Genomic DNA, 285,972 nt, shown 5'->3' with positions numbered 1-285,972 from the left:
ATCGTACAAGATTCGAAGTCCGTAATTGCTTAGGAAGATTGAACTATTAGAAGTTATTATAAATTTGGATCTTAACGATATTATGTATTATTTTTAACATTTGAGATTTATGTTTTGCTTGCTTGTAATTATATCTACATCTGCATCTTGGTGTGCCTTTTCTTTTTGGGTGTTTTTTGTTATAATAAAGTAGGTATTTGATCTTTTATTTTTCAAAATGCAAACACACATTGATAATGAAGAAATGATTTATTGCTTTTATATGAGATTTTAACTAGGTGGTCCATAAATATTAATTTTTACCATTGACTTCCACGGTTATTTAAGTGAGAAAGTTTATCAATTTAAAAAAAAAAGTTCACGGTGTGATGATAATCCGTGTACCAAAGTTGATGGAACTCATTTGTATTCCGAATACAAATATAATCAAACATACACTGATAATGAAGAAATGATTCATTGTTTTTACACGAGATGGTAACTAGGCAATTCGTGAATATTAAATTTTACCATTGACTTTCATTTTTATTCATGTTTACATTTTTTTTTAAAGCTCACGGTGTGTTTATGACTTCAATTATTATCGTACGGTGATCAACTTTGATGGAACTCACTTGTATACCTAATACAAACATAAGATGTTGTTTATCGCGTGTTTTGATGAAAATCAACAAGGTTCCATTTCCGGTCGGATCAGCAACTATAAGCTTGCCATTCATTTCTCGAGCTCAAAAAATCGTTATTACTTTCATTTGATTCTCTCGCAGTTTTTCACTGAGTTCAACTTTGAAATATTCGGTTCACTAAGTTCAACATTGATTCTCTCTCTCACTCAGAGGTATTCTTGTAATTAGCATTTGTGATTTTATGATTTTATTTCTATTACATGTTCCTCGCTGATTTATGATTTTATCTTGTAATTTATGATTTTACGATCAGGGTTTTTTTTTTGGAATTTTTTTCTTCTACATCAATTTGTCTTTGCAATTTTCTGTGCAGATATGTGAATCTACTATTTTTGGAAGTGATTTGGAATTTTTTTGTAGGCGTTTGTTTATGTTTTTCAATTAAATCAGAAGTATATTTTTTGTTTTCAGTGTTTCATTAGGTTATTTTGGCTGAATCTAACTTCAGTTCTCAATTGTGGAAATAATACCTTGTTGGATAAAAATATCGAAGTTATCCATGCATTAATCATGTTTTGACGATGCAGGCTTTAATGGTGTCGTCTGATTCGGACGACACAATATGTTCGAGTTCCACCAGTTCAAACGAAACATTCATTCTCGATACTGATATGGAACAGTCACTAGAAAATGTTGAGAGTGTTGTCCCTGAATTAAGTGATTCAGATATTATTGTCCCAAAATTCCTTCATTCAGACGATACTATTATGCCATAAACCGTTTTCGAGTCGTCAGGCAGTCCACAACCAATTTACTCGAAGGCCACTGTTCCAGCAGAAATTGAAGTGATTCTCGATTTTCCAAACACTGTTCATGCTCAGCTGATGCACCCCACAACCTGCAAGTGTGAATTCAGCTGGTAACGAACATGACATAAAAACACTCAAGTACGTTATAAATGATGTTGTTGACTTGAAAGTTGCCCTCAAAAGCTTGGAGGAGAAATGCGATGTTATCTCTGGCCAGTGGAAGGAAACTCAAGATGATGTTGCTACTATGTGTGGTCTACTTGTGAATCTTTTGAAGGATTCAAACTTCTGAAAATCCTCGATCGCAACAACTTGATACGTATTTAAATTTTGAAGATTGTATTAAATCTTTATCAACAATCTTGATGATGCCACTTGATCCGTCGAAACATTCTCCAGCAGCATGTAATAACATAATCGACAAACCAAATAATAATAATAATAATAATAATAATAATAATAATAATAATAATAATAATAATAATAATAATAATAATAATAATAATAATAATAATAATAATAATAATAATAATAATAATAATAATAATAATTAATCAGATGTCTTGGTCTTGGTGAATTTCATGATGTTTTATTGACCACATTGTCTTTTATGTTGTCAAGGTGTTGCTACTGTTGTGAGAAAGCTAATGTTTGTTGTTGTTGGGAGTAAATCTAGGTGGTGGTGGTGGTGTTTTTTTTGAAAGATAATTTGATTATAAAACCATGTTAATTTCAATCAGTTTTTCTCTTACTTCGAGTTGGGAGCATTGTTGGTTATTGCTTTGTTTTGCAACTATAAGGTTTTACTTTGACCTAAATACCCATGCCTTTACACTACTTTTTTACAGTATTTTTTTGTTATTTTTTATAAATGATTTCATAAATTTTTTTATTTTTATTTTTATTTTTTCTAAAATAAATTCTTTTTTTGAAAAGTGGGACAAAAATGATACGGGGAATTGTGATAAGAAAAAAGGGGCAAGTAAGTACCTATTGGCAGGCCCGTTCCTTCGATTTTCGGGCTCATATGTTTTTTTTTTCATTTTCATAATAAAAAATGCAAACATAGTTAAGTATTTTCAGGCTTTATTTAAAATAATATAAGTAATAATATAAGTTTTAAACATGATATTGTTGTAATGATAAACATGAATATATATATATATATATATATATATATATATATATATATATATATATATATATGGTAAATTACAACCAGCCCTGAGGTATGGTCAAATTACGAAAACCCCCCTCTTGTTTGGATAATTACAACCACCGCCTCAACTTCTCAAATTGAGTGGAATCTTCGAGATTATATGGAATATTATCACTTTTGTACCCGTTTTATCCCAACGAACTCTACATTTTGAAGCAAGATGATCATAATATGTGTTTTTTGGCTTGTATATATCAGATTGTGGTGCATGAGAAACTGTATTTTTACACAAAACGAATACAAACTAGAGCACATTCCACGAAATCTAGATGATTATGTTGAATTTGACACCATAAGGGTCGAGGTGTAAGAAAAATTCATAGTTGAGGGGGTATATGTAATTATCTAAACAAAAGGGTTTTTTTTTGTAAATTGACCATACCTCAGGGGTATATATATATATATATATATATATATATATATTGCTCATCCGACATGCTCCCGAATAGAATTGAGATATGGTTCTTTTTAAGCTGGTGCGTAGTAGCAATCTTTCGATTTTGGGGGCTTTTATTGATTTTGACGCCCCAAGTAAATAATATGCTTACAATTACTCCGGTAGTAATTTGTTCTATGAATAAAATAATACTAGAGCATGAATTCCGTCAACATTGACATTGTAGGGTAGTTTTTTGCTAATTTTTTTAACACGAGTACTTTTTTCGCTTTCTAGAAACGCGCACCATAAGTTCAATGATGAAATGTACGAGTTGCAACATTAAACTTATTTTATATTTACAATCTAAAACCACATATTATACAAAATTAACAATTTCAAATCCATCACTCTGAATTATAATATCTAAATATTTTTTTCGTACAAAATATTGCAACTAAAAGTTGATAGATTGAGAGGAAACATGTAGTTAAATAGACCGACCTGACTAAAAGTTTATCGACACTCCATCGATTGATAGACCGATCTCAATCGTTCGATGCTCTAGCTTTAAATTGTTCGTCCGTTTCTTTGAACTCAGCTTTCATTTGTTTGGATTTAGCCCTAAATTCTTGAGCCCTAGCCTTTGTTTTTTCCGAGTCGGCCCATGCAAGGTAGGTATTAGCAGTCGAGAGATAGCCGTGGGCTCTCACGATATACCCGGTACTATTATTATCATTATTATTATTATGATTAACGATAGCCGTGGGACCGGAATAGGGCGCACGATACCCTGCTTCATATCTATTGCCTTTTGATTTATTTCAGACCATGTCACCGGAGGTGGCATGGGCAGCGGCAGCTGGTTTAGTATGGCTAACATGGCGTATTCCAGTGCGTATTGTATTTCACGGCGGTGCTCATCTAACAACATTATATTTTTTTTCGAATTTCCTATATATGTATATTCCAATATCAATAATAAGAACAAAATATTTACCAAGGAACATAACGAATTAATTACTAAGGCCGTGTTTGGTTTATGGAAAAAAAAAGTGTGCAAAACAATTAGGGGAAAAACTATTTCCTCAATCGACGAAAAACCGAAGGAAAACTCGGTTGTTAGATCAAGGTTTTGACTAACTTTCTAAGAAACCAAACATGTTTTTAATTTCGAATTCTCCGATTTCGTACTATCGAAACAAGGCCAAAAGAAAATGAACCGAGAAACATAAAGTTACAAACACAACTAACACCAATATATCTTCACTTATTTTAAACCAAACCGCAATTCAAATTCAGTTTAATGATAAAATAAATAATAAATAAAAATTAATAAAATAAATAATAAATAATTATACTAGAAGAAGCTATTCTTCGCCAAGATTAAAACACGGCAGATATATTTTTCTGCTGAAAAATATTGGAATGGTCATATGAATGAAGTAACCCTAATACGATCTTATGTAGAGAGAGCGCTTACACTTTGGGCCTAACATTTAATACGGGATAATTAGAGTTTCGGTCCCTGTATTATACATTAAAATCTTTTTTAGTCCTCATATTTTTTGCGCTACGAAATTGGTCCTCAAACAAACTGGCGAGTATATGAATTTGTTACAGGATGAACTTAATTTTTTTTGAGTTTGGGGATAATGCCCTCGAAATATTTTTTAAGAATTTTTTTGTGACAAAATCATAAAATAAGAAAATAAAAATATACATGTCGTGTAACAATAGAGGTATTGTACACAAAAAAAAAAAACAGTAGAGGTATTTTAATTTAGGGGTCATTAGCAATACACCCCTCCTATAGATAAAATATAGTGATATGTCCATACCATAATTCTTTCTTTGTGAAAACCCCCTAGAATATTTATTTCCAATCTTACCCTTATACCACCCATTACGTTTTTTTTTTTATAATAATTATCTAGTATTAACAAAATTCCTATTAATAAGGCAACTAAATCCCACGTTTTTTTTATAATAATTATCTACTATTTACAAAATTCCTATTAATGAGGACCTAAATCCCACTAATTAGGATTAATTAGTATAATTTTCTCAATTATTCCTTTTTTCTCTCTTTCTATAATAACAATTTAATTCCTAAACTTCCAAATTCCTAAAAAATTGCTACCAAAAAAAAAAAAAAATTCGGACTTTATTTTTTTTATTTTTTATTTTTATATTATTTTCGGACTTTATTTAGCCATTTTTTATTTATTTTATTTTAATATTTTTTAATAAAAATAATTTATTTATTTTTTTTTTTTTAAACAAAAAATTGAAAAAAAAAATCTCCACAGGTTTGCAACGCCGAATATGACTATAGTTGAATATGACTACTCTATGTGACTATATTAATTGTAGTCATATTTTTTTCTTTATATTGTTGTTTTTTATATTTTGAACTTAAAAATTCCGATTATATGGCATAGTCATGTTTACCAAAATCATATAAAACAACGAAGATTTCCTATTGTTTACGAAAACAATCCAATCAATATCCACCCAAAAAATCATTTGAATCTACTTACTAGAAGTCAACTTGAAAACGAGAAGATAAATTATATTCAACAATAGTCATATTCGAATATGACTACAGTCATATTCGAAAAATACATAAATATGACTATAGTCATATTCGAATATGACTATAGTCATGTTACTGCTGCTGTTCAGATCTGGAGAAAAAAATCGAAAAGTACATAAATAAAGATAGAAAATTAACGAGAGAGAGGGATGGGAGTCGACGACAACGGCGGGGCGGTGGTGAAGGAAAGAGAGTGAAAGAGGCGGCGACGGTGGTGGTGGAGGCATCTGGAAAAAAAAATTGAGAAAACGAGAAAGATAACGAAAAAGAGAGAAAAAGCCTTACATGGAAACGAAGGATGAGGCGGCGGCAACGAACGGCGACGGTGGTGGTGGTGTACAAATCTATGTGGAGACGATGGTGGTGTAAAGAGAGAGAAATCGATAGAGACAACGAACACGAGAAATTAATAAATTACTAACCGAGTGAATCAGCAATAGTCATATTCGAACCAGACTATAGTCACGTTAATGCTTCTGCTCCAGATCTGGAGAAAAAAAAATCGAAAATAACGAAAAAGAAGGAGTGGGATGCGACGACAACAACGGTGAGTGAAAGAGAGAGTGGGGAACAAACAATAAATTCATAAAATCACTAATCGAGTGAATCAACAATAGTCATAATTATTAACAGAACAGTGAGAATATGACTATTATGTGACTACTCTGTAAATCGAAATAAAATGAAATCAGATACAACTCGGACGACACAAACCCCATACATTTTGCTCTGAACAAAACAAACGCTCGTAAATTGCGAACCAAATATTATAATCCATAGGCTAAATTAAAAAAAAAAAAAAAAAAAAAAAATCCAATTCCAAACAATTTCTGATATTTTTCACCCAACTTTTCTTCAACACCAACTTCAACACCAATCACATAGCTCCTCTTCCACGTGGATTTTTAGAGCACTTATTTATGCAATACATAAATAAGCACAAACACCGTTAACTTCACACCTTCAAAAGTATACACACAGTTACATATACATATAGACAATAAGATTAGGAAAAAATACAGTGATCCAATTTTTGGTGATCGGATCTTCTAATCGAAACAATATTCTCCAGTCTCATGTCAAAAAGAAAAAAAAAAGAGAGGAGATGAGAAGAGATTGAGAACGTGAGAGAGAGAGGGGGGGAGTGAATGAGTGAAATAAATTATATCACGTTAAAAACCTAATCACATAAGGGCACTTTAGTCTTATCAAGTATGGTTAGGGGTGTCTCACTAATTAAGAATGAAACTTGGGTGTAGGCAAAAGTCTTTAATAGTCAATTGGGTTTAGTTCAAAATATTTTCCATTTGAGGGGGCTATTGCATATTTCCCCTTTAATTTATTTTTCGTTTTTAGTAGATTTAATGGGATTTTATTTTTTTAGGAAGAAATTGTAACAAATAAAGTAAATTTGGACCCAAATCGAAATAGTCACGTGACACGCACATGGTATTTTCTATCAAACTGACAGAAAATCAACCGACATATTGAAAGTGTAAGAAAGTCAAATATGAAAATGCAAGGATCTACGTGTGGAAATAATAAAACCCAGGCACTTAATTAATTACACCAAATATAAATTATTGATTTGAAATTAAAAAGGAAAAAGTATGCAAAATAAGTGAAATTATCATTATAATTATTAGAAACTTACTAGTTATTAGTTTTATGCTTAATCCACTTTGCACCCTCAAAACTCAAAATGTACCATTTTGGTACTTTGCACCATCGAAAATAATATATGACACTTTACACCCTCAATACATATTTAATCGTCAAAGTGCATCCTAGTATATATTTTGGCCAAAATTTTCCGTCCTTAACTAATTTTTTTATCCTCAACATGGTCATTTTTGTTTATTTAATTCATTTTATCTTCAGGGTGCAGAGTGTTAATGCATTTTCGAGCAAAATGACTTGTTGACAGTCAAACAATAGATTAACCATGGAAAATGGGATTTCGTGCAAAGTAAAATAAAACACATTGGAATTTTACGCAAGAAAAAAAATACAGAGGAATTTGGCACCAGACTTTCCTTGACAGATAGGGGTTTTATGTTGTTTACCCAAATTTTTGATATATTCCATGAACAAGTACTTTTGATTCTAGAGTATTTATATTGATGTTTAAGTGAGTGGTGGAAATTGGAACGGGATTTCTGATTTTCTTTGATTTTGATCCGATTTTGAAACAATGTTTTTCCTTGCCAAATTCCAAAAACCCCATTCCTATTTTTTTCCAAACTTTTTAAATCGGAATTAAAATATATATATATATATATATATATATATATATATATATATATATATATATATATATATATATATATATATATATATATATATATATATATATATATATATATGGAATTCTGATTTCCGATTTCAATTTTCGAAAATATAAATTTTGACTTTTTTTTTTTTGAAAAGTACACTTATAATATCGATATTTTTATACATTTTTAAGTTACTCAAAAATTGAATTTTGCTATTTCCACCGATTTGGATCCGAAAATTTATAATTTTGGAACAAGTTTTTTCATTTTAATTTCCAAAATTATGATTTTCGTTTTTTTTTTGAATGCAATTACAATGAATTTTTCACTTCTGAAAAAATTGTTTTTTTTTTTTTTTTTTGAAAGTGCTTATTCGAATGGGATCTGTCTGATTTCCGCCCCTAGTTTAACGTATGCTATGTTCCTTTTCAATTTAAGTTATGCATAATAATAATAAAAAAAAAAAATTTGCCATATTTTCACATAGTATTTTTCTTGACCTTATTCTTTTTTATGGGCTAATTACAAAATCATTACCCGGCTAGCCATGATAAACTAGATAATTGGACTTTACTTGATGTTTGTTATGCGCCTAAGAATTTACTGGTCCATAAAGATTATATTTGAATAAAAAATATCATTTTTTTTTATAAATATTGAGTCAATCGATTCATTCATAAAACTAACATATGCGGATTTCTAATTTTATCTCTCTTAATTGACGATAAATTTAAATAAAAATCTTTGTTTTGTTTTTTCCTTATCTTATGAACAAATGAATCAGGAAATAAAGGAAGTTGCATTGCAAAAATTGGGAAAAGGTATTCTTGGTTTTGTTTCAATTTATTTTTTATGTTATGCTAGTTTTTAATATTTGGCTGATTAAATTCGGAAAATTGTTTTTTCTTCTTCTAATTCAAATTTTTAGCAAAATAATTCAACTAAAATCTAATAACTCGCAACTGAAGTGTCATGTGCTAGAATTTACACCATTTATAGTGTTCATATTAAACTCCAATGGAAGCATATTTTATTGTTTACACTTTTTTCTAATTGTTAATTATTTATGAATTTTCAATTGTTACACTGACGATTAGTTTCTTGATTGGAGGTGATCCATTTTTTTTTATGTTGAACGTGGAGGCAAAATTGAAGGATTAGTGATTACTCCTCTTTTTCAATGATTTTTTTTATATCCAAATTGTTAAAAGGCTATTGAATAATATATTCTAGAATGAGGGATATTTTCAAGCATGAAATTAACAAGGTTGATTCTTGAGTGTTTTCATGTTTCTTTAAATTTTGTTGATTTACACTAAAGTAAATTTTTTTTTTATTTAGATTTTGCAATTGCAGTTTAATGAAAGCCATTGATCCTCTCTTTGAAGGTGTCAAAAATTTGATTGAAGTTACATGTGAAACAGTGTTCAACAAACTGTATACATTACTATATATTACTATACATATAGTAACATGTAGTTACATATGCATATATTTGTGTATTTTCGATTTGTATTTTATTGGTTTTGAGGTGAATTATAATAAAAATATTGACATTTGTAAATTTGTATTGGGGTTTATGAATTTATTATGTATAAACCAGTATTAGTGTGTGTATACAATTGATCAACTAAAAATCTGGGGGAAAAAACGAACATAACTACGAATTACTATAGGTACTACAATTACATGTAGTTATTTTAAGTACAGTAAACATATTGTTTTGAAAATTAAAAAAAAAAATTAAATTTTAAAATAAAATAAAAAATTAAAAAAATAAAAAAATAAATATATTTATAATTTAACAAACAGATTTATTATTATTTAAAAAAATAATAATAAGTAGATAAATCAGCGAAAATGATAAATGCAGGACCAGAAATGTTGAATGCAATTTGGCCGAAAATTGCATATAAGGGTAGTATAGTATTTTAGCTTCTTCAAAGGTATGTCAAAGGATGATTTGGACTTGAGTTTATCCCTAATTTATTTGGTGGCTGGGGATACGTAAAACCCCATATAAGTAATCAATTAATCACGTGCATGAAAATATGCAAATCATAATAAACTAATAAAATTAACCATTAAAATAAATCACGTGTACGAATAATCAGGGGCGGACCCAGGGAGGTTTTCTTGGGGGGGCGAAAATATAGGGGTAATTTAAGAGATGATTTTTTTTTTTTAGGGACTAAATTGTACAAAATTAAAAGTTTGGGGGGGCGAAAGTGTATTAACTAATACATAAATACCAAAAAAAAAACAACTTAAAAAAAAATCTTGGGGGGCGGGGGCCACCCCAGCCATAGGCATGGGTACGCCCTTGCGAATAATATAATATAAAGCAAAATTGAACCAACATCCATTATATTCTTGTGGAAAAATCAAAGGAAAAAGGAATAAAACAACGTATTAATTACTTGAATAATTTTTATATGTATAGGATGACTAGAAAAAACCAGAATCCATTTTAATGGACTGCAATTTGCGGGTCATGAGCAAACCATCGTCCAGGATTTCTTCATATGGGATCGGCGGCTGCGGTAACGCTAACATAGAAAACGAACAAACAAACGAACGGTTAACGGCCGACGCAAAATAATAAATAAGTAAACATATATAATTTTAAAGAATTAACCCTTTAAATAAGGGTAAATTATAACCATCCATAAGATATGGTTAGATTATGAAAAAAATCCCTTATATTTGAATAATTACATCTACCCCTCAACTATGAATCTCCTTACATCTCCACCCTTATGGTGTCAAATTCAACATAATCATCTAGATTCCCTGGAATGTTCTCTAGTTTGTACTCGTTTTGTACAAAAATACAGTTTCGAATGCACCACAATCTGATATATACAAGCCAACAAATACATCTTATGATCATCTAGCTTCAAAATGTGCTGCTCGAATGGGATAAAAAGGTCCAGCATTGAGAATTCCAAATAATCTAGAAGATTCCACTTAATTTGAAACTACAAGGGTGGACGTGTAAGAATGTTTATAGTTGAGGGGTTGTTGTAATTACCCAAACAAAAGGGAGTTTTCGTAATTTGACGATACCTCAGGAGTGGTTGTAATTTACCCTTTAAATAAAATTAAAAAAAAAACCTTTTTTTTTTTTACCGATACTAGTAGTAGTAGTAGTAGTAGTAGTAGTAGTAGTAGTAGTAGTAGTAGTAGTAGTAGTAGTAGTAGTAATCCCCTCATCCTCGTGTTGATGATGTTGTTGTCCGATACGAGCCCTTGTTTGTTCGAACTTAACCCTCCATTCTTCAAGATTAACCCTAAATTCTTCGAGATTAATTTGTTCAACCTTGGTCTTTGCTTCGGGGGTGCAATCCGTAACTAAGTTCCCGCAAATAAATCTTGTTGATGCGTATGAACACATGCCGAGGCCGTAAATGCTCACTTGGTTGCCGTAACGATACTTTAGGCTCTGCATTGGGATACCGGCCATGATTTCATTGGCGAAAACACGCAATTGACTTGAGTATTCTCTCATTAAAGAGGCAGTCATCCACATCATCTTCTGTATATGTATAACATGATGCTCTAGTTGGGCCCACAAATCTCCATGCGGGGGATCGTCCGGTATTTCGATTTAATTCATGAGTCAATGTGAAGATCGGGTGGTACATTGTCTCAGAGAGATCGATACATTCACATTCACCCAACTTACTTCTCTTAGATTCTACTATGTTTTCGAACTCCTTTACGTAGCCTTCTAGTAACGACCTTTCCACCATTTTTCCTATGAATTTGCGTTCGTTAAACTTTTCAATATGTACTCCAAAAAATAACCTCACAACCCAATCTTAAGACAAATTCAATTCCCAATCTTAAGACAAATTCAATTTTACATAAGTCTATCGATTTATTACGATTTGTTGTGACTTTTGTAAGATTCAATCTATTTTGTACAATTCAAAATTTATATTATTCTTTGTGTTAAAAATAAAATTTACCAACTTATTTGAAATAAATAAAAATATTAATAAAACATAAATTATAAATTTGAAAAGATTAACTTGTTTATCAAAATAATGTTCTCCATATTTTTTACCCTTCAAAATAAATTGAAAATATGGTCCCAAACATCATATGTTTCTCTATCTCTTAAACACCACAAAATTCGATTTGAGAAATATCAGATTAAAAGGTAATTCCACATCCAAAAAGCCACAAAAGAAATACATAAAAGAAAAGCCTAAAACACATACATAAGAAAATAAAGATAAACCATCACCTCATTCAATTATCTTTCGGTTAGAGAGAGAGAGAGAGAGAGAGAGAGAGAGAGAGAGAGGCGTGAAAACAAAGTGAAGAAAGAAGAGAGGAATAAATAAGTAATATTCATTCATCGAACAGGGCCTTTTAACTTGAGTCCCAAGATTCAGAAATTCCAAAATAACAAAATAACTAGATAATTCAAGATTAGGAAATTTACAATGAACATAGTAGGAAGTACTCACATTATTCAATTATACTTCGGACAGAGGAAAAAAAATAATCCACAATCTTTGAGGTGTGAGTAAATAACTTACACACTCTTTGTAATTTCAGCAATTATAAATTCCAGGTTAATTACAAATACCATTTTTGTTATCTCTAATTGTCAAATACCTCCCTGTCAAAACAATTTTACCGAAACCCCCTGTGTTAACAAATTTGAAGCTCACTGCACCCACTGTGCTTTTAGGAGTTGACTGCAAGTGAAATAACAAAAATACCCTAGGTTTTTTTTTCAGCAATTAGTATGTATTTCTATTTTTAATTTTTTTAAACTCTGTAATTAGTATAATTTCACCAAAAATTGGTGGTTCTAGACGGCGGCGGTGTCGAGTGAGAGAAACTTGAAGGAGTGGGTGGCGGCGGTGCGAGACGCCGGCGGTGCCCGGCGGACTGGAACGACCGCCGGCGGACTGGAACGAGGAAGAAGACGTGATAGCTCTTCTTTTTCTATGTTTTTTCTTTCATTATTTTACAATTTTGGAAATTATAATTTGGCCCTCTGAATGTAGGTTATTCATAATTTAACCAATCATATATTTTTTTTTAATTTATAAAGGGGTATTTATGACATTTCACCGTAAAAATACCATAAAAATCGCATAACCGGCGAGTGAGTGACACGATTTGCCTCCAGGGGTCTCGATGCCCTGACTTTGTTAACACAAGGGGGTGTTGGTGATTTTCTTTTTTCTTTTTTTTTTTTTTTGACATGGTGATATTTGACAATTAAAGATAATACATGGGTTGTATTTGCAATTTACTCTATAAATACCTCTCAATTATTGTTCCGTTTGCCTCCTCACAGCGCAATAAAGAGCTATAACTAACGAAATCTTCATGAACAATTGTTGCCTCCTCATAGCGTTATAACTAACGGAATCTTCATGATTCCATGGAATATTCGTTTTTAAATTCATGATATACCCACGTACATGTGTCCCAGTAGACATCTAAGGGGTAATTGTAATATATTTGTTTTTCTTCTTAAATTAAAAAAAAATCAAAAGTTTGAATGTGTTTACTGTTTACAATTTAATTAAATTTTGCACAAATTAACACAACTAAATTATCTTAGTGAAATAAACTTCAACCCTTTTTTAATTTTTTTTCTTTTACTGAAATAAATCTTTTTTTATTGAATGTAATATTCCATTTTTTAATTAGGGTTATTTTACATACTCATAGCCACCAAATAAACTAGGAAAATCCAAATCATCCTGTGACATATCCTCTGGAGAAGCGAAAGTACTATACTACCCTTATATGCAATTTTCGGCCTAACTGCATTCAACATTTCTAGTCATGTATTTATCATTTTCGCTGATTTATTTATTTATTATTATTATAATTATTTTTTCTTTTTCTTTTTTTAATAATAAACATGTTTGTTAAATTTATATATATATATATATTAATTTTTAAAATTTTTAAAATTTTTTTAGTACCGATACTAGTAGCATTAGTAGTAGTCGTCCCGTCATCCTCGTGTTGATGATGTTGTTGTTCGATACGAGCCCTTGTTTGTTCGAACTTAATCCTACATTCTTCAAGATTAACCCTAATTTCTTCGAGATTAATTTGTTCAACATTGGTCTTTGCTTCGGGGGTGCAATCCGTATCTAAGTTCCCGTAAATAAATCTTGTCGATGCGTATGAACACATTTCGAGACTGTAAATATTCACTTGGTTGCCGTAACGATACTTTAGGCTCCGCATTGGGATACCGGACATGATTTCATTGGCGAAAACACGCAATTGATTTGAGTATTCTCTCATTAAAGAGGCAGGCAGTGAGCCACATCATCTTCTGCATATGTACAACATGATGCTCTAGTTGGGCCCACAAATCTCCATGCGGAAGATCGTCCGGTATTTCGATTTCAATCAATGTGAAGATCGGGTGGTACGTTACCTAAGAGAGATCGATACATTCACCCAACTTATTTTTCTTAGATTCTACTATGTTTTCGAACTCCTTTACGTAGCCTTCTAGTAACGATCTTGCCACCATTTTTCCTGTGAATTTGCGTTCGTTAAAATTTTTCAAATTCGCTTCGGAAGCAAAAAAGCTAAAGAAATTCGGGTTATACCCAAAAAAAAAAAAAAAGAGTAATAATAATAATAATAAATAAAGGAAAACAACAAACACAACGAGCACTGATTCACATCCAAAACGCCATAGAAGAAATACATAAGAAAAAACTAAAAGAATCGTATAATATGAATATAAAACGGCAGGAAATATTCACCTTATTCAATTATATTTTGGAGAAGCGTGCAAAAAAAAAAAAAAGAACAAAGATGAGTAATAAATAATATTCACCCTAATTTAAATTGAGTCCCAAGATTCAAGAAATTCCAAAATAATATAACTCGATAATTCATAATTAGGAAATTGACAATGATACAATATCTATGTATATAGTAGTCACCCTTATTTACATTCCTTCATCAAATACCTTACTGGACCAAGGGATGGGGGCCCTGGACGAGCAATTTTGCCTTTTTCCCTTCTGGTGCAAGTATATATATATATATTGCACCTCAGGGGGCTTTGGGTAATTATGAATAGGTGGAGGTGGTTTTTGTAATTTAATCTAAGTATAGGTGGTTTTCGTAATTTACCCTTTAAATTATGTATAATAATAAAAAAATAAATAGAAAAATACAATTTTTATTTCGACAAATTTTGACCCAATTCATTTTTATGGGCCGAAAATCATGGCCCAAAATAGTGATATAAAAATAGCCCACATGTATATACACAAACACCTAATTCATAACTCATCAAAAAAAAAAAACACCTAATTCATAAATAAGAAACGCACACACACACACACACACGCACACATATATTCTCTTATGTTCTTTGAACCCTAGATATTAGATCTGTAAGGCGTGTTAGTTTGAGTCATCTTTTGAAGAGTGAAGGTAAAGAAATTTTTAGATCTGTTCAACATGGATTTTCATTTCTTTACACTCCCCCCTTCAAAGAATGGCTCAACGTTTCCAAGATGGTAGAGTTTTTTCTCTTCTTTATATTTTTTTATTTATTTCCACAGATCTTTTAACCCCTTTTAAATCAAACCTCGTCTTCCCTAATGATTATTTGGAGATCTTTGAAATGGTAGGTATTATCCATGCAAAGGGGTCCGGGTCGGGTTGGATCGGTTCTATTTACATCAGTGTTTGGAATGGGAACGGAAGGTGTCCTGGGGGTCTATCGTGGGTCGGGTCTACTTTTGGATCGGATCTATTCGGGTCGGGTCAATTTTTTTTAGTTATGGGCCGCCCCGCCAGCCCCAATAATCCAAAACTATAAATTGGAAGCAGTTTTTCACTGAGTTCGAGTTCAACTTCTTCGGTTCACTGATTCTCTCACTCTCTCTCACAGGTACTCTCTCTCTCTCACAGGTATTCTCTACGATCAGAGTTTTTTTTGGAAATTTTTTCTTCTACATCAATTGTGTTTGCAATTTTCTCGGCAGATCTGTGAATTTACTATTTTTGGAAGTGATTTGGATTTTTTTATAGGTGTTTGTTTATGAATTGCAATCAAATCACAAGTATATTTTTTGTTTTCAGTGTTCAATTAGGTTATTTTGGCTGAATCTAAATTCAGTTCTCAATCAGTCAATTGTGTGGAAATAATGCCTTGTTGGATAAAATTATCAAAGTTATTCACACAATTTAATCATGTTTTGAATTGATGGTACAGGCTTTGATGGCGTCGTCTGATTCAGATGACACAATGCGCTCGAGTTCCACCGGTTCAAACGAAATATTCATTCCCGATACTGATATGGAGCAGTCAGCCGAAAACGTTGAGGGTGTTGTCCCTGGTGATTCAGTCACTATTGTCCCGAAATCCCTTCATTCAGATGATACTATTGTGCCGGAAACCGTTTTCGAGCCGGTTAACTCGAATGCCACTGTTCCAGCAGAGACTGAAGTGATTCTCGATTCTCCAAACACTGTTCGTGCTCAGCCGACGCACCCCCCACAACATGCAGTCCCGTATGTTATGGATGATGTTGGTGACGTGAAAGTCGTCCTCAAAAGCTTGAAGGAGAAGTGCGATGTTATCACCAGCCAGCAGAAGGAAACTCAAGATGACGTTGCGACTATGCGCGGTCAGTTTGTGAATCTCTTGCGGGATTCAACTTCTCAGAACGATAAGCTGGACAAACTTCTGAAAATCCTCGATCGCGACAATTAGGTACGTATTTATCAGCAAGCAATCTTGATGATTCCACTTGAATCCATCAAAACATTCTCCAGCTGCATGTAATAATATAATCGACCAACCAATTATTAATAATAATAATAATTAATCAGATGATCATATGATATACTATCTAGTGTCTATGATTCGCACGGCCTTAACTACGTATAAAAACAGCTTTTGTTGTGAAAGAAGAGCTTCCTGCATAAACTTCCGAACAGTTTTCCATTCAAAATATGCAAAAATGAACCCATGATAGCTAACTACTTAAAAATTTTGTCGAACAGTTTTTCACCTAGTCAAGGACCATATATATCTTTCGTCTTGCTAGATAGGACCTAATATTTGCAGGACGTTTTTCATTCATTCATTCTATTTGGAATTTTATGCACACAAATTACTGGAGTAGATCCTATATGATCATGCTATTAATTTTGGGGAGCCATGCATATACGTAGTTGGGAATTTTCCTGTTTATCTTTTCACTTTCGATTTCTTTCTCTAACTAATTAGCCCGGCGCTTATACACCATATTATATGTTGGTCAATTTTCAAATATATATAATAATAGCTTCGACATTATACTAAATTCAAGAGAATAGTGAATGATCGATTGGTATTAAACTGTTGTTCTGGTTGGGGTGGATCCCGAGAATGAAAAACGACATAAATCAACATAGATAGAATCATGCTATTGTTGGGATTCATTACTATTGATATTATAATAGGTCAGGCCCCATTATCAATTACTAATATTTTTTTTTTATATATTATTTTTGGAGGATTCTTGAACCGTGATTCTTGTGAGAATTTCGATATGATTTTTTTATTTCTACGATTACAATTTCTCTCTTTTGTCTTGGTGAATTTCATGATGTTTTATCGACCACATTGTTTATCTTTTTTTTTTCACCTCTTTTATGTTGTGAAGGTGTTGCTGCTGTTGTGAGAAAGCTGCTGTCTGTTGCTGTTGGGAGTAAATCTAGGTGGTGGTGCTGTCTTTTTTTGAAATATAATTTGGTTATAAAACCATTGTTGATTTGAATCAGTTTTCCTCTTAATTGAGTTGGGAGCATTGTTGGTTATTGCTTTGTGTTGCAAGTTTGCAACTATACTCGGTTATGTCTGTAAGGTTTTACTTTGACCTAAATACCTGTCTTTTACACTACTTTTTACAGTGATTTTTTGTTATTTTTGAAAAAATTAATTCATGATTTTTTCTTCTTTTTTTTTTTTTTTTTTCCTGACAAAAATTCTTGTTTGAAAAATGGGACAAAAATGATACAGGGAATTGTGATTAGAAAAAGGGCCAATTACCTATTGGCAGGCCCGTCCCTACGATTTTCGGGCTCAATTGTTTTTTTTCATTTTCATAATAAAAAACGCAAACATAATTAAGTATTTTCGGTCTTTATTTAAAAGGGGTAATGGCGAATAGGCCCATGACAAGGGCACTTAATTAAAAGAGGGATATCCATTTTTTTTGTCTATCAAATAAATTCAACCCATTCAAACTTATTTGCAAATAAGGAAAATCCTTTCATTTATATCAAAATTACCCCCAATTCATTGAAACCCAAATCAACTCCAATTTCATGATTTACACCCCAATTTAGCTCAATTTCATCAATTAACCAATTTTAACCCTAATTTCAATTTTGATCCCAATTTTAACCCTAATTCTTATCAATTGCACCCATTATGCTCTAACTTCCTTAATATTACACATTGACCCCGGATTTAAACAAATATATCACATTAACCCCCAAAACTTTTTTTTTTGCAGGAAATAATTTTTTTTCTGAAATTTTTTTTTTCCGGCCAGATTCCGGCGTTGACCGCCGGAGACCGCCGGTCTCCAGCGTTGACTTTTTTTATTTTTTTTTTATTTTGTTTTTTCTTAAAAAAAATTATTTTAATTAATTTTACTGTCTTGGCAGCTAAATTACTGTCTCCGACAGCTATTTAACTGTCGGAGACTGTAATTTAACTGTTAATAGACTTTTTTTTTTTTTTTTCTTCAAAATTTTTTTAATTAATATTATTGTATTCGTTGTTAAATTACTGTCTCCAGCAGTTATTTAACTGTCGGAGACAGTAATTTAACTGTTAATTGATTTTTTTATTCTTAAAAAATATATTTTTAATTAATATTACTGTATTCCTTGCTAAATTACTGTCTCCGACAGTTATTTAACTGTCGAAGACAGTAATTTAACTGTTAATTGATTTTTTTTTTATAATTTTTTTTTCTTAAAAAAATTATTTTAATTAATATTACTGCCTTTGATGTTAAATTACAGTCTTAGACAATAATATTCATAATATTACTGTCCCAAACAATAATAATACTGTCTGAGACAGTAATTTAGTAGCCAAGACAGTAATATTAATTAAAAAATATTTTTTTTCTAAGAAAAACAATTCAAAAAAAAAAAAAAAAAAAAAAGTCAACGCCGGAGACCGGCGGTCAACGGTGGTTGACCGGCCGGAAAAAAAATCAAGAAAAAAAAAATTTCAAAAAAAAAAAAAAAAAAGAAAAGAAAGTCAAAGCCGGAGACCGGCGGTCTCCGGCGGTCAACGCCAGAATCTGGCCGGAAAAAAAAACATTTCAGAAAAAAAATTATTTTCTGAAAAAAAAAAATTGGGGGGTTAATGTGATATATTTGTTTAAATCCGGGGTCAATGTGTAATATTAAGGAAGTAAGAGCATAATGGGTGGAATTGATAAGAATTATATTATTGAGGGTATTTTAGACTAAAGACATGGGGATGGGCTTAATTGAGAAACTATTTTTTTTGTGGACTAAAATGCATTTAAGTCCCATGTGATGGGCCTTTTTGCCATTTGCCCTATTTAAAATAATATAAGTTTTAAGCATGATATTTTCATGTTGTAATGATAAACATGAAAATATATACATATATATTTTCTTTGTATGTACATACAAAATTCAAGATTTAAACGAAATATATTACAATTTGTCCCCAAGTAAATAATATGCGTACAAATACTGATAGTACAATTTGTCCCCAAGTAAATCATATGCTTACAATTACTGATAGTATTAGAGCATGACTTTCGTCAACATTGACACCATATGGGAGTTTTTGCTAATATTTTTAATATGAGGATTTTTTCGCTTTCTCAATAAGAAACGTGCGCACAAGTTCAATGATGAAATGTACGAGTTACAAAATTAAACCTACTTTATATTTAGAGTATCTCGAAGAGTGTTATGTAAACTCATATTTTACCCAATATGAACAACCAATAGCAAAAATATAAGCTCCAAGAGCAAAATGCATAAATAATAAATTGGCTATAAATTGTAACTTTGCCTTCTCAAATTTGAGAAACCAACAATTTAGCGAATCTAGGAAATATTAAAATAATATAATATTGCACTTTATAATATATATATATATATATATATATATTTATATTTATTAATGTTTATTAATATATATCAATTAAGTTATTGAAATTTATTTTATCAAATTTAAAGTTGATTTTGTATACTTATTTATTAGTATTATTAGTTATTAGTATATTAACTAAAATAGAAGTGAAATAAATTTGTAAAACAAAAATTATTAAAGATTCAACATAATATATTTTATAAATATATTGTTTAGAATAAAACACATTTTTATTAATATTTTATAATAATGGAATATCATGTAGAAACTATTTACTAAAAATAATTAAATATAATAATTGTGTAAAATATAAACAATGTTGTTGGAGTGCAGTATTAAAAGCGGAGTGCTAAAACACTGTTCATTAGTTATATTGGGGAATACGATGCTACACCCGGTGATTTTCACCGGGTAGCTCTTTTCTTGACATGTGTCCTTTTTTATTTATTTTATAATTATATTTCTAAAACCCCATGGGCCATAACTGAACCGGTAGTGGAAATCTTATCAATTAGGCTGCCTGGTTATATTCACCAGCTGTAGCATAGATATTTCCGGTTATATTATAGATATAGACAACCGTTTTTAGACAAACTGTTGGAGATGGCCTTACAATCTAGAAGCACATTATACAAAATTAACAATTTCAAATCCATCACTCTGAATTATAATATCTGAATATTTTTTTGGTACAAAATATTGCAACTAAAAGTTGATAGATAGAAAGAAAACATGCAGTTAAATAGACTGACCCGACTAAAAGTTTACCAATACTCCATCGATCGATAGACGGCCCTCAATTGTTCGATGCTCTAGCCTTAAATAGTTCGTCCGTTTCTTTGAGCTCAGCTTTCATTTGTTTGGATTTAGCCCTAAATTCTTGAGCCCTAGCCTTTGTTTTTTCCGAGTCGGCCCACTCGAGGTAGGTATTAGCAGTCGAGAGATAGCCGTGGGCCCTCACGATATACCCGTGACTATTATCATTATTATTATTATGATTAACGATGAGACGCTGTAGCTTTATGATCTGAATCTCTAGTTGTAAACTTGGTTGATTCTCTAACATATGCTGAGGTAGTTCAAGACTAGGCTTCCAATCGCGTGGGACCGGAATAGGGCGCACGATACCCTGCTTCATATCTATTGCCTTTTGATTTATTTCAGACCATGTCAACGGTGGCGGCACTGGCAGCGGCAGCCGGTTTAGTATGGCTAACATGGCGTATTCCAGTGCGTATTGTATTTCACGGCGGTGCTCATCTGACAACATTATTTTTTTTCCGAATTTTCTGTATATGTATATTCCAATATCAATAATAATAACAAAATAATTACCAAGGAACATAACGATTAATTACTAAGGCCGTGTTTGGTTTACGGAAAAAAAGTGTGTAAAAAGATGACAATATTAGCTATAATATTCTTATTTGGCTGGGGAATGTGCAAAACAATTTAGGCGAAAAACTATTTCCTCAAACGACGAAAAACTCGGCCGTTAAATCAAGGTTTTTCATAACTAACTTTCTCCGATTTTCGTACTATCCAACAAGGCCAAAAGAAATTGAACCGAGAAACATAAAGTTACAACCCAACCAAAACCAATATATCTTCATTTATTTTAAACCAAACCGGAAATCAAATTCAGTTTAATAATAAAATATATGAATACAAGACTACCAATATAAAAACACCAAAGCAAAAGGGTATAGACAAATAATAATAGATTCAGTTAAATACCTGAAGAAGCTATTCCTCGCCAAAGATTAAAGCACGACAGATATATTATTGATGAAGCAGCGGTTTGCACGTTTAACCCTAATACGGTGTGGTCTTATGTAGAGAGATGGCTTACTTACACTTTGGGCCTAGCCTTTAATACCGGATAATTATAATTTTGGTCCCTATATTATACATCAAAATCGTTTTTAGTCCTCATATTTTTTTGCGCTACGCAAGTGGTCCTCAAATTAAATGGTGAATACACAAATTTTTTATAGGGTGAGCTTAAATTTTTTTGAGGACTTTTTTGTGACAAAATCAGAAAATAGGAAAATAAAAATATACATGTCGTGTAACAATAGAGGTATTTTAAAATATATTTTTCGTTTTTAGTAGATTTAATGGGATTTTGCTTTTTTAGGAAGAAATTGTAACAAATAAAATAAATTTGGGCCCAAATCGAAATAGAGGTAATTAAGAGAGTTGAAACAGCATAGTCACGTGACACGCACATGGCATTTTCTATCAAACTGAGAAAATCAACCGACAAATTGAAAGTGTAAAAAAGTCATTAATTAGAGGACCTATCTCATGGCGGAAAAAAATATAAGGACTAAATTCGATTTTGATGAATAATGGGGACCAAAACTGTAGCTTTGGCCGAGAAGGGTGTTTTTGATGAAATATGAAAATGCAAGGATCTACGTGTGGAAATAATAAAACCCAGGCACTTAATTAGTTACACCAAATAGAAATTATTGATTTGAAATTAAAAAGGAAAAAGTATGCAAAATAAGAAATTATCATTATTATTATTAGAAACTTACTAGTTATTAGTTTTATGCTTAATCCACTTTGCATCCTTAAAATGTACCATTTTGGTACTTTGAACCATCGGAAATAATTTATGATACTTTACACCCTCAATACATATTTAATCATTCAAAGTACATCCTAATATATTTTTCGGCCATTTTTTCCGTCTTTAACTAATTTTTTTTATCGTCAACATGGTCATTTTTATTTATTTAATTCATTTTATCTTCAAGGTGCAAAGTGTTAATATATTTTCGAGCAAAATGACTTGTTGACAGTTCAAAAAATAGATTAACAATGGAAAAGGAGATTTCGTGTAAAGTAAAATAAAGCACAATGGGATTTTACGAAAGAAAAAAAAGGGGGGATTTGGCACCAGACTTTTCTTAACACAGAGGGGTTTTATGTTGTTTACCCAAATTTTGATATATTCCATGAACAAGTACTTTTGATTTTTTAGAGTATTTATATTGATGTTTAAGGTAGTGGTGGAAATCGGAACGGGTTTACTGATTTTCTTTGATTTCGATCCGATTTTGGAACAATGTTTTTCCTTGCCAAATTCCGAAAAACCCATTCCTATTTTTTCCGAAATTTTTAAATCGGGATTGGAATATATATATAGAATTCTGATTTCCGATTTCAATTTTCGAAAATATAATTTTGAGTTTTTTTCAAAAATTACACTTACAACATCAATATGTTTATACATTTTATATTTAAGTTACTCAAAAAATTGAATTTTGCGATTTCCACCGATTTGGATCCGAAAATTTATAATTTTGGAATAAGTTTTTTTCATTTTAATTTCCAAAATTATGATTTCCGGTTTTTTTTTTTTGGAATGCAATTACAATGAATTTTTCACTTCTGAAAAAAATCGATTTTTTTTTAAAGTGCTTATTCAGATGGGATCTGTCTGATTTTCGCCCCTAGTTTAACGTTTGCTATGTTCTTTTTCAATTTAAATTATGTATAATAATAAATAAAAAAATTTGCCATTTTCATTTTAACATAGAATTTTTCTTGGGGATTATTTTGTATAGACCCCCCTCATTTCAAAATTATATAGAACTAACTATCAAGTGGATTACACTCTAGGTGATACCCCCTCATTTCGAAAATATTTTGACATACCCCCTGGACTACCCTGAAGCTCCTATAATACCCTTCTAAAATTAGTTTTAACCCTAGCCACTCACGGTCTCTCTCTTCTTCTCCCAGATTCAAAATTCCGCCTCTACAAACCTCTCACCGGCGAAATTGCTTCCCGGAGCCATAACTCTCTCTCCGGTGGTCGGAATTCGATGGTTTAACTACCGTTGGATTCCTCTCGTCGAGCTCTTTCTTTTGGTGGTGATTTCATTCAGTTTCGAGCGCGGATCTGTTTCTGCAATTTTTTTTCATTCGAGAACGGTGGTCTTGCCGGAGCTTTATTTTGTGTTCCACCCGTCGAAATTTGACGGGTCATCCACCGTTGGATTCCTCTCGTCGGGATCTATATTTTGATGGTAATTTCGTTTATTTTTATCTTTTCAGATTTATTTCTATATTTTTTTGCATTTCCCAGCAATAACCTCTCTCTCTATCTCTCGATCTCTTAATGTTTGGTGATTTTTGAGTGTTTTATTGTTTTTATTCAAATTTGTTGATTTGCACTAAAGTAATTTCTTTTTGTTTTGATTTTGCAATTGCAGCTTAATGAAGGCCATTGATCCTTTCCTTGAAGGTGTCATTTTTTTGTTTTTTTAAGTTACATCAGATCTGTTCAACAGACTGTATACATTACTATACATTACTATAGTAACATGTAGTTACATGTAGTTCCATATGCGTATATTTATGTATTTTCGATTTGTATATTATTGGTTATGATGTGATTTATAATAAAAATATTTAAATTTGTAAATTTTTGTTAGGGTTTTATGAATTTATTTTGTATAAGCCAGTATTCGTGTGTGTATACGTACAATTGATCGACTAAAAATATGGGGAAAAAATGAACATAACTATGAATTACTATAGATACTATAGTTACATGTAGTTATTTTCAGTACTGTATACATATTGTTTTGAAAATTAAAAAAAAAAATAAAAAAAAAAATAAAAAAAAATTATTTATAAAAAAAATTAAAAAATTAAATATATATATATATATATATATATATATATATATATATATATATATATATATATATTTAACAAACAGATTTATAAAAAAAAAATTATAAATAAATCAGCGAAAATGATAAATGCAGGACCATAAATGTTGAATGCAGTTTGGCCGAAAATTGCACATAAGGGTAGTATAGTACTTTCGCTTCCTAGGGGGGGTATATATGTCAAAGGATTATTTGGACTTGGGTTTATCCCTAGTTTATTTGGTGGCTAGGGGGTATGTAAAATAACCCCTTTTTCTTGACCTAATTCTTTTTTATGGACTAATTACAAAATCATTACCCGACTAGCCATGATAAACTAGATAATTGAACTTTATTTGATGTTTATTATACGCCTAATAACTTACTGGCCCATAAACATTATATTTGAATAAAAAATATCATTTTTTTATGAATATTGAATCAATCGATTCATTCATAAAATTAACATATGCAGATTTATAATTTTATTTCTCTTAATTGACGATAAATTTAAATAAAAATCTTTGTTTTGTTTTTTTTTCTTATCTTATGAATAAATGAATCAGGAAATAAAGGAAGTTGCATTGAAGAAATTCGGAGAAGGTATTCTTGGTTTTGTTTCAATTTAATTTTTATGTTATGCTAGTTTTTAATATTTGGCTGATTAAATTTGGAAAATTGTTTTTTTGTTCTTCTAATTCAATTTTTTAGCAAAATAATTCAACTAAATTCTAATAACTCGCAATTGAAGAGTCATGTGCTAGAATTTACACCATATATAGTGTTCGTATTAAACTCCAATTGAAGCATATTTTATTGTTTACACTTTTGTCTAATTGTAAATTATTTGTGAATTTTCAATTGTTACACTGTCGATTAGTTTCTTGATTGGAGATGATCCATTTTGTTATGTTGAATGTGGAGGCAAAATTGAAGGATTAGTGATTGCTCCTCTTTTTCAATGATTTTTTATATCCAAATTGTTAAATGGCTATTAAGTTGAATAATATATTCTAGAATGAGTGTCATTTTCAAGCATGAAATGAATAAGGTTGGTATTTGATCTTCTACTTTTCAAAATGCAAATATACATTGATAATGAAGAAATGATGTATTGCTTTTACAAAGTGTAAATAACAGATAAAACATCGTTTTATGAGTTTTAGCAAATTTTATTTGATTGTATTTTTTTTTTGGTGATATTGATATTTATATGATAGGAAAACCACCCTCCAAACATAAATTTATAATTGAAAGCTCTTCGTGCAACATTAAAGCTTTTGACATATGTGGGATACTTGGTTAAGGTATTTGATTGAGCAAGTCGTTTTGTTGTCTTTTATGCTTTGGGGTGGGATGGAAGATTGAAAGAAGATGATAATTGAAAAAAAAAATAAAGAATAAAAGTAAATTGAAAGAATAGAAGATTATTATTTTTATTTGATTATTGTTTTTTTTGTTATCATATCATGAACGGATCATGATAATTACATGATCACGGATGTTATGATGCCGGATGTTGAGATCCCAGATGTTATGATCTCGGATGTTGTGATCCCGAATGTTGTGATCCCGAATGCTTTTGACTTAATGCTCAATTGAAAGAATGAAAGATTATTATTTTTATTTGATTATTGTTTTTCTTGTTATCATATCATGGACGGACGATGATAATTATATGATCACGAATGTTATGATGCCGGATGTTGTGATCCCGGATGTTATGATCCCGGATGCTCTTGAGTTAATAATTCTATCACTTCGGGAGTTTTCGATATCACATTAGAGTCCACTAATAATCTTCGTGAGCTAAAAGACCATTTAGGAGGGTATAACTCAAAGTTAGAAAAAATTGGTGTTGATTGCACACTTGAGCACAAGAGAGTATCAAGAGGTGTTACTTTAAACTCCAAACCTAAAGATATGTACGAAAATATGACATCGAGTATAAACCATCATGTATGAGTTAGTCTAGGATTATATATTGAACTAGCATATGCTTCTTTAGAGGCATTGTTTGTTGGGCATAAAATATTTGGCTTTATGTCGTTGTCTTTTCTGATGTCTCCATTGTTTTTAGAAATGTAGTAAAATCAACTTTGATGGGACTCATTTGTATACCTAATACAAACATAAGATGTTGTTTGTCGTGTGTTTAGATAAAAATCAACAAGTTTTGCCACTCGCATATTATATTCTTGACGGAGAAACAACCAATGCATGAACTGATGATTTTTTTTTTAAGTGCATCGACATGCATATATTTTTGACGCTATGCATAGTATATACACCAATTTCAGATTTAGGTACTAGGTTTGCTATCGACTCGTTGCGTGATTTTAAAAAATATTCATAATTTTGTGCATTTGACTATAATTATTGTTTAAACGCACATGTTCTATTATTGACTTAGAGCCTGTTTGGCTAAGCTTATAAGCTCCTAAAAACATCTTATAAGATGTTTAAGAGCTATAAGCTGTTAAAAAGTGTTTGGTAAAAAAATTACAAAAGATCTTATTTTTTCCAAAAATAAGCTGTTAGGGAGCTTATAAGATGTTTTTAAAAAAGTACCTCCATTCCACTTTTTTTCTTTAAGATCTTATTTGCTTCTTTACTGAAACACTCAAAATACAAAATTACCCTCAAATATTTTATTATATTACATAAATGCTAATTACATTTATATTTTATCAAACCAACGTATTCTTGTAATCAAGATTAATAAGTTAAAATATAATTATCATAATTATCATAATTATCGTAATAAATGTAAACAAAAATATTCTCTATTTATATTTTATATCTATATAAAAATACCCGCATATTCTTATCATCTCGATAATAAATTATATTTCATTTATCTATCAAAAAAAATTATATTTCTTTTACAACCTTTATTTTATATTAATATATTAATGCGATAAAAAATTAAAACTTTCACAAACATGTTTCATTAAATTATTTTATTACACTTCATTATATTTTTAAAAATAGTTAAATATCATATCAACATACATAAAAAAAAATCATTTAGTTTTTTTATTAAATAATTCTATATTATTATTAATTTATTTTTATTTGAAAAATTAATTTGTAAATATTATAATAATATTTTAGGAACAAAAGTATTTGAGTTATATAAGTTTAACAGTTATAATGGCTTCATGTAATTTTTTGTGATTATAGCGATAAACATACCTTTTATTTCCAAACACCTGAACAACTTATAAAAACTAAAAGTAACTTATAAGATTCATATCCAAACACCTAAAAAAATAATTTTTAAAATAAGATATAACAGCTTATCAGCTCCTAAAACATCTTATCAGATGTATGTGCTTATAAGATGTTTTAAATAAGCTTAGCCAAACGGGCTCTTAGTTCATTAATATTTTTTTTATTATTATTTTAGGATACTTTCAACTCAAAATTATAATACAATATGAAAATATGAACATATCAACAAAAAAAAATACCATATGTTATTTAGTTAAATCCGTCGTTTTGACCAGTGGGTAGACGGGGCCACGGGCCGGTTTTGGGCCCGGAACCGGCCCGAACCGGCCCGTTGACGGCCCAAACCGGTCCGTTGACCGAGTGAACCGGCTCGGACCCGTGAACCGGCCCGTCCTACGCGGGACGGGCCCGGTTTTAAGAAATGGTGAAGCGTGAACCGCCGGGCCGGCCCGGCGATTCACCCAGATTTAAAAAAAAAAAAAATCAAAAAAAAAAAAGCAAATAACAGCTAGTGAACCGGTCCGAACCGGCCGTTATTTATTTATTTTATTTGTTTCCCCCCCCCCCCCAATTTTTCCTATAAATACCCTCACACCCCAATTTTGATTTTTTTTGAATTTTTTTTGCCCCCCAATTTTTCCTATAATACCCTCACACCCCAATTTTTCCTATAATTTACTTATTCATCAAATATTTCAAACTTGTGAAGCAAATTGACTTTTCATTTATTTCCTTTTCCCTTTTTGATTTAAAAGTACTTCTTTTAATTTACTTATTCATCACATATTTAAAAAAAAAAAAAAAAAAAAAATTCCGGGCCGACCCGGAACCGGCCCGAACCGACGGGCCGACCCGGCCCGCTGAACCGTCCATACTACGGGCCGGTTCCGGTTCCGGAAAATGTGAACCGTGAACCGGTTTGAACCGGCCCGAACCGGCCCGTGGCCGTGTCTACCGGTGGGGCCTTGAATAAAATAAAAAATTAGTCTAAAGTTACTGTTTTGACCACGGGGTTAGCCCATTTCGAAAACACTTTTGAAAAGTGTGTTATTTTCAAGGAAAAAGTGTGCCAATTGTTCTAATTAAAAATAACTTCATCTCATTTTGCACCGTCAAAATGTGCTATTTTGGCGCTTTGCAACTCTAAGATAATTTATGACACTTTGCACCCTCGGATCATGTTTAATTATTCAAAGTGCACTATAGCCTAATTTTTCGGCCATAATTTTCGTCGTTGACTTAGTTTTTAATTGTTAATAGGGTCATTTTTTCTCTTCTCCCTACAATTTGAAGTCATATAGAATTGAAATTAATATTTTGTACAATAAAATAAATTTTGAAAGTAAAGAAAGAAAAGGAAATATGTAAACTCCAAATCACTCTTCGTAGCTTAGATACATTTAGGATTCACAAATTTTATATGAATCGAGTTCGTCCCAATACTCACGCAATTTTGTAAAATAGTTTGTTACTAACATGGTCTCATGAACGTGTGAGGAGTTGGTGGGTTGTCTGCAAAGGTGCAGGAGTTGGTCGATAATTTGGATAATTTGAATGTTAGAAAATATATTAATATGGCTCAAAGGCCATGTATACAGAACCTTGTGAAAATTGTTGACCAAATGAACCTTGATTTGAACAAAGAACTTAAGGATTTGAAAGTTTGTTGTTGGTGATTTTCTTATTTTAGTTATTATATGTATATTAATTTAATGTAAATTTTGGAATTCTAAATATTGTTTTAATGGTGTGCAGGTTAAGGTTGACGATATTGTTGATACGCCAATTGATTTAGCTGTTTTGATTGATAAGAAGTTGGAGGAAATGAAGGCTGTTTCTGATGCCCGTTATCGTGAAAAACTTGCAGAACTCGAGAAGTGCTATGTTGAACTAAATGATCTTGTGGACAAGATCATTCAAAACTACTTTCCTAATTACCAAGATGACGAAGATGCTGAGAGTTTGGTAATACTTCATTATGAACTTTATTTTTGTTTGTTACTGTTCTTTTGATGCTGACATGTGTTCTAATATTTGTTTTCTTGATTTGTAGGAATGGTGAACCGTGAACCGCCGGACCGGCCCGGCGGTTCACCAAGATTTAAAAAAAAAAAAAAAAAATATCAAATAACGGCTAGTGAACCGGCCCGAACCGCCCCGGTGAACCGGCTTGGGTGAACCGGCCGTTATTTACTTTTTTTTATTTGTTTTTCCCCCCAATTTTTCCTATAAATACCCTCACACCCCAATTTTGATTTTTTTTGAATTTTTTTTGCCCCCCAATTTTTCCTATAAATACCCTCACACCCCAATTTTTCCTATAATTTACTTATTCATCAAATATTTCAAACTTGTGAAGCAAATTGACTTTTCATTTATTTCCTTTTCCCTTTTCGATTTAAAAGTACTTCTTTTAATTTACTTATTCATCACATATTTAAAAAAAAAAAAAAAAAAAAATCCGGGCCGACCCGGAACCGGCCCGCTGAACCGTCCATACTACGGGCCGGTTCTGGTTCCGGAAAATGTGAACCGTGAACCGGTTTGAACCGGCCCAGAACCGGCCCGTGGCCGTGTCTACCGGTGGGGCCTTGAATAAAATAAAAAATTAGTCTAAAGTTACTGTTTTGACCACGGGGTTAGCCCATTTCGAAAACACTTTCGAAAAGTGTGTTATTTTCAAGGAAAAAGTGTGCCAATTGTTCTAATTAAAAATAACTTCATCTCATTTTGCACCGTCAAAATGTGCTATTTTGGCGCTTTGCAACTCTAAGATAATTTATGACACTTTGCACCTTCGGATCATGTTTAATTATTCAAAGTGCACTATAGCCTAATTTTTCGGCCATAATTTTCGTCGTTGACTTATTTTTTAATTGTTAATAGGGTCATTTTTTCTCTTCTCCCTACAATTTGAAGTCATATAGAATTGAAATTAATATTTTGTACAATAAAATAAATTTTGAAAGAAAAGAAAGAAAAGGAAACATGTAAACTCCAAATCACTCTTCGTAGCTTAGATACATTTAGGATTCACAAATTTTATATGAATCGAGTTCGTCCCAATACTCACGCAATTTTGTAAAATAGTTTGCTACTGACATGGTCTCATGAACGTGTGAGGAGTTGGTGGGTTGTCTGCAAAGGTGCAGGAGTTGGTCGATAATTTGGATAATTTGAATGTTAGAAAAGATATTAATATGGCTCAAAGGCCATGTATACAGAACCTTGTGAAAATTGTTGACCAAATGAACCTTGATTTGAACAAAGAACTTAAGGATTTGAAAGTTTGTTGTTGGTGATTTTTTTATTTTAGTTATTATATGTAGATTAATTTAATGTAAATTTTGGAATTCTAAATATTGTTTTAATGGTGTGCAAGTTAAGGTTGACGATATTGTTGATACGCCAATTGATTTAGCTGCTTTGATTGATAAGAAGTTGGAGGAAATGAAGGCTGTTTCTGATGCCCGTTATCGTGAAAAACTTGCAGAACTCGAGAAGTGCTATGTTGAACTAAATGATCTTGTGGACAAGATCATTCAAAACTACTTTCCTAATTACTAAGATGACGAAGATGCTGAGAGTTTGGTAATACTTCATTATGAACTTTATTCTTGTTTGTTACTGTTCTTTTGATGCTGAGATGTGTTCTAATATTTGTTTTCTTGATTTGTAGGAATGGTGAACCATGAACCGCCGGGCCAGCCCGGCGGTTCACCAAGATTTAAAAAAAAAAATTCAAAAAAAAAGCAAATAACGGCTAGTGAACTGGCCTGGGTGAACCGGCCGTTATTTACTTTTTTTTATTTGTTTTTCCCCCCAATTTTTCCTATAAATACCCTCACACCCCAATTTTGATTTTTTTTAAATTTTTTTTGCCACCCAATTTTTCCTATAAATACCCTCACACCCCAATTTTTCCTATAATTTACTTATTCATCAAATATTTCAAACTTGTGAAGCAAATTGACTTTTCATTTATTTCCTTTTCCCTTTTCGATTTAAAAGTACTTATTTTAATTTACTTATTCATCACATATTTAAAAAAAAAAAATAATAATAATTCTGGGCCGACCCGGAACCGGCCCGAACCGGCTGGCCGACCCGGCCCGCTGAACCGTCCATACTACGGGCCGGTTCCGGTTCCGGAAAATGTGAACCGTGAACCGGTTTGACCCGGCCCAGAACCGGCCCGTGGCCGTGTCTACCGGTGGGGCCTTGAATAAAATAAAAAAATAGTCTAAAGTTACTGTTTTGACCACGGGGTTAGCCCATTTCGAAAACACTTTCGAAAAGTGTGTTATTTTCAAGGAAAAAGTGTGCCAATTGTTCTAATTAAAAATAACTTCATCTCCTTTTGCACCGTCAAAATGTACTATTTTGGCGCTTTGCAACTCTAAGATAATTTATGACGCTTTGCACCCTCGGATCATGTTTAATTATTCAAAGTGCACTATAGCCTAATTTTTCGGCCAAAATTTTCGTCGTTGACTTATTTTTTAATTGTTAATAGGGTCATTTTTTCTCTTCTCCCTACAATTTGAAGTCATATAGAATTGAAATTAATATTTTGTACAATAAAATAAATTTTGAAAGAAAAGAAAGAAAAGGAAACATGTAAACTCCAAATCACTCTTCGTAGCTTAGATACATTTAGGATTCACAAATTTTATATGAATCGAGTTCGTCCCAATACTCACGCAATTTTGTAAAATAGTTTGCTACTGACATGGTCTCATGAACGTGTGAGGAGTTGGTGGGTTGTCTGCAAAGGTGCAGGAGTTGGTCGATAATTTGGATAATTTGAATGTTAGAAAAGATATTAATATGGCTCAAAGGCCATGTATACAGAACCTTGTGAAAATTGTTGACCAAATGAACCTTGATTTGAACAAAGAACTTAAGGATTTGAAAGTTTGTTGTTGGTGATTTTTTTATTTTAGTTATTATATGTAGATTAATTTAATGTAAATTTTGGAATTCTAAATATTGTTTTAATGGTGTGCAAGTTAAGGTTGACGATATTGTTGATACGCCAATTGATTTAGCTGCTTTGATTGATAAGAAGTTGGAGGAAATGAAGGTTGTTTCTGATGCCCGTTATCGTGAAAACTTGCAGAACTCGAGAAGTGCTATGTTGAACTAAATGATCTTGTGGACAAGATCATTCAAAACTACTTTCCTAATTACCAAGATGACGAAGATGCTGAGAGTTTGGTAATACTTCATTATGAACTTTATTCTTGTTTGTTACTGTTCTTTTGATGCTGAGATGTGTTCTAATATTTGTTTTCTTGATTTGTAGGATTAAAAAATGATGTTACTATTGCTGATGATTTTTGTTATTACCACTTGCTTGATTGACAAGAAGTTGGAGGAAATGAAGGCTGTTTCTGATGCCCGTTATAGTGAGATTAGTGAGGAACTTGCAGAACTCGAGAAGTGTTATATTGAACTAAATGATCTTGTGGACAAGATCAATCAAAACTACTTTCCTAATTATCAAGATGACGAAGATGCTGAGAGTTTGGTAATACTTCATTATGAACTTTATTTTTGTTTGTTACTCTTCTTTTGATGCTGAGATGTTTTCTTGATTTGTAGGATTAAAAAATGATGTTACTAATGCTGATGATTTTTGTTATTACCACTTGCTTGATTGACCTTGAATAATTTTGAACTTTGTTTTTTTGGTGTATTCAAGTAAGTTGTTGCACTCAATTCAATTTTCTAAATCCAAGCAAACATAATTCATCATCCAAAAGGCGAAACTACAAGGATTTAGAAAATTGAATTGAGTGCAAGGGCCAAGGATCAAAGTTGATGGAATCATTTGTATTCCGAATACAAACATGAAACATGATCAAACATACACTGATAATGAAGAAATGATTCATTGCTTTTACATGAGTTGGTAACTAGTTGATTCGTGAATATTAAATTTTACCATTGTCTTTCACCGTGATTCAAGTTTACAAAGTTTATTATTATTTTTTTAAGGTTCACGGTGTGTTGATGGCTTCAAATATTAACTTACGGTGATCAACTTTGATGGAACTCATTTGTATACCTAATACAAACATAAGATGTTGTTTGTCGTGTGTCTAGATGAAAATCAACACCTTTTTGTCACTCACATATTATATTCTTGACGGAGAAACGACCGGTGTATGAAAGTGTTTTTTTTTCAAGTGCATCGACATGCATATATTTTCGACAGTATGCATAGTATGTGCACCAATTTTAGATTGAGGTACTGGAATTTTAGGTGTGCTATTGACCTTGTTGAGTGATTTTTAAACATATTTATTCCATTATTGTACTTAGTTCATTAATATTTTTGTATTATTATTTGGGATACTTTCAACTCAAAATTATAATACAATATGAAAATATGTACACATCAACAAAAAAATGAAAATAACATGTGCTATTTAGTAAAGTTCGTCGTTTTGACCAGTGGACCTTGAATTCAAAAAAAAAAAAAAATAGTCCAGAGTTACTGTTTTTACTACAGGGTTAGTCCATTTCCAAAACACTTTCAAAAAGTGTGTTATTTTCAAGGAAAAAATGTGCCAATTGTTCTAATTAAAAATGACTTTATTTCATTTTGCACCCTCAAAGAAGATATTAACACCTCCTTCTATTTGGTAAATTTTTGAAATTTGCTCAAGGCTTTTAGTTTTATATTATTAACATTTAATTAGTTTTTCTTCTTAAATTTTGAGTTTAATAGTTTTCACATTTATTGATCTCTTCGAAGATAAATCAAAGTCGAGATAATTAATAAACTCTCAAATCATGTACTTAAAGTATTGTTTTTTTCCTTTTTTTCACTCTCGGAAAAATCATTTGACTCTTTTGCACCGTTGAAAATACATTTGTAGTGTTAGTCTTGCACCCTGGAGAAAAGGCTAATTGAAAAGACACAAATGTCCCTAATGGCGATCATAAATAAGTCAACTACAACAATTTTGGCCGAAAAACAAATTATGGTGCAATTTGAATGATTAAACATGTTTTAATGGTGCAAAGTATTATAACTTATTTTGGTGGGTGCAAAGTAGCAAAATTGTACATTTCAATGGTACAAAATGGAATTAAACCTTAAAAATTAACCCATAAAATATATTTTTTAAACTATATATAACTTGGTGTCGCTTATGAATAGTACAACCACTTTACGGGGAAAAAAACGCAATGATGAATATTTTTTTTCCATTTATTTACATAATTAAATGATAATCTTCAGATTGAGACCATACAAAATTGTTTCATTGTACGTCATGAATTTTGAAATAATCTAGTCGAAAAATAAAATCTAATCGAGCTTAAAATAAATATATAATTTGACATTCAGCCACCTCCGGACAAATTGCAACCAATACTCAAATAAATGGTTTTATCTATCCTACACCCGGTGAAGGTTACACCGGGTGATTTTTCACCGTTGATCTGCACACACCAATGTGGGTGTGTGTGTGTTTGTGTGTATATTAATGGTAAAGATCTACCCGGTGTATTTCACCCGGTGTAGGATCTCAAAAGCCCAAATAAATAAATGAAGTAAATAAATGAAAGTAACAATTGCAACCATACTCAAATACATGTAGCCGAAATGAACAAATAATTACTAATTAGACATTCAAACAATATTTAATTTTGTTTTTTCTGTCGATGGGCATATCAAAGTAAAACTGTACCGTGGAAGAAAACAAAAAAAAAGAAAAAAAAAATAAAAAAAATCAAAAGACCCACATTGAAATTATCGTTTCTATCCGGCAAATAAAAATATATTAAATTCTAACAATGAAAAATCATTATAATGGGAGTTTCAGGTGGATAAATTAAAGTGAACTTATTCCTAAGCCTTCCTTAAATGACAAAATTATCCTTCTTAAATCTTAAGTACTCCATTTAGCCAAAAATTCTACTATTGGGGCAATGTGCGACGAATTTTGTATTTTGAAGGGGTGTTTTTTGTTTTTATCTTTTTAGGGGGGCTTAGTGGAAACCCTCAATTTTTAGAGGCGTGAAGTGATATTTACCCTTTTTCTTAATTGTCAATTACCAGTTCCCAAATCGGCAAATCCCAACCCTTGCCAATTCTCATCCTCCGCCTCCACCTCCACCGCCGCTTGCCGTCGTCAACACCACCGCTCCACTCAACCGCCGTCAATAACACCGCTCCACCCCCTTCGCCACGACAGGTCTCTCTCTCTCTCTCTGGTGGGGAAAAAAACGCAAAAAACAACTACGAATATTAATATACCAATACCAAAATTGAATTAGAAAATAATATTTCACTCCTGGTGGATTTTGGCTGTACTACTCTTTTACATTTTTCTTTTGCTTTGTGTCGTTAGACTTAGAAGTGTGTGTGTGTGTGTGTGTGTGTGTGTGTGTGTGTGTGTGTGTGTGTGTGAAAAGTGTGTGTATCTGTGTGTCAAATGTGTCTGTATATGTGTGTGCCTAAAGTGTGTGTGAGTGTGTGTATATGCGTGTGTCAAATTAACCCATGATTTATATATATAAACTATATATAACTAGGTGTCTGCGTAGCATTGATTAGTATGATCCCTTTTGCGGGAGAATAATCACAATGATCAATATGTTTGTTCATTTATTTAGATAATTAATTAATAATATTCATTTTGGGGGCCATATAAAATTGTTTAATCTTCCATTGACCCAACGATATGAATTTTTAGATAATTTAGTCAAAAAAATGAAACCTAATCGAGCTCTTAACAAATATACAGGTAAAATCCGTAATTTCTAGGGCACCAATTTCAAGCTTCCATGGACGACCTCACAGCTTACTATGCTCCTCCAATCCACCACCCTTATTACCAGCCACCACCGCCGCCGCCTCCGGGAACGGTACACCCGCCGCCGATTGCCGTCGTCGATCCGATTCACCTGCAACCCCAATACGTTGCCTACGCTCCGCCACTCTATCCCCAATCATCGCTTGACCAGGTTCGCACGCTCTTCGTCGCCGGCCTACCGGAGGACGTAAAACCGAGAGAAATTTACCATCTTTTCCGTGAATGCCCCGGTTACGAAACTTCTAATCTCAGACCCCCTACCTCATCTAATAATCAGGTATGCACATAAAAAAATTATGGATAATGTATATTTTATATGAGTGTGTTTTCGTAAGCTTAAATTGATTAGTTTCCTTTTTGTTTTATGGTATAATAAAGAAGGGATTTTTGTAAGTAGTAGTGAAATGAAGTTGTATAATCAAAATTTTCTAGTGTTTGGTGTTATTGTATGAGGTCGAATGAACGATCATTGTCGAATTAGGGTGTAATTTTCTGGTTCTCAGTTGATTTAGTGGAGTGGAATTGAGTGTACATTAAAAGAAGGAAATGGAACGATATAAAACGATCAGAAGTTACTATGATTAATGATGTTTTACATACGTCTGAATGTATGTATATACATGGTTTATAGAACAACTAGATTTGTGACTGAGCATCTTTATGCTGGCATTATTGATGCGATTATTTAACTTAAAAGTTTTGATAGGTTTATTAAAAATCATCTGAAGTTGCATCTACTAGGTCGGGCTCTTTCGTTTGATTGGTAGGGGGGCTAGCAAGATCGAATCATCCCTTTGCCTAATTTTACGTTGCTTAGTGTTTGTATATATAGAATAGCCCATCTCTTAACTTTGAATTATCAGCATACAGAAGATGTATGATATTTTCTTGAACCTTGAGTTGTATGTTTTGTGCTTTCGTGTACTTTCTTTCGTCGAAAAGGCGTTCTGACGCTTACATCCTGTTTCTCCAGCCGTTTGCTTTTGCAACTTTTGTGGATCAACAATCGGCAGTCATGGCCTTGCATGCAATAAACGTAAGATCCTCTGATACGTCCTTACAATATTTTTACTGCGCATATTTTTGTCGGAACGATGTTTGTACATTTATGTATGAAGATTAATGTTTCTTTTTGGGCAGTAATTTTTTGATGAAAGCAGTTAAAATAAAAACCGACCATTGGATCATGGTTGGTTGTCTCTTTATTAGGGTCATATTATCTATAGGTGCAATTCGCTTTCACAAAGCATCATCAAGCAGTGATATGTCATCTAGAAAATTCCGAATTCTATATTATGATGAGTTGTATAATTTATTACACTGTATAAGCACCATACTTAGTAAGACTTTATTTTTTATACTTTTTTGTTGCCCTGATCAGGGGATGGTGTTTGACCTTGAAAAAGGGTCTACTTTGCACATCGATCTTGCGAAATCTAATTCCAGGTCAAAGCGCTCTCGAGCAGGTAGATCACCACTCGAATCATTTTTTTCCCTTATGCGCCTCGTTTTGCAATAATCACATGGAATTAATATAATCCTCAATCAGATGACGATAGTCAAGGTTCAGAAAAAAGGCAAAAGGGATCTGCAGGCTTTTCAAGGAACGATGATCCTGGTAAGATATGCGCTCTACTTTAATTATGCAATGTATTTATGTCGCCACTTTGAGGTTGGAAATTATACGTTTTCGCCTGTTAGGTCCGGTTCTTTTTTGTTTTTTAAAACTCGGTGTTTCTGGTTGAATGAAATGTTTTTCTAATCTCGTTTGAGGCTGTAGCTAGTTAATAATCACATGGAGTGATACATTATTCAAAGAGCTCACACTGCACATTTATTTGCACGCTTGGGCACCAGCAGGTGTTGGCAGGGTTCACACGCACACGCCTGGAATCGTTAATTCTTCTTACAGCACAGTTGGTTATTCTCCCACACAAAGGTCGTTTGCGCACTACCTATGCACATTTTATTCTAACCAAAACTGATTACTTCAGTACGCCCTTAAATTACAATTTGAATTATCCTCTAATGCAAAGATCGTGGGCTAAGGAGAAGCACTATGCACTAGCAACTTGCTCTTCACGTGAAGTTAGAATACTTTTGTTAGTTTAATGTGGCAATAAACGAGTGAAACTTCTAATATTTTATTTTTTGCATGATCCAGTCAGCGGAGTGTTGATGGTGGTGGATCGATGAGTAGGGTTTCTTCAAAGTTGGTAAAGTCTACTACCCAATTGTCGGAGCTTATTTTCTTGAAATAATCTCCTTCACTATAGATTGGTTATTTGCAATGCATGCTAACAGAAAGAAACGACTTTTTTTTCCAAACCCCCAAAGAATCGACTGTTTGCTTTTATCTTTGCTTAGAAGTCTATTAAGGGCTTTTGCAATGCATGTTTTTATCACATTTGACTCGTTAGTTTCCAGGTTGACATTCTTTATTGAAAAATTACTATGATGTTAATTATGAAAGTGACCATCTAAACTCAAGTTTTCAATTAGTATTGATTGTAACACAACCGAAAAGTTTTTTTTCATCTAGAAACTTCTATCCTATGTTTGTGTGGCTGTATTGATTCCAAGGTTGACTAAATGTTTTCCCTCTCACCTCTGAATGCAGAACAGCGGTCCATGTCCGACACTCTTTGTGGCTAATCTTGGTCCAACCTGCAACGAGGAAGAGCTGATGCACGTGTTTTCGAGGTATCTAAAAGGGCATCTTGTCTTTTTTTCTAATTAATTTTTTTTTTTATCAGATAGGAATTTGACTGGACTTTAACAAACGTTTTACTTCTTTGGACTCTTCCGATAGATGCCGTGGATTTTTAAAACTGAAGATGCAAGGCACCTATGGAGCTCCTGTTGCATTTGTCGACTTTCAGGTACAATTAGAATCATTAAAGAGAGTAATATATTTATTAAAATAAAAAATCCATTTTTTTTTCATTTTTTATTATGCGTCAGATACTTTCATTTCATCATATATCTGCATTCTTTACTAAATACACTCAGGATACTGCCAGTTCAACTGAGGCTCTAAGGGATCTACAAGGCACATTTCTCTATTCCTCAACATCCGGTGAAGGGATGCGTCTCGAGTATCCTTTTTTACCTAATTACTTATCTGCACTTCTTTTTTTTAGTTTACGATGTTTGTTTCGTGTTTTTTTTTTGTTGAATTCGAACTGTTATCTTAACTAGAATTTAGATTTGCGAAATCCCGGATGGGAATGCGAAGTAAGAAGTCCAGGTAAAAAGAAAAACAAAACGATATATAATACCGAGCGAAAAACGAAAAAGGTGGTGAGATAGAATATAGTTGGCTTGATTTAGTAGCTCCAGTATGTAATTTGTAGCATCACTTACATTAAACCAAAAGACTAACAGATCTTGTGTTGGTTTTTTTATTTTTTATTTATCTGTTGTGATGTAGATGAGGTTAGAAAAACGTGCTAGTATTTGAAAGATTCAGACACCAGAAATCTTAAACGTGACAAATTATAGTATTTAATTTTACTTTTTTTAATTTTTTTTTTAAATGGTACTATGTTTCTAATTTGATATTTCCATTGAAGTCAACGAAGTTGACATCATCGTCTTTGAAAACATGAACTAGGATACATCGAATCTATCGAAGTGAGACGAAAATAAGAAAGGGGGGTGGGTGGGGGTGGGGTGTTGTTTTCTGCACCCACTATTTTGACTTTTTTTTTTGTTTTCTGAATACTGTACATTGTTGTGAAACAGGCCTGAATTTACTTTAAGCTAATTGAGAATTAGTGAAGTGTTAACGTTTTTTTGGCTAATTTTATCTTGAAAGCCACACGAGGCTTACGGGGAAAATCAAAATCAGGTTATACACTAATACGGAAAAACATACCATAACGCCTCTCAATTATATTAAAAAGGGAAGAACACAAAAACTCGAACAACGAAAGCACACTCGCAACATTCTAAACCATAAATTGTAACCAAGAAATTATGGAATCGAACGGCATTAAAATGGAAGATTGTACTATAGAAGAACCTAATGTGAGTTATGTATTAGTGATTGCGAGTTTGCGACGGCGACGAGTGATATATACCGAAAGGGTTGGCCGGTGGCGGCGATGGGGAGGTTTTTTGCTTTTAGTTTGCAAATAGTCGACCCCTATTTAAAATGGTAAATCGACGAAACATTTCGGATTACTAAAAGAAATATTGTTTTTCAAATGTTATAAATTTTGCTTCGAAAAAGAAGTGGCCAAGTTCAATGTCGATCTCCATTATTGGAATATAATCAGATCCAACTGTTTTGTTTTGTTCTTTTGTCGATGCTAAGTTTGTTAGATTTTATTTTCAAATTCCAACCATAGTTGTTATCTTAAATATGGGGACCAATTGTTTTTAAAATTCAAATTACGTTACAAATTTGATGTTTATATGAAAAAAAGAAAAATAGTTATATTGAGGTCAATTGCAGTTGATTATTCAAAACTCAACACTACACGGTTTTATCCGGGGCAAAAATAATTTATACAGTAATTAAAAAAAAAATTGAGGGGGCAATGGCCCCCCTATCCTTACACTGACTTCCTTAACTGAAATTGAACTAATTAAATTACTAATTATCCGATAGAAAATAAAATAAAGACATGGATAAAACTTCCTACCCTCTCAAAACGTACTTCACATGAAAATCCGACCACATAAAAAAAAAAAACAAAAAAGAAAGAAAAAAAGAAAAGTGGACGATCTTGTTTGATATTAATTAATTCATTGACGTATTCTATAAAACACATATAAGATGGTTTCTCACGTAACTAAAAATTCAATAATTATCACAATTATTTTTCTATATTAAAAGACAAAAATAAATAAATAAAGAAATAATAAATTGCATCACTGAAAACACACACGCACAAAGAAAGCAAAGGCAGCTAATTTCATAAAAATAGTTAATTGTTGGGAGTGGAGGGGTCGACAAAGTCAAGTCACAACCGTATCTATCTGTCCCACACCGACCACCGACCTACTCTCCTATTTCTTTTTTTTTCTCTCAATATTCTTTATTGTAAAGAAAAAGAAGGAATAAGTAATCATTATAATAATTCATTTTTGGGTAAATTACGAAAATCCCCCTGAACTTAGGCTAAATAACGAAAAATACCAGCACATATCCGTAATAATCAAAGCCCCCTTCTAAAGAAAGCAAATATCTGAAATTGTGTAATATTCCCCGGAATAAAACAAAAAAAAAAAAAAAAGCTTAAAAAGTCACACTGTAAGGGGGTTGGTGTAAGCCGGAAACAAACCGCAAGAGGGTTTTGGTAATTATTACAAATAAGAGGGGGTGTTTTTTGTTATTTAGCCTAAGTTCAGGGGGTTTTGTCGGATCTGAATTAACTAGTAAACGAATCACGAAAAGGTCATCTGCTTCTAGAATTAGTTGGGTGAAACTCGAAATTTGAGTTATGAAAAGAAAACAAAATGCCACTCAACGTTCAATTTACATGCAATCAAATATTCGATGTGCGGAAAAAATTATCGTTTTGGAGATTTTTATTATCTGAAGTATTTGTTACTTTACAATTTCGACAATGCATCAAACGTACTTTTCTCAATTTTGTCATTTAACACTCTTTAAGTAAAATTCGAAAAAAGATTCGAAAAATTGCATCACTGTAATTTAAAAAATAACAACTCTAATATTTATTTATTTTTAAATGAAAAATCATTTGAAACAGTTTAATATTAATATGGTATTATTTTGTATCATAATAATAGAGTAAACTGCAAAAAGTACACATGTGTAATCTCTAATTAGCGAAAACCCCCCTATGATAAATAAACTAGCAAAAATCCCCCTGTGAAATTATTTAAATAGCACACTCGGCCCATTTCTCATTTGAGTGTTGACTTCATATAAAAAGACACAAATACCCCCAGGGTTTTGCAATTAATAAATTCTTATATTTTTTAAATATTTTAATTATTTTATTTTTGTTATATCTTAATTATAAATGTACAATGGGATCTTTAATTTATTTTTATTTTTACTATCACATAATTTTTGTATATATTTTAAATTATCGCTACATGAAAAGAAAACTTAAATTCCATTATTATGATTTAAAAAAATCTATACTTAATTTATTAACAAATTTTTAATAATTTTTAAATTTAATTATTTACTATTTTTTAACAATATTTTAATTTCTATACAATCAAATTAAAAGGAAAATATATAAATATATACATATAAATACATTTTTAGGGTCAATTTCGTCATTTCACGTCCAAAAACTAACTACCAGTCGCGCAACCCGCGAGTGAGCCACACTTAAGTCAACCGGGGGATTTTTGCCTTTGACTAAATTTCACAGGGGGGATTTTGCTAGTTTATTTATCACAGAGAGTTTTTGCTATTTAGAGATTACACAGGGGTACTTTTTGCAGATTACTACATAATAATATAACAAAAGGTCTTGCAATTTAGGAAGAATAGTGGGGAGAGTAGGGAAAAAGAGAATAAGAAACACACGTGTCAGCAAGCTATTGGCCAGGCCATTATCATAACATGGCGGCCGACCCTATTATTTTCTTCCCTAAAGAAAAGGGAAGAAAATTAGAGGGCTGACGCTGTAAATACAAATATATATATATAAATATATATATACAGCTCCAACAAAGTTTATATATATATATAAGATATTATTGCAGAGTCTAGAGAGAGAAACAAGTGTAGTGGTGTACGTGTCGGTGGAATTAGAATTTGCTTATAAAAACTTTCTTTTAAGGTCAAAAAATTCAATATGGGCTTTTTGCCCAGATGACAAGAACTTCACTTCTCCTATTAAGAGAGAGAAAATTTTGTTTTTTTCAGAGAGTTAGAGAGAGAGAATGGACGGCGGCGGCGGCGGCGGCGCTACTGCAGTCATCGCCGGCGGAGCCAGGGCTGTGACCCGGAGGAGGAGCGACAAGCCGTACAAAGGCATACGGATGCGTAAGTGGGGGAAGTGGGTGGCGGAGATTCGGGAGCCCAACAAGCGATCCAGAATCTGGCTCGGATCCTACTCCACCGCCGTGGCGGCGGCCCGAGCCTACGACACCGCCGTGTACTACCTCCGCGGCCCGACGGCGAAGCTCAACTTTCCCGACGAAATCTCCGCCGGCGGACTGAACGACCTCTCCGCCGCCTCGATAAGGAAGAGGGCGGCGGAGGTCGGCGCCAGGGTGGACGCCCTCCAGGCCAACGGCGGCGATGGCCTGCCCGTGAAACCCTCTTGGTTTCAAGATGAGATTGATCTCAACAAAAAGCCCGAACCCGAATCCGAGGGCCCGAACCTCGATTATTGGTGAATATTTTTTTTCTTTAATTAATTATATAATTACGTTGTAGTTTCTTTAATTTAAGAAACTCTTATGTCAGGGGCATGATGGTAAAAATGCAACTCGTAGTTAATTTGATCTTAGGTTTTCACCCTTTATATATATATAAAATATAAATATATTTTTTTTTTTTGGTAATTTTTTTTTTTATTTTTAAGATTATTTTTGTAGTGTTTTTCTTTTGTGTTGGATAGAACAGTTTTGTCGTTGGGAACTTGGGATGATCCGTTAATGTAAAAGAATTATTGATTATGTAAATATTAATTAGCTTTTAATTAATTGTTTTTTCTTTTTTGTTATATATAATATTCTTGTTGAGAATTAGGATGTTTACATGTGATAATGTCTAATGATCACTGATTGGTGGGCCGTGGAACCAAGTGGTGGTGGTGGTGGTCGGCGGCGGAGCGTGGTGGTGGTGGTGGTGGGAGAAGGGTCGGGGGACATCGGTGGGCCCCACCATTGGTCGAGTTTTGATGCAAGTGGATGTTTGCTGACTCGAAATAAGTGATAGGGTTTGGGTTTTTTTTATTAGTTTTTAATTTTTTTAATTTTTAAATTTATTTTTTTTATCTTACATTATTTGACGATGGCGGCCGGCAAGAATTGTATTCGCCGCCGCACAAAACAGCCAGGGAAGGGGGAGTGGGTGGCCATACCATACAATTAATTATATTAGATCCATATATAAATTGTCACAAAATATTAAATGACTCAAATTGTTCTTTCGGAATATTTATTAAAAGAGAAAAATTAAAAAAAAAAAATTCATGCCTTCTTGATTTGTCTAGATTTGAACAATCGAGCTCGAATTCACAACCATTCGATTTTCATTTTGCTAAATGACTCGAATTGTTTGTTTTACAATAAACATTTATATCGAAAGAAATTATTATTTAAGCAGTATTGATAATTTATCGAATTCTGTTGTATGAATATATCTCTATATAAGCATATGATTAGTGTTGGCACGTGTACAATTTATACCGTACATGAATTGGAATGCATAACTTCATCCTTTTAGTACAAAAAAAAAACTTCATCCTTTTAGTTTTATTTTCCCCCACACATTTCAAAAATATAACTTTCAATTCCAAATTTATACACAAACAACCCAATTGATATGCTTATTAGCCATCCTAATAGACTCACTAATTACATTCTAAGAATTTATCGGATATTTAAAAATAAGCTTAGCCAAACACCCAGTTAATAGAATATCTATTAAATTAAGGATGTGTGTCTATTGTGGTCCTTAATCGTAATTTAGAGTTACTCTTTTACAGTTAGGTGTAATTCCAATTACACCTATCGCATTTTTTATTTTTATTTTTTGGGTAAATTACTACCATTCCCTGAGGTATGGTGAATTTACGAAAAACCCTCTCTTGTTTGGATAATTACATCTACCCCCTCAACTATGTTTTTTTCTTACATCTCCATCCTTATGGTGTCAAATTCAACATAATTATCTAGATTTCGTGGAATGTGCTCTTGTTTGTACTCGTTTTGTGTAAAAATATATTTTATGATGCACCACAATCTGGTATATACAAGCCAAAAAACACATATTATGATCATCTTGCTTCAAAATGTGGAGTTCGAATGGGATAAAACGGGTACAAAAGTGATAATATTCCATATAATCTCCATTAAAATTTGAAACCGTAAGGGTGAACGTGTAAGAAGAGTTATAGTTGAGGAGGGTGGCTGTAATTACCCAAACAAGAGGAGGGGTTTTGTAATTTAACCATACCTCAGGGGTGGTTGAACTTTACCATTATTTTTTTGCGGAAAAAAATAAAGGTGTTCTTATATAATTAATTTTTGTATTTTATTTTTTGTAACTAAAGATCCATAGTATATAAGCCCAGGTCACGTGTTTGGATTTGGGGATCCTTAACACATAAGCCCAGGTCACGTGTTTAAATTTGGGCCCAATTACTGGGCACAAGTGACAGGCCCAATAAAACATATTTCGCTTCAAAAGGCAACTAAGGAATTTTCTATATCTGGTGAAACATTTATCCATCAAATATTCTATTTTTTTATATATATAAAAAATAAAATATTTAATAATTATTTTATCCTACACCCTTTGGAATTATCTCAAGAAATATATTCTTCTTGTTCTTGTTGGTATTGTAAGTGCCATTTGTAAAATGATTATTCCGAATTGGATCATAATTTACAAGTCACCGTGAAATTCAAATTTACTCGTATAGATATAAGTTTATTCCCCAAATCACAATATATATATAGATAATATATAAAATATAATATAATATACTATTCTGCAACTTAAGCAACGTGGCCAAATTATCTCCACAAGAACGCCTGGTGAAACTCATTTCTCAGCTGCAACTTTTACATTTTATATTCCATTCTCTTTTCTTTTATTTGTATTTGATTATTATTATTATTATTATTTTTTTATTGCTTTTATGTTCAATATATTTTAGAAGATAACTTCCAACTGTACATCCAACAATGTTTGTTAATTAATTGTTTTCATAGAGGTTTTTGCCAATAGAAAATAGGGCAAATTTGCTAAACAACCTCGAACATCAATACTATTTCAAATCAAAATAATTATTTTTTATATTTCGGTAAAAGATTTACGAACAACTTAGTTTGAAAATACATTATTACTATCCAATATATTTTTTGTCATCAAAACCACGTCCACTCCAAATAATGACATATATTTCACTCGTCCGCCTCTCCCTATATTTCATATGCCGTCGATCGCCTAATTTCAGCCACAATATTACTGGAAAACAAATGTTATTCATTTAAAATGTTTATTGTCAGCTCAAATTTTCCAATTAAATCGTCAATTTTCAGTCTAATATGTCCAACTAATCTGCCCCGATAAAGTTTCATCAAACTCAAAATAATCGGGCAGACTATTTGTTCTAAAAAAATATTTTTGAGTGAGCTTTAGCCAATTTTTACTAGAAAATAACAAGACTAGTTTTTTTACATAAAATAAATAAATATTTTGAATGTTGAGACTAATATATTAAAAAATATATATATCAATGGTCACTCATCTCTCCACACAGCTGTTGGATTTGAGACATATATATATATATATATATATATATATATATATATATATATATATATATATATATATATATATATATATATATATATATATATATATATATATATATATATATATCAATGGTCCCCCCCCAGCCCCCATGGGAATGTACTAATTTGCCCTCTCTTTATCATTACCTGTACAAGTTGACAAAACATGAATGAATGAATGAATTGTTACTACAATACATAGGAAAAACAAGCAACATTATTATTATATTCACCTTAGATCTCTCTGCCACTTTTGCCTTTTTGTGAATTGGATGTTATTTAAATTAAATTAAAAAAAATTAAAAAAATCTGACAACTTTAAAAAAAAGCTGAAACATGAGCAGTTTAATGTGTGAAGTGGTAGGGTTTAAAACACAATTGAGGTAAGAAAATGTTCATTCGAGGTTTTGGGACCATGTACTAATGTACGATATTATCTATGGGACCACCAATTTCAATTAATGTTTTTTTTATATATATAAAATATTTAGGTAATTACATCAAAATATTAATTGGGCAGGTAATCTGATAATTAATTGGCATTTGGCTATTCATTAGAATAATAAAAATATATAGAGGTTAATACATGTTAAATAAAAAATCCCAAATTACGGTCACACCCCTGAAGTATGGCCAAATTACAAAAAACCCCTTCAGGTTTGGGTAATTACAGCTACCCGATCATTTTAAATATTTTTACATAAAATTTATGTAATACGGTTACTTACCAAACCAAATCGTATATTCAATCGCATTTGCTACCTTCCCTAGGAATCGGGCTTGTAAAGTATCATGTTGTGGAGATAACCTAGAATTGTATAACAATGCAGATTTTAACACCCCATATTTTATGTTTAAATTATTTCTAATATAAAATATTTGACTCTGCCCATCCTATGTTTAAACATTGTGATCTGTGTCGGCAAAGTTATAATATTACTATATATATATTTAATATAATATAGTTAGGATTTGATGATGATGATTATTAGGTGGAGTAATTTTCAAGTGATGCTCATGAAAAATAATTTGATATTATCAAGATTGCAACTAGCAAACAAGAATATAATTGTTTTCAAAATAGTAGACATAATCATAATTAAAAAGTTATCACCATAATAGTATATAATAATTAAGTTCTTGATCACTAAAAACCTCTTAGGTATCGTTTGATTGTCGCAATTAAGTTTTATTGTCTAAATAGTATATGTTAGATCGGTAAATTCAAACTAACTCTAGCCCGCTTTAAAATTTGAAAATCGCAACTAATTTTAATGCTATTATATAGTAAAATTACTTATTGCCCTATCTCTACAATTAATTTTGTAGGTATTATATAGAAGAAATAAAAGATGTTTTTGTCTGCAAAATAGTATAATTAGTTTGTTATAATTAAACTATAGTTGTTATTGACAATTCGCATTTAATACCTTAATTTTAATAATTTCAATACTAGACCCAATACAAGGAATCGAACATCTTCCTAACTGAATAACTAGTTAGTTATTAATGAATTAATCTCGTGCAATTTAATCAAAATAAGGAGACTTTAATAAAACCCCGCTTAAAGTATTGGAATCTTTAGGCTATTATTCAACTTTCAAACTTACATCGGAATTCGTAATCTGTATTTTAGTGCAATTGTCTACTAGAATATACGTCTCTCTTGATATCAATTAATTTTAGAATAACTGGTAGCGCATGAAGTTCTACATAATCAAATTCGAGGCACTGATATTAGGCAGAAAGGAGATCGGTCGATCTGAAAATAGTGAATATTATTGAACTATCTAATAATTTCAATACAATTAAAGAATTTGGTGAGAAATTAATTTAAAAATTTGAAGAACATGAATTAGTGATTGAATGTTTCAGGCAATATTTCGGTTCCCATAAATAGAATTGGACCTGTAATAAGAGTAATTACTACACCACCGTGAAAGAAAAATAGTACATTTGAGAATTAATTTTTCATAATAATACAAGTTCTATAATTGGCATGGTAGGTAGATTCATTATTTGGAATGTCTTTAATTTGGGATTTATTTTGTTATTATTATTTTACTGATTAATGTAATATTGATTTGGTGAAATTTGTCCAAACGAATTGCTTGCAGCCATGTTTCAGGAATTCAACAAATCCTAAAATTGGTCCGTCCCGTAGGATGATCTAACAGTTAGAACAAGTGAGTATGTGTTAATTGACTAAAGTTCGAATCTATTTGCCAACGGTCGTTAGATCGAGTTTGTCACACATAGTTAGCCTAGTGCGGTTCACGTCTTTCGTATGCGTTGCAACCTATTATACGAGAGTGTAAGTTTGCCCCATGCACGTATATACATAGTTAGTTGCTGATTCCTTTATTACCAAAAAAACAACCCCAAAACATTTACTCCTCGTTTTAAACTAGTTGTCGTTTTTCAAAAGGACATTCTTTTTTCCAAATTATTTGCTGTTATAAAATTCCAATGACGTATTCATTGTATTTGTTCTCTCAATTTTGGCCCTACTACTCTTAACTAGCTATATAATTATTGTTATACAAATAACAAGGGGTATTTCAGTCACTTTATAGATTTCTCCCTAAATTCATACATATTTATTAATTTTCTTAATACATATGCTTCAGTCGAAAACAAATAATTTTGCTCAAAGCATCAACAACAACAATAAAACAATAATAATAAAAGTAATAATAATCCTCTAAAAATATTATTATTATTATTATTATTATTATTATTGTTATTATTATTATTATTATTAATAATAATAAATAATAAAGTTGGTGGGCCGACATCTATGCCATTTCAGTAGAAGTCCAACATTTTCATCATAGATGGTGAGTGAACTGGACCCGGATTTAACATATAAATAAAAATAAATAAATAAATAAAAAATAAAATAATACCAATTCCAGTTGGGGAAAACACTTCCTATTAACCCTAGCCTCGTCCCACTTCCATTATTGGAATTGTTTGTCTGCAGACCACCCCCACCCCCTCACCCCCCCCCCCCCCCCCCCCCACCCACCCACAACAGAAACCAAATAAATAATAATAATAAATTATAAATAAAAATAAATAATAATTGAGAATATTATTTCTTTCTACCTCAAATTAAAAATCAATATGGGATTTCAACTTTATGAAGTGTGTTTTGTTTCCATCTTCTAATATGGGCCCCGCATTCTAGGTTCTTCTTCTTCCTTTTTTTAATATATTTTTTTTTTATTTCTTTTAAGGAATATAAAAAAGTATTTTTATGGAATTTATATATAATAATAAATATAGTATTGCCATTGGTGTACGTGTATGAACTGAGGATCATGTTTCATCTATACGAATCTATCTATCAAATCTATCCCCATTGGCCTCTTTCCTTTTATTTATCTTTATATATTATATATTTCTATTATAATCCTTCTTTTGTTTCACGCTCACGCTCCTGTTTGCTGCGTGAATATCACCTTCTCCCTAGAAAAAAAATCAGAACAAATACTTTTTATTTATTATTATTTTTTTAAGATAAATGAGTTAAAGATACAACGTTGTATGGTGTCAAAGATACAACGTTATGAAGGTGACTTTTACTAAATTACTAATTAGTGTGGTCCTCTACTAATGTATACGTGTTGATTTAGGATCCGTGAATATAGTTTTTTTTATTTATTTAATGAAATTTATGATGTGTGTGTATATATATACTATATTATATATATATATACACGAAACATTGATTTTTTTTATTAAATATAATATTATTTCGGTATTCGAGCTTTAGCCTTGTTCGATGCCCGATTGTAACTTTGAATGTCACCATAAAATATTTGTTTTAGAAATAAATGTCACAATAATTCTTAATTTGAGTAAATTATGTAATCTCATTTATGAGTATTGAAAATATGTGCATATATTACAATTTATTTGTAATATATGCACTATTTATCTATTTAAATTTGTACTCATATTATATTTATTTACCCAAAGTAAAGAAAAATGCAGAAAGTTAGTTAAAAATATTAACTTCTTTTGGTGGGAAATTATGACTTTGAACAATTTTTATTTGGATATATTTTCCATTTTCGGCCACCAATCACATGTTTTTGTGGCCTAGTAGCATATGGAACATGGTACTTATGTCATAGCATCTTGAATTTGTCACGTGACCAAAAATATTCCAGAAACATTTAAATTATTATTCTAAAATTAAATTAAATGTTTTCCCATTTTCTTCTATCTAACAAACACATAAAAAGAGAAGGGGCCTTAGGATATAGGTCCTTAGTTACAAAACTTATTAGAACTAAATGACAAGTTCAACTAAATCTTTGCTTCACATCCTTTATAAAATTCATTCCAAAAATGTTCATCTACTCATAAATTCGAAATATGCATTAAGTAAATTCCAAACTGTATTTATCATTTTATTTATTATGCATTTAATATTTCAAATTTCCATATGAACATTTTTTTACATATCTTCCTTTTTTTCTTTCTTCATTTTATTATTTTATACATTATTATAAAAATTTCTTTTTTTCTTCTTTTTTTTCGACATAATATTGAAAATTACCAAAAAAAAAGTATTATATTTTTTTTTCAATTTACATATTTTTCAATTTGTCTGTAGTAGACTACAGTATACTACTGTATACTATAGTATACTTGGGTGTAGTATACTACGGTGTACTATAGTATACTACAGTATACTATGCTTTACGACCAAACCCTAGCCGCCAACAATTTTCAGCCGCCGCGAACCCTAGTAGTTACCGCTCGCAGCCGCCGCGACTGTATCCACCTACCGACTTTGAAAAACCCTAGATCCACCATATGAACCCAAATCAAGCAATATCTCTTAAAATATAAGAAAATTAGATGCGATTAATTAATCAAAATATGTTTTCAATAACATCCCAACCATAACCACAACACCGGCCCCCACCACACAACCCCATGTCGTCGCCTCCTCCACTGCGCCTCCACCCGTCGCCGCTGCCATCGCCGCCGCCACCACTCCTCCTGCTGCCACCGCCGTCCCGGCCTCCACCACGGCCCCTGCTCCTTCTCCCTCCGTCGCCAGCGCCGGCGACGGCCTTCATGCTGCTATTGGAGAGAAAGGAGAAAGAGAGAGAGAGAAGAGAGAGAGAAAGGGAGATAAGAAAAAACGTGTGAGAGAGAACGGTGAGAGATCGATAGAACGTGAGAGATAGAACGGTGAGAGAGAGAACGTGAGAGAGAGAAAACAAAAGGAATAAATCTAAATTGAAGAAACGTGAATGTATAGGTTATATAATTAGGGTATAAGGGTAAGATAGGGATAAAAAAAAAATTAGGGATGTGGCTCATATATTATTTCAAATTAAGGATTTAATTAAAAGATTGGATTTAAACTTGTCATTTAGTTCAAATTATGTTTCGTTTGAGTGACTTACGACATATTACCCCAAAAGAAAATTAGTTGAATAATCACGTATTAGTTCATTAAAACGTGATTCACGAGTATGAATTGGTTATTTTAATGTTGAAGTGTACCTTTTTGTAATTACTTTAGTTTGGGACAAGAAAACTTCCTTACACGGGACCATAGTTTTTTTAATTTCTCGTTACTCCTTAGTAATCTTATTGTTTATCACTTTATGCGTATGTAGTTAAGATTATTTCACTTTAGGTCGTTCTATTCTCATCTTATTTCAATTTAACCACTTGACAAAATAACCTAACCAAATTTTAATGGACTATGGCTTTTGACACCCAACACCCTCAAATATTTAAACTTTTCAAATGTGACCCCCTAGACTATAATTTGGCAACCCTACCCCTGCATTTATTTTTGCATTTAATTATTTTTAAGAAAAAAAATAATACTTTTTCTTAGGTCAACAATAAAAATGGAGAAATTCATTTTTTCTTAACCTAATTTAGGTAGATGTTCTTTTCTACGTATTAAAATTTAATCTCATTAAGAATTTTTGTATTGACTAAATTACATAATTCTTCTACCATGTAATTTCATTTAATCACATATGGCTCCTTAATATTTTAAGACCCATTAATTTCCTAAACTTTTTTCATTGTTACCCTCATTAAATATTGAGTAAATTGCATTATTTTCCTCTAAAATTAGATCTAATTACATGTAGATCCTTCATATTTGAAGACATTACAAAATCTAAAATTAATTTTATCAAAAAAATATGAAGTTAAACTCATTAAACAAATATATTTATTTTCACTAAATGTTTTTTTTTTAAAGAGTGAAGAATTTCCCGAGTGGGTGACACGCGCGGAGTGAGTGAGAGTGGGGCGAGAGAAAAGACGAATAAAAACGAGGTACCATGGTAAGAGAGAAGCATTGTAGTATTACCGGAGGGGAAGAACAAAAGAGGGAAATGGTGGGCCCATTCCCGTACTCTTGGATTGGACTTTTCTGGAAAGGTTTTCCTTTTATTGCTATTGTTCCATTTTCCTTTTCTGAGACCAAAATTAAAAAGAAACTCCTCCACCCCTTTGCCGTGGCCCTCACTTACAATAATTCCTTCACCCCCTTTTTGCATTATTCCTTAAATACCCTCCACTCTTTCACTTATTTACATCATTTTTCAAGAAACTCTTTTATTATTTTTTTTTATTTGTTCAAGAACCAATTTTTATACGATTGAAGACCTGAGTTCTTGTAGTATTTCTACTAATAAGGGAGTCTTTTTTAATCTAAAAGAAATTTAATTTATTTATAACATATTCAGTTTATTTATTAATTTTATTGTTCGAGCTTTTAATTCCTAAACCTACGAATGCATCCCAATTGCAAAATTGGCATCCGATCGTAGTTCATACACACATTAGCAGAGCTAGAATTTTAAGTAAGAGGGCATATCACATTTCAAATTTTCTGAGAGAGGTCGTTAATTCTGTTATACACAAAAAAAATTATATTTATATACCAATTAATAGAGATTTGAGAAATGTTGTAGAGACCATGGCCTCCGACCCTATGCTGACTCCGCCACTGCACGCACTCATAAGAAATTTGAATAAAATACAATCAATATGAATACATGTTTCTAAAAACTTTTGCAAACGAAAACCCGAAATCCAAATGGCCGGAAAAAAAAATCCGAAAACCCGAAAACAGCCTGAATAAGGTTAAATGAACTTGTCACAATTTATTACAAATCATGTATTTTTCCTATAGCAAGCCAATTAAGGTAAAGGAAAAGGGCAAGTCATGAGCTGGCCCAATTTAACTCCCTTGGTAAAATTGAGGTAACAAATTAAATAAAGAACCACAATTTTCAAGAAGGGTAGGGGTTGGGAAAAAAAAAATTGACGTGTGGATTGAATGAATGAAAACGAAATGATAATTAGTGATATGCCCCAATAAAGGTAATTGAGTAATAAGTCATTCATCTAGTGTTTGTGCTGTCTATTTCCATTACTAGCTAATTAAATATTTATATATATTATATCAAAATTAAAATGAGGAGAGAGAAAACATTAGAGAGAGAAAGAGAGGGGGTGGAATTGCTTTTCGATTTGGTTAACGTCGGAAAGTTGCGTAAGAAAGAGATGGTTTCTTATTTTTCATTAATTTCATTTTCCTAATTTTTTTATTTTTTATTTTATTTAATTAGTTTGGGAATTGTTAGATATTGAAATCTAAAGACAGAGGGCAGAGGGAACTTAGGGGATAGATTTGGAGGGTCAGTTGAGGCTAGATATATAATAGATAGTGTAATAAATTAAAAGCGTAGAAACCTATAGATACAGGGTAAATGTGTATGTATAGGTGGGAGTTTTTAAAGAAAAAAGAGAGAATGGTTAAAATGGAACACCCACAGCAGACATATATATAAATGGAAAGAGTTTTATAAAACCACCCCTCAATAAAAAGTATTTATGACTTGATTGAAAAATAGCACCAAAATAAAAAATAAAGTGAAAGGGTTCCTCCATTTTCTTGAAATTAAACACTTAATTTACAAACATAGCTAGAGAGAGAAAGTAGAGAGAGAAAGAGGAGAGAGAGTATGCTGCTTTCGGCCATCGTTGTATGCAGTATTGGGAGAGGGTAGCTAGGCGAGAGAGATCTAGTTGAATAGTTGTGGAGTGGGAATTTAATTACGACAATTTTATTATAAATTTTTATTAAAAAAAATTATTTTTTTAATTATTTTTTTAAATTGGGAAGAAACAACCTCGTCTATGGTCGTAGGTTGTTTATGTAGTTTAACAAGGGACAGCAAACAGTTGAATGGTAGAGACATTATTAGTAAAAAAAAAAATTAGTATATAGACAGCACAAGGGAATATCTATAATCTACTGCCTCCCCTTATTTTGCCATACTACTCAACTCACACAGAGAATAGATAGATAATAGTAGAGAGAGAAAGAGTTTGTAGAGAGAGAGAGAGAGTTCTTGTTTCTGCTTCTTGATTAGACTGTAGTACTGATTAGAATTCTGAAGCAAAGAGAGAAGAGAGAGAAAGCTAGAGAGAGAGTATTATCGTGGTTTTTTGTTTCTGGTGTTGTGTGATTATTATTTTTTTTTTTTTGTGGTGGTGGGGAGAATGTGGGATCTGAACGGTTCGCCGGATCGGAGAAAGGACGATGAATCGGAGGGGTACTCCGACGAGAAGGGTAAACGGGTCGGATCCGCTTCGAATTCTAGCTCGTCTGCGGTGGTTGTAGAGGACGGCTCCGACGAGGATGAAGATTTGGAGAAAACCGGTGGCCGGAAGCGGAGCAGCCGGATATTTGGATTCTCGGTGCACGACGGCGACGACGACGACCGTGCTCCGGGGTTGTCGCCGGTGACGCATCAGTTCTTCCCGGTGGACGGGCCTGAAATGGCGGGCGGAGGCGGAGGACCCGCCGATTTCCCCAGGGCTCACTGGGTCGGTGTTAAATTCTGCCAGTCGTCGGAACCCCTCGGCGGCGGAGCTAGCTCCGTTGCCGGGAAGTCGTCGGCGGCGGCGGAGGTAGGGCAGCCTCTCAAGAAGAGCCGCCGCGGACCCAGGTCCCGGAGCTCCCAGTACCGCGGCGTCACGTTCTACCGCAGAACCGGCCGGTGGGAGTCTCACATATGGTATACCAACACACAAATCTCTCTCTCTCTCTCTCTCTACTTTCTTTCTCTTGTTTCTCTCTCTACAATCTCCATACATACAAATTGAACTTCTCTCTCTTGATTCAGGGATTGCGGCAAGCAAGTCTACTTAGGTTGGTTTTCTCTTCTCACCATTAATTTTTTCATATAATTAATTTTTATTATTACAAAATACAAACAAGATCATATATATTATATATATATATATATATATATATATATATATTCTTCTTGTGTATGTATAGGTGGATTCGATACAGCCCACGCCGCCGCCCGGTAAGCCTTAGCCTTCCTCCTCCGCCACCACCACAAATGTACTATATCAAATTTTCAAGCTGAGATTAACAAATAAATATATAATTGCAGTGCATACGATAGGGCAGCAATTAAATTCCGAGGAGTGGAAGCAGACATAAACTTCACTCTAGAAGATTACGAAGACGACTTAAAACAGGTTAATTAATTAATTAATTAATCCCGTACGTACGTTACATACACTAGATTTTCATCATTTGCCTTTATCTTCATTAATAGTTGTATTAATTTCTTGATTATTAATATTAATTAAAATTAAAAAAAATTGGCAGATGGGAAATCTAACGAAGGAGGAATTTGTGCATGTACTAAGGAGACAAAGCACTGGTTTTCCAAGAGGAAGTTCTAAGTACAGAGGTGTCACTTTGCACAAATGTGGTCGATGGGAAGCCCGAATGGGCCAATTTTTAGGCAAAAAGTAACACTTATTTTTTTTTTTATTATATCTAATTTTATTTAAATCTTGATTTTATTGATTGCCTGATGAATTTTATGTTTATCGAAATAGGTACGTTTATTTGGGTCTCTTTGATACTGAAATTGAAGCTGCAAGGTGGGTTTTTTTTTTTTTTTTTTTAATATTAAATTTAATGTTATTTGAATTGGTAGTTTGAATTATAAATTTTATTACAGGTCTTATGATAAAGCAGCAATAAAATGTAATGGAAAGGAAGCTGTTACTAATTTTGATCCCACCATTTATGAAGATGAACTCAAAGCAGCAGGTACACACATTTATTTGATTATTATTATTATTATTATTGTTTTCTCAATTATTGAATATAATTTTTAATTTTTTTCAATTTGCTTGGTGAATTTCAGAGTCTTCAAACAATAATGCAACGGATGATCACAATCTGGACCTAAGTCTGGGAAATTCAGCTTCGCCACAAATCAACGAGACCGGTTTTAATCGAGACCACAATTCTTTCTCGACGCAATTCGAATCGGATTGGAGACGCCATGGATTAAGGCCTGAGGTATTAAATTACAACATTATACATAATAATTATATAAATAAAACAACATTCTTGATTAATTATTTTATTTTTTAATTAAATAAAATGTTGAATTTGCAGCAAAATTTAATTAAAAACCCTGAAAGAAAAGATGGATATATGGAAACAGAAACATTGCAGCTGCTAAGCCAAGCACAAATTCATTCTCCTGTGCAACAAAGATTTGGTCAATTAAACAGACCTTTTGTTGGCTCCCAAATTTACCAAGTAATTTTTTTTTTAATTAATTAATTAATTTATTAATTTTTTATTTAGGTTTTTGGTAATTAAATGAAAAATTAAATTGAATCAGTTTCAACAACAGCAACAACAACAACAACAGCAATGGCAAATGAATCACAACCGTCAAAACCAAGGTCATCAATTGTTTGCTAGTGCTGCAGCATCATCAGGATTCCAACAGGGCGCGTCGCAGACGATCACACCCCAAAACTGGTTGCACAAAAACGGGATCCACCCTCTCATCAGACCCTCTTAATTAATTTATTAACCTAATTATTAATAATCCCACTCGTTAATCTTTTTTTTTTTTTTTTTCCGCTGTCAATTTTTATTCTTTGTTTTCCTGTTTTGCCCATCCGAGAATGAAAAAGATCTTCGTTTCTCTTTCTCTTTCTCTCTATATATAAATATAACTATTCTTGAAATATAAAATTCAAGAATTAACGATGAATATATATTATATCAAATATAAATGCATGTCATTATTTATCAATTTTTTTTAATTTAGTTAATTATGATCAGTTTGTTAGATGTTACACCGCGTTTTCTACACCAAGGTAATTTTTTTACCCGGTTAAATAACAATCTACTAATCCCATGTAAACATTGGTGTGTGATTAAAGTCACATGAGTGTAATTCACATAAAATAAGCCCTAATTATTTAGTTAAAATTGTTAATTTTGGATTAAAATTTGTATTAATAAAAAGAATAAATTGGAAGAAAAAAGAAAAAAAAAAGTATATAATTATTATTTTTTTAAAGGTGAGCGTTGTTATGGGAAATATCAGCGGAATAGTGGTGAGTTGTCACTATCGTTAGTGTCCTTTGAATCAGTTCTCATAATAAAAATAAATAAATAAATAAAATAAAATAAAATAAAATAAATAAATAAAGCAATTCAGACAGACCATTGCTATTATGATGAGAGAGACTTAACCTAACTCTACAAAAGCTTCAATTAAAAAAAAAAGAAAAAAAAAAGTGAAAAAAAAATAAAAATTCCCCTTACCCACTTTATTTTAATTACAACCCACAAATTATTTACGAGGTTTTTAATTATTTTCTTGAAATTAATAATTAATAAAATATATATATATCCAGATACGCAGACATTGATTATCCAACTCCTGAAAATAAAATAATAAACAATTAGCGCAAATGCGTCATCTGCGACGTCATCATCGATTAAATTAAGCACTTGTTACCTTCCATTTTAGTACATGTTGCTAATTAATTAGTGTATAATTATACGAATAATTATTTGTTAACAGCTCCTTGTCGTGCGTGGGAAAGTTGGAATATTTGAAAAGGCTAAAATATAATTATTATAATCTTGATTTTTGTTAATTTTTTTATTATTTTTTTCCCCGGGGGCCAGAATCATGCCCCCCTTTGAATTTTTTTTATTTTAATAATATAATAACATAGATATTTTGCTCTCTCTCCTCCTCTCTCTCAGTGGTTGTTTTGACTGCATTTGATGGCCACGTCGACAACTAGGTTTTAATAATAATAATAATAATAATAATTAATATTGTTAATTGCTTAGTTAATTAAGGTTTTGATTCGAGGTTGTTCGATCGGCAAGTCACCTCAGGTGGTCCAATATATGATTTAATTCCACATTACATTATAGTATATGGTGTGTAATTCTCTTACCTTTACTAGGAAAGAGAAATTAAATATTGTCCCATTTTCAATTATTGGATACAAATTTAGATCCACTATTTCGATAACTTATTATTATCATTATTTTCATATATTGAAAATTAAAAATTAAAAAATGTTATGGAATCGCTGAGGTAGAAGATTATTATACAACCAATCAATCGTGTAATAGTATACGAGAGACGTAATCACACTCTGTTAATTATGTGTAACAAATTTGTAATAGCGATTCTTGGAAAGAAAATCTGAATATGGATCAATTCACACAAATTCCCTTGTTTCAACCATTATTAGGCTATCCTTATCGGACAACGGAAGGTACAATTTTGGAATTTAGGAAAATGTGATTAGAGAAGAAAAAAATGATATTAAAGCAGAAAAAAATGAAAGAAAGAAAGAAAGAAAAGACGTGTCTTTGGACCTTTTCTTAAATTAGATTTTTATACTTTTTGTTCTTGTTACCATTAACTAATTTCTAATTTTTGTTTATAAAGATTGTTGCATGTAAATTAAATATATATTGACGACACTTTAATAATTGCGAATTTTGTTTGAAAATTGAGATTTTTAACGGGGCGCGTGGTCAAAATTATTGTTATAGCTAACATCATACACTTTGAAATGTATGTATTACCATAGGATAAAATTTGATTTTTAGTTAAAACCACTCAATTAAAAAGATCTTCTTTTAATTTTATTTTTCTACATGCAATTGAATTACACTTCAACACGTGGAAGTGATCTGCGGTATTCCATATCCATGTGGACTAGAATATCTAACTATTACCAATTAATCTATTTGATTTAGGGCTAATTTTTTACTTTGAAGAACAGATAAGTTTTTGCATCCGATAAGTTATTTTAGGAGCTGATAAATTATTACGTCTTAATTTTAGAATTAAATTTAAAGTGTTTGGATATGAGTTTATTATCTATTTTTACTCATATGAGATCTTAAATAAAAAAACTAGGGGTAGAAGTACTTTTAAAAAGAAGTTTTATGTGTTATGTTCTCTGGCAGCTTATTTTTTGAATTTTCAAAATTGTTTCTAAATAAATTACCAAACACTTTACAAGATTTTATAAGCTTTGTTTAACAACTTATAAGCTAAGGCAAACACCCTCTTAATAAATCACAAATGTCACAAGTTTCTTTCTAGGTCCTAATTTATTTATTTTTAAAAAAAATATATTTCCCCCTAATTTGACATTTGTAGAAATAATGTGTTAAATGTGCAAAATTGGCTATCTATGTTAGAGAGGTATTATTTCATTCATTCATTCATTTATATTAATAATTTATTATAGAAAGAAGTTGCTATTGAATTTCCTTAATTACTTTGTTCCAAGTCATAAATATTCGGGTCAAAAATTGACGGATCTATCCATTTGTGGCAGTTCTATTTGGAGTATGTTTGCTTTTTGCAATTGAATTTCTCTTAACAGTTTTGATCGTTTAATTTTAGCTTATGACTCAGATAATAGCATTGCAACTAAAATTAGATAATATTTTAATCTTTTTAAATTGTATAATTTCGTGTTAGGCACGTAATTATAAAAATTAGTAACGCCTAATGGTATTTAAATTGTTTTGAAATATAAATTCTAGTTAAAAGTAAAAATTGTATCCAAATATAGGATCTCATAATTACATGAAAACGATAACAAAAGAAAATAAATGTATATACTACTATAATGGAATATTATGACAGTTGTATCCACAATCTTCATGTTAAAATTAAAAATTTAGAAAAAAGAATGAAAGTTGGAGAAATATTTAGGTTTAGCCAAAATCAATTTAATTTGTTTGAATTTTTTTTTTTTATAATCGCGTGATGTGAACCGAATATGAATTGACTCAAACTCGATTGCATATCATTGGACCTCATTAATATAGGCTCAAGTTTGGCTCATGTATTTTTTGGATTTCGATTTTATATCGACTTATATCGAGCAATATATAAATTACATACATTGTAACTTTGCAGACGAGCGTGTTAAAAAAGGAGAAAAAAAAAACCTTCGTAGCCAAAGAACAAAATCTAGAATATTGATGAAGAGCAAAGTAAAATAAAAACCGTAGTCGCAAAATAAGATGAAAACCATAATATGTTCCTCGAAACAAAGGAAGTTCAAATATTTAATTATATATTTACTTATTAATTTATTTGCAGACCTTATTCGCGTTTAGCCATAATAGGCTCAAACTCGGCTCACAAATTAATTAAGTTTGATAAAATGGCTCAATTTCAACCCGATTCACTAAAAATCAGGTTTGACTTAAACATAATAGGCCGGAGCTATTGGGTTTCGGTTAGCAATTGATTACTTTTCACCAAAGAAATTAATTGATTACAAAGAAATCATTAAATTAATTTTCATCTAAAAAAAACTCATTCCACCAATTGATTGCTCATTGCAAAAACAAGAATAAAAATAATAAGAATAAAATAAATTATTACCCAAAAAAGACAAATAAATTAATGTTCCCAAATATATTGTTTATGGGTTTGCAGTAACACACTGGATATTAACCTTTTAACCAAAATCTAACAACTGAAATTTCATGATTTTCTATTGGTCATAAACACATTCACAGACAGTACACATTGCCTCGGTGAAACTGACCAAATAATTTCTTGCATTTAATATTATATATTTTTAACTTTTTAGTGAAAAACATAACAGAAAGAGATGGTTCGAGAAAACCTTTGTAAGAATTATGATACCTTTTACATGAAGAAAACAAAAACAATTAAAGAACACCAAATGGGATATTTATGTGTGTATGCAATTAGAGGATGGGGTAAACTCTCTATATATGTGAGCTATACCTAGAAATTATGTATTGTTTTACAAAAAATTAAATCCTCTATTTTAGTAGGTAAATTTAACATTATAAGTATGAACGTGTGAAAAAATAATAGTCGACGTAATTACTCTAATATAAGAGGATCTTTTCGTAATTTGACCTTGTATCAAAGATGACTGTACTGATTTGTAGCCATTCACTCTTTATTTTTCTTTTTCTCATTGCACGATAATCCCATTTTTCTTGTGTGATATATAGTTGACACTTGACAAAGATTACTTTTCGTTACACTATACAAATTAATTCCATCCATTTGTTAGGTATATAATAAATATATTACTTCAACATAACCTAATTATATATATATATATATATAATATATATATATATATATACCTAAAACATGTATATATACCCTTAACATATTGTCTAGCCACAAACTTATTTTGCAATGTGTAATAAAAATGATTTGACCACTCGAATTAGGGTATTTAGGAATGTGAGAGAGGAGTTATATTGAAGGGAAAAGAACAGTTGACTACGACTTTTCAACTATTGTACCACGTTTTGTATAATGTCTATTTATTAATTAGATTTATGTCAACTTTGGTTGCCTAATAAATGTCAATTTTAGAGTTGTTTTTTTTTTTTTTTGATAAGAAAATTAAATATATTAGGAAGGAACCAAAGAGTCTACAAGAGGATAATCAGTGTCACAAAAGTAAAGGAATACAATCTTCAAAAATAAAACCATTCCATTTAGACGATTTTAGAGTTTTTTAAATCAAAATTATAAATTTTTATTTTTCAATTTCTATCACCAAACTCCCGTTACCACTTAGGCAAGCAATTCTTCTGCTCGCAAAGACAATTGCTACCTATTTTCTTGTCCTTCTATTCCCATTCTTTCATTTCATTACGAATTGAAGTAATTTGATCTACAATCCAGTGGAATTGAGTTGGAAGATCTGTCTGTATATCAGAAGGTGAGGAGCCGATTGGATGTGGTTATGTACAGCCAGTGGCGAATCCAGGATTTTTGCCAAGGGTGTTCGGATTAAATATAGTAGAAAATATGATGGTTGGGTAAAAGTTTACGGGGGTTCGGGGGCAGCGCCCCCGATTTTTTTTTAATACTATAAACATTAAATAATAAAAATATGTAATATTTTCAAATTTAAAGGGATTGTTTTACAAATTTTGGACTAATTTAAGAAATATTTAGACATAAAATTGGTGAAAATATTGAAGGAGTGGTAAACATATTAAAGTTGCAAGTAACAAAATATGTAATTCATTAGCAGATTTTGAATTTTTAAAATATAAAAAAAAATGCCCACATAGTTGTAAATTTAGAAAATAATTGAAATAATATATATATATATATATATATATATATATACATATATATACATATATATATATATATATATATATATATATATATATATATATAACATTAAGAATTTTTGAATAATTTAGATTATATAAAATATTTAAAAATACCCAAATATTCAAAAAATTGAAAACAATTGAAATATTGTATGTAATGAAAATTAAATCTTGTTCCTTTTAAAAACTTTCTACCAATTAACTACAAGCCAATTTATTTACAGAAGATTTGGAATTTAAAAAGGAGTATATACATAAAAAATAGAAAAAAAAAACAACATATTAGGGGTCTCTGACTCTGGTAAGGCTGTATTAATTTTTACTAAATTTCAATTTAACCCCTCATTAGTTATAAATATAAAAAAAACCCCAAAATATTATATATAATTTTTTTTTTTTTTTTAAATCCAAGGGTGTGCAACTGCACACCCTAGGACTATGGTAGATACGCTACTGTGTACAGCTAGTGAGCAATGGATAACTAACTCCGCATAACTAACTCATAAATGACGTGGCAACTGATAAATGGAGCAGCTGGAAAACGTTGCTACCTCTCGTGCATGTAGCCCATTAAAGCAAGCTAAAGACGCATTTTACGCCTTGCAGGCTCTTATCAAATACTTGTATTATTCGATGATGCAATGTGAATTGGAAGACTTAGTTATTTAGATAGAGATAATAAAACTATACATAATAATATTGAACTCATCATCCCGAGGTTAGTCTTTATCTGGTTCGTTAGTACCAGACGTTAACTGAATCGATTTTTGCCAAGAGTCACTAGTCATGGGTTCTAATAACGAAAAAACCCTTCTACATGTAGGAGTGGAAGAAGTTTCTCAACTCAACAAATAACCTACAATTGAATATTGGAGTCAAGATTATTTAATATTGGAAATTGACATTTTCATACCAATAATATAAAACACGACTTTCTTTAAAAATGTAGTAATTTTCAAAATAGGAGTTTGAATATTAGATGCCCAAATAATTCTGAATTCTATATACATATTTATATAAATATAAATTCCGGCAAGAACTTTTGACCACCACCATGCACCACTTATTTTGTGTGTGACAAAACAGTTAATCCAACTTTTTGCCAAAAAAAAATAAATTAATTTTGCCATATACATATTTATACCAAAATTAGGTGCCTCCTTAATTTGAACACCTGTTACCTATTTTCTAGGATACAATGTATCATCAGATCAGATCAAATCAATCTTGTCCAAGCTGACAACCTCTCTTTTTTCTGTCTGGAGACCTAATTAATTGTAAGTGGTGCATGCTCTAATTGAAAGTCGTGTCACCAATTATTTAATTGTTTGAATAGCGACTTTGATTGTGAAATCTCTCAATTTATTGCGTTTCTTAATTTAGGGGTCTGATTTATTTCAATTTTTATTACTTGTATTTCTTAAATTTGGGCTCAACCACTATGGAGCCCATATGAATGTAAAAAAAGTAGCCCAACTTTCTAAATCGGTTGTGAATGGACCAAAAAAAAATCGAAATATTAAATAGTCGAAATGACGAGCCCTATCGATAAATATGTTGCGGTGATGGAGGGCAATTTGGGAATATTGGGCCGGTCTAGTAAAGATGGGCTTATTGAGCTAAAACAGGCCCAATGAGTAAGGTTTCTCCGAAAAATGGGCCAAAACCATGCTTAAGGAGAAAGCCCAACAGTATGAGGCTCGCCGACAGATAGTTCGCATGAGGTAGATATTGACTATGGTTTAGGCCGCGTGAGAAGTAATAAAAAGGGGAGGTGGCGAGCTGACCGAGGAGCTTTTGAAAGGACATGAATTGAGGATATCTTCTGGAAATAGATAAGGAAAAATACGCAAATTAGGGACGATCATCGTAAAATCAGCATAAATCTTGTACAAATATAGAATTATAGGGTTTTGGAACAAGGAATAATATTCTCTCCTCAAATTCTTTCGTTATCTTTTTATTTTCCGTTCATTGTTTTTACCGCTGCCGGCCCTAGGTCCGACGTCAGGTAAGCTCAGCAACGGTCCAAAGTGGTAGGGTTTGAAGACAGGTATTGAGGGTGCAGATCTTGCACCATCATACCGAACACGAAACTCGAAACAATAAATCAAATAATTCCCACAAGTGGTTGGACAATTTCATTAGAGATTAAAGGGGTTCATAAAGATGGAAAAACATTAATGCAATCGAGAATACTCGGAACTAATCTAATCCGTAAAGGGAAACTAAATATCAAGAAGCCACCAACACTTAGTCGAAAAAACGTCGGTAAAGCGACGTCGTTTTGTAAGAAATCTTGATGGGCTTTCTAACTCTTTTCTAAGCTTTGGACCAAGCTGGTCTTTAGTGGGCTTGAAGATTCAAATTTCAATTCAAAGCTAAATTATTGTATTATACAAACTTTTATGACGAAACTGCCCTTGTGTGGACCACAAATGTCATAGCATAGACAGCTTTAGGTGATAACAGGAAATATCTTGAAGGTTTGCAGTAAAGCATGGGCTGCACCACAAAATTCAAATTATTTTGTGTTATATCGTAATTTCCTTTCTATATTCGAATTTCAAATCTCCCAAATCTAGGATCAACAAAACGACAAATTCTTTCAATTTGATGGACAGTTTATACTTTATTATTATTATTATTTTCTTTTCATTAATTAGTTAAAAATATTTTTAATATTTTGTACATATATACATATAGCACTTATTCACATAGGTTTGAATTTTTTGCACATAACTCCCTTATATTTTTAATATAGCACATAACACCCTTGTACATTCAACAATTTCCTCTTTCTAGTGAGCATGATATTTAACAAGTGAAATACTATAGCGAAGTTATATGCTTATAGTAAAAGTACAACGGGTTTATATGAACAAAGTTCAAACTATAGGGGTCATATGCTTATATTGAAAGCACAAAAGGATCGTATACACAAAATCCAAATTATAGGGGTTTAAGTGCTATTTACCCATATATATGTTGGTCTAAATTTATACACGTATGTCTGTGGTTGTGTTCCAATTTCACAAGCCATCATATGTTGCACTAGTGCCCACATGTTCCCTTTCGAACATCATAAACACAAAAACTTGGAATATTTAAAATGTAGCTAACACTATCTTTAATATCTAAAGTTCAAAATTGGTTCTTTATATCTAAAAATATAATAGGCGAACAATGTTTTAGCTCGCCACTTATGAACAATTAAATCAAACAGCGTTGCTTATAATTAATTGTTTTTTTATTAATTTTAAATATTAAATTAAAATAATTTAATATTTATATTTCATGGTATGAAAACATTAGATGTATCTATCACTTTTGGTTTCTTTGAATAAATTTCATTAGTGCAATTTTTATTTGACATAACCCCTTTTTATACTTATTGCACCCTTATATTATTTCAATCTAAACTATAAAAAATAAAAAAAAAACTCAATAAAACTAAATAGAAAATAGTTGACGAACAAAAAAATCCGTCTATTATATAGAAAACTAACTTAAAATTAGCTGATTTGCATTAACCGACATGATATTAGCTAACTCGTCCGCTATTTTGAAGCTGATGATTGACCATGCGCTAGAGCTCTTGGGTTTATCTCGAATATAAATATTTTTCGGATTTCTTTAAATTGCATTTTCTTTTACTTACATGTTCTTTTTTTTTTTTTTTCTAACCATATGTATATACATATGAACGCAGATAGTTCTTCCCAATGCAAATACCAGCTTCTTAGAACTAGAAAACAAAATAATAAAATGAGAAGAAGACAATATACTAATTTATATTTAAAAAAATAAAATAAAATCTAGTTGATTTTTCCTTCCCAATGTGCACACCATTCTATAATAAACATTTGTTGGTTGTTAGCTTCTTCTCTTTCTCTCTCTTCTCCCAAGATCAATCATGCACAATCATATAGCAAATTTACTTTGTCACAATTTAAATAAATAAAAAAAAAAAAAAAAAAAAACAACCTCGGATCTTGACAATGAGTTTGATACAAGGTTTTTTTCCATGCCTCAAAATCAAAATTGTTTAACAATTTCTTATGTGTATCCTCATATTAACATGTAAACATTGTAGTTATCTAAATTAAAATTTAGTACTTTTACGAAAGTAGCTTCAACGAGTGTAACATCGATTGACTGTGTAAAGTCGAAGAATTCTCAATCCACATTTAGTGGAGAGGAAGAGGTGTGCAAAAAAGGGTGGAAAGTTATTCACTTTAATTCATTCAATTCCTTCCATGTAAATAAAGCTCTTGAAAAATTACATTTGAATTAATTTTGAAATTCCTCATACATAATTAATTGTTGAATATATAAAAAAAACCCCTAATTAAACTAAAATAGTGACAACATATAATTCATCACATGCAAGAAACTCATGAAACTTAAATATTTGTGCTTCAATGTTGAATTAATCATATACATTAACCAAGAAAACAAAACCCTAGTGGAAGTTGGAAATTTGAGCAATTAATTAATTAATTAATTAAACATAATTCGAACTCAATTAACCATCCCAATTAACATTCTAATTAAATCATCATACTGCAAAATATTAATATTATTACAAAACAACAACATTTTCTTTTAATTAATTAATTAATTACCTACATAGAATATTAAAATTTGTCTCCTCCTCCCCCTCCAAGAAAATTCTTAAAAGTTTCCATTTTTTTTTTTTTTTTTTGTAATAATTATTATTTAGGTTTTCTTACCAAGAGTGTGTTTGTTGTTGTGCATCCACACTTTAAGCACGTGCCTCTTGATTCCCATTTCGCCGCAGAATTGCTGCACCATTTCCTCCTCCTGCTTCTGAATCCGCCACCCCAACCTCTCCGCGAAGTTCAGCATTTTGTCCTTCTGCTCCGCCGTGAATTTCGTTCTGAATCTCTTCTTCCCGGAGCTGCTCATGTGTGGGTTCGAGTAGTAATTCTCCATCTCATCCCGAGACCCACTTCCATCTCCGCCGTCTCCCCCGCCGGAGCTCGACGGCAGAGCCAGCAGCGCCGCCCTCTGGTGGTGGTGGTGCGGTGCGGCGGCGGAGGCCACGTGGAGGTACCCGCTCGGGCTGCGGTACCCGAAATGCGCCGGGTGGTGGTGGTGGTGGGTCAGCAGCAGCTGCTGCTGCTGAGGGTGCTGGTGGAAGGCGAACGCGGCGGCGGCGGCCGCCGCCGCCGCCGCGGCTTCGTTTTCCTTGCGGTGGAAGTTGCGGTGGCAGTTGCAGGCGGCGCACTTGAGTGATTCCAGGGTTCCGTCGTCTCCCGCCGCGATGAACTCGCCGCAGCCGTCAAGGGCGTGGCCACCCATGCCGACGGCGTGGTTCTTCAGACACTCCTTGTACCTGAACTTCCTCAGGGACGGCGGCGCCGCCGAATCCAAAGGGGTCGGCCGAGTCGGGTTCGAGTTGGCCGGTGAGTCGTCGTAACTCGGGCCAAGCCCGAGTTCTCCGTCTTGCTCCTCTTCTTGATCCTCATACTCCATGCTTTTTGTTTTAGCTTAAGTTCAATAACCTTAATTATCTTCTATCACCTATATATATAATGGTAAAAAATTCCTTTTGGATATTATATTTATTTTTTTATTATTCAAAAATGCAAAAAATCAAAATTATGCCTTTGTAATAAATACTTATTTTGCTATTAAAATTATATTATTTCATTAATTCTGAATTTTTTAATGTATTTTAGTTGATATACATATTGGATTTACTCCATCATAATTTGGATTTCTTTTTGTACTATAATTTTAATATGATAATATTAATTTATTTGAACGAATTGTGTCATATACAAAATTAAAAATAGTAAATATCCCTAATACCGTATTTAATTTATATAGGGTAGTCGAATAATACTAAGGACTCCGTAAGAAAATAAAAATAAAATCGAATATAGTTTCAGAAATAAAATATAAATATTTAAGTTGTAGGATTTGTTTGTATACTTTATAACAATAAAATATCTTAAATATATCATATTAATAATTTATTAAGTCTATATATTACATGAAATTGACTTAAACAAGCGTATTTGATTTGTATTTGATTTAAATTTTTTAATCCAAATACAATTTGATAGTCCTATAAAGACTTGTGTATTAATTTCAATTAAAAAAGAAGTATTAAATATATATATTGTATGCATGCGTTCTATATATATAGTATATATATGTATAATAATACACAACTGTTTCACTAGCTAGGCTCACATGCATTACTTAAACTTGTGACAAATGTTACCGGCAACCGGGAGTTCCAAGTAATCATTTTCTTAAAGTGTAAATTACAACCAATCTCTTGAGGCATAGTCAAATTACGAAACCCCCTCTCATATTTGGGTAATTACAACCACCTCTTCAATTATAATTTTTCTTACACGTAAATCATTGGGGTGTCAAAATTTAGTGGAATCTTCTAGATTATATGGAATATTGTCAGTTTTGTACCCGTTTTATCCAATTCGAGTTCTAATAAGATGTGTCGTTTGACTTGTAAATATCAGATTGTGGTGCATCATAAACTGTATATTTGCACAAAATGAGTACAAACTAGAGAACATTCCACGAAATCTAGAAGATTACGTTGAATTGGACACCATGAGGATGGACGTGTAAGAAGATTCATAAGTTGGGAGGAGTAGTTGAAATTATCCAAACACAAGGGCTTTTTTTTGTAATTTAACCATACTTCAGGATGGTTGTAATTTACTGTAGAGTTATATGCCTATAAATTCAGTAATTCTAGGTTGTAACAGTTTGTTTAGATGAAACAGGATTTTAGTTACAACTGTAAATCTTGTGTTAACACAGTTATACTCTACTTAAAGCAAATAAACAGAACACAAGAATTAATGTGGTTCAGACACAATTGTGCCCTACATCCACGTGGACCTGCAAACACGATTTCACTAGTTCAGATTTATAGTGTACATTAATAGGACTTAATAAAAACACTAAAGACTCCCTCTTTATGTAATATGCCGTTCTTGTACACAACTCGAACTCCGTGTTTCTTCCAACAACAGCTCCACACCGCGTGCCTAGAACTCCTTTCTGGCCTGAACTCCCTTCAGTGACGCGGTTGATCTCTCGAGAGATCTATACCGCAAATCTGTATAAGTTGACACATCCAACGATGGCACAGTTCTGTTCAGCATAACGTTTCAGCGATTCTTCAAAGCTATGGAGTGATTTTTCTCCCAATAAAAGTGTCACGGTCTTTGTGAGGCGAGGAGCCTTATATAAGCGTGAAGTCGGCCTCCTACCTTCCAAAGGAACCGAATAACTAGGAAACATAATCCTAATTAATATCTAGTTCTAATCTAGATAACTATAAAAGATTCATAACAAGAGTAGAGTACTAGGAAATAAATCTAAGTCCTAAAGTATTACAAATGTAGGACTCTAAATTTCTAAAATAAACATGAGAACAAATCTTTTGTCAATCTTTACTTCCCAAGTGAGGTGGATTTTTTTATCGGTAGAAATCTGGCGCCAACATTTACCATTTTCTTAAATTTTGAGATGATAGAACTAAAAGATAGAAGATAAGACAGAAAAAAAAAAAAAAAATACCTCATAAGTGTAAAAGAATTCATGTGCTATTCCAAGTATTTGAATCTTGTCATCTCTTTCTTACCCGAAATGCTGGTTTTTTTTCAACCGGCTACAACCGGTGAATGCCCGGTAAAATCTGAGCCCTTTAATTTTTTTTAACGGCTGGCAAAGAGAAGTGATATACACACAGTGAAAAGTGTGGGGTCACACAGTTGTAGAGTACAGTTCACAGTAAGGGAAGTATACGTACATGCATCTGCAGGTGCAGCAGCAGAGGAGCAGAACCAAGAATATTAATCTTCCACCACTTGATTCCCGAGTGAGTGTTGCCCACGCGTTTCTATTCCTTAATACAAATGTAGATATTTTATTTGTTATACGTACTCAATTTCATTTATAATTATTTTTTGAGAGATTATTTCATTTATATACTATACTAGATCGATGTCTAAATAAAGATAGATCGGAGCGAAATTAGCTATCTCAAAATACATAATTATATTTAAAAAATAAAATGTCTGATTCTGGTGCAAATTAAGATAATTGTTGTTAATTTCTACTGCGCTAATTCTTTACTTTAATTGAAGGAATTAATTTATATTATATACGCGTCATCCTAACAGTGATCAGTGATCGTGTGAAGATGTTTTAATTGCCCGACGTTTTACCGAAGAGATATATGTAACGTATATATCTTTTGTTCTAACAGTTCTATGAAGTTTGTTTCTTATATATAAACGGATGCATCAATTGTTCGAGAGATTAGCTTAAAAGACCTGTACTATGAAATACATAAATATAATGCATATTAGAAGTGTAATTTTCGAGAAAAAAAATATGAATCTAAAATATTAACCCTACTATAGAAAGTTCAAAAAATTGAAAATAGGAACGTTAACGTTCACACTCCGTAGCGAAATTACTTTAGTTAATTAGAAAAATATACGATCGAAATCAACGGAATCCGAAAATTCATTTAATCACAACATTTTGTTTGTAATTACATTTTCATTTAGCCGGTTCAGAAGATGATAATATGGGATGTGGGGGTTGAGGGTGGATCCCGAGGAGGCGCGTGATGGCGGCGCGTTTGCTGAAAACAAGGTGAAAGTGGGGATAGGATATGCTCTGCTATAGAAAGAGGAAGCGTGAATGTGGTGTGTGTATACGTATGTATATGTAAGGTTTGTTTGGGTGGTGGTTGTGGGTTTTAAATAAGGGGTCTTGAGATATGAATCCCTAGTGAAAAAAGTTATTAGATGTTACCCTCAAGCCCAATTAAACATTTGTTTTAAATCCTTTTATAAATTTCTACCCATACTACCCCTACACCCCACTAACGGCGTTAATGAATTAATTTGGGAAAAACAAATGAAATCCCATCAGTCTCGCCACGATAATTATCTCCTGCACACTAAAATACCCAATTTCCTCAATAATTATCCTACCTTTTTCTCCCGATTTCATTCGCCTAATCCCATCGTCGACGAAAACTTCTAGGCGACACCATCAATCGTAATCGAAAAAAGAGAAAAAATCTTTACCATCACCGCTCTGTTCTACTGCAGACGACTACGCCGACGAACCGAACAAGTGAGTTTTTTTTTTTTGGATTAACCGGCTCTAATTTGACTAAAGCTAAATTAGGGTTTCTATCGAATCCAGAATCGCAGCGGAGATGCGGATGAAAGCAAGGCAATATATTAAAGTATTAGACTCTGGTAAGAATCGCATTTATTTGCTAATTTGATAGAAATTTAAATGACAATATGGATGACCATAACTGTGTACAAAAATTGGTTGGATATTGTGTCAAAACAACATATAGATGCATTCATCCAAATTAAAAAGAGCATTGCAGTAATAGAAAAGGTTAGGCATTAAGTTTAAGATGAATTTTGTAGTGTTAACAATTGATGTTATTTGGTTGGTTGGTTCAGGTTTACTAGTCGGGTATCTATGTATTTCTATAAATTATGTTGTTGTCCGTGCATTTATTGTTGTTTCTACTGTCTAACAATTGGAGTACATATGGGCGTCTTGTTCATTAAAGAGACAACAGACATTTTTAGGAATATTATGTGTGTGTAGATAATGTATGTCATAGACATGAGGAGAAGTATTGTAGAGTTTTTGCTAAATTGCAAGTTGGATTGAAATTTTACTCATTTTGTTTGGTCTTTTATATGCTTCTTTTTCTCCTATCTGCAATTGTATGTAATATATGTAGTTAACAGTAGACGCATTCCATAAGAAAATGAAATTCGAAATTCGTAGGTGAGATGCGGTCGAAATCGAAGCCTGATATAAACACATTACACGCTAGTAAGAAACACAATTTTGTGCTGCCGGTTTGATTCTATATTGTTAAATATTATGGGTAACTATAAGTGTTTACGAATTCTGTTTTTTAAAGAAACAAAATATGTCGGCAGAGTTTAAATTACATAGAGAACTATAGTCATTTTTTTATTAAACATCTATGTTTGTATGATTTATATATGTTCCAAAGAAAATAACTTTGGTTAACTACAGATATTTGCTGTGTACATAACTTACTGAAAAAATGGTTGAACTGCCCAAATATTAAGGTTTACATACATATGTAGACATTTATGCTTATTGTACAATGATCTATGTTACATGATGACAGAACAAAGTGTTGAATCTCGCTCATAAACAACGAGACCAATGTGGATACAACTCTCCAGTAGTCCCCAATTTAGTGACCAACATGTTCTTCTCAGATTCTACAAAGGAGTTCATAAAATAGTGGATGTTCAAGTACTCGGACGACATACGACATAAACAATATGAAACAATATGATTGGCCTCGTGGCATAACTAAATTCTTGCACAAATCTATCCGAGATTTAGAACCTGCAAAAAATATCGGATGTGTACCTTTAATCATGGTAAACATTCATTAAGAAAATGTAGTAAATCATAGTCTTTTCATAGACAATCATAGTCCATTACTGTATACCATAGACAATCACTATCTTTTCATAGTGTTCTATAGTATAGGATAGACAATCATAGTCCATTACTGTATACCATAGACAATCACTATATTTTCATAGTGTTCTATAGTATACTATAGACAATCATAGTCCATTACTGTATAACATAGACAATCACTATCTTTTCTATTTAACAATCCACTTGCAACTTATGTCAGAAAACTGCTAATTGATGTTTAATCTGTAACTAACAATTGTTTCTTATTCTATTTGCAGTACTCGATATGCGAGCGTACCACGCTGCTCACCCCCATGAGACCAAATGCATTCCCCTTTATAGGAAATTGAATGCACCGGACCTAGCAAAGTTGTTGAAAACAAAAGTAAATGAGCACGTATTACCGACGACTAGAAATGTAACGGCAAAAAGAAAATGAGCATTTATTTCTAAGTGACCAGAGTATTGGATTCGAACAATGAAGAAGATAATGGTTCAAATATTGACCATAGAAGTGACAATAATGTCGTGTCTAACAAGTGTAATTTTGATAACAATGTTGTGTCTAAAGAGTGGGACAAGAAGTGACTGTTCTGATAATTTTACTCGAATTGTTTTCCATAATTTTCCAATTTTTTTAATCAATTATAATTATTCCTATGTTTGATAAAAAAATTATTAATTCAAGTTAATTCTCATTATTTTGACCAAATTTGTCAGCATAACATAACGAAAAGTATTCATTATCTATGACTGTCCACTATTACTATGGTTTACTAGACAATCATAGAAGAAACAATAAAATATGCACAACTCAAACTAGTTTGAGAACTACGTACAATAAAGCCAAACACATACAAACTCATAAAACCATTAGAAAATGCATACACCAAAAACATAAACTCATAAGTAATCCAATAGCAAGTAAATTTATCCGATTACAACATGTCAAACAAATCTGCTGCATCAATGGGAAACATAATAATTGTAAAAAAAAAAAAAAAAAAAAAAAAAACAACTGAAAATACATATACAGATCTGGGAAAAAAATTATGCAACATAACATTAACAAAATACAAATAGTCCTTGTACATGGTTTCCTAGTTATGATTCTCAAGTTGGTTACACCGGCTACACTTCACTATCATGGACACACTCTCCCCCCTTGAAGGTTTCCTCTTCGTTTTTCATCCTACAACGTTTAGGCTGGTAGCCAGGAGGATTAATGACAGTTAAATGAAGGTTAACATCTGGTCTTGAGAAGCCTGACTTTGCTTATAAGACGAAACATCAAAGCCTGAAATTTACTGCATTCTACACGAATATATCATTAAGATAACCATACAATCATATCCTATGTTTATGTACAATCATCATCCTAAAAACACAATCACATAATTCTATTATGACTATGATATGCTATAAATCTAATATTATATTAAATGACTATGCAGTACTCTGTGATAACATAACAATCAATAGTATAAAAGCACAACTAAAATCCACAGCGAGATTGTCCATGTTCATTTTTCGACGATTTCTACAAACATCACTGATAAATAATTGAGTACTGTCATATAAAATAAGTTTACAGTCGGGAAAATATTTCTACCATTCTTTATATGCATATCATCAAAATCTTATATAAATATTAACAGCAATACAGAACAATAAAAATTGAACAAAAAATAATTCGTTTCACCTTAAGAAAAAAAAATGCAAAAACCTGGTTATTGATTCATGGCGAACGAAGTTGTTCTTGACAGATGAAATCTTCCAAAATTTTCTAATATACAGATGAATATTTGAGAATCAAAGTTTAAAAAAATAAGATATATTGCTAAAGATTGATACGAGATCGCTGATTATACGGGATGTGATAATTTCCAAACCCACGTAACTGTTAATTCACCTTCTGTCAAATTGAAGGGCATACTTGGGATAAAATAAAATAAAAGGCTGTATTTCCATTATATCACGAAATTAGGGATTTAGTTTAGAAAAAAATATTAGGGTTGTGTCCCATATCTAATTGGGTTTGGTTTGAGGGACTTCCATCATATTAACCCTTTAAATAAATAGTAACCCTATTTGTTATTATTAAAATTTACAGGGGGGAATTTTAGAATTTGCAATAATGAATTTAATACAGTGGGGTGGGGGTGGGGGTGGGGGTGGGTGTGGGGTGGGGTGGCGTGTGAGGGTGGTAGTGTGACGAACTCAAGGTCTATATATGTTTAATGTTTCTGTGTCCGCATGACTCTCGTACTATTGTAATACGTGGAAAATAAAATAAATTTTAAATTAAATATAAGTAATTAAATTGAATCTCTATTTTAAATTAAATTTCAAATCTAAGTATTTTTTTTTTGTTTGTTCTTCAATCGATTTCAAATAAACTAGGTAGTACTCATTTAGAAGTAGAGTGTCCGACTTGTAAAAATGGGTTTTATTTGACGCTATAATTGGTGAAATATATCGGATGATTTTTAACCGTTCATCTGCACATAATAATTACACACACTCATTTGTACGTGTGTTTAGTGAGAAGTTATTTCGTTAAAAATTACCTCATGTATTTAATGAGGTGTAGCATCTCAATAGCTGTAAAAATGGTGGTCATTTAGAAGTTGTCTTAAGACCGTAATTTTCCTTCTCTCGTGCATGTATTGTTACAACGTGTGCAAAATCGGAATTAATTTTTTGAATTCCGACTTTTTCAATTCGAATATTTTTAATCGGAACAACTTTTAACGAAGTTATTGTTGAGCTAGGTTACACGACTTTATCTGAAATTTAGATTGGATTTTGAATTTATTACTGAGATAGGATATCGAAGAAACATATATGCATGAATGGAAGCACTCCACACACTTCCGAGTTTCGACATTTAAATTTATCTAAAATTTAAAATGTAACCGATTCATGCATAACTTTATCACCGAGCATCCAATCTATCTGATTCAGGTTGTACTAGAAAGGTAAATCAAAGAACTACAGTTTCAGTATTTTGAAATTTGCCAAATTCAGACTGGAAAATAATCCAAATCCCATTAGAAATCAAAATAATATTAATAAAAAATTAAAACGACAATTAATATTTCGATAAATTATTATTTAGTTGTTGAAGGTGGCCTACATTTAAATTTAAATGTGTAGTGAAAAAAATAGGGTGCATCTTATCCTGTTGAGAGAGTTTAAATTATGTGCTGAAAATTGAAGGGGGTCCCTTTACTTACGGGGTTCATGTGATCCAATTTAAAGCTAGATGTATGATTTGACACACACACATTACACATATATACACACACATATATACATACACACATACACACACACACTCCTGTCAGCTGTAAGGAAACATTAACCACTCTAATAGTTTTCTTACACTACAAAAGAATATGTGCTCACTACTTCTATTCTTCTTGAAATTATATAGCACTTCTATTCGAAATGAATTCGGAAGAATCGAAATTTTGAATGCGAAAATTTTGCGCCAAGTTCGAAAATTTGTGAATCTAAAATGCGTATAAAAATTGAGGATTGTAAGTGTAATTTTTGGAGTTATTTCAAAAAATTTAAGTCGTAGTGAAAATTGAATTCTCGTATGTATTCCAATTTCTCATTTTCAAAAAAGTTAACACTAGAGCAACTGTAAGTGTATGGTTTGAAGTAATTATAATAATTTTTTATTATATCATTCTTTGTTAATAGCTTCATTTATTTAACAAACGATTTCATATTATGACAATGAAGCTTATATAATCTTTTGTCGAGTGGGGTTGTATTCCGATTTTTGTATTGACGTTGTTACTGTAATTTAAATATATTGAATAATTTTTATTATAATTATGCAATATGTATTCTTCGTTATAATTGTTATTGCCATATATTAAATTAATTATTTTTAATATAAATCTAATAAAAGGCAAATTAATTGTAATTGATCAATAAATTTGTTATTTATTTTAATTTTGTGAGCGTGGTTTAAAAAGTGAGAGAATTGCGGAGAAAGGGAAACCAGATGGTGACAAGACATAGAAAGAAAAGTTGCATTCCCCTACAACTATCAAAACCTTGTCCCAATCAAATTTTACACTCTTTAAACTATACTCTTATTATCATATATATATATATATATATATATATATATATATATATATATATATATATATATATATATATATATATATATATATATATATACCATAATAAATTACACTTTCCTCATTAAACTAACATTGTCTTCAATAAAGAGAATTCACAAAAAAAAAAAAAAAAAAAAAAAGAGTATTTGTTATTTAATGCATATTTTTACCTTATGTAAAATAAAATTAATTCATTACTAAGATTATATTATTGCTTCTTCTATTCAACTTCTCATTTCATTACAGCTAAGTTTTGACAAGACAAGAAGCATACATTATTTTGCCCAAATTCTATTCATCATCAAAAGAGGTTTAACTTTATCTTTTAAATTTTCTTTTTTCACACTTTTATTTTTTTCCGAGAATATTATAATATTGTGTTCAATCGATCGTCCGTTAAAGTTCGATTTGTTTAGCCATTAGTATCGATCTTGACATTAATTTCTTTTGTGACGAATTTATTTATCTTGCTAAATAATTTTCAGCTTTATGTTGTCTCCCTCAGAACGCTTACGTAAGAACTTATCGAATGCATTATTCAGTTTCTAACAATAATTTCAGGGGGAGTAACTGTAATTACCAATACCACAGGGACCTTAAATTTATTTAATCATACATCAGGGGTGTAGGTGTAATTTACCCTTGTAATTATTTTAACTTAACACCATCTTCCTTACCTCAATGTCGGTTAATAGTATTTTATTGCATTGTTTTATAATAATTTTCCCAATAAAATTATGCATCAACTAAGAATGTTACTACAAACAAAGAGAGACAAGAATCCAAGATCATTGGATCTCTCATCAACGGGGTTATATGTGAGGGCGGGGGGCCATGGCCCCTCCAATTTTATTTTTTTCCTACTAATTACTATTGGGCCCCTCTTAAAAATTATTTTTTACAATTTTTGTAATTTACATTCTACAAACAATAATTCTATCAATAAACAGTTGCCTAAATCTCTAATCTAAACCAAGTGTGTAAACGAGCCGAATCAGTTCGTGAGATCGATGAGCCGACTTGCTAGAGTCCGTGAAATGAAAAAATATTGTTACAAAATCAAAATCGAAAAATTTATTTCCATGAGAGGCCCATAACCAATTGAAGCCTAATTACTCCAAAAATGACTAACTGTAGAAGCATGTGAATATTGGCAGTGAACAGAGTACTTGATTAGATTCTATGGTATGCCATAGCTGATTTATTGGCTTGCCCCAAAACATGCAAAAAGCAGCCTTCCCTTTCTCTTTTCTGCCACCAAAACTCAATTTTTATTTTCATTTTTTATTTATATATTTATATATATTAATTAATTAAATAAATATAAAGCTAAAATCTGCCATCTTTGGGCTGACATACTCAAATGTTTCAGCCACAAGCATCAAGTTAGCACCCAAGAGGAAAGTTCTCTATTCACATAGTAATGGAGTGTGTGTGTGAAAAAACTTAACTCAACTTATATGGTAAATTATGATTATGATCACCACTGATGTATCCTCAAATTACGAAAAAAAACTCTCATGTTTGAGTAATTACAACCAACCCCATCAGCTACATATTATCTTACACGTCTATTATTACGGTGTCAAATTTACCTACTGAATGATGGGGATTTTTTCGTAAAACAAGACATAGTTGAGATGTGTGGTTGCAATTATCTAAACATGAATTTTTTTTTCGTAATACGTACTTATCTCAGTGGATGACCGTAATTTTGCCCTAATTTATATACAAGGATTTGAATTTTATAGAAAAAGTAATGAATTTGAAATTCACCACAACAATTAACTCAATATGAGATGTAAAGATTTTTAATTCATTGTAAAACAAATTCATCGAAGCTATGTCGATGAATTTTTGTTATTACGAAATTTGAAATTCTCACCAACTCCCTCAGATTCAATCCAATCCAATTTTATAGCACAATTATTAATAGGTTTTAATAATGTCTAACATATTTTTATATCGCGCATCACTTAAATAGAAGCTCGCAAAATCTTCAAGTTGCTTTACACGAGCTTTAGGTGCGGGTTATAAGAGAGTGCTCATGCATTTTTTGAGCACACAACCCCCTAAATGGCAAGTTTTAAGGGGGTACTTTGCTAAAACAAATTGCATAATAGGGGTTTTTAGCTAGTATTTAAATAACACGGGGAGTTTTTTGGCAGTTCAACTAAACACAAGGGTGCCATATGCAATAAACCCCAATAATATATATAAATCTGAGGAGAACCCATCACATATTCACATGTATTTGTTTATAGTCAAAAAGTCAAAACAAGTATAAAATTCAACAGAAATGAAAAAATACGAAAAACAAAAGACGAAGGCAATATTCATCACAACACAATGCAATGCAGCTTGTGCTAAAAATAGCACACAGATGCAAAAAAGACATTGATGATAATAATAGCTTAGTTACCTGTACTACGTCCGATCGAAAAATTCTTTCACATGTAATAATCTTAATGTATAACACGAGTTGAAATCCTTAATAAAAGGGGCAAACATTCAATAAGATATGTTGAAAATTTAAAGTTCCAGATTTCTTGTTGGCCAAAAACGGGATCCACCACACATACCTTTTCACACTGATGACTGTTCGTCTCGAGATTGTAAAGCATACTGAAGGCATTCTACCGCTCCGGTATAATTTAAAAAGCCCATGTACCAAAATTCATGGTTATCAACCGATATAACCTGGATATATTTTTCAGCTGAATTTGTCCTACTTGTTGAGGGATTAACCGCTTTTAGTTGATGTAATGGGATAACTACCTGCCAAAATAAGATTACATAGCTCATAAGATTAATTAAAAAAAAAGAAGAAAGAAATCACTTGACGAACTGATAAGTCAAGTGATAGATAAAGTTGTTTATTAGTGTAAACGATGTTAATCAAAATTTTGTAAATCTCCAGCTAGTGATAATGTATATAATCTAGTGTCGCTTAACACGAGCTTTTAAACAGTAATGAATTTCATCAAAATTAGAAAAATGGCACGAAACTGGAGACAGCATTAAACAGTCAACACTTGTCTTTGCTCAGTCCTTACAACTCTCAGATTCATGTTAAAGGCTTAGCAGGGTAACACATTTACAGTTAAGGGTGTAAATTGGAATAGAGTTTTGGAGTTCTGAAAGTTCCGATTTCCGATTAGTTCGACTTTCTTGGAATGGAATTGGAATACATATTAGATTCTGATTTCTAATCCAATATTAGTTTCGAAAATTCCGATTTCTTCTGAAAATTATACTTATGATTTATTACGTATTTTATATTCTGAAATTTCTGATCTCAGAATAAGTTTTTTCATTCTGAGTTCCTATTTTCCCAATTTTTTTTTTTGGAACACAACGAATTAGTTTTTCACTGACGACTTCCGAAAAAATTGGATTTTTCCCGAAAGTACCAATTCCTTGTTTTCCTCTATCAACCATATTTTCTGCATATTCTAATTCAAATCACAGGATGAAAAACCCTTTGGCATGATCTAAAATCACATCAGCACATATATATTAAAAAAAAAACATACGTGTAAAGCACATTAAATTAAGACATACCTTGTAATAACTCCATTCCGTCTTATCGCCAGCTTGGTACGAGAGAGGGTTATCACTACAAAACGCAAGTTTAGCAGTAGAGACATACAACACTCCCATAACTGGACCAGCTGACGTGGATAAATAACATGCAAATGAATTTTTCAGCATCTCTTCTGGAACTGTCTCGAATGTTTGCTGAAATATTTTTTCGTAACCACCTTCGGCAAGAACTTTTGTTCCTTGCGCGATTCTTCCTAGGGCAGCATCTGCCAAACTTGGGCTCGTTTTCACTTAGTCAATAAAGGAAGAAAGTAAATAAATTAATAAATAAATAATAGAAGAAAGATATACATAAAGAGAATAGTTCAGAAATACTCGTAAATAGTACAAGAGAACAGCTAAGAAAGAATGGAGAGAGAAGGGATGACTCTTGCATACATTTTAATCCACAGAATTTGGCAACCGAGAGAGGTAAGTAGGTAACCGTATGCATGATCATCAATTTAGTTGTAGTTTGGTCGTATATTCTATTTGGAATTCTAAACTACAAGCAATCGAAGTTCACAATTGGTATAAACGGTTCGCCTTTGTGTTTCTATATGCGATTGTGCACAATATAGCTGTATAAAATTGAATTTCTTATACGATCTGTTTTTACCTAGTACAGTTTCTAAAAGCATGAAAGTGGATTATTACAAATTTGTGATTCTAAAATTTACGGAATTCAATTGACATAAAAAATATCATCCATGTCTATCGTGAATCTCGATAAGTATCAATAACTTTTGAACTTTCTCATGAACTATGAACCCTAATACCATCGAGCAATTTCCATTTTCGTCTAATTAGCATATTTCGTTTGAAAGTTGCAAAAGACGAATAACCACTTAGCATTATTCGCATTCATTAACTGAATAATAAGAGAGAATGCTTACAGTGCTGCCATGTATTCCCTGCAAGATCCTCAGCCTTTCGAGTAGCTTCTCCTACCTTCTTCCCCCATTTACCCAGCACATCTTTCACACTACCCATAGTTTCTGCGATCGAAAACACGACTTGAAAAATTCAATACATCGAATTAATTTATTCGAAATCAGCTTAGATAAAACCTGTTTTTACACCAGCAATTTAGGTCTATCGTGTTTATAAATAATAAATGATGACATAGAATCAGGGGAATCTGTTTAATCGAAAAGCACACGCAAAAACCTAAATTAATTTCAATTGGAATAGAAGGAAACACTGACCTTTGAAATTGAAGGACGATGAATTATCCGGCGGCGCCGGCGAGTAATTAACGTAGGGATTGCTGGATCCGCGGTCGGAGTCCCTCGGAACCGGCGATTCCATAACCAATTCCTGGCTCCACCGCACCGATTTCTTCGTTTTCAAACCCTCGGCGGTCGATTCGACGCTCTTCTCATCCGCCGCACCACCACCGCCCTTCTCCTCGTTTAAATCAGTGTCAGTGGTGTTGCCACTGGTACTGATGTCGGCATTAACTCCCGCGGTCTTCAATGCGCCGGTTTCGGGATTCGGGTCGGGTTTAGGTTTGGGTCCGGGATTAGGGGTCGGATCTTTGAGATCCGGCTCCAACGACACTGATTTCATTTCATCGGCGCTTTCTACTTTACTGCTCGGCGGCTGCTCCATCAATTTGTTTGCTCAGAAACGGAAAAATATTTGAAAATGGAATTGAAGTAATTTCTGCCCTCTTCTCTTTAAATGGTGGCAGCGCGTGAGATGGCGCGTGGAGCTGCGTAGTGTGAAGACGTTTTGTATAGTTTTGATTTTTGGGTGTCTGAAAGAAATAAAAGATTTTTGTTACCGGTGGATCCGGTGGTTGTGTAGGGTGGATGAGTGAGGGGGTGACCGGTGAATTGAACGCGGGAAGGAGAATGAGTGCGAGTGATGGTCCAATTATGAGTTCCCTTTTCTTTTTTGACAAAAGGGCCGGACCGCCAGAGTAAGGGTTTGCTAGTTGCCTTATGAATTGGGAAATAAATATTCCTTCCACCCTTTTTTTTTTTTTTTATTTAATTTGTTTTTTCCTTTTTTTTTTTTGTTTAATAATGGGGATTTTTGTAATTAAAATTTATCTTAGGGGTTCTCGTAGTTTACCCTTTGTTTTTTTTTTTTCACATAACTAAAGAATAGAATGGGCAAAATATATTTTATGTGAATTTAAACGGCCAAACACTGGTCAGAAGGGGTTTTCGTAATTACACAAATATAAGAGAGATTTTCACAATTTAATTTTACCTCAGGAGTTTCTCATAACTTACCCTTAAATTAAACAAGTTTAAAACTTAAATTTGCTACCTACACCACAATTTGATTTGTGTCCCATGAAAACCTCTTATATTCAATTAACAAATCGTTTAACTTATAACATGAAAACTAAGTGTTAATTCCTAGTAATTAACTGTCGTATACAGAATTCGATAAATTAATTCTCAATAAATTAATAAATTCGCTTAAATAATAATTTCTAGACATTCCGATGCAGTGACAATGTGTTAAATTATTGTTGATAATCTAATATTTCACTGAATTAATAAAATTTTGTTAGTAACGAGTATATTAATTTATAGAAATTTAACTGTAACGAGAAAAACGAATATTTATTGTGTTTGAATGAGAAGTTATAGTAGGTTTAGCACTCATACACTTTTAAAGTTTTTGGTTGGGTTGGGCTGGGCTAACTCAGTCGAATGATTGTGAAGACCATTTTGTTTAAAATAAGATCGTTTGGAATGGGCTAATGTTTTACCCAAATCGTGTTATATTTTTAGCCCAATGTAGTATGTTCAAAATCTTAATAATTATAATATAATAATATTATGGATAAATTATACATACACCCCTTACGTATGCTAAAATAACTTTAAGGTGGTATTGGTAATTACAACACGTCCCTGAAACAATTGCCGAAGCCAAGATTTCATATCCTGAGGACTGATATGCAGTATATTTGCTCTAATAGACGAAAATTTATAAATCTTATATAAAATAATAAGGATTTAAGAAATGTTAGGAGTGTCATTTTACCTATACTACAAGAACCTTAAAATTATTTTAGCATACATCAGGAGTATATGTGTAATTTTCTCTTATATTATATATAATTTAACTACGTACTATTCATAATCTAGACATAACTTTATAATAATAAATAATAATGGGACTTGTAATATATATATAAACAATAATGAATCAAGAATGTGATGACAGCCATACAAAAATTTGTTGGCGGCATATATTTAAGAGAAGAACATGAAGATGTTGGTTGTTTTGAACAAAAGATAAGGATTAATTTAATTATTATATATTTTCAATTAAATGCGCCATTCAAGTGATGCAGCTAATTTAATTGTATAATTAGTATGAAAATATTATATATTTTCAATTATATATATAATTAATCATTATTAATAATATGGGTATGAAAAATAAATTTAATAAATTAATTCATACCACATGCATGCAAGTCTGTCTGTACACTATCTTTTTTTTTTCTCTCTTCTAAGTATGCACTTTCAATTAACCTAATTATGTATCAATTAATTCATTATTAATCCAGTAATCTCTCTCTCTCTCTCTCTCTCTCTCTCTCTCTCTCTCTCTATATATATATATATATATATATATATATATATATATATATATATATCTTCAGTTTCCAAACCCAAACCCAATTTCTCACACTTCCATTCTCACAGAGAACTTCTCTCTCTCTCATCTCTCTCTCTCTCTCTAACAATGGCTTCAACATCAGTACTGGTCAAGCTGCTCCTCCTCATAGCACTTATTGCCACCTCGTGCATGGCGCAAGCCCCGTCAGGTGCACCAACACTATCTCCCACCGCCACACCGGTGGCGGCGCCGCCCATCCAAACGCCATCTCCTTCCCCAGGACCGGCAGTCGCATCCCCCACCGCCGGAGGAGAGGCAACCCCCTCCCCCGCACCAAGCGCTGCGTCGCCAAACTTGCCTTCCCCCGCCGCCGCTACGCCCGGTCCCGCCGCTGATCAGACCCCAGCTGCCGACGGTTCTAATGACGGTTACGTGAGCAGGGCTGCGGTCGGCGGCACCGCTCTCGCGGCAGCTCTTGTCGCGGTGGCCATGTTGTAGTTTATCCACGTGGATACTTAATCATGCGATGTTTTTATTAATTTATTATATATCGGCGGATGAGTTTTGGTTATTTTTGTCCCTTTCTTGGGGGCTCAATAGTCATTTCTCATTTTCCCTTTATTATTTCTTTTTTCTTTAATGGATATATTTGTTTGGGTTTGTTTGTTTATATATTTTTTTTATATATATATAATAATTATTCTAGACTAGATCATTTGTTTGGTGATTACTATTATTATGTGTATGATTGAGTTGAATGAAGATCAAAGTGGTACAATCATTCTTAGTGAAACCTCTCATTAATTTCGACAACCTCCATCTATTATTACGTGTCAATCACGCAAATATATAGTTTTGGCTGAACTTATAAGTTGTTATTATAAGTTGTTAGAAATGACTTATAAGATGTTTTAAGAGCAGCTCTTTCAAAATATTTGATAAAAAAAATCAAAAAATAAATTACTGGAAATTGTTTTAAAATATTTTTTTTAAAAGAAGCTGAAACCTACATTTTCTTTTAAAATCTTATAATGCGTAAAAATAGCTTATAAGCTTATTATTCAACACTTTAAAAATTAATCTAAAAAATTAGACGTAATAATTTATCAGTTTTTTAAACAACTTATCATACCGAAGAGCTTATGAGCTGCTCAAAAGAAAAGAAAAAAGAAAAAAAAAAAGAGTAATATGCAAGTAAATATGACCACATAGATATATATGCATATGACAAATATGCATGCGTAATTGCTTACGTACGCAAGGTTGGGTCAAACATTCTTCCAATGCGACGTCGTCTAAGGTTCTAATTTTGACTAAAATATTTGTTATTTTTCCTCAATTTGATCAAACATAAAACATTTTAGAGGACAATACAACCATATTAATTTAATTAATAATCAACCGGTGTCTAGTTTTTAAATCAATCAAGTTTCATGTATAAATGGTTTGATTAGCAATCAGACGAAAGTACACTACAACAAAAATCTATTTTCGTGACACAGAAAAATGTCCCTATATATACCATATTGAGGCACTTATATTTATAAGGGCATATAAAATATGTATCGCGTAGTTGTGTGTCGCAATAGCTCATGAGGCACTTAATATGTGCCTCAAAAGAACTTTCTTTTCAAGACATTTATATGTGTCTCGATTGACTATTTTTTGGGGCACGTATATGTATCCTCTAAAAGTATTTTTGGGACACTTACTTTGTTCTTGGACATTTATATATGTGTCGTGAAACACATTTATAAATACCCATTAAATGTCTCGTAAACACCTTTCTCCATATCGTTATTTTTTAATTGAACAGGGACAAATATCAAATAAAACAACATCCACATTTTTTAAATATTAAAACTTTATTGCATTTGATCCACTATGTCAACAAATACTACAATCAATCTCCCGAGGCAGACAAGCCAACAAGATAAATTAGGATCCAAAAATATAAATATAGAATATATTATGCTCAAGTTTTCTAAACTAAAAAGTGTTCTAACATTTCTAACACTAAAAACTGCAAATCTATTTTTTAGCTCCCAACAAATTCCAATTAAATCACCAATGAAATTTGTCATCCATAGCAGACCTGCATATACAAAATATAGATTAATCAATAATAAGAAAACAAGTTGTGAAATTTGTATTGAAAGTAACAAGTTCATATTAAAAGTAAAAGTTGGACACAACCTGCTGCTTACTGGTACCACTTCTGATCATAATCAACTGCGTTTATCTACTTTTATAGAGAATTCTACAGTAGTTGTTGACACACTTGTAGTAGTTGTGCATAAGATTCCAAACATAGGGCTGAAGATAGTTACTAAGCAACACATTTAGTTATAAAAATTGAAAAAGATTACCTCTAATCCCTGTCTATGACACGAGAACCGTGCGATGGTATAATTCTCAAAATTCCGTATTACCTCTTGGTTATTTTCCTGCCAGAATTAATATCAAGATCTCAGTATTAACATTTTTTAAATCTCAAACATAAATTAGTACATAGAAGCTTCTAGACTACTTACTAACCGAAAAACTTAAATGAGAGCTCAACATCATACAAAACTCACTCAATCGCTATTAATCTACTGCACACAGTACAAGTTTAATAATACAATTTACGTTCAATGAAAGCAAAATAAAACTAATATAAACAAAATTGATAATACCTTAAAGTCTAACACAAAAGAGTAATGTTGCATAATGCCTTCTAGCCTCAAAACTGAACAAAATCTTAGTGCCTTCTAAGCTTGCTTATTAAAAAGCACATTCAATACATTAAAAGAATCATAAGTTGGAGGTATTTGTACCTTTCTAATGACAACAACAAATAATAGGCATGAGAGGAAATGATGACCTCCATCAAGATACAGAGAATTCACATAAACCTGTTAATACATAAATGTCAGTATGATTCACAAACAAATTTTTCACCCAAACAAATTTTTCATTCAAAGAAAAGTTGTAGCCCTGTTTTGGTGCTGCCAAACGATCATAAATGACATATTTATTCAAACTTAAATCATAAAAACCTTACCACATTATCACTGCAATGGCCATTCATCACATCAAGTAGTTCATCTGACCTTTTTTTTTTCTTTTTTGATGCCAATTACATTTATTAAGAATGTGCACATTACAAACACAAAAAATGATAAAACAATAAATTAGATTGTGATACATAAAATTTTTTGAACAATATTAGTAGCATTCTTAGCAGAATCACATGCATTTGCAGACATACAATCACTTACTTGACACGTAGCTACATTAACATTTACGTAGACTGCAAAGCAGTTGCTGATTTTGGATGATTTGATCTCGTATCAAGCTGGCCTGCAACTTAAAATAAGAAAATTCATGGAAATATGATTAACTAGTAAAACTAAAAAAAAGGTTATTTACAGATATGGTTAAATTTATTTTGAACTTACGGTTTTGACAAAATTTTAAATAAGTTCAATGTTGTATTGAAAATCATGATTACAAGGACATACAAACACCTTCTGCACGCTCTATTTAAACTAGTCAGCCGAAAATTTCTAAGGAGAAACACATACAGAATATGCACTTTTTAGTAAGCATGTGCGATGTGTACAACTTATATAAGCTTTAAGTAAGAATAAATGCAGAATATAATACATACAATATATACACTTTCAGTAATATTGTAAATGCATACACATAGCAAGGTTGCTTGATCATGTAATTTCCATTTGACAGTAATGTTCATTTGCCTATTTTTATCAAACAGTTGGTGTGCAGAAACAAAATTCCATTTAGCCAACTACACTTATCCTCCAAAATTCCTCTTTAGATATGGCTACATCTGTCAAAAGGGAAATTTGCAGAGAAAAAAATGACTTTTAACATGGCTAACCTAAAATCTCAAAAACTCCAATTTCCGTAGACCCTTATTATTTTCTTATGTCAAATAGGTTATTCAAACTGGATATACGAAATCATATTCATCATTCATAGAAAATTATCGTTGCATTCAGTATATACATATATACCCATTGGGTTTTACAAAATTATAAATTAATTTTAGGGCTGGAAATTTAATTATTGGGTTTGAGAAAAATAATCAAAAGGATGGATGAGGGATTTCAATCAATTACCGTAAAGAAAAAGGAATTCACATACCAGATTACTTTCAAACGCGATGCAGCCTCTTCTCCTTCTCGTCGTTGTAGCTTCTTCTCATTCTCGTCGCTTTTGGAAGAAGAAAATGACTGGTAGCTAGGTTTATTCTTTAAAATTGAAGTAGCATTAATTTAGTTTGGGAAGAGGAAATTTTAATATTTTTTAATTCTTTTCCTTGGAGAACGGGAAGAGGGAATTGTGCTGCGCGAAATTAATAGAAACTGTCGGGCTAAGATTTTAGATGGATTAGTGTCCCTATAAGTTTTGAAAATAAGAAAATAAAATTGAAGTGTTCTAATAATTTTTATATGAGGCATTTATAAAATATGTCTCTAAAATATAAATGACCCTATAGGTCTCATAAACAAGAAAAATTTATCAAATGTCCCAATAAATAATACTTGAGGCATTTGTAAAACAATGTCCCCAAACAAGTGTCGCAATATCTACTTTTTGTTGTAGTGGTATGGTTCAAAACTTGATTCGTTATGTTAAGGAATTGAACAGAAATAATTTATTAGCGATCGATCTCGAATTGGGTATCGATAGTTGAGTAGTTAGATTTAGTTTTAATCTATGTAGCATGGAAACTATAACTTGTTAACGTATTGGTGTTTGGACTCATTTCGTGTTCGACAGTGGAGGACAACTGACCGGGACACCTCATGGCTGATTTGCAATTTTTGAAAAATTAAAAACATATTTGAATAGCCAAATTTTTGTTGTTTCGGTAATTATTTATATGATTTGATGATCAAATTGCTAATTATATACGTTTATATAACATTTTTGTAGATACTCTACCTATATTTTTAATATTTACACCTTTCTCTATATATGCTAATAAAATAAATTTAAAGAAAGACCATTTCTTGAGGCCTATATCTAATATTACTTGGAATATTTATAAATGAGAAAAATAGAGTAAAAAATTGAGAGGGTGGCTAAAAGTTGTCCACATTCATGCAATTTCTGACAGGCAATTTCCCAATCGCTGAAGAAGCTCTCGGCATCTGCAGGCTGTCACTAATATTAATTGTGAAATTTTCTTATCAAAAAACAAAAAAAAACACCAAAAATGTGAAATTTCGACCCTCAAAAAATAATTGTGAACTTTATAATCACATGCGTCGACATCGATATTTATTGTCCTCCCAATCATCCGTCGAAACATATATACGAATCTATCTTGTCCGTATATGTCTCATCGGACCGACGATTGAACTGCAACCTATTCATTGATCAGATCCAGGAACATGAAAAAATTGGAAAGTACAAAAAAAACGAGTGAAGTAGTAAGAATCAGGTCGAACTAGGTAAAAAAAAAAAATAGATTGAACCGGGTTTAAAATCGAATTTAACCTAACAAAATCGATTTTTCGTGTTTTTACATTTTTAGTATGCTTAATTTCATTGTCTTCATCTTGAATATTATTGTGTGGTTGATTTTATAAATTAAATTGGAGCATTTAAATTGATATACAATAATGGACAATTTATTTTGATTGAATTTTACGATAAAAAGAAATCAGTTTAAAATTATTAATTAATAATCATATTAAGAATTCCTAATAGCCCTTAGTGGGTCCCACTTTTTCCTTGCATGCACCCCTTCGTTTTCTATAAATACAAACAGTTATCTCCAACATCAGATGCTCCCGCTGCCCCCTGTAAACCCTTTGGAGCCCCGTTTCTAGAGAGAGAAACTGAGGAGAGAGAGAGAGAGAGAGAGATGTCAAGCAGAAGCGATGAAAATGAAGTAACCACAACATTAACAGCACCTCTGTTAGGGTTAGACGACTACACAAACTCTTCAACAGACGCAGAGCCAATTATAATCAAGCACGTGGAAGATGATAATAATGAAAATCGAAGCCTCTCCAACCGGGTTTGGGTCGAGACGAAGAAGCTGTGGCGGGTCGTGGGACCCGCCATCTTCAGCCGGATCGCTTCGTACTCCATGTTCGTCATCACACAGGCCTTCGCCGGCCACCTCGGCGACCTCGAGCTCGCCGCCATGTCAATCGCCACCTCCGTTATCATGGGCTTCGATTTCGGCCTCATGGTAAATTAAACAAAATTAATTTTAATCCTGAATCGATTTCGATTTTGATTTTGATTTTTTGATTTTGATTTTGATTTGTCAGTTAGGAATGGCGAGTGCGTTGGAGACGCTGTGCGGGCAGGCGTACGGCGCGAAGAAGTATCACATGCTGGGGGTTTACCTGCAGCGCTCGTGGCTGGTTCTCTCTCTGTGCTGCGTGGTGACGCTGCCGGTGCTGCTCTTCGCCGGACCGATTCTGAAGGCGCTGGGGCAGCCGGCGGACGTGGCGGAGATGTCTGGTGTGGTGGCGCTGTGCTTCGTGCCGCTCCACTTCAGCTTCGCGATTCAGTTCCCAATTCAGAGGTTTCTGCAGAGCCAGCTGAAGAACAGTGTGATTGCTTGGATGAATTTGGGGGCGCTTGGGGTGCACGTGCTGCTGAGCTGGCTTGTTGTTTACAGGCTGCGACTGGGGGTTATTGGTACCGCCCTCACTCTGAATATCTCCTGGTGGGTGGTGGTTTTGGGGCTGTTCTTATACACCGTCTGCGGCGGTTGCCCGCTGACGTGGACTGGCTTCTCCACCGAGGCGTTTTCTGGTTTGTGGGAGTTTCTCAAGCTTTCTGCTTCTTCTGGTGTCATGCTATGGTACTCTCTCTCTCTCTCTCTCTCTCTCTCTCTCTCTCTCTCTCTCACTCACACACACACACTTTTCAAATATTCCAATAATAAATTAATAATTAATCTAAACTCAAAAGACTTGACGAACAGTTATATATACTAACCTTAATGTTAGTCCCTTAATGTTAGTCCAATTTCAAAATTATAATTGAATTTGTATAAAATTGGATTTACTTTTAATGAAATTATATAATTTGTGAAATCAAATCCTTATTTTTTTCTACAAATTTAAAATATATATATATATATATATATATATATATATATATATATATATATATATATATATATATATATATATATATATATATATATATATATATATATATATATATATATATATATATATATATATATATATATATATATATATATATATATATACCACGTTGATTGTACTTGCTAATAAAGGTAGGGAGCAATCATATTTAATTTCAATAAGTAAATCTAACTACCAATAAGAGTCAGGGTTGTATCGGTCATGTCTCGAACCGTCGCGCTCATACAAGGGTCGGAGCATTCATGGCTCGATGTATATATGTACCAAACTACGTACCTGGAACTAATTACAATTCCGAACCAAATTTCGGTTCGCTATAATTCAATACAAATATAATTTTACGTACCAAATGAATCGAACCCTCCTATACAACTAATTAGTTTGAATTAATTAATTAATTTCTTTTTTTAGAAAAATATGACTCTAATTTTCATACTTTTTTTTTAAATGTGACCAGCTTGGAGAATTGGTACTACAGAATTCTTATAGTGATGACCGGAAATCTGAGCAACGCCGAAATCGCAGTCGATGCTTTGTCCGTTTGGTATGCAAATTTAAGTCTTCATTTTCAGTCATTTTAAATAACTTTTTTTTTCGTCTTTCCATTTTGCATCGATTGGTCCCTCGTAAATTTTCTATCTTGTCTTGAACTAAAAGTCGTGTTTATAATACGCACGCAAATATGGCTTTTTTTTTTTTTTTTAATCTACCTTCTATAACATGCATTTTTTCTACATATTTTATTTGTTTGTTTAATGTAATTTAACCCAGTTGAGATTTGATTTGACAAACGCATCTTGAATCGAGTATCTAGCAGTTTGTTTTAATTTTCGTCACTAGAAAACAAAGTCACGATTTTAATATGAATTTGTGTCATTTCATGTGACGTGGCATTTCTATATATGTATGGAATTTTCTTTGTGTGTGTGGCAATAAATTCTTATCATTACATTACAACATTACACGACGGTCATTTTCATTGTTTTGCTATCGGAATTCTCTTCTTCTTCTTTATGGACATTTTCTTTTTGTAAATATATATTTTAATAAAATAAAATAAAATAATATTGTGTTTTAACTTTATCTATTTGGTGCTTTGTGTATAAATGCAGCATGAGCATCAACGGTTGGGAAATGATGATTCCTCTTGCATTTTTCGCTGGAACTGGGTAAATATAATAAAATATATCGCTTATTATTTATTTATTTATTTTGTTATTTTATACTTGTGATATAGTAAATTATTCTTTTTATCGTTATTAGTGCACAAAGTCGAAATTGGGAAAGAGTAGACTACGTAAAAATCGTCGAGAAAATTTACAATAAATTTGGGGTAATTAGATACCACACGTGAATTCATGTATTAAAAGAATTTGTGAAATATTGAGGGGCCATGGCCCCCGGGCATATGCTGGTGACAACTGACAATCATATAGATGGTCCTTAGTTTACTATACAGATGTCGATAGTTGATGCATGCAAAATTGAGGTCCACACAAATGGATTTTTGAAGTTTTTGTTTTCTTTTTTGAGAGGGCATGTATATATATATGAAGTTAATATGTATGTATATGTGTATGAGTATAAGTTTGAAGGGTAATTTGGTAATAATGTTGTGGTTGCATGTACGACGAAAACGAAAAGAGTGAGGGTGGCGAATGAACTTGGAGCAGGGAATGCAAAAGGAGCAAAGTTTGCAACAATAGTATCTGTGATTGAATCAGTGATAGTGGGATTAGTGTTTTGGGTACTAATAATGCTATTCCACAATGAATTAGCCCTAATTTACACATCAAGTGAAGTTGTTCTAGAAGCAGTTAGCCACCTCTCTCTTCTCTTGGCTTTCACTATCCTCCTCAACAGTGTTCAACCGATTCTTTCAGGTATTTTTTTCATTCTCTCTCTCTCTCTCTCTCTCTCTCTCTCTCTCACACACACACACACACACACCTAATTATTAACCAAGCTTTTGATTAAGAGGGTCATTCAACATAGATGAAATGAGGTGTGAATAGGGGTGTGAGCTGGACTGATCGGAATTAGCATTTTCAGAAAAGAAAAAAAAAAGGCCATTTTTTTGGAAAGTGAAAAAATAATTCTAATTAGATTCCAAAAAATCAAAAAATTAGGAAATCAGTTAAATGAAAACAAATTTTCTAAAATGGAAATTTTCGGATCAACATTGTCGGAATACATAATTTTTAAATTTTAAATCACCTGTAAGAAAAAAAAAAAAAAAAAAAAACACATTAAGTATTCATATTCGTAAGTGTATTTTTCGGAAAAGAAGCATTGGGATTTTCATAAATACTTTCGAAAATTAAAATTGGATCAGAAATAGGAATCTAAAATATAACCCAATTCCCTTGCAAAAAAACAATAAATCATAATGAAATTTTGTGTTCCATAATCGGAAACATTCAGATCGCAGTGGGCAAAATCCCGAAAATTTTGTTCCAACTTCAACCTCATGTGAGGGATACCGGCCTTATATACTCATATACTGGTTCCACCGATGAAATTAAGATTTTCTATATCCTTATATTTTCTCCCCACTAGTAAGTTTGACAAGTGAATTCATTTTGATCAAAATAAATAAGTAAATTTGTATAATTGTGAAAATTATTAATCTGTTTTATTTTTATTTTTATTTTATTTAAGGTGTGGCTGTTGGTTCGGGATGGCAGTCATACGTGGCATACATTAACCTTGGTTGCTACTATTTGGTTGGACTCCCACTTGGAGTTCTCATGGGATGGGTTTTCGATCAAGGAGTTATGGTATGATTTTTATTTTATTTTTAATTTTAAGTTTTTCCTTATATATTATTTAAATTCTTCTTTTGAGATATAATAAATTTCATTTATACAGAACTACCCCATTAATTAATTGATAAAATATTTTAAATTTCAGGGTATTTGGGCTGGTATGATATTTGGGGGAACTGCATTTCAGACACTCATTTTGGCCGTTATCACAATTCGATGCGACTGGGAAAAAGAGGTAAGAATCGCCAAAATATCAAAATTTTGTTACAACTTTCATGAGTAAACTGCAAAAACTACCCCTGTGTAATCCCAAAATAGCAAAAACCCCCCTGTGATAAATAAACTAGCAAAAACCCCCCCTGTGATAAATAAACTAGCAAAAACCCCCCCTGTGAAATTATTTTAATAGCAAAAACCCCCCTATGGAACTATTTGAGGGTTGACTTGATATAAAAAGACACAAATACCCCTGGAGTCTTGCAATTAATAAATTCTTATATTTTATAAATATTTTAATTATTTTATTTAAAAAATAATCAATTTAGTTGTTTACTATTTTTTTTAATTTCTAAACAAATAAATTAAAAAGAATAAATATACATATAATATGTATATATATAAATACATTTTGAGGGACAATTTTGTCATTTCAAGTCTAAAAAATCAGCTAGGGGGGATTCTGCCTTTGACTAAATTTCACAGGGGGGTTTTTGCTAGTTTATTTATCACAGGGGGGTTTTTGCTATTTCGAGATAACACAGGGGTAGTTTTTGCAGTTTACTCCAACTTTCATAGTAGCCGCCAACAATCTTATCTGATACACATCGTGTTTATTAAAACGCAGGCGGCCAAGGCAACTACGCACGTAAAAAAGTGGTCGGAATCAACAAATAATGCTGCATGAACAAATTGAACGGATAGAATTGATGATCTTTTTCTTGCTCGGAAAGTTGGTAGAGTTTCAACATTTTTTGTTGATGAATTAGTTGGGAATAACTTCGATATTATATTCGACAAAATATAACGTTGCATGATGAAAATAAAGTTTCAACTGTACTTTATTTTCCTGGTATTTTAGTAAGTATATGATCCATAAGGTTATGTAACAAGGAAATTGAAGACTGTAATATATGGTTTTTCCAGTAGTTTGTAAAGTGCAATTTAATCTGTCCAAAACATACATATTAAATTATATTTAAGCCTATATATGTATATATATGCTGATGATCTATTATTTTAATTACACACATCAATATATATTTATTTACTTTGTACATCGGTACTCCGGCTCGGCTGCCTCCGGAGACGAACGGGGTTGGCTCGGGTGTCCGAGTTCAGCTTGGATTGGAAAGTGCGACCGAGTTGGTCCGAGTTGGATTAATTGGAAAATATGATTAATATTAAACATATTTTCAATTTTTAAATTATTCCAGTTTATTCCACACCAGATGCTCCCGCTGCCCCTGTAAACACTCTGGAGCCATTTCTAGAGAGAGAAACAGAGGAGAGAGAAACAAATTAGAGAGATGTCAAGCAGAAGCTATCAAAATGAAGAAACCCTAACAACTCCCCTGTTAGACTCAGGCCCGGCCCTAGGCTATAGGCAACTTTGGCCTATGCCTAGGGCCCCCAACTTATGAGTATTATAGTTGGGGCCCCAAAAATTATGTTTACTATAGTTAGGGCCCCCAAATACGAAATAAAATTTATATTTTCTTATTTAAAAAAAAATATTAATATATATAGCCTGAATTTTGTAAAAAAAAAATAATATACTAATTAATAATTTTAATACGTGTATTTAAACTAAAATAAAAATATCCAAAATATTTAATTTTATATTAAAAAATTAATGTAAAAGGCCCCAAATTTATTATTTTGCCTAGGGCCCCATATGGGCTTGAGCCGGCCCTGGTTAGACTACACTTGCTCTTCAACCGATGCACAACCACCACCAATCAAACACGTGGAAGACGATGATAACGAAAATCGGAGCATCTCCAATCGGGTTTGGGTCGAGACGAAGAAGCTGTGGCGGGTCGTGGGCCCCGCCATCTTCAGCCGGGTCGCTACGTACGCCATGTTCGTCATCACACAGGCCTTCGCCGGCCACCTCGGCGACCTCGAGCTCGCCGCGATGTCCATCGCCATCACCGTCATCATGGGCTTCGATTTCGGCCTCATGGTAAACAAAATTAATTTTATTTCTGAATCGATTCCGATTTCGATTTCGATTTCGATTTTTTGATTTTGATTTGTCAGTTGGGAATGGCGAGTGCGTTGGAGACGCTGTGCGGGCAGGCGTACGGAGCGAAGAAGTACGGCATGCTGGGGGTTTACCTGCAGCGTTCGTGGCTGGTTCTCTCTCTGTGCTGCGTGGTGACGCTGCCGGTGCTGCTCTTCGCCGGGCCGATTCTGGAGGCACTGGGGCAGCCGGCGGACGTGGCGGAGATGTCCGGTGTGGTGGCGGTGTGCTTCGTGCCGCTCCATTTCAGCTTCGCGATTGTGTTTCCAATGCAGAGGTTTCTGCAGAGCCAGCTGAAGAACAGTGTGATTGCTTGGATGAATTTGGGGGCGCTTGGGGTGCACGTGCTGCTGAGCTGGCTGGTTGTTTACAGGCTGCGACTGGGGGTTATTGGTACCGCCCTCACGCTGAATGTGTCGTGGTGGGTGATGGTCCTGGGGCTGTTCTTCTACACCGTCTGCGGCGGTTGCCCGCTGACGTGGACTGGCTTCTCCGCCGATGCGTTTTCCGGTTTGTGGGAGTTTTTTAAGCTCTCTGCTTCTTCTGGTGTCATGCTATGGTTCTCTCTCTCTCTCTCTCTCTCTCTCTCTCTCTCTCTCTCTCTCTCTCTCTCTCTCTCTCTCTCTCTCTCTCTCTCTCTCTCACACACACACACACACACACACACTTCAAATTTATGGACAGTATAGTAATCATTTAATAGACACAAATAAATATTGAAATGATATCAACTATATATATTTAGTTAATGGAATTACAATTTGGTTATTTAAACCAAACAAAAAAAATGGTTTAATATTTATAGTTCTTTTCTTTTTTGGGGTTATTTACATAATAACCAAATTGAACCTAGTATTTCGATTCGATATCCGGGATGATATTTCGGTTGAATTCAATATGATTTTACGGAACGAACCCTCATTCTAAACGAGCATTTTTATATACGAGCGTACATACTTAATTTGAATTAATGATGTTCATATATTCTTGAATCTGATTCACATGTTTTTACAAAATGTGACCAGCTTGGAGAATTGGTACTACAGAATTCTTATAGTGATGACCGGAAATCTAAGCAACGTCGAAATCGCGGTCGATGCCTTGTCCGTTTGGTATGCAAATTAAAGTCTTCATTTTCAGCCATTAATTCTTTTTAAATAATATTTTTTTCGTCTTTCCATTTTCATCGATTTGGTGCATCATAAACTTTCTTTCTTGCTTGGACTAAAAGTCGTGTTTTTAATACACACACAAATATGGGTCTATTGTCTTATCGAGCTATGTTTGAGCTTCGAGTTCGAACGAGCTTTAATTGAGTGAACATAAATCGAGCTGAAACTTGATAACATGCATTTTTGTACATATTTTATTTATTTGTTTAATATAATTAAATCCAGTGGAGCTGTGACGAACGATCTTGAATCGAGTATCGGACAGTTTGTTTTGATTTTCATCACTTGACTACAAAGTCATGATTTTAATATGAATTTGTGTCATTTTATGGGACGTGGCATTTATATATGCATGTCACATGGGAATTTTCTTTGTGTGTGTGGCAATAAATTCTTATCATTACATTACATTACATCACACGACGGTCATTTTTCATTTTGTATGTATTTTAATAAAATAAAATAATAAATGCGTCGTTGTGTTGTATGCTTTAACTTTATTTATTTGTTGCCTTGTATATAATAATGCAGCATGAGCATCAACGGTTGGGCAATGATGATTCCCCTCGCATTTTTCGCTGGAACTGGGTAAAATTATATTGATATTACTTTTCTTTAATACTTTGTTTTATAATATATATATATATATATATATATATATATATATATATATATAATAATTTGAAATTAGGTCATAGGAAAGGGTAAACAACCTAATTTACTCGATGTATTTTACCTCCGGATTTCTCAAACTCTAATTTCTGATCTTTCCTCTCTTTCTCTTTCATTCGATTGAACCCCGCATTAAATGCCTCTAGGCATTGTCCGGCGTCACAACACAACCGTTTAACTATGGCGATGGCTGTTCATTTCTAGCCTTTTTTGCTTTACAGACAAATCAACTTTTCCATCTATATATAGTTAGCCCTTCTACGAGTGGGAGAGAGAGTGGAACAAAAAAGCACACAATTTGAATCTCTGTTGACTTCTGAGACCTTTGTTCATCGGTGAGCGAATGAGATTCACTTGTAAGTGAGGAAAACACAAGAGAGTTCAAATATGGCAAGTTAGGGTTTTGGATAAGAGATCTGGCCAAATATCTGAGTGATTCAGATCAAATCTAGAGTTACGGTGATTGGAATGGAATATTGTGAACGAGTACGCCAACGTTTTCTTTGTATATTCTCCTCTCCAAATTAAATAATTTTGTTTTCATCCAAAATATAAAGTAAAATTGTGGTACAGACGATCTTATACTAGGGTGGTGGTCCTTAGTTGAGTAGAGTCCACAGTTGAAGCCAAATTTGAGGTCCACACAAATGCATATATGAAGTTAATACGTATGTATATGTGTATATGAGTATAAGTCTGAAGGGTAATTTGGTAATAATGTTGTCGTTGCATGTACGACGAAAACGAGAAGAGTAAGGGTGGCGAATGAACTGGGAGCAGGGAATGCAAAAGGAGCAAAGTTTGCAACAATAGTATCTGTGATTGAATCAGTAACTGTGGGAATAATATTATGGGTAATTGTAATGCTATTTCACAATGAAATTGCTCTAATTTACACATCCAGTAAAGTTGTTCTAGAAGCAGTTAGCCATCTCTCTCTTCTCTTGGCTTTCACTATCCTCCTCAACAGTGTTCAACCTATTCTTTCAGGTACTTTCTCTCTCTCTCTCTCTCTCTCTCTCTCTCTCTCTCTCTCTCTCTCTCTCTCTCTCTCTCTCTCTCTCTCTCTCTCTCTCTCTCTCTCTCTCTCACATACACACACACCCTAATTAATCACGTAGCTTTTGATTAAGGCGGTCATTGAACATAGATGAAATGAGGTGTGAATTGGGGTGTGATTTGGATTGATCGGAATTATCATTTTTTAGAAGAAAAAAAGAAAGTCATTTTTTCGGAAGTAAAAAGATAATTCCAACCATTCCATTCCAAAAAATCCAAAAAACAATGAAATTTTGTGTTCCATGTATAATCGAAAATATTCATATCGCAGTGGGCGAAATTCAATTTTTTTTTTGTCCAATTTCAACACTGGCCTTTTGTACTCTTATATATATATATATATATACATATATATATATATATATCAGTGTTCTAAAAATCGGCCGAGGCGGCTGATTAATCGGTCTCCGAGGCGGATGTGGTAAAAAACCTTTACAATTTTAGTGTAAAGATTTGAAAAATCGGTTTTTTGCCTGTGAGGCGGTTTTAGGCGGTCTGAGGCTGTCCGAGGCGGTCAAACCTTTATGGCGGGTCAAACTTCGGTGGCAAAAATCGGCCAAAAATCGGTTTTTTTTTTTTTTTTTAATAATTCAAAATATGAGCTTATGTTTAATTTTGTTTATCTTTAACTGTTATTGTTAAAGAACTAATGATATATGTTAGGAATGTTCAAAAATAAATGTAAATTCAAAAAAATGTTTTTTATTTATATTTTATAAGGATATTTATGTATTATGATCTTATTATTATTAAACTTTTATTATTATATATATACATGATGGAGATATAACTATGTTTAAATATCTTTTATATGTGTCTTGAGTATTTATAAATAATATCTAAAAATATATTATATTAAATTTTAAAAATCGATTTATTTCCAATTTATCATCGATTAATCACCGCCGCATCGATTAATCGTGAGTCGGACCCTGACCGCCTCCGACCCGATTACCGCTTTTTACAACCTTGATATATATACTGACTCAAGCCACTTAAATCAAGATTTTCTGTATTCTTATATTTTGTCCCCACTAGTAAGTTTGACAAGTGAATTCATGCTTTTTGATCAAAATATATTAAGTAAATTACTGTTTGTATGATTGTGATAATAATAATAATAATTTTTTTTTTTTTTTTTTATTGGTGTGTAGGTGTGGCTGTAGGTTCGGGATGGCAGTCATACGTGGCATACATTAACCTTGGTTGCTACTATTTAGTTGGACTCCCTCTTGGAATTCTCATGGGATGGGTTTTCAATCAAGGAGTTATGGTATGGTTTTATTTCTTTTAATTTCAAGTTTTTCCTTGTATATTATTTAAATTCTTCTTTGAGATTTAATAAATTTCATTTATATATAACTACCCCATTAATTAATTGATAGAATATGTTAATATTTTAGGGTATTTGGGCTGGTATGATATTTGGAGGCACTGCATTTCAGACAGCCATTTTAACCGTCATCACAATTCGATGCGACTGGGAAAAAGAGGTACGAATATCTTCTCACAACAAATAAATACAATCACATTTCTAATACTATTTTAGGATGTTAAATTTATGTTATTAGTTAGGGGGTGAAATTTGGAATGACGAAATCTCAAGAAATAGTATTTTTATAATTGTGTTTTTTTTTCAAAAGTAGAAAGCTAATAACGATTCCAGAATTGGCGAAATCTGGAAATATTTAGTTCAAATGAATCGCATTCTAATTCAATTGAAAGTTTCCGAATCAGAATTCGCAAAATCTCAAAGTTCGGTTTCGATTTTCATTGGTATCCAATAACCTCATTTGATATGCATTGTGTTTAAAATGCAGGCGGTCAAGGCAACTACGAATGTAAAGAAGTGGTCGGAACCGATAATTGACGCATAAACAAATTGAATATAATTTTATTTTCTCAATTGGAAAGTCGACAGAGTTTCAACATTTTTTGTTGATTAATTAGGTGGAAATCACTCAAATATTCTACAAAATATACATATTATGTTCAATTATATATGCTAATAATGGTTTATTATATTACATACATGATACACCAATGTAAATGTGTTTATTTTGCATGTCGGTCCGTGTTCTTCTTCGAATCGAGTCAATTTCGCAACTCAAAAGCCAAGAGATAATCTTAAGAGCATTTTAACGAGTAATTATGCATCTACGCATGTTAGTATGGGTTTGGCAACAATTATCCACGTGGAGGAGATCCGGCAATGAGCGGCCCACAAGTACTGCGATAAATTTTGTACAAAATCAATTAAAAAACTTGTAAGCAAAACCCGAATTGAGAGAAAAAAAAAATCAAATAATCAAATATATATATATATATAACTATTGTTTACACTAATACAAGAAACTCCTACCCCAGATTTGTGTTAAATTGAGAAGAAATCATTTACTTTATTTATTTTTTTTAAAATTATATTTTTATTTATAAAAGAATGACGTAATTAAATAGATTCTTTGGTGAGGGAAACACAATATATCGTATGAAGAGTTGTAACATGTTGATGTCACCATGTTTCTTGCTGCACTTTCACAAACAAAGTGTAAGAGAATATATTCTCGTAAACATCTTTAATTCCCATGCACATGTAATAATTCTCTATATAATTTTTTTTGGGGCTTTGTGTTGAATACGTCAATAAACAATTACCAAAATTATATAAAAGAATGTCTCTTCGATATATATCTGCGTTTGCTCAAATATAGTTAAAAGTTTTTATATAACACGGTCAATTACATTGACCCCTAAAATAGGGTTAAATTAAAAAAAAAATCATTATATTTGGGTAATTACAATCACTCGTAACTATGAATCTTTTTACACGTTTATTCTTGCGGTGTCAAATTTAGTGCAATTTTCTAGATTATGTGGATACTCTACACTTTGTACCCGTTTTACTCTATTCGAATTCCACATTTTGAAATAAGATGATCATAAGATGTGTCTTTTGGCTTGTAAATATCAATTTAGTGTGCATCTGAAACTGCATTTTTTTACACAAAAAGAATGCAAACTAGAGAACATTCCTTGGAATCTAGAAGATTATGTTGAATTTGCCACCATAAGGATGGGAGTGTAAGAATATTCATAATTAAGGGACTGATTGTAACTAATCAAACAAGAGAGAGTTTATCACAATTTGACCTTATTTTAATAAGGGATATTCGTAATTTACCCTAATATATAATGTAATCTGGTGAAGTTCATCGAGTTCAACAAACAAACCCCTACAAATGAAATTACTAGTGTTCTCTCCAAAAATATAAATTAAAGAACTAAGTAATTAACAAATACTAAACTATGGGTTTTATCTATCCTACACCCGGTGAAGGTTACACAGGGTGATTTTTTACCGTTGATCTACATATATCAATGCGGGTATTTGTGTTTGTGTGTATATGAATGGTAAAGATCTACACGGTGTAGTGTAAGTAATGATGATGTAATTAATCAATATAACTAGCATCATCACGTTGCCATTGATTGGCCATAAAGTTTTGCACACCTAATAATGATTGATGAAATCTTGCAATAAATTATAAATTATTGTGTTAGAAAAGGTGTAATTACTACAATTATTACCAGTCAAAATACACGGGAGTTAAACACACCCCTCTCTCTCTCTCTCTCTCTCTAGAATCATTACAGATAAGTAACACAGCCTCACGTGTGAGATGCTGTAGATATATGTGACTGTACGTAATGTTTCGGTTTTTAAGCTGAACCCTTTTTATAAGGTACCAAAGCAGAGCTGCTTAGCTTCTTCCCCTATGTTCTGCCTTTACGTGTAGCTCTCTCTCTCTCTCTCTCTCTCTCTCTCTCTCTCTCTCTCTCTCTCTCTCCTGTAAGAAAAAAAGTGTTGTGTGTGTGAGAGAGAAAATGGCTATGGAGGCTGTGATTAAGCAGCAAGACGACAACACTTCCATCTACGGCGGAAAAGATTGTAACTACAATAATGGGTACTATAATTGGGATCCTCCGCCGCCTTGTTCAGTCGCTCTGACCACCACTTCTTCACCGGACACTTGCGTCGGTCCCGCCGGAGACGGATTCTTCGCCGGAGGTGTGCACTCGCCGGCGGGTTCGAGACGGCGGAGGAGGAGGCGGACAAAGAATATGAAGAACAGGGAGGAGATGGAGAAGCAGAGGATGACTCATATTACGGTGGAGAGGAATCGCCGCCGCCAGATGAATGACTACCTCGCCGTCCTCCGCTCCTTGATGCCACCTTCCTATGCTCAGCGGGTAACACGCCCCCCCCCCCCCCCCCCACTCCACCCCAACCCCACCCCAGCCCCCCTACTATTTTTAATTATTTTGATAAATATTTAAAAAAAGAAAGTGATACTATAATGAATTGATGTATATTAATGTATGCATATATATTTTTGTGCAAAAATGTAGTTTGGTACTAATTGGTAGGACATGTTTACACCTCTAGTACAATTTATTTAACAATAATAATTAACAAATAATACCCATATGTGACATACATATTTTTAAAAAATGAATAAATTTAAAAAAAAATGCATAATATTACGAAAGTGATGCGAATAAAATTTGAATAAGGTAGTCAATTATTTTTATACTTTTAAATACACATATAATATAATTAAATTTATATAAATTAATAAAGTCGGGACTAACAAAATTCAATTAATTTAGTGGAATATTAAATTGTCGAGCTAATAATTTAGTACTTTTTTTTCGACTGGTGAATCGAAAAAATTAATAATTTAATCGAAATTATTAATTTGTCAAATATTAATTTATCGATGTTCTGGTGTATTAACTTCAAAATTAATTTGGAGTTGAGAGTCTATATATTAATACTTTATTTAATTTTGTAATTAATTACTCATAACTAATTATAAATATTTAATAGGGAGATCAAGCATCAACTGTTGGTGGTGCAATTAATTTTGTGAAGGAGCTTGAACAATTTCTCCAATTTCTCGAAGCCCATAAATCAGTTACTAATCAACATCAGCAAAACGGTGACGTATTTGCTAATCTTTTCACTTTCCCTCAATTCTCCACGCGGCCGTGCGGCATTGACTCTCCGGCAGCCGCGGCGGTGGAGAGGCGGTCGAGGATTGCTGACGTGGAGGTGACGATGGTGGAGAGCCATGCAAATATCAAGATTCTATCGAAGAGAAGGCCACGTCAGCTCCTTAAAATGGTGGCCGGATTTCAATCTATTTTCCTTAATATTCTCCATCTTAACATCACCACCGTTGATCAATCGGTGCTCTACTCTTTCAGTGTTAAGGTATGTTTGTGGAATTCCTGTTTTGCCCTCAGTTTAATTTTTATGAATAGTACCGTATAGGGGTGAAAATTGGAACGGAATTTTATTTATTTCTACTAATTTTGATCATTTTTTTTTTGGAACAATATTTTTCAATCCGAATTCTCAGACTTTCGATTTCTGCATTTTTTTTTATTCTTTGTGGGATTGGGATTGGAATATATATGAGATTTTGACTTTTCGAGTCGAAGAATTTTTTTTTTCAAAAAGTTACATTTGTAGTATCAAAATTATTACGTATTTTACATTTTAGGTTACTAAAAATTGAAAATTTACGAATTTTGCCAATCCCAGTGCAAAATTTTCTCATTTTGAAACAAGTTTATTCATTCAAAATTTTGAATTTTCCTTTTTTTCAATGATATTAGATTAATTGTTCAATTATGAAAAAAATCAGTGTTCGAAAGTCCTAATTCCGATTTCCACCCATACGTAGTAACATCACTATAAATTCCAGAATTTAGTTTTTTAGATAATAATTCAATTTTAACTTACTCTAAAAGTTAGAATATATGACACAATCGATATATATACACTCATCGAGTACTATATAATGTGACATGTCAAGCGCTATATCGATCAAGTCACATGATTCAATTGTGACGTGCAACAATAATACCAAGCAATCACCCATCAGAAAAAAATCGAAATTCTTTAAATATTGTCATCAACTTATAAAAAAAATCGATAACTTATTAATTAATTACAGGTTGAAGACAAATGTCAGTTAACTACGGTTAATGAGATCGCCTCGGCGGTGCATGATATGATGAAAATATTGATCCAAGAAGAGTCCACATCTACTAGCACTAGCCCAGACAACACGCCGCACAAATTCACGGAGTAGGGTTTATTTTGTCAAAATTAATTTGCTAATTAGTCAAATTTATTAGTTTCCTTTACACATAATTTCAAGATTCTTAAGTACAAATTACGTTTAAAATGGCCTTATCTTATGTTTTGTTAGGTATATAATATTAACCTATTTCGAATCAAGTTTGATTAATCTAAATTTCATTTCCCAACCACAACATGGGCAGCCCCCTATTCTTGTAGAGAAAATTTGATTCCTATATCTATCTATATATATATATATATATATATATATATATATATATATATATATATATATATATATATATATATATATGATATTTGGAGTGTCACAAAATTATGAATGCACGAGCTAGATACATATCAATTTCTATACATAAAAAAAAAAAAAACGTGTCGAGCGAGTGAACTTGTGTCAATTGACCAAAGTTCGAATCACATTACTAACGGTCCTTAGGTCAAGCTCTTCATACATAATTAACTCAATGTGATTTACGTCTCTCGTACAATTCGTAAACTACTATACTAGAGTGTAAGTTTGTTTGCCCGGTGACTTATATGATTGGCTGTGGATAGTACATAATTATATATAAATTTGTGATGAAATATTTTCTGATAAATTTTATTGGATGCATAACCCACAAAATCAAGGTCCAAAAGGTATTCAACAACAGCAAAAAGCCCACAAGATATAGAAGGACTTTGTTTGGCCCATTGCCAAAAAGACGATATGTATCTATAAATAAATATTATTAATATTTAGGACAAAACTCATTACTGCATAACATATATGGAAAGAACATAATCAGACCTCCATTTTTTATTCAAACATTCACTAGATATTTATGTCAAACTTTGGATGACTTTATATCTATTTTTATTTAATTTAGTCAATTGAAATTTTGCACCATTATATGTTGACGTACTTTACATTACAACACACTTAGTTATATTTGTTTTGGTAAAAGTCAATTACTTGTTCAATTAAAGAAGTAAAAAACCCATATTTTCATTAGCTGCAGTTCCGCTATTGAAACCCGGTTCGAACGGAAAAAACCACGGGAACCAGCAAACCGGTCAAGGAATTCGGTTTCGGCCAAAACAACGCAAACCACCGTGTATCTGTTATTTGTGGCTGAATCTGAGCGAAATTTCACAAACATAGTTGCGGATGGCCAGATCTGGTCATATGTGGTCAAATTGAGGTGGTAAATTACCAGCTATAGAGAAGAAAAAAGGGGGAAAACTCCCGATTAATTTAGGCATAAAAATGGAGATATAGAGAGATATGCTTGATTTGTAAATGTACATTTAAACGTAAGTTCAAATAGGTCCCATTTTAATTTTTAAATCTACGTTTAAAAATCCAGTTGTGCTCGATTGAACCGAACCGGTCCAACTCCAACATAGTATACGAGTTTTAAAAAAACGGCTCAAGCATAAATTATTACCACTTCTCCAATTAGATCAAGCTAATAGTGTACCCAAATGAGGTACCTTAAATTTAATGCTACATCTACTTGCACAACTCAATTTAATGCAATATGTACTAACTAGTAACTAATTAGTACGTATAGATAACCATTGACTTGTTCAATAGAATCATTCATTTGATCTTGCCTTTTAGACAATCCAAGATTGTGACAACAACCACTTGCACTACTTGTCTCTAGATTAATAAGATTCAACTTACCTCAAGCATCGGATTGTAATTGGCACTTCCCATTTTTTTTTATTTTTTTTTATAGTGAAAAAAATAAATTCCTATTGCGTTCCAGTATAACAAACTGGAAAAATACAAATTTTTAGTCACCTGAAATATAAAATACCTGATAATATTGATATTATAAGTGTAAAACTAATATAATGTTCGGAAAAAATAATAGTATTTTTGATTTTTTTTTTATTTTTTTATATGGAAATTGAAATTGGAAACTCATAGATGTTCCAATCTCGATCGAAAATAATTCGGAAAAAGTCGGGATCAGATTTTTCAGAAAGTCAAAATGAAAAATATTGTTCCATAATTGAAAAACTTCAGATCAGCATCGACGGTCCTAGACAAGCTTCTCCACATAGATATAAGATTGGGCTGAGATTATAATTTTTTTGGGATTTTTCTTAGTAAAATTGTATATGTTTAAAAAAAAATGGAAATTAATTTTATTTATTTGTTTCAAAATAAAAATAAATTTCAAGGTCAGATACTCAGAATATTAAAAAAAAAAAAAAAAACATTATTATTTTCCAACTAGAACATCCGAAAGGACCAAAAACAGCTAGACAAGAATCGCCACAGAGATTTGAACCTAAATTGCCGATGATTTAAGAAGCCCTTATTGATAAATAAATAATTAAAAAAAAGTATTGTTCATAATTACAATTGAGTGCTATTTATCACTCTATTGTACACATTATTAACAAGACCAAGAAAATCATATTCAATTTTCATCTCTAGCTCACAAAAAATTGCAGCCCAATAAATGTAACAATTCTACAAATTTATCGACTGCGATTTCGTGTACATAGCGAGCTCTCGTATCGTGATCGATTCTTGGCTTCTGCTATTCTTACTCGACGATCTCTTCCCACTAAACGAGAACGATCTTTTCATCGAAACCGACCCTTTTTGTATCGAAAGCAAAGAATCTTTCTTAATCTTCGTACAAACACTCGAATTTCGTTTCCCAAAATTTTCCAATTTAGTATTAGTATTGTTATTGTTATTCATCGAACACCCTTCGTCTCTCACGCTAATAACATCTCTATAAACAATCGAAGCCGACGAGAAATCCAACGAAAGGGATCTTCTCACCGGCTCCGATTCTTGATTATCCACTTTCACCCTAAAACCCGCCAAATCACTAACCACTCTAAATTTTCCGATTCTTGATTCCCTAAGAATATTCTCTCCTCGATTATTTTCGATCGTTATTTCTTCTTGAACCACCGGTTCGTTACGAGCCATCGTCGGGTGATTATTATTACGATTATCATTCTCCTCCACCGAACTTACTACATTCGTCTCGATAAAACCCGATAATCGAACATTATTATCGTTATTATTATTATTAGTCGAAACGGGTGCCCGGCAAACGGGGCAATTCTTGTGCGACGTAAGCCAAGTGTCGATACACGGCACGTGAAACGCGTGGCTGCACTTGGGCAAAAGGCGGAGGGTTTCGTTTTCTTGAAACTCATTCAGACAAACCGAACAATCGACGCATTCGATCAACCCTCCGCCTTTTTTGTAATCAAACACAGAAATCGAATCGATTAGTGATCGAGAGAGGCCAGAGGTTCGGATATACCAGATGTGGTGGTCCGCCGTCGCCGCAGGGCCGTGATCCTCGTCGAGAAAATAATCCTCCGCCGGCGAGTCAGCGTTCGCCGTCGACGACGGCGGCGAGTTTCTCCTCCTGCAGTTTCTGTACCTCCGGACTGTGAGGTACGACAGGACTAGAAAAGCTCCGCCGAGGACGCAGAGCATGAGGATCAAGACCGTCGGTATGTGGTGGTTAGTTAACGACGGCGGCGGCGGCGGAGACGGCGGCGGCGGCGGAGACGGCGGCGGTGTTTGGAGGTAGCAATCGTCGGGGCAAACGTAACACATGTAGCATGATTCTGGCCTTTTATCACCTGCTACAGGTTGATCTTCTGCAGGTAGAAGCTTTCTGGAGTGAAGGGCTGCCATGGATGATTATTTTTCAAGAAGATGAAATGTAGAAGGGGGTGGAATTCTCTGTGAGGACTTTCATCGAACACATGGTGGGGATTGGAGATTGGAGAAGAAGAGTGTATTATAGATTGATTTTAAGGGGTTGTTTGGTTGTTTAATATGGTGGGGGCAAACTTTTTTAGATGAACAGTAGAGGAAAGGTGTGGTTGTTTTCTTGGTTGCTTTGTCTTTGTCAAAGTCAACGGGACTTTGTTTTACTTAATACGCGTTATTAAGTAGTTGTGCACTTGCCTTCGTCACTCCTCAACCAAATCTTGTTATTTTTAATTTATTTATTATTCTATAATAAATAATAATAATAATAATAATAATAATAATAATAATAATAATAATAATAATAATAATAATAATAATAATAATAATAATAATAATAATAATAATAATAATAATAATAATAATAATAATAATAATAATAATAATGATGATGATGATGATTATAAAGCAATTACAAAGAACTCAATCATATTAACAACCGAGACAATATTTTTTTGATAATTCTAAAATATAAGGGCGATCGAAAATATCTTGAAAAAGAAACATTTTAGGAAATCAACGTAAAGTTGCGATTTTCACAAATAAATATTTTATCAAATTTTATTGCTGTAAAATCTTAAACACCCTAAGGTGGTGTTTGCAAATGATTATTTAAAAGCAGAAGTTAGTGATTGTGATTTAAGTTAGTTTTAAGTGCTTATTTCTAAAAGTTGGGGGTGTTTTGCAAATATTTCGGAAAATGAACTAAAATTGAAAAAGCTGGGTTATGGGTGCTTTTAAAAAAATAGCTTAAAGCAGATTATTTTAAGAGAAGCAAAAGCAAAAGTTGATTTTGCAAACACCTAAAAACAGATTATGAGCCAAAAAAACCGCATAATCACTTTCAAAAAGCATTTGCAAACACCACCTAAGAGCAACTGCAGGGCTAAAATATCAAATTGAATTATTAAATTCTCATTTTATTTCTAGATGATATTTTGATATGTACTTCAAACACAAATATCAAACAATTTAATATTATTTTTAAATATTAATTTAACAAGAAATCCTCCACCTTCTTTTGTTGTTGATTTTTTGTACTTTAATTAAATATCAATAAACTTTTTTTAATAACCTCATTGGATAAATCCATTGCAGTTACTCTAATAAAGTAGATTAAAATATAAACAAGGGCATAAATGTTCAATATAATATTTAATAATTTATAAAAGTAGCTTCAGATCATAAAAGTTATTTTATATGTGCTTTTAAAATTATAACTTAACTAATTTCGTAAGAGAAAAAAATAAAAGCTACTTTTGAGGAACATCCATTTTCTGTTATAAACTATTAGTTAAATAGACCTTGCATCACTGTACAATATTCAATGTTTTTTTTAATCAATATATATATATATATATATATATATATATATATATATATATATATATATATATATATATAAGTTAGTTCTATATGAGTTAATTAAATCATTAATGAATATGCCAGGGGTATATTCATAAAACAATAGTGGGATTCAAATTTATTTATCCCATACTTGCAACTTAATTATTTAAAGGGTAATTTGACAAAACTCCCTCATTACACAAGTATCATTACAATAAGTCCAATTTTATTTTACATTTTCAAGATAAATCCAAAATAATTTTGTTTAATTAAAAACATTTAATTATCACCATTATACCCCTAATTAACAAAAAAAAAAGTATATTTAATTCTGATATTAAAAGATATATAATATTTTTTCCATTAAGGGATCCTAATAATTAGGGAGTTAGTTAGCTATTTAATGACCATATTATCTTTATCCCATCTAATAACCTCCATTTTAATCGGCAAACTCAAGATTTTACACCAACCCACATGGGAATCACAAAAACGAAGCAAACAAAGAACCCTTTAATCTTTTTTAGGGGTGTTACTGTTTGTTTAGCAACCGACAATGACCTCTCCTTTTCTCACTCTCTACGTGTTTTTTCTCTCACTTTTCTCCGTTGGAGCTTCAAAAAATCCAATATAATTGCAGAGATATAATACATGTTTGTATTTTTATTCAGATTTTTTTATTTTATTTTAATGATTGTTGGTCATGGGAATTTGTAATTATACGGAGTGATTTTCATGTTACATAGTTGTTAAACAAAGTGGTTTTCATGTTGTAGCTGTTATATAGAGTGGTTTTCGTGTTTATATAATTGTATATACAGAGTGATTTTTATGTTCACATAGTTGTTATACAGAGTGGTTTTCAAGTTTACATAGTTGTTATGCAGAGTGGTTTTCATGTTACATAGTTATTATACAGAGTGGTTTTCATGTTTATATAACTGTTTTACACAGAGTGATTTTCAATTTTATAAAGAGTGGTTTTTATTTAAAAAAATTGGAAAGAAAAAAAAAAAAAAAAACCATTTGAAAAAAAATTTCGAACTTGAGAAAAAAAAACCATGAAAAAACGAAAAATAAAATTAAAATCATTTTTTAAAATTAAAATAAAAAAAATATGAAAAATATAAATAAGGAAAAAAATAATTTAAAATAAAAAACCAAAAAAAATAAAAGATAAATAAACAAAATAATTACAATGTTTTTTAAATATCGAAATAAAGAAAACTATTAAATAAAATAAAAAAAAATAAAAAAAGAAAAGGAAAAACAAAAACAGAATTGGCGTGATATGATGGGGGAATAATTTTGGAGAAGATTTTGGGTGTAGATTATGAGTATAATTCTTTTTTAATTTGAATAATTATACTAATTAATAATTAGTGGGGCATATATGGTATTTCAGGCCCATTGAATTTATGTCAAATATCATTTATAAATAAAGGATTTATGAAGAAGTAAAATTTCAATGAATGGTGTTTGTCATATAGCCCCATTATTCAAATCGTTACATATGCATGTGGCATTCGTCCCTTCACAACCTTTTCATGGTTCCCTGAGGTCGCGTTTGGTTGAAACCACGTTTCATGTTTAATTCAATTATTTAATCTTATTTAGTGTATTTTATAAGTTATAACTTATAAGTTATAACAAATTAGAAAATACTTTTAGATTGATAATTTGTTTTCTTCCATTATTTACAAATTAGCCTCTATTAATAATTATTTTTGCTTTTTAAAACTGATTGTTGAAATGTGAATGTCGAATTCAAGAATTAATTATTTTAAATATATATATTTTATAAAATATTAAAATATATTTTCGTTTTACCAGTACAACGAAAAAAACCCGACTTAATTCGGTAAAAAGTTGTACCGAACTAAATAGTTTGTTCAGTAAATGTTACAAATTTTTCAATTTACTAAAATTCCGATACGGTTCAGTACATTATTACACGAATAAACATCCCTACATGTTGGTCCTTAAATAATTACCAATTCTTTTAACATTTGGATTGGATCTCCAATTTTTATTATCCATTTGTTCTTTTAATTTACCTTTAACGGGCATCAAGATTCGAAGCCCAACAGGTCGAGTAGAGAGATGTGAAATGACCAAAATATCCAACACTCTAATCATAGCAATAACTACTAATCACTATTAACTTCCTCACCTAATCATACGACAAACCCTAAAGTGTTTGGTTCAAATGACAGCTAGGATTAATTAATACAAAGTCCACGCACCCACGTGTTTCATCAAACCAAATAAATTCATTGCAAAATAAAAAATAATAAAATAAATAAATAAATTGATTGCAATCAAGAAAATTGCACATACTACATCTCAACTTGTATTATAATAAAATTATCCATTTGATCCCAAAATTAAATTTTACCTGCAAGAACACCTCATTTAATAATAATTATTATTAAATGACCCACTTTTATTTAATTTGTATATGTACATATACATATACATATATTCCTCTCATTTTAACAATTACTCTCAAAATTCAAAAAATCAAAAGTCATGCTCACTAAAATCTCAAGTTCAGGATCTAAGAGCTGTTACTATGGCGGTTTTCGCCACAAAAACGATACTCCTCGTAATTCGACAACGATAATCGAAAACCCTAAAAAGATCGATCGGCCGCCTCGTCTTTTGCTAACGTGCACCGCTAAATACGGTATTAGTTATAGGTATGTATATGTTCTTCAATTTTCATTTTACTTTTAATTATATATATATGTTTGGTACTGGAATATGTGATTATATATATATACATACATACATACAGGGATATATCCATTTCAAGAACCATTAAACCTAAGGCTTCTTCATCTGGTTCTCCAGAACCTTCTTCATCTTCATGGTAATCATATATATATAATATAATACTAATTTATAGTTTTATCTTGTGCATGGAAAAAAAAAAATTGATGCGTAAATTAATTTTCCTTGTTTATTAATTAATCAATTGCAGGAAAAAATGGTTAATGGGAATATTATTTACTTTGATCCTACCTGCAGCTGGTCACAAAGGAGGGCTTCTATTAGGCCTAAAAGGTAATATATAATTTTCCAAAAAAAAATTATTATAATTAATCTTGTATGAAAATATATATTTATTTATTTGTATAAAAATAAAAATAGGGAAGATTGATCAAGCAATAGAGACGGTGGAGCACGTGACGGAGGTGGTGGAGGAGATGGCGGAGAAGGCGGATCAAATAATGGAGGAGGTGGAGGCGAAACTTCCCGGCGATTCGAAGCTTAAAGAAGCATTGGATTCTTTTGAGGATTTAGCTAAAACGGCTGTCAAAGAAGCTAAGAAAGCTGAAGATCTTGTTCACAAGGTTAGTTTTTGATTATTTCTTCACTCTCATCATTTCATTAATCAATATATTCAATTAATTAATTAATTAATTATTTCACCTCTAGAAATTGATCTAAAAATTATATGAGGTTTATTTGATAAAGTATAATAATATTCATATTCATCTTTATATTTTAATTTATTTTTAATAATAAACTGACTCTATGCATATATTTATTACATCATAATAAATATTATATTTACCTATTGGTTGCATTTGGCATTCACCCTATAAGTTGACTTCTAATTGTTAAAAAAAATTATATATTTTTATTAGCAAAAAGGTTAAACCGATTAATTTTTTTTTTAGCAAATTACCCCCTAAAAACTCGCCGTTTGGAGGGTTGCGTGTTGTAAAATGCATTATAAGAAGATTTTTGCTAAAATTAATAATATATGGAGTTTTTAGCAATTTAAAATAAAACATTTTTTTCATTTTTAGAATTCACTTGAAATAATAATATTATAAATAAATATTTTAAGATTGATTTTTTAATATAAGTATATATTTTTTAATTTATAAATTGTATAATGATTTTTTAAGAAAGTAAAGTAGATTTCTTAGTCAAACATTAAGTTAAGTAAAAGGAAATTAAAATTTGAATATCCCATAACACAACTTTATTGCCACGTCACTATATCACTAAAATTATTCTGAAAAAAAAGGCAATAAGTCACTAAAATTATTCTCAAGGCCTGCAAGAACCACATGGTGATGATTCTTTCCAAGTCACCATCAATTTTTCTTGAATTTAAAATTTAATTTAATATCTCACCTGCCTCCTACCCTTCTCATTCATTTTAATTCATTTTTAATAAATAAATACATACAAAAAGATTTAATTATATTTGTTCACTGAGTCACTGACCATAAGACATGTGAGGGTTATAACTTAATAATTATAAGTACAATCAACTGCATAAATACATATTTGATCTAATTTAATTTCGAGTTTAGGAATTTATTAACCTTTTAATTTATTAACACCTCACTGATTAATTACAAGTGTCGCTTTAGTTGTCCCGTAAGGGGCAATCTAGTGGTTAGAACGAGTGAGTATGTGTCAATTAACCTAGTGTGATTTACGTCTCTCGTAATGTTTTGCAAACTATTAACGAGAATGTACGTTTCCACAGTGCACCTATATAGTTTATTTCGATTTTTGTAGATGCTAATAAATGATTGATACTTAGGAAATGGGAAAATATAAATAAATAAAGATTTAATAAGATTAATTTCAGATGATTGTTTTTTGTAAAATTTTGTAGGTGAAAGAGGTGGAAGCAGAGATAGACAATGCCCTTCTAAATTGTGGTAAAGATCAAGAACAAAAGTAGACAGCCAAACAAGGAATGTTCTCTCCAACGAAGGTCTATTTTTTCGTTCAAAAATAAATATTTATTGTTGTAACAAAATATTTATTCCAACTAAAAGTAATATTTATTATTATTCACTTTTGAACTCTCTTGAAAAATAAATTATTTCCAAGGTTAGTTATATGTGATTCTTTTTACATTAATTGCATGAAACACTTGGTCTTAGTGAAGACTATAATATAGGAAAATATCTGGACAAGACAATAGTGAATGAGTGACCATAAATCAATGTTGTTCAGTATTGACTGCTATGCACGACTTTCCAATCAACATTCTGATCAAGGTATCATCAAGATCATCGTCGGTTGATCTATTCGATCTATTAAATCCACACGATCATCGGAGCTGTCAGAAAATTTGCACATCTTCAAGCGTCGGGATTCTTCATATGAAAATGACTAATGCCGATACTCTCTTAACAAAAACTATTTTTCATATATTTGGATTCTATCATACAAATATGAAAATGACTAATGCCGATACTTTTTTCTTAACAAACACTAATTTTCACATATTTGGTTTCTATCATACTCATATGAAAGTAGGGTCGGAAATTAAATGGATCTAATCAATACTAGTAATTTCGTGAAAAAATTAGTCAGAAGTTAAATATTAATTTCAATTTGTTCCAAAAGAAATCGAAAGAAAGTACTTCGGAAATTTAAATGAAAAAAACTTGCAACACCGAAATAAAACAATAATTCGATCAAAATTGACGAAATTCAAAATTTTCATTTATTCATTCACATATACTGTAAACTAAATAATAATCTTGATAAATTAAGTGCATTTTGTTTAGTTTTTTTTAGAAATTTTCAAAAACTAAAAATGGAGTAAAAAATAGAATCTTGTAATATTACAATTCAAATTAAAAAAATCGAAAAACATCCTCTCTCTCTCTCCTTTTGTTTCTCTTCTTTTAATTTGAATAGCTCCATTCATACTCAGAAAGTTAGATACTACACCTGATTATTTACAGATTATTTACATCGGGCGTATCTACTAGATAAAATCCAGACACGATAAACAATTTCGTCTTTTTTTTTTTTTTTTTTTTTTTTTGATAATGCAGGAACCCGCAGCCAACCATATAGGTGCACTGGGTAAACCTACACTCTCGTATAATAGCTTGCAAACCATACGAGAGATGTAAACCACACTAGGCTAACCATGTGTGACAAGCTCGACCTAGCGACCGTTGGCAAGGGGATTCGAACTTGGGTCAATTGACCCAAGCTCTCTTGCTCCAACCGCTAGGCCACCCTTGCGGGTAATTTCGTCTTTACTCTTTTGGATAGAGTGGATCTATAATATCTATGCCTATATTTATGCCACTAGATTCATAAAATATATATAGGAGTAAAACTAAATATAATCCAGCCAATCAAATTTCATTTTCTAAATTAAATCAATATTAAAAATAAAAAAATAAAAAAAAAAATAAAAAAAAATTCCCCGCCCACCCACACCAGCCACCCACCCACGCGCTTCGAAGTGGCAATCCTCCTCTGAAAATGGCGGTCCACTGACTATACCCCATTTTTCAGCCATGCATGAATGAATGAATTCCCACCCCCACTCCTATTAATCCTTTTCACCCCCACTCCCCCCCCCCCCCCCCCCCCCCCCACCACCCCCGGCCCCCCACTAAAACATGGCGCCGGCGTCCGCCCCCACCTCCCCCTCCACCACCCACAACCTCCCCACCCACACCGCCGCCGCCACCACCACCACCCGGCGCCGCCGCCGCCTGGCCGGCCTTAAATGGAACGGCGCAAGACCAATCCCGCTCCTCATCTCCGCCGCCGTGGGCCTCATCCTCCGGTTCGCCGTCCCGAAACCCAACGCCGTCACACCAAAAGCCTGGTCCCTCCTCGCCATATTCACCACCACCGTCGCCGGCCTCATCCTCAGCCCGCTCCCCGTCGGCGCGTGGGCTCTCGCCTGCCTGACCCTCGCCGTGGTGACCAGAACCCTGACCTTCGCCGCCGCGTTCTCCGCCTTCACGAACGAGGTGATATGGCTGATTGTGGTCTCCTTCTTCTTCTCCAAAGGGTTCGTGAAAACAGGGATGGGTGACCGAATCGCCATGTTCTGCGTCCGGTGGCTGGGGAAGAGCACATTGGGTCTCTCTTATGGTTTGGTCTTGGGGGAGGCGGCGATTGCTCCGGCGATGCCCAGCTCCACCGCCAGAGCCGGCGGTATTTTCTTGCCCATTATTAAATCCTTGGCTCTCGGCGCTGATAGTAAGCCCAACGATCCTTCTTCTAGAAAACTCGGAGCTTTTCTCATTCAAACTCAGAATCAGGTTTTTTTTTCTTTTTTCTTTCTGAATTAATTTGTGATTTTAATTTAATTTCTGAATAAATGTATTTTGATTATTACAATAGAATAATAATAGTATAGATTCAGCTGATATATTAACTAGTTCTTAAAGAATTGTGTGCCTAATTTAGTAATTTAGTACCTAAATTAATCAAAAGATCTATTAGGACGACAATCTTTAATCAAGCGGAACACGACCCGAGTTTGATCAGCTTGAATTTTTCGTGCGTATTTATTCATTTTTCTAGTCGAATTTCATATCTTGTCGAACAAAAATATACGTACGTGTTCAAGTTATGTTTGCTATGTTAACAAATCGAGCTCAAACGAGCTTTTGGACTATTGATCTTGAGTCGAGTAGCTCGGTTCGATAGTACAAGTTTTTTGATGGTCCATTGTCGTAAAATCATTTATATAAATCCATTTACAAACTAAAATAAAATATAAGTAAATTGATTTGGGATGCATGGCAAATTGACAGTGTAGCAATAGTTCAAGCGCGATATTCCTAACGGCGGCAGCTCAAAACTTGTTGTGCATAAAATTAGCCGAGAGTTTAGGAGTTGAAGTTCCGAATCGATGGGTGACGTGGTTCAAGGTTTCTTGCTTGCCTGCAATCGTAACTCTCGTAGCTACTCCGTTTATATTGTACAAGATTTATCCGCCCGAAATAAAAGATACCCCGGAAGCTCCCAACATGGCCAAAAAGAAACTCGAGGAGATGGGTCCCATTAAAAAGGACGAATGGTTGCTTATTGGAACCATGCTTCTTACCGTTTCTTTGTGGATTTCCGGGTAAGTAGTAAATAATACGTGATTTTTTTTTTTTTTTGGATTCTTGATTTTAGGTGGTGAAGAGGAAAAATGATGAAATAATGAAACATAAGGTTAATTTAGGTTAGTACATATCATGAAATCCAAGAACCGATCTTAACATACGGGCGTCATTTGGATTGATAGATTTGTGGATTTGAGAATGGGATTTGAAATAACTCGAATGAGATTGATTTTTTGAAATTTGAAATCCGCCAAGATGAAATAAATTGTCGAAATGAATCAATCGAGACGAGTTTAATTGATGGATTTATTACAACCAAACTCAACGTAAGAGTCGTATTCACTAGTCGAACTCCAACGTTAATCTAGAACATCTAGTTAAGGAGCATTACAATAAGGTCTCGTTTGATTTATGTGATAAAATTAAACCAACGAAATTTTATTAAATTTTGTACTTTTAGACCATGGGAGTAGACACGGCCACGGGCCGGTTTTGGGCCCGGAACCGGCCCGAACCGACCCGTTGACGGCCCAAACCGGCCCGTTGACCAAGTGAACCGGCCCGTCCTCCCCGGGACGGGCCCGGTTCTTAGAAATGGTGAACCGTGAACCGCCGGGCCGGCCCGGCGGTTCACCCGGATTTAAAATAAATAAATAAATAAATAAAATCAAAAAAATTCAAAAAAAAAGCAAATAACGGCTAGTGAACCGGCCCGGGTGAACCGGCCGTTATTTACTTTTTTTTTGAATTTTTTCCCCCCCAATTTTTCCTATAAATTCGAAATCTTTAAAATTTTGAATTTAAAATTGAGTTCAAGTCTTTTCATTTATTTCCTTTTTCTTTTTCTATTTAAAAGTACTTCTTTTAATTTACTTATTCATATAATATTTCAAAAAATTAAAAAAAAAAAATTTCAAAATTTCCGGGCCGACCCGGAACCGGCCCGGATAAGCCCGGAACCGCCCATACTACGGGCCGGTTCCGGTTCCGGTTCCGGAAAATGTGAACCGTGAACCGGTTTGAACCGGCCCGGAACCGGCCCGAACCGGCCCGTGGCCGTGTCTACATGGAAGGTCTAATAAATAATATCTCCCAATTATCCAAAATAGAGTCATTTTTTCCACAATTGCAGGTCGGCCCGACAAGTTATTGATAAACCGAACATCCAAGAATTTATTTAATTAATCATGGCTAACCTGACCAACCAAATAAGATCGAGACCGAAGTAATTCTCATTGGTCTACTAATAGAAACTTTTGACCAATTTTATTCCGATTCTGAAATTTACTTAGATACACTTATTTAAGCCTCTAGATGAATCACGCAAAAAATAAAAAAATAAAAATAATTCCCTAATGTTCGTATTAATTACTAACGAAAAATTAATTAATGTTCAATATTACTAACGAAAAATCGAAATTAATTTATACAGAGAAGCTATCAAAATGAGCAGTGTTATCGCAGCATTAATCGGATTGTCGGTGCTACTTCTAACGGGAGTACTAGATTGGGAAGATTGTCTGGGCGAGAAACAAGCGTGGGACACTTTGGTTTGGTTCGGAGTTCTTGTCGGGATGGCGTCGCAACTAACTGCATTAGGAGTTGTACCTTGGATGTCTAAATGCGTGGCCGATTTTCTCAAAGCTCTCTCGGTTAGTTGGTATGGTGCGTTTTGGATTCTCCAACTTTCGTATTTTTTCATACATTATTTGTTTGCGAGCCAAACGGCGCATGTTGGGGCTTTGTATGCGGCTTTTCTTGCGATGAATTTGGCTTCGGGGGTGCCGGGTTTGATGGCTACGATGGCGTTGGCGTTGACTACTAATGCTTTTGGTGCGATCACGCATTATAGTAGCGGTCAAGCTGCTGTTTACTATGGAGGTATGTGTTTTTTTTCCTTTATTTATTATGTATTTTTTCGTGTGTGTGATATGAGAGTGGAAATCGGATGGATAAGTTGAAATTTTAGCATTTGTGAACATTTTTTTTAATTTTTTTTCTGATTTTGGTTTCGTTTCGAAAAAATTTGAAAAAATCAAAATGAAAATAATTGTTCCAATTAGGGGAGTAAATCGAACGAAAATTTCCAATTTTGTTTTTTTCTGAAAAAAATTGAAAAACCTGGAAATTGGAATTTCAAAAAGTTAGAAATTCGGCTTATTCCAAAATTGGAAATTTTCGGATCAGAATTAGCAGAATTCGAAATTTTTAAATTTTTAGTACCTATGATATAAGATGCATACTAATATTATAAGTAATTTTCCGAAAAAAAAAATTTGAATTTGCGGAAATTAAAACTGAATCGGAAATTTGAATCTAATACTTAGTATATATTCTAGTTTCGTTAAAAAAAAATCGGAAAAAAATGGAAATCGAAATTGTAGGAATTCGGAATAAAAATGTTATTCCAAAAGCGGAAATATTTGGATCAGAATCCGTGAAATTCGGAAATTTCATTTCCAATTTCCACCTCTAATCCCAATGCAAAAAAAAACTTGAATCGGCGAAATTTAGAAGAACTCCATTTCAATTTTTACTCTTAGTGTTATTATTTATAATAATATGAACTCATATGTAATTCCCATTCCGAAAAGAAAAGGAAAAACTAGACTTGTTTTGTTATATATGTTTTGTTCTAAGGATCGTGATTTTTTCCGATTTGCAGCGGGTTATGTAGAGCTACGGGATGTATTCAAAGTGGGTATAATAATGGCTGTAATCACCTTGGTGACATGGGCATTAGTTGGTGCAGCTTGGTGGAAAATTCTCGGACTCTATTGAGAGAGAGGACTTAGGGCAACAACAATCTTGAAAGTTAGTGAAATTATCATAGCTTTGAGAATATATGTGTATATATTTGTATTCTTGATTCGAATGAAAAATGTATATACTTCACGTTTCCCGAATTCCATTTCTCGTAAAGCATCTCTATTTCTTGTCGACCATCGATGGCAGTTGCTTTTGATCTTCATTTATTTTGGGTTAAATATTTTGAAAGTTGAGACATGTTAAATCCGATAAATTTGAGTATGGTTTAGGACATGTCTGGATCTAGGCTAAGACAGGTTTAAACGGGATCGAGTTTTTTACATATTTTTCACGTATTGGGTCTTGAATTTAGACAAGGGCTAATTACGGGCTTACGGCCACCCCCTGAGTTACGGTTAAATTACGAAACCCCCCTCTTGTTTGGGGAATTACAGTCACCCACCTCAACTATGTATTATCTTACGAAAATAATCCTCGGTAAAACTAAATTAAAATTTCGGTACGCCAACATTTCATAACGTTTACCGAATTGAATATACGATTTGGTTCGGTTAGGTTTGGTAAATAACTGAATTGCATAAATTTTATGTAAAAATATTTAAAAGGAGGGGTGGCTGTAATTACCTAAACAAGAGGATTTTTTTTGTAATTTGATCATACCTCATGTGGTTCGCCGTAATTTGCACTTTAGACAAATATAACAAAAGTGACATAAACTTTACTCCAACGTTGCAATCGACTTTATGATTCACTAAGCTCCAATATACATGAGGAAAAAAGATGGTTTCTTTTTAAATTAATCGGACAAGGTAGTCACGCTAAAATGGGTTCATTAAAAAATATCACCCTTCACCTATGTAGTGCGGACACGAAAACGGTGATACGAAGAAACGTCATATCGAAAAAATGGGAGAGTTTTGGGTAGATGTGTAAATATTAAAATTATAGGGGTATATTTATAAATATGTTATATAAATATATATAAGTTTTGTTTATATACAAATTCATTTTATATATTTTCATACAAATATATTCAAAACAAATTTTACCATGAACTATCAATTTGCAATTAATCATTAAATCGTGTAAATAATTAGGGAAACAACAAAAATATTTGAAAATTTGCTATTTAGCCATGTTTTTAACTTTTTAGAAATTGCAAAATGACCCATAAGGTATCCGTCAGGACTCGGGTGTCCTTGAGCGTCCGACACAAAACGTATCCGAAACGTGAAAACGTAAAAAAATTGAAGTTTTACCGCTACATAGCTCTTCACCGTCTCATCGAAATTTATTTAATTATTATTAAAAAAAAAAGCAAAATATGTACATTTTTTAAACATCATTAAAGAGAGTGAAAAAAAGACAAAAGTCTTGATCGAGATTCTACTTTCACATACTTTTCAACGTAACCTTTGGACACCACTCACAATTTGGAAAAAAAGCAATCAAAAAAAGAAAGCTGCCCACCAGTAGGGGGTCTACGCCCCCCACCACCCCACCCCCCCACCCCCCACCCCCCAATTTTTTTTTGGGTTAATTACACATTCCACCCTCGAAGTATAGCCACTGTAACAGATGCCCCCCTAAAGTATCAATTGTCACACATGCCCCCCTCAATTCATATAAAAATATTAAAATTCTGATTTTGCTAAAGAATGGTGTGCAATGACTATAATATCCTTGATGACATGGCTATAGTTTGCCCCCTCCAAATATCATTTATAACACTTACACCCCTCAACTATTATTTGCAACAAGTTACGCCCCAAACATTTGTTTTTAACCTTAATTTCTCTAAATATTGTTGGATTGAATAATTAAAAAATAACTCAATAATTTATCAATAATATTAACTGAAAATTCAATACACCTCACTTTGATATAAAGCGATGCTTTAATTTCCACTAATCTGGCTACGATATTTTATGATTTAAAATTTTATATTTATTTGGCAAAATAATTAATAAAACAATATAATGGTTATTGGATCATATAAAATTAAAAAGAAACTAAAATTAAATTATTTGGACAAAATTTTGAAAAATAATATATATTGTATGATTGTGAATGAGAAGATATATTAAGAATATGAATTAAATATATATATATATATATATATATATATATATATATATATATCATTAAGATTATTGTTAATTTATTTTGATTTCTTTAAATTTATTAGAAATAAATGCGTAGACATTTTAAGAAATTATTGATTTACAAATTAAAGAATAATTGGTCAGAAATATATTTGGAATTAGTTAGGTTTTGAAATGTCTTCACAATCATAATTATATATATATATATATATATATATATATATATATATATATATATATATATATATATATATATATATATATATATATATATATATTAATTAAAATGTTTCATTTTTTTATTCTTAATAATATAATTTAATTTTTTTCCAAGTATTATACTCACTATATGGAAAAAAAATTTAAAGGGTATTTTGGTCCACAATATTCAACAACTATGTAGAGAGCGTACTTATAGTGCCATGTCAGCATTTTTTAAATGGTTTATTGACTTTTAAGGGATGGAGGGGGGCATGTGTTACAATTAGTACTTTAGGGGGCATCTGTTACAGGGGTTATACTTCGAGGGTGGAATGTGTAATTAACCCTTTTTTTTTTAAAACACTCTCACACACACACACACTCACCAGTATTTCATAGTATGTACTTTGTGTTATTTTTCCTATGTTTTATACACTAGCACTAAAGATTCTAAACAAGACTTGAGAAAAAGACCATATTACCCCCAATAGAAAGAAAGACGAGTCTCACTTGAGAAGTAATATCATGTGTCAGTTTGGCATCACTTTCAACCAATTAAATACACGAAAAGACTTATATACCCCTCTCTTTAGGTAACATAATTTGCCCTTTCATGGCTGCAAAGAGTCCCCCCGCAATAGAAGATTGACAATGACTTTGCCTTTGTTTTTTTGCTACCTACTTTTTAGTGTTTGTGGTGTGTGTGGAATTTCGGTTGGTGTTATTTAAGACTTTTTTCTATAATAAAAATTAAAGTTTTAAAATAGTAAAATAATATCTTTAATGTTATTATATAAATCTTGAAAATATGTATATGTTGAATTAAGGGTGTGTGGAACAAGCATTACTTGCGTCAAAAAAAGTCGTTAAAGTTTGGGAATTGGGATTAATTTGATCGCATCGAAAATACTCCAATGTACACTCTAGTCATCTCTGTATAATAGAAGAACTCACATAATTCAAAAATAAAATGTTTTAGGGTTATGAACTGTGCACTTGAATTAAGGATCGGATGTCTTAGATATTATCGAGAAATTAAAATAACTTTTTATGGGTCTAAGCATATTAACTTTCACCGAATTGGTTCCAACTTCGGGTTTTTTTACGAGCGACTTTCAAAAAAATGTTACCCATTATTATATTGATCATGCATATATCAGATTAAGCTTATTGGTTTGAAATTTGAATTCATTAACATGTTTTATTGCTTGATGGTTTAATTATTGGGTTAATATGCTGGAGGTCCCTCAAACGAAACGTTATTAGATGTGGGATACGAGCCCAATATTTTTTTGGTAACTAAATCCCTTAGTACAAAAAATATATGATATAAGGGTTTATTTTTTTAAATATCCCAATATTACCCTTAATATTAACAGAACGTTTGTGTGGCGTTTTAAAAAGTTGCATCTTTTTAATGAATCACGTCCCTTATAATTAGGGATCACGTATCAATCACGCTCTATAGTGATAGTAACTGTATCTTAATATAATCACATTAATATATATCGCACGTAAGTGAAGAAGATCCCATAAATAACAATATACAGTGCTAATCTGCAAAATATTGAGCGTAGTATTTTCAATTTCATCTTCAAGAACGTATTGCTTTTCATCATCGTATAACAGTGGTTCTTCGTGCGTTGTTGGTTCGATGCCTTTCCGATTTTCTTTTTTTGTTGTGAAAAGGTGTTTAAGCTATTACACGTGCTGAGTTTGATAATAGCATGGAGAATTTTCGAAAAAATGGTGGCCCGAGAGTGAATAATTGCTTGCTAGATCCGTCATACGAAAATTGGGCTTGTTTCCGTTTTGCTGGCCAGGGATTTGGTGAGATGACTTCCAATTTAACAAAGTCTTGGTATTCGCAGATTAGCAAATATCGTGGACTACCTATTACGGAGATGATAAATGCCATTAGGAGTCTACTGATGTTGCAGATGTGCTTGAAGTACGACACTACTGTGCCTTGACACACTGAACTTTGTCTTTTGGATGAAGAACGATTTAGTGTATTGGTACATGAAAGTAGGACATGGTTGCGAAGGAAAGCATCTGACTCGGGGTATGAGGTGTTGAGTAAACCTGTTGCTGAGATTGACTTATGGAACATATCATGCTCATGACGAATGTGGAAAATTTCGGGCTTCCCGTGGCTCGGTGTATAGTCGTTGCAACCAGATTGGAACTCACAACAAGAAGACATGCACAAGGGCTATTTAGTAGTTTTGATTTGGAGTTTTCTTAGTCTTTTGAATTTGAGTTTAAGTTAAACAGTAGTGTTCTTTGGTTTTTTTTTTTTCCTGCATTTATGTTTGGGTAGTACTATTTTGTTTCCGCATCGTGGTTTATTTTGCGATGTATGTTTTGTTTTGTTTAAGTTTCCCGTATTCACTTGTTTTACATAAGTTTGGTTTTGTTTTTCTTTTTAGGATTTACATATGAGTAAATACATAATTGCAAATTTTCAATAAACTTGCTAGTTGCTTCTCTATTTTTATATGAGTTTGTGTGTATTTCATATATTTTTATGTTTTTTAAATAGAAAATTACTGGATTGTTTAATCATTATGGAGTCATATTCTATTAAGTATTTTGAAATCAATGTCCAGTATTGTATTACTATAGGGATGGTGCACTGTAAATTGTGTAAATACAAAGTATCTATAGTCATCTATAGGATACTGTTGATGAATACAGTATATCATAATATATTTGTAGATCAACACGGAGATATTGAACACCAGGCTTGTTTAAGTACTTTGACATGATCTTCCACCACTGTATTATCCCATGGTTGGTGCACTTTTATCACTGACTGCATAAATACAAAGTATATATAGTAATTTGTAGGATACCGTAGATGAATTCATTATTCATAGTAAAATTATGGTTCAAAATTTGCGATATAGAATACCTGTCTGTGTACAATATTCCTTAGTTGGTACATTTATTTCCTATAAAGCGGTGAATGAAACCAAATGTTGGACAATAGCTACGTTGAACTATGACCAAAGGTCATAATCCAAAATAAAATCAATAATATATAGATAAGACATAGTGTCAACAACGACCAACGTTTGTTTCGAATATTCTACCCAACAAACTAGAGTCAATAACCATAATTATGTTTACATGCTAACAATTTAAATTCCATTTGCGCAAACGAAGTCGCGTACACGAGACAAAACAAAATAAGACAACTACATTGCTCAATTGATCTTGTAATTCAAAAGATGCTATACAATTTTCTTTTTCATGTCTATAGGTAAAAAAAAAAAAACTCTACACACGCATTTTGCGTCCCAGTAACGGAGGCATTCGTGATTTTGTGCTTTGCGAATCGTAATACGAGGCTGAAAAATGGGGTTCTCTTCAGGCACTCTAGGTGAGCATTATTCAGTTGCACTTTTTCGAAGAAAGTCACAGTAGGCGTCAAGTTAGACCTGAATTAAGATATGTAACCACCTTTATTTCTCGTTCTTTGCGCAACATTCATGGCCTCTCTGCAAATATAAAAACCCATATTTATTTGTCAATAAAGATAAATGTTTGGAGGAAGATAAAAAATTACAGATACCATGTAAATGTAGAATCAATAGTTTTTTATTAAGAAATTTGAATATTTGTAATTGATAGAAACCCATAGAATATTATCACGTTACCCATAGTATACCACAGTACTACATAAATTATACATACAGTTAGACATGCAAAACTCATTAGCAATAAACTAACAAATAAGCAACACAGGCCAGCCTCTCAATTATATAGAGAATCATATAATAGCAGCTGTTTCGTAGGTCAGTAACATAGGTCAGCAAAAAAGAACGAATCGCACAACAACATAACTATAAGTAAATTTATACAATTGTCATTTCATAGACTGCTATAGAAATACAATATCAATTCATAGACTACCATAGGAACTAGGGTTGACAACAAAGTATCCAATCATAGACTCCCATAAAAATACAACATCAATTCATAGTTACGAATGCATATAGAGCTCACATACACAATTCATTAACAATAAACTTACGAATAAACAAGATAAGCCGGTCTATCAATAACATAGACAATCATATAATAGCAAATGTTTAATAAGTCATCAACATAACTAACATAAAATTTCTACAATTGTCATTTTGTAATCTACTGTAGAAATACATTATCAGTCCATGGACTACCATAGAGATATAATTGTGTTTTTACAGACTATCATAGAAATATACAGTCTGTGTACACCAACTATCAATAATCACACAAATCTAAACATTAACATGATATACAACAGCACTTACACGTCATGAAACATTGCAGAATCCAGACTTCGATTGCCAAATAACGAATTACAAATTCAAAGCACAAAAATATTTACACGCCTAAACAATTTTTTCGTGTGTGGAATTCATAGTTACCCAAAGATTTAGACAACAACAAACAACAAAATATACATGTTTTGAATCGTACCTGCGTCTAGTGCATATATGTCCGGCTGCCTCTTCATCTGCATCTCCCCTGCGTATTCAATTTTGTAAAAACCCTAATTTAAAAAAAAAAAAAACTAAAATCAAACAAAATTAAAACTTACTTGATCTGTTTCTTGGTGTAACATCCGTAGACGTTAATGGTGCCGATAATTTGATTTTTTATGATGCTATGAGGATGCCGCCTTCAATTTGCAGTAGAGAAAGAGAGGAAATATACCCTAATCTGGGGGAGTGGAGGGGTGGGTGGGTTGAATTATGATACGGTTAATGTAGGATTTGGAAAAATAGAATCTTAGAGATTTAATGGCGAGATTGGTGGGATTTAATTTCCTTTTCCCAGACTTAAAAAATAAACGGCGTTTATTTCACCGTAAGGGTAATATAGACACAATTTCTCAAAAGGATGTGAAGCTAATGTTTTTATAGGCTTGGGTGTGTCATCTAATAAATTTTTCCACTAGGGATGCATATCTTAAAGCCCCTTAATTATTTATATTTTTATCAATACTTAAATTAATAATTTTGAATTAGGAGAATATAATTTTTGACTCATCAAGTGAAAAGCTCACATGCAACAATACCTGCTCTCTTCTTGACCATTAATCAGCTTTTTTTTACAAATAAGTCAAAATTTTATTACCTGCTTTCTCAACTTAACTCGTGCGGATTTCATTTTTATTTATTATTATATTTTTTTTCCCCCTCAACATGTTATAGTAACAACGGTCAATTTTTTAATTTTTTTTTAAATAATTAAAAAAAAAAAAAAAACATTTGGACTATATGAGTCGTATAATCTAAAAGTTGTGGGATCCCACATAAAAAATAAAAGCTGTCATAAAGGAGAAATGGGAATATTAAGCACTTATTTTCTAAGCTTTTACATTGTACAAAAGCTATTATTTTTCTATTTTTTCTTTTTTTTCCCTTGATTTTCCGACAAGTTCAAAAGTTTTGGCACATGATAAAATTGACTTATTACCCTCTCTTTTTTGTATTGCATTCAACGTCGGCAAAGACTTGTGTAAAAGTTAAAACAAATGCATGTTTTAATTTATATAATTTTCCTTTTTTTAATTTCAAATTAAAGAAGAAAAAAAATGTTAAAAAAGATTAATTCGGCATGTGTTCCACGTTATATATATGCGGTACCGACTAAGCCAATGTGTGGTTTATAAGATCTTGCACATGATGAAATACGCCATGTAGTTTTAAATAAACCTGGAAATTTTTTAATTCACAATTAAAATTAATTCCCCAAAATTAATCTTTTTTAAGAATCGGAATCGATGAAATATGAAATTATTTATTCCAATTTCCACCATATACATATAATTGATTGGCCTGGTTCATTGGAGGGAAACCAATCATTGAATTAGTATCACATGAAATTGCACGAGGAATTAATCATTATTAAACAACTTGTAATGAAGCCGCCAGTTTGAGCTTATCAAAAGTTTTTTATATGAATGATAAATTAATCCTTCATATCATTAAAAAAAAAAAAAAAAAAAGAGAGAGAGAGTGATAAATTAATTAATCCCTTTGTTCAGAAAGTTATGGTGGTGGTGGTTTGTGCAGGTGTGACACTGCATGATTAATATTATCCCATGATTGAATAATCAGACCCATGCATGCATGCAGCCATAACTTAGATAAAATCCTTATAAAGAAAAGGGTAAATTACGGCCATTAGCTAAGATCAAATTATAAAAATACCCTTCTAATTTGAGTAATTACATCTAATTTCCTCAATTTTGAGTCTTCTTACAAAGCCCACCCTTATAGTGTCATATTCAATATAATTTTCTAATTTATGTGGAATTTTCTTTAATTTGTACTCGTTTTCAATATGGTATCAGAGCCAAACTAAATGAAAGGTCATGCATTCGAATCCCACCGATACCGTCACCCATTTCAAATATTTCAAGATTCTCAGCTGATAAATTTAAGCTTATAAAAAATATAAGAGTTTCGTCTGAAATGAAAAGAATTAGTTGAGTGGTTGTTAAATTTATTGTGACAAAAACAAAAATTTCAAAACCTTACGTTATTTCATGTTGTTAGATATATGTATCAAGTGTTTATATGGTTTATAAGTTGTATAACAAAATGTGCAAAATGAATTACATTTCCCTTGGACAAAAGTATATCTATCATAACTTTTTTTTTAATTTAAAAGATAAAAGTAATTAATTTGTTGGTTTTTGGGTATAAGAAAGAAATGTGGGTTCAAAATTGTATTTTGTCTTTCCCTTGGCTGTATTTAATCAACTTTGCACGAAACTTTTTGTTGTACTAGCTGTATGTTTTGAGATAAATCACTAACTAATAATCAAATTATTGATTATTAGTTAAGGTATCTAATTAAAAGTTAATAATAAATTTGGGCTTTATAAATGTCTGGGCCTACGTTTCAAGTCAAGAAATCTTAATTTGTGCTAAGAAATCCTTCAACCCGAATTCATATCATATTTGAATTCAAAGTGTTTATAACTATTTGGTTCAAGAACGAGCTTCTAAACCCTTGAATCGATTTAGGAGTGAAGAATCAGGGAAATATATTCGTAGATTGTCATCCATTCTCGTATTGATTAATAAATCGTATGTGTCTCCTATTTTTCTTATCTCGTATTTATATTATGCACTCTCGAAGATTTATGGGGAACACTAATAACCTTGATTGAGACCATGTTATCAAAATTTTGAGCAAAGTTAGAAAAAAAAAGGGTCCAATTTCTTGTCTTTTAACTATATATTTTGGACCACCTCTTCAATAATATTGGAAACTTGGCTTTTAGGACACAATTAAGAAATAAATACAAGGTTTCATAAAAGAACACCATTAAATATTGTTCGAGCCAAATGAAGCTTCTAGTACAGATTCAATTTGCTTCATCTATTTAATTTAAAATGGAGAAATAATATAATAAATTAAATTGTATTAGCAATTAATTTTTTTTCCTCAAATGAAACTCAAATTTTAATTTCCCAATTTGGAGAGATGAAGCTGAAAAAAGGACTGCACTCTGTTTTTTCGCAAAGTTAGTGATTAGGTAAAAAGGTTTTCTATGGCAAGAATATGTTGCTTTTCTTGTTTGTCACTTTCTTCATGCTATGTAGCATCAAAATAGCATATCAAATTATTCCAATACACAAGTTTTTATTTTATTTTATCCTACCTAAAATAAATTATTTAACTAATTGAATAATAAGAATTATGATAAAATGGAGTAAAATGTTCTCTCTTTAGTTGGTGGGAGATGAGAGAAAGGTGAAACTTCCACATTTACTAATCTAGGCATAAAATCAATTGATGCATGAATATAAATATAAATCCAATAAAAAGATTGATGATGTCATTTAGACATCTTAAGAATATGTAAACATAATAAATTAATGCGATAAAATCCAGGCATCGAGTTTTAAGGGTGTGCGCGGGTCATAATCTTACGGGTTTTAGTAAAATTCATCCTCGTCCCATGGATTTTCAACAGGTTCGTGATAGTCGAGTTTATGACGGGTTTATAGCAGCGTCCAATGTCGAAACACAATGCAGCAAGACGCAAAATTCCTCACAATCCCTTCAATGTAAATCATTTATTCAAATTTCCAACAAATCAAGATTAAAACTTTTTGCAAACTACAAAAAATATTTAATTAATAATGATATAAAAAATAAAATCAAAAAAATCAGTTCCGACTTCCACGGGTATGTGCCTCTGCACCGACTCCACGGTAGTTAGACCCAGGATCCGCTGACGCCAACCAAATCATCCAAACGAGCTCGGCTCCCAAGCCGAGCCGCGCCCAGCCGTAAATCCCCTTCCACTTATCACAGCTCATTTTATACGCCAAATAAACTTGCATTTCCCTTGAATTTGAGGTTCATTTCATTTGATGACAAAAGCAAAAAAAAAAAAAAAAAAAAGAAAAGAAAAGAAAAAAAAACCCTAACCACGGTCAAATTGTAACCACATGTGAGACCCCAGTTTGTTTTTATTTAAAGACACTGAAATTGCGAAAGGGCCAGCTGGGTAGTGAGACACTCTACTGATCTTCACCCATCACCCCCCAACCCCACCCCCACCCCCACCCCCACCCCCACTATTTCTTCTGTAGATCAACATTGTTCTTGAATTTGATTGAGTAATCATTTCAACAAAGAGCAAAAAAAACAAAAAGATTACTTCTCCTTTTAATTTGCATAACTTCTTTGTTTTCTGGGTTTCTGAAATTGAAATTTGCATCAAGATCAAATTTTTATTTTTATTTTTAATTTTTTTTATATTTATATACAAATAAAAGAAATGGAGGAAGGGATGAAAAAGGAGAAAAATGGAGTAGCAAAGAAAGAGAAAAAGCTGCACAGTATTAGTAGTAATATTATTATTACATGCATACAAAACTGTGCCTCCTCTTCCTCTTGGGATTGCTTTCTGTCGTTCACCCTTTCCCTCCCATTTCTTCTTTTCTAGTTTCTCTCTCTCTCTCTCTCTCTCTCTCCTCTTTCTCTCTCTAGAAATTTCCAAAGTTCTTGAATATATAGATCTACTAGATCTGATATACATATACACACACATATATGAAGAGACTCTGCAGCTCTGATTCTTTGGGTTCTTTGATTCCCATCTGTCCCAACTCTACAGGTGAAATTAATTTAAATAAATAAATAAAGAATCAATTTTTATTTTAATTATTATTATTATTCCATATATATATAAATAAATTAGCGTAATTAATGGATCATGTTTTTATTACAACAAAAAGATTCAAACATGCTCTCCCCATGTTTTCCTGTCCCTAACAAAACAATCTCTCTCTTTCTCTATTTTTAGTAATTGTTTTTTTTTTGAATTTTGTTTTGCAGATGAGAACGAAGAGGGGAACAGAAATCCGATATACACGAGGGATTTTCAGACAATGTTGGATGGGTTAGACGAGGAAGGTTGTTGTATCGAAGAATCCGGACACGTGTCGGAGAAGAAGCGGCGGTTGAGCGTTGACCAAGTCAAGGCGTTGGAGAAGAATTTCGAGGTTGAGAATAAGCTCGAGCCGGAGAGGAAAGTCAAGCTGGCTCAAGAGCTCGGCCTTCAGCCGCGCCAGGTGGCGGTTTGGTTCCAGAACCGCCGCGCGCGGTGGAAGACTAAGCAGCTGGAGAGAGATTACGGCGTGCTTAAAGCTAGTTACGATGGCTTGAAACTCAACTTTGATAAATTACAGCATGATAATGAAGCTTTGCTCAAAGAGGTTTTTTTCTTTTTTTAATCTCATTAATTATTTTTATTTTTTTTATTATTTATTTTATTAATTTTTTTTGTTTTTTTTTGTTTTTTAAGATACGAGAGCTGAAATCGAATCTGAACGGTGAAGAAGAAAAAGTCAAACTCGAGACGCCGGTGGGTTTACTAGCGGCTTCTGAAATGGAGCATGAGAACTTCGGCGGCGGCGGCGCCGCCGCCGCGGTGTGTGGCGGCGATCTGAAAGATGGGTTTTCCGATAGTGATTCGAGTGCGATTTTGAACGAGGAAAACAACAAGAGTAGCCCGATTGGGGGTGTGATTCAACAGCATGGCCAGCATGAGTTCTTGACTGGTTCGTCAATGGCGGCGGCGGCGGTGGCGGCGGTGGCGAATAGTAATAGTAGTTATCAGCCGCAGTTTGTGAAGATCGAGGAGCACAATTTCTTCGGGGAGGAGTCTTGCAGTACTTTCTTCTCCGATGATCAAGCTCCGACGCTCCACTGGTATTGCTCCGATCAGTGGAATTGATGATTAAGAAGAAGATAAATTCTCAGTAATTAAAAAAAAAATTAAATCTTTTTTTTTTTTTAATTAAGAACTCTTATGTGAAATAAGTGAAAACTTGGGAGCAGAAGACAATTTTGTATAGTAATTACTTGAATTTTGGAGCTATTATCCATTGTTTCTCTCTCTAAAAAATCAAATTAAGAGAGAGAAAGGTGGTGGGGGATGAAGGAGGGGTGAGAATTCAGAGTTCACGTGGGGGTGTGGGGAAGAAGAAGCTTAACAGAAGAGAGAGAGAGATGAAAGATTTGTGGGCTGAAAGGGTAAAATGGGGATTCTTGTAATGATTGGAACTTTGAATTGGTTAATGACTAAAATTGGAGGAAAAATTGATGAAATTATAAGAATTTGTTTGGATTCAAAAATAATTAATTTCTATTAATTTCATGTTATTGATATACTTTTAGCCATTTGGATTTTTCAAAAAATCATATTATTAATATACTTTTAGTAAAATTAAAAATAAAACCCCAAATTGTAATGGATGATTCACTTTTAATAGATATTTAATACTAATTAGTAGTTAGGAAAGGATAAACAATTCCTTAACTTTGAGTATTAAAAAAGAAAATCATATTTGTTTTAGGGGCAAATTAGAATGAACCCTTGAGATAAGGTCTAATTACAAAAAAAATCCTTCTTATTTACGTAATAACAAACACACCCCTGAAACTAACAGGCTACAAAAACTCTAATAACACTTGGTAATTGTTTAAAATATCCATGTGTTAAAAGGGAAAAAAAAAACCGTTGTAAATTCAATATTCTGATTTTTTTTACATTTGGCCCCTCGTATAATATAAAACCTCACATTTGGCCCCTTTCTTTTTAATGTTTCATCAAGGAGGAGAGGTGCATTAGTATTTCAAAATAGTTAATTAAAAATAACACCAAACAAAAAAAGCAATGTTCCCTAATACGAAAGCATAATCCATCACAACCCATTCTCCCATACAAAGTTCAAACTGTGGACACTAATATAAATAATTAATTAGATAAATTAACAGTAATTAGACCCTTTAATTTTGTTTAACAATAAAATATATATAGATAGATATATTATTGTTAGCATATTCTTTAGTTGTGTCAGCTGTCAGCATATCAACTCCGCTGGCTGCTTGCTGCAGATATGCATGTGTTCTGGGAAAACCATTCAGACAAGAGATTCTCAGTTTCACTCTTTTTTTTTTTTTTTTTTTTTTTTTTTTTAATATGATGAATTATTAGTATTATATTATTATATTTATGGTAGTACATTATAGCTATTTGGTTTAGGTAGTCTAATATTATTAGGTTTTATTTAAAAATTACTATATCTGCTAGCTAAATTATATATAACCCCTTTTACATATTATTTGTATCTATTTCATTGCTTTCGATAATTTTTTGTTTACCGTATGTCTATCTTTTAAACTCGTCGTAGAGGGTAATCGGAAGAAAATGATATAAATATAATAGACAATGGAATATTAGAAACTGGGTTCGACAAGTTATAGCATGGCAAAACGAGAATTGTCCCGTAGTCCGAAGAACTTCAAGTTTACGCAAAGGGCAACTCGTTAGAAAGATGAGAAAGTCGAGAAAGAAGAAGTCATGCATGCTGGGGACTTTCCTCGCTACTATGCTTTCTCGTTGTTATTTTTAATTTTTTTTTAAATAATTAGTTAAATTGAGAGGGGCGGCGTTTTTGTAATTTCAGAGCTTAGAGCAAACGGTGATAATGTCAAATGTGTGACAATTAACAGCGAGGGCCGCATTGAGACGATTTTTTAAGTGCAGGGGGCAATCAGTGCAATCCAGAGTAGAAGGAAGTAAAGTGATATCGAGCCAAACTACAGAGCGGTAAAGTGGAATTTACCGTTATTATATTCATGGCAGTATAATTATATTAAGTTTAGGCAATTATGTATAGGTTTCTATTTACTAGTTAGTCCCTAATTTTTGTAATAATATTATTTATTGTTTGGGTTTAATGTATAATTTATTATTCAAATGATTTAAATATTATAATAATTTAACTATACGTTTGCTGAGGTGAAAGTATGGTCCCCTGCACCAAGTGGGACCTTATTTTTCTTTAGAAAATCGTCATCACCCTAGTCACATCACTAATTAAATAAATAAATAAAATAAATAATACGTATGCTATTGGCAATACAAATTTTTTTTCTATAAGTATATGATAAGATATATGCCTATGTATATAATATAATATAATCTAATATAATATAATAAATAGTTTATGCTACAATTCATGATTTTCATTTTTCTACGTTTACAATAGTGTACCTGATTGCGACAATTATTTAGTTTTATTTATAGGTAATAAAGAAGAATTAAGGTGGCCTAGTTAGTTAATGATTAATTAAGAAATGAGTATTAGTATTGATTAATAGATAAATTAAGACAAGAGTATGATGTTATAGGTGTTTTAGTGGAAGATTTTCTTTATTAAAAAAATCAAGGATATGATGCTGCTGTTTGGTAATATATATATACAAATTAGATATGGTCTACTGATTAATTATAGCTTGTTTAAAAGTAAGGGGTTATTATGTTGGAGCCCCTCAAACCAAGAATAATTAGAATAAGGGCAAATTACGACCGTCCATAATTGAATATCAAATTACGAAAAATCCCTTCATATTTGTATAATTACAAGCACATTCTTAACTATGTATTATCTTACGAAAAAAATCCCTCCAAATGATAAATTTAGGGTCGTTCGTTCGGTAAAATTGTATGCGGTACGTCAAAATTTCAAACTGTTTAGCGCTTGGTTCGATAAATAACCGAACCAAAATTCTATTAAAAATATTTAATTTTTTTGATTTTTTTTATAATTAATTTTAGTTTAAATACTAATATTACATATATAAGTATATATAAAAAATAAAATAAAACTGAATACCACAACGAATTAACGATACGGTAATTGGCATGTACGAATTTTCGTTCGGCTCTATTTAATCGGTTAACCAATCGAATGAACACCCCTAGCTAAATTTAACATCGTGAGGATGGACGTGTAAGACAATACACAGTTGAAAGAATGGTTGTAATTATGCAAACAAGAGGATTTTTTCGTAATTATGCTTTACCTCAAGGGGTGGCCGTAATTTGCCCGTAGAACTAAATGACAATATCAAAATATATTTTTCTAAATACACCCCCATTTCGAAATATAATATGCTCCACATCTCTATATTTCTTATTCCTAATTTACCCTTGCAATACTTCAAAAACAAATTAAAATAAGTTTTGAATTAGATATTTAACAATAATATAATTGTTTATGTATATACTCCCTACATATATTCTCGGACAAGCAGCACATCTGACTGTAGCATTAGCAGCTGATCCTAGGTTTATTCCAACATTTTACACTAACAGACACACCATGTGAACTCATTCCATCTTAATTTATCTTCAACTTTCCCCCCATATTCCTTCCTACTACTAATTGATCAAAATATATATATATATATATATATATATATATATATATATATATATATATATATATTATATATATATATATATATATATATATATATATATTTCCAAGGAGACAAGCTCGAGTATGTTTCTTTGTTTTAAATCTTTTTTTTTTAATGTAATATAAAGTGAAACCTATTGAGTATAGGTGTGTCTAGTGGTGGTTTCGGTATGGTTACCGAACATTTTGTTCAATACTGTTTACCTACCGTACGTATCTTGCGGTATTGGAAGAGTTTATACTATTAATATACTAATAATTGTGGTATACTGTTACTTTTGGTACTGTACATAACAGGTACGTGATATTCTACTATACTATCCGTTTTGTTGATGAACTCGGATGATATTATAATTAAGATAAATGATGAATAAATGCGTAAATGCAACAAATTAAGCAAATGGAATCGATAATTAAGTATATATATTATGGGGTAAATTACAACCACCCTCTGAGGTATGGTGAATTTTCGAGAAAAAACCTCTCTTGTTTGGATAATTACATCTACCTCCTCAACTATGATTTTTTCTTACACCTCCACCCTTATGGTGTCAAATTCAACATAATCATCTAGATTTCGTGGAATGTGCTCTAGCTAGTTTGTACTCATACTGTTTAAAAATACAGTTTATGATGCACCACATTTTGATATATACAAGCTAAAAACACATATTATGATCATCTTGATTCAAAATGTAGAGTTCGAATGGGATAAAACGGGTACAAAAGTTATAATATTCCATATAATCTCGACGATTTCACTAAATTTGAAACTGCAAGGGTGGACGTGTAAAAGGATTTATAGTTAAGAGAAGTGGTTGTAATTACTCAAACAAGAGGGTGGGTTTTGTACTTTAACCAAACCTCAGGGAATGGTTGTAATTTACCATATATATATATATATATATATATATATATATATATATATATATATATATATATATATATATATATATATATATATATATATATATATATATATATATATATATATATATATATATATATTTCAAAGATTATATCAAAATTACTTATCTGATTTAAAAGTTTAAACCAATTTATGATGAGTCGAATTACATTATAATCAATTCAGGATCCCAAATTCAATTTTCCATTCCGTTTTTTATTTTTAAATCTAGGGTAAACCACACTCCTGAGGTATGCTTAAATAACTTTAAGGTATTTGTGGTATCGATAATTACATTCACTCCCTTGAAACGTAGTTATAAACTCTAATGGGGTAATGCATTGAATAAGTTATTAATTGAATAAGTTATTACGATAGAGTTGTAACGGACTATTGGTTTCAGGAAGTGGTGGAGACAACAAAGAGTTATGGGTGATTTAAGAAATATTGGGGGAGCCATGTCACCCATAACTCCCCATAACTCTATGTTATCTCCACCACTAGCTAAAAGTAATAGTCCATTAGAACCCTATCGGAATAATGTATCCAATGCATTATCCCGTTAGAGTTTCTAACTACGTTTCAGGAGGGTGAGTGTAATTATCGATATCATAGGGACTTTAAATTTAGTTAAACATACTTCAGGGGTGTGTGTGTAATTTTACCCTTATTTCTATTTTTGTTTTAAGAATAGATATTATAAAAAATGCAAAAGAAGAAGACGACAATTTGGAGCGGTGTGGGGTCTTAAGATTCCGTAAATGGGCCCGGCCCATTACAAATATAGGAAAAAGTTGTTTAAGTGGGCCCACTTCTTCCAAAAAAGTCGCAACAAGGGCCCGTTGATAGGAATGTTTAATTGGATTATATTATATTTTTACCCATTTAATGGAAACTATTATGTTTTTGGGTTTATTTGATGTTACACCCGGTAATATACAGTGAGTGATTATTAACCGTAGATCTGCACATTATCCCCATACACACCAATGTGTATTGTTTTGGTGAGTGGTTATTAACCACATCACTGGTTAAAAATCACCCGTTCCTAATTAACGATACATGATCCAAATTTTAACCTAGTTATACATAAAAGATTATATTCATACTTTGATAATGTAGGATGATTTAGGTATTATTTATACAATGTGTGTAGCATCTAGTTATTTTGAATGTGTTGTTAGTTAGAGCTGAAAATCGAATCGACATACTGATTTCGAGATTATTTGTTTAAAATTTGTTGAAGCTAGAACCTATTTGCGTTAAAATAACAAATTAAGCTTGAATGCCATGAAACCCCAACTCATGTTCAATTCGACTGCTTTTCAAATTTAAACAATCATGCATTCGACTCGTTCAATGTCGAGCTCATGTGCAATGACCTCCCGCGTTCTGAGTCAACTCTCTAGTTCACGGGACCCGCCATATATATATATATATATATATATATATATATATATATATATATATATATATATATATATATATATATAATGTTACTTCTCTTTTTAATTTATGTGATGATATATAGATTATTTATATGATATGATGCACACGATAACATGATATTAAATGTAAAATAAAATAGTAATGTCAAGGATGGGAAGAGCCACGGAGCCAAACAACCCCCTAGCATAAATGGGTCCCACATACTATGTAGTCTTAGCTGTGGCCATCCCTCATTCCTGCAGCTCTGCTTTTTTTTTTCCTTTTTTTTCTCTCTCTTTCTTTTTCAGCTTATGGCTTGAGCCACATTTATATATGGCTTGAGCCGAAACCTATTTATAAATTACAAATATTTTTTTACTATTTAGTTTTACTCATGTCTAGTGTGGTAATTTACATTTGCAAGCTATAATTTAAAGAGAATTGAAGTTTAGCTGTTAAAACTAAAATAAAAAAAATTAATAATTAATAATCGTCAGTATTAACATAATATCTACATTTGTTGTCGAGAAATTCAAATCCTGTTACAAATTGGAGAAATAGTGGAGGGGGTCAGGATTCGAACCGTAGACCACTACACTAATAGTAGAAGCTAAGTACCAATTATCAGTTTTTTGATTGAAGAGAAATTCTAGGAATAGGAAAATTCAATTTAAAGATATATAAATTCAATTAATTAGTTACATATTAAGCTTATTTAGCAATAAATAGTTGAGACTTGAACACAATATTATAAACAAATAAACAAAAAGAAAATTGGAAAATCCTCCAATTGGAAGTTCAACATCTGACCTTTATTGATTTGGTTTCAACTACTTGAGATTTTTTACATCTAAATAAAACTTTCTTTTTTTCCTTAATAAACTTGGGACCATTTTCTGATGTACAACAATTTTAGCCTTTGCTAGGACAGTGCCACTATATATATTAAAATGAAGAAACTACTTTCTGATTTTAAAATACTTTGTGGACGATCTTCCTCCTAGTTTGCTACTTATGTAAATTTTGAATATATATATATATATATATATATATATATATATATATATATATATATAGTCTTGAGCACCAATTTGAACTCGAGACAAATAGACGTTCAGATGAAAGTATCAAGGTGAACGGTCTAGATCAAAATTCGAGAGAGTTTCACCAGATAGACGGGCTTTGTATGGAAGTGGGCCATTTGTTTCAATTGGGCCGTCTCGGATAGAAATGGTCTAATGCGCCGAATTATTGATAAATTCGTTTGCGCCCAAAATCCAACATATAAATTTATACTTTCAAAGAGGCGTTCGGATCAAAACGGATATAGATAATATGTTAGATGTCGGAAGTATTAGAACACCTAGTACAATTCGGTTAAAACCGGAACAAAAAGAAAATCACGAGAAAAATATTGACAACAATCAATACGAAATCTCATGCCCAGAAAAACCGATTTCCAATTTTCAATTTTAATAAATCGATACATTTTACACCTGATTTACGTTATCCAACATGTGATACCCCGAAAGTTTGAAGAGCATCTGTATTAGGAGATAAAAACTGTTGAAACATACAACACTCATTCCATTAGTGGGAGAACATAGTTTTGTCTTTCTTGATTTAGTACACTGCTTCAAGAATTCATCTTCATCGATGGTTAGCTAAACATTCATTCTCCGAAAATCGATGACTTTACATAACTTTCCAAACAAAAATGGGTTTTTAAAAAAACCCCTGTTTAAGGTATCTGTACATTTCATCGTCGTCTACATTTTCATTTCGTATATCTATATATATAGAATAAATGATGAGTACATATATATATCATATCAATCTTCTTAGTAAGATATTGCCAATGTTACCTGCTTCGGCTCGAAACTTTGATTTCATGCCCATCTTCATCGTCGTCGCTAGAAGGAACGTGTTCTTCAACGCTAGGCCTTTTCAATCTCTGAAATATCTCGTCTAGTGATTCTGAAGAAGACACACGAGACAACATCTTGGTATCTTCGACTTGACGCAAAGGTAAGAATTTCTTTGCTTCTACGTTCGCTTTGAAATTTTGGAAGCCTTGTTTCATTGAAGCGGCCCATTTCGAAGCTAAACCTGAGGGGCCCGCAGCAGGACTGCTGTTACTGGACTGAGGGTTGCTAGAATCGAGCAATGATACTTTAGCAGAGGAAATACTCTCGATTGGCTTGGATGATGATTTGCTTTGTTCTCTTATAGCGGCGTATTTGTTGCTTATTGCTTCTTTGCTCCCGGAATATCTTTGTGCTTCGTCTTTTGAAGATGACTTTGAGGATGAACTTCCCTTTATATCCTCCTTTCTTAAATCGGATTTAATTTTCATTTCGACAGGTTTGTCCTGTAATTATTCACCGTTATTTCACAAAATCAACACAATACTGAAGACAAATAGCTTTCTAGAAGAGATTAATAGCTCTCCTGGTAAATGAAAAGTAAAAGTCGGCACATTTTATGGTATTTTTTTCTATCCCCGCATGAAGATTTCCAAAAATCAAGTAAATTACGAATACCCATCAGTCATTAATCAAAAGTTTTGAGAAAAATAGTAAAATGTCTAAATTGCCACTGAAGAACAATGGGAAAGATCCTCACTAAAGGGTAAAGATCACATACGTTGTTATTGATGCCAGACTCGAGATCCAAGTTCACACCATTGAAAATTCTAGCCAACGGAATGACATGTTCGCCAACTTTGCGGCCTTGTTCAAGCCAGGTTCTTTCTGTAAAAGTACACAACTTCAGCATAATATAATACTACTCGCTTTTTACATTGGAATAAAATGCACAATTGACCAGAACATGGTGTTATAAGAAGTGTTTTGATGTAAGAATGCAGACAAGTCGTTTACCTTTCTGAAGTATAAGCAATCCAGACGGATCAAACCCATCCATGTCATCTGTATCTGTCTGAAATCTGAAAAACTTCCAATTGCCAAAGAAACTGATGACCCTGTCGAAAAAGTTGCTTGCTACCAAGATAGTGTAGATGACCATGATAAGGGGGTAAATACTGTTAAATCCATCCCCAAAGAAAGGTACTGCTTTATCAATGTTTCCCATGCGCTGCAACCATACATCACCACATGTCAAAATAATCAATTAAACTTCTGACACAAGCCCCGACTAATATGCTCTAAGTTAATAAAATTAAAAAAAAATTAATATTTACAGAAATAGGCTAAATATGTAATAGAAAATCTCACCTGCTCAAAAATTGTTTCCTTGCCCTTGCCAAGACTAATGAGATTGAGAAAATTATATGAAATTGGAGGAGCATAACGAGCAACCATCCTGTTAGACAGATCAAGGAAGAATATATAACTACAATACAATTTAAAAATATATATCTGAATTATGCAATAGAAACCATGATAAAAACTTACGAGCATATCATTAGCAAGCTGACAGCACTTGTTTGCCTTGGTGTCAGTGAGTAGAACATTAGCCTTCCAACTTTGAACAGTGAGTAATATGTGCAAACGCACATGAACATCAGAGGAACAAATGCAAAGATCTGGCAGCATAAGCAAAGAAGTAAGTATACATATATATAACTATATGAAAGTTGCAGAGGAACCAAGTTCTAAAATCTTGGAACACGACACATTGGGCAGCTATAAAGACGATCACAGAAAATCATGCCAGGAAAGAGAAATGGAGAAGAAGAAAACAATAGCAGGAGTAGTTACATCATACTCCACAAGTTTAAAAATCACAAACACTGTAATATGGAGAATTTGACCTCATAAAAAGAATTACGTATAGGTAAATGATGAAATGCGGCGTTAATAAGTTGAGATTTTTAAAACATATTATATCGGTTTATACAAATATTTTTATATTTGTATAAAAAAAATTCTTGTGTTAAGAAAGAAACCAGTTAATCTGCACCGGAACTTTCATAGACTGGTTAAAAGAAAATATAATGCACCTATGATCCATGAATCAACTATTCAAATTGTAACTTTGGACTCAGATTGAAATGTTAGATGATTTGCATTAAATAAATCTTGACATACCATATTAAATGATAATTATTAAGCAGTCGTATCATGCTAACAATGTGTTTGAACAATTTTGAACAAATATTAAAATGCCTTGTTGTTTAAGAGAACCTAGGTAAAGTAATCTGAATATAAATATTAAAATGCCTTGTTGTTTAAGAGAACCTAGGTAAAGTCTGAATATATACCTGCACCAGAACCTCTTCATTTCCTACAGATTTTACGAGGATAGAAAATAGAGATAAATCGACTCCATTAGTTAGCAAAGTAGCCTCAGCCAGGAGAATTGCAACTGACATGCAACCAAGAATGACAGCGAATATTTTTTCCAACTGCTTTTGCAAGATACAACGCCATACTAATTCTGGGGAGCAAAAAAATAGAATAATCAATTCCCAAGGAGCTTATGCTTATATTGAAGATTGCTATGAACAAGGGCATGGTAAAAACACATAAAAATGTAATATATAACAGAATAATTACTATGCAGGATAATAAATCATCCAGATAATTAAAAAACCAACAAGTTCTTTGAGTAGCTTTAACAGTTTTGATGAATAAAGTACAATTGACCCGTCAAAAAGGAGATCTCATGCATTATATTTCTTAATACAAGAACAAATGGGCAAATCGAGGTCAAATTTGCGGATCATGAATAATCTACTCCATTTTATTTTGCTTTAGTTTGGAAAAAAAAAGATGATATGTCAATATTCACCTCAAATGCCTGTGAGCTGTGACGAATGGACAAATTATTACCTGCCATATCGAGGAATGATCCTAATGTACCGGAGCGTTCAGGTCTGAAGCTTGAGATATACTTCCTGTGTTACAGTATAAAGCAAAACATACAGTTAACCTAGAGCTATGCCTATAAACAAAAAGTTAGCAAGAGATACAACTTAGTCGCCACCCTAAACAGAATTTTTAAATCTTGTACTTGTTTAAAAGCAGAAGCAAAAGATATTTTTTTTAATATTAATAACACCAGTTAAACTCTTAAACACAAACATTACTTTATGTCCAATGCAGTATTCATACGACTTTGACAATCACATGGTAGACATCATCAGTAATAGAGTTGTCAAATTGCTGGGTAAAGCTATTGCTCCAAAAAACGAATTAGTGTAATGCCTTTATAAAATTCACAATTTTATTAATACTGGGTATTTTTGCAGTGATTTCTTACTTAATAACTAATGTTCAAGCCTTCAAGGTAGACATCAATAAGGTGAAACACATAATATACTTATATACTTGTTTAAATGGAACTTTTAGTTGAGGAAATTTTGAGCATTAGTCTAAAAATAGGAAGAGGAAGGTGCAAACCATCCAGTCATACTCCGTCTTTCATAATTCTTTATTGTATCTTCTAATTCAATAGCCTCCGTGACATATGTCAGATATTCACTGCAAAACAAGCAACATAAAGAACCTAGAATATGTTAGATAGCAAGTTAATTTCAGCTACGCTACAATTGATCACGTGCATTGCGGCACTTGAGTATGGAGTAGGGACAAGAATGGGTAAAATACAGTTTTTCATCCCTCAAGTTTGCACCGATTTCACATTTGGTCCCTCATATCCACAAAAAACACATTTGTTCCCTCATATTTGAAAAATTCAACAATTTTAGTCATTCCCGTCAATTTTCCGTTAGAAATAACGGAATCAAGCGTGTGCCAATGACTGCCTTAAATTGACAGAAATGACCAAAAGTGTTACATTATTGAAGCATGAGGGACTAACGTGTTTTTTGTGAACATGAGGGACCAAATGTCTAATCAGTGGAAACTTGAGGGATGAATACTGTAATTTTCCTGGACAAGAATAGAATAATGAAAAACAATTAAACAATTAATCAAAGCACACAACAATAAATCAAGCATCCTAAAGAACATAACATTGTAAAACTAATTTATATATCAGCCTGCAATTAATAACTACACCTTTTGCATCGATAGTACTCCTCTCGAGCTCCACGAAGGTGACGCCTTAGTGTTGCCATTGATTTCTCGTCTGTATCGTAGTCCATGTCATTTTCCCCCAGCCGACCTCCTTGTGGCTTGAACGAAGGATCTACTTTAAACTGAAGATAGCAAAATCAGACTGGCTCATATAATACATAACAACCAAAAATAAATTCACTGTGAGGCTGTACAAGAAAAGAAAGTACCATGTGCACTAACATATTGTCAATGACATCCATATAAGGTCTTAGTGGATCGCGCTTGGACATCTGTTTTGATGTAGCCTGAGCAACCTATTAATTCCAATTGAAAAACAAAAGTCAGAAAGAAAAGAGAAAATTAGAAATTAGATAACAGATACCTACATGTATGACGTACTCGAATATAATCAAGTGTATGAAGACTCAAACTAAAATTAAGAGCAGCTATCTAGGCGATTTGTCCGGCCCCAAGATCCTGGATTCACCAGTGGGCCAATATTTCAAGTCGTATATTTTCCATCTCTCGTAGTATTATTCACGTAATCTGATGTTCTAACCCAAATAAAGAAATATAACACAAAATTTACTCAGTAACGAAGACAATGGCCTAAATGCATTGCATGTAAGTGCTTCATACAAGCATATCTGAAGTAAGAAAAGAATCATAGCATGGTTCCAGTACAAAATACAGTTTTATGTTCATCACATGCTAAATGAAGAAAATTCATGTGGAGTTTGAGGCAATTCAATCAACTGATAGATATAACTTGAATACCAGGTTTCAAGTACATTGAGCTCTCTAGTTAAGAACAGAAGGAAGAGAATATGTTCTTGCAAGAAAAATGCACATACCGAACTTTAGGTCAAATTATATGCAAGTCTTCAGAAACACTAACCACAATCGCATTTGATAACTCTTGGTGAGCATCGTCAAGTTTTAAAGCTATTTTTGCTATCTTGTGCGAGAGAACCTTGTGGCGATTGGTCCAGTCAGCATTTTTCCAAATGTTTTTTGGAATCTCACTCAAACCGAAACCAAGAAGAAATGCACCAGTTACGAGTCCAAATGTATTTGAACAAGCCATTGCCCAGCCTAATATTCCTCTACTACCAAACCTGTCAGTGAAGAAATCAGAGAAATGAAATAGGTACCAGCAAGTCATGTTCAGAAAATCAGTGAAGCTATATGCTTTCCTAAGATCATGCTAACTAAATCGTGATACACAAACTGGCAGTTGTCAAGAAAAAATATTTGATTACAGATAAACGCATAGAGAACCAGGTGTATAATGTAGCAAGTCCCTATCTCGATGATATTACAGATACACGCATAGAGAACCAGGTGTATAATGTAGCAAGTCCCTATCTCGATGATCTATCATTCAAACATATATGCTTCATGAATCTTCCAACTTCTTGTTCAGTAAATGCTTGATTAGGCCAATAAAATTAACTTTTGCTGATTCCCTCATGTGTTCTAACTTTAATACCAAATATTCCAAAAGAACTGTTGGAAAAGATGCAACACTAAATGCACTTACAAACATTAAAGAATAAAATATACACCAACCGATGATGGCAGAGTTCAAACACTTCTAATAAGTAGTTCTACTCGTACAGATTATTTGGATATGATATGCTACTCATGGATACTGCTCAGACATCTACCCTATATTTAAAAATGTGTCTATGAGATTAAATGAAAAATAATTTAAAATATATTTGACACTTTTGAGACATATATATTAGGCATATTTATTGCTAATAAAGCACAGATTGTGCAGTACAAAAACATAAAAGCAGCAATAACATAATTCGAATTTACTGAATATTTTATATTTATACTGTATCTTTATTTTTGTCTTAATCTAAATAGATTATTTATTTTTATCAATGTACGAGCAGTATAAGTATCATATCCTATGTTTTTCGTACTGACTTTATTGCCTGTTTGTATCATATTATAACCATATCCGTGTATCAGTGTGTGTGTGTGCAAATCCATCTCATGAAACAAGACAACATTTTCAGCTCAGCCGTCAATCGTACAACCCATACATATTGAAACGCTCAGCTATAATTTATGATTGTCAAAGAAACTGCTATCCGTCTTATCAACCTAATTGATTTATGACCTCATGTATGCCAAAAAATGGACTGGCAATGATATACCATACATACGGAAACTACTAAAACACAAGGCATATTCATCCAACTAAAACAAGCATTATCATTTCCATTAATTAGATCTAAGAGCATGCTGAGAGCCTGAGGCTGACCGTTCCTAAGTAATGAAGTAAAAAATGCATTGAACGAAGGAAATTGGTATCAAATGATGAAGAAACGAACCTATCTTTGTCCATAGTGATCAGAAGAATAAGTCCCAAAAGACCAATAGACCCCACAATTAAATAGAAGACTAGATTTACATGTATGCTAGTCTTCAATCTTTCTATCATAGTAAAGTCCCCAGCATCTTCATAACCCTGTATAAGGGGCACAACAAGCCTGCTCACGGAGAAAACAAAGAATGATTATCTGAAATTTTGATAATAACATATCTATTAAGCAATTAAAAAGAAAAGGTGAATAAAAAGCTCCTATAAGAAAGCATCAGAAAGGAAAATAAAACTTACAAAACAGTTTCAAAAAATCATACCATGTGAGCAGAAAGGTACTCCAGTATGACCAGCTCCAAAAGAAAGAGATGCCTCCATTACCATGACCAATTATAGTCTGCATAAAATAAGAAAGATAAAATCTGCTCAAGTACTTCAATTAAATCAAAATACGGAGAGATTTCTACTGCAATTGACATTTTATAGCAAAGGATGTGATGCCTTTGTGAAAAGGGAGAGTGAGGAAAGAAATATGAGGCTTATATGAATCATAGCTTGGTTCTAAATACTGTCCGGACTTGATCCAATACTCTCTCACCAGGATCAACTGGATCTCAATTCATGTAATACCGTGTTCATGATTAAGCCATTAGCTAGACCAGCCCAAACATAACCGAATATGAATACTTACAACCATTTTCAAGCACAGCTGATTATGCTAAAGGTGTTAAACATTATGCAGATAAACTTCTCCCATTCTCATCTCATGCTTGGCCAATGAAATACACTAAAATGCCACCAGAACTATGACTGCTACGGCGAAAACAACGAGAGTTTTTTTTTTTGTTTTTAAATATCAAAAAACAGGTTTTCACATAGTTTAACTCCAGCGTTTTGCATCTCATTCAAGGCATGGTTAGTCAATTGATCTAGTGGATTCCAAGTTGGTTTGTGGGTGACTCAATGGTAAAAAAAAAAATTGATTCAGGGTTCGTAAGTGTGTCGTATTTGGAGCATATCATCTATGTATTTTATCTAGTTTAAGGCACGGTACAATTAGAAAGCATAAGCGCATGAAAAAATCAGTTTGTCCCAAAATTTAATAGGTTTCAAGCCCTATAACTTAAATCATATTCCAAAGTTCGACAAGATAAAAAAGAAAGAATCCAACCTTACAGTGTCCCAGTTAACAAAAAGTTCTCTATATCAAACCATCAATCCACTAACTAACAAAACCAACGACTACAGTCCCTAATTCCTTAACTTAAATTATAATAGCTAATATAATCAAAGCCAATTATAAATAACAAAACAACAACTTATTCACTGAAAAGCCAATTAACAGCTAAACTAGGATACACTGTCCAACCAAAAAGAACACACAGATCAAAAATCGAGCAGAAGAAACTCAGATACGGATCGGATCAAATGCACTACAGTAAATTCCAACTCACAACAGCAGCTAATTCACATTATTTGGGAACAACACCAAGAACATAGCTTAGCACCCTAATTCCTAAAAATCAAACACAGCCCCATTTCAAAGTTAATTAAGAGGCATTAGGTTAACAATTCGCCCACATGCAACACAAAAAACTCCCACCAAATTCCGCCGCGAAAATCAATTAAAAAACTGAACGGAATGAGCTGGAACTCACCGTCCAAATGTCGGCAGGTACGAGAATAATGATCGAAATCGAGCAGAACCAAGTGTACCCCACCGTGAAAAATACATAGCGCGGCACGTCTGGGCCAGAGAAGTATTTCAGAGTCAAAATAACCATGCCTAGGGTTAATGGCAGCGAGATCAAATAAAATACCCACATCTTTCAAAAATTCCCAAAAAATTTGTGAACGAAAAAACAAAAAATCGATCGAAAATCGGAATATACAAACGAATTGGAGGATTTCTCGTTTGTTTATTTATTTATTCTGTGAATGAATTGTGTGTTTTCAGGAGGGGTGGATTGATATTGAAGAAACCCCCAGTCAATTTTCCATTGCTAAAATGTGAAGAAAGTGCGTTCGCACCTCAGCTCAACTTTGAAAATAAAAAATAAAAATAAAAATACATTAATGGCGGATTAATGGGCTTTGGGTTCGGGCTCGTCTCTTAAACATTTCATAAGTGGGCCCGTTTTTTATGTTACTATATTGTTTTTAGTGACTTGCACAATTGCACTACAATTTTTTATTATTTTTTTAATACATAGTATTCAAAATCGAAATAATAAATTTTATTTAAATATATGAAAATAACAATTGTATTGTATTCACTTTGTGATATTTCAAGAGTTCGTTTAATTTTTTTATTATTAATGTATAATATAAATATGAGCAGTAATATTAAAAATTCAAAAATTAAATTACTCTAACTTTAGAAAAATTTATATCGATATGGGATAGCTTCTTTTACTATTCTGATAATAGATTTTACATTAGTGAATCTATTAATAAGAGAGAACGAATTCGTCTATTGTTATGAAAGATGTAGAGTCAAATATTTCATTGGGGAATAATTATAAAAAAAATGGCTGAAAATTAGTAGAGCAAAAAACATACGAAAATAATTACAAAAAATGCCATTAAGGTTTCATAAATTACCCAAACGTCTATCAATAAAATATGTAAGATAAAATAATTACTCACGTGATGTTTATCTATAAGCCTCGGTTTCGTGTAATAGTTTGTAAGTTACATCAGAGGTGTAAACTTCACTAGGCAAATAATTGCAGTCACATAATATTATTTTTGAATATTTTAATATAGAAAGGGAAATCATTCAATTTCAATGAAAATTACAAAACATTCGTTTTGATAAAGTTGAAATTCAGTTGACATCTTTCTTTCGAGAGAAAAAGAACACTTTTATAAATGTGGATATACAGTAAGACAAACTTTTTAATGAACAATCAATATAATTTGATCTCCACCAATTAAATCGTGACATTTTATAAGGTTGCTTTTAATGTAATATCTCGTTGGGCATGGTGGTGGTACACATAAGTTTAAGTGTGACTGCCTCTTTTGATTATATATGTACAAAGAGTAATTGACATTTTGATAACATAATCCACCTTAACTCAATTGTTGGTCTCGTAGGGGTTTCTTTGTACAAGAAATTTTTACCTTCGTGCGATCTGATTTTCACATAAAATTAGTCGGCATGTGTTCGATCTTATTCTCACAAACGCATAATAATAAAGTTTTTGCAAGCCAAACATAAACGTTTAAGGAGTATATACAACGGAAACAAATACACAAACACATTTTACATTGATTTCCCACAAATAATACAAATGAAGACTAGTGTGCACAGAGATGCTCAACAATACAATATGAACTCTATATCTTTAGATAGGTCGAACTTTTGCACTCATAGTCAAATATATATAAGAAAGAAGGTTGTTTATGTGTGAGCTTATAAAGGAGCCCTTACTGCTATTTGGCACCAATACCTTCTATGGACTTTTGGGGTGGACTTGTGGTAGGCCTGTTGTGCCCGGTGTCTAGCGGACCAATATGTTGGCTAAAGGACTGGGTTGAAATGGCTCGAGACGTTAAAAATGGTATCAAAGCCGACCCGGGACAATGGTTAGTCGACTCGAACATGCTCATCTTTGTTATGGGCCCTATCAATGGAGACCGTACATTGGTTTATGTTCTGGGGCCTGCAAGAGTTTGTAATACCTTCTGAACAAATATAAGGTACACATTTGTTGCTAAATAGATTTAAATCTAATTCTTATAATAACAAAACCGACTTAATTTTACTTTGTACCTTTGAAATGCAGCAATTTTGCACTTTGCACCCCCTGAAATAATTTATGGTACTTTACACCCTCAGAACATGTTTGATCGTACAAATTGCACCCTATTTTATTTTCCGACCAAAATTTCCATCGTTGACCTATCTGATTGTCAACAAAGTCATTTTTGCTCGAAAATATATTTGCAATTTGCACCTCGAAGAAAAAAACTATTGAGTAGACAAAAATGACCATGTTGACGATCATTAAATATGTCGACGACAAAAATTATGACCGAAAAATAGACTAGGGTGCACTTTGTACGATTAAACATACTTTAAGGGTGCAAAGTGCAGTAAATTAATTTTAGGATTGCAAAGTGTCAAATTGGTAAATTTCAAGGGTGCAAGATGGAAGGGTAACAAAAGCTATTAGTCCAAAGTCAAAATCTCCAAAATGAGAGATCCAATCTTGAAACTCCAATTCCTCGTTGAACCAAATCATAATAACAAAATAAATAATAGTACTTATTTCTTACAATTCCCTATGTCATGTTTGCCGGCCACAAGACAATGTCAAACTTCCAAGAATTTTCCAAATTAAACAATTCAATTCTATTCCATTTCTATTTTATTTTATTGGGTAAATTACAACCGACCCTTCAGGTATTGTTAAATTACGAAAAAATCGTTCATGTTTATATAACTACATATATAACCTTCAATTATGAATCTTCTTGCACGTCCAACCTTATGGTGTCAATTTCAACAAAATCTTCTAAATTCCGTGGAATCTTCTCTGGTTTGTACTCGTTTTGTGCATAAATGTAATTTCTGATGCACCACAATATGATAATTACAAGCCAAAAAACACATTTTATGACCATCTTGTTTCAAAATGTGGAACTCGTAATCTAGGAGAGTCCACTAAATTTGATAGCGCAAGGATGGACATGTAAGAAATTTTATAATTGAGAGAGTGATTGTAATTATCCAAACATGAGGGGGTTTGTTGTAATTTACCTATATTATTTTAATTTGGGTAACATAATAAGTTATCAGATTCATGCAACTATTTCACACAAAATCATCCCATATTTGATAATACTATTTCTTACTATATACCTACGTCAATCTCTCTCTCTTCACACAATCTTTCTCTCTCCCCTCTTATTCAGCCGTTACAGCAGATTGCCTTACAAACTACTTCCCCGTCAACCTCGGACTCCGTCAAAAAAAAAAAGAAATTGTTCAAAAAAATAAGAACACGCACAAACACACACTGGGGGAAAAAATCACAAGCCACCAAATATGTTACGTTCCAAATCAAGGTAGTACCAGCCGCATTATTTGTTGTACGCTCCATTAAATTTGAATTAATTTGTTTTTTTCTGGACCATCGAAAAGATTTCATGGTACACGTTTCTGTGTGTGTTGACGAGGTTTTATCGGACTCTTCTATGCTAAACCTTTTGTCCCTTCTTTCCCATTTCTCTCTCTTGAATTTTCATTTTTCATTTTTAGCATATTATCATATTAAAGACTCAATTTTTATTTTTAGTTTTTCATCGGAATTTTTGTCTGAATTTTTTTTTTAAATTTTTATTTTTGTTGGGATTTGTATATACAGATCAGGGTCGGTTGATGTTGTACAGAAGAATCATTATTCATCAGTATTTTCAAGAACCCTATCTGCATCAAAGCTTTGCAGGGGTGATTCTATAGGCACGCAAATTGACTCAAATGCCCTCAAATCTTTGGACAAAAAGCCCTCCAAGATTTCTAATTTTTCCCAGGTATTTCAATTTTATCTTGTTTTTTTTGTTGATTTTTGTGCAATTTTTGCTTCAAATTTTGACGGATTTTTCGGGGAAAGTTTACAGTTTTCACCCCTCAAGTTTGTATTGTTTCATATTTGGTCCTCATATTCACAAAAAACGCATTTAGTCCCTCATGTTCCAATATTTTAACACTTTAGTCATTTCTGTCAATTTACCGTTAGTCCGTTAGTTGAGGCAGTGACGGGCACATGCTTGATTCTGCTAGTTTTAACGGGAAATTGACAGAAATGACTAAAAGTATTGAATTTGGGACCAAATATGTGTTTTTGTGAACATGGGACCAAATGTGTAATTTGTGCAAACTTGAGGGGTGAAAACTGAAATTTTCCCTACCAAATTTTTTTTTTTTTTTTAATTATTTAAATTTGATTTTGATGTAGAATCAAGTGGATAGAATAATGTCAATGCAGCTACAAATGGGGGAGATGGAAGAAGAGTTAAGAATGGCTAAAGAAAAGCTAAGTGTAATCGAAATGGAAAAATACAGAGCTCTTGATCAGCTCAAAGAGGCAAAAGAAGCAGCCCAAGATGCAACCACAAGGGCAAATGAGTCATTATCCCCCAACAAGGCCAAAGTGCTGATCACCGATCTCGAAAACTCGAAGCAAACGCTTGAAAGTTTGCGCGACGAATTGAGAACAAGGGACGAAAAGATCGGTTCCTTAGAGTCCGAAAAAAATGAATCTTTGGAGAAATTAAAAAGGGACACGATGATATTACTATCCGAGAACAAGAAGAGGATTCAAGAATTGGAGTCCGAAGTCGAGAGGGAGAAGAAATCGGGATCGAGAATGGCGGATAAGTTGGTCCTCCAAACCAAACGACTCGAGTCGATGATATTCGAGCTCGAGGAATCGAAAATCGAAACAACTTCGCTCCACGAAAAAATCGACTCGTTGGAGGAGCTATACAAGCAAAACACTCGTGAGATGACGAAAGACGATAATGCCCCCGCCGATTATAGCGAAAAGGAAGAGACTATTAAAGCGCTCAAATCCGAGCTATTGCATGCGCAAGAACGCGAAAAGATTGCGGTTAAGGAAAAAGAAATGCTCAAGAACGAGCTCAAGTTAGCTATCGAAGCAGAAGAAAAGAGCACGAAAGCAATGGACGATCTAGCACTTGCATTAAAAGAAGTTGCCACAGAGGCGAAACAAGCGAAGGAGCAATTAATGGCCGCGCAAATCGAACTCGAGCTCGTAAAAGGAGAAGGCGAGCAATTGAAAGAAATGGTGAGAAGCACCGAAGAAAGATACTCGAATCTCTTGCAAGAATCCAAACAAGAAACGGAGCTGTACAAAAACACCGCCGACCGGCTTAGGGTCGAGGCGGAGGAAACCCTATTAGCTTGGAACGGCAAGGAAATGGGATTCGTTGGTTGCATAAAACGTGCCGAAGAGGAAAAGGCCATCGCGCAACACGAGAGCAACAAGCTATCGGAATCTTTGAAATCGGCCGAGAATATGACGCGCGCCGCCCGAGAGGAGACCTACAAGTTGCGTGACATCCTCAAACAAGCGGTCAACGAGGCCAATGCTGCCAAGGCCGCCGCCGGAATCGCACGCGACGAGAACTCCTTGCTGAAAGACTCCCTTGTCGAGAAGGAGGAGGCGCTGCATTTCCTGACGCGAGAAAACGAGCGCCTCCGGATAAGCGAGGCCGCAGCTAACGAGAATGTCAAGCAGCTGAAGCGTCTGCTCTCGACTGCTTCGACGGAGTTCAAACCCGAAGAAGGGGTTCTACTAAGGTCCCCCGACGATTTCGACGACGACGACGATGAGGACGAAAGCGACGACGACCACGAGGGGCAAAATGGTCATAATGACAAGAGTGTGATGGCCAAGACTTTTAGCTTCAATCTCGAGGATCTGAAGTTCATGAACGAACCGGAAGACCCACGGGAGAGGCTATTGGACGAAGATCCGGTTAAGGCGGAGGCACTGAAGGGTTCGATTTTCGATGCGAACGCGGAGACTCCGAAATCGGAGCCACATACGCCGAAGAAATCGGTGTACTCGGGCGGGCATAGAAGGCACTCGACCGCGTTCACGGAAGATCCCGGGACGCCGACTTTGGAGGATTTCGACATGCACGACGACTCGGATAATGATAATAAGCAATCATCGCATAGGAAGTCAAAAACGGTGTTTCAAAGAGTGGGGGATCTTCTTACTATAAGGAGGAGCTTTCACAAGAAGGAACCTTCTTCGGTTGCAAAAGAACCTTCTTCGGCAACAAAGGAAGCTTCTTCGGTTCCGAAGGAACCTTCTCCCGTTGCAACGGTATACCTTTTTTTTTTTTTTTCTTTTTATTATTTCAATCTTCTTACAAGTATTTCGGAATTTCGGATAAATTCGTATTAAATCTAAATTTTCGGTTTATTGTTCCTTTTTTTTGTTTTTCAGGTCGAGGGTCCGAAAGATCAGAAATGATCGAAAAGATAATACGAAAACACACGAATACAACGATATAATATACGGATGTGAACCGAAAGGTTCGTTCGGACAAATATACGACATAATAAAGGAAGACTCTAGGAATTTTGTCCAGTTTGCAAATGTTGTAGCATTTGATTTTTTTTCTTTTTCAAAATTTAGTTTGGTGTGATGAAGAAACCACAGGGGTTGGTGATATAATCCCCATGCCTGGTCTGGCTGTTATTGTATATAAAAGCATTAGTAGTTTGTATTGTGAAATAAAAATAAATTATTTTTTTTTTGGATAATTTTCGAAGCAAGTGTTTATTTACAATTATATCATCAATGATATATTTATGTTGCTATTAAAGACATTTATGGTTCCTCATGTGTTGGAATATCCGTCACCTAGTTCACTTTAAAAAAAGTCGATTTTTGGAATAAAAATACGGAAGCAAGAGGAAAATGGTGGAGTATTGTGGACTTTGTGTTTGTCGGAGACTTGCGCTTAAGAAACGAGTAGAAAGTTTATGTCAACTTTTCTTCATTTTCGAGTTTTTTTTTTTTTTAATTTAAAATACTAACTATTAATTTTTGACTCCGTTAGGTGGAGTTATCGATTTTTGATGATATTAGAAACTAGCAATTGACTTATCATACATGAATCGGTTAAAATTATCAAACTGATAAAATACTATAAATTTAGTATTATATTAAATTATTAAACTAATAATTTGTTATGTTTTCACCAAGTTGGAATTGATTTTTTTTGTTTTAATTTAAACTGGATTATTAATTTATCGAGGTCATTCGGTATTCCCTAACACGATATATATAAATTTAGTAAAATATTAAATTATTAAACTAATAATTTATTATGTTTTCACCAAGTTGGAATTGATGTTTTTTTTCATTTAAACTAGATTATTAATTTATCGAAGTTCCACGGTATTCCCTAACACGATATATGTTACCTAGTAACTCTAAGCTGAATTTAATGTAAGCTCTCTCAAAAAACAGTCATTGAAAAGCTCAGACTTAAAAAAATATTTCGAAATAAAGGAAGTTTTTAAAGTTCAATAAAGTAAAAGAATCTATCTTCTGTGTTATGTTGAAGCTCATTTGAATTTCAAATTCAGAATTCACGAGGGAACACCAAAAACAAATTCAAAGGTAAAAAATACTGATTGGGAAGATAAAAGTAAATATCGATTATAAACCGAAACTTTAACACATATAATCGTCAATCAGTCTTAAGGGAAATCGGAAAAGAGATGGGGGAGATAAAAAGACATCTAAAATCGGAGGTCACCAAATAAGTAGAGAGACTAAAAATCGTAACTACATGCTAAGGAAGCAGCAAGTTCTTGACTTAAAAGTAAATAATATTGTATAGATAGAATAGAAGCAAAAACAACCAAACCCTAAAACATGAAAATGTTACTACTCGTTATCCGGCTTGGCTGCTTCTTTGATTTCCTCCGAATTATCATCCTGCGTAAGAACAATTCAAATAATAAATAATAATATTAAAAAAAATTAAATAAATCACACAAGAAAGAAAACGTACCTGCATATCGGAGGTCCACAAGGTGAGGTTGTCACGGAGAAGCTGCATGATAAGAGTGCTATCCTTGTACGATTCCTCTCCAAGAGTGTCCAGCTCAGCAATTGCCTCATCAAAAGCCTTGAAAATTACGACAAAAACATTCAAACGGGCCGATCAAATTTCAACAAACTAAAATACTCACAATTTGATATTATAGTGAAGTTACTAAAATCAAGAAAAATAGAGATCTTCATCTTCGAAGTTACCCCATCATTTATAAATATGAGGTTGCAACATTGAATTTCTATTGAATTTGGTATTAAGTTACTAAACTCGGGAAAATAGAGATATAAATATTCCAAAATTGTCCCGTCAAACTTCCCCTCTCGACAACAAGCCATGTAATAAATATCAATATAAATATTGAGTTGTAAAGTTCATTTTATATTGAATAAACAGAGTTACAAATATAAAGGCAGATTTTTTGGCGGACCTGTTTAGCAAGATTGCAAGCACGGTCTGGAGAATTCAAGATCTCGTAGTAAAAGACTGAGAAATTGAGTGCCAGTCCAAGACGAATTGGATGAGTTGGGGCCAGGTCAGCATTAGCAATGTCCTGCACACACACGTAGAATATACACTCAGCAAGCTCGTAATAAATATCTTTGAGAGGATGACAGTAATCGAAGGTATACATAAAAAAGAGGAAGAAAAGAAACCTCCAAACTAAATCAATTGCATTAAATTGCTACCCGCGGGATCTCGGAAAGACACGCAAAGATGATTGTATCCCAAACATAAAATTTAGTCCGCTATTCTAAAGTAAAGTAACATTCCTTCGATTGCATCGAAATAAAATAAATTGCAAAATCTCCCTACCAAGTAAATCAAATCAAATCAAATCAATTTCACTAAACCGTACGCACATTTCACCAATCTACAAGACTTTAACAGCTAAATATATAACACTTAAATCACAGTATGAATCGAGCAACACAAAATCAATTGCTTTAAATTGCCACCCACCCACGGGTTCTCGGAAAATACACTCAAATAAGATTATATCCCAAACCTAAAATTAGCCAGCTATCTCTAACATAAAGTACCATTCCCAATTCGATTGCATCGAAATAAAATAAAATAAAAAACTGCAAAATCTCCCTACCAAGTAAATTAAATCAAAATCAATTTCACTAATTCGTATGCACATTTCGCAAATACATGATAAAACATGATTTTTTTTCCCAGATCTGTGACATGATTGATCCTACATTATTCTCGTATATATAGATCATTTATATATATGAACAAAATGCCAACAAAATGGAGAAAAAAAAATTAGGGGAGAATCGGAGAAGAAATGAACCTGAGCAGCCTTGTAGGCGGAGAGAGTGTTCTCGGCGGCCTCCTTCCTCTCAGCGCCGGTCTTGAACTCGGCCAAATAACGGTGGTAATCGCCCTTCATCTTCAGGTAAAACACCTTGGAGTCGCCGCCGGCGGCGGATCCGATGAGCTTGGAGTCGAGGAGCTTGAGAATGCCGTCGCAGATGCCGGAGAGCTCCGTCTCGATCTTAGATCTGTAGGTCTTGATGGAGGACACGTGGCTCTCGTTGCCGCGGCTCTCCTCCTTCTGCTCGATCGAGGAGATGATCCTCCAGGAGGCGCGTCTGGCTCCGATGACATTTTTGTAGGCGACGGAGAGGAGGTTGCGCTCCTCGACGGAGAGCTCGTCGCCGTCGATGGCGCCGACCACCTTCTCCATGAACTCCACCATCTCCTCGTAGCGCTCCGCCTGCTCGGCGAGCTTCGCCATGTACACGTTCTCCTCACGGGGGGTCGCCATTTTTCAGATTTGGGGAATGGAGTGATTTCGATTTCTCCTTTTTCTAGAGAGAGAAAGAGAGAGGCGGAGAGAGAGAGAGGGAATGGAGGAGGAGAGTTTTTCTTCCTTTTTCCTTTTTAAGAGAGAGAAAGAATGCGAGAAATAGCGGAGGTGGTTTTTGGATTCGGTTCGTATTTATTATTCATTTTTCTCCTTTTCTTTTGTTATAAATAATTAAATATAAATATAAATATAAATTAAATTCATGATCCAAATTGTGGATTTGTGGAATATAGAAATTGGGCCTTGAAGGGCCCTATATGGGCCGGGCCGCATATTATGTTTGGTTATGTTTCGGGGATAAATTTTCATTTCATTTGGGAAATAATATTGGGCAAATTACAAAACCCCCCCTAAAGTAAGTTGTATTTACGAACAAATCCCTTCTTTTTGCATAACTACGTCCACCTTTGGAATTTGTAAATTTATTACATTAACACCTTTTGAGGGGGTTGGAAATAATTAGAGAATTTTGTTTGTGAAAAGAATTTGAAATAGAGGAGATATATTAACAAAATTTCAAAAAGAAAATTGGAAAAACTATTTTTTTCACAAATTCCGATATATTGAATTAGTTTTCTAGAAAATATTGGTCAATTAGTTTTCAAATGTAAAATAAATAGTAATATATATTACAATTGAACATGAGGGGTGTTTTAGACTAAGTCTATTGAATATATCAACTAGTCGAGTCTGGACGGGCGGGCGGAATGGATGAGCGAAAGGTGCCGTACCATGTAGTGGCGAATATCCCGAGTCACAACTAAATAGACCTCGAGGTGACTGAGGGACCTTGTCGAGCACTGTTAAATCGAATTGCTAAAAAAATATCACTCGTTTAATATTTGATATAGCACCATCACTTGAAAACCTATAAATTTGTTTTGCATATATAAATTGAATTATTTGTCAAATTGATTTAAATAGGAAGGTTTTATGAAGATGTAAATGTATTAGAATTTTCTGCTGATGTGATGGGACAACTTTTTAATTCAAAAATTTCCAACTAATCTCTTAATTAATAATCCAACTTGTGACAAATAAATGGTTATCTTAATGCAAATTCTATCACTTATGGTGAGTGGATTGCATCAGTGACACCTAAAATTTTGGCCATTATTTTTCTCACTGTTTTCGAGTCATATACACTTAGAACTAATTTTTTTTTCTTGGTCCCCAAAGAAATGATCTATCTGTCGGAGTAAGATTTGAATTCCTTTGACAATAGTCGTGAGATTGAGTTTGTCATACATCCTAATGTGGTTTACATCTCTCGTATAATTTATAAATTATTATACGAGACTGTAGATTTAATTTATCCAATACACTTATATAGTTGGTTGCGGGTTCCTTCAATAAATAAAAAAATAAAATTCAATTGATGATTTATGCGGTAAATAAGTCAATAAAAATGTGCTATAAGTTTCTATCGATATTTAATTTAGATATTACATAAACAAATCTTATTATATGCCTCTCATTTTCCATTGACTTAAAAACACAAATTTCCAAAGTCTTGAGTCTTTTTTTTTTCTTTTTTCCTTTTCAACAACTCTTGAAATATATCTAAATAAAATAAAAAATTATCTTTTTACGAAGGACCAGCCCGTGTAATATCTAATTGCTAAGAAAAATCCTCTTGTTAAAAACAACTAGCAAAATAGAACATAGGGGGTCCTTGCTATTTTTTTAAAACAATATTTTTTCTTGGCAACTCGAGATTATACATGGGTTTTACATGTGCAATTAACTCGAATAAAATTATTTTTTTTAAGGAAAAATAAAATTACTAGAATAATAGCATTATTATTATTATTATTATTTGTCCATCACATTCTATGCAGAGAAATGCAGAACCACTGAGCAGCAGTACACCTAACTTATGTGTTCTTATATATATATATATATATATATATATATATATATATATATATATATATATATATATATATATATATATATATATATATATATATATATATATATATATAGACTTGGCACATTTGTTCATATCATATTTAAACTCTCCATACAGAAAAAGAAAAAGGAATTAAAATAAAAAAATAAAAAAATTATTGACTCTTTTTATTTTCATGCAGATGGAAAGGTATGAAATTTTAAATAAAATAGGTTCTGGTAATTTTGGTGTGGCCAAGCTTGTCCGAGATATATCCACCGGTGACCTATACGCAGTCAAGTATATCGAGAGGGGCAAAAAGGTCTTTTTTCTTTTCTTTTTTTTTTGGTTATTAAATTTCTGATTTTTATTTTTATTTTTTTAGTTGATATTTGAATTTTAATGTCTTTATTGAGATGTTTAATTTTTTTTTATTTTTTATTTATTATTATTATTATTTTTTTGTAGATTGATGGACTTGTTCAAAGGGAAATCATGAACCACAGATCCTTAAACCATCCGAATATCATAAGATTTAAGGAGGTAATTAATAATATAAAGCTATAAATCCTTTTGTGGTTACCACTAATCGATGATGAAAATGACTAATTTGCCCTTCTGCAGGTGTTGCTCACCCCAACTCACCTAGCCATTGTGATGGAATATGCTGCAGGAGGAGAGCTTTTCGGACAAATTTGTAATGCCGGGAGATTCAGCGAAGACGAGGTCCCGATTTTTTTTTTAATTTTTTTTTATTAATAAATTTTGCTACTAATTGTGAAGATTAATTATGTTAATATTGCTTAATTAATGTACTAATATGTTTCGATTTTGTAATTTCGTTTTAGGCAAGGTTTTTCTTTCAACAGCTGATATCTGGAGTGAGTTACTGCCATTCCATGGTAAGTATAAGCTGATATATCTAATTATCAAAATACTAATTAATATTAAAACAAATTGAAACATTATTTATTTTAATTTGATGAATGAAGCAAATTTGCCACCGTGATTTAAAGCTCGAAAACACGTTGTTGGACGGAAGTCAACCGCCTCGTCTCAAAATATGCGACTTCGGATATTCTAAGGTGGTTAAATTTTACCTAACCAAAAAAATTTGTAGCTTCAGAAATTTCGGTTATTGACTCATTTTGATCGAATACTTTAGTCGTCGTTATTCCACTCTCAACCTAAATCGACCGTTGGAACTCCCGGATATATTGCACCGGAGGTTTTTTCGAGAAAAGAATACGATGGCAAGGTATTAATTAGATAAATACTTAAATAATATCCTTAATCATTTTTGTAAAACAAAAATAAATAAATACAAAAATATATATATTTTTCTTGGTCAGATTGCAGATGTTTGGTCATCTGGGGTTACATTATATGTAATGTTAGTTGGTGCTTATCCATTTGAAGATCCTGATGATCCACATAATTTCAAGAAAACAATTAATGTGAGTTTAAATTGTTTAATTCATATATTTAATAAATATGTATATATATATCAATTTAACAATTAAAAAAAATATTGATTTCATATTTGTTATGTTTATTTGATTTTTTTTTTCTTTTTGCAGAGAGTACTCACTGTTCAATACTCAATCCCAGACTATGTTAGAGTATCGAAGGAATGCATAAATTTAATGTCTCGAATATTCGTTGCTGATCCCGAAAAGGTTGGATATATTCGAATTTTAATCATAATTTTTTTTTCAATAATAATTATCCGTTTTGAATTTAATTCAATTGCTATATACATAAATTGATCTCGTTTACGATCGTTGTGCAGAGAATAACCGTTGCGGAAATTAAAAACCATCCTTGGTTTCTAAAGTCTGCAGAATTAATCGAAGGAGAAGAATTAGCTAGTGTCGAAATTCGAGATAAATACGCTTCTCAAAGTATGGAGGAAGCATTGGCTGTAATAGAAGAGGCTAAAAAAACGGGAGACGGCTCGAAAACGAGCCGTCTTTTTGTCGGAGGGAGTATGGATTTTGATGAACTTGATAGTGATGAAGAAGATGTAGATGATATAGATACAAGTGAAGATTTTGTTTGTGCATTATAAGGTTCGATTTTGTTATCATAATTAAATCCATCATTGTAAGAAATAACTTGTTTCTATTTGTAAATATCAAGTATTATCATTTATTTATTTTACCATACTATTAATTATTTTATAGTATCTATAGATATTATTGAAATCAAAATTATAAATAGTATAAATTAAGACTTTTAATTAAATATTTGGTTTTATATATTAAATGAAAAATATTTTTTTTATCAAATTTATATATACCAATATAAATTCAAAAATACTTTAGGAAAAGCAACAATTCCTAAGTTCTTCAGAAATTCTTTCTTTTAAATATCTTTGTTTAATATATTATGTCACAAAATCATGGAACCTATCAAATTAATTTGTGATTATTGACTTATCTAGTTTGTTACTATTATTTTCGATAGTAATAGACTAATACTCTATAACCACTCGTAGAAACATGTAGTAATCCGTAATCATCTATACTCAATCGTACTCATACGATTTAAAATCTTAACTCCCTCTTCGAATTCTAGCCAGTCAGCCGTAGACACTCACAGTAATCCATAGTCTGATAGTTAGTCACAGTTATCATCACTTTTTTAGAAATGAAAACATAGACGTGCAACCACTGCCACGATATTCGTCACCACCACCATAGCCATTGCAGTCCCTATCGCCATAATCACCATCCACCCATCCACCGTAGCCGCGACCCCAAATATACCCATGAACACGTTGATTTTTTTTATGTGTTTTTAACTCTCTTATTTTTCAAACTAAATTTTAGTTATGGTTAAGTGCTTAGTGGGCTAAGTAGTGCTTAGTGGGTTAAGTATAGTAGTTAGTGGGTTAAGTAGTGCTTAGTGGATTAAATTGTGAATTTTATCTTAACTTCTAAACTAACCCACTAACCCATTTTCTTGAGTGCTCTTGTGGTTGGTTTTCTTGCAGATCATGGGCTGAGGAGTGGAAGCTTGAAATGTCTATAAATACCGATTTCAATACTCATGGAAATTGATCGATTCCAAGAAACAAAAAACCGAGAGCTGAAAAGAAAACATGAGTGTTTTAGAGTGGTTTTAGAATCGGTCGTTTGTACTCCTCATGAGTACATTTTTTACGTACTTCTCATAAGTAGATTCTTTGTAGTCTAGATTGTTTAGTATATATTTTTCTAGACTTGGTTGTAAGAATGATCAAGATAGTGATTCATTCATAAGTTCTTTACGTACTCCTCACGAGTACATCTTTGAAATCTAGAATTTTTAATATTTTTCTTTTAGTATCTAGATTTGATTGTAAGAATGATCATGAGAATGATTCATTCGTAAGGAAGAAGTTTTCGCACCTCTTCCGTTTGTATTCTTGGAATACTGATTTGAATATATTTTTTCCGTCCTGTAAAGGGCAAGTTCACAAGTCTTTACTTGTGAACATTTTTTTAATTCTGAGTATTGTTCTTTTGTTTTTATATTTCCGCTGCATGTTTGGTTAAGTGTTATAACACTTAAGACAACACCTCTGTATTAAACGAATTCGGGAACCTCATAGCCGTCGTCGTTGCCTCCCCTATCGCCATAACCACACTCTACTGTAACTGCCTCCATAACCACTCCCACTATGGTGGTGTTTGCAAATGATTATTTAAAGGGTAAATTACACCCACAGCCCTGAGGTATGCTTAAATAACTGTAAGGTCCATGTGGTAACGATAATTACACTCACCCCCCTGAAAGGTAGTTAAAAACTCTAACGGGATAATGCATTGGATACGTTATTACGATAGAGTTCTAACGGACTATTGGTTTAGGAAGTGGTGAATACAACAAAGAGTTATGAGTGATTTAAGAAATATTGGGGGAGCCATGTCACCCATAACTACCCATAACTCTATGTTATCTCCATAACTAGCTAAAAGTAATAGTCCATTAGAACCCTATCGGAATAATGTATCCAATGCATTATCCCGTTAGAGTTTCTAACTACCTTTCATGGGGTGAGTGTAATTATCGATACCACAGGGACCTTACAGTTATTTAAGCATACCTCAGGGGTGTGGGTGTAATTTACCCTTATTTAAAAGCAGAAGTTAGTGATTGTGAGTTAAGTCAGTTTTAAGTGCTTATTTCTAAAAGTTGGGGGAGTTTGCAAATATTCCGGAAAATAAACTTAAATAGAAAAAGCAGGTTATGGGTGTTTTTAAAAAAATAGCTTAAAGCAGATTATTTTAAGAGAAACAAAAGTAAAAGCTGAATTTGCAAACACTTGAAAACAAATTATGAGCAAAAAAAGTTCATAATCACTTTAAATTCAAACACCACCTATATCTTTTTTATATCATTTTATAGTGAGTAGTACTTCTAGCTGAGTGACTATTCTCTTGGTAGAGCAATTTTCTTTCCTCAGTATTTATTTATTTAGAATTGATCTTTCAATATTTATATAATATAAAACTCATATGTATAAATAAACAAATATCATTCCTTTTGACCCATGGTAGTAAGCCCGGCCCAAACAAAACAAGAGGTCAGTTTATAGTCCCGGCGCATAACGTATGTATTTATTACATTTCAAAGAATTTCTGAAGCCCCACTCGACGTGAAAACCCTAGTTAAGAGCAACATATGGTACAAAGTACATGCTCATAACCAAAACATTAGCTCATATCCCTATATTAAATAAATTGCCTCATGTTCTTGGATCATTGTGTCAAAAAAGATGAAGTTTAACATTGCAAACTGGACCTCATATCCCTATATTAAATAAATCGCCTCATGTTCTTGGCTCATTGTGTCGGAAAAGATGAAGTTTAACATTGCAAACTGGACCACTTGTTGCCAGAAGAAGCCAGAGATTGTCTTTTCTTGCACTCGCTCCACATTTAAAGATTTTTTCTTTCTCGACAATAATATTTTCATTTATAAAATTGCTTTTCATATATGCGACAAATATTAGTTGAACACATTTTGTTTAAGCGCTAGTTTCACGATTCATATATTTATCGTCTATCAGTACATCCAAATTCAATATACCGAGAATTTGCTATGAAATTGATGATAAATTTTACTATAACGAGAGTTTAACAATCATAAGCATAGAATAATATTGATAACAAACCAAATCTTAATTGTAAACTAGTTGCTTTTGATTAAATTAATTTTTTTCTTCAAGTTAATTCCGTAAATTATTTTACCAAACTTGTTTCCTTTTTATAGGGTCTAAATGAAGAGTGCAACCTCCATCTTTCAAAATAAATTGTGAGTGCCAATTTAATCCTAGTATTGGGAATAAATTTCTAGAATACTCTATTAATGCTATATATAAACTAGTAATTCACCCGTGCGATGCACGGGATCAATTTTTTTTTTTTTTTAATTATTTTGGATAAAATTAAACGAACGAAAACTTTGAACAATTGACATACATGTAAATAATACCAAAAAAAAATGTTTTATTGAATCAAAATATACATTTGTTTGTGATTCAAATTCGCTGAAAATCTTTTTGTGAAACAACATTGCTCGTAAAGTTAGTTATATCGCCCGATTCTGAATTGATAGATATCTTTATCTCAAATCTACTTTTAACTCTGGATATTGCAGCGTACAATTGCCTATGCCACCCTAATATTGACACTAATATTACACTAACAACAACTACTACTACTAATACTAAAACCAACATTGATAATACTAATACAAATACTAATATTAATACTAAAATCAACACTAATAATACAAATATTAATATTAATCCTAATGTTAATACGATGATTAATACTAATAGTCTAATACTAACATTAATATCAACACTACTATTAACCAACACTCATTAGGAGAGGTGGTACCTAGCATTTACCAATAGGGTAAAGGTCTAGCGTTCGAGTCCCCCCTCCTCTACTTCCCCGAGTAATGGACTTGAATTTACTCAAAAAAAAAAAAAAAATCATCACTGATATTAAGAGTAAACTGCAAAAACTACCCCTGTGTAATCTCGAAATAGCAAAAACCCCCCTGTGATAAATAAACTAGCAAAAACCTCCCCTGTGAAATTATTTAAATAGCAAAAACCCCCCTATGGAACTATTTGAGGGTTGACTTGATATAAAAAGACACAAATACCCCTGGAGTCTTGCAATTAATAAATTCTTATATTTTATAAATATTTTACTTATTCTATTTAAAAAATAATCAATTTAGTTGTTTACTATTTTTTTTAATTTCTAAACAAATAAATTAAAAAGAATAAATATACATATAATATGTATATATATAAATACATTTTGAGGGACAATTTTGTCATTTAAAGTCTCAAAAATCAGCTAGGGGGGATTCTGCATTTGACTAAATTTCACAGGGGGGTTTTTGCTAGTTTATTTATCACAGGGGGGTTTTTGCTATTTCGAGATAACACAGGGGTAGTATTTGCAGTTTACTCCTGATATTAATAATAATACCACTAATACTAATACTAATATTAAGATTAATGTTAATGCTAATACGCCAAGACAAATATGAATTCGAATACTAATAATGATAATTATAATGATAAGAATACTGACTCATACTAATATTATAGAAAGTATGTAACGTTCTAGAGAAGCCCTAGTATTTTCTCTTAGTCATTTTTATTTATTTAAAATTGATCTTTCAATATTTATAAAATAAGTATAAAATTCATCTTTCAATATTCATATGTATAAACTAATACTACTCATCTAAATATAAAATTGATCTTAGCCCATGGTAGTAAGCCCGGCCCAAAAAAATAAAATTGATCTTAGCCCATGTTAGTAAGTCTGGCCCAAAACAAAACAAGAGGGCCCGGCCCGTAACACATATAAATTTATTACACTGCAAAAAATTTCTTCAAACCCCCCATTCGACGTAAACCCTAGCAAAGAGCGGCCTCTGTTCGGTCCTCCCCTTCGACTATTTTAACATTAAATAATAATGAAAACAAGAAATAATTATTACTACTTTTACATTATATAACCAATTTTTTTTTAAAACAATAAAAATAAGAAAGTGATTGCCCAACCGGACCACTGGTTGTCAGAAGAAGCGGGAGTGATTGCCCAACCGAACCATTGGTTGTCAGAAGAAGCTAGAGATCGCCTCTTTGCAATCGCTCCACATAGAAGATTTTTTAATTTCTCGACAATAATAGTTTCATTTATGAAATTGTTTTTCACATCTGCGACAAACACTAGTGTTTCACATTTTGTTCAAGTGCTAGTTTCACATTTCACATATTTATCGTCTATCTATATATCCAAATTAAATATACGGAGAATCTTCTATGAAACTGATAATAAATTTTACTATATCGAGAGTTTAACAATGGTAACGATAAAATAAAATTGATAACACACAAACTCTTGATTGTAAACTAGTTGATTTTGATTGAATTAACTTTTTAATTCAACTTAATTCCGTAAATTAATTTTACCAAACTTGTTTTCTTTTTATAGGGTCTAAATGAAGAGTGCAACCTTCGCCTTCAAAATAAATCATGAGTGCCAATTTAATCTTAGTATTGGGAATAAATTTCTAGAATACTCTAAATTATTTTATAGAAAGTATGTAACATGTTATATTTTATAGAAAGTATGTAACGTTCTAGAGAAGCCCTAGTATTTTCTCTTACTCATGTTTATTTATTTAAAATTGATCTTATTTTCTCTTACTCATTTTTATTTATTTAAAATTGATCTTTTTATATTTATAAAATATAAAATTCATATATCTAAAGTATAAAATTGATCTTAGCCAGGCTAGTAAGTCCGGCCCAAAACAAAACAAGGCCCGGTCCGTAACAGATATATATATTTGAGAATTTCTTCAAACCTCAGTTGGACGTCCAAACCCTAGCAAAGAGCGGCATTCTCTCTGTGTTCGATCCTCCACTTCGAAGAAGATGAAGGTAATTCTCACTCACTAACAACCATGAAATTTATAAAATGTTCTGATTTATTATATGCACAAATTTATCTGATTGATTTTGGTTTTTGTTTGTTTTTTGCAGTTCAACATTGCTAATCCGACCACCGGCTGTCAAAAAAAGCTCGAAATTGACGATGACCTGAAACTGTATGTAATAATTGTCTTTCGTTCTTATTTAATTATTCTTTTCTTTATTTTGTCGCTATTGATTCATCTGCTGTTTGATCATTTACACGTTTTTGGCTAATTCATTTCTAGCTGTCCAATAGACGATTATTTATTTTTTATTTTTTTGATCGTGAAATAGTGTTCGATTGTACTGGGTAATTCATTTCCAGCTGTTCCTTGGTTGAATATTTACTTTACATATATATATATATATATATATATATATATATATATATATATATATGTATATATACAGATATCGATTATTGTTTGAAATGGAATTGTGTTTGGTAAATCAGCTTAGTTTGCAGATAGTTTAGCCACTGTTCAAGGTTAATTGAATTTTTTTCCCCTAATTACTCGACCACAATTCGTTCATAGAATTTGAAAATGTAAGACATGTGTTCATTTACTAAATTATATTCCCTCTTCAAAGAGGATCAATCATTCATCGTATCATTTCGTTTGTTCAATATTTTTAGTTTCCCTTTGTCTTTTTATTACCATTAACCAGATGCAGTCTACTGCATCCAGCATCGACGTTGTCGTTCCATAATGAGAACATAGCATGTCTAATGATACAATAGTAGAACCTCGATAAATTAATAACCTCGATTAAATAATAGTTTCTCTTGGTCCCGACTCGTTGAAAACATGTTAAACTATTAACTCGATAATTTAATGATTTGCTAAATTAATAGAATTTTCCCTAGTCCTGACTCTATTAATTTATAGAGGTTTAATTGTATATCCTTTGCTTCTTTTGATTTCAGTCGGGTATTCTGGGATAAGAGGATCTCCCAGGAAGTCAACGGAGATGCATTGGGCGAGGTATGCTCGTCTCCCACCAAGTCAATTATTTAATATTTACAACCATTATCCTTTAACAACATAATTTCAATTAATTATTATTTCAGGAATTCAAGGGCTACGTTTTCAAGATTATGGGAGGGTGCGACAAGCAAGGCTTCCCCATGAAGCAGGGTGTCTTGACACCTGGCCGTGTCAGGCTCTTGCTCCACCGAGGTTCCTATAATTTCAACCCTTTTATTTTAGTTTCCGATTTTATTTTTCACTTTTGTCAACTCCATGTGTTTTAAAATAAAAAAATAGGTACCCCGTGTTTCCGAGGGTACGGAAGGAGAAACGGAGAGCGAAGGAGGAAGTCCGTTCGAGGGTGCATCGTAAGCCCTGACCTCTCTGTTTTGAATTTGGTGATTGTGAAAAAGGGAGACAACGATCTCCCAGGTTTGACCGATGTCGAGAAACCTAGGATGCGTGGTCCAAAGAGGGCTTCGAAGATTCGCAAGCTCTTCAACCTCTCCAAGGATGATGATGTCAGGAAATACGTCAACACTTACCGCCGTACATTCACCAACAAGTCTGGTTAGTTTCGAACTCACCAATTAAATAACAATAATGAATTGGGTTTTCAGTATTTCATTTTATTGCTGCCTCCGTTTCAAAAAAAAGTGTCTCGGTTATATGTAACTCAATTTGTATATGTCTTGGTTTACTTAATTTTATTTATGTTCCGATTTATCAGGCAAGAAAATAAGCAAAGCACCGAAGATTCAGAGGCTGGTCACTCCACTTACATTGCAGAGGAAGAGAGCTAGAATCGCAGACAAGAAGAAGAGAATCGCCAAGGCTCAATCCGAGGCTATTGATTACCAGAAGCTTCTTGCAAGTCGTTTGAAAGAACAGAGGGAAAAACGTAGCGAGAGTTTGGCTAAGAAAAGATCTCGACTCTCTACTGCTTCTAAACCATCCATTGTTGCTTAAGTTTTTAAGTACTATATATCTTTTTATGCTGCAATTTGAATATTTTGTTGTTTTTTTTCTTTCTAAAATGATATGACATTTTTGACATTTTTCGAAGTTGTAAAAGGATGTTCTTTGAATTGTTCTTTCTTTAGCTGTTCTTGTTTTTTTTTTCTATTAAGATTTTGGAATGGTGTTTGTTTTAATTGATGTTTGTTAGCTTAATATGTATACATTTTGTTATTAACCTTAGTTTCGATCCAAGCCAATGTTACACAGATGCGCGTCATTTGAACTTTTGATTGCTTTGTCACTACCAACACCTCCTCTGTGCTGCTGCTGTTCAAACCCTCACTCCAGAAAATGAATAATCCTCACTGCATATCCAACTTAAATTTCTAATTGTTTTAATCCAACTTAAACTTCTAATTATTTTATTGTTTTAATCCAATTTAAACTTCTAATTATTTTAAAATAAATAGTATATTTTTTTTAACGAATTAATTTAATTTATTAGTTAATATTTGGAAGAGAGATGTTTGAGAATTTGTTTTGATAAAGAGATTTTTTGGGATTTGATTTGATATATATTATTAATTTATTAAAATATGGAAACTTTGACTTGGATTTATACACATAAATTATAATATGGAGAGACCTACAGCAAATTGCCCCGTTTAAATAAACATAAAAAAAGGGTTTTTTGCAAGAACCACCCTTGTGTAATCTCGAATTGCTGAAAAACCCCCTGTGTTAAAAAAATTAGCACAAACCCCCCTATGAAAATTAGTCAAATGCAATAAGGACCCTACGAGCTTGACGTGCGATACACTCGCGGTTTGTGAGATTGGAGGTGTATTTTTGGCATGAAAAGACATAAATACCCTTCAACTGAAAATTTCTGAAAATTGTTGATTCACCTCGGAATTTTCATAAGCCTAAAAAGAAGTTTCCAAAATTTTCAATCCAGTCCCTGCTAGTTTCAAAAAGACCCTCTCTTCAATCTAAAACCCTGTGGACAATCTCTTCGTCGGATTATCAAAAAAAGCCTCCAAATCTTGACCCCTTTAACAATAAAACAACTTCATTTCATTCTTCTCCAATGGATCTGCAAATTAAAGGCTCAGAGACGAGGTGATTTACCTCCATTCTCTTTGGCACCAAGGTCCCGTTAGAGCAGCTGTCGCCGCCGCATTCCCCGCCGCGGTTGGAATTCACCACGGCGGCGCTGCTGATAAGACGAATTTTTTTTTTTCCGTTGCTTTTGTATTCGTTGCTTTGTGTTTGTGTGCGAGTGTCCGTGTTGCTGGGTATTTTATGGATTTTATCGGGAAACTTGTGACAATGCATTTCATAAACCGTCCTCTTCTTCTGATCTCTTCCTCAACGGTGAGTTTTGTGAATCTGAGAAGGAATGGAATGAAAGAGATGAAGAAAATTGGTCTGGGGGATTATTTTCCTTAATTTAAGTTGAGGGTAGTTTTGTTATTTTACATGAGTCAACAACAAATTTTCATCTAAGGGGGCAGTGTGCTTCATAAAATATAATATAGGGGGGTCGTCGCTAATATTTTTAACAGGAGGACTTTTTAGGCAATATGAAATTACACAGGGGGTTGTATGCAATTAGCTCCATAAAAAAATTCATTATAGGAAATAATGAAAGTACATGTAAAAACATAATAATACACGGGGAAAGAAATTAAAGAAAGACAAATAATTTGAATGTTAATGAACTAACAAATTTATTGTTACATAACGCTATAAATATAAAATAAAATTTATTCAAATACATTGAATAAAGTATATATGAATCTCTATTATAAATCAATAAATACTCGAATTACTTTGTTTTTATTATATGCTCAACTTCAGTAACCTTAACATTTTCTTTGTCGAAATAAAGTTTACAATCATCGCAAGTATAATCAAAAGATGGAAAAACATAAGTAAAATTTTGTAAAAATACATCCATACAATAAATATGGATCATATATTTGCAGGCTATACAACGTCACATGACTTCTCCCTTGCCGATGTCGCCGCATATGACATAGACACCATCCATCGATTTTCAAAAAACAAAAACAAAAACATGAGTTAGAAGAATTTGTACTGTAGCAAATTAAATCATGTCTGAAATGTGTTGGGAAAAGGTATTTTGGAAGAAGAATTTAAAAGATAAAGTGATTTGATTTTGTATTTTAGTGAAGACAATTTTCACTGTAGCGGTCAAATCATGTTTGTTAGAGAGAGAAATATTTGAATTTGTTTTGGGGAAAGTTTTTGAAAATAGTGTAGAAAGATAATTTTCATTTTGGGGAAATTGTGAAAAGAATTTGAAAACGTTAACAAACATAGCCTATATATTTGTATATATTTCAATAGATAAAATAATAAACAATAAACAACAAATGACATGTTTCGGATGAACATGCCGAAAATTTAAGAAAAATAAAATACAATTGCAAAACATTAAGACGAAAAAATAAAATATTAGGTAAGTACCGTGGTTTGATGCAATTATAACAAAATGTGTGAAGGAAGAATGAGGTGAATGGGTTAGGATCAAGATGATTTATACTCAACTTTAACATCCTAAATAAGTTAATAAAATAATGTTAAGGAAACTGCAATTTATTGTATTAATTGATGAAAGTAAATCATGAAATTATATGGTTAATATTTGACCAAAATTATCAATCTTGAATAACTATGATATTCTTATAAGGTTCATCTTATTTATGGTATTACAGTTTACGTTATTAAGCATTTATTTTCCATGGTATTCAATTACATTAAATTTCATCTTGTCCATTTAGTTAATTACCGTTTGAACAAGTAACGGTGAAGTAATCGACACCATTGCTGTCAGTTTCTTCATCAGCCTTACAAATTGGGGAATCATCTTATAACCACAATTCTGCTTCTCTTCAGGCTCAGGCTAATAATGTGAGTACAACTCGAAGCTCTGTGGATTTGAGGAATATGTCTTCCCAAAGATCTGACGGTGCGTATTTAGTTTCACCAAATTCGCTCGGCCTCAATACGAGATATATGTCAGCGTGCGTATATTCCAAGGCCAAGCGATGGTTCCTCGTATAGTTATGTTGGATCTTCCAGGTTGTTGATGTTGAATGTTGATGAAGCTGTCTATGGCTGATTGTGTTGAGTTCATTTGTTGCCCCCCATACTAATGGGATGCATGTTTTAGGGGTGACACCAAAATTGTATATTGTTATTATAGAATTTTGATATTTCTGCGAGGTATCTGTATATGTAGTTTGAGATTCTATACTGAGAACATTCCAAAGTATTTCATAAAGATCAATCATAGTTAAGAATGTCGTGACGAGTATTCAGACTTGTGTATGTATATATATAGAGGGGTATTCTTTGTGTCCCGAACAGTGAATATTTGGAAAAGAGGAGAAAAAAACTATTGTTCACATCCAAGTGCTAAAGCAAAGCAGAAACAAGATTTGTATGGTATTTACTTTCTTCATTCAAATAAATAACTGAGATTAAATACGACAAAAGAGGACGGGAGTAGGAATTTTAAATGGTATTTTTCTCTAGATGAATGAATAGGGGGGGTTTTTGGTGTTTTCACAAGAAACTCTCGATGTCGACTTCCATATAGGAGCATGGGTCTGGAATGCCAAAATTATCCAACACCTGAGATCACAAACATGATATATAACATATGTATGGTGAGTAACCAACCCAAAGGAGTAAATTATAAACTGAAAATCACAAAAAAAAAAAAAAGAGTTGATATGGCTACCTGTGGGTGCACGATTCCAAAAGTGCCAACTTGCTTTCCTTTGTATATGATGCTTGCTTGTCTACCTGGAAGAAACTCGGGCTCCTGCAGACATGCATACAGTGATGATACAATACAGTTCGCTTTCAAAAGCTAAAATATAAAACGTACATTTGAACTGAGTATGTAGTAGCCTGTTTTATCCCCAGGTGATACAAATGGATTTCCAGTCACTTCCATTACTCTATCCACAAGACCGTGTATCAGCTGAAAAAACAACAATATCAATCACAATTACTTCATGTTAAACACCCAAGTCTTTTTAATTGAAATCGAGATGTTGAAATCTTTACAAAGATGTAACATGCAGACCATCATCACATAGGACCTATCTTAAAACTACATGCAATAAAAGCATATTGTAAATGAGTTGTCTAGGTGTATTAAAACGTTACAAATATGTACCTCAAATCCGGAGGTAACCCCACAATATACAGCTGCAAGATGGCGACGATTTGATGCACCAACATCTTTCGTCTCATCTAATAGCACCACATCACCCACTTCAAAGATCTAAATCCAAAGAAAATGGATATATATGTGAATTGAAGAACTGAGGTAATGCAGAAAGACAAGGCACAACAGGGCAACATTTCCAAACCACATGATAACATCAAGTATTTTTTTCTCAGACAAGTATACTAACAAATGAGACAGTTTCACAAACTGATATTAGCCATGCAAGAAAGAGACAGTATCAGACAAGACATGATGGCAAATGTGAGATCAATTTCAAATTTATGTGATTGCTAATATGTAAAAGAAAGGGCAGAGGAAAACTTCTCTTACCAAGTAATTAGTACTTAACATAGTCAGTAATTGAAAAATCCTACTCAAAGCTAACAAGACCTTTACTTCCATGATTATAACATAAACAAGTCAACAGCATCGGATTTCTTATTCATCGGAATTTTTGGCCAATCCGGGCGACAGAGATCTGTTCAGCTAATTATATACAAAACAACAAGCATATTAAATTTTCTGATATCTTAAATTGGTTTAGCAAAAGATCAATTTATAGTCTGCAATGATTATACAAACCCATAACAGCAAGAATAGTAAATGTTCTCATACTTTAATTGGTTTTGGGTGGTCTTTACTATGCCCAATACTTTTCAATATTCCGTTCATAAGGCTTGTGCGAGAAACCTGCAAAAGTTAAAATAAGATTATCATAAGGAAAATAAAGAAAAAGAGAAAAGCAGTTCCAAAATGAGAATAACCAACCAAACCTCAAACTCTGCAGTACGAGGATTTCCATTTATTACTGCAGTTGACTTGTCATCCTTCCGGTTAAGCATGGTGAAATTTTCTTTGTATGAACATAATATAAATAATAAGACCTCAGTATAGCCAGCCATGGCAATCTGAAAGGCAAAAATACAATTTCAGATTAAAATCAAGACTGTAAATGAACAGCAAAACCAAGAAATGCATAAGGTTCTACGATACCTACCTCCTCTTTAATAAGATCAGTGAACTGATTCAATATCTGTGGCTTCACGGATGGAATTTTTTTTTTGGGGATTTCATTGTAGCCATAAGAAATTCCGAAATCCTAGAGAAGTGGGGGTAAAGAGAATACTTGTGCGCATCAGTACAAAAACAGGCCAATAAAGACAACCTTCTGTGACATAAAAAGACATCAAAGACAGTAAGTACCTCAGCCACATCAATAGGATGAAGAATGTCACTTCTTGTCGGAGGAACAGATATAGTGAAACCAGTTTCATTATTTTCCAGTACAGAGTGCATTGCGTGCAGTTGCATTTTATTCAACGAGCGAGCAACCTGCAATTCAATTCACAATCTAGTTATCAATGTTATGGTGCGAGTGCCCAGGAGTACGTAAACCACACCTGGCAAGAGAATAGCGTACAAGAACTTATCCAAGTGAGACACCAAAAGTAGTGATGCAGCCTTGAGGTATCATATAATATAACTTGTTGAAAAGTATATAACAATAATGAGCAACAGTTGGTATACCTTGATGCCATGCAAATGAAGGGAGAAACTCACAAACATCAACTTGAAAGGGGCTATAATTGACAATAATCAAGACACAGAATATGATATGATACCTCGTGGGCTGGCAGAGAGACTCCAATTGTACTGCTGATGTAAGATAAGTTCACCATCATTTGGTAAAGAGACAGATCAGGGGAAATGTATGATTTTCCATCATCGTATATGACTTCAACAGGCTCCACCTCAAACTTCCTTTCACAATACACTGAAAACATGGTTACCTGCATAAACACACAAACAATGAGTAACAAGAAGAAAAAACACATTCCAAGAATTACAACACTGGTTCTATTCTCCTTGTTACCATTGTGTTTAAAACAATATTGGCTTTTGTCAAATCTGTGGCAGTGCATTCAATGAAGACATTCTTTGTCTTCAAACTAATGGCGGAATGTGCACCATTAATAATTGGAGGCAATGACAAAACAGTTCTGCAGAAAAAAATGCATAGGTTTTGTAAGATTATCATCAAGCATAACACTAGCAATATCTGAAAACATGATAAGTCATGGTATCATAGACATAAGACTTTCTGGAGCGAGCAGGAGAATACCTGGTCATATTTAAGGTGACAGTAATGTATAAGTCTAGGACAAAGTGAAGATCTGATTTCAGAAAAAAAAATATACTACCTGCTACGATCATATATGACTGGGAAAACCGGCGAATTCTCAATTATATGCAAGAATTTCTTCAATTTCATATCTGACTGCAAGACAAAGTTACGAATATATATATATATATATATATATATATATATATATATATATATATATATATATATATATATCACAAAATATCAGCAATAAATGCATATACAATTAAGTGATAAACAAATGGATCCAACTGTACATGACAGGAATTTTATGGCAATTAGGACAAAGAACCATATGAAGTATAATCAATTGTAGGACTCACCTTGTAAAATTGCATTAGTTCATCAGCTCTGAAGTTCTTCGTCTGAAAAATAGCAGATTTCAAAAGTTCGGCATGATATTGTAAATATAAGTTTATGATATTGGGTAAAAAGTTGATGAACGAGACACAAGATAACACCTATAGTCTTAGGCTCTTCGACAGACAGATTTTAAGTGATGCATTTTCATTTAAGCTTGTATGAAGTGTTAGAAAAATGTGCATACCAAACACTATATAGTGCCATTAGTTTTAGTCATAGCAACAAGAAACTGCTTGCAGCATCACTACATTTTAGTTGAGAAACTTATTGTGAAGTTGACTCCTATAGTAGCACCGAATCAATCTCAAATAGAGGCTACAGAAAAGGCCTAAACATAAAAGTTTGGGTACCTGTTTCAGTGGAATAAAGTTTATCTCCGGTGGTGGTAATGCCTGGAAATTACACAGCATAAATTTATTAATATTTACTTTCAAATCAAAATATATTGGAGGTTTGGAATAGAATAGTATGAGCTGAAAACAAGAGAAACATTATTCTGCTTGGAAACCAGGTTCTTAAATTGATTTCATGTGGTAATAGAAACACTGGGAACGGAAAGTTTAAGCTGCATATCGTGTTTGAAATTATAATACAAACAAAAAGAAGCATCGGACTATACCTCGTATGTGAAAGGGCCTTCTATCGTATCCAGATCATGTGTGCCAATAGCAACAAGGGTTCTTCGCCTACATAGATACAAGCATAATGAAATAAACCAAAAAAGTTCAAATACTACGATAATATAGCCACTCAATGGAATTAACTTACCATACGACTTTCCTTAATGTTTCATAAATTACTAATTATTAGTAAGATGAATTCTTACTCAGAGACAAAAATTATTTAAGAGGTAGTCTATAATTAAACCAGAAAAATACCGGCAGATATTCTGATGAAGCCGATCTTGAAGATCAATGAAGCTATTATATCGAGCTTCATCAAATGTAACACCTCTTAAAACAGCACACACGACATATGGGCGAATCTTTGATGTCTGCAGTGAGAGAAACCACTATTAGAGCAACGGAAAAATAAGCATCTAAGTTGATGATACCACCAGCTAGGTTTCGGCAGTGCAAACCTCTGATTTAACATGCATTTTGAGCATAGATTCCTGACTGATGTTTGCCAAACTATAGGTAGGTATTGGATCAAGCCCTTCAAATATGCGCAGAGCTTGAGCCAACCCCTCGAGACAAAGCAAATCATATCTGCAATTATAATTTTTAAGTCCAGTAAAAGACAACCCATTCACCACATTTCAGACTAGGTAAAATCTCCTGATTCTAATTATTAAAATCTAGTAACTTATTCCACTTTTACAAACTATGAGCCTTCTTTCCAAGTTCCAACAATTGTAAAGTAACTCATTCCGATCAAACCTAACATCAGCTTGCGACATATGGATAAATGATTATTTATATTAAGTAGTGAACGAATTACCTGTTGGCTGGAACTTCAATTTTATAAATCACTTCCTCATCTTCACATGGCTTTTCCTCATCTAAATGCTTCTCTTTTCGTAAAATGGCCTTTTCTGTTGTCTGGTTTCACATTAATCCAAAGAAAATTTTCTCAAAATCCCAAAATTCTGAGTTTCACAAATCTTTATGAACATGTAGATTTCTTGAAAATTGATGTTCCAAAAAATCAAACTCCAGTCTGTCCCAAATTAATTCATCTAAATACTAATTTTCACATACCACATCATCGAGCTCAATGCCGAACTTGAAGCATAAATCGTCGAACTCTTCTTCGGCTATAGGCAGCGAAAATAAGGGGAAAAAAAACAAAAAATCAGATACGGCTTATCGGAAGGAGTTATACATGCACAAAGAGAAGTCATAGTGACTAACTGTGGGTTTTCGACAAGCATTATCATATTAAGAAATTTCTCCGAACCCAAGCATCCTCGATACTAACAATCTAATAAACTGGTACAGAATCTCCATCAATTATATGGGACTGACAACTGAGAAAATGCAATATATAATCCCAAATCCAATAACTTACTGATTGTACAAATCGAAGCATGGCTGAATACAGAGATTATCAAGGCAACATAAATCAAAATAACACTCTAATGATGACGGGGCATAACTAGACATGGGGTAAACCAAACTGGTTGTTGCGGCGGAGGGGGGGTTTGGATATCATAAGGTAGATAGTAGCAAGGTGAGAATGTCTTGTTTTTGTAATTAAAGATGCATCCATACGGCAATTTACACTTATTATCCGGATTGACGAGTTCCTTTGTGTCCGTGAAATAGATAGAATCCGGCAAAAGATTCATCTTTTTCATTTGGTGATGATCCATTCCTTCAACGACGAATCCGTGTCCCGTAGAACCGATGAAGAACGTCATACCATCCAATGTACCATCCATGCGCCTCAACTCTCCTTCCGTCTCGATTATTTCGTCGACATCAAAACCAATTGCATTGTGCCGCACAAGAAAAAGCCGATTGGACAACTCAGCAAACACTAGGTATTTCTTCTCTTCTTCATCGTCGGTCATCCTCGTCATCTTCCAATTCCAATTCATTTTAGGAGAAAACCTGTCCTCGAGATCCCAACTCTCTAACATGCCAAACTTGGTGACGCAGAACAATTTCTCTCGCTTGCTGGAATACACAAAATCATCGTACTTGTAATTGACACCGATGTGAATCCACTTCTTACTGAAGTCCGGGCAGCAGTATGCCAGCCTGTCTTGTGGACCGTATGACATAATCGCACGACAGCTCTTGTTCCATCCGGCTTGATCATTTGATAGGATTACCTTTCTCGGTTTGTACAATTCATGTTTAGATGATATTATTTTGGGATTGGGATTGGGATTGGGATTGGGATTGGGATTGGACAATGTTTTAACTCGGGGAAGATTTACGCAATGACGAAAGAGAGGATTGTGGAGAAACATACGAAAGCAGCCTTCTCTCACGCGCTGCCACTTGCACAAAGCTACCCACCCGTGGGAAGATCCGACCACTGCACCATCTTCTCCTCTCACACGTAAACCTTGATTTTCAGCTACGCTGTAAAACATGTCAACCCCATCTTCTTCACCGCAACCGTCTTTAATCATCAGCCATGGCTCCACACCATATGCTGATGCTTTTTTTTGTGCTGTATTAGATATCCAATTACGATAACTCGATCGCCGGGATATCAACGAAAGCGCCATTTTTTTTCTTTTTTTTTTCCCTCAACCAACAAACAAACAATCAATCAATCAATCAATCAACTAACTGTAGGTGCGGCCCAATGCTTTGAAGAGGCGATCTCTGCCAACGCTAACGGTAGGCATGGTTGGTGACTTTGCGGTGGCGTATCACAGTTGATCTTCGTGCGACCAGGGAGTTTTCTAATGTTTATTGCGCTTTTGCCGAGTTTTCTAATGTTTATTGCGCTGCAGTAAAAAAAATGGGCCCTGTTTCGTAATCTAAGATTTAGGTTTTCAGGCCCAATGACCTGACCGTGTACATACATTATTATTCCAATCTAGTTTTGATTTTTCGATTTTCTCACCCAAAATTTATATTTATAATATCAATATTATTATGTATTTTATATTGTAGCTGGATAAAAAAATGAAATTCATATCCGAAATTAGGCAAAAGTTTTTTTTCATTTCAATTTCCAAAATTTCGATTTACGATTATTTTTTTATGATTTCATCCCGGCACTCATAATATTGATAACACACCAACTCTTGATTGTATAGTAGTTGATTTTGATTGAATTAATTTTTTAATTTAAATTAATTTTACCAAACTTGTTTTCTTTTTATAGGGTCTAAATGAAGAGTGCAACCTCCGCCTTCAAGATAAATCATGAGTGTCAATTTAATCCTACTATTGGGAATACATTTCTAGAATACAATATTAATCTATATAATATATAAAAGTTGAATTGCATAGCTAATTGATTGACATTTGGCAATTTCAATTGATGACATGTCTTCAATTTCATCCCAAGTGGCGAATTGGTTGGTCGAAATAAATCATCAAAAAACATGTCATCATTTTCCAAAATTAAAGATAGTTAAATATGTTTAATTATTTTATTAATATATTTATATCCTACCATATATAAAATGCTCTAAATATATCAACTTTTTTGAAAACCCTAAATAAATTTATTTTTGAATTTAATTTTATAAATAATTTAATTTTAATTTAGTTAAATTCGATTTAAAATCTTCTCTTATCATAATTGGATGATTGGTGGTGTTACGAATTTTTTTAATTTTAATTCATAAACTTGGATTTATATTAAAACACATATTGTAGAATAAATTATTTGATATTATACATTTTACATGAACATGACTAGAGAATATGTATTTTTTTTTACTAATTTACTATTATATATTAATATTATCTATAAAAAAAGATAGATATGTGTTTGAATTTACTATCTTGCGAAAATTGACACCATTTGTTATGCCATGTGTAGAGTAATATACTCCCACTTATTTATCATATTGAAAATTATACTACATGAATTTCATGTTATTATTTAAATAATTATTTTTTTCTTCACTGAAGAATCCAGTGACAATAAATTTTACGATTGATTTAACTTTTTAAATTATATACTAATTAAAATACGAATTTTATCATGATTATACTAATAAATTGAATGACCTAAGCTAAGTTTAATCAATTGATAAAAAAATGAATTGATTTTATATATTTCAAAATATAATAATTCTAAATCTTTGGTATTAAATTCATTTTTATTTAATGGCTAACATTAATAATATCAATTGTTTTGTTTAAAATGTATAATGATCGTATATACTATATATTGTATTCCACTAATAAGGATTTCATTATGACTCTAATAAATATAATTATGGAAATATCTAGATCAACACTAACCCAAAAGTATCAAAATGAGTTTGCAAATATTTATGTGCTATTTAATATTTTATTTTGATATTTATATAAATGTATTTGCTCCAACCATAGGTATTAAATCGTTGTTAATTAAATATATCTAATTGCCACATGTTATTTTCTAAATGGACACTGAGGTGGTTGAATTCATAACTCATGTTTGATATTTTATTCACCATGATTGCATAATGTATTTTTACATTTGAAAGATGAAATATCAAAATACCTCATTTCATAAATCTAATGGAATTAAAAATTACTATTTTGGAGAATAAAAATGGTGGTTAAATGTTTTGATAGCTCATTTAATAATCTCACTCGAAGTGCTCTTGCCGTATATAGTTTATATTAATAATTTACCTAATGTTTTTTTCCCTCTTACATCAACCGCTTATGGTATGATTTTTGAAGGAATTTTTTTATTACGTGAAATATTCCAATAATGCTTATTATACCCTGCACACACGACATTTCTTTATGGTACTTTTTAAATACAAAAATTACCCTCAGGTGAACTTTACACGAAATATTTATTCTTCTTAAATAACACTTTCACAATTTTTTATTATTACCATGACCACCCCTGAGGGTAATTTTTAAGTTTAAAAAATATGATAAAAGAAATGTCCCGTCTGCAAGGGTAGACTCCATATTTTTTGGGATATTATATAGAATAAAAAAGATTCCGTACAAAAATCACACCATAAGGGGGTTGTGTAAGACATAGACAAACATAAGGGGAATTTTAGTAATCACCGATAAGTGGGGGTGTTTTCTGTAATTTAGTCTAAGTTCAGGAGGATTTTCATAATTTATCTTATTAACAATGATTATTGTTCTTTTACGTCTTAATGTTTGCTTATACCCTTATAATATTTTATATAATTTTAATGTCAATTTGATAATATAATTAAATATTAATTTCTAATATATTTAATATGTGTTTTTTTATGGTTCAACTACCACACATAAGAAATTTGATATAAATATTCGAGATTGAATAGAATTATTCTTTTTTATACTAAATAATAGATCATTGCAAAAACAATTGTTGCAAAATTAGAATTTTTGATTATAATTATAATTATAATTATAATTATAATTATAATTATAATTCTTTGAATTAGTATTAGTATTAATACTAGAAATAGGATTCAAATTGTAATTATGATTAATATAATATTAGGATTAGAATTATAATTAAGATTATGATTATGCTTAGTACGATAATTAGTGACATGTATTAGTATTAGGATTATGATTAGCATTAAGTTTGGGATTAGAATTATAATTAAGATTAGAATTAGAATTAACACTAGCATTAGCATTAACATTAGTATTATTAGTATTAAAATTATTAGGCTTATGATTAGTGTTAGGAATAGGATTATGATTAGGATTAGGATTAGAACTATGATCAGTGTTATGAATAGAATTAGGAATACGATAAGGATTTGGATAATATTAGAATTACAATCATAATTAGCATTAGCATAATAATTAGCATATCTAGATTACATTAGCATCAAAATTACTATTAGCATTAACATTAACAATATTAACATATTAGTATTAGTAATAGTATTAATAATAGTATTAGTTGTAATATTAGTATTAGTAATAGTATTAGTATTGGTATTAGTATTAGTATTAGTATTAGTATTAGTATTAGTATTAGTACAAATATTAGTAGTAACATAAGTATCTGTATCAATATTATTATTGGTATCAGTATAAGTATCAGTATCAGTATCAGTACCACAATATCTATCAGTACCAGTATCAGTATCATTATTAGTATCGGTATCAGTATCAATATCAATATCAATATCAATATCAGTATCAGTATCAGTATCAGTATCAGTATCGGTATCGGTATCGGTATCGGTATCGATATCAGTATCAATATATGTATATGTATCATTAGCATTAGATCATTAGCAATAAAATTAGTTTTAGCATTTATATTAGTATTAGTAATAGTAAGTATTATTACTAATATTAGTATTAATATCAGGATAAGTATCCGTATCAGTATTAGTATCAATATCAGTACCAGTATCAGTACCAGTATATGTATCAGTATCGATATCAGTTTCAGTATCAATATCAGTATGAGAATCAATATTAGTATCAATTTTAGTATCAGTATCAATATCAGTATCAGTATCAATATTAGTATTAGTATCAGTATTATTAGTATAATATTAGTATTAGTATTACTATTTTTATCGGCATCAATATCAGTATGAGTAACAATATTAGTATCAGTATTAGTATGAGTATCATAATTAGTAATAATATTCGTATTAATATTAATATTACTATGAGTATCAATATGACTATCAACATCAGTATCAGTATCAGTATCAATATCAGTATCAATGTCAGTATCAGTATCACTATCAATATCAGTATTTGAATCAATATCAGTAAGTATTAGTATTAGTATTAGTATAAGTATTAGTATTAGTATTAGTATTAGTATTAGTATTAGTATTAGTATTAGTATTAGTATTAGTATTAGTATTAGTATTAGTATTAGTATTAGTATTAGTATTAGTATTAGTATTAGTATTAGTATTAGTATTAGTATTAGTATTAGTATTAGTATTAGTATTAGTATTAGTATTAGTATTAGTATTAGTATTAGTATTAGTATTAGTATTAGTATTAGTATTAGTATTAGTATTAGTATTAGTATTAGTATTAGTATTAGTATTAGTATTAGTATTAGTATTAGTATTAGTATTAGTATTAGTATTAGTATTAGTATTAGTATTAGTATTAGTATTAGTATTAGTATTAGTATTAGTATTAGTATTAGTATTAGTATTAGTATTAGTATTAGTATCAGTATCAGTATCAGTATCAGTATCAGTATCAGTATCAGTATCAGTATCAGTATCAGTATCAGTATCAGTATCAGTATCAGTATCAGTATCAGTATCAGTATCAGTATCAGTATCAGTATCAGTATCAGTATCAGTATCAGTATCAGTATCAGTATCAGTATCAGTATCAGTATCAGTATCAGTATCAGTATCAGTATCAGTATCAGTATCAGTATCAGTATCAGTATCAGTATCAGTATCAGTATCAGTATCAGTATCAGTATCAGTATCAGTATCAGTATCAGTATCAGTATCAGTATCAGTATCAGTATCAGTATCAGTATCAGTATCAGTATCAGTATCAGTATCAGTATCAGTATCAGTATCAGTATCAGTATCAGTATCAGTATCAGTATCAGTATCAGTATCAGTATCAGTATCAGTATCAGTATCAGTATCAGTATCAGTATCAGTATCAGTATCAGTATCAGTATCAGTATCAGTATCAGTATCAGTATCAGTATCAGTATCAGTATCAGTATCAGTATCAGTATTAGTATGAGTATCAGTATCAGTATTAGTATTAGTATTAGTATAAGTATTAGTATTAGTATTAGTATTAGTATTAGTATCAGTATTAGTATTAGTATTAGTATTAGTATTAGTATTAGTATTAGTATTAGTATTAGTAACAGTATTAGTATTAGTATCAATATAACTATTATTAGTATCAGTATTAGTATTAATATTTGTATTAGTATGAATATTAGTATCGATATTACTATCGATATTAGTATTAGTATTAGTATTAGTATTAGTATTAGTATTAGTATTAGTATTAGTATTAGTATTAGTATTAGTATTAGTATTAGTATTAGTATTGGTATTGGTATTGGTATTGGTATTGGTATTAGTATTTGTATTAGTATTAGTATTAGTATTAATATTAGTATCAGTATTAATATTAGTATTAGTATTAGTATTAGTATTCGCATTAGTATTGATATTCGTATTAGTATTAGTATTAGTGTTAATATTAGTATTAGTATTAGTATTAGTATTAGTATTAGTATTAGTATTAGTATTAGTATAAGTATTAGTATTAGTGTTAGTATTAGTATTAGTGTTATAGCAATAGTATTAGGATTAATATTAGTATTAGTATTAGTATTAATATTAGTATTAGTATTAGTATTGGTATTGGTATCAGTATTGGTATTGGTATTAGTATTATTATTAGTATTAGTATTAGTATTAGTATGTGTATCGATATTGATTAGTATCAGTATTAGTATTGATATTAATTAGTATAAGTATTAGTATCAATATTAATATCAATATTGGTATCAGTATTGGTATCCATATTGGTATCGGTATTGATATCAGCATTGGTATCAATAAGGACGTATACATCTTATCTCTTTTGCAATATTTATAAGTTGTATTGTTGTTTGAGCAATTTGCATCACTAATTAAACGTCATTAGTTATAAACTTACAGGTTATTTGAATATCTATTTTGTTACTTCTCTCCTACCATGTTTGTTGTTAATTTAGTTATTTTGCAAAATATTGACATTGTGTAGTAGGTTGCATTCCTCGAACTAGAGTTATAACATATATTTTAAATGATTTCACTTAATCTTCATATCGTGTTTGCGCGCTTCACGTTTTCTTCTTTAGAATATTTAATTTAATCTCATATGTTAAAATTCTGAAATAAGAGATAAAGTTTATGGTTTTTTTTTTATTTTCTTCCATTTTGTTTACTTGAATTGCTATTGTTATAAAGAGATAGTCGTTTACATATTATTATTTTTCTCATTTTAAAACTGACATCCGTGCAACGCACGGGTGAAGAACTAGTGCTATAAATTATTTTATAGAAAGTATGTAACATTTTATGTTTGATAGAAAGTATGCAACGTTCCCTAGTATTTTCTCTTACTCATTTTTATTTATTTAAAATTGATCTTTTTATATTTATAAAATATAAAATTCATATATCTAAAGTATAAAATTGATCTTAGCCCAGGCTAGTAAGTCCGGCCCAAAACAAAACAAGGCCCGGTCCGTAACATATATATATATTTGAGAATTTCTTCAAACCTCAGTTGGACGTCCAAACCCTAGCAAAGTTGCGGCATTCTCTCTGTGTTCGATCCTCCACTTCGAAGAAGATGAAGGTAATTGTCACTCACTAACAACCATGGAATTTGTAAAATGTTCTGATTTATTATATGCACAAATTTATCTGATTGATTTTGGTTTTTGTTTGTTTTTTGCAGTTCAACATTGCTAATCCGACCACCGGCTGTCAAAAGAAGCTCGAAATTGACGATGACCTGAAACTGTATGTATAATCTTCTTTCGTTTTTAGTTAATAATTTTTTTTTTTGAAATTGATTCATCTGCTGTTTGATTATTCGTGAAATAGTGTTCGATCGTTCTGGGTAATTCATTTCTATCTGCTATGGTTGAATATTTACTTTACATGTCGATTATCGTTTGTAATGGATTAATGCAGTGTAAAAATCGAACTGTGCTGGTCTATTTGATGATGTTTTTTTTTTTTTTCTTACACTTGAATTTTGTAAAATTGGATTATTTCTATGTTAATTGATTTCACCTCAATTCATTCATAGCATTTGAATATGTAAGACATATGTTCGTCTACTAAATTATATTCTTGCTTCCAAAAGGATCGATCATTCATCTACTCTGTTGTTCGATATTTTAGAAACCGAAAACCAGAAGCCCGAAGAACCCGAAAACCCGAGTCTTTTAATTACCATTAATCAGTCTATTGCATCTAATATACCTAGATAATGAGAACATAACATTTCTTATGATATATTCGTTGCTTCTTTCAATTTCAGTCGGGTGTTCTGGGACAAGAGGATCTCCCAGGAAGTCAACGGAGATGCATTGGGTGAGGTATGCTCGTCTCCCAGAAAGTCAATTATTTAATATTCTCAACTATTATACTTGAAATAACATAATTTCAATTAATTAATTATTTCAGGAATTCAAGGGCTACGTTTTCAAGATTATGGGAGGGTGCGACAAGCAAGGCTTCCCCATGAAGCAGGGTGTCTTGACACCTGGCCGTGTCAGGCTCTTGCTCCACCGAGGTTCCTATAATTTCAACCCTTTTATTTTAGTTTCCGATTTTATTTTTCACTTTTGACAACTCCATGTGTTTTAAAATAAAAAAATAGGTACCCCGTGTTTCCGAGGGTACGGAAGGAGAAACGGAGAGCGAAGGAGGAAGTCCGTTCGAGGGTGCATCGTAAGCCCTGACCTCTCTGTTTTGAATTTGGTGATTGTGAAAAAGGGTGACAACGATCTCCCAGGTTTGACCGATGTCGAGAAACCTAGGATGCGTGGTCCCAAGAGGGCTTCGAAGATTCGCAAGCTCTTCAACCTCTCCAAGGATGATGATGTCAGGAAATACGTCAACACTTACCGCCGTACATTCACCAACAAGGCTGGTTAGTTTTGAAAACTCACCAAGTAAATACCATAAAAGAATTGGGTTTTCCGTATTTTATATTATATATCAATAATCAAACACTTTATGTTGCGATTTTTCAGGTAAGAAAATAAGCAAAGCACCAAAGATTCAGAGGCTGGTTACCCCACTGACATTGCAGAGGAAGAGAGCTAGAATTGCAGACAAGAAGAAGAGAATCGCAAAGGCTCAATCAGAAGCCATTGATTACCAGAAGCTTCTAGCTAGTCGTTTGAAGGAACAGAGAGAAAAACGTAGCGAGAGTTTGGCTAAGAAGAGGTCTCGACTCTCTACTGCGTCTAAACCATCCATTGTTGCTTAAGTTTGAGTAGACTACACTCGTTTTATGCTGCAATTTGAATATTTCGTGGTACTATTTTTCTAATTTGAGATAATTTTGACATTCTTTCGAATATGTTCGTTGAATTGAATTGTTCTTTCTTTTGCTGTTGTTTTTTTGTATGAAAATTTTGGGATGTTATTTGTTTTAATTGATGTTCTTTAGCTTTATATGTATACATTTTGTTATTGAACTTAGTTTCGATCCGAGTGACAGTAATACATATGCGCCTCGTCTGGGAAATGTCGATTGGATTGATTTGATACATTTTGATTACAACTTTTGGGCCATTTTGTAATTTTTAAGATTGATTTGCAACATAAGTTTAGATCATCAAACTTGAGAATAAATGCAAATGCCAACAATCTTTGTTCACACAAATCTTCTCTTAGGTAAATAAATTCACAATATGCCTCCAATAACAATTGATCAACCCCAACAAAATATTTCTCACCGCTTTGTCGCCACCAACACCTCCTCCACCGGCCGCCCGTTCACCGCCCTACAACTCCTCCTAATCTCGCCGGGAAACCCCGACTGCAGATCCCCCAACTTAATCATCCCCTCAACAAACGCTTTGAAAAACTCGCTCTCACTCTCACTAAACATCTTCACGTAAACCCTAGTCTCATCAAACGTGAACAAAGTCTCGTCCGAGTTCAAAAACCCCCTCCCATTAACCAAGTCCTTGAAATACCGATTATCGAATATCTCCGGCGTAGAATCTAGATCTCCGGTGACTTCTTCGTCGCCGCCGAGCGGGCATAACCCGTCTAGCTTCTCGCGGTAATCCGGGTCGATCGATGGGTCGGGCCGGCCCGTGCCCGATTGGTTGTAGAGCCGGAAGACTATGGAGAAGCACCTTGCTTTTCCGATGGAGTGGGACCCGGAGAGGGCGACCAAGTCTTTGACGGTGAGGTTGAATTTGGCGAAGAGGGTAATTAAGGAACTTGCATTGGCTCGTGGGCTCGGCATTATGTCGTTTGAAGCTTCTTGGCTGGCTGTTAGGCTGTCTTTCCTCCCTAATTTCACTTCCCAATTTGGTCCTCCACTCTAATTTTCAAATCAACGACGATACAAGGGTAAATTAGTAAATTACACTGTACGGAATAGTCCTCTGGTTAGGTCTAATTACACGTAAACTCGATCGAGTTTGAAAAATTAACGGAAATTTTCTTGAGGTGTGGTTTCCACTACGAACCGACTCGAAGTTAGTAAATGACGTTTTTAACCTTGTTGAATAAGAAATACGTCCTGAATTCGACTTGAAACCCATGTTGGAATCAGTAAATGACCTTTTTACCCTCGTTGAAATAAAAATACGATTTTAGTCTTCTGATTATGCTTCAAAAAACCCATGGAATTTGAAAAAATCACCCAAAAATTAATATTTTTTTTTCTTGAAGTTGTACTTTCGACTAAAAATCCATTTCGAAAATAATAAATGACATTTTTACCCTCGTGGAACAAGAACTTAAATCTACGGTCACAATTGAATCAAGAGAATCAATGTGGGCTACAAGTGTAATAATGGTTTTCACAAATCCATCTTTAATTTCAGATCTGTCAAATATATAATTTGTGCCAAATTTAAAAAAAATCACAAGGAAAAGGTGATAAAAAAAAAAAAAAAAAGGCATACCAGAAGAACAGCATCTCTAGCAGCAATGATTAAAATATCAGCACAAGAGACAACATTCGGACACACAATCTCCAAAGCTTCCTTAATTTCGTCGACAACTTCATATGATCTCAACGAATTTATGTTCGACAATGCTAATTTCTCCCCCACCATCTCCGCCGTGTCATCCAGCAACAACGAACCATCACAACCCTATAAATAAAATTAATAATAATAATTCAAGAAATTATAATTTCCAATTAAATATTTATAAAGGGTTCTTGATTTTATATTTTATTACATTAACTAAGCAATCATGGAACTGCAACCGCATGACAGAGGCAGCGCTTCTTGTTTCTCTGGCCATGGCTTGCCGGAGGACTTCCCTTACGACGGATTCCGCTTCCGGGCAGCTTTCCGAGTAGAAACCTGGCCGGAGGGAGGGCGGAGATGCGGCGGAGGTGAGGCGGAGGAGGAGGGAGAGGAGAGCAATAATGAAGGACATGGTTTTCTTTCACTGAAAATGGTACAAAGGAAAGAGAGTTGTATGGGGCTTTTTGGATGTTTTCTTTATGTAGTTGTGGGGAAATTTGGGACATTTGTTTTTTTTTTTTTTTTTTGCTAAATTAGAATTGCCCCAGTATGATCAAATTATGAAAACACCCTTCATGTTTGGATGATTTTACAACTACCCCTATCAACTATAAATCTTCTTACACGTCCACTTTTATGGTGTCAAATTCAATATAATCTTCTAGATTATGTGGAATGTTCTCTAATTTTAACTCTTTTTGTGCAAAAATGCAGTTTATGATGGACCACAATCTGATCTTTACATGCCAAGAGACACACATCTTATGATCATATTGCTTAAAAATATGGAGCTCAACGGGTACAAAATTGAGAATATTCCATATAACCAAGAAGATTTCACTAAATTTGACACCGCAATGATAGACGTGTAAGAAGATTTATCGTTGAGGGTAATGGTTGTAATTACTCAAATATGAGGGGTTGTTTAAGGTGGTGGTTGTAATTACCCAAATATGAGGGGTTATTTTGTATTTTGAGCATACCTTAGGGGTTGATTGTAAATCCTTGTTTTTCTGTAGGATGAATAATTCTTTTGCGTATGTGTCGATAATTCATTGGATGCCTTTTTTTTTAATTAATTATTATTATTTAATTTTTAGATTGTGGTAATAATGTGAGGCAAAAATGGGGCCAATTGGGTGAGTGTGTGGGAATTTGTGAAACTAATTCTGACACGAGAGTTTGTTGTGGTTGGATAGGGGTGCATGCTGGAAAGGTGATGCAATTTCAATTTCGATTTTTTCAATGATAATTAAACATTTTTCTTATGGAGGGTTGGATCATCGACCTAAAAACCAATTTATCGGGCAAATCAATTTAAGACCGATAGTTCTATTTTTGTGGGTCGGTTGATGGTTGACAATTGAATATTTGGTTCCGAAATTGCCGAATATGCATCGCCATCTAATTCACTTTAAAATTCCGAAAATTGGAGTTAAAATATGCCATTTCAAAATAATTAGAGTAAATTACAAACACCCCCCTGAGGTATGGTCAAATTACAAAAAAAACCTTCTTGTTTGGATAATTACATCTACCCCCCTCAACTATGATTTTTTCTTACCTTTATGGTGCCAAATTCAACATAGTCATCTAGATTCCGTGAAATGTGCTCTAGTTTGTACTCTTTGTGTAAAAAATACAGTTTCCGATGCACCACAAACTGATATATACAAACTAAAAATCACAAATTATGGTCATCTTGCTTCATAATGTAGAGTTTGAATGGGATAAAACGGGTACAAAAGTGATAATATTCCATATAATCTCGAAGATTCCACTAAATTTGATGAGTTGAGGGGGGTGGTTGTAATTATCCAAACAAGAGGGGTGTTTTTGTAATTTGGTCATACCTCAGGGGGGTGTTTGTAATTTACCCAAATAATTAATAGCAACTCGATAAAAGTACAATTCCGAAATTGGTGAAATTTTTGTGAGCTTATTTTCAAAGGGCGGCATAGGTATAATGTAATTGGTAGAAGATTTGTGTCAACTTGTTTTCTTTGTTGATTTTTTAAATTAAAATACTAACTATTTTGATAATTCTACTGCCCACTTACAAAAATTACACACTTAATTTAGAATTTTTTTTTAAACAATTAGAAATTAAAATAATATTTTAATGAAATTTTATTAATATAGTTAGATGGTTGACATATAACTTTTGATGATATTAAAAACCATAAACTGACCCATTATAAATGCGTTGGTTGAAATTTTCGACCCGACCCAATCATTTTTCTAGAAAAATATTATCTGTCTAGAAATATGATAGATAATAGATCGTTTGCGGGACAAAAACTAACGGAGTCCCAACCCTACCTATGAGTATTTAGTAACTTAGCTTTGCTTACCTTCAATTGAAATAGTCAATTGAAGGAGTGAGCAAAAAAATCGATAAACCGAAAAACCGTACAAAAAACCGAAAAAACTGAGCCGATGTATACTGTCCCGACTTAAAACCGCATACACGGTTATTTTTTTTTTTGAAAAATCGAAAATATCGATTTGTGTATGGAGAATAAAAAATTTATCGAATCGATTCTCTGAACCGAACCGATTTATACAAAATGATGTCTTTTTGATATATAGTATAAATACTTACCCTAGCGTGTCTTTACTTTCGAGTGCCTCCATGTGACATGTTTTTCTATTAATTAATTTTGGGTTATGAAGTATTTTTTATAAGTTAATTTTCGGTGGTTATTTGTTAATTTTCTCAAATAAATATAATGAAAGTCCAAATATATCGGTTTTATGCCGAACCGATTCGAACAAATAGACGAAATCGAAATCGAAAATAAACCGAATAGATACCGAAACCGTTAGCCGAAAACCGAAAAACCGATTAACACTGAACCGAGAAAAACCAACATATTCGGTTTTTAAAATTTGAAAAACCGATATTATCTGTACATGTTTGGTTTATCAAAAAAATCGAACCGTAGTCAATTGTAAAATTATCTCCCAAATTTAAAATGATGAAAACTTTTTTTGGTTTTTTCTTTTCTGCCATATGCCAAATTTAAGACGTGTGCAACACACACTTTCAAAATCAAAGTAATTCATGGACAATTTTTATAGAAAACAATCTTTTCTTTTTATTTAAAAAAAAAAATTATTGGTCAAAAAAGTGAAAAAAGAAAGGTTGCTTCTACGCATAAAATTGCATAATAAAAAGGCAAACGGAACATTTGATAAGTAACAATTTCTATTAAGCCTGTATGTATTCAATTTTTAGCTAATTGATAAATAGACATTACAAAGCATGCTATAGTAATTTATAGACATCCCAAATAATTAAAAGAGATTATATAATTAAACCAATTAATAAATAAGAAACAAAAATCTGGACCCTGGTCTCACTTTTTATTAATATCATAAATATTAGAGCTGATATTCAATTACACTCAAACTTGTATAAATTAATACAGTCGGGACCAGCCAAATTCTATTGATTTAGCGAAATATTAATTTAACGAAATATTTTTTAACACGTTGCCTTCGAGTCGGGACCGAAAAAACATATTATTTAAACGAGGTTATTAATTTATTGAGATTCTATTGTACATTTAAATTATTTTATTAAAAAAGAAAAGGTTACAACAGAGTCAACTCAGAGGAAGAATTTGAGTCAATTATGTTTATAATTATTTTAGATATATATAACATCTCACATTCCCTTCTTTAGAGGTTTTCTAATAGTCAGAATTCATGTACTAATTTCTTTTACAATAGAATACAGTCAACTTGCTCTAGAAAACCAATTGCACGTTAGCCGCCAGTTCAAAAGTCCAACTTATTTTTTTTTTTACTTTTTTTAGGACTTTTAAAATTTCTTTTGAATTCGATCGAGTTTGAATGAGTTGTAATGAAGCCAATCTTAAATCCATAGTCGTCTGGTGAATATTTAGTTTAAAATTAAATTACTATGGTCGTCATAACACGGATGATAAAGGGAGGGGGAACGAGTTTGAGTGAGTTTAAACTCAGAACCGATCCATTTTCGATCAACTCGAGTTAGGAGTTTTAACTTTCAAATATGAAAGGGAGGAAACACAACTTTGGCTATGTTTGGTAAGCTTTTGGGCTTCCGTTTCCATTTTATTCTGGAGAAAGATGTTTTGGGAGAAGAATTTGAAAATAAAATAAAGTTTATTTGTGTTTTGAGAGGAGACAATTTGTACTGTATCAAGTCAAATCATGTCTAAAAGGTGTTGGAAAAAGGTATTTTGAGAGAAGAATTTGAAGGATAAAGTAGTTTTAGTTTGTAATTTAGTGAAAACAATTTTCACTATAGCAGTCAAATCATGTCTATTAGAGGGAGAAAAATTTAAATTTTTTTTGGCTAAAGTTTTTTAAAATATTTCAGAAAGATAATTTTATTTTGGGGAAAGAATGAAAAAAATTTGAGAAGCTTACCAAACATAGCCAAATATGTTAGTTAGGTATTTATTTCAGTTAAGCTTTAAATTTATGTATTATAGTAGTTATTTATATGATCATATGTTTGTGTTATTCACTTCATATAATATTCTATTCAAAATTTGAAATATCTTTTGTTGTAAATTTACGAATATATTATGAAAATTAAGCCAATAAGTTATTTTATTTAGTGTTTATTGAAGATATTAACAATAAATAATACATCTTACTGATATTTTAAGCTTTTGACTGATACGGTTATTCAATCTGATATCAGATTCATATCAAATGAAAAGCTCCGAGCTCAAATGCAACACTTCAAACGTAAATTATCTGATGGTAAAAAAACCTCAAACGTATTTTTGGAAACAAAATGAAATTTTAGAAACTAAAATCGAAATGAAAATTGCGACTCTAATTTTTTATTTTTTTTACATAAAATTTTCAATTTAATTGAAAAAAAAATTCAAATTATCTTTCTAATAAGTCACAAACCAATGACGTATAAACTGCCAGTCTAAAGGTCTACCCTACCACGGCTCGACTTGTTTTTAAGTCAATAAGTCTTTGGTTAGTATACAATTTTTCATCAATAATAATAAGTTAATAACTCCATATATTAAAAATATTGTGGTCTAAAACTTAGTTAAATTAAATCCAATGTGGGATTAGAATATTCCCATTTGAAAAGTCTCGAAATCAGATAAACCTGCACGTTTGTATAATCGAATCTGATGAATTGCGTCAACAAGTCGAAATTAAATGTATCATCGTACAAGTATGTTTTGATTTTTCTATCGTGGTTTAAAGATTAATTTTGGAATTGACTTCAATATGTAAAGTCAACTTGAATGAAGTGTAATTGAGCATAACTTAAATAAATAATACAAAAATATATTTAATTCAAAATCACCCCATGCATGTTAACCTAATTTTAGTTTTAAATTAACCTCACTAATATGGATAACAATGATTATGAATTATGATCAAATTACGAAAATCCTCCTCATGTTTAGGCAATTACAGTCACCCCTCAACTATGTATTATTTTACGAAAATACATTCGAGAGGTAAATTTAGGGATGTTACGCCGGTAAAACCGAACCGAAATTTCGGTACGCCAACAGTTCATACAGTTTATCGTACTGAACATACGATTTGGCTCGTTAAATAACTGAATTACATAAATTTTATATAAAAATATTTAAAAAGAAGGGTGACTATAATTACCCAAATAAAATGGGTTTTTTCGTAATTTGGTCATACCTCAGGGGTTGGGCATAATAATAATAATAATAATAATAATAATAATAATAATAATAATAATAATAATAATAATAATAATAATAATAATAATAATAATAATAATAATAATAATAATAATTATTATTATTATTATTATTATTATTATTATTATTATTATTATTATTATTATTATTATTATTATTATTATTATTCACGCAAATTACGGTCACCCCTGAGTTATGGTCAAATTACGAAAACCCCCTATTGTTTAACTAATTACAGCCACCCTTTAACTATGTATTATGTTACGAAAATACTCCTCCAGAGGTAAATTAAGGATTGTTAAGTCGGTACTCGGTACAACCGAACCGAAATTTCAGTGCACTAACAATTCATACCGTTAACCAAACTGAACATATGATTTTATTCTGTAAATAACCATATCTCAGGCAGCGGGCCGTATTATTTGGATGGTCGTTTTAGTCATGCTTTGATTACGCGGGAAATTGCACTTCACACAGCCGCCAGGCCCGCCACTGTTGCTTCCCTTACCATTAATATATTACAACATGGCCCAAACTAAAAGCTCAATTTGTATTTTTTTTATTTTTCATTCTTAAATATACAAAAATATATATATGTGACGTCATTAACCACGTCACCTCTAATCTTGTCTATATAAACAGCATTTTGGCTGCAGAATTTATTACATATCACAATCATGGATTCATCTCCAATTAATGTTCCGAGATGGACACCCAGCTCCAGTCCATCTTCAAACCTTATCATCAAACCTGTGATAAGCCATGATTACGGTTCCGATAGCTTCGCTTCTTCATACGCCGATCAAGCTACGCCGCCGGCGGCCAACGATTCGAAGCTGGGCTTTCCGTTCAGCGTCGGCTGGCAGCCCTCCGACGGTGGCTCAGTCCGCTCCGAGTCGTCGGAGATGGGGAGGTATCGTGGCTCGTTGAATATCGATAACGGAGAAGAGAAGGATTTGGGAGGTGGGATTTACCTGACGTGGAAGGATTTGTGGGTGACGGTGCCGGAGAAGAAGAAGGAGGCGGCGGCGGCGGAGGGACGGCGGCCGATTCTGGCGGGAGTTAGCGGCTACGTTGAGCCGGGTGAGGTTCTGGCTGTCATGGGGCCTTCTGGTTGCGGAAAGTCCACTCTTCTTGATGCACTGGCAGGTAATTTTATTATTTTTTGTTTTTCCATTTAATAAATTATTATTTAATTACAGAAAAAAAAGTAATATTTGTTTAATTAATAATTTTATATTTCCATTTAATAAAGTATTTAAATACTGAAAAAAGTAATATTTGTTTTAAGTTTATGCCAAGTAGGCAAGTACTACTTTCTTTTTTTCTTTTTTTGAACATATATGCCACCTCGATAAATTAATAAACTCGTCTAAATAATAGTATTTTTTTTGTTCTAACTTGGTAAAAACGTACTTAAATTATTAATTTCATAGTTTAACATTTCACTAAATTAATAGAATTTAGTTTCGAGTGTATTGTGTAAACAAAAAATTGAAATTTAAGGGTAATGACTTAATTTATTATAAACTATATATATTTATTGAATTTTTGAAATATAAAAATAATACAATTAAGTAGTATTATTTTATTTCTCACTTGGGCCTTTTATGAAGAGGAATGACAGCCAGCTAATCATTTTGTTCGGTGGGTGGGCAGCACAAATTCTCGATTATTTATTATTTATTTATACAATAAATATAATACATAGGAAATAAAATATTAAAACAAATTTTCAATAGTTTATAGATCTAATATTAGTTAGTAAGATCTACTTTGCTTGTAGTTAATTAGGAGGTCTCGAATATTCTTAATTTTCAATGGAAAAACTAATTAATTAGTTAGGAGGATCTACGTTGCTTGTATTAGATCTATTTAAGTATTTATTAGTTTGATATTAAATGTAATTTCTCAATAATATTCTTAATTTAACAATAACTACATCCTAACTTGTATTTATTGACACGATTTAATAATTAATTACAAATTGGCAGTTGATTATAAAATTTATTTTGAATATTGTATGAAAACATATAAAAATAATTTATATATAAACAAAAATTTATATATGTCTATATAGTATATTTATAAATACGCCCCCATAATTTTAATATTTGCACATTTCCCTCAAACTCCCGTTTTCTCGTGTCCGTTTTCTTGTGTCCCCATATCGCTGTTTCCGTGTACGTGATAGCTAATAATATTTTTTATTTAATTAATATTAGCATTTAATTACCAGGGAGGCTAGATTCCAACACAAGGCAAAAGGGAGAGATTCTCATCAATGGCCGCAAGCAAGCACTAGCATTTGGCACCTCTGTAAGAAAATCTATTTATTTTATGACATTTATTTATGGGTTGAATACACTTTACACCCCTAAAGTATAGCCTAAACATTTACTATCTTAAAATATTATTTGTTACACTTATCCCTCAAACACAATTTAATTTGTATTTTAAATTCTAATACCTTCAAATTTTCTCTTTTATTGACAGGACTAACTAAAAGAATAATTAAATTATACAACTAAAAATATCTTTAGAAAAATGCAATATTTTAAAATGTTAAAATATTATCTTGCTTTGGGTACATATTTAACTAAAATTCTAATTGTTGTTAGACCGATTAATCAAATACATTTATGTCGATAAATTTTAAGAAATCAATATATAACTAATAGTAATCTTAAGTATTAAGTTTATTAATTTCTTAAAATATATTTCATTCATTATTATACAATATATATTATTTTTTAATTATTTTTCAATAATTCAATATTAGTTACTTTTCAATTTTATATGAACCAATAATTATTAGATTGTTATGTTTATTATGTTTCAAATTTAAATAAAAAATAATTGATGTTGAGTGGGGAAAGTGTTACAAATGATACTTTAAGAGGGTAAATATTACATAGGCAATACTTCATGGGTGCAAAGTGTATTTCACCCTTTATTTATTGTTGAACTTAGAAAATGTTGAGGGACGTAGTGCAGCGTTTTTGCCCTATGCTGTCTCCGTCACTAAATATCGATTAATATATATATTAGGCATACGTGACTCAAGACGACACCTTAATGACAACGTTGACCGTACGAGAAGCGGTCCACTACTCCGCCCTCCTCCAACTCCCAAACACAATGTCCAACTCCGAAAAGAAAAAACGGGCCGAAGACACTATCAAAGAGATGGGCCTACAAGACGCGGTGGACACGAGAATCGGAGGGTGGAGCGTGAAAGGGCTCAGCGGTGGACAAAAGAGGAGAGTGAGCATTTGCATCGAGATATTGACGAGGCCCAAACTTCTATTTTTGGACGAGCCCACGAGCGGTTTGGACAGCGCTTCTTCTTACCATGTCATGAGCCGTATTATCAAAATCGCGCGGCAGGATAGACGGACGGTCGTTGTCTCGATTCATCAGCCGAGCGGGGAGGTTTTTGATCTCTTCCATAATCTTTGCCTTTTGTCATCTGGAAGAGTTGTTTACTTTGGTTCGACTTCGGCTGCAAATTCGGTAACGTATTTCACTTAATATTCTTTTTTTCCAACGAAAAGTATTATTCCGATCAAACACATCCGATTTCCACTTTTATAAGTATTACGGGCAAATTACGGCCACCCCGCTGAGCTATGGTCAAATTACGAAAACCCCCTCTCCTATTTGGGTAATTAGTAATTACAGCCAAACAAGAGGGGTTTTTTCGTAATTTTGCCATACCTGAGGAGTGGCCGTAATTTGCCCTAAGTATTACTAATTAGTTGGCTAAAAATATTTATACTTGTGATTGTGGAACAGTTTTTTGCATCAAATGGCTTCCCTTGCCCATCAATGAGGAATCCATCAGACCACTATCTCAGGACAATTAACAAAGACTTTGATGTTGTAAGTAATTAAATTCAGAAATTAAATAAATAATCTCTCTCTTAATTAGTTTTATTTTGTTACATTATTTCGAGAAATTGGACACAACTGATTTTTGTACGTATAGGATATCGAACAAGGACTCGACGGAACCATAACTGCAACGGAAGCAGTCAAAATACTTGCTGATTCGTACAAGTCTTCAAACGCATTCGACCACGTTCAAAAACGAGTACAAGATATATGTCTAAAGGTATACATATATAACTACATGCATTAACGTTGAATATATCTAAGTATATATTCATTCGAAAATATTAATTACTCGTTTTGAAATTTGTATTTAGAGTGGAGAAGCATTGGAGAAGAAGGGAAGCCATGCAGGGTTTATTACTCAATGCATTGTTCTAACTCAAAGATCGTTTGTGAACATGTATCGTGATCTCGGCTACTATTGGCTTCGTTTAGCGATATATATCGCACTTTGCTTGTGTGTCGGAACTATATATTATGACATTGGCCATAGCTATGGATCAATTCAGGTAATTAATTTCTCATTTTAATGAATTTTTATATTGATGAGAATTTAAATTCACTAATCGATAATTTTTTTTTTGCGATATGTTTTCGCAGGCTAGAGGCTCGATGCTGTTTTTCGTTGCCGCTTTCTTGACATTTATGGCTATTGGTGGCTTCCCTTCTTTCGTCGAGGACATGAAGGTAATAAATTAATATTCGATAAATTAATAACTTCGCTTAAATAATAGTTTCTCCTGGTCCCGACACGTTAAAACCAACTAAATTATTAGTTCGATAATTTAATATTTCGCTAAATTAATAGAATTTTGTTAGTCCGAACTGTATTAATTTATAGAGGTTTAATTGTATCTCCCTTTTTTTTCTTTAATAATTAATCGTATTTCCTAGGGTTAGACAATGTTGATTCGACCGGTTTGGTATATTCACCCGCCTATTAATAAATGGGTCGGGTACGGATACTAAATGTCGTTACCGCCCCTTATATATGTGTATGTATTACTATAATGCTCACATTTTCCGTCTTTTCAACTGCAGATCTTCACACGAGAAAGACTGAACGGCCACTACGGCGTGGCCGCGTTCGTCGTGGGGAATACAATATCTTCCATCCCGTACTTATTGCTTATCTCACTACTACCGGGGGCAATGGCCTATTACTTAGTCGGCTTGCAAAAAAGCATCGACCACTTCGTATGCTTCTTGCTAGTTCTATTCACGTGCATGATGCTGGTCGAGAGCCTAATGATGATCGTCGCGAGCGTGGTCCCCGATTTCCTCATGGGGATCATAACGGGGGCCGGGATCCAGGGGGTGATGATGCTCAACGGGGGTTTCTTCCGGTTGCCCGACGACCTCCCAAAGCCGTTCTGGAGGTACCCTATGTACTATATCGCGTTCCACAAGTACGCGGACCAAGGGTTCTTCAAGAACGAGTTCGAAGGGCTTACGTTCCCGAACGAGCTGGCGGGAGGTGCGGCGACTATTACGGGGGAGGAGATCTTGAGGAATGTTTGGCAAGTTGAGATGGGGTACTCTAAGTGGATTGATGTTGCTATTCTCTTTGGTATGGTGGTTTTGTATAGGTTTATGTTTTTGGGTATCATAAAAGCTAAGGAAAAGTTTAGGCCTATGATTAGAGCTTTTCTTGCGGGTAATGCGAAGGATTAGGAGTGCATATATACTATAGTTTGAATAAGTGCTTTTGAACAACTTATTAAGGTTTAGTTTAAGTGGTTTTGAAATTGCTACTATAATGGAGTTTGGTGAGAGGTCGGGGGTTCAAATCTCTTTGAATTCACGTCTTTTGTTTGTAAAATGCCACATTAAAAGGCAACTATTTTGTATTGTGTGTATTTTTTTTAAAGAATCTTGTTGCATATTGCTTTGTACTTACTTTTACTAATTTAATTTGTTTTACATTAATGAATGATTGTCATTTGTAAAATAAAATTGTTAGTAAAATGAATATAAGTGTTAGTAATCATTGATAATTTCTTTTGTTTCATATTATCTGCCACTTTTTAAAATTTCAAGTCTGCATTAATTATATATTTTCCAATTATACCCTTAAATAAGGGTATTTTGATCTATCAATATCTATATATTTTTCTAAAATTAAGACATATTTATTGAGATTTTTAAAACTTGTGGCAAAGTGAAAAAACGACACCTATTTATGAAATAATATATTATTTATATTAAACAGTTCAATATGAGATGAATATTTAAATTGAATAAAATAATATTCATGGTTGGGAATTTGGATTATAATCTAATAAAATTTTGGAAAAGACTACTGAAACATTTACATCAACGGGCCTACCTATATTTACGGATCAGCCCGTATTAATCTTTTCGGATCTTTGTGACCCAACTGAAAAGCCCATGTTTAACAGTAATTAATGAGCTCGGCCGAGGGGTTATCCCTTTCTGCAATTCACACACAGTGGAGGAGAGAGAGATTGATGGAGGAAGAGGAGCACGAGGTGTACGGCGCAGAAATTCCCGACGAAGGTGAAATGGACTCCGACATCGAAATGGATTTGGGGGGTGGGGTGGAATACGATTTTATTAATTTACTGAATCAAAGACCCTACAGAGGTTTGGGGGCTCTATAAATTGAAATCGACCAAATAAAGATAGAACTTAATACATTAAATTAAGGTACGATATTTTTTATTCAAGGAATCAAATTGTTATAATTCTTTCAATTATTTCACGATCCATATATCTGAATTAAGTATCGGAGGGGCTTCCACCGGATCGATCCCGACTTAGTTCACGTTTATTTTTATCGCATGAATCTCCAAATTATTAAGGAGTTTCAAGAATATCGAGCACGTGATTACCCGATTCAATATTTTTATAGGTGACTATTAAACATCATCATATACATAGGATTGGGTCACCAAAATTTCGTAGCCATTGATGACATTAGTTTGAAATCATTATTATGCTTTTTAATAAATATTAATTTGAGTTCACAAAAAGAGTAACATAACTTTTATCTAAATCCTCACCTAGAAGTTATACCTAATATGAATGATAATATTAAGTAGAATTTGAATAGTAATCACCAATTAATAGCTAGGCCACCAAACATATTATTCAATAACTTATTTAGCTTAGCAGAATTAGGGTTGAAAGTCAGATATAATGGATCAAATTTATCTTCTTCTTTTTTTTTTTTTCCGATTTCTTTGGAAAGTACAAAACATTTTTCAATTTCAATTTTAAAATTTAGATATTCATTTCAATTCCAAAAGGTAATTACAACCCTCGATTATGAATCTTCTTACACTTCAATCCTTATGATGTTAAATTCAACATAATCTTCTAGATTATGTGGAATGTTCTCTAATTTATACTTGTTTTGTGCAAAAAATGCAGTTTCTAATGCCAATCTGATATATACGCAAAAAAAAAAACACATCTTATGATCATCTTGTTTCTAAATGTGGAGCTCGAATGAGATAAACCGGTTACAAACTTGAGAATATTTCATATAATCAAGAAGATTCCATATAATAGAAAAGATTCCACTAAATTTAACATCATAATGGTGGACGTGTAAGAAGACTCACAGTTGAGGGGTAATTGTAATCACCCAAACATGAGAGATTTTTTCGTAATTTGACTTTCCCTCAAGGGTTGCCCGTAATTTAACCTAAAATATAAAAATGCCAATTACAAAAAAAAAAAAAATTAATGCAATTAATTTATCGTGCCTAATCCAAATTCCTCACCCCACGCGCGCGCGCATATATATATATATATATATATATATATATACTAGTGATGGAGCACCGCGCAAGGCGCGGTGCCCGGTTGATTCATACGAATAAAAAATAAGAGAAAATAATGCAGGCAACGGTGAAGGAGAAGGAGATTTCTTTAATTTCAGAATTAATATTCTTTTTCAGATTCTTCCAAATTAAAACGGAAATACAATGCAAAACAGGTTACAGAAAGCCAAAAATAAGCATATTAATGATGGAAAGAAATTAAATTAATTTTCCATAAATCTCGAAGAACTAACCAAGCGGGTTATGCCGAATCGTAGAAGAAACAGCAGCTCCAGCAGCTGAAGCCTCTGAAACTTCTTCCTTGTTGCTATTGTTATTACCTACTTCAAAGAGGAAACACAATAATGAGAAGCTAATCTTAATTTCTTGATAGTTTATTTAGGTGGATACAACTTGCTGGAACTTTGTTCAATAATCTATAAAAGATGCAAAATCATTAAATCAAACTAAATGAATGCATGACTTGTTGAAGTAATTAGGTAAAAAAGAAGGAGAATAAATTAAATGCAAGAACTGACCACAACTGATGCTGTGTAGCCAAGAATTAAGCCTTTTCTTCAACATTCGTTGAAGCATATTTGATACAAATGCTTTCAGCTTTTAACAGTCTCTTCTCATCTTTAAAGCCCATGAATTGCAGAGGATATACTTTCTTTAGTCCTGAGAAATGAACTAATATAATAATAGAACATGACGAGCCTGGCCTAGTTTTCCTGAGGTTTTGCAGTAGCAGCAGCAACTTTCTCGGGTTCATTCGGCTTCAGCAGCAAATCCGATATTCTTGCAGCCAAACTCTGTTTTGCTGAAGGGGATACACCGTGCCTACCGATAATCGACTCAAGCACTGCTTCCAAGAGTTGTTTGTTCTCTATGACCGCGCTCAGGGGTCGAATCATCTTTGGAGAAGCTAATCTGCAGATCAACAACACACAGTAAAGGAGTCGATTAATAGAGGCGAAAAAAGCAAGTCATCGTTCATCATCTTAATTGCCCAAGAAACGTGTGATCACCGTTGATGAGCCCTCCGGTGATTGAGTGAAGAGGATAGAGCTTCCAGGAGGGAAGTTTTCGTCGCTAAATACTTGGAGGAACTTTTCGATTGCGGCAGACTCTGCATCGGTGTATTTCTCTACTTTTTTCCAGTAGGCGACGCAGTTTTCTGCTACCTTCTCGGAGTATTGTTTGCCAGTTAATGGCAGTATCGTTGTCACGTTTGTGAATTTCTCAAAGGCATCTAAAAATTAACAATTAGGGATTAATAACTTTTTCTTAAAAGAAAAAAAAAAAAAAAAAAAAAAAAACTGAAAATTGAATCCTTACCAGTGACGATGTCTCCGAAGAAGTCGAGGGAATCCGTCAATTCGTCGGCGGTCTTGCCATTCCACTTAACGGCGAGTGACTGTACAACGTTATCTTCTAGGTAAACCCCAATTGCAGTGAATTTGATGAACCTCCCCTCGATCTCCATCCCTCTCACCCCTGCGCATGTTATCAATAACCATATCAGCGGCGCTGATTTTGAAATTGCACTACTGCTTCAGCAGATAAACGAGAGAACTAACCTGCGCCGCCGAGGAAGAAGGTCTTGGTGGAACCGGGAGGGTTGATCGCTGGAGGAAATACGCATGATTCGACCTGGACTTGTAAAATTAAAGACACTGATATTGCTTAAAATTAAAATTTAAGCAATATTCAATCATAAAAAAATAGCTGAGGAGGGCGGCGATCAGGGAGGTCTTGAAGAGGAAGGCGGAGGGAAGAGAGGGAGGAAAGTAGCTGCGGGGGTGGATGGCTACCTGGGAATTCTTGAGATTGACGGCGGATCCGGAAGGAACATCGGAATTTCCGGGGAGAAGGGAGGCGCGGCGGAGCAGGTGGAGGAAAGGTGCGGTGGGAAGAGACGTTGGCGGCAGAGGCGGTGGGCGGCGAACGCGCGTGGAGGTGGGGGGGGGGGGGGGGGGGGAACGATTCCCGCTGCCATGGTTGTGTGGCAAGGAAGAAAGAGGAAGGCCCCTGAGTGGAGAAGAAGAGCGGTGGGGCAGTCAGCATTTGCGGCGGCAGAAAGGAGAGAAGGGAAAAAGGGGAAAAAAAAAAAAAAAGGAAAAGAAGTAGGTCGATCGTGCATTTTCTGAAAGAAAAGGAAAAAGAAAAGAAAGCTGCACGGTGATTGGTGGATTGAAACGAAACGGCGCCGTTTCAGATTAAAAGGGGCCAAAAATAAAGCGTAGAAAATAGGGGGGCGAGAATTGGGGGTTATCAACATATATATATACTTAATATATATATATATATATATATATATATATATATATATATATATATATATATATGGGATTTTTATGCAAAAGTCCCCAACCAAACATGTTTATTATTCTAGGTTTAGGGGACATATCTCTTTTACCAATAAGCCCATCCCTTTAATATTTATTATAACTAAAGGAAACATTCATGTATATCCCAATATTACCCTCAACCATTTATACCCAATTCTTAATTGTAATCCAAATTAATCAATTTTGTCCATAAAAGTTCAATTTTGACCACAAAAATTCAATTTTGACTTTTTTTTGGAGTATAATTTAATATGCTCCAATTTCATCCTTAACTTAATTTAATCTCAATTGACCCCAAATTTCACAAATTATTAAATTTTGACCCAAAACTTTTTTTTTTTCAAAAAATATTTTTTTTTTCAAAAACTTTTTTTTTGCCGCCGGATTCCGGCGTTGACTTTTTTAATTTTTTTTTTTTTTTTTTTTTTTTTTTTCTTTCTTCCGGATTTTTTCGCCGGTTTCCAGCGTTGACCGGCGGTCAACGCCGGTCTCCGGCGTTGACTTTTTTTTTTTTTTTTTTTTTTTTTTTTTTCTTCCGGATTTTTTTTTCCGCCGGATTTTTTCGCCGGTTTCCGGCGGTCTCTTTTTTTAGTGTTTTTTAAGTTTTTTTTTTTTTTTGGTTTGTTTTGTTTTTCCACGTCCGCCGCTAAACGTTGACCGTAATTGTGCTGTCACTGACAGTAAATTAACGTAATTATACTGTCAATGATAGTTAATTAACGTAATTGTACTACCGTTGACATTACATTTATGTAATTGTGCTGCCGTTGACAGTAAATTAATGCAATATTATATTTTTTTATTTATTATTATTTTTTTTTATTTTTTTTTGATTTATTGACAAGTCAACGTAATTATATTACTGTCGTTGACAGTAAAATAACTGTAAACACAATAATATTACTGTCAACAACATCAATATTATTATTTTTTTGTGGTGTTTGTATTAATATTACTGTCTATTATTGTAATATTACTGTAAACACAATAATATTACTGTGGTTGACGGTAATATTACTGTTTGTTATAGTAATATTCCTGTCAACCACATCAATATTATTCTTTTGTTTGGATATTTTGTTTGTTTGAGTTATTCACGGAGTAACGTAATAATATTACTGTCTACTATTGTAATATTACTGTTGCTATAGTAATATTACTGTCACTCACAGTAATATTAATTCTTTTGGTTTTTTTTATTTTGTTTAAATTTGTTGAACGGACAACATAGTAATATTACTTTATTATACAATAATAATGAATTTTGTTGTGTTAATATTAATGTGCTAGAGATTAATATAGCAATATCACTGTGTTAAACTATAGTTTAGTTATTTTTACTGTGTTTAACAGTAATATAGTTAATATTACTGTCATTCAAAGCAATATTGTTGTTTAAACGGAAAAAAAAGTTACAGAAAAAAAAATTAAAAAAAAAATAAAATAAAAAAAATAAAAAAAAGTCAACGCCGGAGACCGGTGTTTACCGCCGGTCAACGCCGGAATCCGGAAAAAAAAAAAAAAAAAAAAAGTCAACGCCGGAGACCGGCGTTGACCGCCGGTCAACGCCGGAATCCGGCGGAAAAAAAAAGTTTTTGAAAAAAAAAAATTTGTGAAAAAAAAAAGTTTTGGGTCAAAATTGAATAATTTGTGAAATTTGGGGTCAAATTGAAGTTAAATTAAGTTAAGGATGAAATTGGAGCATATAAAAGTAAGATGGGTTATTTTAGTCCTTTACATAAATCTGGACCATGTGTGGACTTATTGGTAAAGGAGAATATTGTCTGGATCTCTTTATGAATAAGTTCCCACTGATGGGCTTATTTGTAATATGCCCTATATATATATATATATATATATATATATATATATATATATATATATATATATATATATATATATATATATATATATATATATATATATATATTGCATGAATTATAAAGTATATAAACAGTGTTTTCCTAGTTGGAGAAATTATAATAATGGATTCTCATGCAACTAGTGTTCCAAGATGGACACCTAGCCCGAGCCCGATCAAGAAGCCCGTCATAAGCCACGATACTAATACTGATGAAATTACGCCGGCGGCCAACAGCTCGAAACTGGGTTTTCCGTTCAGCATCCGCCGCCCGTCTTCCGATGCTGGCTCCGGCAATGGAGCGGCGCCGGAGGCCGCGTTGGGAAATTTGGGAGGTGGGATTTACCTGACGTGGAAGGATTTGTGGGTGACGGTGCCGGAAAAGAAGGCGGCGGCGGCGGAGGGGCGGCGGCCGATTCTGATGGGAGTTAGCGGTTACGTTGAGCCTGGTGAGGTTTTAGCTGTCATGGGGCCTTCTGGTTGTGGAAAGTCTACTCTTCTCAATGCATTGGCCGGTAACTATTCTCCAGTTTGTACCTATTTTATCCCATTCGAACTCCTCGTTTTGAAATTATCATAAGATGTGTCTATTATTTTGTAAATATTTAATTTTGGTGCATCAGAAACTGTATTTTTTCAAAAAAAAAAAAAAATAAGTACCAAATGAAGAATATTCCACGCAATCTAGAAGATTATGTTGAGGGGTGATTGTAAATACTCAAATTACAAAGAAAGAAAGATATTTTCGTAATTTACCCTATGTTGTATTTTTTGGAATTGAAGTATCCATGCATATAAGATTATATTCTTTTCACATTTATCATCAATTTGATGTTTGGAAAGTGGTAATTAAAAACATTAATTCTTATTTCAGGGAGGCTAGATTCTAACACAAGACAGAAGGGAGATATTCTAATCAACGGCCGAAAGAAAGCACTAGCATTTGGCACTTCTGTAAGAAAAACATTCATTCATGATTTTAAACTTACCAACAATTTAATTCAACATATAATAGATATTCTTAACTACAATCAAAATCTACTTTCAAGGCATACCTGACTCAAGACGACACGTTAATGACAACGTTGACCGTACGAGAAGCGGTCCACTACTCCGCCCTCCTCCAGCTCCCAAACACAATGTCCAACTCCGAAAAGAAAAAACGGGCCGAGGACACTATCAAAGAGATGGGCCTACAAGACGCGGTGGATACGAGAATCGGAGGGTGGAGCGTGAAGGGGCTCAGCGGTGGACAAAAGAGGAGAGTGAGCATTTGCATCGAGATACTGACGAGGCCCCAACTTCTATTTTTGGACGAGCCCACGAGCGGTTTGGACAGCGCTTCTTCTTACCATGTCATGAGCCGTATTATCAAAATCGCGCGGCAGGATAGACGGACGGTCGTTGTCTCGATTCATCAGCCGAGCGGGGAGGTTTTTGATCTCTTCCATAATCTTTGCCTTTTGTCATCTGGAAGAGTTGTTTACTTTGGTTCGACTTCGGCTGCAAATTCGGTAACGTTTTTCACTTACTATTTTTTTTTCCAACGAAAAGTATTATCCAATCAAGCACGTCCGATTTCCACTTTTATAATTATTACGGGCAAATTACGGCCACCCCGCTGAGTTATGATCAAATTACGAAAACCCCCTCTCCTATTTGGGTAATTAGTAATTACAGCCAAACAAGAGGGGAATTCGTAATTTTGCCATACCTGAGGGGTGGCCGTAATTTGCCCTAAGTATTACTAATTAGTTGGCTAAAAATATTTATACTTTCTTGTGATTGTGTAACAGTTTTTTGCTTCAAATGGCTTCCCTTGCCCATCAATGAGGAATCCATCGGACCACTATCTCAGGACAATTAACAAAGACTTTGATGTTGTGAGTAATTAAATTCAGAAATTAAATAAATAATCTCTCTCTTAATTAGTTTTATTTTGTTACGTTGTTTCGAGAAATTGGACACAACTGATTTTTGTACGTATAGGATATCGAACAAGGACTCGACGGAACCATAACTGCAACGGAAGCAGTCAACGTACTTACTGATTCGTACAAGTCTTCTCACGCATACGAGCACGTTCAAAAACAAGTACAAGATATATGTCTAAAGGTATACATATATAACTACATGCATTAAAGTCGAATATATCTAAGTATTCATTCGAATATATTAATTACTCGATTTGAAATTTGTATTTAGAGTGGAGAAGCATTGGAGAAGAAGGGAAGCCATGCAGGGTTTATTACTCAATGCGTTGTTCTAACTCAAAGATCGTTCGTGAACATGTATCGTGATCTCGGGTACTATTGGCTTCGTTTAGCGATATATATCGCACTTTGCTTGTGTGTCGGAACTATATATTATGACATTGGCCATAGCTATGGATCCATTCAGGTAATTAATTTTTCTTAAAGCAATTTTGTTATTGATGAGAATTTAAATTAATTCACTAATTTGACGACTTTTTTTTTCGATTTATTTTGGCAGGCTAGAGGCTCGATGCTGTTTTTTGTTGCAGCTTTCTTGACATTTATGGCTATTGGTGGCTTCCCTTCTTTCGTCGAGGACATGAAGGTAATTATGTCTCGTATTTCATAGGGATGACAATGTTGATTCGACCGGTTTGGTATATTCACCCGCCCATTAATAAATGGGTCGGGTACGGATACTAAATTAAATGTCGTTACCGCCCCTTATATATGAGTATTATTACTATAATGCTCACATTTTCCGTCTTTTCAACTGCAGATCTTCACACGAGAAAGACTGAACGGCCACTACGGCGTGGCCGCATTCGTCGTGGGGAATACAATATCTTCAATCCCGTACTTAATGCTGATCTCACTACTACCGGGCGCAATGGCATATTACTTAGTCGGCTTGCAAAAAAGCATCGACCACTTCGTATGCTTCTTAATAGTTCTATTCACGTGCATGATGCTGGTCGAAAGCCTAATGATGATCGTCGCGAGCGTGGTCCCCGATTTCCTCATGGGGATCATAACGGGGGCCGGGATCCAAGGGGTGATGATGCTCAACGGGGGTTTCTTCCGATTGCCCGACGACCTCCCGAAGCCGTTCTGGAGGTACCCTATGTACTATATCGCGTTCCACAAGTACGCGGACCAAGGGTTCTTCAAGAACGAGTTCGAGGGGCTTACGTTCCCGAACGAGCTGGCGGGAGGGGCGTCGACTATAACGGGGGAGGAGATCTTGAGGAATGTTTGGCAAGTGGAGATGGGGTACTCTAAGTGGATTGATGTTGCTATTCTCTTTGGTATGGTTGTTTTGTATAGGTTTATGTTTTTGGGTATCATAAAAGCTAAGGAAAAGTTTAGGCCTATGATTAGAGCTTTTCTTGCGGGTAATGCTAAGGATTAAGGGTGCATATATATATACTATAGTTTGAATAAGTGCTTTTGAACAACTTACTAATGTTTAGTCCGAGTGGTTTTGAAATTGCTACTTTAATGGAATTTGGTGAGAGGTCGGGAGTTCAAATCTCTTTGAATTCGTGTGTTTTGTTTGTAAAATGCCACATTAAAAGGCAACTATTTTGTATGTGTGTGTATTTTTTTTAAAGAATATTGTTGCAAATTGCTTTATACTTACTTTTACTAATTTAATTTGTTTTACATTAACCAATGATAGTAATTTGTAAAATGAAATTGTTAGTGAATGGTTGATTTTTGTAACTTATGTTCATAGCATATGATTTGATAAATGATGTATGGAGCTACAAACCGCCAATTAGTGTTACTATTATTATTTTTCCCTAATTTTGTGTCTTTGTATGGCATATTTTTAGGCTACATGAATATAAGTGTATTAATTGGCCACAATTGAGATACTGTCAAATTACGAAAAAAAATTCCCACGTTTTGATAATTACAACCAATTCACCAATTATGAATTTTCTTACACGTCCATTACCGCGGTATCAAATTTAGTAAAATCTTATATATTATGTTGAATATTCTCCAGTTTGTACCTGATTTATCCCATTTGAGCTCCACATTTTGAAACAAAATGATCGTAAGATGTGTCTCTTGGCTTGTAAATATCAGATTGTGGCACCATCAGAAACTGCATTTTTTTGCACAAAACGAGTACAAATTAGAGAAGAGAACATTCCTCGGACATATAAGAATATTCATAGTTGAAGGGTTATTGTACTTACCCAAACACGAGGGGTGTTTTTCGTAATTTGACCTTACCTCATGGTGGATGATGGGGGACAGTAATTTAGCCTATTAATCATACATTTTGGAAACTATATTATTTATATCAAATAGTTCAATATGAGATGAATATTTAAATTGAATAAAATAATATTCATGGTTGGAAATTTGGATTATATAATCTAATAAAATTTTGGAAAAGACTACTGAAACATTTACATCTACGGGCCTACCTATATTTACGGATCAGCCCGTATTTGATCTTTTCGGATCTTTGTGACCCAACTGGAAAGCCCATATTTAACAGTAATTAATGAGCTCGGCCGAGGGGTTATCGCTTTCGGCAATTCACACACAGTGGAGGAGGGAGAGAGAGAGAGAGATTGATGGAGGAAGAAGAGCACGAGGTGTACGGCGCAGAAATTCCCGACGAAGGTGAAATGGACGCCGACGTCGAAATGCCCGGAGCCGAAGAAGACGCCGCCTCCAAGGTTTATTATAATTTCGTTTTTCGATTTCATAATTAGTTTTGTAATACGCGTTGATCGTGTTACGGATGTGTGCGAGCTTTAATCGGATCTGGTATTTGTTAAGGAATTGGATGAGATGAAGAAGCGATTGAAGGAGATGGAGGAGGAAGCGGCGGCGCTTCGTGAAATGCAGGCGAAGGTTGAGAAGGAGATGGGCGCCGCTCAAGGTTTTAATCTTTTCACTGAATTTTTCTCTGATTTTTGTTCTGAATTTATTGATTTTGATGCTTATAAGGTTAATCTTTTGATTGATTATTCAATGGAACGGAAAATATTGAAATGTTTCGTGAATGATAAACGAATTCCAATGTACGCAAATGTTTGGTTTGATCATCAAATTCTTTCTTATGTTGCTGGCTATTTGTTATTGCTAATGAACTCCACTTTTTTTAGCTGTGTTGCCATTGCCAATGTTTAGCATCTATTATGTGCAGGAGTGCGTTTAAGCTGAGGATGGAGTCTCGATTTTGTTTATTTTTGGCTAATCTAGAGAGAGACCATATAGTTAGAAATTTTACCCATAAATATTTGTCATCTAGTTAATTTTACCCATAAAAGTGAAACCATATGACTTACCGGAATATTTTTTTTAATTATTTTGAAAGATAGACGGCTAATAATGTAAACTTGAGACAGAAAAGTGGCATGCAAAAGCATAACCATTATCAACTAGGGGTTCTGCAACTGGCAAGGACTCGAAGAAGATAGATAGATAGATAGATAGAATGCAGTCTATTTGTTCCGTTCTAGTTTGTTGAATGTTCAACGTTTGAGTGATCTATTTACTTTTCCGTTTTTTTCTTGAATAGATCCTGCTAGTGCTGCTGCTTCTGCGGCCAGCAAGGAGGAGGTGGATTCACGGTCGGTCTACGTTGGAAATGTGAGTACCGATTTCACTTTATGCATCTTTTTCTTTCAACTTATTTAGTTCCAGTTTTATCTTGTCTAATATGTTATGGCCTCGTTTGGTTGGGGAGATTAGCCATGATTAACTAAATAATGGGACTTTGTTTGATGTTTGGTATCCCCAATAACTTGCCGGGTCGACCCGCAAATATTATGTTATCATGCCTTTAGGCATGTTTTTTTTATTGGATCTTCCAAGGTCCAATGATACAATTGGGTTTCATTAGATTATTTAATTTTATCTTAGCTTTATCTTGGCAACCAAACGAGACCTGTATATTGTATGCTATCTGTGGATTTTTTGTTCTTTTTTTTTTTGCACGCTTGTAATCATAGTAATCTTCATGTTATTCACCTAATCCCGTACAATCTGTACATATATTATTCATTTCTTTAGTAAGTGATACTGTTTGCCCTCTTACTCTACGTACTAGATTTATTGCATCTTAGATGCAACACAGCTGGGAATAGAGATACCTTGTGTGCATGTTTATTTTGTATAACTAACCTCTAAGCTGTCAGTCAATCCCATAAGAAAACTTCGATGAGTAAACGAGCACCAATGTCCAATTCTGATTTTTCTTTCAATTTCTGAATATTTATCTTAACAAATAGAGTAGTTTGTTATCGTGATTATCCTTTGATGCTATCTGAAAAGATTTTGATTTAACATTATTTAGACCTCTTTTGGATTTAATACTTCTCACTGATCGCAGGGCTGGTCAGATCCCTGAGTAACATTGCCATTAGCCTTATATAGTGATGATGAAAGCAATTCTTCTGCCATTAAGTGGGCTTGCCTGATAATCTGTAATATTACGAGTTTGTATTAAAAGGGAAAAAAGTTAGTAATGAGCTGAAAAGTATTGAGACTTCCCCATGTAAAATTGATAAAAGAAAAAAAAAAAGTCTCAAGGATGGGGACAAAAAAGAGCAAAAAGAAAAAAAAAAAAAAAGAAAAAAAAAGAAGAAAAAAAAGAAGAAAAAATCAAAAAGAGGAAAAGAAAAAAGTGATAATGCGAACGAGATATGAAGTATTTTTTCTAGTTTCGTGCTACTATCAGGCGACTAGTTATGTATCTTACACATGTATATATGACTTAAAAGGTCAAATGTAGTCATTATGTTATCCAAGATGAATCCTTGCTGTGCATCTGAAGAGTCGAGGCTGGTGACTGCCACATCACTTCGGTGGCTAAGTTCTTCATTGCTGATTGAGCTGGTGGATAAGGTGCTTCAGATTTCGGTTTGTTATAGAAGCTGATGCGGTGAGGTGTATTTACTTGGATTTGATTTTGCTTTTTCCCCATTTTTCCCCAGATCGGTGTCAAAGAACCATTTGAAGAAGCCTGTCTCTTAAACACCCTTGCTATAACAAATAAATTTGCTTGCCACCTTTGGATCATTTGCTTGAGATTTCATTAGATATATAGTACATTGCATCATTTGTTACCCCTCTTCCAACTCCTTGCATATCGCTTCCTTCTCATTTAGTTTTTTTTTATTATTTTATTTTTATTTTTAAATGCCGTATCTTTTTGAATTCTTTGCTAGAAATAAAATGAAGACATGATATTGTGATGAGAAAATTGCACTTCCTTGCGATACTGGGGCACAACCTCTTGCTTAAGTCTAGCTTTTGCGGAGATTTCCTTTCGTTGTGTTACAACTTAAATAGTTATATGAGTACCGATTTGTTTAACTCTATTGTGATTCATTACACGTGAGTTGGTTTGAAGGGATTTGAATAACGTGTCAAGAAAATGACTTGCGGGTATTAGAGTTCGATTCATGGGAGAATTTTAGGTGGGAGAGGCAAATTTTGTTCTGGTGTCAATTTGGGGCCCACGTATTTGCTTGCTTATTTCGTGGTAGTGGCATTTGATTATTTACAGTGAGACTTGATAGGGGAAAATAATGATTTTCTGCATGGCTATTATAAACTCTTGCATGGCTCGCTATGCAATTTGAAATAAATCAAAAGAGATTTAACAGAACGAAGAGTTTGATGAAAAAATTGTCATTCTACTACTCGACTCTTGCTGAATCTTCTATTACAGATCCTTCTTTTTCTTGTTTTATTTTTTGTCAATTCACTTACACTTACTGAATATTGTGTTACAGGTGGATTATGCATGCACTCCTGAGGAGGTACAGCAGCATTTTCAATCGTGCGGAACGGTAAATCGAGTGACAATTTTGACCGATAAATTTGGGCAGCCAAAGGGTTTTGCATACGTTGAATTTCTTGAACAAGAAGCTATTCAAGAAGCCCTGCAACTGAACGAGTCTGAGCTACATGGACGCCAATTAAAGGTCGAATAAATATCATTTTCTGTTTTTTTTTTGGCCAAAAAAATGCTTGGAGTTTTATTTATTGTAATTGCTTAATTTGTAATATTTTGCAGGTTATGGCGAAAAGGACTAATGTTCCTGGAATGAAACAGTTTCGTGGAAGACGATTTAACCCTTACCTTTCATATGGATTCAGGAGGCCTTACGTACCCCCTTATTTCTATTCTCCGTATGGTTACGGGTAAGTTTTTTTCTTTCTTATTCTCTCTTTCAGCTACTTTTTTTTTTTTAATTACCTTTTTAAAGTATGTTTGGAAATTACACAACCTAAATTTAGTAAATGAAATTTTTACCCTTGCTAAAATATTTGTTATTTGAGACGGAAGTACAGTACCGTAAGGGTGCTAAACGAGCTGAGCCGATTCGTGAGCTCGATGAGCCGGCTCGAAAAAAGCTCAAACTCCAACTCGAGTATTTTCTTAGTTGTTCATGCACTCGCAAAATTCTTTCAATAGTCGCAATTTTTATGCATATTTTGACGAGAATAAAAAATATTAATTGACCAGTATAAGTTACATTTTTAGTGAAGCTTGTGTTTTTAGCCACTTAAAAATTCGAAAAATAAATAACATGTGTTCATAACATTTACTTGCAGCAAGGCACCAAGGTTCAGGCGTCCAGGCCGCTACATGCCGTATTACTGATATATTAAATGCAATTTGGTTCGTCACGGATGCAGGCTTCAATCTATTATTGCTTCCTTCATTAATATAATATATAATTCGTGTGTCGTTAAGCAGTTAACGACCAGATAAGTTTGTTTTAGGTATTGTGACGATTCATGCCATTCCATGGCGTAACTGTATTGTTATTATTATTATTGTTATTGTTATTATCTTTTTAAGTAGACGAAGTTTTTATTAGCACATATTGTTGGAATTATTGGAAATTAGAATTGGATCAAAAATGGAAATTCATTATACACAACCAAAAATGATATATAAACATTATTGGGATTTAGGTGTTTATTGCATTCAACGCTCTTGGGTTTAGATTAATTGCAAAAAATACCCCTATATTTAGGGGAAATCGACATAAATATCCATTGGTTGCATAAGCACTTGTGGTTTTTTGGAGATGCATCTGATAAATAATTTTGGTATAAATTAATATTCAAAGCAATAAAATGTAATATAAATTAATTGTATTATAAAAAAATCCTTAAAACCACGTGTTTGTGATGTGAATCCACCAATCAACTCAAATAGACAATGTCAATTTGAATAAAATAAGAAAATAAGTTAAACTTCGGTTCAAACTTCAAAGTATTGCAAAAGAGTATATTAATAAATAATAAAAATAATATATAAAATAAAATATAATAGTATTTTTACGAATATAATTATTGTCTAAAGAACGTGTATGATACCTTCTCCCATCAAAATAAAATAATTAAATCACATTTTGCATGGTAGTTTAATTGGTGTAGATTTGCGTCGGTCTGAAATTTTTGTTATTTTTTGAGTCGATAGAGCTAGTTACGCATGCTTAGTCTATATTTTTTTAAATGATCTCACAATTCGTTAAACTGGGGTTTGAGCTGAAAATCGGATTTTGTATTTTTATATTGGAACTTTCATTTTCATCCCATTTATGTTACTCCCTCCGTCCCAATTTAAATGTCGTTTTGGTTTGTTTTGCACATATTAAGAAAAACAATAAATGTGCATAGATTATAGTAAAAAACAGATGAAATTACTAAAATATCCTCGACATTAATTGATTCTCAACTAATTAATTAGGAGTGATTAAGAGTAAAACTGAAAATAATGCAATTAATACTTCATTGAAAATGTAAAATGACAAATAATTTGAGATAAAAAAAACTCTCTAAAAAGACATATAATATGTAAACTTTCTATTATTCTATTATTGATGATTGATTAATGAAATGTAATAAAGTTTTTATTGCACTCACTCGATTGAGTTGACTATCCCATTATATATATGTTTTGTTCGATAATGAAAATAGTGAATATAATAAAATTTGAATCTCCTTGATTGTTCATGACTTTGACCAAATTCTTAAAGGAGAAGCCATCATCTAAAAGATAAGTCATTTTAATTAGAATAAATTGCAGCCAACCCTGAGGTAAGACTAAATTTCGAAAATCTTCCTTACGCTCGGGTCATTTAAACCACTCAATTGATGTAGTAACTTACACATCTATCTATAACGTGTTAAATTTACCTATTAAATGAAGAATTTTTTTTTAAAGAAAATATATAGTTGGAATTGTTGTAAATATCAGTTTTGTTAAAAAAGAAAATTGACCTTACTTCAGGGGCTGAGCGTAATATACAATTTAATTATTTAATTTTACATTCCCTAATCTCTTTTCCACATGACCCAAATTACGAAAATAAAACCAAAATACGTGTTTTGTGAACATGAGTAGGTTTGTCCCCAACTACCAAATTAGAATAGTAATAAAATATTAAAAATAAATAAATTATTTATTAAGTACTTAAAAGGTAGGTAAAAAATTGATCAAGCGATCACATAAGATATTCCAAAAGTAGTTGGACCATAAAATAATAAAAACAAATCGCGTGCGCATCTTAAGGAATATTACCACAAGATACATCTACACTTTTTATTTAAATAAAAATCTTATATATAATATTAAATAACATAATATAAGTTGATTTTCCACGTGGGTGAAGATTCACCGACATTGTTTATGCAGTTCAATAATTCAGTATTAACATCATTAATTACTAGGGAGAAATATGCAATCCCCTCGAATGAAAAATATTATGAGTAAAACTCAATTGACTTTTAAGACTTTTGAAGAAACCCACATTCCAAACTTAATTAGTGAAACCCTCTCAATTAAACATAATAAGACATAAGTACCTTCATTAACAGTTTTTTATAATAAATCAAATATTTAATCACGATATCTTTCCATAACGTTTTCCCTTTATTATAGGCGGACGTGGTTCTCCTTGATATACATGCGTGATTTCAGTCGAGATTAGGTGAGAATTGAGATATCGTCGCTGTTCAACCATACTGTGTTCGTTGCCGGAGTTTAATCTGTGTTTGAAGGTCAGAGGTTTTGCTTTAATTTTGTTGGTTTCGTAATTTGGGCTGGGTTGTAGTGTGTGTATTCAAATATGTGTGTATGTGTATTTAGAACCGAATTTTCATTGTTTCTTTTTGTGTCGTCTTAATTGGTGTAAATGATCGTTACTGATTGAAAATTTTATACCGATTTACACAGAGTTACGTTGTGACTACTCTGTAAATCTTTTATTCGTTTTGGGTTAATTGATACGCTAGTGTAATTTTATTGTAATTTGTTTTTTTGCGTTACTTGATATGTTTCAATGTGTTTGTTGTGGTTTTAATGTGTTTGTTGTGGTTGAATTGAAGTCACGTAATATTATGTGATTTGCATTTACAGAGTAGTGCGGATTTATTCATCAGAAGTAGTCACATAGTAGTCACATTTTCATTTTTTTGTGTAGTGCTGCACATCATGTCGTCAACCTTGATGATTGTGTTGAAGTATGGAGGCTTGTTTGGGGTGAAGATATGTCAGGGTGATTTTGGGTATGAAGACCTCGTTGGCTTTGTCACTAATAAGTGGTGTAGTTTTACTTCGAATATGACTATAGCCATATTTATGTATTTTTCGAATATGACTGTAGTCATATTCGAATATGACTATTGTTGAATATAATCTATATTCTCGTTTTCAAGTTAACTTCTAGTAAGTAGATTCAAATTGATTTTTTTGTGTAGATATTGACTGAATTGTTTTCGTAAACAATAAGGAATCTTCGTTGTTTTATATGATTTGGTAAACATGATTCCATATAATCGAAATTTTTAAGTTCAAAATATAAAAAACAACGATATAAAGAAAAAATATGACTACAGTTAATATAGTCACATATAGTCATATTCAACTATAGTCATATTCGGCGTTGCAAACTTGTGGAGATAAATTTTTCAATTTTTTGTTTAAAAAAAATAAAAAATAAATAAATTACTTTTATTAAAAAATATTAAAATAAAAATAAATAAAAAATGGCTAAATAAAGTCCGAAAATAATATAAAAATAAAAAATAAAAAAATAAAATCCGAAAATAATTTATTTTTTGATTTGGTAGCAATTTTTTAGGAATTTGGAAGCCGATTTTTAGGAATTAAATTGTTATTATGGAAAGAGAGAAAAAATGAATAATTGAGATAAATTATACTAATTAATCCTAATTAACGGGATTTAGGTCCTCAATAATAGGAATTTTGTAAATAGTAGATAATTATTAAAAAATTGGGATTTAGTTGCCTTATTGATAGGAATTTTGTTAATATTAGACAATTATTAAAAAAAACGTGAGGTAGTATAAGGGTAAAATTGGAAATAAATATTCTAGGAGTTTTCACAAAAGGAAGAATTATGGTATGGACATATCACTATTTTTTATCTATTTTTTATCTATAGGAGGGGTGTATTGCTAATGACCGCTAATTATTATTTTTTTTCCTTCTCTCTCTCTCTCTCTCTCTCTCTCTCTCTCTCTCTCTCTCTCTCTCTATATATATATATATATATATATATATATATATATATATATATATATATATATATATTTTTTTATTTTTTAAAAATGATTTTGTTGCAAGTATGGTTTAACAAATTAACTAAAGCAACTATTGGAAAGACCATATATGACTTTAGGTTCGATTTTTCGGTATTTTTGCTCACCCCTAAATTAGGCATTGTTGATACTTGCAATTAATGTTATTTATTCATAATTATAGTAAGTCAATTATGCATGATAGATTTAAGCAATAATTAATTTTTAAGACGGAATGTAATTTCTCAAAAAGAAAAGTATTTTTTATAATTATACCGTACTTTAGGGAGTTGCTTATAATTTACCCAATTTCTTAAGTTATTTTGCTCTTTAATTAGAGATTGAGGCCATGTGAGTATTTTCTGTCTTATTTTGCTCAATGATTTATCTCAAACACGTGTAAATGATCTCACTCAAAATCCCGGATCATAATATTTTGGGTAAATTACAAACACCCCCCTGAAGTATGGTGAAATTACAAAAACCCCCCTCTTGTTTGGATAATTACATCTACCCCTCTCAACTATGATTTTTTCTTAGACCTCCACCTTTATGGTGCCAAATTCAACATAGTCATCTAGATTCCGTGAAATATGCTCTAGTTTGTACTCTTTTTGTGTAAAAAATACAGTTTGCGATGCACCACAAACTGATATATACAAGCTAAAAATCACATATTATGATCATCTTGCTTCATAATGTAGAGTTTGAATGGGATAAAACGGGTACAAAAGTGATAATATTCCATATCATCTCGAAGATTCCACTAAATTTGATGAGTTGAGGGGTGGTTGTAATTATCCAAACAAGAGGGGTGTTTTTGTAATTTGACCATACCTCAGGGGGGTGTTTGTAATTTACCCTAATATTTTATAAGAAGCCGATTTTAAAAGAAAATAATAATAATAATAATAATTCAATTAATTGTAGATTTTATCGATTTCACATAAAAGCGCCTCTAATTACAATATTTTCGTAAAATGTTAATATTTTAGGGCTTCAGATTATTTAAATATTTATGTTATTTTTTTTTACGTATTATAAAGGCCTTCCATAAAAGGCCCAATAACATTCCATATATAATAAATAAATAATTATTTTACATACCAATTGAATAATAATAAATTAATAAATGAAAAAAGAAAAAAAAAAAAAAGCAAGAACGCGCGTGTATAGACAACGTGATAAATGCAGGTAAAATAGAATACAAAAATGCGGGACCCACGTGGGCAAAAGCATCTGATTAGCATGTGCCTGATTCTTTCATCTACATATGTACAAAAATGTCTTTTCATCCATAAACTCTTTGAATTCCTATTTTGCCCCTTAGTATCTTCATAATGCCTCCACATATCCCAATTTGCCCACCAACCTCAACAAATAAGGCAAACAAAATGTTCACATTTTTCAGCGTGATTTTTCATTTTTATTTATTTAGTTAGATATTTCTCATTTTTATCAAAAATAAATATTGGTAGCTAAATTAGTTTTATATTTTTTTTTATTAATTATAAAAACATTCAAATTAAATCAAATAATAATAAAAGGATTAATTTATTCAAATTAAATCATAATTATTATTGCAATCATATCAATGTAAATTGTCGGCTTAGTAGTAGGTGAATGTTTAAATTATCAAGTAATTACTTAACATTAACTATTAGTGGTACATGACTTTTGATGTTATGACCAAGTTCATAAATCCTTTTCACTTGTATTCACTATACTATATGCTCGTATAATAGTACGTAAATCACACGAAAGATGTAAATCGAACTGAACAGATATGTGTAACAAATTCGATCTAAAAAATACTAATAACAAGAACCGATCTCATGTCGTTAAATGTGACACCCTTTTATTCCACTAGCTACAACACCATTGCAACAAGATTTCCAACATATACAAGTATGGTTAGTTAATGATCGAGTCATCGTTCAAAAGTTTGGCAAGAATTGCCGAATAAATAAAAGGTATCGACAGCTCATTTATTAGTTTTGCAAATGGCAAATTGGGATTGTCTTTTATTAAAAAGAAGGCTATTTATTAAATTTCTTAAATCAAATTTAATTTTGTGTGCAAATTTAGAATATAAATAAATACACCAAATTGCATTCACCATCCTATTTGTGGAAATTGATTATTTTGGAGGGACTAAATTTAAAATTAGTGAAAACCTATATAATTTTGAAGCACAAATTAATTAAATTCAGGATTAATTAATTTGGTATTAAAAAAGAAAAAGAAAATAGAATTAACAACCACCATCGTAGCGCCATCCAAACACCTAACTTTCATAAACTTATTTGACTCAATTCAGATTTCACCAACCAAAATCTGAAATAATCACCACCCCCCCCCCCCCCCCCCCACCCACCCCCCTCTCTCTCTCTCTCTAAACTCTCTCTCTCTAAACTCCCTATATAAACCCTTGTGCATTCTATTTCTCTTTAAAGTCACCCTCTCTCTCTCACACACACATCTGAGTTTATATCTTCTTCCATAGATTTGTTGAAATATTAGAGAGAGAAAAGCAAAAACCAAAAAAATGGCTCTACCAAACACAGCAGCCTTGTCTTCCAAATCACTCATTCAATCCCAAACACTCATCCCCGCCGCCGCCGCCCATTCCCCGACGTTCTCCTCATACAGCCCAACCCCCGCCGCCCGCCGCCGCTACATTTCCGCCGTGCATGCAGCCGAGCCAGCCAAAACACCCGTCGCCGCCGCCGCCACCAAGACAATCGTCCCCCCATCGGCGCCGCCGTCCTCGGCCGCCAAATGGGCCCCGGAATCCTGGAAAACCAAGAAGGCCCTGCAGCTCCCTGAGTACCCGGACGCGGCCGAGCTTGAATCCGTGCTGAAAACCATGGAAGTCTACCCTCCATTGGTCTTCGCCGGAGAGGTCAGGAACCTGGAGGAGCGCCTCGGAGAGGCGGCGATGGGCAAAGCCTTCCTCCTGCAGGGCGGCGATTGCGCCGAGAGCTTCAAGGAATTCAGCGCTAACAACATACGTGACACCTTCAGAATTCTCCTCCAGATGAGCGTCGTCCTCTCTTTCGGCGGCCAATTGCCTGTTATCAAGGTAATAAATCCTCCATTTTCCCATAGATCTGTAATTAATATGTGGCAAACCAATGCCCGCAACCTGTTCGACAAATTTACTCACTGGTGCATTTCATCCGTTATCCCTCATTTGTTGGGAGATTCAGTATTCGCCAATTGAATTTAACTTCATTTAGCTTTCAAAAATTCAATTTTTTATTTTTTTATAATTTGGAAATTATATGGATGGTTTATGTTAGGTTGGAAGAATGGCTGGTCAATTTGCCAAGCCAAGATCAGATGCATATGAAACAAGGGATGGAGTGAAGCTGCCAAGTTATAAGGGAGATAACATAAACGGAGACACCTTCGATGAGAAATCAAGAATCCCCGATCCTAACAGAATGATTCGGGCCTATTGCCAGGCTGCCTCAACCCTCAACCTTCTCCGGGCCTTTGCCACCGGAGGCTACGCTGCAATGCAGAGGGTTACTCAGTGGAATCTTGATTTCGTCGAAAACAGCGAGCAGGGAGATAGGTACATATCTATGTCTTATTGAACGAAAAATAAATATTGTTTTTAACTGAATTCAGTTTTATTCGGTGACAGAAGGGGAAAAAATGATTTAATTTCGTCGTTCTTGAATTAACAGCACAACTTAGGAGTTAGGTGTATTCACAGAAAATGGCAAAAAAATAAGTAAATATTTGTAGCTTTTAGTTAAAGTAGTAACATTGAAACTCATTCAAATTAGAAATTAGGTAGTGTAGGTGGGCTAAATGAATTGGTTTTGTTTAATTGCTTTCTCTAATATATTTTGAAAAACTTCCCATGTTATTTTTTTAGCAAGAACTCGACCCAAGATTCAATTTTTTTAGCGAACTACCCGTAAGACTCACTTTTTAGGGGGTTGGGTGCCAACAAAATGCATTGTAAGGGTTTTTTTGCCAATTCAATATAACACATGGCTACTAAATGCAACCAACTCAATATGAAGTAGCTAAATTTGCTCCTGATTGAATATCACTAATGTCATATATTTCATTGTTGTCTCTCAAAAATATGTACGTTAGCCCATTGAATTTTTTTCCCCGAAACCTTAATGATTGAATTTGTTCAATAGGTATCAAGAACTGGCTCACAGAGTGGATGAAGCCCTCGGATTCATGGAGGCAGCTGGGCTTACAATCGACCACCCAGTTATGTCCACAACTGATTTCTGGACTTCACATGAGTGCTTATTGCTACCTTACGAACAAGCACTCGCGAGAAAGGACTCTACTTCTGGGCTCTACTATGGCTGCTCAGCCCACATGCTGTGGGTCGGCGAACGAACCAGGCAACTCGATGGGGCCCACGTCGAGTTCTTGAGAGGAGTTGCTAATCCCCTCGGTATCAAGGTACTAGTTTTTTTTTTTGAGAATCAATAATCAATTTTTATCTAGAATTTAGTTTTTTCTAATGATGGGTGTGTTTGTTTGTTTGTTTTTTTTTTTTTGCAGGTGAGCCAAAAGATGGATCCGAATGAACTTACGAAGCTCATTGATATATTGAACCCAACTAACAAGCCGGGGAGAATTACGGTTATAGTGAGAATGGGTGCTGAGAATATGAGAGTTAAGCTTCCTCATTTGATTAGGGCTGTTCGTGGAGCGGGGCAGATTGTTACTTGGGTTTGTGATCCAATGCATGGGAACACAATTCAGGCTCCGTGTGGACTCAAAACCCGTGCTTTTGATGCAATCTTGGTATGACCCTTTTGTCATCTTCTTTACATTAACTGTTAATTCGACTAAAGTAGCCATACAATCGTTTATTGCACATGTGGCACTCGTAGAATAAGGAATAAGGTTAGGGAGGGAATATGGTATCTTGTTTTTCGGCATTTTTATTCCATTTTTATTCTACTATATATGCTCTGTTTTTCCAAGAAAATATAGGAATGAAAAAGGGTAAGTATTACTTTCAAGAATCGTATTTTACTTTTTTCGACTATCTTTTCCTTCACCGATTGAGACTCGTAAAACATTTAAGCGAACCCGTCCGATTTCTGGAAACAAATAGAACAAGATCCTGTCTTTATATGTTTTTCCCCCCAGTTTCACATGTTGTGAATACTACAAATTTATTATAATTTCAAGAATCCCTTGTCTTTTTTCAAATAAGAAACTTTATTACGCCTCGTGGCAAATTGGTGAGGTAGGTGAAGAAGAAGAATATGAGTAGGTACACACTACACACCATTATTTGTGATGTTGCACTCATTATGAATTATTGTCACATGGCTCTCAACTTTCTAATTAGTCCCACTCGAAGTTTATAGTGTCGCTCAAGTAGGGCCGCACTTTGTCGGGTTGAAAGCTCGATTTATTCATAGTTCGTTTTTTACCGTAATATAATAGTAAAATTAAATCCCCTTTTTTCGTCTATCTGTAGAACGAAGTGAGGGCTTTCTTTGACGTGCACGAGCAAGAAGGCAGCAACCCAGGTGGCATTCATCTCGAAATGACCGGACAAAACGTGACCGAGTGTATCGGAGGATCAAGAACCGTGACGTACGATGATTTGAGCTCAAGGTACCACACACACTGCGACCCGAGATTAAATGCTTCGCAGTCTCTTGAGCTTGCCTTTATCGTCTCCGAGAGATTAAGGAAGAAGAGAATGGATTCTCAACGCTTGACCGCTTGAGGTTTTTTTTTTTAAGGTTGTTTCGGATTTCGAACTTTATCATATAGCTATAATCGGCCGATAATTTGGCTATAAGAATCTTGGATTTGTATTTGTTGGAGAATAATTCTGTGTAGGTTATCTGAAGATTGTGTTTTCGTCAAGAATAAATGTACTTATAGAGATTTCGAAACTATTTCGACTATAAATTATTTGTTTGGCTATTTCGAAACTATTTCGACAATAAATTGTTTGTTAAGAATAATTTTATTTCATTTTTCCTATCGAGTTCAGTTCAGTTTGTGTTTGTAAAGTGCTATTTTTAAAAAAATATTATCATTTGTTATGTTAATCAATTAGTTGTTAATTAAATCATTTTAAATCGTAGTATACTATGATAAATAAAATTTACCAAAATATCTACAATTATATATATTTTTTAGTAACCGCAATAATTGACATAATCTATATAATATATAAAAGTTGAATTGCATAGCTAATTGATTGACATTTGGCAATTTTAATTGATGACATGTCCTCAATTTCATCCCAAGTGGCGAATTGATTGGTGGAAATAAATTATCAAAAAACATGTCATCATTTTCCAAAATTAAAGGTAATTAAATATATTTAATTATGTTATTAATATATTTATATCCTACCATTTATAAAACACTCTAATTATATCAACTTTCTTGAAAACTCTAAATAAATTTATTTTTTAATTAATTTTATAATTAATTTAATTTGACTTTAGTTAAATTCGATTTAAAATCTTCCCTTATTATAATTGCATGATTGGTGGTGTTACGATTTTTTTTTAATTAATAAACTTGGATTTATTAAAAATATATTGCAGAATAAACTATTTAATATTATACATTTTACATGAACATGACTAGAGAATATGTATTTTTTTACTAATTTAATATTATATATTAATATTATCTGTAAAAAAGAGAGGTACATGTTTGAATTTACTATCTTGCGAAAATTGACACTATTTGTTATGCCATGTGTAGAGTAATGTACTCCCAATTATTTACCATGTTGAAAATTATACTACATGAATTTCATGTTATTATTTAAATAATTATTTTTCTTCAATGAATCCAGTGACAATAAATTTTACGATTGATTTAACTTTTTAAATTATATACTAATTAAAATACAAATCTTATCATGATTATACTAATAAATTGAATAACCTAAGTTAAGTTTAATCAATTTATAAATAAACGAATTGATTTTATATATTTCAAAATATAATAATTCTAAATCTTTGGTATTAAATTCGTCTATCCACTTTATTTAATGGCTAACATTAAGAATATCAATTGTTTTGTTTAAAATGTATAATGATCGTATATATATTGTATTCCACTAATAAGTATTTCATTATAACTCTAATAAATATAATTAATTAAATATCTACAGCAACTCCAACCCAAAAGTATCAAAATGAGGTTGCAAATATTTATGTGCTATTTAATTTTTTATTTTGATATTTATCTAAATGTATTTGCTCCAACCATAGGTATTAAATAGTTGTGAATTAAATATATCTAATTGTCACATGTTATTTTCTAAATGGACACTGAGGTGATTAAATTCTAACTCATGTTTGATATTTTATTATGCATGATAGCATAATGTATTTTTACATTCTGAAAGATGAAATATCAAAATACCTCATTTCATAACTCTATTAGAATTAAAAATTACTATTTTGGAGTATAAAAATGGTGGGTAAATATTTTGATAGCTCATTTAATAATCCCTCTCGAAGTGCTCTTGCCGTAAATAGTTTATATTAATAATTCCCCTAATGTTTGTTTCCGTCTTACATCGACCCCCTTATGGTATGATTTTTTAAGGAATCTTTTTATTACGTGGAATATTCCAATAATGCTTATTATACCATGCACACACGACATTACTTTATGGTACTTTTTAAAGACAAAAATTACCCTAATGTGAATTTTACACGAAATCTTTATTCTTCTTAAATAACACTTTCACAAATTTTTATTATTACCATGACCAAGGGTATTTTTGAGTTTAAAAAGTATGATATAAGAAATGTCACGTGTGCAAGGGTAAACTCCATATTTTTTGGGACATTACATGGAATAAAAAAAATTCCGTAAAAAAATCACACCATAAGGGGGTCGTGTAAGACAGAAACAAACATCAGGGGGATTTTGGTAATCACCGATAAGTGGGGGTGTTTTCTGTAATTTAGCCTAAGTTCATGAGGATTTTCATAATTTATCTTATTAACAATGATTATTGTTCTTTTACGTCTTAACGTTTGCTTATACCCTTACAATATTTTAAATAATTTTAATGTCAGTTTGATAATATAATTAAATATTAATTTCTAATATATTTAATATGTGTTTTTTTATGGTTCAGCTACCACACATAAGAAATTTGATATAAATGTTCGAGATTGAATTATACTAAATAATAGATCATTGCAAAAAAAAAAGAATTTGTTGCAAAATCAGAATTTGTGATTAATATTAGTATTAGAATTATAATTATAATTAAGATTCTTTGAATTAGTATTTGTATTAATACTAGAAATATGATTCAGGTTGTAATTAGGATTAATATAATATTAGGATTATGATTAATATTAGTATTAGAATTATAATTAAAATTAGCATTATGCTTAGTACGATAATTAGTGACATGCATTAGTATTAGGATTATGATTAGCATTAGGATTGGGATTAGAATTATAATTAAGATTAGAATTAGAATTAACATTAGCATTAGCATTACCATTATTAGTATTAAAATTATTAGGCTTATGATTAATGTTAGGAATAGGATTATGATTAGGATTACGACTAGAACTATGATTAGTGTTATGAATAGAATTAGGAATACAATAAGGATTTGGATAATATTAAAATTACAACTAATTAGCAATTAACATAATATAATTAGCATATCTATATTAGCATTAGCATCAAAATTAGTATTAGCATTAACATTAACAATATTAACATATTAGTATTAGTAATGGTATTAATAATAGTATTAGTATTAATATTAGTATTAGTAATAGTATTAGTATTAGTATTAGTATTAGTATTAGTATTAGTATTAGTATTAGTATTAATATTAGTATTAGTATTAGTATTAGTATTAGTATTAGTATTAGTATTAGTATTAGTATTAGTATTAGTATTAGTATTAGTATTAATATTAGTACAAATATTAGTAATAACATAAGTATAAGTATCTGTATCAATATTATTATCGGTATCATTATAAGTATCAGTATCAGTATCAGTATCAGTACCACAATATATGTCAGTACCAATATGAGTACCAGTATCAGTATCATTATTAGTTTCGTTATCAATATCGATCGGTATCAGTATCAATAGTATCAATATCAGTAGCAGTATCAGTATCAGTATCAGTATCAATATCGGTATCGGTATCAATATCAGTATCGGTATCAATATCAGTATCGGTATCAGTATCAGTATATGTATATGTGTTATGTATCATTAGCATTAGATCATTAGCATTAAAATTAGTTTTAGCATAGTATTAGTAATTGTATAAGTATCAATAGTAGTATTAATATTACTATTAGTAATAGTATAAGTATTAGTACTAATATTAGTATTAATATCAGTATAAGTATCCGTATCAATATTAGTATCGATATCAGTACCAGTATCAGTATAAGTATCAGTATCAGTATCAGTATCAATATCAATATCACTATGAGTATCAGTATCGGTATCAGTTTCAGTATCAGTAACAGTATGAGTATCAATATTAATATCAATATCAGTATCAGTAACAATATCAGTATCAATATTAATATTAATATCATTATTATTAGTATAATATTAGTATTAGTATTAGTATTTTTATCAGCATTGTATCAGTATGAGTAACAATATTAGTATCAGTATTAGTATGAGTATCAATATTAGTATTAATATTAATATTACTATGAGTATCAATATGACTATCAACATCAGTATCATTATTAACATCAGTATCAATATCAGTATCAGTATCAGTATCAGTGTCAGTGTCAGTATCAATATCAGTATCAGTATCAATACCAGTATCAGTATCAGTATTTGTATCAATATCAGTAAGTATTAGTATTATTATTAGTATTAGTATCAGTATCAGTATCAGTATTAGTATTAGTAATAGTATTAGTATTAGTATTAGTATTAGTATTAGTATTAATAGTAATATTAGTATTAGTATTAGTATTAGTATTAGTATTAGTATTAGTATTAATATTAGTATTAGTATTAGTATTAGTATTAGTATTAGTATTAGTATTAGTATTAGTATTAGTATTAGTATTAGTATTAGTATTAGTATTAGTATTAGTATTAGTATTAGTATTAGTATTAGTATTAGTATTAGTATTAGTATTATAATTAGTATCAATATGAGTACCCGTAGTACGAGTATCAGTATTAGTATTAATATCAATATTAATATCAGTATTACTATTATTAATACTATCAATATTAGTATTATTATTAGTATTAGTATTAATTAATAGTAATAGTATTAGTATTAGTATTATTATTAGTATTAGTATTAATTAGTATTAGTATTAGTATTAGTATTATTATCATTATTAGTATCATTATTGATATCAATATTGGTATTATTATTGGTATTGGCGTATACATCTTATCTCTTTTGCAATATTTATAAGTTGTGTTGTTGTTTGATTAATGTGCATCACCACTAATTGAATGTTGTTAGTGATAAACTTGAAGGTTATTTGAATATCTATTGTGTTACCTCCATGCTACTGTGTTTGTTGTTAAGTTAGTTATTTTGTAGAGGATTCACATGGTGTAGTAGATTGCATTTCATGTAATAGAATTATACCATATGTTTTAAATTATTTCACTTAATCTTCATATCGTGCTTTAATTTGCGCCATTCGCGTATTTTTCTTTGTAATATTTAATTGAATTTCATATGTTACAATTCAGAATTAAGAGATAATTTTTTTTATTTCCTTCCATTTTGTTTTACTTGAATTGGTGTTGTTATAAAGAGATAATCGTTTAAATGTTATTATTTTTCTCATTTTGAAATTGATATCCGTGCAACGCACGGGTGAAGTACTAGTTTTATTTTATTTTACAATATTTGAACAAATGAGTTATAATATTGATTGATCGATAAAGACAATTCTTATAATTTTGGGCTCAGATTAACCTCATAGATATTAAAAAAATCCCAAACATAACTCTACCTTTGGGCCTGAATATATTTTCTTCTTAATTAAATCATAAGCCCAAACATGATATAAACAACACAAAGCCTATCCTAGCTGGGTTGAATTATGGGTGGAAACCAGAACGGAAATTCTATGATCCGTATTTATTAATATGTATTTTGGAAAAATGTATTTAATACAACATGCAACAATTCATTTCGGATATTATTTGAATCAAGATTGAGATAAAAATCAAAATTAGGATTTACGATCGATTTTATTTTCAAACATAATTCTGAAAATTATATTTAGTTTTAAAATTACATTTAGAATATCATATTATCATGTGTATTTACAATAGGGTGGAAATCGGAACGAATTTCCGAATTCGATTTCTTTCCGAAATCTAAATTTGGAGCAACATTTTCATTCCTTAAGTTCTGAATTATTTGAAATTTCGATTTTGTTTTTGTTTTTTTCTCTTTCTCTAGAAACTAGTAATTCACCCGTGCGATGCACGAGATCAATTTTTTCAAAAAAAATATTTTGGATAAAATAAAACGAACGAAAACTTTGAACAGTTGACATACATGTAAATAATACAAAATATTCATTTGTTTGTGATTTACCTTCATATTCGCTGAAAATCTTTTGTCACACAACATTGCTCGTAATTTTAGTTATATCGCCCGATTCTGAGTTGATAATTATTTTTTATCTCAAATCTACTTTTATCTCTGGACATTGCGGCGTACAATTGCCTATCCACCCTAATATTAACACTAATATTCCACTAACAACTACTACTACTAATACTAAAACCAACATTGATAATACTAATACCAATACTAATATTAATACTAAAATCAACACTAATAATACTAATATTAATACTAATTTTAATATTAATACGATGATTAATACTAATAGTCTAATACTAATATTAATATCAACACTAATATTAATAATAATACGCCACTTCTAATATGAATATTTAATGTTTAAACTAATAAGCCAATACTAATAAGAAAACTAATACTAATACTAATGCTAATGCTAATGTTAATGCTAATAGGCCAAGACTAATATGAATTTGAATACTAATAATAATACTAATAATGATAATAATATTGATATTGGTATTGATACCAAGGTTGTAAAAATCGGTAATCGGGTCCGAGTCGGTCAGGCACCGACTCACGATTAATCGGTGCGGCGGTGATTAATCGGTGATAAATCGGAAATAAATCGATTTTTAAAATTTAATATAATATATTTATAGATATTATTTATAAATACTCAAAACATAGATAAAAAAAATTTAAACATAGTTATATCTCGATCATGTATATATTCTAATAACCTAATAAAAGTTTAATAATAATAAGATCATAATACATAAATATCCTTATAAAATATAAATAAAAAGGCAATTTTTTTTGAATTTACATACATTCTTGGCATACATCATTAGTTCTTTAACAATAATAATTAACATAAACAAAATAAAGCATAAACTCATTTTTTTTTTATTAAAATCCCAACTTTTATTTTGATTTATAAAAATTAAAAAAAAAAAAAAAAAAAAAAAAAAAAAACCGATTTTTGCGCGGTTTTTTGCTGATTTTTGCCACCGAAGTTTGACCCGCCTTAAAGGTTTGACCGCCTCGGACCGCCTCGGACCGCCTCAAACCGCCTCACAGGCAAAAAACCGATTTTTCAAACCTTTACACTAAAATCGTAAAGGTTTTGGACCGCCTCCGCCTCGGCGACCGGTTAATCGGCCGCCTCGGCCGATTTTTAGAACACTGATTGATACTGATACTGATATTAATTTGATACGAATATTAATACACATACTGATACACATACACATATTGATACTGATACCGATACCGATACCGATACTGATACTAATATTATTATTAATACTTATACCAATACTAATACCGATACTAATATTCATACCAATATTCATACCAATAATCATACCAATACTCATACCAATACTAATATAGATATAGATATTGATACATATATTGATACTGATATGGATACTCATACTCATACTCATACTGATGTTGTTATTGATAAATACTAATACTGATAGTGATACTGCTACTAATATTGATACTAATACTGATACTGATATTGATACTGATACTCATACTCATACTAATACTAATACTAATACTAATACTAATACTAATACTAATACTAATACTAATACTAATATAACTAATACTAATACTAATATTGATACTGATATTGATATTGATATTGATATTGATATTGATATTGATATTGATATTAATACTTATACTGATAGTGATATTGATATTGATACTATTGATGATACTGCTACTGATATTATACTGATACTTATACTGATATTAATACTGATACGAATACTGATACTGATATTTATACCCATACTTATACTCGTACTCATACTCATACTCATACTCATACTCATACTCATACTCATACTCATACTCATACTTATACTCATACTCATACTCATACTCATACTCATACTCATACTCATACTCATATTCATACTCATACTCATGCATACTCATACTCATAGTGATATTGATACTGTTATTAATACTGATACTAATATTGATATTGATATTGATACTAATACTAATACTAATACTAATACTAATACTAATACTAATACTAATACTAATACTAATACTAATACTAATACTAATACTAATACTAATACTAATACTAATACTAATACTAATACTAATACTAATACTAATACTAAAACTAATAATAATATTAATACTAATACTAATATTAATACTAATACTACTACTAATACTAATATTAATACTCATACTCACAGAGATCTTCCTCAAATTTCAGTTTGCAATCTCAACAAATCCGTAATCGAGACCTACTTCATAAAAATCAATCTCGTAATATTGTACGTCGATTTCTTTTCATTGGAATATCAAACCATTTTGTTTTAGGGAAAGAGATAATTTCTCTAAAATTTTTTTAATGATCCAAAGAATACAAACACATAATGTCCTCGTTGGATTGACAACATCGATTTTCACATATGTATATTTTACTATATATTTCACACATTATTTTTAATGTGTTTTTTTCCTTCCCTGATCAATGTAGAATGCTATATAATTTATATATTTCTCTAGTTAGTATAGGTTTTTCTGCAAAAACATTACTTCTAAATCCTAATATGCTTGCATAAATAATTATTCCTATTTCAAAACATACAAAATCAAATATTGTCACAAATACATCTAGGGTGAATCTAATATCATATATGTACATAAAGATTCAAAAGATTAACAGCAAAAAAAAAATTATGAACGTACAAACTAATAATATTTTACATAAATATTAAAAAATGATAAAAATAAAAGAATTATTACGATACGTACAAATTAATATTGTAACATAAAAATATAAACACTAAAGAAGATTTATTTAAATATATTCAGCAAATTATATAAGAATCTCTATTACAAATAACGAAATACATACATGAGTTACTTTAGTATTTTTTTATTACATTATCACCTTCATTAAACTCAACTTCTTCATCGAAACTAAACTTACAATTATTGAATGTATAATCAAAGATGGAAAACCAGAAGTAAAAGTTTTTAAAACCCATCCATATAATATATCTAAATCATATATTTGTATTCTACGCAACGCCACAATGCTTCTCCCTTGCGGACGTCGCCGCATATAGCACACACGATGTTATCCATGGATCTGAAAATTAAAAGGAAAGCAAAACAATGATTTGTTAGATTATTATACATACGCATACATAATAAACGTATAACGTAATAAACACTTGGCGATAAATAAAATGCTTCAAAGCGAGCATGCACATCGCACAATACTGATCGCATTATGAAATTACAAAACATAAATATGAAGAAAAAAAAGTTTTAAGGTGAGGACCTTGGTTTAGCATGATCATAACAAAACGTGTTGAGAAAGAATGAGATAAATGATCAGTTTGTGTTGATGGTCTTTATACTTCATTTTCACATACTAAATAAGTTAATAAAATAACTTTAAGCAAACAATATATTTTATTATTTTTTGTGTTACTCGGTTAGAACAAATCAAACAAATTCAAACAATTAGAATTAATAAGAATCCGAAATTATTGAGATGCATAATATAAATGCGATTGTTAGGGGTTACTAAAAAAATTATTCAAATCACATGTATTGATTTGATAATAACATTAAATAGTAATGAATTAATCAGAATCAGAAATAACATAACCAAGGAAACATAACAAAAGTAACCAATTTTAATATAACATGGCTTTTAAAATATTACCACTTTTACGTGTTTATTAGGTATAAAATATTATGCTCATAATTTATTTAGCATAATACACACATTGATTTGATACAATAATAAATAGAAACCTAAATAATATCAATTTGTATATAACAAAGACAAACATAACAAAAAATAAATAAACAAATAAAATCAGTGATCAATCATATCCTTAAAATTCATACTTTAAATAAGAATATCAAACAAATGAAATCAAGTCATTAATCTTATCCTTAAAATCAATACTTTTAATAAGAATATCAAACAAATCAAGTCAAATTATTATTTCATGCTAATGTAAGACATTATTTTTTTTCTTCTCTAAAGTATAAGTTGATATGCAAAATAATCATTACAAATACTTATGTTACAACATTATCGAAAATACAAAAAAAAATCATAATGAAAAATGCTAGGAAAATTAAATAAATAAAGTAATTTATATAATAAAAAATTAAAATAATTAATTCGTAATAAATGTAATAAAAATAAAAATCTAGTTAATAATGCGTTTTATTACTTCATTAAATATTTAATGGAATAATATTGAAATATGTTACTTATATATACCATTTATTAAATTATTTATGACAATTTAAATATATTTCATTCCATTAATTGACATATTACTATTCAATTAATATATTATAATTTCCTAAGATTGAGTATATAAAAAGGACAACTCGATACAATATTTTATTCCATTAATTGACATATTACCATTCCATTAATATAATAATGCATTAATAAACTAAATTAATGTACAATTATAAAACAATATAATTACTATATAATGAATTAGTGATAATATATTAGCACTCAACATTTCAATGTAGTTAAGTGAAACAAATCAAGAAAAAAAGACGAAAACAATAAGTTTCCAAAAACAAAAACGACAGATGATCCAACTTTACACGAATTAAAAAATGAAATATATAAAATTTTAAATAGCGAAATTGCATATATAACCATATACTAAATGAGCTTGATGAAACAATATTAAAAATAATTACAGACATATATAAAGAATAGAAAATTGATAATTGCATATAATGTTTTACATTTATCACTTCGATAACGGTCTTTTAAGGATTGAAAAAAATGAGTATTTTTTCTCGCACAATTCATATGAGATTCACGAAATTCTTTCTATTCCTTTGACGCAACCAATGTCGTCACACATAGCCCATATGTCGATATTATCCATAATATCTACAAAAATAACATAAACAAACAACAAATAACATGTTAGACTAAATACATGTATATGTGTAAATAACCATTAGACACATACATTATATCAAAATAATGAAATAAAGAACATGTAAAACTATGAATATATTAACAACAAAAAAATGCAATATTTCCTCTTTGCAGCCATTTCGGGCTGACCTATTTTTTTTATTTTTATGCGAGTGTAAAATTCGGGTGGAGAGTATGAGTGAGTGAAATGGATTGGAATGAGGGGTATTTATACTTGAATTTTATATAATAAAAAAATAAATAGTAAGTTCTTATGGAAATACACATTTAATGTTATAATCTTACCAATTATTTGATTAGATATTTTCCATGAATTAACCATATGAATCTTACCAATTATTTGATTAGATATTTTCCATGAATTAACCATATGAATCAAAACCAATCAACTTAAATAGGTAAGAAATCAAATTATATGACATAAAATTGGGGAATAATTGATAATTTATAGTAAAAAAATATTTGAAATTCAAAATTTGGAATACAAAAATTTTAATTTCAAATTTTAAATGTTGTTTAGTTATTAATATTTATAAAATTAAATTAATACATATACATTAAGTTGGCAAAATATTTAAACAAAAAAAATCCATGTATAGTGATTAATAATTATTAATGATTTGTAAAAATAATAATTATTAGTATTATTATTATTATTATTTTTGAATATTATTATTAAAAAAACTAAATTCCAAAATATATATCATAAAAAATGAGTGTTCTATTTAAAAAAAAAAAGACATTCGAAAAATATATTTCGGAGAATTAAATTAAAAATGTGAGATAAAAACAATTAATCAACCGTGTATAGATAATTAAATATAATAATAATTATTTCGCTATAAAAAAATAGTGTGTAAAATATGATATAAAAAATCGAATATTCGTTAAAAATTGAGTGTTCTGAATTTAAAAAAAAAAAAAGAATAGACGAAAAATATAGTTCAAAAAATTAAAACTATAAAAAATATAATATTTTTAGAAATGATAGGAAATTAAATTCCTGAAATATTATATGTAAATATGTGGTAATTATTAAATGATTGTGTAAATGTGAAATAGGAAAGAACTTAAAGACATACCTAAATAAAAATGACACATAATCAATTGAAGAATCCACCTCATCAATTGAACTCCAACTAAGCAATTTTGACAAATGACATCATCATTTGCCACATGTCAATCATTGAGGGCATAGATTCTCTTTTTATATTATATATAGATAACACTTATAATATTAATATTATTATAAGTGTAATTCTATTAAAATTATTTTTTATAAAGGAAACCCACACCCCCTACTTAGACATGGCCATGGGCTGGTTTTGGGCCCGGAACCGGCCGAATCGGTCTGTTGACCGGGTGAACTGGCCCGGACCCGTGAACCGGCCCGTTCTACCCGGGATGAGCTCGGTTCTAGAAATGGTGAACCGTGAACCGCCGGGCCGGCCCGGCGGTTCACCCGGATTTAAAAAAAAAAAATTCAAAAAAAAAAGCAAATAACGGCTAGTGAACCGGCCATTATTTGCCTTTTTTTTGAATTTTCCCCTCCCCAACTTTTCCTATAACTACTCTCACACCCTAATTTTTCCTATAATTTACTTATTCATCAAATATTTCAAAAAAAAATAAAAAATAAAATAAAATAATTCAAATTTTCCGGGCCGACCCGGAACCGGTCCGGATAGGCCCGGAACCGGCGGGCCGACTCGGCCCGCCGAACCGTGCATATTATGGGCCGATTCCGGTTCCAGAAATAGTGAACCGTGAACCGGTATAAACCGGTCCGAACAGCCCATGTCTACCCCTACTGAACATTAACAAGTACAGCTCAGCATTCCACACACACACACACACTGACACGAACAAAACGAAAGCTGTGTAAAATTATTGAACAACTGAACAAAATCCAATTCCTTCGAATCCATCCATTAATGGTGTGTGTTGCCCCTATAGAATGAAATCCACTCTACACACAGCAAAATGTCGCTGAATCTTCAATCCATCTTCCCAAACAAGAATCCCACCACCTCTTACGCTTCTCTCTCCTCCCCACCACCACCCCATTTCCTAAAACCCCACCTCAATTTTCCCTTCCCACCCCCAAATTCACCAACCCAATCCCCAATTTCCACGTTCTCCAAACCCCAGCCCCACCTCCTCCTCCGCCGCGTCGGAAAAAAAATCAACGCCTCTTCCGATGAGGCGTACGCCGCCATTGGCGTCGCCCCAAACCCCTCCAGCCTCGACGCTTTTCTCTCCGCCCTCGAATTCCTCAGCCTCGCTTCCTCGGCGGCGGTTTCCGTCTACCTCGCTCTTAGTGGCGGGGTTTTAAAAGGAGGGGTTTTGATTTTGGGGAGCAGGATTCTGGTGTGGCAGTGCGTGGTTTTGGTGGGCGGTGTTTTGGTTGGGGCGGCGATACGGCGGCGGCAATGGAGGCGGATCTGTGGGGCGGCGGCCCCTTCTGGGGTTAATAATTTGTCGGCTAGGGTTGAGAAAGTGGAGGAGGATTTGCGGAGCTCCGCAACCATAATTCGGGTCTTATCCAGGCAGCTCGATAAGCTCGGGTCACGTTTCCGGGTCACCCGTAAAGCTCTCAAAGAACCCGTTTCCGAGGTAGGTTTATCTTTTTTATTATTTTTATGAAATGATGATCTGCTACATTGATATTTGTTTGTTGAGCATGCGGGCGCATTGTTCGATTTTCGATTGCTGTTTGGAATTAGATAAAGCTCGGTTGACAATACGGAACGATCGATTTATTAATTAATGTCGAATTGGTAGATTAATAATCGGGTGACCAATATAATTTACGAGAGTGACGATCGAATATATATTATATATATATAAAGCTATTCAATTGCATTATTTCCTTTTTCCGATTGCTATTTGGTATTATATAAAGCTCGGTTGAGAATACGGAACGATCTATTTACTAATCAATGTCGAACAAGGCGTGTGTCATTTGGTAGATTAATGATCGGGTGACCAATATTATTTACGAGAGTGACGATCGAATATATGTATAAAATAGGAATAATCAAGTGGTTGTGTAAGTAAGATTTGCATGAATTGTTCTGTATTTGGTCGGGGGATTTGGGGCCTTTTGTTCGAGTTTTTTTTGAAGTATATATTATTTTTATATAAATCAAGAAATTTATATATTATTAATCTTCAGACAGCGGCATTAGCGCAGAAGAACTCCGAGGCAACTCGAGCTTTGGCAGCACAAGAAGACATTTTGGAGAACGAACTCGGTGAAATTCAAAATGTTCTTCTCGCTATGCAGGTATGTATTTTGCTCTTTCCGACTTGTTGAATTATTTCAAGAAAATAATGATTTTTAAGCAGCCTATTAACGAGTACAAAGTGTTATAGATTAAAAGAGCTTATTGCATTCAGTACCCCTTGTGTTATATGGAATTGCTAAAAACTCCCCGTGTCATTAATGCATTCTTTTTAGCACACAACCCTCTTAATCGAAGTTTTTAGGGAGCTGTTTGCTAAAACTATTGAATCATAGTATAAAACGGGGAGTTTGTTTAGCAAGTAGAGTTAATACAGGGGTGCTGAATGCAATAAACCCTTGATTACAACCTCGTACTCGATACTCAACGTAAAGCATCATTCAAAAATATCTTCTTTTTTTTAGATCAGTTTATATTTTTAATGTTGTTACTAATTACTATTATTATGTTCGAAGAAGCTATTTCTGATTTTAGATGGCCTGACTGATTTTACTTTTTTTTGTTACGTTTTACCCCGGGAAAAATACCAAGTATCGAAAATTGATTTTGCCTTTTGTCTTATCATATTGATATAGTAACATAAACATAAACAATACTAAAAAAGTACGAAATATTGTGTTAATCGATTTCTATTCGTTATACGAATATATCATGTAGGAGCAACAGCAAAAACAGCTTGAGCTAATTATTGCATTAGGAAAAGCTGGGAAATTGTGGGAAACAAAAAGCGTACCAACTAAAGATCACAATGCATCTGATCGGAACTCTAAATCATCGGTCGATGGAGCACCGAATTCGGAAAACAAATCAAATCGAAACTCGGGTATTTCAAAAGTAAGCCATTTATGATTTTTTTTTTGTTTGTTCTTGAAAGAAAAAAAATGTCTCTATATAACAAGGAAATGTTGTTTTTGTAAATCTTTTGTGCCGAACTTAGGTTTTATTGAACGCTTGTTCCCAGTTATTTATTCTATATGCTACAGGCGGTGAATTTCACTAGGTTATATTCTGCCATACACGTGTATAGATCAGATCAGATCGATACATATTTTGCACACATCCACATGTATATGTGTGTGGTGGTGTGTCAATCGAACGTGGAAAACTACTTTGTGAAATTACCATCTACGAGAAATCTCTCAATTCTTGCTATACTCGATTATAAAATCAAACACGATTTTGAAAGCTCGATAAAGATTCAGACAAGATTACAATTGAATTAAATTAACGTCTAGTATTCATTAATATACATAATTGAAATATCTTGAATTAATCTTTATGAATTTATCATTGCTACCAAAATTTAATTGTTGCAATCATTTTTAAAGCGCGTCAGCTCAATGAAGAAAATGGAAAAGGGTGAATTGCGCTTTTTTAAAGCGCTACCTAAAAAAGGAATTAAATGTGTTTTTTTTTTCTCTCTTAAAAAAAAAAGAAAAACTTATTTAAGCCAAAAGGGTGACAAGAATTATCACATGTTGGCTTCTGTTTAAAGCTTGTAGTGCAATGATTCATTTTCTTAAGGGACCACAACCAAAATAATAATAATTTAGCTTGACTTAGTCCCATCTTCAATTCTTACAACAATTATATTGATTTTCAAGATTTTATTTATTTATTTATTGAAATTGTAATATTTGTACGTTATGTGGTACGGAAATTTCAACTTCTTAATATTTCCGTGTTTCGGACGTGTTTCGTGTCAAACACTCGAGGACACCTGTCGGATATTTATGGGTCGTTTTACAATTTCGTAAAGTTTAGAAACATGTTTGAATATGAAATTTTCAAATACATTTGTTGCTTCCCTAGTTCATTACATGATTTAATGATCAGTTGCAAATTGATGGAGTGGAAATATATAAAAATAAATTTATATAACATATTTATAAATATACCCTTGTACTTTTAATATTTATTCGTTTTCTCCAAAAAAATTATCTCAATTTTTTTGGGACGTGTCCGTTTCCCAATTTCACCACATCGTCGTTTCAATGTCCGTGTTACATGGTCTATACAAGATTCAATTTTTTATTCCATTCAATTCATGAAAATTTCTTAATAAATTTCCCAAAAATACTACATTTATAATATCAATAATGCAATTTATTCTACTGATAAGTGAGCGAAAAATGAAATTTTCGATTTCTCCGATTCCGATCCTTAAATTTCCATTTTTTTTTCACTCTCCATTATTTTGTTTTATTTTCACGTCAAGTACTTTTCAATCGCCCCACCCCCACCCTACCTACCATTCTCTATAACCAGAAATTCCTCCCTCCATATTTACATCCCGCACCCCCATAAATTAACTATTTCTATTTTGCCACCTCTTTAATCTTTTATCATATAAATCTGACCACATTACAATTTTCTGCTTCTGCCATGAATTCTCTTCTCTCGTTAATTTCTTTTAATTCCATCATTTTTATTACAGCCATTTTCTTCCTAATTATCTCTCCCTCGTACTGCTCAAATCATAAGCACCGACCAGACACTTTCATGGTATATATATTTATATATTTATATATAATTGTGTGTGTGTGTGTGTGTGTGTATTTGTGTGTGTGAATTGTGAAAATTAAATAAATAATTTGCAGGTTTTGTTAGTAGATGAAAAGGCAAGAATGGGTTCGATGCCGCCGAGCTGCCATAACAAATGCAACAATTGCCACCCATGCACGGCGGCGGAAGAGCCTACTCTGCCGGGTAACCACCGGGTCGATCCGAGTTCATTTCAAGAAACGCCGGCCGGAAAAATGTACTCCAATTACAAGCCACTTGGGTGGAAATGCAGATGCGGTGGCCACTTCTACAACCCTTAGCTTTTATATATAACTCCGGTGAGAATTAGTATTTATATATATATATATATATATTAGATCCATTATATTGTAAGATAATTAATAAATTAATTGGCATAAATAATCTTCATTGTTTATTTAGATTTTAAATATGCATGCCCTCTTTTTTTTTTAATAATTAAATTTTGTAAATATGGAATCTATAATGATAGATGAACTGGAATTTGTGTATTTTTTTCCTATATTGTTTATTGTAGATTATAATTATTTTTCCTATGTATATTGTTTACTGTATATTATAATTTTTGTGTTTTTTTTTAATTTAAGGGTTGTTTAAAGTTTTAATATACGTATTAAAAGGACAAATAAATATACATAAATATTTACAAAATATATTGCAATATAAGCAAAATTCCTTTTATTTATTTTCCCATTGAACATATTATTATAGTTGACGTATTAATGTAAAAATAATCTATGAATTAGAAGAGTAAAATTGGAAAATAAATAAAAGGGTATTAATTCGAAATTGACAGTCTATAAATTGGAATATAAGGTCATATATAATTAGTGTATAAATTATTTCCATTTTCATTTAAGGAATAGGGTATTATGGGGAATATCATATAGGCAAGTGGTGTTAGTAATATATTTATTACTAACATTTATTACTAGTATTTATTACAGTACAGATGTTACTACTGATTTCTTCAGACTGATTTTGGTTGTTGCTTTAATTTACTGGCAATAAATTTTCTAATTTTTTTTTTAATTTCCTACAAATTGGAAATATATCGAAATAACAATTTACAGAAGAAAAAATAATAATTAAATTTATGAATGACAGTATATTATTGTAATTTTCTAATTTGTATCCAAATAATTTCCTCATCCTTCGGGACCTTTATTTTAAGTTTTTAGTATAAAAGTAAATATTTTGAGTACTTTTTTTAATAAGTAAATTTGGAATCCATATGTATTTTTCATGTTTTGCAACTTGGGGCCCTAATTGTAATAATTATATCTTTGGGCCTTGTTCACAATATATATTATTATATATATGTTACATTACAGATAGATGAATAAAAATTAGAACTTTCGAATTTCAGTGATTTCTTCCGTGATTAATTTTTTATCTTAGAACAAGCATTTTCCTTCCAACTTCCGGGTTTTACCAAAAGTTTTTGGAATGGAATTATAATTAGTTCGCCTGAGAAATATATGAAATTTACAAGAAATATTAATTTCAATCTGATTCGTTCGATTTTAACCTGGTTCGTTTGGTAGCTTTGTCTAGAGGTTTCCTACGTGTTGATGGTTATTCTTGTGCCAGAAGGGTAGGTGCCCCCACTCCATATCATCCACAAATTTCATAGTGGATCAATTTGGATATTTGCTTTTATTATATATTTTATTCTATACACACACTATACATGTATCGTATGGTATGTATGAAAGGATGTTGTATATAATACTAAATATTGAATTGAAGCCATTGAACATATTAATACTAGAACATATTTGATGATGCTAATTACTTAGATCACCTGGAGTGGTGTAGAAAATAAACTGGGAGAGCAAAGCAGATCAGTAACTTGACAACTTGATGATCATGAGGTACCTGCGAAATGAACACACGTGAACTACGCCGGGGGTTGATCCGGCGGAAACCCCTCCGACGCTCAAGTCAGACGTGCTGATCATAGAAATAGTCCAGAGAATACGTATTGTAGTATTGCTCAGTTAATAGGACGTACCTTAATAAAATGAGTAAAACCTCTATTTATATGTCGTTTATTGGGTTGGGTTTGCTTTGTTGGGCCCAGGCCTTACTTGAAGGTGTTTGGGCCTCGGTGATATTAGTCTTCGATATTGGGCTCGTAGCCCAGTAGGTAAAGAAATTGTAGGCCCATTGGGTTGGCCCAATTAGGCATATCATTAAGCCCCCCACTCTCGAGTCGATGTGGGGGCCATGTTGTAATGGGTCTCAAATCGTGTCGAGAGTAAAAATTGTAGAAGTCGATCGTTGACGTATGGCCTAATGGTATGCGAAAACGCGTTGGAGCGTGTGTCGGAGGGGTGTGAATGCGCGTTGGCGCATAGCGCGACAAGGTCGTCGCGATGTAAGTTAATTGAGTCGTCGGTTTTGTCCCGCGACGATGTAGTAGCGAATTATCTCCTCGTGGGAGTTGTCTCGTCGCGGGGTAATAGTGTTGATCGAGTTATCTCCTCGTGGGAGTTGTCTCGCGATAATGTAGTAGCACGGATCAAGTAATCTCCTCGTGGGAGTTGTCTATGGGGTAATAGAGTTGATCGAGTTATGTCCTCGTGGAAGTTGTCTCACGATAATGTAGTAGCACGGAGCTAGTATTCTCCACGTGGGAGTTGTTATTTTTCGACATTGTCGATGTTTTGACGCGTTGCTTATATGTGTTTACATATAGCCTTGTGCGTGATGTACTTGAGGAGGGGATCAGACTCTCAAGATTTTTTTATGGGGGTCGTGCCCCTTGTTAGACCTCGTGGGTCTTAAGTATGTTTGGACCGTGGCCACGTTTTAATGAGGGACCCGTCGAAAACAAGTAGATAAATTTGAGTAATCAAGCTGGCCAGGCTATATAGATTCTCATAATATTTCTAAGTGTTTCTAGGGTTGTAATCGTGCTAACTTGAGCTTGCGATTACATAGTGAGTTTCGGGCGAGTTGTCTCCTCATGGGAGTTGGCTCCTCGTGGGAGTTATCTCGCTGAGGGTTCGTAGTACCGAGTGAGTTGGCTCCTCGTGGGAGTTATCTTGCTGAGGGTTCGAAGTACCGAGCAAGTTGGCTCCTCGTGGGATTTTCCTCGCAAGGGGTTGTAGGTCCGAGCGAGTTGTCTCCTCGTGGGAGTTGTCTCACTGCGGGATGTAGGATAGAGCGAGTTTGCTCCTCGTGGGAGTTGTCTCGCTGCTGGTTGTAAGACTGAGCGAGTTTGCTCCTCATGGGAGTTATCTCACTGCGGGATGTAGGACAGAGCGAGTTCTCTCCGCGTAGGAGTTATCTCGCTGTGGTTTCGTAGATCCGAGGGAGTTGGCTCCTCGTGGGAGTTGGCTCGCAACGGGTAGTAGCATTGAGCGAGTGGACTCCTCGTGGGAGTTATCTCGCTGCGGGTTGTATTACTGCGCGAGTTGGCTCCTCGTGGGAGTTGTCTCGCAAGCCCCCCACTCTCGAGAGGATGTGGGAGCCACGTTGAAAAGGGTACCGGATCTTGTCGAGAGTAGATCGGTGTTGTAGTCTTGCGTTAAAAGTTGGCATGGTGTGGAGAAATAATTTTTTTTTTCTCCATTTGATAGCGAACGCAATTTGGTAGGTGCGTTAAAGAGCTCGCGCAATTTGGTGGAACGCGTTGAAATTCTCATGCGATTAGGTGAAGCGAGTCAAAATCTACGCGCGATTTGGTGGAAGGCGGTGAAAGTTGTGCCCAATTATATGGGAGCGCGCGCTCCAAGGTTGCCTTGGGAGGCGCGCGCGCGTGCATGGGAAGGCGCGCTCCTCTTCCCTTTTTTTTTTTTTTTTATTTTTTTTTTATTTTTTTTGCTGCTGGCGCGTGCAGTGCACGCGCGCATCTGGCGCGTGCAGTGCACGCGCGCATCTGGCGCGTGTAGGCCACGCGCGCGTGCTGTGTACGCGCGCGTACTGGCCCTTTTTTTTTTTTTTTTTTTTTTTTTTGCTGCTGGCGCGTGCAGTGCACGCGCGCGTCTGGCGCGTGTAGGCCACGCGCGCGTGCTGTGCACGCGCGCCTCCTGGCCTTTTTTTTTTTTTTTTTTTTTTTTTTCCGCGCGCGCGCGGACCGAGGCTCCCTGGCCAACCGCGCGGTGCTGATGTGCGCGCGCTTCCTTGTATTTATTTTGTTTGTTTTTTTTTTTCTTTTTTCTTTTCTTCTGTTTTCTTTTCTACTTCTTTTTCTTTTCTTCTTTTTTCTTCTTCTTTTTTTTTTCTTCTACTTCTTTTTCTTGTTTCTTTTTTCTTCTTCTGTCTTCTTCTCTTTTTTCTTCATCTTCTCTTTTTCTTCTTCTTTCTTCTTCATCTTTTTTCTTTTTCTTTTTTATTTGGTTGATATTCGCCCCCTTGGGGATGTTTTATTTTTTGAATAGTGATATTACCCTCATTCCTTGAGATGGGATGTGCACCCCTCTTGGGGATGTTCTATTTTTTAAGTAGGGAGATTATCCTCGTTCCTTGAGATGGGATGTGCATCCCCTTGGGGATGTTCTATTTTTTGAGTAGGGAGATTATCCTCGTTCCTTGAGATGGGATGTGCACCCCTCTTGGGGATGTTCTATTTTTTAAGTAGGGAGATTATCCTCGTTCCTTGAGATGGGATGTGCATCCACTTGGGGATGTTCTATTTTTTGAGTAGGGAGATTATCCTCGTTCCTTGAGATGGGATGTGCACCCCCTTGGGGATGTTCTATTTTTTGAGTGGGGAGATTATCCTCATTCCTTGAGATGGGATGTGTACCCCCTTGGGGATGTTCTATTTTTTTAGTATGGAGATTATCCTCGTTCCTTGAGATGGGATGTGCACCCCCTTGGGGATGAAAGGTCAGTGGATGTACCACCCTTGAGATGAGATGCCCAACTTTAGCATGGGATAGCCCCCCATTTAGGATGAGGCGGTCACGAACCACTGGGGTGAGATGCCCCACCTTGGCGATATATGGTGCCACTGATTCAGTGGCAGCACGAGTTGAATCTTCCGTGATCATACGCTGAAGGTCTTCTTCGGTTATCTGAACCGTTCGAGAAGTAAGTAGAAATTGATCATGTTGGGGACCCAGTGGGGCCTCACGAGGAGGAGCGTTGGCTCCTGCTATGACGAATGAAATGTTTTGGGGGCGATGTGAACCCCCAGGGAGTCGATAACCCTTGGCGAACGAAATATTTTGGGAGCAGATGTAAGCCCCCCAGGGAGTCGATAACCCTTGGCGAACGAAATATTTTGGAGGCGATGTAAGCCCCCGGGGAGTCGATAACCCTTGGCGAACGAAATATTTTGGGGGCGATGTAAGCCCCTAGGGAGTCAATAACCCTTGGCGAGCGAAATATTTTGGGGGCAGATGTAAGCCCCCAGGGAGTCGATAACCCTTGGCGAGCGAAATATTTTGGGGGCGGATGTAAGCCCCCAGGGAGTCGATAACCCTTGGCGAGCGAAATATTTTGGGGGCATATGTAAGCCCCCAGGGAGTCGACGGCGGTGGTGCCATAGGTGGCTCCACATGTGGAGCAGGTGCTGATATCGCGTTGGGAGCATTTGCTCCCATCGTGCCGATATATTAGGTCACGGCCTCTATGGCAGCGCGAGTTGAAGTTTCTGCTATCATGCGTTGAAGCGCATCCTCGGTTATTTGAACCATTCGAGGAGCAGGGAGCGGTGGATCGGCGAGTGGTTGGTCCCCAAGGGGGATCACCTGAACCTCGCGAGGCGGATCCATGGGATGTGGAGGAGGTGGCAAGCCAGAGCCTCCACGAGGTGGGAGGTCGTTTGCTGTGTCCTTTTCTCTCCGAGCAGACACCTCAGGAGGATCTTGTTGGCTACGTGATCTGGTTTGCATCGTTCCCACAGACGGCGCCAAAATGATGATGCTAATTACTTAGATCACCTGGAGTGGTGTAGAAAATAAACTGGGAGAGCAAAGCAGATCAGTAACTTGACAACTTGATGATCCTGAGGTACCTGCGAAATGAACACACGTGAACTACGCCGGGGGTTGATCCGGCGGAAACCCCTCCGACGCTCAAGTCAGACGTGCTGATCATAGAAATAGTCCAGAGAATACGTATTGTAGTATTGCTCAGTTAATAGGACGTACCTTAATAAAATGAGTAAAACCTCTATTTATATGTCGTTTATTGGGTTGGGTTTGCTTTGTTGGGCCCAGGCCTTACTTGAAGGTGTTTGGGCCTCGGTGATATTAGTCTTCGATATTGGGCTCGTAGGCCAGTAGGTAAAGAAATTGTAGGCCCATTGGGTTGGCCCAATTAGGCATATCAATATTAATACCAAATGATACATTTTAATAACAACTTAACCTTTTGATTGAGATGGTCATTGAACCGAATAAATGGTTCAATCCTTGTGCAAAAATAAAAATGAACCTTGAAACTAGAATAAAAAATGAAACATTGGTGCTCCTGAGAGTTTTGTATGGCTGGAAAGATTAGCCATAATTAACTGAATAATTGAGCATCATTTAATGTTTCGTACACACAATAACTTCTCGGTCGACTCGAAAATATTATATTATGGTTTATCTTGCCTTATTAAGGAATTTTTTTAATTAGACCTTCTATGCTCAAAAGCACAATTAGATTTATTTAAATTATTTAAATCTTATGTTGGCAACAAAATGAGAACGTAGTAATATGCAGTAGTTTAGACATTAGACACAAGGGGTGGTGGCGCAGTTGGCTAGCGCGTAGGTCTCATAGCTACTGAGTGATCCTGAGGTCGAGAGTTCGAGCCTCTCTCACCCCAATTTCATTTTTTTCAGCCAACCAATTTCATTTTGCTAATATTATCAAACGTGCCCCTTTTTTTCCAGAAGTTCTTCAATCAAGTCCTTTACTTTTAATGATTTAATTTTAGTTCCTCGTTCTTTTCTATGTTAGTGGGCACACTTAATTTTTATTTTCATTTTTAATATCAATCAAATTAAATGATGGATATGTTAAATTCTGTAAATGAGTCATGCATCCATGAATGAATAAATAAATAAATAAATAAATAAATAAATAAATAAATAAATAAATAAATAAATCAAACATATAGATTTTTAAGAATTAATATTAATCCAAATAAAATGAAATATGCAAAATTCGTTTTTAGCCCATTCTTTTATCAATTATTTGCTCTTTGCTCCAACAAATAGAATCATATATCATTTAATTTGTGTCCGAACAAATGCAATAGTAAAAAAATAAAAGAATCTTTTGATTCCTTATGATCTCAAACATTTCACCCCCCCTAATTTATTAATTCATATATATATAATCTCCTTAGCAATTTCTTGCCATCTGTTAGAGAGAGAAAGAGAGAACAATCAACAATGAACAATCTAATTTCCATCAATTTAATATATTTTTTCTTCTATCTAATTATTACAGTGATCATCTCATCAGCTCCGATGATCAAAACAACCGCCGCCGTGGAACCCGCCTGCAAGACCCACTGCGGTCCGCTGGAAATCAAATACCCCTTCGGCACCGGCCACGGCTGCGGCTCCCCGCGCTTCCACCCCTACGTCACCTGCTCCTCCGCCGCCGGCAGCGGCGGTGAAGGAGAGCTCCGCCTCACCACACACACGGGATCGTACCAAATAACCTCAATATCCTACTCCGACTCAGTTCTGACCGTCGCGCCGCCGTGCATGTCAAACTGCACATCCATGCAGCCTTCTCCGGCCAACTTCGGGCTGGACTGGGCCGGCCCGTTTCAGCTCGGGCCGTCAACTTTCATCCTTTTAGCATGCTCGCCGGAAACCTACTCCATAACCGTGAAGGGTAACCCCATATGCGACCCTTCTTCGCTCTACCTCTGCGCGGATATTTACACCTGCCCCGGCGTGGTGGCGCTCGGCCTGCCGCTGTTTCCTCCGACGAACACCTGCTGCGTGTACTCGCCGGCGAATCTTGGCCCGGAGGACGAACTGGATCTGGAGGCGTTGGGCTGCGAGGGGTACAGTTCGGTGGTGGCGCTGGGAGATTCTCCCACCGATCCGGCGCGGTGGCGATACGGGGTGGCGCTGAAGTATACGTTGGGGGGGCTGGATGGGTACGACGTTGCCCCCAGCTGCCGCGGATGCGAACAGAGCGGTGGGGTGTGTGGGTACGCGCCGCCGCGTAACTCTTTTGTGTGCGTGTGTGGGAAGTACGGGAATACGACGACGGATTGCTATAGCTACAACTGGATTTACACGAGTTCGTCGGTTCTATCAAGTGGTGAGAATTTCTATTTATGATTTCCATTGTCACATGTACGTGTCTGTTGAATGACCGTCTCAACGAAAAGCTTAAACTGTCAGTGAAATGTATCATTTAGTATTAATATTTTCAACGGTGTGTATATATATATATATATATTACGGAATTAAACACACTTAATTGCTTGGTGATATATGTATATTTGATTAGTGCAGATATATTTTAATTATTTGCTTTGGCATGCAGGATCTATATGGCAAGGAATTTTGGCAGCTGTTTCAATTTTCTTGATCCTAAATTGAGGAGAGAGAAAGGAGAGAGAGAGAGAGATGAATAAAAGTTCTTTGTTTGGCCATCTCGAGAGAGGAATAAAGTAGAGAAGAATATGATTCTTGTATAAGCATATATGATATATTGATATATATCTTGTAGAAGGTTGTTTCGAGGTTTAGAATCTCTTGATGTGTAAAACAGTCTTTTTCATTCTTAGTTTTTGTTATGAATATTAATCTTATATATTTAAATGTTAAATACATCAACAATCCGTTGTAGTCTAGTTGGTCAGGATACTCGGCTCTCACCCGAGAGACCCGGGTTCAAGTCCCGGCAACGGAATTATACTTTTTTTTTACTTGCAGTTTTTTAGACAATAAGAAATTCGACCTATAAATTATTGAAAGAAAAAAGGAATAAACAAATCACTCCACCTTACTTTTAACTTTTAAGCTCCACCGATCATTAATTTTTTGAACTTATATATATATTTGAATAGTTATGCAATTTATTACGGAAAATTAATTGGACTTGCTTTTACTATGATCCATCAATTAAGAATTTAAGATTAGAGCATAAGGTTCGAAATTCAATCCTGCCAGTTCTACATTTTCTTGTTTTTTTAGCATGATTTAGTTAAGTAAAAAAGCATAATTCCCACGTTTTACAGTTGACAAGTCTCATAATTAGGAGTTCCAAAAAAGTCGAATATTGAAATTTCAAAAATTAAAATGAAAAAAGTGTAAAATAATTAAAAAAATTAAAATTGGATCAAATTAACTCGGTAACATCTAAAAAAAGTTTTTTTTTCATGTATAATATATTAAATTTGACATATAACATTGATATTATAAATGCAATTTCGAAGAAGAACCGGAATTTCTGAAACTATTTTTCTAAATTAAAATTGAACAAAAATTCGAAATATCATATTGATGATGCTAAAATATAGCTCACCTAGGGTGGTGTAGAAAATGAACTGGGAGAGCAAAGCAGATCAGTAGCTTGACAACTTGATGATCCTGAGGTACCTGCGATCATAGAACACATGAACTAATCCGGGGGTTGATCCGGCGGAAACCCCTCCGACGCTCAAGTCAGACGTGCTGATAGTAGAAATAGTCCAGAGAATACGTATTGTAGTATTGCTCAGTTAATAGGACGTACCTTAAGGAATGAATTCAAACCTTTATTTATAGCTTAGTTGAGATTGTCGGGCCCAAACCTTACTTGAAGGTGATTGGGCCTCGGTGATAGTGGTCTTCGATATTGGACTCGTGGCCTAGTAGGTAAGTAATTTGTAGGCCCATTGGCCGTTGGCCCAATTATGCATATCACATATCTACTTCAATTACGATGTAAAAAGATCGGGAATCGGAACATCCAAAATTCAGATTGAAAAATATCTTTCAAATAGTATTAATTATTTTTTAAAACTAAAATAAGCTCAATTGAAAAATATTAATTTTTTTTTTTTGCGAAAAATAAAAATAAAATAAAAATTAATTTAGAAATTAGGTAGAAACATGACAAAAGAATGGCCCAATAGCACCAAGAAAATTAAATTCCTTTACAAGTCCAAAGTAGTAACAGATTACACATAGAAAGAGGAAGTCTGCTCTTTTGTCACAAGCTACACGCACTACTACGAATCAAACACACGCTTTCATACCTCCTAAACGCCATTACAGTAGCTTCTCTCTCCTCTCTCTCATCTCTCTCTCTCTCTCTCTCTCTCTCTCTCTCTCTCTCTCTCTCTTGAATTCTGTTCTCCAGATTTTTCACTCAACTACTGTAAGTTTACTTCAAGACCCTTTTCTCTTTGATCCTTCACTCAGGTTCGTTCCATGATTCCATACTTAATTTCTTTATAGAACGAGTTTCGCTCATATATATATACATATACATAGTTCATACACATGCATAAAGAAGAGAGATAAATAAAAATAAATTCTGCTTTAATTTTTTGTGGGCTCTTGTAAAAATGTGATTAACAGGGTTTTTTTTGTTAATGTTTTTATGTTGTTGTTCTTGAATTTGATGAGGTGGGAATTTGGTTAATGGTTTTGTTTTTTTGGTAAAGATTCGTTTTTTATGTGAGCGAGAACTGATTTTGGGCATTTGTGATTATTTTATAGCACTTTGGAAGTTGAATAGGCGATTTATGAATTTGCAGGCAAATCTCTTTAAGGCCTCGTTTGGTTGCCGAGATAAGATTAGTCAAGATAAAATCAAATAATCTAATGAAATCCAATTATATTATTCGACCTTCGATGATGATAACAAAATTTTTGCGGGTCGACCCGACAAGTTATTGGGATACCAAACATCAAACAAAGTCCTATTATTTAGTTAATCATGGCTAATCTCCCCAACCAAACGAGGCCTAATTGTATGTTTATTGAAGTCGATTTTTTTTTTACTATACCGTGTTGTAATTTCTTGAAAATTTCTGCGTTTTTAGGATGAACACAGACTGGTGGCTGTATTGGTTGTATTTAATTTAACGAAAATTTTCCGATTATTTGACAGAATCTCAATTCGTCGGTGAAAATTTGTATGTGGGTACTAAATTGCTAAATATAATGGAGATGAATCTGTTTATTGGATTTGTAACGTTGGTGTATTTATCTTCTTTTGTGTCCCCTGATGCACAAGGTATTATTCCTATTTCATTTTTCGATTCATTCGACAAGTTGATGCATAAATAGTATCTAGTTTTTTGTTTTGTCGAATATGAGCTTTGATTCTTTGTTCCCAATTACTTAGACAAGAAATTCAAAGCAAAATACAAACTAAAGTTAGCTAATTTTTTTACTTCGAAGGTTACATATAATCAAGAAATTTCGACTTTTATTGGTTTTAGACAATTTTTGTGTCTCGACATTTCATATAAAATATAAAAACACAACTTATATAAAATATAAGTGAAATTTAGAAATAAGTGAAAAGTGCTATATTCGATCCGATTTGATTATTTATCCTTTACGTGTTTCGTTTATTTCACTATGTTTATTTGCGTTTATAGGAAATGCGCTATATTCTTTGAGAACTTCACTCGGTGCTTCGACCAATCAGCTGACAGATTGGAATCCGGATATCGTTAACCCTTGCACTTGGTCCAAAATTACATGCGACACTAATAACAATGTAATTACAGTGTACGTAAAAATATCTTATAAGTTACATACAATAATTGTGCTCTAAAAATTGTTTTCTTTCACATTTGAATTATTACTTATATATATATATTGGTCAAATACCAGGGCAATATCTGATATGGGATTTTCCGGAACATTGTCGCCGAGAATCGGGATTTTGAAGACGCTGAATATACTGTACGGTATATTATTTAAAAAAAAGTTGATATTTGAATTTTTGTTTCCGGAAGATTCGAGAAACTTCGTTTATGTCTCTTAATTATGTGATTCAGCCAATTGCAAGGAAATGGAATAACCGGGGAGATACCTCAAGAGTTTGGAAATTTGACCAGCTTGACCATGTTGAATCTCGAAAATAATCATTTAACTGGAGAAATACCTTCTTCGTTGGGCTCCCTCAAGCGGCTCTCCTTTTTGTAAGTACTCGATTTTCCATTTTGATTTTTAAATATATATTATATATTTTTTTAATGCAATTGTTTTATACGAGCAGGATTTTGAATGAAAATAATCTATCTGGATCAATTCCAGAATCACTTTCGAGTCTTTCGAACTTGTCGGAGATGTAAGTGACACACATTCATGTATAACTTAGTCCATCGACGAAAAGTCTCGAGTTTTTATATATTCACATTTCACACGTTTAATTCGAATTTTTTTTTTGTCTTTCTGAAAAAGTGAAACTTGTTTTTGCAGCCAGCTTGCGAATAATCGACTAAGTGGAGAGATACCTCCGCAGTTATTTTCTATTTCCAGTCATAAGTATGTACTCATTCTTAATCAATATATATATATATATATATATATATATATATATATTCCATGAATTGAACTTTTAGTTGCTTCGTTTCAGTTTTACAGGGAACCAATTGAATTGTGGCATCAATTTTTCTCACCCATGTGCTTCTCAAGAAATAGGTAATTCGTAATTTTTTTTTTTAAATTTATTAATTTTTTTGAAGACATTAGTTTTAACTTTTAATCGATGCAGTTCGTACAAGAAGAAAATCGAAGACTGGCATGATAGTGGGAATTGTGGTTGCTTCCTTATTTATTCTTCTTCTCGGATATTCTCTCGTTTTTCTTTTGTGGCGGCGTCGGAATCGAAACGAAGTTTTTGTTGATGTTGCAGGTTTGTTTCGATTATAATTTATAGTAAAAAGTATAAAAAACAACACATCACACTCTTAGTATATTTTACTACTTAATTAATCACCCTTTTCTTGATTTTTGAATTGCGATTTTTTTCAGGTGAAGTTGACCGGAGGATCGAATTCGGTCAACTGAAGAGATTTTCTTGGAGAGAATTGCAGATTTGTACGAGCAATTTCGACGAGAAAAATGTACTCGGGCAAGGAGGATTTGGGAAGGTGTATAAAGGAGTTCTTGGGGATAACACTAGAGTTGCGGTCAAACGTTTGACCGATTACGAGAGTCCAGGTGGAGATACTGCGTTCCAACGTGAGGTGGAAATGATAAGTGTGGCTGTTCATAGGAATCTTTTACGACTCATCGGCTTTTGCACTACTCCGACCGAACGCCTTTTGGTTTACCCTTTTATGGAAAACTTGAGTGTCGCCTCTCGTTTGCGAGGTATGTTACCTTAACTACTACATTGATACTTAGTTAGGGATGGAAATAGAACGGATCAGATTGGAATTAGCATTTTCAAAAAAAAAAAAAAATCGGAAGTGTGAAATTAATTCTGACTTTGTTAAAAAAATGAGAAATCGTAAATCGAGATTCGGAAATTGAAATTAAAAAATTGAATCCAAAATCGCAAAATCTGGGATCGAAATCGGTGGATTTCGGGAAATTCCAATCTTTTAGTCACTGAAAATACAAAATATTTTAACAATATTGATTTCATAAATGTACTTTCCCAAAAAAAAAAATGCAATTGTTGGAAATTAAAACTCGGATCGGAAATCAAAATCTCATTTAAAAATTTCAATTTCGATCCAAAGATAAATCATGATTCAGAATTCGGAATGAAAATACTTATTCCAAAATCGGAAATTTTCGGATCAAAATCGGAGGAATTTAGAAAATTTAAATTTTTTAGTAACCTAAAATATAAAATATATAATAGTATTGATATTATAATATCTAAACAGAGCTCAAACCTGGTGAACCCGTTCTAAATTGGGCAACGAGAAAACAGGTGGCACTCGGTACATCGCGTGGACTAGAGTACCTCCACGAACACTGTAACCCTAAAATCATCCACCGAGACGTAAAAGCAGCAAATGTGTTGCTCGATGAAGATTTCGAAGCCGTTGTGGGTGATTTCGGTTTGGCGAAATTGGTCGATGTTAGAAGAACTAATGTGACAACTCAAGTGAGGGGTACAATGGGCCACATTGCTCCCGAATATTTGTCCACCGGAAAATCTTCGGAAAAAACGGATGTGTTTGGCTATGGGGTTATGCTGTTAGAGCTTGTAACGGGTCAAAGGGCGATTGACTTTTCGAGATTGGAGGATGAAGACGATGTTTTGCTTCTTGACCATGTAAGCTATATCTATCATCACATATATGTTTTGGTACATTGCTTTTTGACTTAAAGAATTTTGTTGAGAGTTTATTGCATTCAGTAGCCCTGTGTTATGTCGAATTGCAAGAAAACTCCTCAATTATTAATATTAGTAAAACTTCCCCCTAAGGTGCATTTTTTTAGCATACAACCCCCTAATATATGGTGAGTTTTTATGGGTAGTTTCCTAAAAAAAATTGAATTAGAGGATGTTTGCATTCAGTACCCCTGTTTTATATCGAATTGCTAAAATATTCCTGAGTTATTAATATAATAAAAACCCGCCTATGATGCATTTTTTTACACACACACAACCCCCCATTTTAGGGGTAGTTTGCAAAAAAAAATAAAAAATTAATCATGTAATACTTCATTTTATCTAATGTGGAGGATTTTATGCGATGCATTTTTTCACGTTTTTTACCGTTTTTCAATATTAGATTATTATCGGAACCCATGTGTAATAAATTAAATGACGTTTTTGAAGGTGAAGAAGCTGCAAAGGGAGAAAAAACTGGACGAAATAGTGGACCCCAACTTAAGTAGAAACTATGATATCCAAGAAGTGGAGATGATGATCCAGGTGGCACTTCTCTGCACTCAATCTTCTCCCGAAGACCGTCCTAAAATGTCCGAGGTTGTCCGAATGCTGGAGGGAGAAGGTCTTACTGAGAGGTGGCAATTATGGCAGCATGTCGAAATTACGAGAATGCAAGAATACGATCGGTTACAAAGAAGATTTGATTGGGGCGAAAATTCGATTTACAATCAGGATGCTATCGAGCTCTCTGGGGGGCGATAAGGTAACTTTGACCAACCCCTTTTTTTTTTTAAATTCTCCTTGTAATTAATTGGTCATTATGACAAAATGAGTTCTTGGTCGAATCGAACCTCTCGAAATTAAACACAAAGTTGAGTATAGAAAATTGACAGTAAATATAAAATGATTTTTTTCGTATATGTTGCCATTTGTCCCCCCCCCCCCTCTCTCTCTCTCACACACACTCACACACTCACACACACATGATATATATATATATATATATATATATATATATATATATATATATATATATATATATATATATATATATATATATATATATATATATATATATATATATAGAATTATTTTGTTTCTATCTCTATCGCATAGTGCCAAGTTCGATCACATGCAATTCTTGATGAACATGAATGAAACTGACACATAGTTAACCATTTCCTTTGTTTCTTTTCGCCTTCGTGCAGACTGCATGCCGCAGTAATCGATCACCGATGTTGTCTCGACTTAGACAACATCATTTTAGATACACACCAAACATTATATTTAGAATGTCGTCTTCACAATAACTTCTTTCAATCCTTTTCCTCTATATATCCTCCTCTTTCTTGATCAACTCTTTCCATAAACAAAAAAAATGTCTTCGACTACTATTATAAGCTTCCTTTTTCTTCTAGCCGTAGCCCTTTTCTTTCTGAAAATAAAGAAAAAACCCGTCACCGGAAATAAGCTTCCACCGGGCCCACCAAAGCTTCCGATCATAGGCAATCTTCACCAACTAGGGAAATTACCCCACCAAAGCCTCGCGAATCTCTCCCATAAATACGGGCCCGCTATGCTCTTACATCTCGGTAGTATACCAACCTTAGTTATTTCATCAGCCGATTTTGCAAAACAAGTCCTCAAAGAACAAGATATTAGCTTTTGTAGCCGGCCAAGATCACCGGGACCGAATAGGATTTTCTACGGTTTGTCCGATGTGGCTTTCTCACCGTACGGCGATTTTTGGCGGAATACGCGCAAAATATTCGTTTCCCATCTCCTGAATTCAAAGAGGGCCGATTCTTTTTCCACTTCAAGGGAGAAAGAAATTGGTAATTTAATCGATTATCTATCTGCGGCGTCGCCTAACCCGATAAATCTTGATGAAAAGATTTACGACCTAGTCGATGGAGTTATTGGCACGGTTGCATTTGGTAGGAGATATAGAGCGAAGCAATTCGAGGGACAAGTGTTGAAAGATGTTATGGATGAAGCTATGCGTATGTTGGATAGCTTCTCGGGGGAGGATTTTTTTCCTCTAGTCGGTCGGATTGCGGATTTTTTGACGGGGCACAAAGCGAGGCTCGATAATTGCTTTCGTAAACTCGATGGATATTTAGAGACGGTGCTTGATGAACATTACAATCTTGAAAGTACGCGGAAAGGCGACGATGAGGAAGAAGACCTAGTCGACTCCTTGATTAGGTTGTCGAATCAAGAAAATGGCCTAATGAATCCATTGAGCAAGGAGCAAATCAAGGCTATGTTAATGGTAAATAATCTAACATTTAACATAGGGTTTATTGCATTCAACACCCTTGTATTTTCTCTAACTGTTAAAAGACCTCATATGATTCTTAATTTTTGGCTAACTACCCCTAAAAAGTAAAAAACACACTATTTAGGGGGTTGGGTGCTGAAAAAAAGTATTATAAGGGGGTTTTGCGAATAAAATAACATGGAGAGTTTTTAGCAATTCGATACAACACAGGGGTACTAAATAAACTCTTCTTTTTTATTTATTTATTTTTTATTTTTTATTTTTTTTATTAATTAACCATTTCCTTTTCTTTTTCAAGAACACATTTCTTGGAGGAGTAGGCACAAGTTCAATAGTAATAGTGTGGGCAATGTGTGAACTCATGAGAAAACCATCAATAATGCATAAAGTACAACAAGAAATAAGATCCAATCTTGGAGCAAAGCCAAAAGTTGAAGCTAATGATCTTAGTAAGTTCACATACTTGAAAATGATAGTAAAAGAAACCCTAAGGTTCCATCCACCGGTACCCCTTTTGATCCCCCGAGAAACCACGCGCACGTGTCAAATACGCGACGAAAAGAGCGGCGAAATTTACGATGTCCACCCCAAGACAAGAGTTTTGGTCAACGCTTGGGCGATAGGGAGAGACGGAAGCTTCTGGAAGAATCCTGACGAGTTCGATCCCGAGAGGTTCGACAAAAACGAAGTCGATTATAGGGGGCAGCATTTCGAGTTCGTGCCGTTTGGTGGCGGTAGGAGAATCTGTCCTGGCATTAGCAATTCTATTGCCACTATAGAGTTGACTTTGGCCAATCTCTTGTGTTGGTTTGACTGGAGAGTGGCTGATGGTGTGAGTGTGGAAGATGTTGCTGGCTTGGAAGAAGAGGGAGGAGTTACTGTGCACAAGAAAACACACCTCACTCTTGTGCCTATCAAATATACTTGGAAGTGAAAAACGTCGTCGTTTTGGGGGGATTTGGTAGTATTTGAATAATTTTTTTTTATTTGAATAAATTTCAGGTGTATAATTATTAGTCTCTGCGTCTTATATTTTATGTTTTAATTTAAAATGGTCTAGTATTAAAGTTTGTTTGTTGTCTATTGCAAATTTAAATTATGCAAAAAGTATAGTTAATAATTTTATTTCCAAAATGTAAAAAAAAGTAATATTTAAATTGATATAATTTATTTCGTGCACATATAAATTATTTGTGTCAGATTAAGTTTTTCGTTACTTTTGCGTGAAGTGCTGCAACAGTTCGTGAAACAGTTTGTAAAACTGAAATAAACGAGACACAAATTTAATGTGGTTCGGATACAATTGTACCCTACATCCACGGGGACCTGCAAATAAAATTTACTAATTTTTAGTTTTACGAATACAATAGTAGGACTTAATCAAAATACAAAGACTCCCTCTTTGTTGACGCCGTTCTTGTATACTACGCTGAATTATAAATCTTCAATTTGCAGCACGTCCCTTGCTGATAGAATAAGCCCCTCTCCCGAAGAACCGATCTTCTTTTTATATAGAATAAGCAAACTTGTGATACTCCTTGAATCTTGGTGTCTTCACCACAAAGCCTTGAAGCCGGTATATTTTCTATGAAAATCACGTATCACGATGAAACAATAAAAACGAGAGCCAAGAATATTTTCTCTGTATATTTTCTGCTCCCTTATTTATACGTCATGTGAGAACCTGTAAGAGTCTAATAATTAAGAGACGTATAAGAATCACAAAGGATATTTAATAATGAGATAATGCCTTATCACAAGATTTTCAATATAGAATCCAATTTTGGTTCTAACAATAAGAGACCTGCACTAATGACAAATTAAAAGGATTAAAAGCTACAAGGACTCTTCCCTTCTTTAGCTCACGGTATATGCAAACTTGTGGCACAAGTTTTATTTAATTCTCGTATAATTAGAATCCAAGGGATTCTAACATAAATTATATTTAATTGGGGGCGTATGCATATTATTATTTATATATCATATACAAAATTTCTATCATCGAAATTTCTTACAAAATATATCCAAAACGTTTTGTATGAATATCTGACCAGATTTAAAATATTGATATTTTAACTGTGGAATGTACCTCGAAAATTCATGGAGCCATCAAAGGTTAATTAAGTAGTATAAAATGGGCAACATTTTATTTGTAAACTTACCAACCAAACATGTAAATAATTAAACTAATTATACCACACCTATAGTATTGACTACACGGAAAATATAAACTATCTAGTAATTTCTTCGCTTCTTCAGATTCTTCTTCTCCGTCTTCTTCGAAAACATCTTCTTCGAAATATTCAGCCAGTAAGTGGGGTGGCACGTGTGAGTTCATCTCTTCCCATTCGTCGATATCAAAGCAATATTCGTTACAATCGGCTCGGGACATGGCTAAAGCTTCTAGCGAAACTAACGACGACATTCTTTATAATTTGGAACCTCTAAAATAAAACTATAAAAAAAAGTAGGGAAAAGTATCTTTACTTAATAAAAGTTTGCTTTTTCTAAAATAAAACTATAAAAAAAAGTAGGGAAAAGTATCTTTACTTAATAAAAGTTTGCTTTTTTTCTTGAGAGTAGTTTGCATGGGTGTGCCGTCAATATATATATACTTGAGTTCTGCTGAAAATTCAAAGTGACTGTATTCAACTATGACTACATTAACAAACAAGTTGACATGTACATTAGCATTATTACGATTGTTATTTATTTAGGATTGCTCGTTATATAATTAGATTATGATTGTAATTATTTATTGTATATACAAGTTATTATATTCTTATTGGAACAGGATATTGGTGTTTTCTTATCGATAATATTCTAGATATTTAGTTTAATATGTACTATTTTTCTTATTAAACATAAATTGAAAAATAAATTAATTCAAATCCGTACAGAGACGTCTGCAAAACACATCTCTTTTTTCATGTGACGTAGTATTTCAGACGAATCTTCGTATAAATTTGGGTAATTACAAACACCGTTTCAATTATATATGAATCTTCTTACACGTGCATCCTTGCGGTGTTAAATTTAGTGTAATCTTCTAGATTAAGTGGAATATTCTCCAGTTTGTACCCGCTTTATCCCGTTCGAGCTCCACATTTTGAAACAAGATGATCATAAGACGTGTCTCTTGTGTTGTAAATATCAGATTGTGGCCGGTGCATCAGAAACTGCATTTTTGCACAAAACGAGTACCAATTAGAGAACGTTCTACGAAATCTAAAAGATTATGTTGAATTTGACACGATAAAGGTGGACGTATTAGAAGATTCATAGTGAAGGAGATTGCTTGTAATTACTCAACAAGAAGGATTTTTTTTTCGTAATTTGACTTTATCTGAGGAGTAATCGTAACTTACCCCATAATTTTATCAAAAAACATTAAATGTCAGCAAATTTCCCGTGACCCCTCTTTCTCTCTACAATGTATATTGACATTCTTCAACATATATAAGTTGAAGTTTCTCTGGTTAATCTTTCATAGTACTAATTTATTTCACATTTTATTTTGGTACCTGTCTTTTTCTTTTTTAATTGCTGCATATTGTACTCGTGACCTTGTAGAACATATCAACACACAATGCAATTGACCATCAAGTAATAAAATAAATTTAGTTATTTAAGCTTAGCAATATATAAACTTCCATTCTTTATTTTCTTTGCTTCTTCTAATAATTAACACATGTTCTTCATTTGACTGCTTTTAAAATGTCCAAGCAATGAAAATTCGTACTTGAATTCAATATACTCTGCATCATGTCAATAGAAGAAAACATAGTCAACACGTTGACCGTCACATGAATATTTTGCTAATTAAAATCTTTTTTATTCAAATTAAAATCAAAGTTGATGATAATATGCCAACTTGTATCTATATATATTGCACCCTTGCCAGTTGCCACCCTATTCCATACATCAAACAAATTTTAAATTTTGGTATAACATCACTTGTTATATAAATAAAATCCCTTTTTATTGAAAAATTACTTTTTCTTGCATTTCAGAATTTTAAGCCCTTTTTTATTTTTATTTTGCCAAAAAGCAAAATGTCGGTTTCGTTAGAAGCACTAGCCATGTCCGGAGCTAACTATCTTGAAGTAGGCTTCGATATAAATGAATGGGAACAGATGGAATCGGAGGTACCACCCCATTTATTTAGCCGATGAAGAAGAAGAAAACGTAGAAGAAGAGAAGAAGAAAATCGAACGGAAAAAAGTCGATCAAGAATATTCCGGTAGGTCCTTATTTTGTAGTAGTTATAATACGGAGGATTGTTATGGTTATGAAGGTGGAAGCCATCGAGAGAGTATGATTGAAAATCGGTACTTTCTAAAATCAAACGCTTGGAGTTTTATGAATCGAACGAATGTTTGTAAGCCGTTAAGCCGAAATATGATGATTAAATCGGCATTAGTATGTTTTGTATTGATGGAAAAATGTCGGAAAACTTCGATCACCGGCAAATTTTTCATGCAGATAGTTATTGAGATGATACATTATTGCACGTGAGATAAAAGTATGTAGCCATATAAATTGTAATTCGTTTCATATGAGGTTCTGTAAATTTGAAAATGAAAGTTGTAATTTTGGTCCTCTATGTTGGCTTGCTTAAAGATTTAGTCCTTTAAATTGTCATATTTAAGTTTTACATGCAATAACTTTGCACATTTAACCTTTTTGGTCCTAACACACGCATGAATTTAATTCAAGGTTGTAAAAAGCGGTAATCGGGTCCGAGTCGGTCAGGTACCGACTCACGATTAATCGGTGCGGCGGTGATTAATCAGTGATAAATCGGAAATAAATCGGTTTTTAAAATTTAATATAATATATTTGTAGATATTATTTATAAATACTCAAAACATAGATAAAAAAATATTTAAACATAGTTATATCTCCATCATGTATATATTCTAATAATATAATAAAAGTTTAATAATAATAAGATCATAATACATAAATATCCTTATAAAATGTAAATTGCAAAGCAATTTTTTTTGAATTTACATACATTATTGGCATACATCATTAGTTCTTTAACAATAATAATTAACATAAACAAAATAAAGCATAAACTCCTTTTTTTTTTTATTAAAATCCCAACTTTTATTTTGATTTATAAAAATTAAAAAAAAAAAAAAAAAAAAAAACTAAAACCGATTTTTGACCGATTTTTTGCCGATTTTTGCCACCGAAGTTTGACCCGCTTCAAAGGTTTGACCGCCTCGGACCGCCTCAGACCGCCTCAGACCGCCTCGGACCACCTCAAACCGCCTCACAGGCAAAAAACCGATTTTTCAAACCTTTACACTAAAATCGTAAAGGTTTTGGACCGCCTCGGCCGAGTCGACCGATTAATCGGCCGCCTCGGCCGATTTTTAGAACACTGATTTAATTATATGTACGCTTAAAAGTTATAAATACTCCTTTAACTTAGTTTATAAACACACATGATCAATACTCTTATTGAAACTAAAACATCGAAACGGGCAAAACAAATTTGTTTGGGAGTCAAAGTGCAAAACAAATCTGATAATCATAGTCTAAAGTATTATTAGAAAAAAAAACTAGAAAGGCAATTTAGGATAATAGACTACAGACATTCAACAAGGGCACAACTTGGTTTTGATGTCATTGTCGGGCCAACAGGTGGCGAGCAATGCAATGTGAATGAAACGAATGACCGCACCGCGGTAGCACCGTTATTTGTGCTCCGATTGACACTGAACCGTGAATAATCGTTCCGATTTCAATCTCCTATATATTTTTCATTAATATATGTATATCTCAAATCTTAAGAAATAAAGATAAAAGTTCGATTTGTTACATTGATCAAATTTTCAGTTTTAAAATCCGATCCCGTGCATCGCACATGAAGAAAATGCGAGTAATCTTATATATAAAAGAAAGAAACGCTGGGCAACCCTAAGAAACCCTAATGACATTTTTGTAATTATTTATTTTCTATTTTTTTTACTAATTTTTTAATTATATTTTCAACAATTATCAAAATTGACACTGAACCGTGAATAATCTTTCCGATTTCAATCTCCTATTTTTCATTAATATATGTATATCTCAAATCTTAAGAAATAAAGATAAAAATTCGATTTTTAATTTTAAATTGATCAAATTTTCACTTTTAAAATCCGATCCCGTGCATCGCACGGGAAGAAATTGCTAGTAATCTTATATATAAAAGAAAGAAACGCTTGGTAACCCTAAAAAACAATGCACGGGAAGAAATTGCTAGTAATCTTATATATAAAAGAAAGAAACGCTTGGTAACCCTAAAAAACTCTAATGGTATTTCTGTAATTATTTATTTTTTACTATTTTTTCTCTACTAATTTCTAACTATAATTTTAATTTTAACAACTATCAAAATTAAAACTAAACCGTGAAGATACCTACCCTAGTGGTACTTCATTAATTATTTATTTCTAATATTTTTTGTTTACTAATTGTCTAACAATAATTTTCAACAATTATCAACCTCTTATTTTCATCAATATATCACAAATCTTAAGAGGTAAAAATAGAAATTCGATTTGTTAAATCTTAATGTATTTATTTGGATTATAAATCTTAATATGTAAGATTTAAAAAAACCTAATATAGTCCACTACTATGTTAGTGGACTATATTTTCTTATTACGTATTAAATAAATTCTTCTTTTTTCACTTGTGAAATAATATCCCGTGCAACGTACGGGAAAAAAATGCTGGTGGTAATAATGATAATAATAATTAAAAAAAAAGTCTCCCAAATAACGGTAACCTATTGTATTGTACGGAAAATATAAACTAAACTATGTAGTAATTTCTTCACTTGTTCATCTTTATGCTCTTCCTCTTCCTCTTCCTCTTCTTCTTCTTCGAATACGTCTTCTTCAAAAACTTATTCTTCGAAATATTCAGCCAGTAAATGAGGTGGCACGTGTGAGTTCATCTCTTCCCATTCGTCAATATCAAAGCCAAATTCGTTACAATCAGCTCCGGACATGGCTAAAGCTTCTAGCGAAACTAACAACGACATTCTTTATAATTTGCAAACCATCTTTAGGTATCAGTTATTATATAATTTGCAAACTATCTTTAGGTATCAGTTATTATATTCTTGTATGGGTGTGCCGTGGGTATATATATATATATATATATATATATATATATATATATATATATATATATATATATATATATACTTGAGTTCCGCCGAATCTTCAAACTGACATTAACAAACAAAATTATTTATTTTATATGTAATTAAGTTATTGTATTCTTATTGGAATAGGATACTGGTGTTTTCTTATTGATGATAGGATTCTATATATTTAGTTTAATTTATACTATTTTTCTTATTAAACATAAATTGAAAAATAAATTACTTCAAATCCCTACAGAGACGTCAGCAAAACACATCTCTTTTTCATGTGACGTAGTATTTCAGACGAATCTATATATAATTTTCGGTTATTACAACAATCCTCTCGACTATAAATCTTTTTGCACTTCTATCCTTGCGGTGTAAAATTTAGTGGAATCTTCTAGATTAAGTGGCATATTCTCAAGTTTGTACTCGTTTTACCCCATTCGAGTTCGACATTTTGAAACAGGAGGATGATCATAAGACACGTCTCTTGTCTTGTAAATATCATATTGTGGCCGGTGCATCAGAAACTGCATTTTTCCACAAAACGAGTACCAACTAGAGAACGTTCCACGAAATCTAGAAGATTATGTCGAATTTAACACGATAAGGGTGAACGTCTTAGAAGATTCATAATTGAGGCGATTGCTTGTAATTACCCAAACAAGAGGAATTTTTTTTTTCGTAATTTAAATTTATCTCAGAAGTGACCGTAATTTACCCTATAATTTTATCAAAAAACATTAAATGTCAGCAAATTTCCCGTGACCCCTCTTTCTCTCTACAATGTATATTGACAGTCTTGTTCAACATATATAAGTTGAAGTTTCTCTCGTTAATCTTTCATACTACTAATTTATTTCACATGTTATTTTCGTACTTGTCTTTTTCTTTTTTAATTGCTGCATATTGTACTCGTGACCTTGTAGAACATAATGCAATTCGACCATCAAGTAATAAATTAAATTTAGTTATTTAACCTTAGCTATATATATATACTTCCATTCTTTATTTTTCAAATATGCTTCATTTTGTCTAATGTAGAGGATTTTATACGAGGCACTTCTTCACGTTTTTTTACACACACAACCCCCGTTTTTAGGGGTAGTTTGCAAAAAAAAAAAGAAAAAAAAATTAATCATAGAATGCTTCATTTTATATGTGGAGGATTTTATGCGATGCACTTCACGTTTTTTTTGCCGTTTTTCAATATTAGATTATTATCGGAACCCGTGTGTAATAAATTAAATAATGTTTTTGAAGGTGAAGAAGCTGCAAAGGGAGAAAAAACTGGACGAAATAGTGGACCCCAACTTAAGTAGAAACTCCGATATCCAAGAAGTGGAGATGATGATCCAGGTGGCACTTCTCTGCACTCAATCTTCGCCCGAAGACCGTCCTAAAATGTCCGAGGTTGTCCGAATGCTGGAGGGAGAAGGTCTTACTGAGAGGTGGCAATTATGGCAGCATGTCGAAATTACGAGAATGCAAGAATATGATCGGTTACAAAGAAGATTCGACTGGGGCGAAAATTCCGTTTACAATCAGGATGCTATCGAGCTCTCCGGGGGGCGATAAGGTAACTTTGACCAACCCTTTTTTTTTCTTTTTAATATTCTCCTTGTAACTAATTGATCATTATGACAAAAAAAAGTCGAACCTCTCGAAATTAAACACAAAGTTGAGTATAGAAAAATTGACAGTAAAATAAAATGATTTTTTTCGTATATGTTGCCATTTGCCTCTCTCTCTCTCTCTCTCTCTCTCTCTCCTCTCTCTCTCTCTCTCTCTCTCTCTCTCACACACACACACACACACATGATATATATATATATATATATATATATATATATATATATATATATATATATATATATATATAGAAATATTTTGTAATTGTTTTGTTTAATTTCTATCTAATCGCATAGTGCCAAGTTCCATTGTTTCTTTTCGCCTTCGTGCAGACTGCATGCCGCAGTAATCACCGATGTTGTCTCAACTTAGACAACATCATTTTAGATATACACCAAACATTATATTTAGAATGTTGTCTTCACAATAACTTTCTTTCAATCCTTTTCCTTTATATATCCTCCTCTTTCTTGATCAACTCTTTCCATAAACAAAAAAATGTCTTCGACTACCATTATAAGCTTCCTTTTTCTTCTAGCCGTAGCCCTTTTCTTTCTGAAAATAAAGAAAAAATCCGTCACCGGGAGTAAGCTTCCACCGGGCCCACCGAAGCTTCCGATCATAGGCAATCTTCACCAACTAGGGAAATTGCCCCACCAAAGCCTCTCGAATCTCTCCCATAAATACGGGCCCGCTATGCTCTTACATCTCGGTAGTATACCAACTTTAGTTATTTCATCCGCTGATTTTGCAAAACAAGTCCTTAAAGAACAAGATATTAGCTTTTGTAGCCGGCCAAGATCACCGGGGCCGAATAGGATTTTCTACGGTTTGTCCGATGTGGCTTTCTCACCGTACGGTGATTTTTGGCGGAATACGCGCAAAATATTCGTTTCCCATCTCCTGAATTCAAAGAGGGCCGATTCTTTTTCCACTTCAAGGGAGAAAGAAATCGGTAATTTAATCGATTATTTATCCGCGGCGTCGCCAAATCCGATAAATCTCGATGAGAAGATTTATGACTTGGTCGATGGAGTTATTGGCACGGTTGCATTTGGTAGGAGATATAGAGGGAAGCAATTCGAGGGACAAGTGTTGAAAGATGTTATGGATGAAGCTATGCGTATGTTGGATAGCTTCTCCGGGGAGGATTTTTTTCCTCTGGTCGGTCGGATTGCCGATTTTTTGACGGGGCACAAAGCGAGGCTCGATAATTGCTTTCGTAAACTCGATGGATATTTAGAGACGGTGCTCGATGAACATTACAATCTTGAGAGTACGCAGAAAGGCGACGATGATGAAGAAGACCTAGTCGACGCCTTGATTAGGTTGTCGAATCAAGAAAATGGCCTAATGAATCCATTGAGCAAGGAGCAAATCAAGGCTATGTTAATGGTAAATAATCTAACGTTTAACATAGGCTTTATTGCATTCAACTCCCCTGTATTTTCTCTAAATGTTAAAATACCTCATATGATTCATTTGTTTTGGCGAACTACCCCTAAAAAGTAAAAACACGCTATTTAGGTCGTTGCGTGCTTAAAAAAAGTATTATAAGGGGGTTTTTGCGAATAAAATAACATGGAGAGTTTTAGCAGTTCGATACAACACAGGAGTACTAAATGCAATAAATTCTTTTTTTTTTTTTTTTTGATTTTTTTATTAACCATTTTTTTTTTGTTTTTCAAGAACACATTTCTTGGAGGAGTAGGCACAAGTTCAATAGTAATAGTGTGGGCAATGTGTGAACTCATGAGAAAACCATCAATAATGCATAAAGTACAACAAGAAATAAGATCCAATCTTGGAGCAAAGCCAAAAGTTGAAGCAAATGATCTTAGTAAGTTCACATACTTGAAAATGATAGTAAAAGAGACCCTAAGGCTCCATCCACCGGTACCCCTTCTGATCCCCCGAGAAACCACGCGCACGTGTCAAATACGCGACGAAAAGAGCGGCAAAATTTACGATGTCCACCCCAAGACAAGGGTTTTGGTCAATGCTTGGGCGATCGGGAGAGACGGAAACTTCTGGAAGAACCCTGACGAGTTCGATCCCGAGAGGTTCGATAAAAACGACGTCGATTATAGGGGGCAGCATTTCGAGTTCGTGCCGTTTGGTGGCGGTAGGAGAATCTGTCCTGGCATTAGCAATTCTATTGCCACTATAGAGTTGACTTTGGCCAATCTCTTGTGTTGGTTTGACTGGAGAGTGGCTCATGGTGTGAGTGTGGAAGATGTTGCTGGTTTGGAAGAAGAGGGAGGAGTTACTGTTCACAAGAAAACACACCTCACTCTTGTGCCTATCAAATATATTTGGAAGTGAAAACGTCGTCGTTTGGGGGGATTTGGTAGTATTTGAATAATTTTTTTTTATTTGAATAAATTTCAGGTGTATAATTATTAGTCTCTGCGTCTTATATTTTATGTTTTAATTTAAAATGGTCTAGTATTAAAGTTTGTTTGTTGTCTATTGCAAATTTAAATTATGCAAAAAGTATAGTTAATAATTTTATTTCCAAAATGTAAAAAAAAGTAATATTTAAATTGATATAATTTATTTCGTGCACATATAAATTATTTGTGTCAGATTAAGTTTTTCGTTACTTTTGCGTGAAGTGCTGCAACAGTTCGTGAAACAGTTTGTAAAACTGAAATAAACGAGACACAAATTTAATGTGGTTCGGATACAACTGTACCCTACATCCACGGGGACCTGCAAATAAAATTTACTAATTTTTAGTTTTACGAATACAATAGTAGGACTTAATCAAAATACAAAGACTCCCTCTTTGTTGACGCCGTTCTTGTATACTACGCTGAATTATAAATCTTCAATTTGCAGCACGTCCCTTGCTCCGCACAGTTGAACTCCTTGAATAAGCCCCTCTCCCGAAGAACCGATCTTCTTTTTATATAGAATAAGCAAACTTGTGATACTCCTTGAATCTTGGTGTCTTCACCACAAAGCCTTGAAGCCGGTATATTTTCTATGAAAATCACGTATCACGATGAAACAATAAAAACGAGAGCCAAGAATATTTTCTCTGTATATTTTCTGCTCCCTTATTTATACGTCATGTGAGAACATGTAAGAGTCTAATAATTAAGAGACGTATAAGAATCACAAAGGATATTTAATAATGGGATAATGCCTTATCACAAGATTTTCAATCCTAATCTAATTCTAATTTCCATATAAAATAATATCTCAATTAATGACAACATATAAACCAAGGAAACCACTTCTTCCTTTTTTTTTTCTAAAAACACACGGCAACATGCAAGATTTATTGCCCATAACTTTGAGAATAATTAGAATCCAATTTTGGTTCTAACAATAAGAGACATGCACACCAGAAAGACTTGTGTTAAAATAAGAATAACTCTTTACAAGAATAAATCCTATTATAAATCAAAGAATAAATCCTATTATAAATCAATTAATGACAAATTAAAAGGATTAAAAGCTACAAGGACTCTTCGCTTCTTCGGCTCACGGTATATGTAAACTTGTGGCACAAGTTGTATTTAATTCTCGTATAATTAGAATCCAAGGAATTCTATAACACAAATTATATTTAATTGGGGGCGTAACATAAATTATATTTAATTGGGGGCGTATGCATATTATCATTTATATATCATATACTAAATTTCTATCATCGAAATTTCTTACAAAATATATCCAAAACGTTTTGTATGAATATCTGACCAGATTTAAAATATTGATATTTTAACTGTGGAATGTACCTAGAACATTCATGGAGCCATCAAAGGTTAATTAAGTAATATAAAATGAGCAACTTTTTATTTGTAAACTTACCAACCAAACATGTAAATAATTAAACTAATAATACCACACCTATAGTATTGATTACACGAAAAATATAAATTATCTACTAATTTCTTCGCTTCTTCAGATTCTTCTTCTCCATCTTCTTCGAAAACATCTTCTTCGAAATATTCAGCCAGTAAGTGGGGTGGCACGTGTGAGTTCATCTCTTCCCATTCGTCAATATCGAAGCAATATTCGTTACAATCGGCTCGGGACATGGCTAAAGCTTCTAGCGAAACTAACGACGACATTCTTTATAATTTGCAATCTCTGAAATAAAATTATTAAAAAAAAAAAATAGGGAAAAGTATTTTTACGTAATAAAAGTTTGCCTTTTTTTTTCTCTTGTGAGTAGTTTGCATGGGTGTGCCCTCAGTGTATATATAGTTGAGTTCTGTTGAAAATTCAAAGGGGACGTATTCAACTATGACTACATTAACAAACAAGTTGACATGTACATTAACATTATTACAATTGATATTTATTATTTAGGATTGCTCGTTATATAATTAGATTATGATTGTAATTATTTATTGTATATACAAGTTATTATATTCTTATTGGAACAGGATATTGGTGTTTTCTTATTGATAATATTCTAGATATTTAGTTTCATAGATACTATTTTTCTTATTAAACATAAATTGAAAAATAAATTAATTCAAATCCGTACAGAGATGTCAGCAAAACACATCTCTTTTTTCATGTGACGTAGTATTTCAGACGAATCTTCGTATAAATTTGGGTAATTACAAACACCGTTTCAATTATGAATCTTCTTACACGTCCATCCTTGCGGTTTTAAATTTAGTGGAATCTTCTAGATTAAGTGGAATATTCTCCAGTTTGTACCCGCGCTTTACCCCATTCGAGCTCCACATTTTGAAACAAGATGATCATAATACATGTTTCTTGTTTTGTAAATATCAGATTGTGGCCGGTGCATCAGAAACTGCAGTTTTGCACAAAACGAGTACCAACTAGAGAACGTTTTACGGAATCTTGCTGTCGATTTTGACACAATAAGAGTGGACGTCTGAGAAGATTCATAGTTGAGGGGATTGCTTGTCATTACCCAAACAAGAGAGAATTTTTTTAATTTAACTTTATCTCAGGAGTGATCGTAACTTACCCTATAATTTTATCAGAAACTGCATTTTTGCATAAAATGAATACCAATTAAAGAACGTTCTACGAAATCTAAAAGATTATGTTGAATTTGACACGATAAGGATGGACGTGTTAGAAGATTCATAGTGGAGGGGATTGCTTGTAATTACTCAACAAGAGGGATTTTTTTTCGTAATTTAACTTTATCTCAGAAGTGACCGTAATTTACCTATAATTTTATCAAAAAACATTAAATGTCAGCAAATTTCCCGTGACCCCTCTCTCTCTCTACAATGTATATTGACAGTCTTGTTCAACATATACAAGTTGAAGTTTCTCTGGTTAATCTTTCATACTACTAATTTATTTCACATGTTATTTTGGAGATAAGATTTTTTCTTTTTTAATTGCTGCATATTGTACTTGTGACCTTGTAGAACATAATACAATTGACCATAGTAATAAAATAAAGGGTTAACTGCAAAAAATCCCCTAAACTTTGGACGTTTTTGCGCTTTACCCCCTGAACGGAAAAAAGTTGCACGAGCATACCTGAACTCCATTTTTCTTAGCAACGACTTCCAAAATAGTCATTTTTAGCCAAAATTGATCGGAATTTAAATCACGTGACTTACACGTGAGTATAGCTGGGGTGAATGAGTCTTTTCCTCTTTCACCCATTTTCTTTTTCTTTTTAATAAATATAAATAAATCTTAAAAAGATAAAAACAAAAGAAAAAAGAAAATTCTTCTTCAGTCACGGGCATCTTCTCCAACCAAACTTCTCCGTCACCACCGGCCCAACCAAATTACTCTTCATCCATTTCAGCCCTCAAACCGCCGTCTGCCGCCTCTGCTTTACCTCCCTCCGCCGCCTCTGTTTCGCCGCCCTCCGCTTGCCCAACTCTGCTTCGTCGCCCTCCGCCGCCTGCCGCCTCTGCTTCATCGTCCATCGAAAATTAAGGACTATAACCCGAAAGCACATCACACCGAAACACCAAATTAATCAATCTTTCTCTCTACCGAAAAAAAAAACAACCGCCGACAAGCTGCCGCGAAACTCCACCACCGCCATCCACCGTCCACCACAACCGCCGCCGTTAACAGACATCGAAATCATTTCTCTCGCCCAACACCACGGCCACACATCCTCCCAGCTCCCACCCTTCCTCCTCTCCGAATCCTCACACCCAACCCTTCTCTCCTTCCTCCACTCACGCGCCACCGCGGCCACACCCAACTCCTCCTCATCCGTCTCCGACTACGTCTCCTCCCTCCTTTCCCTCATCTCCCGCCACCCCTCCTCCGCCCTATCGTCCCTCCTTCCGCCCCTGCTCCACTCATACCTCTCCCTCTTCACTCCAGCAACTCGTGGGCTACATCGACTCAGTCGAAATTAGCGAGTTACCTAAACTCATCGACTCAATCACATCGTACCTCCCCCAAATCAACGATTTGGAAGATGCCCATCTGTTGATTCTCCTCCCAAAGTGCGTCGAATTGGTTAGAATATCGAACGAAATCGATAAGCCCGTCGAATACATTAACTCAATCATCGACGCTCTCCTTAATTGCGACTGGAGCAAGGTCTTGCTGATCAAAATGGTGGTTGGTGTTTGATTTGTGAGAGGTTATGGTTGCCTGGTTTGTGTTTGGTGGTGTGTCTGATATGTGGTGGACCTGGTGGTGGACGAAGAAGAGGAAGAAGATGAATGTGCAATTTTTATTTTTTTTCTTTTCTTATTTATTTCAGTTTTCCTTTTTCATTTATTTATATTTATTAGAGAAAAAGAAGAAGAAAAGGGGTGTAAAAGGAAAAGACCAATCTACCCCAATTATATTCACGTGTAAGACACGTGATTTAAATTCCGGTCAATTTTTGCCAAAAATGGATATTTTGGAAGTCGCTGCTCAGAAAAATAGAGTTCAGGTATGTCGGTGCAACTTTTTTCCGTTCAGGGGGTAAAGCGCAAAAACGTCCAAAGTTTAGGGGATTTTTTGCAATTAACTCTAAAATAAATTTAGTTATTTAAGCTTAGCAATATATAAACTTCCATTCTTTATTTTCTTTGCTTCTTCTAATAATTAACACATGTTCTTCATTTGACTGTTTTTAAAATGTCCAAGCAATGAATATTCGTATTTGAATTCAACAAACTCAGCATCATGTCAATAGAAGAAAACATAGTCAACACGTTGACCGTCACATGAATAGTTTGCTAATTAAAATCTTTTTTATTCAAATTAAATCAAAGTTGATGCTAGTATGCCAACTTGTATCTATATATATATTGCACCCTTGCCACCCTATTCCATACATTCAAACAAATTTTAAATTTTGGTATAACATCATTTGTTATAAAAAAAAGTCCCTTTTTATTCAAAAATTACTTTTTCTTACATTGCAGAATTTTAAGCCCTTTTTTATTTTTTGCCAAAAACAAAATGTCGGTTTCGTTAGAAGCACTAGCCATGTCCGGAGCTAACTATCTTGAAGTAGGCTTCGATATAAATGAATGGGAACAGATGGAATCGGAGGTACCACCCCATTTATTAGCCGATGATGAAGGAGAAAACGTAGAAGAAGAGAAGAAGAAAATCGAACGGAAAAAAGTCGATCAAGAATATTCCGGTAGGTCCTTATTCTGTAGTAGTTATAATACGGAGGATTGTTATGGTTATGAAGGTGGAAGCCATCGAGAGAGTATGATTGAAAATCGGTACTTTCTAAAATCAAACGCTTGGAGTTTTATGAATCGAACGAATGTTTGTACGCCGTTGAGCCGAAATATGATGATTAAATCGGCATTAGTATGTTTTGTATTGATGGAAAAATGTCGGAAAACTTCGATCACCGGCAAATTTTTCATGCAGATAGTTATTGAGATGATACATTATTGCACGTGAGATAAAAGTATGTAGCCATATAAATTGTAATTCGTTTCATATGAGGTTCTGTAAATTTGAAAATGAAAGTTGTAATTTTGGTCCTCTATGTTGGTTTACTTAAAGATTTAGTCCTTTAAATTGTCATATTTGAGTTTTACAGATATTAGACAAGGGCACAACTTGGTTTTGATGTCATTGTCGGCCAACAGCCAACAGGTGGCGAGCAATGCAATGTGAATGAAACGAATGACCGCACCGCGGTAGCACAGTTATTTGCGCTCCGATTGACACTGAACCGTGAATAATCGTTCTGATTTCAATCTCCTATTTTTTTATTAATATATGTATATCTCAAATTTTCACTTTTAAAATCCGATTCCGTGCATCGCACATGAAGAAAATGTTAGTAATCTTATATATAAAAGAAAGAAACGCTGGGCAACCCTAAGAAATCCTAATGACATTTTTGTAATTATTTATTTTCTACTTTTTTTTGTACTAATTTTCTAATTATATTTTCAACAATTATCAAAATTGACATTGATCCGTGAATAATCGTTCCGATTTCAATCTCCTATTTTTTATTAATATATGTATATCTCAAATCTTAAGAAATAAAGATAAAAATTCGATTTGTTAAATTGATCAAATTTTCACTTTTAAAATCCGATCCCGTGCATCGCACGGGAAGAAATTGCTAGTAATCTTATATATAAAAGAAAGAAGCGCTTGGTAACCCTAAAAAACTCTAATGGTATTTCTGTAATTATTTATTTTTTAATATTTTTTCTCTACTAATTTCTAACTATAATTTTAATTTTAACAACTATCAAAATTGAAACTAAATCGTGAAGATACCTACCCTAGTGGTACTTCTGTAATTATTTATTTCTAATATTTTTTGTTTACTAATTGTCTAACAATAATTTTCAACAATTATCAATCTCTTATTTTTATCAATATATCACAAATCTTAAGAGGTAAAAATAGAAATTCGATTTGTTAAATCTTAATGTCTTTATTTGGATTATAAATCTTAATATGTAAGATTTATAAAACCTAATACTTATATAAAATAGGAATAATACTATATTAGTGGACTATATTTTCTTATTAGGGAAAATTACATTTTTCGTCCTCATACTTTACCCACTTTTTCAAAACTGTCCCTAAACATTTTGGAGTTACAATAGTAGTCCTTAATCATGCCATTTTTTGACAGAATTGGTCCGCCGTTAACTTTTGCAGTTAAGTTGGATGGAAAATGGCATGTGCCTCTCACATGCCTTCAATTTACAACACTACATGAAAATGGACTTTCAACAACACGCACTGCGTCTTGTTAAAACATATTTTTTATAATTATTATTTTTAATTAAAATTTAATATAAAATCGAAATCACGTAAATTCCAAAAAAATCAACTCTTTCGGAAATATTGTTTAAAAAATCAAAATATAGTTTAAACATTGAAAATATTTTGAGAAATATTCTTTAAACAATTGAAACATTGTTTTAAAAAAAATGAAATATTGCTTTCAAAATTAAGATTTTCGGAATTTAAATGAAAACATTGTTTCAAAATAAAATAAAAATTCGATCCGAATAGGCGGGATAAGAAACCTCCATTTCAATCTTCACCCTAATTTAATAATGTAAAACTCGATAAATTGTTTCAAATTATTGTTAGAAGTATTGTCTAAAATAATAATATAATGTTTTAAAATCGGAATTTCTTGAATCCGAATGTAAATTATTGTTTTAAATAAAATAAGAATCTGATCGTAATAGGCGGAGTAAGAAAACTCCGTTTCAATTTTCACCTTTATTTAATAATCTAAAAATCGATATTTTTTTCAAAATAAATTCAGAAATATTGTTTATAAAATCATAATATTCTCTAAAAAAGTAATATTGTGTCTTAAAACGATATATTTTAATTGAATTCCAAAAATGCCGATTTTGGAACAAATTATTTTAATTTTTAAACTATATTTTGATTTTTTAAACAATATTTCCGAAAGAGTTGATTTTTTTTTGGAATTGACGTGATTTCGATTTTATATTAAGTTTTAATTAAAAATTATAATTATAAAAAATATGTTTTAACAAGACGCGATGCGTGTTGTTGAAAGTCCATTTTCATGTAGTGTTGTAAATTGAAGGCATGTGAGAGGCACATGCCATTTTCCATCCAACTTAACTGCAAAAGTTAACGGTGGACCAATTCTGTCAAAAAATGGCATGATTAAGGACTACTATTGTAACTCCAAAATGTTTAGGGACAGTTTTGAAAAAGTGGGTAAAGTATGAGGACGAAATATGTAATTTTCCCTTTCTTATTACGTATTAAATAGATTCTTTTTTCACTTGTGAAATAATATCCCGTGCATCGTACGGGAAAAAAATGCTGGTGGTAATAATGATAATAATAATTAAAAAAAAATCTCCCAAATAACGGTAACCTATTGTATTGTACGGTAACCTATTGTATTGTACGGAAAATATAAACTATCTAGTAGTTTCTTCACTTGTTCATCTTTATGCTCTTCCTCTTCTTCTTCGAATACGTCTTCTTCAAAAACTTCTTCTTCGAAATATTCAGCCAGTAAATGAGGTGGCACGTGTGAGTTCATCTCTTCCCATTCGTCAATATCAAAGCCAAATTCGTTACAATCAGCTCCGGACATGGCTAAAGCTTCTAGCGAAACTAACAACGACATTCTTTATAATTTGCAAACTATCTTTAGGTATCAGTTATTATATTCTTGTATGGGTGTGCCGTGGGTATATATATATATATATATATATATATATACTTGAGTTCCGCCGAATCTTCAAAGTGACGTTAACAAACAAAGTTATGTATTTTATATGTAATTAAGTTATTGTATTCTTATTGGAATAGGATACTGGTGTTTTCTTATTGATGATAGGATTCTATATATTTAGTTTAATTTATACTATTTTTCTTATTAAACATAAATTGAAAAATAAATTACTTCAAATCCCTACAGAGACGTCAGCAAAACACATCTCTTTTTCATGTGACGTAGTATTTCAGACGAATCTACATATAATTTTCGGTTATTACAACAATTCTCTCGACTATAAATCTTTTTACACTTTCATCTTTGTGGTGTAAAATTTAGTGGAATCTTATAAATTAAGTGGCATATTCTCAAGTTTGTACCCCATTCGAGCTCGACATTTTGAAACAGGATGATCATAAGACGCGTCTCTTGTCTTGTAAATATCATATTGTGGCCGGTGCATCAGAAACTGCATTTTTCCACAAAACGAGTACCAACTAGAGAACGTTCCACAAAATCTAGAAGATTCTGTCGAATTTAACACGATAAGGGTGAACGTCTTAGAAAATTCATAATTGAGGGGATTGCTTGTAATTACCCAAACAAGAGAATTTTTTTTTCGTAATTTAAATTTATCTCAGGAGTGGCCGTAATTTATCCTATAATGTTATCAAAAAACATTAAATGTTAGCAAATTTCCCGTGACCCCTCTCTCTCTAGAATGTATACTGACAGTCTTGTTCAACATATATAAGTTGAAGTTTCTCTGGAGAATCTTCCATACTACTAATTTATTTCACATGTTATTTTCGTACTTGTCTTTTTATTTTTTAATTGCTGCATATTGTACTCGTGACCTTGTAGAACATAATGCAATTCGACCATCAAGTAATAAATTAAATTTAGTTATTTAACCTTAGCTATATATATATATACTTCCATTCTTTATTTTCTTTGCTTCTTCTAATATTTAACACACGTTCTTCAATTAACTGCTTTCAGGGTCGGTTCTGAGGAGAGGCGAAGTAGGCGGGGTCGCCTAGGGTCCCCGGATTTTTTCAAAAATTTAGGGCCCCGAATTTTTTTATACCCTTTATATATGAACATTTATTGAAAGAAAATATATTATATATATAATTATTGAGAATTTTAATTCATAAATAGCTATATATCAACGATTCTTACTTGTTTTTAGAATTCCTCTAATCATGAGGGGTCCCTAATTATTAAATTTGTAATGTATTAGTTATTTACTTTTATACATATTCACTTGTTTTAGTGCTACTTCATGCAAATTATCCTTAAAAAAATCGGGGGCGCTGCCCCCGAACCCCCGTAAACTTTAATCCTACAATATCACAAATTTTTAATCTTGCCACTGCCTATGTACCTTACAAAATCGAGTTAAAATAGAGTTTATCACCGTTTATAAAAAAAATAAGTTTTATTGTAGATTGTAGAAGGGGCCCCATTTTTATCCGTATTCAAATCTCGCCTAGGACCCCCAAAATCTCAGGAACGGCCCTGACTACTTTTATAGTGTCCAGTCAACGCAAATTTGTACTTGAATTCTACAAACTTTGCATCATGTCAATGGAAGAAAACATAGTCAACACGTTGACCGTCACATGAATATTTTGCTAATTAAAATCTTTTTTATTCAAATTAAATCAAAGTTGATGACAATATCCCAACTTGTATCTATATATATATATTGCACCCTTGCCACCCTATTCCATACATTCAAACAAATTTTAAATTTTGGTATAACATCATTTGTTATAAGAAAAAAATCCCTTTTTATTCAAAAATTATTTTTTCTTGCATTGCAGAATTTTAAGCCCTTTATTATTTTTTGCCAAAAAAAAATGTCGGTTTCGTTAGAAGCACTAGCCATGTCCGGAGCTAACTATCTTGAAGTGGGCTTCGATATAAATGAATGGGAACAGATGGAATCGGAGGTACCACCCCATTTATTAGCCGATGAAGAAGAAGAAAACGCAGAAGAAGAGAAGAAGAAAATCGAACGCAGAAAAGTCGATCAAGAATATTCCAGTAGGTCCTTATTTTGTAGTAATTATAATGCGGAGGATTGTTATGGTTATGAAGGTGGAAGCCATCGAGAGAGTATGATTGAAAATCGGTACTTCCTAAAATCAAACGCTTGGAGTTTTATGAACCGAACGAATGTTTGTACGCCGTTGAGCCGAAATATGATGATTAAATCGGCATTAGTATGTTTTGTATTGATGGAAAAATGTCGGAAAACTTCGATCACCGGCAAATTTTTCATGCAGATAGTTATTGAGATGATACATTATTGCACGTGAGATAAAAGTATGTAGCCATATAAATTGTAATTCGTTTCATATGAGGTTCTGTAAATTTGAAAATGGAAGTTGTAATTTTGGTCCTTTATGTTGGCTTACTTAAACATTTAGTCCTTTAAGTTGTCATATTTGAGTTTTACATGCAATAACTTTGCACATTTAACATTTTTGGTCCCAACACTTGCAGGAATTTAATTAATTGTACGCTTAAACGTTATAAATACTCCTTTAATTTTGTTTATAAACTCAAATGATCAGTACTCTTATTGAAACTAAAATATCGAAACGTGCAAAACAAATTTGTTCGGAAGTCAAAGTGCAAAACAGATCCAATAATCATAGTCTAAAGTATTATCAGAAAAAAATAGAAAGACATTTTAGGATAATAGACTACAGATCTGCAACAAGGGCACAACTTGGTTTTGATGTCGTTGTTAGCCAACAGGTGGCGAGCAATGCAATGTGAATGAAACGAATGATCGCACCGCGGTAGCACCGTTATCTGCGCTCCTATTGTCGGAGCCCGCGTACATATCCCACACACCTCCATCATCAACAAACCCTCGTCAACATCCTCAACCCTATTCCTCGGCGGCTCCAACACGAAAATCGTGAGGAAGGTGTCCAGCATGTTACAATGCGTCACAGCTCTAGGGAATCCAATATTGAGGAAGTACGGAATCAACGGCACCAGAACGACGCCGGAACACGAAATTTTTTTTGAAAAAAAAAAAAAAAAACAATTTGACTAAAAAAAATAAGGGAAAAAAAACATAAAAGGAAAAAAAATGAAATAATAAGATAGTGGTGGCCGCGTTAGAGAATGGAGATTCCCCTCAATCACGGATGTTGTATTAATATTGCTTGTATTTTCATAATGTTCTTTGTAATATTTATTTTTGAAATCGTAATAATATTTTGCATATTATTGAATTGTAATGTTGTTATTAAAAACATGCATATTTGAAATATATTGTATTTTTTTTGCAATTTAATTAAAATGTGTCCGTTCCGGTCGCGACGTTGCAACGGAATTGGAACGGCAATGTCCGCGACAATGCACTGTTCCGTTCCGGCGAACCATGGCTGCACCGTGCGCACCTCCATGGTAACTAGTATGGGGATCTCCGCACGGGAGGGATCCTCCGCCTCTGCTTTCCTGAGGAAATCGACCGCCTCGCGATCAAACTTGATGATTTCGCCTTCGGTCATTCAGTAATCCTCCAACCGGCAGCTCAGGTTCAAGTTGATGACAACTGTCACACTTTCGTCTTCGGTATCCTCTAACTGCATGTCGAGTGTCTCGGAACCGATCGGCTCATCTACACCGTCGATTGTCCTGATATGATGAAGCTGGTTCGTATCTCGAACAAGCCAAATTAGCATTTGAATTTGGGTTTCACCCGTGCCCGTAGTGCCGGAAAATTTCTTCATCTACCGTGAAATGGTATTCGTATTCGTATCCCACCACTCTTCGTCTTGCGTACATCTCAATCAAATTAACACCGGCTGGATCGAATCAATCAATTTTTGAACCAATTCAAGACCCAATAATCATAATAAAAATAACAAACAAAAAAATTTAAAGAGATAAAAATCTAAGTGGAAATAGATAAACAATAAATTAATATTATCAAATGAACCCAACGAATAATCGAAAACTAAGCAGCTATTTTCGAAATAAATTATTTAAAATAATATAAAACAATTCAATAAAACTCCATGGAAGAAGAAAAATAGGAGTAACGCACACACACACACACACATATATATATATATATATATATATATATATATATATATATATATATATATATATATATATATATATATATATATATATATATATATATATATATATATATATATATATATATATATATTTCTCGGATTGTGTTCTTGAAATTCGATTTTGGAATGATCCTTACTGCATTGTAGAAAATGAGTTTGATTTTTTTTTTCCTTTGATTGGATCTGAAGTTTTTTGTTTATATTTTTGGTTAAATTACAACCACCCCTAAGGTATGGGTTAAATTATGAAAAAAATCATTTTTATTTGAATAATTACAACTACCACTCAACTATAAATATTCTTACACATCCACCCGTATGGTGTCAAATTCAACAAACTCTTCTAGATTTCGTGGAATATTCTCTAGTTTTGTACGAAAATGCAGTTTTTGATACACCACAATCTGATATATACAAGTCAAAACCATATCTTATGGTCTCGAATATGATAAAACGGGTATAAAACTGAGAATATTCTATATAATATAGAAGATTCCACTAAATTTGACACCGCGAGGGTGGAC

The 285,972-nt window shown here is 32.7% G+C and overlaps 31 protein-coding genes, 3 long non-coding RNA genes, 2 other non-coding genes and 2 pseudogenes across 57 annotated transcripts; 28 read left to right on the top strand and 10 right to left on the bottom strand.

The window, feature by feature from the left end:
• Positions 1-15,196: 15,196 nt before the first annotated feature.
• On the top strand, positions 15,197-17,813 carry LOC105961092 (uncharacterized). Its single transcript, XM_012985330.2, has 4 exons — positions 15,197-15,443; positions 15,558-15,820; positions 16,145-16,645; positions 17,583-17,813. Exon 3 carries the CDS (start codon positions 16,151-16,153, stop codon positions 16,643-16,645), a length of 495 nt encoding a protein of 164 aa, XP_012840784.2. The 5' UTR covers positions 15,197-15,443; positions 15,558-15,820; positions 16,145-16,150; the 3' UTR covers positions 17,583-17,813.
• Positions 17,814-36,016: 18,203 nt separating this feature from the next.
• On the top strand, positions 36,017-40,347 carry LOC105961114 (RNA-binding (RRM/RBD/RNP motifs) family protein). Of its 5 annotated transcripts, none has more exons than XR_016034745.1 (11): positions 36,017-36,200; positions 36,753-37,098; positions 37,795-37,857; positions 38,203-38,287; positions 38,371-38,439; positions 38,682-38,760; positions 38,986-39,037; positions 39,442-39,524; positions 39,634-39,703; positions 39,845-39,919; positions 40,030-40,347. XR_016034745.1 is itself a non-coding variant. In XM_012985356.2 (11 exons), exons 2-11 carry the CDS (start codon positions 36,793-36,795, stop codon positions 40,073-40,075), a joined length of 939 nt encoding a protein of 312 aa, XP_012840810.2. In that variant the 5' UTR covers positions 36,017-36,200; positions 36,753-36,792; the 3' UTR covers positions 40,076-40,347. The 5 variants fall into 5 exon arrangements, 3 of the variants coding, with proteins under 3 accessions (XP_012840810.2, XP_012840809.2, XP_088682517.1); XR_016034744.1 differs by having other exon boundaries at positions 38,679-38,760; positions 40,030-40,091; XM_012985356.2 differs by having other exon boundaries at positions 39,834-39,919.
• A 3,161-nt stretch (positions 40,348-43,508) lies between these two features.
• On the top strand, positions 43,509-44,471 carry LOC105961093 (ethylene-responsive transcription factor ERF008). Its single transcript, XM_012985332.2, has one exon. The coding sequence runs from the start codon at positions 43,704-43,706 to the stop codon at positions 44,160-44,162; it is 459 nt and encodes a 152-aa protein (XP_012840786.2). The 5' UTR covers positions 43,509-43,703; the 3' UTR covers positions 44,163-44,471.
• A 10,321-nt stretch (positions 44,472-54,792) lies between these two features.
• On the top strand, positions 54,793-58,342 carry LOC105961115 (floral homeotic protein APETALA 2). Its single transcript, XM_012985357.2, has 10 exons — positions 54,793-56,383; positions 56,492-56,517; positions 56,650-56,680; positions 56,771-56,858; positions 56,992-57,137; positions 57,228-57,272; positions 57,353-57,444; positions 57,542-57,699; positions 57,799-57,945; positions 58,031-58,342. Exons 1-10 carry the CDS (start codon positions 55,866-55,868, stop codon positions 58,214-58,216), a joined length of 1,437 nt encoding a protein of 478 aa, XP_012840811.2. The 5' UTR covers positions 54,793-55,865; the 3' UTR covers positions 58,217-58,342.
• Positions 58,343-68,341: 9,999 nt separating this feature from the next.
• On the bottom strand, positions 68,342-69,397 carry LOC105961094 (zinc-finger homeodomain protein 2). The gene has a single exon (XM_012985334.2). The coding sequence runs from the start codon at positions 69,334-69,336 to the stop codon at positions 68,557-68,559; it is 780 nt and encodes a 259-aa protein (XP_012840788.2). The 5' UTR covers positions 69,337-69,397; the 3' UTR covers positions 68,342-68,556.
• A 3,284-nt stretch (positions 69,398-72,681) lies between these two features.
• On the top strand, positions 72,682-74,994 carry LOC148766171 (uncharacterized). The gene is made up of 3 exons (XR_016034868.1): positions 72,682-73,002; positions 73,075-73,130; positions 74,649-74,994. It is a non-coding gene; the product is annotated as an uncharacterized LOC148766171 (long non-coding RNA).
• Positions 74,995-80,837: 5,843 nt separating this feature from the next.
• LOC105961121 (putative GEM-like protein 3) lies at positions 80,838-84,028 on the bottom strand. Its single transcript, XM_012985364.2, has 4 exons — positions 83,312-84,028; positions 83,000-83,101; positions 82,083-82,354; positions 80,838-81,296 (listed from the first exon to the last, which is right to left on the bottom strand). The coding sequence occupies exons 1-4, from the start codon at positions 83,715-83,717 to the stop codon at positions 81,105-81,107; spliced, it is 972 nt and encodes a 323-aa protein (XP_012840818.1). The 5' UTR covers positions 83,718-84,028; the 3' UTR covers positions 80,838-81,104.
• A 1,730-nt stretch (positions 84,029-85,758) lies between these two features.
• On the top strand, positions 85,759-86,370 carry LOC105961083 (uncharacterized). The gene has a single exon (XM_012985320.2). The coding sequence runs from the start codon at positions 85,827-85,829 to the stop codon at positions 86,196-86,198; it is 372 nt and encodes a 123-aa protein (XP_012840774.2). The 5' UTR covers positions 85,759-85,826; the 3' UTR covers positions 86,199-86,370.
• A 1,176-nt stretch (positions 86,371-87,546) lies between these two features.
• LOC148766170 (uncharacterized) lies at positions 87,547-90,313 on the bottom strand. 5 transcript variants are annotated; one of them, XR_016034814.1, is made up of 4 exons: positions 89,856-90,313; positions 88,964-89,045; positions 88,070-88,597; positions 87,547-87,795 (listed from the first exon to the last, which is right to left on the bottom strand). It is a non-coding gene; the product is annotated as an uncharacterized LOC148766170 (long non-coding RNA). The 5 variants fall into 5 exon arrangements; XR_016034812.1 differs by having other exon boundaries at positions 87,897-88,147; XR_016034813.1 differs by having other exon boundaries at positions 88,070-88,147.
• Positions 90,314-91,504: 1,191 nt separating this feature from the next.
• LOC105961118 (protein DETOXIFICATION 27) lies at positions 91,505-96,770 on the top strand. Of its 2 annotated transcripts, none has more exons than XM_088826614.1 (8): positions 91,505-91,920; positions 92,003-92,544; positions 93,315-93,401; positions 93,970-94,026; positions 94,502-94,740; positions 95,519-95,637; positions 95,771-95,904; positions 96,421-96,770. In XM_088826614.1, exons 1-8 carry the CDS (start codon positions 91,588-91,590, stop codon positions 96,527-96,529), a joined length of 1,620 nt encoding a protein of 539 aa, XP_088682740.1. In that variant the 5' UTR covers positions 91,505-91,587; the 3' UTR covers positions 96,530-96,770. The 2 variants fall into 2 exon arrangements, with proteins under 2 accessions (XP_088682740.1, XP_088682741.1); XM_088826615.1 differs by having other exon boundaries at positions 91,506-91,920; positions 95,771-95,860; positions 96,470-96,770.
• A 183-nt stretch (positions 96,771-96,953) lies between these two features.
• Positions 96,954-102,838, top strand: LOC105961119 (protein DETOXIFICATION 27). The gene is made up of 9 exons (XM_088826617.1): positions 96,954-97,206; positions 97,548-97,810; positions 97,888-98,429; positions 98,896-98,982; positions 99,574-99,630; positions 100,466-100,704; positions 101,928-102,046; positions 102,177-102,266; positions 102,594-102,838. The coding sequence occupies exons 1-9, from the start codon at positions 97,152-97,154 to the stop codon at positions 102,648-102,650; spliced, it is 1,509 nt and encodes a 502-aa protein (XP_088682743.1). The 5' UTR covers positions 96,954-97,151; the 3' UTR covers positions 102,651-102,838.
• Positions 102,839-104,388: 1,550 nt separating this feature from the next.
• Positions 104,389-107,086, top strand: LOC105961084 (transcription factor bHLH94). The gene is made up of 3 exons (XM_088826618.1): positions 104,389-105,024; positions 105,665-106,051; positions 106,800-107,086. The coding sequence occupies exons 1-3, from the start codon at positions 104,659-104,661 to the stop codon at positions 106,935-106,937; spliced, it is 891 nt and encodes a 296-aa protein (XP_088682744.1). The 5' UTR covers positions 104,389-104,658; the 3' UTR covers positions 106,938-107,086.
• Positions 107,087-109,248: 2,162 nt separating this feature from the next.
• LOC105961123 (RING-H2 finger protein ATL52) lies at positions 109,249-110,904 on the bottom strand. Its single transcript, XM_012985365.2, has one exon. The coding sequence runs from the start codon at positions 110,616-110,618 to the stop codon at positions 109,419-109,421; it is 1,200 nt and encodes a 399-aa protein (XP_012840819.2). The 5' UTR covers positions 110,619-110,904; the 3' UTR covers positions 109,249-109,418.
• Positions 110,905-114,505: 3,601 nt separating this feature from the next.
• Positions 114,506-116,920, top strand: LOC105961095 (uncharacterized). Its single transcript, XM_012985335.2, has 5 exons — positions 114,506-114,745; positions 114,844-114,918; positions 115,030-115,112; positions 115,200-115,402; positions 116,692-116,920. The coding sequence occupies exons 1-5, from the start codon at positions 114,576-114,578 to the stop codon at positions 116,758-116,760; spliced, it is 600 nt and encodes a 199-aa protein (XP_012840789.2). The 5' UTR covers positions 114,506-114,575; the 3' UTR covers positions 116,761-116,920.
• A 1,232-nt stretch (positions 116,921-118,152) lies between these two features.
• Positions 118,153-122,844, top strand: LOC105961085 (dicarboxylate transporter 2.1, chloroplastic). The gene is made up of 4 exons (XM_088826613.1): positions 118,153-119,107; positions 119,606-119,919; positions 121,335-121,783; positions 122,568-122,844. Exons 1-4 carry the CDS (start codon positions 118,454-118,456, stop codon positions 122,681-122,683), a joined length of 1,533 nt encoding a protein of 510 aa, XP_088682739.1. The 5' UTR covers positions 118,153-118,453; the 3' UTR covers positions 122,684-122,844.
• A 5,189-nt stretch (positions 122,845-128,033) lies between these two features.
• Positions 128,034-129,947, bottom strand: LOC148766169 (uncharacterized). Its single transcript, XR_016034901.1, has 3 exons — positions 129,572-129,947; positions 129,451-129,498; positions 128,034-128,483 (listed from the first exon to the last, which is right to left on the bottom strand). It is a non-coding gene; the product is annotated as an uncharacterized LOC148766169 (long non-coding RNA).
• Positions 129,948-133,501: 3,554 nt separating this feature from the next.
• On the top strand, positions 133,502-135,388 carry LOC105961124 (homeobox-leucine zipper protein ATHB-6). Its single transcript, XM_012985366.2, has 3 exons — positions 133,502-134,119; positions 134,341-134,720; positions 134,810-135,388. Exons 1-3 carry the CDS (start codon positions 134,056-134,058, stop codon positions 135,239-135,241), a joined length of 876 nt encoding a protein of 291 aa, XP_012840820.2. The 5' UTR covers positions 133,502-134,055; the 3' UTR covers positions 135,242-135,388.
• A 7,289-nt stretch (positions 135,389-142,677) lies between these two features.
• LOC105961128 (LMBR1-like membrane protein) lies at positions 142,678-151,702 on the bottom strand. Its single transcript, XM_088826800.1, has 14 exons — positions 151,098-151,702; positions 149,760-149,836; positions 149,450-149,608; positions 147,997-148,216; positions 147,326-147,412; positions 147,099-147,238; positions 146,478-146,558; positions 145,908-145,972; positions 145,337-145,512; positions 144,528-144,658; positions 144,348-144,435; positions 143,994-144,207; positions 143,758-143,864; positions 142,678-143,482 (listed from the first exon to the last, which is right to left on the bottom strand). Exons 1-14 carry the CDS (start codon positions 151,263-151,265, stop codon positions 142,973-142,975), a joined length of 2,223 nt encoding a protein of 740 aa, XP_088682926.1. The 5' UTR covers positions 151,266-151,702; the 3' UTR covers positions 142,678-142,972.
• Positions 151,703-154,253: 2,551 nt separating this feature from the next.
• LOC105961125 (uncharacterized) lies at positions 154,254-157,753 on the top strand. The gene is made up of 4 exons (XM_012985367.2): positions 154,254-154,518; positions 154,818-154,983; positions 155,409-157,310; positions 157,434-157,753. Exons 1-4 carry the CDS (start codon positions 154,499-154,501, stop codon positions 157,458-157,460), a joined length of 2,115 nt encoding a protein of 704 aa, XP_012840821.2. The 5' UTR covers positions 154,254-154,498; the 3' UTR covers positions 157,461-157,753.
• An 888-nt stretch (positions 157,754-158,641) lies between these two features.
• On the bottom strand, positions 158,642-161,044 carry LOC105961127 (14-3-3-like protein 16R). The gene is made up of 4 exons (XM_012985368.2): positions 160,361-161,044; positions 159,488-159,610; positions 159,016-159,132; positions 158,642-158,939 (listed from the first exon to the last, which is right to left on the bottom strand). The coding sequence occupies exons 1-4, from the start codon at positions 160,835-160,837 to the stop codon at positions 158,889-158,891; spliced, it is 768 nt and encodes a 255-aa protein (XP_012840822.1). The 5' UTR covers positions 160,838-161,044; the 3' UTR covers positions 158,642-158,888.
• A 1,833-nt stretch (positions 161,045-162,877) lies between these two features.
• LOC105961096 (serine/threonine-protein kinase SAPK2-like) lies at positions 162,878-164,951 on the top strand. The gene is made up of 9 exons (XM_012985336.2): positions 162,878-163,095; positions 163,242-163,316; positions 163,398-163,499; positions 163,622-163,675; positions 163,766-163,858; positions 163,939-164,031; positions 164,126-164,230; positions 164,354-164,452; positions 164,566-164,951. The coding sequence occupies exons 1-9, from the start codon at positions 162,970-162,972 to the stop codon at positions 164,842-164,844; spliced, it is 1,026 nt and encodes a 341-aa protein (XP_012840790.2). The 5' UTR covers positions 162,878-162,969; the 3' UTR covers positions 164,845-164,951.
• A 5,665-nt stretch (positions 164,952-170,616) lies between these two features.
• On the top strand, positions 170,617-172,903 carry LOC105961129 (small ribosomal subunit protein eS6). Its single transcript, XM_012985370.2, has 6 exons — positions 170,617-170,745; positions 170,848-170,912; positions 171,707-171,764; positions 171,851-171,959; positions 172,047-172,319; positions 172,480-172,903. The coding sequence occupies exons 1-6, from the start codon at positions 170,740-170,742 to the stop codon at positions 172,716-172,718; spliced, it is 750 nt and encodes a 249-aa protein (XP_012840824.1). The 5' UTR covers positions 170,617-170,739; the 3' UTR covers positions 172,719-172,903.
• Positions 172,904-176,092: 3,189 nt separating this feature from the next.
• LOC105961086 (phenylalanine--tRNA ligase beta subunit, cytoplasmic) lies at positions 176,093-182,888 on the bottom strand. Of its 3 annotated transcripts, XM_088826217.1 has the most exons (20): positions 181,523-182,888; positions 181,366-181,443; positions 181,213-181,268; positions 180,953-181,053; positions 180,591-180,720; positions 180,388-180,503; positions 180,129-180,195; positions 179,860-179,901; positions 179,470-179,511; positions 179,184-179,260; positions 178,856-178,982; positions 178,605-178,772; positions 178,186-178,314; positions 177,980-178,081; positions 177,756-177,890; positions 177,598-177,672; positions 176,929-177,036; positions 176,635-176,730; positions 176,485-176,568; positions 176,093-176,375 (listed from the first exon to the last, which is right to left on the bottom strand). In XM_088826217.1, the coding sequence occupies exons 5-20, from the start codon at positions 180,615-180,617 to the stop codon at positions 176,307-176,309; spliced, it is 1,464 nt and encodes a 487-aa protein (XP_088682343.1). In that variant the 5' UTR covers positions 180,618-180,720; positions 180,953-181,053; positions 181,213-181,268; positions 181,366-181,443; positions 181,523-182,888; the 3' UTR covers positions 176,093-176,306. The 3 variants fall into 3 exon arrangements, with proteins under 3 accessions (XP_088682343.1, XP_088682344.1, XP_088682342.1); XM_088826218.1 differs by lacking the exon at positions 181,366-181,443; XM_088826216.1 differs by lacking the exon at positions 181,366-181,443 and having other exon boundaries at positions 182,762-182,857.
• Positions 182,889-189,313: 6,425 nt separating this feature from the next.
• LOC105973025 (small ribosomal subunit protein eS6) lies at positions 189,314-191,273 on the top strand. The gene is made up of 6 exons (XM_012998016.2): positions 189,314-189,435; positions 189,538-189,602; positions 190,129-190,186; positions 190,275-190,383; positions 190,471-190,743; positions 190,847-191,273. Exons 1-6 carry the CDS (start codon positions 189,430-189,432, stop codon positions 191,083-191,085), a joined length of 750 nt encoding a protein of 249 aa, XP_012853470.1. The 5' UTR covers positions 189,314-189,429; the 3' UTR covers positions 191,086-191,273.
• A 154-nt stretch (positions 191,274-191,427) lies between these two features.
• Positions 191,428-193,286, bottom strand: LOC105973024 (Peroxidase superfamily protein). The gene is made up of 3 exons (XM_012998015.2): positions 193,026-193,286; positions 192,746-192,937; positions 191,428-192,156 (listed from the first exon to the last, which is right to left on the bottom strand). Exons 1-3 carry the CDS (start codon positions 193,227-193,229, stop codon positions 191,554-191,556), a joined length of 999 nt encoding a protein of 332 aa, XP_012853469.1. The 5' UTR covers positions 193,230-193,286; the 3' UTR covers positions 191,428-191,553.
• Positions 193,287-199,081: 5,795 nt separating this feature from the next.
• Positions 199,082-204,311, top strand: LOC105972964 (ABC transporter G family member 1). Its single transcript, XM_012997948.2, has 8 exons — positions 199,082-199,680; positions 200,771-200,850; positions 201,583-202,047; positions 202,330-202,416; positions 202,523-202,648; positions 202,743-202,937; positions 203,029-203,115; positions 203,470-204,311. Exons 1-8 carry the CDS (start codon positions 199,209-199,211, stop codon positions 204,100-204,102), a joined length of 2,145 nt encoding a protein of 714 aa, XP_012853402.2. The 5' UTR covers positions 199,082-199,208; the 3' UTR covers positions 204,103-204,311.
• Positions 204,312-204,789: 478 nt separating this feature from the next.
• Positions 204,790-219,278, top strand: LOC105972965 (RNA-binding (RRM/RBD/RNP motifs) family protein). 2 transcript variants are annotated; one of them, XM_012997949.2, is made up of 7 exons: positions 204,790-204,948; positions 215,057-215,112; positions 215,216-215,318; positions 215,961-216,031; positions 218,182-218,373; positions 218,466-218,593; positions 219,008-219,278. In XM_012997949.2, exons 1-7 carry the CDS (start codon positions 204,837-204,839, stop codon positions 219,054-219,056), a joined length of 711 nt encoding a protein of 236 aa, XP_012853403.2. In that variant the 5' UTR covers positions 204,790-204,836; the 3' UTR covers positions 219,057-219,278. The 2 variants fall into 2 exon arrangements, with proteins under 2 accessions (XP_012853403.2, XP_012853404.1); XM_012997950.2 differs by lacking the exon at positions 204,790-204,948 and having other exon boundaries at positions 214,929-215,112.
• Positions 206,866-207,944, bottom strand: LOC105969356 (chalcone--flavanone isomerase-like; annotated as a pseudogene). Its single transcript, XR_016034784.1, has 4 exons — positions 207,803-207,944; positions 207,561-207,719; positions 207,251-207,474; positions 206,866-207,152 (listed from the first exon to the last, which is right to left on the bottom strand). The product of XR_016034784.1 is annotated as a chalcone--flavanone isomerase-like (transcript).
• LOC105972847 (ABC transporter G family member 1-like) lies at positions 210,541-213,904 on the top strand. The gene is made up of 8 exons (XM_088827061.1): positions 210,541-210,949; positions 211,309-211,388; positions 211,484-211,948; positions 212,231-212,317; positions 212,424-212,549; positions 212,640-212,834; positions 212,928-213,014; positions 213,189-213,904. Exons 1-8 carry the CDS (start codon positions 210,559-210,561, stop codon positions 213,819-213,821), a joined length of 2,064 nt encoding a protein of 687 aa, XP_088683187.1. The 5' UTR covers positions 210,541-210,558; the 3' UTR covers positions 213,822-213,904.
• Positions 219,279-225,337: 6,059 nt separating the features above from the next.
• On the top strand, positions 225,338-228,990 carry LOC105973015 (phospho-2-dehydro-3-deoxyheptonate aldolase 2, chloroplastic). Its single transcript, XM_088826104.1, has 5 exons — positions 225,338-226,094; positions 226,315-226,592; positions 227,179-227,455; positions 227,558-227,803; positions 228,492-228,990. Exons 1-5 carry the CDS (start codon positions 225,558-225,560, stop codon positions 228,744-228,746), a joined length of 1,593 nt encoding a protein of 530 aa, XP_088682230.1. The 5' UTR covers positions 225,338-225,557; the 3' UTR covers positions 228,747-228,990.
• A 12,396-nt stretch (positions 228,991-241,386) lies between these two features.
• LOC105973097 (uncharacterized) lies at positions 241,387-243,813 on the top strand. The gene is made up of 3 exons (XM_012998108.2): positions 241,387-242,199; positions 242,762-242,872; positions 243,489-243,813. The coding sequence occupies exons 1-3, from the start codon at positions 241,567-241,569 to the stop codon at positions 243,678-243,680; spliced, it is 936 nt and encodes a 311-aa protein (XP_012853562.2). The 5' UTR covers positions 241,387-241,566; the 3' UTR covers positions 243,681-243,813.
• Positions 243,814-252,065: 8,252 nt separating this feature from the next.
• TRNAM-CAU (transfer RNA methionine (anticodon CAU)) lies at positions 252,066-252,150 on the top strand. Its single transcript is given in 2 exon segments — positions 252,066-252,103; positions 252,115-252,150. It is a non-coding gene; the product is annotated as a tRNA-Met (tRNA).
• Positions 252,151-252,634: 484 nt separating this feature from the next.
• On the top strand, positions 252,635-254,134 carry LOC105972901 (Putative membrane lipoprotein). The gene is made up of 2 exons (XM_012997883.2): positions 252,635-253,613; positions 253,842-254,134. Exons 1-2 carry the CDS (start codon positions 252,722-252,724, stop codon positions 253,895-253,897), a joined length of 948 nt encoding a protein of 315 aa, XP_012853337.2. The 5' UTR covers positions 252,635-252,721; the 3' UTR covers positions 253,898-254,134.
• A 3-nt stretch (positions 254,135-254,137) lies between these two features.
• On the top strand, positions 254,138-254,210 carry TRNAE-CUC (transfer RNA glutamic acid (anticodon CUC)). The gene has a single exon. It is a non-coding gene; the product is annotated as a tRNA-Glu (tRNA).
• A 1,211-nt stretch (positions 254,211-255,421) lies between these two features.
• Positions 255,422-260,522, top strand: LOC105972974 (putative LRR receptor-like serine/threonine-protein kinase At5g10290). 9 transcript variants are annotated; one of them, XM_012997961.2, is made up of 12 exons: positions 255,443-255,706; positions 256,401-256,526; positions 256,897-257,029; positions 257,135-257,206; positions 257,302-257,445; positions 257,523-257,594; positions 257,726-257,791; positions 257,883-257,947; positions 258,021-258,161; positions 258,281-258,622; positions 259,147-259,541; positions 260,052-260,522. In XM_012997961.2, the coding sequence occupies exons 2-12, from the start codon at positions 256,454-256,456 to the stop codon at positions 260,364-260,366; spliced, it is 1,818 nt and encodes a 605-aa protein (XP_012853415.2). In that variant the 5' UTR covers positions 255,443-255,706; positions 256,401-256,453; the 3' UTR covers positions 260,367-260,522. The 9 variants fall into 9 exon arrangements, with proteins under 9 accessions (XP_088682269.1, XP_012853415.2, XP_088682267.1 ...); XM_088826141.1 differs by having other exon boundaries at positions 255,445-255,706; positions 256,897-257,018; XM_088826140.1 differs by having other exon boundaries at positions 255,494-255,662.
• Positions 260,227-263,069, top strand: LOC105972976 (4-hydroxyphenylacetaldehyde oxime monooxygenase). Its single transcript, XM_012997964.2, has 3 exons — positions 260,227-260,367; positions 260,813-261,879; positions 262,187-263,069. The coding sequence occupies exons 2-3, from the start codon at positions 260,983-260,985 to the stop codon at positions 262,820-262,822; spliced, it is 1,533 nt and encodes a 510-aa protein (XP_012853418.2). The 5' UTR covers positions 260,227-260,367; positions 260,813-260,982; the 3' UTR covers positions 262,823-263,069.
• A 2,874-nt stretch (positions 263,070-265,943) lies between these two features.
• LOC148766166 (LRR receptor kinase SERK2 pseudogene) lies at positions 265,944-270,625 on the top strand (annotated as a pseudogene).
• A 452-nt stretch (positions 270,626-271,077) lies between these two features.
• Positions 271,078-273,149, top strand: LOC148766165 (4-hydroxyphenylacetaldehyde oxime monooxygenase-like). The gene is made up of 2 exons (XM_088826147.1): positions 271,078-272,074; positions 272,369-273,149. Exons 1-2 carry the CDS (start codon positions 271,178-271,180, stop codon positions 273,002-273,004), a joined length of 1,533 nt encoding a protein of 510 aa, XP_088682273.1. The 5' UTR covers positions 271,078-271,177; the 3' UTR covers positions 273,005-273,149.
• The last annotated feature ends 12,823 nt before the right edge of the window (positions 273,150-285,972 follow it).

This window comes from Erythranthe guttata, chromosome 12 (assembly GCF_056151865.1).
Source record: "Erythranthe guttata isolate IM_541 chromosome 12, IM_541, whole genome shotgun sequence".
In the NCBI taxonomy this organism is placed as follows: domain Eukaryota; kingdom Viridiplantae; phylum Streptophyta; class Magnoliopsida; order Lamiales; family Phrymaceae; genus Erythranthe; species Erythranthe guttata.
The sequence above is the reverse complement of the archived record's forward strand: the minus strand, read 5'-3'. Positions and strand labels throughout refer to the sequence as shown.

Excerpts from the sequence above, each read along its gene's own strand:
- LOC105961094 (XM_012985334.2), bottom strand. The coding sequence starts at position 69,336 with ATGGAGTATGAGGATCAAGAAGAGGAGCAAGACGGAGAACTCGGGCTT.
- LOC148766165 (XM_088826147.1), top strand. The coding sequence starts at position 271,178 with ATGTCTTCGACTACCATTATAAGCTTCCTTTTTCTTCTAGCCGTAGCC. Across the intron at positions 272,075-272,368 it reads AAATCAAGGCTATGTTAATG|AACACATTTCTTGGAGGAGT; the intron begins GTAAATAATCTA and ends TTGTTTTTCAAG.
- LOC105961118 (XM_088826614.1), top strand. The coding sequence starts at position 91,588 with ATGTCAAGCAGAAGCGATGAAAATGAAGTAACCACAACATTAACAGCA. Across the intron at positions 94,741-95,518 it reads TGTTCAACCGATTCTTTCAG|GTGTGGCTGTTGGTTCGGGA; the intron begins GTATTTTTTTCA and ends ATTTTATTTAAG. Across the intron at positions 95,638-95,770 it reads TTTTCGATCAAGGAGTTATG|GGTATTTGGGCTGGTATGAT; the intron begins GTATGATTTTTA and ends TTTAAATTTCAG.
- LOC105972976 (XM_012997964.2), top strand. The coding sequence starts at position 260,983 with ATGTCTTCGACTACTATTATAAGCTTCCTTTTTCTTCTAGCCGTAGCC. Across the intron at positions 261,880-262,186 it reads AAATCAAGGCTATGTTAATG|AACACATTTCTTGGAGGAGT; the intron begins GTAAATAATCTA and ends TTCTTTTTCAAG.
- LOC105961095 (XM_012985335.2), top strand. The coding sequence starts at position 114,576 with ATGCTCACTAAAATCTCAAGTTCAGGATCTAAGAGCTGTTACTATGGC. Across the intron at positions 114,919-115,029 it reads GAACCTTCTTCATCTTCATG|GAAAAAATGGTTAATGGGAA; the intron begins GTAATCATATAT and ends AATCAATTGCAG. Across the intron at positions 115,403-116,691 it reads CTGAAGATCTTGTTCACAAG|GTGAAAGAGGTGGAAGCAGA; the intron begins GTTAGTTTTTGA and ends AAAATTTTGTAG.
- LOC105961128 (XM_088826800.1), bottom strand. The coding sequence starts at position 151,265 with ATGTGGGTATTTTATTTGATCTCGCTGCCATTAACCCTAGGCATGGTT. Across the intron at positions 146,559-147,098 it reads GAGTACTATCGATGCAAAAG|TGAATATCTGACATATGTCA; the intron begins GTGTAGTTATTA and ends CTTGTTTTGCAG. Across the intron at positions 143,865-143,993 it reads ATTGCTTATACTTCAGAAAG|AAAGAACCTGGCTTGAACAA; the intron begins GTAAACGACTTG and ends GTACTTTTACAG.
- LOC105961084 (XM_088826618.1), top strand. The coding sequence starts at position 104,659 with ATGGCTATGGAGGCTGTGATTAAGCAGCAAGACGACAACACTTCCATC. Across the intron at positions 105,025-105,664 it reads CACCTTCCTATGCTCAGCGG|GGAGATCAAGCATCAACTGT; the intron begins GTAACACGCCCC and ends AATATTTAATAG. Across the intron at positions 106,052-106,799 it reads TCTACTCTTTCAGTGTTAAG|GTTGAAGACAAATGTCAGTT; the intron begins GTATGTTTGTGG and ends AATTAATTACAG.
- LOC105961121 (XM_012985364.2), bottom strand. The coding sequence starts at position 83,717 with ATGGAGCAGCCGCCGAGCAGTAAAGTAGAAAGCGCCGATGAAATGAAA. Across the intron at positions 83,102-83,311 it reads ATCGTCCTTCAATTTCAAAG|AAACTATGGGTAGTGTGAAA; the intron begins GTCAGTGTTTCC and ends TTTCGATCGCAG. Across the intron at positions 81,297-82,082 it reads CGGAATGGAGTTATTACAAG|GTAGTTATCCCATTACATCA; the intron begins GTATGTCTTAAT and ends TTATTTTGGCAG.
- LOC105961085 (XM_088826613.1), top strand. The coding sequence starts at position 118,454 with ATGGCGCCGGCGTCCGCCCCCACCTCCCCCTCCACCACCCACAACCTC. Across the intron at positions 119,920-121,334 it reads GTTTCTTTGTGGATTTCCGG|AGAAGCTATCAAAATGAGCA; the intron begins GTAAGTAGTAAA and ends TAATTTATACAG. Across the intron at positions 121,784-122,567 it reads AGCTGCTGTTTACTATGGAG|CGGGTTATGTAGAGCTACGG; the intron begins GTATGTGTTTTT and ends TCCGATTTGCAG.
- LOC105961124 (XM_012985366.2), top strand. The coding sequence starts at position 134,056 with ATGAAGAGACTCTGCAGCTCTGATTCTTTGGGTTCTTTGATTCCCATC. Across the intron at positions 134,120-134,340 it reads CATCTGTCCCAACTCTACAG|ATGAGAACGAAGAGGGGAAC; the intron begins GTGAAATTAATT and ends TTTGTTTTGCAG. Across the intron at positions 134,721-134,809 it reads ATGAAGCTTTGCTCAAAGAG|ATACGAGAGCTGAAATCGAA; the intron begins GTTTTTTTCTTT and ends TTGTTTTTTAAG.
- LOC105961123 (XM_012985365.2), bottom strand. The coding sequence starts at position 110,618 with ATGGCAGCCCTTCACTCCAGAAAGCTTCTACCTGCAGAAGATCAACCT.
- LOC105961092 (XM_012985330.2), top strand. The coding sequence starts at position 16,151 with ATGGCGTCGTCTGATTCAGATGACACAATGCGCTCGAGTTCCACCGGT.
- LOC105961093 (XM_012985332.2), top strand. The coding sequence starts at position 43,704 with ATGGACGGCGGCGGCGGCGGCGGCGCTACTGCAGTCATCGCCGGCGGA.
- LOC105961096 (XM_012985336.2), top strand. The coding sequence starts at position 162,970 with ATGCAGATGGAAAGGTATGAAATTTTAAATAAAATAGGTTCTGGTAAT. Across the intron at positions 163,317-163,397 it reads ATATCATAAGATTTAAGGAG|GTGTTGCTCACCCCAACTCA; the intron begins GTAATTAATAAT and ends GCCCTTCTGCAG. Across the intron at positions 163,676-163,765 it reads TGAGTTACTGCCATTCCATG|CAAATTTGCCACCGTGATTT; the intron begins GTAAGTATAAGC and ends TGATGAATGAAG.
- LOC105961115 (XM_012985357.2), top strand. The coding sequence starts at position 55,866 with ATGTGGGATCTGAACGGTTCGCCGGATCGGAGAAAGGACGATGAATCG. Across the intron at positions 56,859-56,991 it reads ACGAAGACGACTTAAAACAG|ATGGGAAATCTAACGAAGGA; the intron begins GTTAATTAATTA and ends AAAAATTGGCAG. Across the intron at positions 57,273-57,352 it reads ACTGAAATTGAAGCTGCAAG|GTCTTATGATAAAGCAGCAA; the intron begins GTGGGTTTTTTT and ends ATTTTATTACAG.
- LOC105973015 (XM_088826104.1), top strand. The coding sequence starts at position 225,558 with ATGGCTCTACCAAACACAGCAGCCTTGTCTTCCAAATCACTCATTCAA. Across the intron at positions 227,456-227,557 it reads CTAATCCCCTCGGTATCAAG|GTGAGCCAAAAGATGGATCC; the intron begins GTACTAGTTTTT and ends TTTTTTTTGCAG. Across the intron at positions 227,804-228,491 it reads GTGCTTTTGATGCAATCTTG|AACGAAGTGAGGGCTTTCTT; the intron begins GTATGACCCTTT and ends GTCTATCTGTAG.
- LOC105972901 (XM_012997883.2), top strand. The coding sequence starts at position 252,722 with ATGAACAATCTAATTTCCATCAATTTAATATATTTTTTCTTCTATCTA. Across the intron at positions 253,614-253,841 it reads TTCGTCGGTTCTATCAAGTG|GATCTATATGGCAAGGAATT; the intron begins GTGAGAATTTCT and ends TTTGGCATGCAG.
- LOC105961129 (XM_012985370.2), top strand. Across the intron at positions 170,913-171,706 it reads ATTGACGATGACCTGAAACT|TCGGGTATTCTGGGATAAGA; the intron begins GTATGTAATAAT and ends TTTTGATTTCAG. Across the intron at positions 171,765-171,850 it reads ACGGAGATGCATTGGGCGAG|GAATTCAAGGGCTACGTTTT; the intron begins GTATGCTCGTCT and ends TTATTATTTCAG.
- LOC105961127 (XM_012985368.2), bottom strand. The coding sequence starts at position 160,837 with ATGGCGACCCCCCGTGAGGAGAACGTGTACATGGCGAAGCTCGCCGAG. Across the intron at positions 159,133-159,487 it reads CTTGCAATCTTGCTAAACAG|GCTTTTGATGAGGCAATTGC; the intron begins GTCCGCCAAAAA and ends GTAATTTTCAAG. Across the intron at positions 158,940-159,015 it reads TGTGGACCTCCGATATGCAG|GATGATAATTCGGAGGAAAT; the intron begins GTACGTTTTCTT and ends GTTCTTACGCAG.
- LOC105973025 (XM_012998016.2), top strand. Across the intron at positions 190,187-190,274 it reads ACGGAGATGCATTGGGTGAG|GAATTCAAGGGCTACGTTTT; the intron begins GTATGCTCGTCT and ends TAATTATTTCAG. Across the intron at positions 190,744-190,846 it reads TACATTCACCAACAAGGCTG|GTAAGAAAATAAGCAAAGCA; the intron begins GTTAGTTTTGAA and ends GCGATTTTTCAG.
- LOC105972965 (XM_012997949.2), top strand. The coding sequence starts at position 204,837 with ATGAGCTCGGCCGAGGGGTTATCCCTTTCTGCAATTCACACACAGTGG. Across the intron at positions 204,949-215,056 it reads CGCAGAAATTCCCGACGAAG|GTGAAATGGACGCCGACGTC; the intron begins GTGAAATGGACT and ends TTCCCGACGAAG. Across the intron at positions 216,032-218,181 it reads GGTCGGTCTACGTTGGAAAT|GTGGATTATGCATGCACTCC; the intron begins GTGAGTACCGAT and ends ATTGTGTTACAG.
- LOC105961086 (XM_088826216.1), bottom strand. The coding sequence starts at position 182,819 with ATGCCTACCGTTAGCGTTGGCAGAGATCGCCTCTTCAAAGCATTGGGC. Across the intron at positions 180,504-180,590 it reads AAATGCATGTTAAATCAGAG|ACATCAAAGATTCGCCCATA; the intron begins GTTTGCACTGCC and ends CTCTCACTGCAG. Across the intron at positions 177,673-177,755 it reads CTCGTACTGCAGAGTTTGAG|GTTTCTCGCACAAGCCTTAT; the intron begins GTTTGGTTGGTT and ends TAACTTTTGCAG.
- LOC105961083 (XM_012985320.2), top strand. The coding sequence starts at position 85,827 with ATGGCTTCAACATCAGTACTGGTCAAGCTGCTCCTCCTCATAGCACTT.
- LOC105961114 (XM_012985355.2), top strand. The coding sequence starts at position 36,793 with ATGGACGACCTCACAGCTTACTATGCTCCTCCAATCCACCACCCTTAT. Across the intron at positions 37,858-38,202 it reads TGGCCTTGCATGCAATAAAC|GGGATGGTGTTTGACCTTGA; the intron begins GTAAGATCCTCT and ends TGCCCTGATCAG. Across the intron at positions 38,288-38,370 it reads GTCAAAGCGCTCTCGAGCAG|ATGACGATAGTCAAGGTTCA; the intron begins GTAGATCACCAC and ends ATCCTCAATCAG.
- LOC105973097 (XM_012998108.2), top strand. The coding sequence starts at position 241,567 with ATGTCGCTGAATCTTCAATCCATCTTCCCAAACAAGAATCCCACCACC. Across the intron at positions 242,200-242,761 it reads TCAAAGAACCCGTTTCCGAG|ACAGCGGCATTAGCGCAGAA; the intron begins GTAGGTTTATCT and ends ATTAATCTTCAG. Across the intron at positions 242,873-243,488 it reads ATGTTCTTCTCGCTATGCAG|GAGCAACAGCAAAAACAGCT; the intron begins GTATGTATTTTG and ends TATATCATGTAG.
- LOC105972847 (XM_088827061.1), top strand. The coding sequence starts at position 210,559 with ATGGATTCTCATGCAACTAGTGTTCCAAGATGGACACCTAGCCCGAGC. Across the intron at positions 210,950-211,308 it reads TCTTCTCAATGCATTGGCCG|GGAGGCTAGATTCTAACACA; the intron begins GTAACTATTCTC and ends TTCTTATTTCAG. Across the intron at positions 211,949-212,230 it reads CGACTTCGGCTGCAAATTCG|TTTTTTGCTTCAAATGGCTT; the intron begins GTAACGTTTTTC and ends ATTGTGTAACAG.
- LOC105973024 (XM_012998015.2), bottom strand. The coding sequence starts at position 193,229 with ATGTCCTTCATTATTGCTCTCCTCTCCCTCCTCCTCCGCCTCACCTCC. Across the intron at positions 192,938-193,025 it reads TCCATGATTGCTTAGTTAAT|GGTTGTGATGGTTCGTTGTT; the intron begins GTAATAAAATAT and ends TTTTATTTATAG. Across the intron at positions 192,157-192,745 it reads CTAGAGATGCTGTTCTTCTG|AGTGGAGGACCAAATTGGGA; the intron begins GTATGCCTTTTT and ends TTTGAAAATTAG.
- LOC105972964 (XM_012997948.2), top strand. The coding sequence starts at position 199,209 with ATGGATTCATCTCCAATTAATGTTCCGAGATGGACACCCAGCTCCAGT. Across the intron at positions 199,681-200,770 it reads TCTTCTTGATGCACTGGCAG|GGAGGCTAGATTCCAACACA; the intron begins GTAATTTTATTA and ends TTTAATTACCAG. Across the intron at positions 202,417-202,522 it reads TTAACAAAGACTTTGATGTT|GATATCGAACAAGGACTCGA; the intron begins GTAAGTAATTAA and ends TTGTACGTATAG.
- LOC105961119 (XM_088826617.1), top strand. The coding sequence starts at position 97,152 with ATGTCAAGCAGAAGCTATCAAAATGAAGAAACCCTAACAACTCCCCTG. Across the intron at positions 98,430-98,895 it reads TCTTCTGGTGTCATGCTATG|CTTGGAGAATTGGTACTACA; the intron begins GTTCTCTCTCTC and ends AAATGTGACCAG. Across the intron at positions 100,705-101,927 it reads TGTTCAACCTATTCTTTCAG|GTGTGGCTGTAGGTTCGGGA; the intron begins GTACTTTCTCTC and ends ATTGGTGTGTAG.
- LOC105972974 (XM_012997961.2), top strand. The coding sequence starts at position 256,454 with ATGGAGATGAATCTGTTTATTGGATTTGTAACGTTGGTGTATTTATCT. Across the intron at positions 257,446-257,522 it reads CTCAAGCGGCTCTCCTTTTT|GATTTTGAATGAAAATAATC; the intron begins GTAAGTACTCGA and ends TTATACGAGCAG. Across the intron at positions 257,595-257,725 it reads CTTTCGAACTTGTCGGAGAT|CCAGCTTGCGAATAATCGAC; the intron begins GTAAGTGACACA and ends TTGTTTTTGCAG.
- LOC105961125 (XM_012985367.2), top strand. The coding sequence starts at position 154,499 with ATGTTACGTTCCAAATCAAG. Across the intron at positions 154,519-154,817 it reads ATGTTACGTTCCAAATCAAG|ATCAGGGTCGGTTGATGTTG; the intron begins GTAGTACCAGCC and ends TTGTATATACAG. Across the intron at positions 154,984-155,408 it reads AGATTTCTAATTTTTCCCAG|AATCAAGTGGATAGAATAAT; the intron begins GTATTTCAATTT and ends ATTTTGATGTAG.